Here is a 252080-nt window from a genome sequence, read left to right as displayed (position 1 = left end):
TATGCGTAAAGTTGTTCATAGTATCCTGTTATTACCTCCTTTATTTCTGTGAGGTCAGTAGTTATGTCTCCTCTTCCATTTCTGATCTTATTTATTTGCATCCTCTCTCTTCTTCTTTTTGTCAATCTTGCTAAGGGCCCATCAATCTTATTGATTTTCTCATAGAACCAACTTCTGGCCTTATTGATTTTCTCTATTGTTTTCATGTTTTCAATTTCATTTATTTGTGCTCTAATCTTTGTTATTTCTTTCCTTTTGCTTGCTTTGGGGTTAGCTTGCTGTTCTTTCTCCAGTTCTTCCAAATGGATAGTTAATTCCTGAATTTTTGCCTTTTCTTCTTTTCTGATATAGGCATGTAGAGCAATAAATTTCCCTCTTAGCACTGCCTTTGCTGCGTCCCATAAGTTTTGATATGTTGTGTTTTCATTCGCCTCGAGGTATTTGCTAATTTCTCTAGCAATTTCTTCTTTGACCCACTCGTTGTTTAGGAGTGTGTTGTTGAGCCTCCACGTATTTGTGAATTTTCTGGCACTCCGCCTATTATTGATTTCCAACTTCATTCCTTTATGATCCGAGAAAGTGTTGTTTATGATTTCAATCTTTTTAAATTTGTTAAGACTTCTTTGTGACCCAGCATATGGTCTATCTTTGAGAATGATCCATGAGCACTTGAGAAAAAGGTGTATCCTGCTGTTGTGGGATGTAATGTCCTATAAATGTCTGTTAAGTCTAGCTCATTTATAGTAATATTCAGATTCTCTATTTCTTTATTGATCCTCTGTCTAGATGTTCTGTCCATTGATGAGAGTGGTGAATTGAAGTCTCCAACTATTATGGTATATGAGTCTATTTCCCTCTTCAGTGTTTTCCTCACGTATTTTGGGGCATTCTGGTTCGGTGCGTAAATATTTATGATTGTTATGTCTTCTTGTTTAATTGTTCCTTTTATTAGTATATAGTGTCCTTCTTTGTCTCTTTAACTGTTTTACATTTGAAGTCTAATTTGTTCGATATTAGTATAGCCACTCATGCTCTTTTCTGGTTGTTATTTGCATGAAATATCTTTTCCCAACCTTTCACTTTCAACCTATGTTTATCTTTGGGTCTAAGATGTGTTTCCTGTAGACAGCATATAGAAGGATCCTGTTTTTTAAATCATTCTGCCAGTCTATGTCTTTTGATTGGGGAATTCAGTCCATTAACATTTAGTGTTATTACTGTTTGGATAATATTTTCCTCTACCATTTTGCCTTTTGTATTATATATATCATATCTGATTTTCCTTCTTTCTACACTCTTCTCCATACCTCTCTCTTTGTCTTTTTGTATCTGACTCTAGTGCTCCCTTTAGTATTTCTTGCAGAGCTGGTCTCTTGGTCACAAATTCTCTCAGTGACTTTTTGTCTGAGAATGTTTTAATTTCTCCCTCATTTTTGAAGGATAATTTTGCTGGATATAGGAGTCTTGGTTGGCAGTTTTTCTCTTTTAGTAATTTAAATATATCATCCCACTGTCTTCTAGCTTCCATGGTTTCTGCTGAGAAATCTACACATAGTCTTATTGGGTTTCCCTTGTATGTGATGGATTGTTTTTCTCTTGCTGCTTTCAAGATCCTCTCTTTCTCTTTGACCTCTGACATTCTAACTAGTAAGTGTCTTGGAGAACGCCTATTTGGGTCTAATCTCTTTGGGGTGCGCTGCACTTCTTGGATCTGTAATTTTAGGTCTTTCATAAGAGTTGGGAAATTTTCAGTGATAATTTCTTCCATTAGTTTTTCTCCTCCTTTTCCCTTCTCTCCTCCTTCTGGGACACCCACAACACGTATATTTGTGCGGTTCATATTGTCCTTGAGTTCCCTGATACCGTGTTCAAATTTTTCCATTCTTTTCCTGATAGTTTCTGTTTCTTTTTGGAATTCAGATGTTCCATCCTCCAAATCACTAATTCTGTCTTCTGTCTCTTTAAATCTATCATTGTAGGTATCCATTATTTTTTCCATCTTTGCTACTTTATCCTTCACTTCCATAAGTTCTGCGATTTGTTTTTTCAGTTTTTCTATTTCTTCCTTATGTTCAGCCCATGTCCTCTTCATGTCCTCCCTCAATTTATCGATTTCATTTTTGAAGAGGTTTTCCATTTCTGTTCGTATGTTCAGCATTAGTTGTCTCAGCTCTTGTATCTCATTTGAGCTATTGGTTTGTTCCTCTGACTGGGCCATATTCTCAATCTTTTGAGCATGGACAGTTATCTTCTGCTGCTGGCATCTGGGCATTTATTCAGCTTTCTCTGGGTGTCGGACCCAGCAAGGTTGTAAGATTTTTCTGTGAAATCTCTGGGATCTGTTTTTCTTATCTTGCCCAGTAGGTGGCGCACGTGGCACACGTTTGTCTCAAGTGTTTGGAATGGGTCTCCCCCGGTCACCGATCTCCGCGGCCTGTGGGTTTCCAATCCAATTCTCTCCATTGGTTCAGGGGCCACGCGTGGTTGAGGCGTCAGCTGCCGTGCCTTGAGGGGACCCTGTGGCTGGTCGCAGGCCGCAGTGGGCCTGGGGGATTCCCCACCAGACCAGGAAGCCTCCCGTGACTCGTAGCCGCGGACTCGAAGCCGAGACTCGAAGCCGCCCGCAAAAGAGGGGCGCCGGCCCCCTGGCTTGGGAAACTTGCCTCTCCGATACTCTCAGCCCGCCCGGGAAGGAGGGAGGGAGTAGATCCGACCACCACAGCTACCGCTGCTCGGGAAATCGCGCGCCGCTCGGGGGTCTCACCGCAGCCAAGTCTCGCAGTCAGACTAGCCAGTCCAGGCTTTGGATAGCCCTCTGATCCGAGACTCGTAGCCGCGGACTCGAAACCGAGACTCAAAGCCACCCACAAAAGAGGGGCGCCGGTCGCCTTGGCTTGGGAAACTTGCCTCTCCGAGACTCTCAGCCGGCCCGGGAAGGAGGGAGGGATTAGCTCCGACCGCCACAGCTACTGCTGCTCGGGAAATCGCGCGCCGCTCGGGGATCTCACCGCAGCCGAGTCTCGCAGTCAGACTAGCCCGTCCAGACTGGGTTACGCTGTGTGTCCATTCCCTGCCGTAGCCCCAGGAGCTGTTCTGTACTGTTTCTGTTCACCTATTAGTTGATTTGGGTTCGGAGGAACTAAGATGCATGTACCTTACTAAGCCGCCATCTTGGATCTCCTCTAAAAATGTTTTTGCATGAAGAAGAAAGGAATGTCATTACTGCAGGGTGCTGAAAATAGATGGTAATTAACATTTAAAATTTCAACTTATGTGTGAGACTAAAGCAAAAAATGTTTATTTGGTACAAAATTTATATTTTGACTAGTGCATCTCCTCATATACTTATATAGATAGTTGGTTGAGCAATGTAAGTACATGAAACCTTGGGTAGAACATGAGATTTTGTTGGTTTGTCCAGAGTGATGCCCTGATGAATCCCAGAGTGATTCGATCAGTGAGTAGAAAAGTATTTGCAAAATCCCCTTCAGGGAATGGTGAGAACGGGGGAAAATTCAGCCTCCCCAAGTTGAATTCTTGATATTCTCATAAGCAGTGTGGACAGCCAAAATTATAGGCTGAGCCCCCAGTGTTGGGGTTTGTTCATATGAAACTTAACCCCACAGGGGATAGGTCAAGCCTACTTAAAATTAGGCCTAAGCGTCACCCCCATGAGAACCTGTTTTGTTGCTTGTGGGACATGACTCCCAGGGGTGTGGACCTTCCTGGCAACGTAAACAGAAATCCTAGAACGAGCTGAGACCTAGCATCAAGGAATTGAGAAAACCTTCTCGACCAAAAGGGGGAAGAGTGAAATGAGACAAAGTGTCCATGGCTGAGAGATTCCAAACAGAGTTGAGAGGTTATCCTGGAGGTTATTCTTATGCATTAAGTAGATATCACCTTGTTATCCAAGATGTAAAGTAGAGGCTGGAGGGAACTGCCTGAAACTGTAGAGCTGTGTTCCAGTAGCCATGTTTCTTGATGATGATTATATAATGATATAGCTTTCACAACGTAACTGTGTGATTGTGAAAACCTTGTGTCTGATGCTCCTTTTATCTACCTTGTCAACAGACGAGTAGAACATATGGAATAAAAATAAATAATAGGGGGAACAAATGTTAAAATAGATTTAGTTTGAAATGCTAGTGATCAATGAAAGGGAGGGGTAAGGGGTCTGGTATGTGTAATTTTTTTTCTGGTTTCATTTTATTTTTCTGTTGTCTTTATTTCTTCTGAATTGATGCAAATGTTCTAAGAAATGATCATGATGATGAATATGCAACTATGTGATATTGTAAATTACTGATTATATATGTAGAACAGAATCAGCATATGTTAAGAATGTGCTTCTTTCTTGTAATTTTTTTTCAATTAATAAAAAAAAAAAATTAAGACTCCTGGCACAGTCACCTCGCCAGGAACAGTCCTGGGGTGCCTCACATCGTTGGGTGGATTGACTTCACCTTCTGGAGCCAAGGCCCAGCATTGAATGATTCAGGGTGTGGGAGCGAGGCCTGGCCTATGTCCCCAGGCACCTTTATCCAGACCTGTTGGAGGACAACTTCACAAAGCCAGAGAAAAGTGCAGCCCTCTTTAAAAGATGACATTCTGGCACCTCAAACTTCCCTTGAAGTGTGCTCATTGTGGATGAAGCTCACAGGTTGAAAAACCAAAACTCTGTGCTGCATAAGACACTTTCAGAGTAGTCTTCCATCTCCTGTTGACCAGAACTCCCATCCAGAACAGCCTTCAAGAGCTCTATTCCCTTCTCAGTTTTGTGGAACCTGATCTTTTTTCCAAGGAGCAGGCAGAAGATTTTGTTAAATGTTGCCAGGATATTGAGAAGGAGTATGAGTCAGGGTGGCCCTGGTTACAAAAGCTGAGGAACTGAAGCAGAGAACCAGAGACTGTCTGCTGGTGCAAACAGCCTAATGAATAAGCCCGGAGCTCTCGAGTGTACAGACAGGGAGACGGATACTAGGAACTAAGCCAAGCTGCGTTCCTTGAATGCGCTACCCTCACTGGCTCAGCCCCACTACCCACAACTCACCCCACACCCTACACACCTGAACCCGGTCACCCGGTCCCACTCACCATGCCCCAAGCACCCCTGTCTGATCAAACCCTCACTCACATGCCCGCCTAACAAACCCACCCCAAGGGTGTGCATGCCTACCCCAGCCCAATCCACCTCTCCTGCAGTAGTGCAATCTCACCCCACCCCACCCTAAGCCCTACCTCCCAGTTCCTGCCCCCTGCAAGCAGTCATCAGCACAAGAAGGGTGTGGGCGCTAACCTCCATACCCAGGCTAGACCCACCCCCAGCCCATACAGTCGCACAGCCCCACCCCACTGCACCCCACCCTAAGCTCTGTGCACAGGCACATCAGTTTACAGCACTCCCAGATCCACACATGTGCACATCCCCCAGCTCTGGGAAAGTGCTGACCTGCGCAGTCAGGCCACATCTACCCCCAGACTATGCAGGTGCAACACCAGTCCACCGCCCCAGCTCTGTGCATGCATACAAATGGCACCATGCCCTAGATCAGTGTGCACCGTCCCCTAGACCTGTACACCTACACAGCCATATCCTCCCCTGCCGCTGGGTGCTTATGTTAACAGGCACCAGTATAGCATCCCCAACCTGTGCTTATACCTGTACTACAATGCATCACTGGACTGTCATGCCCCGCCCTACATCGTGTTCCACATCCATCCCACAAATACAGACCTTTAGACTACTAAAGGAAGTCAACTTCCAAAGTAAACCAATCAAGATATTTACATGCAATGAAGACAGCAGAAGATAACTAAACATGTCATGATGCAGACAGATATAGTCCAACCTAACAACCAAATTAAAACACCAGAGAAGACACAGACATTGGAACAACTAATCAAAGTTGTTCATATAAGTCTACTAAACAAAATAAATGGGATGGCTAACGACATAAAGGAGATCAAGAAGATACTAGAGGGGCGGGCCGCGGTGGCTCAGCGGGCAAGAGTGCTTGCCTGCCATGCCGGAGGACCCCGGTTCGATTCCCGGCCCCAGCCCATGTAAAAAACAAACAAACAAACAAAAACTAATAAAATAAAAAAAAATAATAACCTTTCTGCTCCCTCCCTTCTTTCTCACTTACTCCCTCTCTCTCTCTAAAAAAAAAAAAAAAAAAAAAAGAAGATACTAGAAGAGTATAAAGAGGAATTTGAAAGAATAAATAGAAAAATAGCAGATATAACAGAGATTAAAGATTCTATAGACCAAATAAAAAACATACTAGAGATACACAGCAGCAGATTTGAAGATGCAGAAGAAAGAATAAGTGAGCTAGAGGACAGGACAACTGATTTCAAACACTAAAAACAGCATATGGCAAAAAAAGATGGAAAAATTTGAATTGGATCACAGGGAAAGGATGGACAAAACAAAGCTCACAAATCATGGGTGTCCCAGAAGGAGAAGAAAAGAGTAAAGGGCTAGGAAGATTAGTTGAGGATATAATGGGGGAAACTTCCTAACCCTTATAAAGGACAGAAAAATACAAATCAAAGAAGCTCAATAAACTCCAAAGAGAATAAATCCAAATGGACCTTCCCCAAGACACCTACTAATCAGGCTGTCAAATGTTGAAGACAAGCAGAAAATCCTGAAAGCAGCAATAGAAAAACAATCTACTAATACAAGGGAAATTAAATAAGACTGAGTTCAGACTACTCAACAAGCACCCTGGAAGTGAGAAGGCAGTGGTGTGATATATTCAAGATCCTGAAAGAGAAAGACTTCCAGCCAAGAATTCTGTACCCAGCTAAATTGTCCTTCAAAACTGAGGGAACGATTAAAGTTTTCACAGACAAAGAAGTCCTGAAAGAATTTGTCAACAAGAGATTGGCCCTATAAGAAATACTAAAAGGATTTCTGCCAGCTGAAAAAAATAAGTCAGTAGAGGGAGGTCTGAAGAAGAACACAGAATTGAAGAGTTCCACTAAGGGTAACTTAAATAATACAAACATAAAGAGGGAAAAGAATATATAGATCTGTATTAGTTAGGGTTCTCTAGAGAAACAGAATCAACAGGTAATACTTGCAAATGCAAAATTTATACAAGTGTCTCACGTGACTGTGGGAATGCAGAGTCCAAAATCTGCAGGGCAGGCTTTGAAGCCGATAATTCCAATGGATTCGTCTGGATAAACTCCACAGGAGAGGCTCGCCAGCCAAAGCAGGAAGAAAGCCTGTCTCTTCTGAATTCTCTTTTAAAAGCTTCCAGTGATCAGATTGAACATTACTCATTGCAGAAGACACTCCCCTTGACTGATTACAAATGGAATCGGCTGTGGATGCAGCTGATGTGATCATGATCTAATTCTATGAAATGTCCTCATTGCAACAGACAGACCAGCAGTTGCCCAACCAGACAAACAGGTACCACCACTTGGCCAAGTTGACACATGAAGCTGACCGTGACAAGATCTGACAAATAAAATTAAAAAGATAAGATGGTGGAATCAAGAAACACCTCTCCAGTAATAGCTTTGAATGTTAATGGACTAAATTTACCAATTAAAAGATACAGATTGGCAGAATGGATTAAGAAACATAATCCAGCTATATGCTGCTTACAAGAGACTCATTTTAGACACATGGACACAAATAGATTGAAAGTGGAAGGATGGGAAAAGATGTTCACACAAGTTGCAACCAAAATAAAGGAGCAGTAGCTATATTAATATCGGACAAAATAGACTTTAAATGTAGACATCATAAGAGACAAAGGATACTATATAATAAAAGGAACAATTCACCAAGAAGAAATAACAATCATAAATGTCTATGCTCCCAATCAAGGTGCTCCAAAGTACATGAGACAGACATTGGCAAAACTGAAGGGAGCAATAGATATTTCAATAATAGTAGTAGGAGATTTTAATACACCGCTCTCCTCTATAGATAGAACAACCAGACAGAAGATCAACAGAGAAACAGAGAAGTTAAACAACTTGGTAAATGAATTACACCTAACAGACATATATAGGTCATTACACCCCAAAACACTATGTTATACATTCTTCTCTAGTGCTCATGCAACATTCTCCAGGATAGATCATATGCTGGGGCACAAAATTATTCAAAGCACTTTCTCTGATCACAGTGGAATGAAGCTGGATATCAATAACCACCAAAGAATGAGAACATTCACAACTATATGGAGATTACATAACACACTCTTTTTTTTCCCCCATGGGCAGGCACCAGGAATCAAACCCATGTCTCTGGCATGGCAAGCGAGAACTCTGCCTGCTGAACCACCATGGCCTGCCCTAGATCACATGCTCTTAAACAAAAGTGAGTCAAAGAAGAAATTGCTAGAGAAGTCAGTAGCTATGTGCAGCTGAATGAAAATGAGGATACAACATATCAGAACTTATGGGATGCAGCAAAGTCTGTGCTGAGAAGGAAATTTATTGCCCTAAATGCCTATATTAAAAAACAAAGAGCAAAATTCGAGGATTTAACTGCCTACCTGGAGGATCTCGAGAAAGAATAGCAAACTAACCCCAAGGTAAATTGAAGAAGAGAAGTAACAAAGATTAAAGCAGAGTTAAGTGAATAGGAGAACAAAGAACAATAGAAAGAATCAATAAATCCAAAGGTGGTTCTTTGAGAAGATCAATAAAATCAATAGGCCACTAGTAAGACTGTCAAAGAGAAAAAGAAAGAGGATGCAAATTGCAAATAAACTATCAGAAATGAGAAGGATGGCATACTACAGACCTGGAATAAATGAAAGAAGTCATAAGAGGGTACTATGAGCAACTATACACCAACAAACTAGACAACTTAGATGAAATGGACAAATTCCTGGAAACACAAACAAGCTACACTAATTCAGGAAGAAATAGAAGATCTAAACAAACCAATCACAAGTAAGAGATTCAGTCAGTCATCAAAAATCTTCCTACAAAGAAAAGTTCAAGGCCAGATGGCTTCACAGGGGAATTTCATTAAACATTCCAAAAAGAACTAACACTAATCCTGCTCAAACTTTTCCCAAAAACTGAGGAAAAAGGAATACTACATAAGTCATTTAAGAAGTTATTTTAATACCAAAACCGGATAAAGATGCTATAAGAAAGGAAAACCACAGGTCAATCTCCCTAATGAACATAGATACAAAAATTCTCAACAAAATACTAGCAAATTGAATCCAACAACACATTAAAAGAATTATACACAATGACCAAGTGGGGTTTATACCAGGAATGCAAGGATAGTTCAACACAAGAAAATCAATTAATGTAATACTGCACATTAACAAATCGAAAGGGAAAAGTCACATGATCATCTTGATTTTTGCTGAAAAAAGCATTTGACAAAATTCAACATCATTTTCTGATTAAAAAAACACTTCAAAAGATAGAAATCCAAGTTAACTTCTTCAATATGATAAAGGGCATATATGAAAAACTGATAGCCAGCTGTACGCAATGGAGAGAGACTGAAAGCTTTCCCCCTAAGATAAGGAATGAGACAAGGATGCCTATTGTCACCACTATTATTCATCATTGTGCTAGAAGTTCTAGCTAGAGCAATCAGGAAGGACAAAGAAATAAAAGGCATCCAAACTGGAAAGGAAGAAGTAAAACTTTCATTGTTTGCAGATGACATAATAGTATTCTTAGAAGATCCTCAGAAATCTACAACAAAGTTACTTGAGTTAATAAATAAATTCAGCAGGGTAGTGGGATATAAAGTTAACATGCAAAATCATTAATGTTGATAATATTTTTCTAATAAATGTGGTTGCAAGAAAAAAAATCATTAATGTTTCTATACACAAACAATGACCTAACTGAGGAGTCAGTTAAGGAAAAAATTCCATTCAAGATAGGAACTAAAAAAATTGAGTACTTAGGAATGAACTTAACTAGGGATGTAAAGAACTTGTACACAGAAAACTACATAGCATTGCTGAAAGAAATCAAAGAAGACATTCCCTGCTCATGGACAGGAAGGTTAAATATAGCTATGATGTCAGTTCTCCCCAAATTGATCTACAGTTTCAATGCGGTACCAATCAAAATTCCAAAACCCTACATTGAAGACTTGGAAAAGCTAGTTAGTTACCAAACTCATCTGGAATGAAAGAGATCCAGAATAACTAAAAGCATCCTTAAAAAGAAGAATGAAGTGGGAGGATTAACACTTCCTGACTTTAAAGCTTATTATAAAGCCACAGTGGTCAAAACTGCAGGTACTGGCACAAAGATAGAAGTATTGACCAATGCAATCGAATTGAGAGTGCAGAAATAGGCCACCAAATATATGGTCAACTGATCTCTGACAAGGCCCCCAAATCCACTCAACTGGGTCAAAATCGTCTTTTCAATAAATGGGCATGGGAGAACTGGATATCAATAGCCAAAAAAATGAAAGAGGACCCTTACTTTACACCCTATACAAAAATTAACTCAAAGTGGATCAAACACCTAAATATAACAATTAGCACCATGAAGCTTATAGAAGAAAATATAGGGAAACATCTTCAAGACCTACTAATAGATGTAGCTTCCTAAACTTTACATGCAAAGCACAAGCAACAAAAGAAAAAGTAGATAAATGGAAACTCCTCAAAATCAAATGCCTCTGCACCTCAAAAGACTTTGTCAAAAAGATGAAGGGGCAGCCAACTCAATGGGAGAAAATATTTGGAAATCACACATTGGATTAAGATTTGATATCCTGTATACATAAAGAAATCATACAACACAACAACAACAAAAAACAAACAACCCAATTATAAAATGGGCTAAAGATACGTGTGCTGGTTTGAAAGGATGTATGTACCCTAGAAAAACTGTTTTCATCTGTTCTAGTTTTACTAGCTGCCAGAATGCAACACACCAGAGACAGATTGGCTTTTAATAAAAGGGGATTTATTTTTGTTAGTTCTTCAGAGGAAAGGCAGCTAACTTTCATCTGAGGTTCTTTCTTACATGGGAAGGCACAGGATGGTCTCTGCTGGCCTTCTCTCCAGGCCTCTAGGTTCCAACAACTTTCCGGGGGGGAATTCTTTCTGCATCTCCAAAGGCCTGGGCTGAGCTGCAAGTGCTGAGATGAGGTAGGCTGAGCTGCTTGGGTTGTGCTACATTGCGCTCTCTCATTTAAGTGCCAGCCAATTAAGTCAGACATCATTCATTGCAGCAAACATGCCTCCTAGCCGACTGCAGATGTAATGAGCAACAGATGAGGTTCACGTACCATTAGCTCATGTCCACAGCAATAGACCTAGGCACCTTCACCTGGCCAAGTTGACAACTGAATCTAACTACCACATGTCCACCCCTTGTCAATTTGGCAACTACACGCATCACCTTAAACAATATTAAAGTGCAGAAAATTCTCTTCTGGCTGTGGACCTGTAAATCTCAAAACAAGTTGTCTGGTGCCAATATGCAAAGGAGGGACAGTCACAGGATCCATAATTGGAAGGAAAACCTGCAGGGAAACACCACTGGACTTCAAAGTCTGAAAGCCATTTATCCTTCATCTTTAGAAAGTGGAAGTCTCACCCTTTTCAAGGGCATATACAGTGGCCTGCCTCTTTCCAAATCAACTTGGGGAACACTGAGAAGACCACCTTTTTCTTGGCTCCACTCTCTCCAGGCGTCAGGGCAACCCCTGGGCTCTTTGCCATTTCCGGGGCACACGCTGAACCCCTCCATGTGGTGGCAGCCAGGCTCTCCCTAGTCCCCAAGGAGCATGCTGTACCTTTTTCAAGGCCTGAGGCATCACAACTCTTCCACTGCCACGAGATGGAAGACTCATCCTCTGCCCTCAGGACAAACTCACCCTCTCCTTATACATGGGTGGGTCCACTCTCCTGACCGAGGTTTCTTGGCTTCAGACCTGAGCTTCCATGGTTCTCACTCTGCAAACTCCAATTTGTCCCTTTGTGTCCCCCTTTGTCCAGATTGGCAGTGGTTCCGTTTACACCAACAGTCTCTACAAGCACTCCAGGACTTCTCCATCATTCCCTTCACAGTTCCTCCAAAATCTTCCCCTTAGCCATCAAAAAAAACGTACCAACATATCTGGTATTTGCAAACCGCAGCAGCACCCCACTCTCTGGTACAAATCTTTTCTAGTTTGCTAGCTGCCGGAATGCAACACACCAGAGGCGGATTGGCTTTTAATAAAAGGGGATTTATTTCATTAGTTCTTCAGAGGAAAGGCAGCTAACTTTCATCTGAGGTTCTTTCTTACGTGGGAAGGCACAGGACGATCTCTGCTGACCTTCTCTCCAGACCTCTAGGTTCCATCAACTTTCCCCAGGGGAATTTCTTTCTGCATTTCCAAAGGCCTGGGCTGAGCTGCTTGGGGTGTGCTACCTTGCTCTCTCTCATTTAAGCACCAGCCAATTAAGTCAAACCTCATTCGTTGCAGCAGGCACGCCTCCTAGCCAACTGCAGATGTGATCAGCAACAGATGAGGTTCACATACCATTGGCTCATGTCCACAGCAGCAGAACTAGGTGCCTTCACCTGGCCAAGCTGACAACTGAATCTAACTCCCACACCGCCATTCCCTAATCAGTGCCTTTCTCTTGCTGGATGAATGAACTTTCAGCAACTGTGATAAGCGCACCTACTGTGCACAAACTCTACTAGGTGCAATGATACAAGACAGACTTGATCCCTGCCCTTAAGGACTCACAATCTGTTGGAGAGGCCAGGAAGGAATAGGAGGAATCAACAAGGAATATGCTGCAAGATAGAGCACAGGTGTTAGAGATAATGTAGCAGGCTCTAAACCCAGACCTCAAGGTAGGGGGCAGAGAGTTCAAGGAGACTTCCTGGAGGAGGTGGCATCTAAGCTGAGCCCTGAAATCTGGGTGATGATTAATCAGGCCAGAGCTGGCTGGGGTATGCAAGACCCAGGGTAAGACAGCACCTGCACATTGCAGGAATACTACAGATTTCTGCCAGACCAGCTCTGATCTGTTTGATGTGCGTCAGGCCTCTCAGGACTGCAAGTGGCCTGGGAGCAGTAACTAGATCTCCCTTCCTCTGAAAATCCTCATGGGCAACAGCCTACTTGTGTGGACTGATGACCCAGGCATCCCACCTGAGCAGCTTGTCATCAGCTTTCACCCCCGTGGACTCACCGCCCCTCCCACTCACAGCCACTGACCCTTCTGATGCTCCTCTCCCCATCTACCACTCACCTGGACAGGTGTGGCACATGGCTGAGCCCCATGAGGAACTTTTATTGGGGCAGTGGGGGGTGGGGTGGAAAGCAGTCAGTCCCAGGTGGATACACAGCTGACCTCAGCCCTCTTCATCCTCCAATCACAAACACCATTGAGCTGAGTCCTAGAAAGCCAAGCTCCTCCTCAACAGGGAGAGAGAGAGAGAAGATGGGGGTGGGACATCACCCCTGAGAGGGGAGCAAATAACCCTCCAGCTTAACACCCAAAAGGAGGATTAGCAAGGGCGTGGATCCTGCCTCCCCTGGTATGCATGGGGAGGGGCAGCCCCCGCCCCTGTGTATTTGGTGTATCCTGGCCTTACGTGGGAAGACCAGAGGAGATAGAGGCCAGCCCAGGGTGATCAGGCCTGCCCTGGGGCCACTCATGCCTGGCCGGTCAGCCCTTGCCCCTGTGGCAACCCAGTCCCACATAGCAGGCTGTGCACACAAACATTAAGATTGAATATCACCCAAGGACCACAGCTCAGGGTTCACCCCTACCTAAGACTGAGGTTGTCACAGGGTCTTCCTCTCCAAGGTGATGTGTGACTTTGCACTGAGTAGGCTGTCTCAATAACCACATTTCCCCTACGTCCCCCAGCACCTCCTGGGGCCCCCGCCCTGTGCTGCCATACACTCAGTTCCTGCCCTTGGGGATGTTCCGTGTCATGGGGACAGACCTGTACACAGGGCAGTGACTGCAACGAGCTGGGCCCTCAGAGGTGGACAGGGGCAGCAGGGTGGCACGAGCCAGGTCGACTTCTAAAGGAGATAAAAGGGTCAGGCAAGGTCGATAAAAGTGATCCCAGGGAGGGACAGCAGTGGGAGCAAAAGCTGAGTGGCCAGAAACAGCAGGCCATAGGAGACCCACAGCAGCCAGGCTGGGTGGGGAGGGGCGCAAGAGGGATGCAGAGACTGGAGGAGAGAGTAGGGAACAGGTGCAGACAAACATTTATCCCAAGGCCATGAGGACCCAGCGAGGGTTGTCAGTGTGGAAGGGCTGTGGCCACGTTCATGTTTTAAATGGTAAGAAATACGAATAGATCAGGGGCAAAACTGAGGGAAGGTCAATCAGTCTGGAGGTCATGACAAAAGTCCAAGGAAATTCAATGAGCAGTAGGGCAGTGGAGTAGGATGGATACAAGAAATATTCACCTCCTCCTCCTCCTCCTCTTCCTGGGTGACGTGCTCCTTCCCAAAGCTGGCAGGCAGCACGGCGGCCGTGGGGACGCAGGGGTGTGAGCCAGTAGCTGCAGCAGCAAGGCCAAGGCCCACTGTCCCACCTGCATCAAGCTGAGCATCTACCGCTTGTACTTCTGCTTGCAGGAATATTTTAAGGGAAGTTGGGCTACTCACAACTTACTACGTAAGAAAGCAAAAGATGAAAAGGCAAAGCAAGAAGTGTCTTCCCAGACTGTAGAAGGTGATATTAATACTAATGCATGGGCAAATTATCAATATACTGGTAAATTCAGGCCATATTTTCCACTGATGCCAACAAGACCAATGCAAGTTATATTCAGAGACCAGATTATGCTGATCATCCTTTGGGAATGTCCAAATCTGAACAGGCTCCTAAAGGTACTTCTCAAATTAAATTACTGTCAGCTGAAGATATAGAAGGGCTGCAACTCATATGCAGGCTTTCTAGAGAAGTAGTGAACATTGCTAGTGGAATGATTAAACCAGGTGTAACTACTGAAGAAACAGATCATGCTGTGCACTTAGCATGCATTGCAAGAAATGTCTACCCCTCTCCACTGAATTATTACCGTTTCCCAAAATTGTGTTGTACCTCAGTGAACGAAGTGATCTGCCGTGAAATCCAGACAGGCAGCATTTGCAAGAAGGTGATACTGTAATGTTTACATCACTCTTTATCACAGTGTTTATCATGGGGACCTGAATGAGACTTATTTTGTTGGAGACGTAGATGAGGGAGCACGGAAACTCCCACACGTTTGAGTGCCTGATGCAAGCCGTTGATGCAGTGAAACTTAGTGTTCGATACAGAGAATTGGGAAACATTATTCAGAAGCATGCCCAAGCAGATGGGTTTTCAGTTGTTCGACTGTGGATATGGAATCCACAAACTTTTTCATCCAGTCCCTAATGTACCCCACTATGCCAAAAACAAAGTGGTTGGAGTGATAGGGTGGGACATGTATTTACAATTGAGCCAATGATTTGTGAAGGCGGATGGCAGGATGGAGCCTGCCCAGATGGTTGGGCCACAGTGACAGGAGATGGGAAGCCGTCTGCTCAGTTCGAGCACACTCTGCCAGTCGCGGACACTGGCTGTGAAGTCCTAACCTGACAGTACACAGCCTCACTTCATGTCCCAATTTTAATTTCTCCCAGGATGGATTCATTTCTTCTCGCTATACTATGCATTTTATACAGACTTCAGAAAGGAAGAGGAAATTGTTATCACTTGTTTTGTTTTGACCATAGATAAGAAAGGACTACAGCATCTGCCGTATATCCTCAAGAGCATGTCTTGGGTTCAAAAAAGCCTGGAAAACAAAGGAAAATTTTCTCAACTCCTTTTGATGTCACATCCCTCCCCACCCCGCCCTGAATAATCTCTGCACTCCTATTTTCTCATTTGCCCTTTAAGCACTTTTACTAAACCTTTATCACTGCCACAACTGGCCATTGACAGCCAGCTGTTTTCCAGGTGAATGTTGAAGATGAAAATCCTTGAAACTTCAACAACATATGTTATTACAGAATTTTTTTTAATTACATATATATGTGGAGGAAAAAAAGAAACATTTAGATCAGGTAAGATCAGCAGAACTTGAAAAGGTTTGAGGTAGAAGATCAGACCCCGGTATATTGGTTTGCTAATGCTGCCAGATAGCAACATAACAGAAATGGAATGGCTTTATAAAGGGAATGAATTACATTAGGAGCTTACAGTTCTAAGGCTGTGAAAATTTCCAGATTAAGGCACCAAGAGGTTACCTTCACTCAAAAAAAGCTGATGCCATCTGGAACACCTGTCAGCTGGGAAGGCACATGGCGACGTCGCTGTGGTAGACATCTGCTCTTTCGGCATCCAAGCATCTCCAGACGTGTGTCTGACAGCTCTGAAGCAACTGTTCTCCAAGCATCTGCATCTGAGGTTTCTTCAAAACATTTCCCCTTTTAAAGGATTCCAGTTAACTAATAAAGACCCACCTTGAATGGGTAGGGTCACATCTCCATCTAATCAAAATGCCACACCCACAATCTCCGTGGAGATAATCTAATCAAAAGTTTTTACCCTACAATATTGAATCAGGATTAAGAGACAGTTGCCGAGGTGCACCGGTCATTCCATGGTAGAATTCTCGCCTGCCATGCAGGAGACGATGTATTGATTCCCTGCCCGTGCTCTACCACCACCACCCCCAAAAAATAAGAGCTGTGAACAAAATTCCCTATGATATACGTATCACATATTTGCCTCTGTGTGTGTGTGTATAGATAAATAGGGAAACATTTTAAAAAGAAATGGCTGTCCCCACAAGATGAGGTCAGGATTAGAACATGACTTTTCTGAGTACATAATAGTTTCAAACCAGCACACAGCTGTCAGAGGGGGAATGGGCCACGTGGCAGTGGTCACCATTGGGCTAAACCTTGATGATGGGCAGATGGTTCGCGGAGACATTAGGGTAAGGAGCAGATCCAAAAGAGCCAAGATCAGGGATTGAAGTGTCAGACAAAGGAGCAAAGGGATGAAGGGGTGAGAGCAAAGGGCACAGCGTCTGGGGCAAAGATGAGGGATGCGAGTGAGACCAGCAGGTGGGCCAAGAGGAGTGAGGCCATGAGGAGTAAGATGGCACCATCAGGAAGGCTGGTGGCCTAGAGGGCAGGATGCATTGAGCTGCTCCCTCAGGCCCAAGAAAGTACCCAGGGCAGGGGTGAGAGCAGGGGCCCATGTGGATCAGGAAGGGCAGCCCGTGGGAACTCGCTGCTGCAACAAGAGGAAGACAGGAGGAGAGCTGCCTTCCCCTGGAGGTCCACCCCTGGTTTGTTCCCCAGTGCTGGGCTACTGTTGCTGGGCTGGGTTGAAGAGCCCAGGACTATGGGGAGAAGGGCAGAGGACATGGTTGGGTGGCTTTGATAGCCACCGGTTCCACTAATAAAGCAACCCTGTCCTGCCCTAGCTCTCTACAGCCACCATGTAATTTTCTTCCAAACCAGGACACTTGGGAATGAAAGTAATCACTACTACAGGACAAGAGGGATAAACCAGGCCCGTCCTGGCTACCCTGGGATGTGTGGTCACCCCAGCCATGGAGACAGGGCTGGGCTTTGGACCCTGACTCTGGCCTTGGGAATGCCTCCCTAAGACCCCTGCATCCCCCCCAACACACACACAGTCTGGGGCACTGGAATTGGACTCACACCCTGGTGCACTCAGACCCACCCTGAGCCAAGCCTGGGGAAAGGCAGGGTTTCCCCCATCCAAGGTCCACCTCCCTACACCCTCTGACAACTGACAACAACCACTCTCTTCAGGGAAACAACAACCCCTAGAGGGATGCTGTCCCTCCTGCAGTAAGGGGGCAGCTTGGCGAGAGCCCTAGTGGCCTGCAGCCCTGGGAGGATGCCCTGAGTGAGGCTTCCTGCACCATCCATGTCCCCTGCTAACCATTGTCCCCCCACCCCTATCCCTGAGGACTCCCCAGACTCCTCCCTCCTGCTGGACCCCATTTCCAACTGGTTCTCAGGAGGCCTTTTCCCCACCTTCCCTGAGCCTGGCCTTAGTCCAGCACTCACCAGCACTTGCCTGGACGCTGTAACAGGGTCTGGTCTTGCTGCTTCCAGACCCTCTTCCCCCTCCAGTGACAAGCCCAGGCCTCCTCAAGCCTCAGGCCCCCCAACAACACTCTCTGCTTTCAAAGACAAAGCAAACAAAGAGAAAGAACAAAAACAAACAACCCTTCAGTGGGAGGACAAACACATTAAAAAAAAATTAAAAGCATCACCAGGGAACTCAATGCCCCTTCATGATAGTATCTAACACTTCCTCTAAAATCTGGCCTCAAAGCAGCTCTCAGCTTCCTCCCTCACACCCCTAAGCTGGGCCACACTCCGATAAGCCCTCTTTGGACTTCCCTTCCTTTGCTGCCACTTTTCCCCATGCCTAGAATGCCCGCCCTCTACCTTTTGGATTCCAACAGCTTCTTTAAGGCCCTTTCTCGGGTCTGACCTCCTTTGCCCCATCCCCTGAGCTCCTGGAGTCACCCTGGCCCCAGGTCCTCTGTGTGGTTGGGTCCGGGTTTGTGTCTCCTGCAGCTGGATGTCAAGAGCCGTCTCTGGGCCCTGGGTGAGCCTGACCTACTGCTCAAGGAGGCATCGATCCTTCCTCCTGCCCCCTGGGTCTCGGGGAGGACACCCTTGAGAGAGGGACAGGACTTCTGAGGTCCTTTCTAGCTCTGGAATTCCTCAATGCTGGGGCCCAGAGCTGGGCACACACTCACCACCCTGCTCAAGCCTCCCCTAACTAAGAAAGAAAAGAAACAGGCAGTAAGTTCCTACACGGCGGTTCTCAAAGTGTGGTCCAGGGACCCCTGGGTGGGGGAGGATCTGTGAGGTCAAAACTCTTTTCATAATCATACTAAGCAGCTATGTGGCTTTTTAACTCTCATTTCCTCATGAGCATACAGTGGAGTTTTCCAGAGACTGGACTGAAATGCAGAAGCAGATGAGAATCCAACTATTTCTATGAAGTTAATTTGAGACTCCAACTGCTTCTGTTAAATCAGACATTGAAAATATAAAAGCAAGGCCACCTTGCACTAAAATTTGTTTCGCAAAATAGTTATTTTTCTTTAAAATATGTTTTAACATGTCATGGATTTATTATTGTTATTCTTAATTCAATATTTTTTAATTTGTTGTAATCTAACAATATCAATTGATATATCTATCTATCTTATAACAATGTAGACATAAATATCTAAACAAAGCCTTTTGGAGTCATCAATAAATTTTAATTTGTAAAGGACTCCTGAGATGCCTGCACCTTCTCCATGCTCTCGGTTTCCCGTTTCTCTCCCCACGTGGCTACTTCTTCCCTCCCACAGCCCCTCGGCCCTGCCTGTGGCTTCCCCGCTACTACTACTGAAAATTGGTCTCACTGAGGCCACAAGGATGCCTGGCCCCTTGGCATTTCACCCAAAGGGATTCCTGTCCTTATTTTCCTTGATCATTAGGCAGCGTGATACTGTTGGACTCCCTCTAGAAACACCTTTCCCCTCTCCCAACTCTCTGGGCACTCCTCTGGCTGCTCATTTTCTCTCCACTCTTCTCCTTACTTCGCTCAAACCTTCAGGGCTGAGTCCCCTGGGACCCAGGCCCTGTTCTCTTTTCTCTCTAGTCCCAGGGAGACCAGGGCTACTCCAGGGCTTCAAGCCTCGAGCCGGACAGCTCCCGACTCCCTAACTGCAGCCCAGATTTCTCTCCTGAGCCCTCAGACCAGCATATCCACGTACCCCTGAGCACCCAAGAGGATGCTCCTGCCCCCCACAGACACCCTAAACTTAAATCTAACCCAGATCTCCGCCCTACCCTTTCTAACTCTGCAACTGCACCAGGAACCCACCAGTCTCTGCCTTCTCCCTCGCCCGCTTCATTCAACCAGTCAGCAAATCGCATCAACTTCATCCCCTAAAATGCTCTCACTTCCACCCGCCTATCCTCTCCCATGCTTTGGCTCAGGCCACCTTCACTTCTCCCCTGATTTGTCTTGACTTTTTCCCTCCAATCTAAGGAAGCAGCCGAAGCATATCTTCCTGCAAATCTCTTTCCTGCTTAAAATCCACAGGAGGTCCCCTACTGACCCCCACAGTGCAACTCACTAAGCTGGCCAGTGTGACATGGTCCTGCCACTTGCCCAGCCGCTTGTCCCCTCGTCATATCACTCTGTTCCAGCTAGGCTGACCTTGCCTCCCCCAACAGGCACATGCTGTTCCCTGCCTCTTTGTTCATCGGAGCCCCCTTCTCACGTTTGGCCTAATCACCCCCTCCTCCAGTTAGAAGCCCTTTCCCTGTGCTAAGAGTCCTGTTCTTCCGTCATGGCACATTTCATGTTGCATGGTCACCATAAGTTTCTCCAAATTCCTTGAGGAGAATTTGTTTTCTGCTCTATTCCCAGTGCCTAGGATGGTGTGTCATATAGTGGAAGCTTAGTAAATACTTGCTGAATAACTTGAAGAACATGAGCGCCTGTTCAGATGGTAAGTACATTCCCCACCCCTATTCAGCTCTCAGCACAAAGCAGGGCTCTGCTCTGAGGGCCCAGGCTGCCCAGGAGGCAGTAGTCACTCCGGGCTCCCTGCCACCTCCTTTCGTTTTGTCTGATCAGCCTCCCAGAAGCAGCTGGCTGACTCCATGCTTTCCCCATCAATAACTAAGGCTCTAGGCTGCCAAAGTATGGGCATGCCACCCAGCCACATGCACCTGTCCTAGGCACCCTGGTTGCCCAACCTGGTTGCAGCTGACCCTGCCAGGGACACCCGGACTATCCAGGGCATCAGTCACAACACAGAGCAGCACCACACACCACACAGCCTGCCCCACAGAGAGAAAACTGCTGTTTAGAGGACTGAATACTTTTCTCAAGGTCACTCAGCCAGTGAGGGAAGGGGCTGGGTTGGAGCCAGCGTCTTGGCTGCTAAGGCTTGTAATCTTGGCCCCGCAGCCATCCTGCAGGTCCAGGAGTAGAGGCCAAGCCCACGAAATGGCCATTCCCAGCAGAGGGCCAGTCTGCAGGTCTGGGAGGGGTGGAACACTGTGACCTGCTTCCAGGGACCATGACAGGGAGAGCAGCAGCCAGGAACAGGCAGTAGATGAACAAGCAGCAGCCTGGAAAGCACCCTGGCAGCTCATTCCAGCATGGCAAGAGTCCTGGCTGATCAGGTTAATGAAGTCACAGACACCACAGCCCCAGGAGGGACAGTGAGTGCTTGGACCTTAAAAGTAAAAGGGCTGCCAGGTCCTCCAGGCCACAGCTCCCCACTATCAGCTGCCAGCACTGACCTACAAATTGGTCACTGCCCTATCCCAAACTACATACTCCTATAGGAGGGAAGCTGGGGTCCCACCTAGCCATCAGGAAAAGGCAGCAGCTGTCCTTGCAACTGGGGGAGGGGCAGGACTGGTCTGAGTGATGGGGAGGTGGGAAGCATGAGACACAGGATCCCAGGTCTGTGACACAGACACTGCTTGCAGGGCTGCCTAGTACAGCCACATGGCCGGATGGCGACATTACTCCAGGGCATTATTCACAGACACACAGACGTGAATGGTGCCCACAAAAGAGGTGTAACTGAGCAGTCCTACCTGTGCAGCTGCCCCTTCGTAGAAGGGAGGGAAGTAGAGGAAGTGGGAGCCCTTCCCCTGTTATGAGCCTTCCATCATCACCTCCCTTACCTTCCGCCTGAATAAAGAACCATGTTCCCTAAAAATAAATAATAGGGGGAACAAATGTTAAAATAAATTTAGTTTGAAATGCTAATGAAAGCGAGGGGTAAGGGGTATGGTATGTATAATCTTTTTTTTTGTTTTCGTTTTATTTCTTTTTCTGTTGTCTTATTTTTCTGAATTGATAGAAATGCTCTAAGAAATGATGAAGATGCAACTAAGTGATGCATATTGTGCATGCATAAAGAAGTGATGATATTGTGAATTACTGATTATATATGTTAATGTTTTAGTTCGTTTGTTAAATTTTTTTAATAAATAAATTAAAAAACAAAAACATATTCCAGCACAGTGAAGATAACAAGAGATCAGTTTATGAACAACAGTATGTGATGGTCAGGGAGGGTGCCAGGGCCTACATTGGTGAACTTCCCAGGAACAGACCAAAAGACAGGAGTGTCCCAGACAGACAAGCAGACAGACAGAGGGTCAGGAAAACAAAGCCAAATGGGTAAGGGGCCTAGGCCCAGCCTCAGCAGCTGTGTCTGGGCATCAGATCCAGCTCTTCCCAGAGGACCAGGAGGTGAGGGGCTGGCAGGGGCCGCCGTTCTGAGAGGACCCCTCTCCTCACTCCCTGCTGTCCATTATGTAGTAGGTTGGGACATTTGGCAGACGGTATTTCTAGGGCTACGGAGCAGTTGGTCTGGATAGGCAAAGGGTCAAGACCCATGGAGGCTCCCTGTGGGGAGGGCCCACCTGGGCAGTATAGGATTAGCAGCAGCACTGGGAGGGAGTCTGTGGGACCACCGCTCAGCAGGGCCCCTGTGTCCTGGGCAGGCCCCCCCACCCTGCCCACCATGTCAACATGGTGCAATAAATAAAGTTTCAAGTAATCAGTCAGCATCAGGCAGGAGAGCTGAGGCTGGTGGGTGGCCCAGGCTTAGTGGGAGATGTCCCGAGCCACCCACGTTGGCCCCTGCGTGGACTCCGGCTCAGTCAAGTCTCTCTATGTGCACTGAAGCAGAGGCCCAGGCCTGATGTCCGCATGGCACCCCCGCAAGGGGTTCAGTCCCTCAGACCAGTGCCAGAGCCTGCTCGGTGGGACAGAAGCAGGGCAGCATGGTGCCCACGGCATCCACGATAGCTGCCAGGTGCTCGTCCTGGGCCTGGGGCCCGCACAGCTGCATGAAGTCCGCCAGGCGCAGCAAGTACTCCAGATTGTGGCCTGAGGAGCCACGGCAGGCCAGGATCTGAGTGGCGATGGCCTCCTCGGGCGCGGGGCCTAGGTAGCCAGGGTTCTGCGGGGTGGCCACATAAGCCAATGCCTTCAGTGGCTGGTCAGGGGTATCTTGAGGGTAGAAGGTGACCTCCTTGGTGTCGTAGCCACCGAGCACGGCCTCCCGCACGTTCAGGTACTTCAGGGCCTTGCTCACCTGCTCACCTTGAACCTGGTATGCCATGCCCCAAGTGCAGCCCTAGGAGGAAATGGGGATATCTGGAGTCAATCAGGACAGCTCCTTGCTCGTCCCTCCCCCATCCTAAAACACTGGGTCCCTCCCCAGGATTGTGCTCTGTAAAGGAGGTGGGTGGATGCCTGGTAATCGATCTAGAAGAAACATATCAGGCCCTTGTTCCCCCTTTCTTAAGGATTTTTAAGGTGATCTAGCCCCAGAGGGGGCAGGCCACCTACTAAAGTGTAGTCAGGGAACCAGCGGCCTCACCTGAAGCTTGTTGGGACTGCTGAGTCTCTGTCCCACCCTAATCAAACTAAATCAGAATCTTTTTATAAGATCCTCAGGGAATTTACATGGCAAGCACTGGATTAGACAACCCTTCTCATCCACCAGAGAGGCATCTAATCTCACCTGCAGGCAAGGGACCATGAGCTCTGTCTGCCTGCACTCTCCATGTGGGGTCCCAGGGTCCCTCTCTGAACTGAGGCACTTACCTCATGATCTTCAAGAAGGGTCACCACGCGGCCAGGCTGGGGAGGAAAGAAAGATTTAGAAAACACCAAGCTTTAGAAACCAGCTCTGCCATCCGTGCCAGAAGAAACCCTTATTCACCCTGCTGGCCTACGACTCTGAGACGCCCCCCTTGGCTCATTCAGCGGGCGGCGGGAAGGGAAGGGAAGGAGTGGTGGAGACGCATGGATGCAGGAGAAATAGTAACAAACACATCGCGGCGGGCCTCCACGAGGTACCCCACTGACATGCTCCCACCATCACAGCAAATCTAGCCGACACAGGTCTAGCCATGAACCCTGGGGACAGGTTTACCCATTTTCCGCTGCAGCACCGAATCGGCCGCAACCCAGAGGGCCCCGGGCATTCCCGGGCAGAGGCACCCCACCCTCCAGCTCCCATCCCCTCAGCCCCCTGGGCACGGCCCGATGCTCACCATCTTGTCGCTGCCCCGATGAAAGGTGTCTCCTTGCCAGAAGCGGCGGCTGTAGCCGCGCACGAAGCCCACTCGGCTGTCGCTGTAGGCGAAGTCGGGCCTCCACACCAGGGAGCCGTACGCGAAGATCCACAGCGCTGGAGGGTCGCAGTCGTCCCGGCGGTGCTGCGCGGGGGGCGCGGGAGATGGCGAGGGGGGTGGCGAGGGGGCCGGGATGCTCTGAGCTGCGGGCTCCTGCTTCATGGTGCCGGGCGCAGGGACGGGCCAGGCGGCCTCCGGGACTGGTCTCCGGCGCGGGCACGGACTGACCGACGGACGCGCACACCTGGCCTGGCACCGCTCGGTTGCTCCAGCTGAGCGACCCTCACCGAGGCGCCTTTTAAATCCTCCGGCCAGACGGCCCCGCCCACGGGGGGGGCAGCTGCCGCGGTAATTAGGGCGGGACAAATCCCCTTTAAGCCAATCACCTTCGGATTTTGCTGCTCGGTGGACCGCGCCGCCCTCTGAGTGGATGGCTGAGCGGCCCGCTCCGGGCCCAGAGCGCCCGCTGATTGGTTCGGCTCCACCTCTGTAGCAAACCTGGCAGGAGTGATGCAACGGCTGGGGAGGTTTCCCCAGCGCCGGCATGCAGCAAGGGCGCCTCGGATTGCGTCAGGCGGCGGGCAGGGGGCACGGGCCGGGCACCGACACGGGCCCCGGGGGCCTGTCCGGCCGCGCCCCCGTGACCTGGGCCCTGCAAGACGTCTCCCCCGCCGTTCTCCCCACGCAACCTGGCGGAGTCGCTGCAAACCCCAGGCGGACTGGACCGGCCCCACGGGCCGGCGCAGGGCAAGTCCAGAAGAAGCGCCCTGGGCGGCGTAAACGCCGGTCCCTGTGGCCCCACCTGGGAGCACGCACTGAGGGGAGCCTTCGGAGGCACCCTCCGCATTCCCCTCGGGTGCCTCACGCCGTTGGCCCGCGTGAGCAAATGGAGAAACTGAGTCACCGGGCCGGCGAGGGTTCTGCAGAGGCTGCGACGCTGTCAGGCCGCACGTGAGGGCTACGCCCCGGGCCAGGTGTGGGACCCCCTGAGCCCAGGCTGAGGCTTGGAAAACAGCCGGGCAGGGCGCTAGGGACGGCCACCAGGTAAGCGGTCACTTTGGCGGTGGTGGCCGGACCTGCGGAGGGAGGTCTAAAGGCGAGCAGAGCCGAGCCAGACTTGTCCCCGAGGGGAGGGCGTTTAGTGCTGCCCGGCACGAGGCTCCTGCGGCAGTGACGGGTTAATCCTTAGGCACCGAGGTTCCGGGAGCGGCGGGCAAGGAGGGACGGACTGAGATCCCCCGAGGTGAGCGAGCGGCCGCCAGCCTTCTTCTCTTGTTTCTGGCCTTCCGAAATTGGCGCCCTGAGCAGCGCCTAGGGGCTGTCCCTGGGGACTCCTCGGGCTAAAAAAGGGAAACTGAGGTAGCAGAGGCCTCCGCCCGCGAAACTGGTTTCTGGCGACCTCTCCGGGAGAGGAAATGGGCAGTCTGGCGTCTCGTTCCATTCTAATTAAATATTCAAGCAAAAAAGTTATCCGCACACTTCAGAATAGTCATTCCAAAGGTGAGGGGTGTGTATAATATGAAGCCATATCTTTAAAAACAAGTTATAAGGTCGGATAGTATAATCCAGAAGAATATAAACTGTTAACAGAGGCTGTCACTAGAACAGAACTTTCAATGTTAAATTAAAACCTTTATGAAAAAGTTTGGGTTTTTTACAAGACCCATGAATTGCTTTTCCAACCAGAAAATAAAAATTACAGGCAAAAAGAATCATTTCTGGTCACTCTTTCTCTTTCCCTCCATTCCCCAGGTTTGTTCTCTTCTCTTGTGCCCTCCCCTCTACCCTGTACTCTTTTATCCATTTGATCACCACCTTTCCTGCGAACTCCTTAGGGAGAATATCCCCTCCACTCCGCACCTTGGGTGGTAGAGTGGGGAACCCAGAACTGGTATGGACACCTTGCTGGAAGTATCTGAATTGGCATAAACTCCCATTTGAGAAAGAAGCATGGTGATACAAGTCAAGAATCATTAAAATGTCCTTGCCCTTTGACCCAATACTTCCACTCCAGGAAATTATTCAAAATATGGGAAAGGCCATATGCCTGAAGAGTTTCAATGCATTGTTATTTACTATTGCAAAAACAAAAGAAGAGAAACTCAAATATCCAAAAATAGCTAAATGTTTAAGTAAATTACAGTTAACCCACGTGGGTGAGAAATATAACCAAACACACACACAAGGAAACAATTTAAATATCCAACAATAGGAGACTGGCTACATAAATTTGTTGTAGCCATAAAATGAAATCTGTGCAGTCATTGGAAACAATTATGTAAATTTGCATTTATTGACTTGGAAACGTATCTAAGATGTGTAATTGAGTGGAAAAGCCAAGCATAAAATTACCTCATATAACTTTGTTAATTTAAAAAGTCAGACATGTTTATTTGCATGGAAAAAATTTCAAAGAACACAAAATGTTCACATGGTGGTAGGATTACATGAGATTTGTACTCTTTTATCAATTCAGATTGGGATTTTTTTTTTAAGAGAACATGTTTTATTTGTATATTTTTAAAAAAGGCTATTTCTGTTTAGAAAATTAAAAAATAAAAATGTTATGAAAACACTATAGTAACAATGCCTGTGATTGCATTAGTAAGACAAAAATGCGAAATATGAACTATCACATGTGCTGTGATTAAACCAGTAAACAACAACAAAGGTGCATGAGGAAAAAGGATGGAGGAGCAAATGCTGATGATGGGTGTTGGCATTATGGGTGATTCTCCTCTCTATTTTCCAAATTTTATGAAATGTAATTTATAAATCAGAAGTTACTTTTCGAGAGTGGTTAATGTTTTCTGGGAGGTGAGGGGCAGAGAGCCTATCAGAATCCCCTGGGGAACATTTTCACACTGTGCGTGCTCAGACTTCTCCCACCCGATTAGAGACCTCGCTTGTAATAATCCCTTTGGTGATGTCATCAGTAAATCTATCCTGTCCCAGGCAGAATTAGCCACTCCCTCCTCCGTGCTTCCAGGACCCTTTCCCTCACTTCTGTTTATTTATCTGTCCCCTCCACCTCATGATTATAACAGAAAACAACCAGTGACTCAGAGCTTAACCTCTGCCAGGCAGTTTGCAAAATGTTTTTACATCCATTCTAATTATAAACTTCCCCACTACTTTGTGAGGTAAATATCATTTTACAGATGAGCAAACTGGAACACAGCGAAATTAAGTAACCTGCTCAAGGGGACAGGACAATACATTGTGGAACGTGGGTCAGAAAGTAAGTCCCCTGGCTCCAGAGCCTCCTCACTGAGAGTCATCTGACATCCTGCCTCCCCCTCACCCCACAGCCCTGCAAGAGGGTTCATCTTTGAAGGCCCCGGGGAACCCACACAGTGCCGGCACATGGAAGGTTCTCCATAAACAGAGGTAGAATAAGTGAAGCTTTTACTAGAAAAAGTAAAGCCAGGGCATCCGGAGGTTCTGAGGAGGAGAAATTCCGGCCATCTCAAGTTCTGCATGACATAATTCAACCTTGACCCTGTCCAAATAGGAATCCTCAGCCGGTGGGTCTTAAACATCTTCCTGCAAACACATCTTGCCTCTTCCCATCTCTTGCTTTATCTTTGCCAACCACCACTATCTTCTTGCCTCCCAGAGGGACAGTAAACCACCCCACTCAGCCGGTTCCTCTCTCTAATCTCAGCCACAAATGCATCCCATCTTTCCTTTTAAAATCCCCTCAGGAAAAGGCTGTGCAGGTCGGTGCCAGCAGGCTCCTGCCCATGGCGGTTCCAGCTCAAGAGAGGTGACGAGTCTGAACATCACCTCCATCTGAGTGGCACGTGATGTGCACATGGTGGCTTCCTTTTGGGGAGCTTTCCTAAATTAATCTTTCCTTATTGTTCCCCTTCAGGAAGTCCCTTCCCATTTCCTTATTGCTTGCCCCTTCTCACTTCTCTGTCCAGATGCTTCAATCAACTCCTGAGGTTAGTGGGGCATGATTATCTGAAATGAGGGAAGGGTATGTTTTTGGAGCCAGGGAATTGGGCTAATTATGATGGTAAATGATGAAGTTGCTTTATAAAGCTGCTGATCCCAGAGGGATGAAAACCTTCCCAGACTTGAGCCCAGCTCCACTGTTTACCAGCTGGGTAATGCTAGGTACGTCCTCTCAGGTCCTCAGTTTTTTCAACGGGGAAATGCAGTATGATAAAACCAGTATCTGCCCTGTAGAGTTGTGATGTGGATCGAATGAAATAACACCTTAGCCAGTAGCAGGCACAGGGGAGCCCTCAGTCAATGTTGGTCCCTTGTTATTCTTATGCCAGACTTCTGATCACTTTCCATTTTATCCATGGCAGAGCCCAGAAGAACTGAATGAGTCAGGAAAGTGGTCAGGATAAGCATTTTAGATTCAGTGGAGGAACCCTCTGACTTATCTTACCCTCCATCCTTGCCACACAATTTGCAGATTGTTCCAGCAACTAGAGTGCTAAGGGAGTAATGTTAAATCCCAGAATGGGCGATCGTTTGCTCCAAACACACTATTACTGGAAATAATTGCTTGAGTAGAGCGATTTTCTGTGTCTGCATGGGTGGGGAATGGGGGAAGCACTAAAGTAAATAAATTAATAGAATAAAATAAAATAAAATAACCTATGAGGGGCTACCCCTCCCACAGACCTCTGAGCCATGAATGTGTCCTCAGTTCCTCGGCCTGAGTGCAATGAGCACACAGGTCCCACAACCCCCCTGGCAAAAGGATGGGAGGCTGGAGTACCTGAGCCCCTCAATACAGTCCACCTTAGACGAGGGTGAGAAGATCAGAGACAGCTGTTCTGCTGATTTATCAGTTGAATTGAGGGCCAAAGGTGAAGACCCTGACCCTCCAGCTGCAAAAAGCAGGGGCTGTAAGGACTTGCCCATATCCTGGCAGAAGGGCACACGTGGGATGATGGAAAAACCTGGTTCCCTGCTCATTTTCCAGCATCCAAGGAGGGAGGGAGACCTGGCTGACAGGGTAGCTCTGGGGTGGCCTGTGTTCACCTGGAAGGAGGTGGGGTGCCAGCAGGGGATTAGGATGGAGGGGCAGCTCTCCCAATTCCAAGTAGAAAGGAAGGTAGGGGTGGGGGACAAAAATCAGCTGGCTGCAGGCCTGGGGAGAAGCTGTAGGGGGGTCCACTTCAGTGGAGTGCCAAACTATGTAGAGAGGAGACCCACAGGGAGGTAGTAGGAGCCCGGGGAATGCTGCGGTGTAGTGGGACCCAGGCTTTGAAGAGAACCCTAGGAAAACAGTCCACCAGGAGAAGTACGACTGCTCAAAAGGGACCTGACTGTGGGCAGACTCTGAGGCCCCACTGAGCCAAGGAAGTAGAGTCTCTGAAGTGAGAGCAGCTGGGACACTATTTCCCAAGGGCCCACTGCCAAAGCTCCCAGAACCTTTTAGATCTCTCTTACCAGAGAGAACAGGAAGTACTGCATGGAGGCAGTCACTGGTGAAGGTGTGGAACTGAACAGACCAATCCTTGCAGGATGTGTCTGGCCCAGATGTCGACCACTCTGGGAAAGGGGCAGCAATCCTCGGAGAAGCCAAATAGTGCCAGCAACCTCCAGGGCTTGCTTTTGCCTCTAATCTAAGCCAGGTGGAGGGATCATTGGAGACAGACAGGCCACCCATGCCTGGCTTTGGCTCTGCCCTTCAGGGAGTGCCATGACCCAGGGCACAAGAAACAAGGCTAAGCCCATTCTGGGTCCTAATGTTAGAGGAGAGAGTGCCCCAGAGGCCAGGGAAAAGGGGGCAAAAGTCACTTGTGGCAGATCTCCAAGGGGAAGACAACTCTTGGCGACAGGAGTTGGGCAACAAGGTCCTGCTTCCCCTTCGCAAGGGTCTCCCTCCCAACACTGCCCACATCAGAAGAGGCTCATCTCTGACTAATGATGTTATTCAAAGGCAGGGGCACAAGATGAAGCAGTAGTAGACACAGGCTGACGCTCAGCTGCCTCATGCTCCTAGGGCTACTGCTGGGACTATTCAGCCAGACTTCAAGCCCCTCATGCCCTCCCCTGCAGCTGGGGTCTGGGAGAGTTGGAAGGTCCAGAAAGAGGATGATTAACCAACCAATGGGAGAATGCCTTACTTGCAAATGTTCAAACATTAACTGGTTTCATCTCCTGCAATGTGCAGGAGATATTATCATTCTCAGAGAGGTTAAAGGTGATTAACTGCTTCGCTGAGCAGAGGCCATGGTTCCTGGCATATAACAGGTGCTCCGTGTTGAATGAATGAAGAAATGGAGGAATTTGCCCCACATCACCTGGCAGTGGAGGATGGCACTGAAGGGAACTCCAGTCTCCTAACCCATATCCAGTGCCCTTTCTTGTCGACTCCCATTTATTTCCATCCTTAGGATGGCCACTGTATGAGAATGGCCCGAGGACTGCGGGTTGGGGTCGGTCAGCTCCGGCCGCGGCGGCAATTTTGAGTAGGCGAAAGGCCCTGCTGCCCCTGGACACCATCCGGGATATTTGGGGGAAGCAGGGCACTGAGCTCTGTTTCCTTCCTCAACTTAGGGGCGCGGAGCCCAGAGGAAACTCTTCCCAACAACGACGAACACTGAACCCAGCGTCCAGCTGCCCCAATGCTGTCCTTCCCCGCAGGCTCGTCCCACCGCGCCCCCAGGAAGGAGAAGGGCTGACCCCGCGAGCCTGGGGGTTGGGAGAGGGCGGGGCGGGGTGCTGCTCCTGCCGCGCGCAGCCCGGACGGCGGCACAGCGCCCTCTGGTGGCGGGCAGCGGGGCCCGGCCTCCCGCCCGCGGGCTCCCAGGCGCGGGGCGGGATTCGGGGACGCAGGAGGGGGAGCCGAGCGGGCGGGAGAGTCTTGGAGAAACTTGCGGCCTTCAGCGTCTTCCCGGCCCGGGAAGTGAGCCGGGGTCCGGAGGCCGCAAACAGGAAGCCGCGCTGTAACAATGAGCATGGAGGCGGGGAGCCGCGGGACCTCCCCGGCGCCCAGCGGCGACGGCAGGTGGAGGACCGACCCGCCGCGAGCCGGCCGCACCTGCCTCTTCCTCCGCCGCTCGGGGCTCCCAGCCCGCCGGAATGCGGCCGGGCCGTGCCGTGCGCCCAGGGCGCGAAGGAGGGCGCGGCTGCTCGGGAAAGGCCGCTGGGACCTCCCAGGCGCATCCCATCCCCGGGAAGGGACAGTCACAGTTCCCTGAGTGAATCACTTCCATCCCTTCCCGGAATGCGGCAGGCCATGTGGGGCGGAGGGCTGGGTCCGCTGATCCTGCAGACCCACGGGGAGAGGCTGGGAAAGCTGCACGGAGGGAGTCTGAGCCCGCGGAGAACTCGGTGGCTTCCAGTCAAGTCCACCTTGCTTCAGTAGTAGTGGCCTTATTTAGCCGGGGGTGGAGGCAGGGCGGCACTGAGACGGGAGCTCCTGTGTGCTCTTTTTCTCCCTACTCCCCGGCTAGTCCGACTGTGGCCTTGAGGCAGGAGAGTAGGTCCTGCCTGAGCGAGCCGGATAAAAGTATTCCTTTCTTCACAGCCTTCACCCTGACCGCCCCGCAGTGATCTCCAAATGGTTACCAGCAAGGAGGTCCTCAAAAAGCAGATGTTCTCAGAGCCGGAGGTCACTGTGAGGCCAGATGTATCCTCTAGGAAGGCCACTGGCTTCAGACTCTTAAGAAACTGCTCAAGTTTTCTTCTGAGTTTTCTCGTGAAATACCCGTGCACATTAAACATGGCATTTGCTAAACCATGGAAAGCACTCATAGGTGTGGAATATAGAACTATCATCTGACTTTCTCTCTGCCAAGCCTGGGACATCTCCTGCACACCTGGCTGCTCGGTCAGGAAGGACTTGGGTACCTTACCTATGAGAAGGGCTGGGCCCTCAGGGGGTGACCTTCAGGAAATCCTGGGGAGAGGAGGGCTTCCACTGTAGCCTGATCCCCAAGTGCTTGGCCTGATTTCTCCTATGGAGCTAGAATTGGAAACTGGCATGAACTCCAAGTTGGAACTGCCCAACCAAGGCCATGGGTCCCCACTAACCCCAAAAGCTGGTGTGATGGGCTCTCCCAGCTCTCTGTCTAGAACATCCGAGCTGGTGAGTGGGCCCAGCCAGCCAGCTCCCCTCTGGGGGGCTAATCTTTAGGGACCAGCTGCCCGTGCAGCCCGGCACAGCGTGGTGGTGTGGACGTGCAGGCCTGCGGGTGTCCTACCTGTCCCCCACATGGGAGCCTCGTCATCTTGCCTTGCGTCCCAACCCGGTTTCCCCCGCCCCCCAGGGCCCGGGAGCTGCTTTCCTGTTTCATTTTGGGCAGGAAGAGTGAGGTCGTGTTGTTCTTCCCCCTGCTGCCGGTTCGGGCTGTGGGAACGGTTCCCTGAATGTTTTCCTGTTTGATACCCTGTGTGTGCCGCCAGGGGAACAGGGAGCGAGCCATAAGCAAGGTGCGGGGTGTTCGTGCAGTGAGTAGGGATCACCAGGGGTCACTTCACCCGTGTTCTCTGGCATAAGCACCCAGGACAGGGCAAGACAGGCAGGACAGTCATCAAGGAGACAGAGAGAAAAGGGGAGAGCAAGCAGCGCTCCACATCAGGGGCGAAACATCTGGTGGGTCTCTATTGCTTTACTGTGCACAGGCTGAGAGCTGGGAGCATCTGCTCAGTTTTTTGTCAGTGGCTCATTTTGCCACTATTTGCTCTCTGTGAGCTGCTCTCCATGCAGCTGTAGAGTCTCTTGAGACTCTAGGGACAAGCCTGTGTTTTAGAGGGAGCTAAGGCATGAGGTAAAGACTGGAAATCCCCTTGTGAGTGCCTCAGCCAAAAAAAAAAAAAAAAAAAAGAAATCTGGACTCAGGGAAGGCCACCTCCTCTCTCATCTACACCCCGCCCCCTCTATAATCTTTCATAAACTTCAGCAACTCTGGGTGGGAAGGCATGGTACAGGCCCTCCGCTCTCTTGCTCAGCTGCAAGGAGGACAAACCCAAGGCAAAGTCTCACCCCCACTGGCAGCCAGTGCCCTGCTGGGGCTGAAGAAAGGACAGAGCATCAGTCCATCTAAGATCCTGCAACGCCAGAGGAAGCACCCAGTTGTCATCAAGGCTCAGGAACTCCATTCTCCAACACCGTAATCCATTTGCATAAGAAGAAAATGGGCAGGATTGTTCCCTTCCCAAAATATCTATTCCCCTAAGCTGTCTAGGGAACCCCATAAGTTTTTTCAGGTTGAGGAGAGAAAGGGAAGAGGGCTTCAGGTCAAGAAGAATATCACCCAAGGAATGATAGGAGGATAAAGGGGGAAGGGAGCACCACATCTAGTCTCAAAACTCCAGGCAAGGAGAGCTAGCCTCAGCTGGAGTAAGGTGGCTGAGGCTGGGCTCCCCAAGTCTGGACGGTGGCAAGGGTCTGGGGCACAGCATGCAGAACCCAAGTACGTGCACTGGTCCTGGGGATTCTGGCAGGTGCCTGGCAGCACTGGGAGAAGAGGGATCGAATTTTCTGGGGTAGGAAAACAAGGAGAGGATTCACATGCTGCCAGAACAAAGACAGGACCCAAGAAGTAATAAATTCCTGTACAGCATCTGTTCCATATTATAAATACACATTATATACAAAATAATGTTATAAAATGTAGAAAGGTCAGTGCTTCTGATTCTTAAATTATCGAAATACTAGACTCCAAAATAAACTACAAACAAAATAAAAACTCATATTATTGATTTCTGAACGTCAGCTTCAAAGGTGGGCTGGGAGCAGTTTGGGGCACGGGCAGAGCCCAGGCTCGAGGCCATAGGGATGGGTTTGAGAAAGGAGAGGGCCCAGGTGGCAGCAGCACCCAATTTCTTATTGGAATTTCCAATATAAATGCCCTGATCTCCCCAGGTAGGCCCGGTGCCCCTGACTGGTAGAAGGGACAGGCCCTCTGCCTGTCTGTTCTCGGGAGCCCAGTGGCACCCAGAGCCAGAGGCTGGTGGACAGCAGATAAGGCTTACCAATGTCCCTAGCCAGAGCGCCTGGCCCAGGAGAGAGGCTGGGGTGGTTTTATGAGCAATGCCCACATGCGGCAGTGGGAGGCACGGGGCAAACAGTGCTCCTCTCCCTTCAGGCTCTCACATCACCTGCAGAGCAATCTCTGCCAAGAGCCACAGGCAGTGGTTTTCTGGCCCACATGCAGCTCTGCCCTTACTGGCCCCTCTCCCCTCTCTGATTTGGGCCCAGCTGTCACCATGGAGCCCCGGCCAAAGGCACTTCTGCACAGATGCCAGTGGAGGCCACGGCAGCTCCAGGCCCCAAGGGCCCCTGCCGCTCCTGCTGGAAAACAGGCCAGAGCCCCAGAAGGAGACTTCCGAAGGCCATGACTGGCAGTCCAGGTCCAAATGGCACCTCTCCTCTTCTCTGTTCCCCTGGCTGGCACAGCTGCCGGTCTGATGCCAGACGGACACCCAAAGGTGTGGATGGGTATTGCATCTCTTGGCAAGTTCACAGTCTGTCCAGTTCATATCGTTCCCTCTTCCTCCTGAGAGCAGCACGTTGCATATTAAAAACGTCCCATCCAGGTTGCAATGTAAACAATGCAGAAGGAAGGTCCAGCTGCTGGGCCGAAGCTGGGATGACCTGGTTAGGCTCCTGCCTTATACCTGGGGAGCAAGTGAAGAATGGGGAAGTGGGTCACCCTGGGGCAAAGGATTGGGAGAAGGCAATGTGGCAGGCAGGGGCAAAGGCAAGACGGAGCAGCCTGTACTGGTCTTTTGCCAACGCATGCTCAGACTTGGAAGCCTGTGCTCTGTGAGGTGATCCAGCGGAGGAAACCAATAAGAAGGGGTAGGAGGGACCAAGGCAACCACCCTCACCCACCAGTAAGTGGGAAGCGGCCCCTGGGAGCTAGCCGGAGGAGACCAGGCTTATACCACGGCTCCTATTTCACACCCTCTGTGGCAACAAGGCCAGAGGGAACCCAAGAGCCACTGAAGCTGGCCTGCCAAGGAGGGGCTCTGACTCCACCCTCCGGGAGCAGCCCCTCAGGGACCCATCAGCAGGATGGGAGTAAGCCGGCCACCTTCTCATTCCCAGAAGGTAGGGGGAAGGGAGGGCGAGCCCAGCACTCACCTCCGTGGCAATGACACATTCATTCCTCTCCTCTGATATCAAACACACAGACTGGTACATGGGGTCCCTGGAGGAACATATTGCTGATATCCGACACTCTGGCTTTACACTAAGGGAACACAAGATGGACAGGTTAGGGAGGGATGGGGAGAGAGGTGGGGGGGCGGGAGGGGGCGGCGCTAACCTGGACCCTGAAGGGCTGAAGGGCACTTGCAGAGGTAGGTAGTTCTGGCGAAAGCACAGGGGCTGGGGTCGGGGTGGACAATTAGGAACTGTCCCCTACAGGAGCCACAGGACCCCCCACCTTTATCAGAAGGGTCTTAGGCCTGGGAAAAAAGCCAGCATTGCCACTTGAGGCAAGCCACCTTGTGGAAAGATGGAAGTTGCAAGGGACACACTGTAGACCCTTGATATTTGTCAATGAATGAATGAATGAGAGAGGAAGACAAAGGACCCTTGGCAGAAATCTTCTCGAAGGATCCTCCTGTTAGTAACAAAACCCCCTTTTTGCTTAAAGCAGGCAGGGGCCTGGTGCCGGCCTCCCACCTGTCCTCAGAGCCCACAGAGAACCACAGAAGGGTCGGTGAGCAGGCACTGGGTGGCGCTTACCTGGGTAACCTCAGTGGCGCCTTTTCCCCTAAACTTTTGTTGCTGTGGGGATACTTCCCCGGCATGGTCCCCCGCCCCAGGGGCCGCGGGGCCAGATTATAATCCAACGTGCGGTTTTGCTGCTTGCCACAGTTGGACTTGTCCAGGCCACAGTCCACTTCCAGCTCCTTCTTCTGGTTTGTGTTCTTGAGCTGGGCGGCGGGGATCAGGTTGTCCTTCTGGAAGTCCGACAAGTTGTTCATGGCCTCCCTGCTGCCGTCGTCCGGCCGCCGAAGCCGCAGCTGCCGCATGGCCACGGCCACCATGCCCAGCAACACCAGCACCGCCACCAGCCCCACGCCCAAGGAGACGGCCACCCAGGGGAAGCTGGGAGGCACGCTCACGGGGAACTCGCAGTGGCCGCCCATGAAGCCGTAGGGGCAGTTGCAGGCGAAGTTGTCCGGGGACAGGCCAGGGTAGCAGGTGGCTCCGTTGAGGCAGGGCCCTGAGGCGCAGGCGTCGCTGGGCAGCCGCACCTCGCAGCGCCGGCCGGAGAAGCCAGCAGGGCAGGTGCACACGAACCCGCCGTCTAGGTCATGGCAAGTGCCCCCGTGGGCACAGGGGCTGCGGGCGCAGTCTGTGATATGGAGTTCACAGTGGGCGCCCGTGAATCCCAGACGGCAGCGGCACGTGCGGCTCAGACCTCGGTTCAGGCACTGGCCCCCTGTGGGGACGCGCAGAGCCTGGTCAGCCACAGCCTGGAGGCAATCCCCATCCCCACCCCGGTGCAGGGCGTCAGTCCCTCATCCCAAGAACGAGCCATCTGTCTTTCTGTCTGCATCCAGCCAGCATTCATGGAGCCCTCCAATAAACCACACCGTATGAAGAGTCAGAAGCCTGGAACTTTGGGTGACTCTGGTTCTCTATGCCTCGGAGGGATCCTGCATTAAAATTACCAGCATCTGATAGAGCTAGTGGAGTCAGATATGCTGGGGTTTGAATCTCAGCTCTGCTTCTCTCCAGCTGAAGATCTGGTTCCTATTGCTCTACCTTATCTATAAGACTCAGTTTCCCCATCTGTTAATGTGAGGTATAATCCTACCCCCTTCATAGGACTACTCTGTGTTAAGCAGGATAATTTATGTAAGCATATATAGTAAGTGCTCAAATAATAATTATTATTATTATTTCATTTTTATCTTCAAAGCCACGTGAAATCCCAGGGGCAGGTATTACATTTTCCCATTTAGTGATGAAGAAAATGTGGCTCCAGGGAGTTATGTAATTAGCTAAGTTGCAGACACCTTCTTCAGCTACTGGGGCTCCTGGAGCTTCTCTCCTACCCAGGGCTGTCCGATCTGTCCCAGGAAGGATCACCAGGAGGCCAAATAGTCAAAGGACAGCAGCTGCCTTGTGCCCCAAAAAGGTGCTGAACATCACATGTGCCTTGACCCATGAGGCTGTGGGACAAGGTGAGGCCTTCAGGAGCAGGACCGACTGCACCGGCCTCCCTTAAGGAGAGACGTGAAGCCAACATCCCTCCTCTCTCCAGCCCAGGACTTCCCAGGGAGGGTCAGAGGCCGCTCCAGTCAGGTTAGGGCTCTGACATAGGAATGAGAATGGAAACCACACGGGGTGTACACCATCCCTTCTGCTAAGGCCTGTGCCTGCTGCTAGCCTGCTCATCTTCGGAAGCCCTCCAGCTAGCTAGCCAAGCAAATGGGAACCCATCTCAGCCTGTCCAGAGCGATGGCCAGTTCCTCTAGCTTTTCCCTTTCCCTCCCTCACCAGAAGGCTCCCTCAGCCCTGGGGCTGGCCCACCAGGTTAGCAAAGGAAAGGACTCACCATTGGCGCACGGGTTGTTGGTACACCTGTCCACTTTCTTCTCACAGTTGGAGCCCGTGAAGTTGGGGGGGCACTGGCAGACATAGCTGGTCCCCTGGTTACGTTCCTGGCAGGAGCCCCCATTGAAGCAAGGGGAGTTGCTACAGCTCAAGGTACTGTGTTCACAGTGCAGGCCATAGTAGCCCGGGGGACAGAGGCAGTGGTAGCCATCCTCCTTGTCCTGGAGAAAGACCGTAAAGGGGGCCAAAGTCAGAGCTCGGGGGACAGGGAGGGGGGGCTGGGGGCTGGGCCCCACCTGCCCACAGCGCCTGCCGAAAGCTGCACAGCCACTGGCAATATGGATTGGAGATGCCTCCTGTGCTAGTTGGGGCCTCACCTTACAGCTACCTCCATTGCAGCAGGGGTTGCTGTCACACTTGCTGAGCTCCAGCTCACAGTCCACACCAGTGAAGCCTGGGCGACAGGTGCAGGTGTAGCTGCGCTGCCCGCTGTTGGAGCACGTTGCTCCGTTCTTGCAGGGGGAGTGGTGGGTGCAGTAATTAAGATCTGCAGAGACAGAAACCAACCCACTGAGCGGGGCCAGAAAATTGTCCTGGCTCCTTGCAGGGCAAGTTCACCCCCATGTTTGGCCCAAAGGAGCTTCAATTCAAAGCTCACCGGGTCCAAATACCCTTCCTCCTCCTGCAGTGGAGTCACGTATGTCGGAGCACCTTGAACCACACCTGATCACTAGGCATTAGATCAAGGTTAAAAAAACACAATTCAACAACTGCCTGCCATATAAGCTCGCAGATGCCACCAGCTAGGGAAGGATAAAGGAAAGAAGCACTGGGGGGGGAGGCGAGGAAATCAGAAAGGTTTTATGGAAGGAGGGGTATCTGAGATAAGCCTGGAAGGAGGAATAGCATTTCAACAGGTGGAAATGCTGCAGAAGGTTTTCGGAGGGCAGGTGAGAAACACCACAAGCAGTGAGCAGGCATTTGCAAAAGGAGAGGAGTTACAGGGTATTTTGTGATATAAGTGTTTGTTTTCTTATTTGGGAAGGACAGGGAGGGAGAACCAAATAGAATAAATGCAGGGACTGTGAGCGCTGTGTTTGCACATGATGAGCCCATGAACGCGGGGGAGAGAAAGAATGGGCTGGAGCCAGGTGTGTGTGTGTGTGTGTGGAGGGGTGGGTGGAGCTAAGAGCTCACACACACACACACATACAACACAGGCCTGAAATCCAAGCTCCCTGTTGACAGTGAGTCAGGCCCAAGGCAAGTCCTTTCTTCCCTGGCAAGCCCCCTGCCCACCCTACCCCGGCCTGCACTGGGTTTCTGTGGCAGTGGGCACCGCATTTGACCCTCATGCTGCAGCTGATTACCGGGAGCCAGAAGAAAAGGCCCCCTCCCCCACGGTCTGGGCTTACAGGCCCTGGGCAGCCAGAAGCATAGCTGGGCCCCCTTATCACAGGGAAGAGCCAGCAGGGGCTCGGGCAGCTCCCCGGCAAATGAAGTGCCCTGCGGAGTCACAAGGGAGGCTGTGTGTGCCCACACTGAGAAGACGGTTGGCTGTCACTCCACCCAGAAACCCGGTTCACCCACAACCTCGGGGCAGCTGGGGCCACACCCCACCAGACAGCTGTTTAGGGGAGAGCTGCTCAAACAGCCCTGGCAGGTAAGCAAACACTTAGGGGGTTAATAGGTAACTACTACGAGATGGAAAGAGGAACTGAGCCTGGCATCCCTCTCTCTTCGGTTTTGCTGGAATTTATGAGTGCAACCTCCAGGCTGCCAACCTGCCACCCTCCTGGCTTCTCCAGCCACCCTACCTCCCCAGCACCTGGAGAAGGAAGACCCACTATCTCATTCCAGGCCAGTTGTAAACATCCTAACAATCCCAAGATTCTTGAAGGAACAGGGGAGAGTCAAAGTCAGCAGTCACAAAGGAAACAGGGTCCAGCAACAGCCAGGCTTCCCACCCCACCCCGTCTCTCCCACCCCCTCCGCAGTCCTCTTTTTACCCTGACTCACCTTGATCACAGAACAGGCCTCCCCAGCCTTCATCACAGGTGCACTGCCAAGGGCTGCTGCAGGTACCGTGGCGACAACCGTTGTGGGGGATACATTTGTCACATAAGCGGCCCTGCCAGCCTGGGCGGCAGCTGTGGGACAAAAAGGAGGATGGAGGTGAGGACGAGACCTGGCAGGGGAGGGTTCCCCACTCGCCATCTCCTGTCCCCTACTCACAGGCACTCCGTGGGTTTGTTACAGTATCCGTTCTGTTCATGACAGCCAGAAAGACAGATAGCTAAGGAAAGAAAACACAGTTGGGTGAGGTTGGGGTGCTGAGGACCCTGAAGCTCTGTTCTCCCTCTCCATGCCCTGGTAATGCCCCAGTTCTCCTGCACTCACTGCCCACTCCTGGCCTCCCAGAGGAGCCAAGGTTGTCTTAGAGGGAACGGTGACAGCGGGCAGGAAAATCCAGGCTGGTTGAAAGGCATTATGGGGGTGTTTGTGGGCTTTGGCATGATGGGGAAGAGGCACTGGAACCACAGAGGAGGTCCGAGTCCAAACCCTTCCTATGCATCCCCAGGTGTCCCTCAGACCCAGCTAGTGGGCAGCCCAGAGCCACTCTGAGGGAGACGGCTTGCAGCCAAAATGATGCCATGATGTTAGCTCAGGTGATCCCCTCCTTGCAGGCGGGAGCTTGGCCGCTTACGCTGTTCGCAGTACTCTCCAGTCCACCCGGGCAGGCAGGACAGGCTGCCATCTGGCTGGCACACATAGTGGCCGAAGTGGTCATTGCGCTTCTTGCACAGGCGCGAGCAGCTGTCCCCATAGTAGTTGTCACTGCAGATGACCCGGTAAGAGTAGCGCAGCTTCGTGGAGGGGCTGATCTGCTCATCCAGTAGCCAGTTCTCTCCCACAACTAGGGACCTCTGGATGGCAATCTTGCTGATGAGGGCATCTGGTGGCAAAGCCTCTGCAGGGGCAGGGGGCCAGGTCAGGCAAATGCAGTCAGTCCCCAGGGGTGCCAGCAACTACCAGCCAGTGCCCCTCTTGGCCAGGCTTATGCTGATCAGCTGCCAAATCAGACCAGTTGTCCAGATAACCCCCCTGTCACCAAGCAGGCCAGAGGAACCCGAGGGTCCCACTGCCTAGCTGCCCTGTGTGTGTGAGAGAGCAGGGGGGACTGATACCATTCAAAAAGGGGACAATAGAAGGATGTCAAGATATCCCAGTGTTAGGGAGGCAGATAGGGAGGGGAAAGAGGTCAAAGTGGGGGTGGGGGGTGGCGGGGGTAGAAAAGAAAGAAAAATTAAAACTCCAGGCTGGGGAGGACCCTGGGAGCAGGGGGTCCTTTGGTGCCCATCCAGGGGTTCTGCCCCCAGAGGTGGGTAATGGTTTTCTTTTTCCTTTTCAAAGTGAGAATTGTTATGCTGCTGAAATATCCTTTTCCTCTGTGTCAGAACAACATCCCAAAGCCATTATTCCCTTCCAAAGGAGCGGAATTCGCGAAAGGTGTAAAATACAGGAAGGGGCCCGTCAGCGGCGCTGGCAGCTTCAGCCTTTCTCACCGCCGTGCTCCGCGCGTTCCCACGCCAAAAATAACCCGCAGGAAACGCAATTGTGCTCAAGTCCAGGCAGCGGGCGGAATCCGAGCGTCCAGCGCGGGGCGCAGCTCCCGGCCGAGCTAGGCGTCCTGCCCCCCACCCCCAACCCCGCGCTTCCCCGCCTATAACAGGTTAACTCTTTCGGCGCTGCGCCGAGTCGCCCTCCTGTGGCGGCGGAGCGAGCTACTCACCTGGCCTCAGGTCTTCTCCTGGTGCGTGCCAAGCTTCGATGATGAGTGAGAAGGTACCCTGGGAAGCGAAAGGGCGGGAGGAGAGAGAGCGAGATGAGCAGGGCGGGGAGGGATGATGGTGCCCTGCGGCAGCCGGTTTAATTAACCTAATTGCAGGATACAGTTACTGCGCCCCGGTCAACATAACGGGTCTGCGCTCAGGGTGGCGAGGGAGCAGGGAAGGAGAGAGGGGAACTCCGGGCTGGGAGAGAGCTGAGGGACGGGGGAGTGTACGTGAAAGCCGTTCAGTGGGAGCGGGGAGAGCGCACCGAGGTGGTAGGGGGAAATCGCATCCCAAGAGCTGGGGGAAGGGCGGGCGTAGAACTGGGACCTGAGAGCCTTCTCTGGGATGGGGTCCCCGGAGAGGGTCAGAAGAAAAGGATCAGGAGAGAATGTGTCCCAAGTTTTTGTGGGTTTTTTTTTTTTTTTTTTTGAAGGGCGGGGATCTGTCGAGAAAATCTAGTTAGGGGGCTTTGATCCTAGGATACCCCTCCTCTTGGCTTCAGTGATCTCCCAGTGCGCCCAGGCTGCGCTCACCGGCCAGGTGAAATTGAAGGGCAGTTGGAGAGGGTTGCGGCCTCCGCCGATACTGTCGTCCCCGATGGTGAAGGAGTTGGTGCCCAACACCGAAGTGGAGACGCTGCCGAAGGTGCAGGGCCCGGGCGACACCACCGCCTGGAAGTGCTTCAGGCAGACGCGGAAGAACGTCTGGCAGCGGGGCTCGCACGGCTGCCCACTGGCCAGCACGCCGCGCTCGTTGGCGAACTCATGCAGCTGCAGCTGAAAGACGCCGGAGCCGGCCGCCGGCTATTGCACAGGGACGGAGAAAAGGAGGAAAGGAAGCGGTCAGCTTGGCTGGCGCCCGGAGCTCAGGCACAGGGCGCGCCGGGAGGGGACAAAGGGGATGCGGGACGTTACCTGCTGCCAAAGTGCCACCAGCAGCAGTAGCGCCCAGCCAGAGGCGCTCCGGGCCGCGGCCGCCATCCCCTGGGGCGTCGGTCTCCCCACCAGCGGACCAGCTGGCTCTGATTCGGAAGCCGCTCTCCCGCGCGTCCTCCCGCCGGAGGGGTCCCTGAAAAGCGGGTCTCTGCTCAGGGCACTACTCCCTCCGCGTCTTCTTACTCGCTCCAGCTGCTACGATAGGTAATCCAGGTGAAAGCGGCTGGAAAGCGGCCGCGCAGAGGACTGTCCTCGGGCTAATCCTGGGGGTGCAGCGAGCTAGTATCCAGGGTACACCGCACCGAGGCAGCTCTTAGTCTTGTGTTCCCGGCCTGCGCGCAGTGCCGCTACTGAAACCTGCGCGGTCGGGAGCCTTCCTTATATATATTGGCTCCTCTCCCCACTGCCTGTCACTCAGACTCATGGTCAGTCTCCCCTCCTCTCGCGGCTTCTAGCTGTTACAACCCTAGCGCCGCCCGGAGGGGGCCTCCACCCCCGCCGCCCCCCTTCCCGCCAGCCAGTTGGGCGCAGGGCCCGCCTCCTCTGCGCCGCTCCCAGTCCCTGGTCACCCCCAGCTCTGCGCGTGCCGAGGTTACTGGTCCTCGGCGATCGAAGGTTGCTGGCCGAGACCCTGGCACACAGAGGATAGGGTGAGGACCGCGGGATGGAGAGGGATGTGAGCGGTGGTTCCCGGATGGTTGCTGGGGCGGAGACACTGGGGAGTCCCCGTAGGCTGTGCGTCCACAGCGGGCGCTGGTTTATCTGCAGCCCTCGAGCAGGTAAAAAGAACTTAAACCTGGAAAGCCAAACCAGCGCAACAGGACCCCGTCCTTCTTCATCTCCTTCCCAGAGCTTAGGGAGCCTACGCCTTCGAGATTTCCAACCCGCGAGCGCCCACCCACCTCGCGACCCTGGCGCAGCCGGGAAGCCAGCAGACGCGTTAACCTCTCCGTGGCCACTCGGGGCTAGGCGACGGGCCAAGCTTCCAAGACTCCCGGGCTCCCTCCCTCCACCTGGCGGGCGGCTCCCTCCCTAGTTGCGGGGGCGTGCCTAGCGCGTGTTTTATATTGCAACCCCCGCCTGGGCTTGGCGCGTGCCAGCCGCTAGGCGCGTGGTCCCGGAGGTAGAGGGGGCGTGGTCTCTAAAGTGGGGGAAGGGGGCGCGTCCTCAGCTGTATGGTAATGAGATACTGGCTCCATCTCCAGAGCCTCCCTCACCTGGGTCATGGTTCAGTTCCAGCGCCCAAGGTGTCCCCCAACCTGGGCAGCCCCAAACCCCACCCCGCGTCCTGTTGTTCCGGGGGGCATGGAGGAACTCTCCTGGCTCCAGAGTTGGCTCTGGCCATCTGGAGGGACAAGGTGAGGGGCTGAGGCTGGGAAGGCCCGGTTCCTCTCCTAGGACTGGATGTAGGATGGAACGGGAAGCGCGGGGACTTGTTTGAATTGCAGGCGGCTTCACGCGTCTAGCTCGCGCGGCTCCCCCGGGCGGCCCCACTCCTCCGAGCCGCGGCAGCTGCTTTCCGGGAACCCGACATGATCCCCGGAGGCCGCAGACCGGGGAGGGCGGGTTTCTCCCAGTCTGGGAAGTGCCGGAGAGCGCTCTCGCTCTCGCTCGCTCTCTCTCTCTCTCTCTCTCTCTCTCTCTCTCTCTCTCTCTCTCTCTCCCTCTCTCCACCCACCCCTCTCTCCCTCTCTCTGCGACGCTGAGGGCGGCGGGGGGCCCTGTGGCTTCAGCTGTCAGCCCGCGGGTGCGGTGATTGCTGTCATCGGGCGATAAGATCTGCGCGGGGGGAGCAGGGACGCGGCGCGGGCCCCGGGGAAGCCTTGGGGTGGGGGGCCGCAGCGCGGAGCCCAACAGCTGCCTATGCTGAGCATGGTCCGATTTTTTTTTTTTTTTTTTGCTGGGGGGTGGGTGGAGGATGGGGAGAAAGAATGAGAAACAAGAGGTTGGGAGCGTGGTTTTGGGGGAGGGGCGAGGTGAGGAGACGGGCTCCGGGGTCCCCCACGCATGGTCACCCCTCCCTCCCACCATCTGGCGCGAGCGGGTTGGCGTGGGGAACCGAGGTGGGGCGGGGGGCGGCAGATGGGCCCAGGCTGCGCCTGAGAGTTAATGTAGGTTATGGGCAGGCGGAGTCCCCAGGCCCGAGGGAGGGGGAGCCCCGGGCTTGCCTCCCGGCGATCCTGGCAAGTGAACTCCTAGATCTTCTCTCCGTCCGTACTACTCCCTGCTTCTATGGATCCGTAGACCTGCTTAGGATGCCAATGAGTGCCCCGGGCTCTCCTCCGAGCTGGCAACCAGCCCTATCCTAACTCTAAAACCACCCCCTCCAGATCCGGGCCAGGGAGTTCATAAAAACTTGCCCCTCTTCCAGCGCTGGCACTTGCCTGATCCTCAAGGGAGACATCCAGTCCCACAGGAGGCATCTCGCTCAATACGGGTAGATCTGGAACACTTTCACCACACATCTACACTGGGACTTAATGGGCCCAAAACACTTTGTAAGCAGTCAAGGACCAAACAAAAGTAGGTGTCATTTATCCTCTGAGAAGTGAAATGCAAGGTATCCCAGAGATCTGGAAAGCCTCTGACCTGGAGAGGAAATGGCTAAATTCTCCTCACCACCAGAAGGCATTTATTAAGTGCCAGAAACTCCTTCCTGCTCTAGGACACCACTCTCTGCCCTGGGTGCCCACTAGCACTCCCATCTTCTGGGGTCAAGCTTTGCCTACATTTGCTGAGCAGGAGCAAATGTCCACATCTGTGTGCAGACAACAGGGTTGCAAAGGCCCCAGTAAGTGTTTTTCACTGCCCTACAGCTACGACTCTTCTCTTCCACTTCTCCCACTCCCATATAGGTCCTGGAAGAGCCCAGCACCATCCCTGGGGTCCGGCAGGAGCCGGAGGCTGCCAGGCGAGGTAAGGCCTCAGGTGGCTGTGGGGCAGGACCCGCGTCGACGGCTGCTGACCCTACCCTCCATGAGACCCTCGGTGCTGCCTGGACAGTGGACCCCAGAGTTGGGATCCTCCGCGGGTCTAAGGTTTCTCGCCAGATCGGCACACGCGACACTGGAGCAGGATCGAAGCCTGACAACACAGAGCCTACTGCCTTCCGCCCCTGAAGCCTTCCACTTCTTCAGCACCCCCCACCCCGCCCCGCGTGGCCGCTGCCCCCCACCCCCATCAGACAGAGCCTGCACCTGGGGCCCCGGAAGCTCCAAAATTATCTTCAGGCAGTGCCCCCAAGCTGATCCCGAGTTATTGAGGTGCGGTAGGGACCTCGTAAAACCTTGGATTCTTGCCGGATGGATAGTCTGCGCGCCCTCCCGCGCCGTTTTGTCCCCACTGTCCCCCACGGGACAGCGCTTTCCGCCTGGCAAACTGCTGTTTGGAAACCGAGCCTTCCTGCAGTGGGATCGGTGCGCGGTGGAGGCCGGGCCGGAGTACCAGCCTGGCAAGCTGGGGGCGGAGGAGCAGGCCTGGCTTGGGCGGGGCGCTTAAGCCTTGAGGGGCGCCGCTGCGGTCGCTGCGGAGAAAGGGCCACGTGCAGGGAGCGGCGGCCCCGGAGCAGCACAGAAGGCGGAGAGATTTGCAAACTGTTGCTGCCACATGGCTGCTCCATTCGATCCATTCACATTGAAATGAGGCCGGCGCGTGCCTCATCTGCCGCAGGGCGCTGCCACGCGTCAGTCCGGCCCGCCGCGTGCCAACTGGGGCAGTGGGGCTGGCAGGGCCTGCCAGCAGTGGGGGCGCAGCCCGGGCCCTGTGGCCAGGAGCTGAGGGTGGGGGCGCGGGGAGTGGGGGGCGGATTGGGAGCCGAGCAACCCGAGACGCCCAGACGCCGCAGGTCTGCGGACCTTGGCCCTGCAATTGAGAACCAGCCGGCAAGAAAGGGCCAGGACCGACGGGTTTCGGAGGGAGGCCGGGATCGATGCCGCCGCTCCCCGCAGATGCGCCCCGGCAGCGCTACTCTCCATCTGCCGCTGCTCGCACCTGCCGGTCAATAAATCGATTTTACAATTTAATGCAGCAGCTTCCCGCCCGCCTGGGACAGATGCCGCCGCAGAACCACCTCCGCCCTCGCCCCTCCCCTCGAGGGGCGCCAGCGGTTAGGGTTGGGATTCCCGCTCAGCAGGCGGCGCCCCGTGGGGCTAAATTCACCCCTCTCTACAGCCCCGACAAGGACTCACTGAGGAGCTTTAAGGGAGGAACAGGATGCAGTGGCTGATAATAGATGTGGGGGGTCCTGTGGGGAGGACTGAGCCCATGTCTGTGGGACTGAACAGAAATGGGAAGGGTTGGTGTGGGAGGGGTCCTCTCCCCGCCTTCAGGGCGAGGCTGCACTGAATGAGCTTGGCTAGGACCTGGCTCTTGGTAATTCCCAGTCACATGATCTTGGATTTATAACTTAATCCCAGCTCCACCCTTCGGTTTTCTTACCTGTATGATAGGGACTAGCCACCTGGGAGTGGCTGAGGCAACTACATAAGAATATGCATTTGCAGAACCCAATCAGCATTACTTTTCTTTATCCCGGGTGACATCCCAATGGAGGAAAGGAAAGAAAAAGGAGAGCTGAAGGCAATCAGTCATGAGGGATGAGACCTGAGAAGCAGATGGTGGAGGGAAGAAGGAGAGGAAGGCTAGGTGGGGACATGGAAGGGAGATGAACCTGTGGAAACACTCAGCTGTGTGGGCCTTTTCCAGGGAAAGGCTGTGACAAGGTTCTTGGCTGGAAGGAGAAGACTGGAGCTGAGAGAATGGGTTTGAAGAAGAGGTGAAAGTTTGGTGGAACCAACTGCCCATGGCCTAAGCCTTCCAGAGATGACCCTCGGGCCAGGACCAAGTGAAGGCCTCAAACTGTCACCCCTCCTCCTTCATGGCGGTGTTTCAGAGCAGAGGCCTATGGGAGGAAGGAAGAGGCACATTCTGAACTGCTCTGGCCATTGATTGTCTTGACAGTTTAGGGGGGGCTCTTCCCTCCCTATGTCACACTGATTGGGCTGGACTGTCCATGGGAAGATAGCTCATGATGACCGAAGTGTTCCAAGGAAAGGATGTCCAAGGGGGCAAAACTATTGGGCAGGAGATGGAGTGCTGCCTCTGGTTCCTCATGAGACCAAGAGGAATCTCCCACTTCTCCTGTCTTCCAGGTTCCCAGGTGCCTGAAGGCCTAGGCTAGCCTGATACCCTTTCTCCTTTGCCCTCTCCGGTACAGATAGTACTGGAGTTGGAGTAATTGGTGTGGACCAGGCCTTCTCCTTGATGAGAACAGCTTTGACATACAGAGATAGTCTCAACAGAGACGTTAAGGGTCCCTGACCTGAGAAGCCATTTCTAACCGTGACTCTTGGTGGGTAGGAAGCTCTCCCCAGGCCTCCTGGTGCTGATCAGAAGGGGAGAAGGAGGGAGAGGCTGTGGCAAGGTGGAAACCCACAGGCTGGAGAGGCTGAGATAGACTTGGCTGTGAGGGCTCACGCTGGTGGTGTCTCCAGCAGCTGCCCCGACTCCATTTGCCAAATCCAGGGGATGCCTGGAAAGCTAGGGCTGGGAGCCACACAGCGGGTATTTCCAGCCACGGGGGAGGCCAGGGTTTAGGGCAGCCTCCAGGGCAACTTTCCCAGAGCCCCTGGCTTCCCTTTCCCTAGCTCCTTCCTGTCCCCACCCTAGAGAGTGAGCACCCATTCAGGGTAGGGGAGGGAAGGCTTAGGTCGATTTCTGCCTGGAGACCCCCAGGCTGCAACGCCTTACCCCAGCCTGCCCTTGCCTCACGAGCCGGCGTCCTCAGGGCTCTGAGGGGTCTTACACGACCAGGGAGCAGAAGGCACAGGCAAAGGAGAGTCTTTAGTCATTGGCTAAAAGAGAACCCTCTGCCAACATGTGCCAGCAGGGTGGAGTGGGATTACAGCCTGAGTTTAAAGCCACCCCTTTAGCCACTAGACTCTTGGACAGTCATCCCTACCCTGAGGTTTTCTCCCCCTGCAGAAGCTCCTTACCCACTCATCCTCTGACCCACCTTTGCTTAACTCAACTGTCTTCCCTTCTTGCCCCCTCCCCACCATACCTGTCACCTATCCCTGTAACCTTTGACAGGTGGGAAACTCTCCCCAGCCCCACCTTCTCCTGATCCCTCACTCCTTCCTCTGACTGTGGCCTCCATTAGCTTCCAGGCCCAGCACTGCCCCCGACCCCTTGGTACCTCCTGGCCTTGTGTGCTCTCCACTTTCTCCCTGAGCAACAGCTCATCTCGTGGAAGAAACTCTGACCTTCTCATTTCCCCATACGACCTCTGATCCCTGCTGCCTTTCTGGAAAGAAGGATCAGGCCTGAACCAGGAAGTGCTGTGTTTCAAATACTGAAACACAGAGAGAAAGAAATTGGGGGCAGGTGTCAACTCCACGAACAGCTGTCTGAGTGGGCAGGGTTCCCTGAAAAAGGCTGGGCAGGGATCCCTGACTGCTATGGTCAAGTAGGTGATGGGTCTTAAGTAGAGGATGGGGAGCAACTCTCTCCTCCCACCGCAGTCAGAATTAGAGGAAACAGGTTTCAACTGTGGCAGGAAGGATTTAGGTTAGACATATGGGAGAACTTCCTGTGACAGAGTGTCTACCCTGTGTATCCCAGTTGTTGATCCAAGTTGGACTTTCCCTTGGAGTTGGTGAGAATTGCATGTTGATCCTTGCTAATTAGTAACTTGCCTTGCCTGTGATTAGCGAAGGACTTCCAGCCCAGGGAATTCTCCTTATGTCTAGACTATCCCCAGGGAAGAAGTCCAGAGACCTGGACCACCTCTCAACTCCAGTGAATGCTTTTTGGGTAGTCTTTAGGCTACTGTGAGCTAATGTCACATTGCCTTCCCTGCCCCGCCCCGCCCCCAGCCCTTCTTCTGCCACTCTCAGACATACAAGCCCTACTAAAAAAGAGTCTACTTTCTAATAAAAAGAAAGTAGGAGAGAGAGACGAAGGAAGAAGAAAGGAAGGAAGAAAGAAAGAAAGGGAGGAAGGGGGAAAGAAAAAGAAACAAACCCCTATGGAGCTGTCCAGCCACAAAGGGGCAGGCTGGATTTAAGGTCTGGGAGCTCACAGAATTTCTAATGTGATGGTGAATACTCAGGGTCTGCAGGGACAGGGGTTTCAAAGAGAGGGAGGCCGGTAAGGGGTATGGCATGTATGTGTTTTTTCTTTTTATTTCTATTTCTGGAGTGATGCAAACGTTCTAAAAATGATCATGGTGATGAACACACAACTATGTGATGATATTGTGAGCCATTGATTGTACATCATGTATGGAATGTATGTGTGTGAAGATTTCTCATAAAACAAACAAACAAAACTACTGCCAAGGCAAAAGATGTGCTCCATCTGGGGCACTGCCCTGGGTGCCGCATGGTTGCTTTGTCTGGGGTTTGTGTACATGCTCGCATACATGAAGTTTGGGTCCATTGGTCAACTAGCTTTGGATAGGGTCTGCACATGTCTAGTTCTGGGCTAAGATCAGTGAGACCAAAGGAAAATAAGATTCAGGCCCTATTGCCCATGGGAGGTGATGATGAGATCAGAGCACTTGAAGAAGAGTGTAAAGATCTGCAAAACCAGGATTCAGGGAGGGGCTGGGGCCCCAGGGGCCAGGGGAGGCTTTATGGAGGAGGAGAGGTGGCACTGGACATGGAAGAAAGAGGAGAGCTTAGATAAAGACAAAAGATGAGGGCAGAGGAAAAAGGATCAGGGTGGGAATGAGGTAGGTATGGCCTGAGCAGGACTGTGCATGTGGTCATCCATAGCTTTAGAGTTAGATAGCTCAGATATGGAGATCCACCAGACAGATGAACATAGACTTGATAAAGAGGCATGAGGGAGCTCTGTGAGTTCTCAGCCGTGATCTGAGCTGTGATGTCCTCACCGATCTGGACCAGAGAGGAATGGGGGTGGGGGGAAGGAGGCGGAGGCAGCTAGAAGTCTTTCTGATCTGCAGCCGGCTGCGAAGTGTTCTGTGATGTGTCCCATGGGCCCTCAGTTGGTGACACCCGGGCACAGATGACTGGGGACCTGAGAATGCCAGCCCCCTGATGACCTGCTGGGGCAGGCCCCACACTTTCTTAGCCGCAGATGCTTTCTCCTCTTGCTCCCTGCTTTCCAAATAGATCTCTGCAAATATGAGACCAGCAAGAGGACTTCCTGGCTCCTGTACTGCGAATGGGGGCAGCACCGGCCATGCCACTCTCCCAGCCAGCCCACCCCGCTTCCTCCTTTTTCCCTCAGACAGCCCAGGCTTGTTTGGAAGAGGAAAAGGGATTGGATCAGGCCTGGAACCCACAAAGGGAGTCCAGAGGTGTCTTGGGAAGAATGCCCTGGGCGCTGTATCTAGATGCTCAGGGTGATCTCAAGGGCAGCTGGAACAATGCCATATCCTATAACCAAGGGCTTGAACACCTGGGGTACAGAACTTCCACCTCCTCCCCAGGCCGCTTGCTGCTCTAGATGGATCTGGCTATTGCAAGCACCTTCTCCTGTTGACCTGAAAGTGCTGTTGTGGTTGATGTGGGCTGGGGGTTTGGGAGGGCTCTCTTTCGGCTGGGCCTCCCTCAAGGGCTTCTGGAATGGCCCTTCTTGGATCTGGGGTGACTCTGCTGGGTCCCGCGGGCTCCGCCCGGCTGCGCCTGCTTGGCGCCCTGGGCTGGGACAGTTTAAGCGTGAGAAGCTTCAGTCCGTTCCCAGTTCGGCCCCCGGGGGTGGGGCAGCGAGGGTGAGGCCGGTCGCTGGTCAACCCTTCCCGGTCACACCGGGGAGGCCAGGCTCGGGTCAGCCTGTCGCGCGGGCCAGCCCTCCCCAGGCTGAGATCATCGCCCTCCGGCCTCCAAGGCAGCTCCCACCCCCCAGCTGAGCTCACTGCCCTGGCCCGCTGGGGGACATTGTTGTCTCCCGGGCCCTTCCCCCGGGCTCAATGAGCTGTTTGTTGGCATGTCCGGCGAGGCGAGGGGAGGGCGGGCACGGGGCGCCCGCACACAATGGGGATTCCGTCCATTCTGAGGTGGCTGCGGGAACCAGGCTGGCTTTGTCCCGCGGACCCTCATTCCCACCATTTAGCTGAGCCGGAACTGCAGGCGGAAGGTCCCGTGTGAGAACAATGTCGTCACCGCTTCTGTGGGGGAGGGCACCGCAGGCTCGGCCTCCTGGGCGCCCCGGGGGCCACAGCCTGGGGGAGCCGGAGGGGCACCTGGGACAGGTTCCAGGGCTGAGGCTATGCCACGAACCTGAGGGAGACTCAGGCCGGCAGATGGGCACCCCCCACCCCCCACCTGTCCTGCGGCCCATCTGCAGGTCTGCAAGCCCAGCCTTGCTCGGGCGCCGCTGCGCGAAGGCGAGCCCTCAGGGGCGGAAGGGATGAACGCAGCCGGACCTACAGGCCTTTCTCCATCCAACTTGGCCAAAGGCCTTTGCTCAAAGCTGGGCTCAGGCCTCTATCCCTGCAAATCAGCCCCATAGGAAGTAGTCCAGGCGGCTTAGACAACAAGTGTTTATTTTCCAGAGTGGGGGTGGGGGGGACAGGACTTCACGGCCTTTTCCTCCTGCCTGGTGCTGCAGTGGTTCTCACAGTCTGGGCACTGGTGACATCACCAGCCTTTCCTTCTCAGCCCTGGCTTCCTTGCTTCCCCCTCCCCACCCCATGCCTGAGCCATGCTACACAGCTCTGAAGCTCCTGCTTCCGGTGCTGGCACTTGTGACCACCGGGGGACGGGGGGGGGGGGCAGCCAGGAAGTATTGGACCAGCCCCTCACTGGCCCCTGACATTCAGGGATAGCCCCTCTGTGCTCACCCCCACCAGAGGGTTTGTTGTCCCACCCAGGGTATGCTCCTAGTGCGATGCTGGCCCTTTAAGGGTCTTGGGAAGCCAGAACAACAGGAAATCCAAACGGCCTCATTAGGCAGCTCAGAGCTCAGCACAGTAATTAGTGCCCTGAAAACAAAACAAGGAAAAGCAGGTGGTGGTGCCCCCCCTCCAATCTCGGCTGCCCCCGGCGTGTCCTGTTAGTACCCACAGTTAAGCAGCTGGGACTGGTCCCCTCCCCTCTAAGTCTCTTTACCCCAAACTCCTGAAGCCTGCTGCCCACTGCCCAGGCCAAGGGTCAGTGTGTAGGCCGTGTGGAGCAGGCAGTGGCCTCTCTGCCAACCGTTTCTCCCTAGAGAGACAGAAGCCCCGGGGATGTACACTGGGGCTTCCCCTCTCCCTCAGCCAGGTGGCCACTTGTCTAGTAGTATCCTCCACCTGTTTGGAAAACGCTGTGATGGGTGAGTGGGGCTGGGCTTGGCTTCTCCAGAGGGAAAGGGGAGACCACTGGGAATCCCAGGCCAAAAAGGCCCCTTGAGAAGGGAAAAGTCTGCCCCGTCATCCTGCTTCCCAGTATGGTGATCCTCCAGATGGGCAAGACAATTTGGACAAAAGGGATGGCGTGCCACACGCCCTCTGGACAGACCCTGGAGTTTTGCAAGCCCCCCCACCCCCACCCCTCCGCTGATAAAGGCTTGACCAGGAGCCAAAAGGGACCCCAGTAAAGCTAGACTGCAGTCCTCCCCACCCCCATCCCGCCCAAGTCATTTTATCTTCCCACTTCAACATTCAAGACATTTGATACATCTGGAACCCCTCCCTCTCTCACCCCTGAGATGTCTCCCTTTATCTGCCAGGGGAGGGACATTCTATGCCCCACTTAGAAGAAATAAGTGTCCATTCAAACACATTTGTGGAGTGGTTGCAATACCCCCATGTGCTGGTGGGGCAAGTACCGGGAATACAAATGTGATTGTTCCGAGTTCTTCTCTATGTCTTGAGAAGGCCTTTGAAAGCAAAGGCTGTAGCTTCCTCCAAGTGCACATCCCCACAAACCCAGCACCTAGTAGATGGCTGGTGCATGCTTGTAGAGAATCAAATCAGATACGTAAGCCAGCTTGGGGAAGGGCCCCAGATCCCTGGGTCAGAGGTGGGGACAGCTGCCCACCTGCCACCATGCCTCCCTTATTTTCCCATGTGCCAGCTATGGCCCCACTGCCCAAATGCCTCCTTGGAGTAGCTGCTGGGCAGTGGTCTGGCCCCATTAACTACCATGAACTGCTGGGGATGTATCCTGATACCAGCTCTGAAGAAGTTAACAGAGCTTTCTTCACTAAGTCTAAAGACCTGCCCCCCAACCGCAAACCCAGCCCTGCATCGCCGCTTTGTGGAGCCGAGTGAGGTGTACCATGTACTCAACTATGAGCAAAGCTGCTGCAACTACAACCACCAGCTCCACTCGGTGAGCCCTCACCAAAGTCTTCAGGAACGGCAGCCCATTCCAGGCCTGCCTGCCAGGTGCACAGCAGCTCTAGGGTACCTCCCAGTGCACACTGCTGGGCCCAGTTCCATGGCAAGAGGCCACAGGGGCCTGAACTGAAGTAGAGGCAGCACAAGCACAACCAGCAGGTGCTGGAATATTGCCTCCTGCTAACGCTGGAGGGCATGGCCTGTACTTTGCTGCCTTCAGGAAGCTGGAGCAGATGCACCAAGATTTCATGGATGAAAAGGACTGAATCATCACAGCTACTTATAAGGATACGTGGGCCCGGGGCCAAAAGAGACAGCACAGGCGGTAGCAGCAGCCATCACCAAGGCCTCCCCAAAATCCCTGGATCATGTCCCAAGGTACCAGCCCTTGAGGGGCCCACCTAGATGGGGCCTGCCATATGTCCTCTCCTTGCTTCCTTCCCAGGGCGCTCCACTCCTAAAACACGTGCAATAAAGTGATCTTCAGGAAACAAATGAATTGGAATGGTCTCTGACCTCAAGGAGTTGGCATAGTACAGCTCTCTGTGCGCAGAGCCTGGACCTCCCCGGCTCTGGGACCTCGCGCAGAGCAAGGACCAAGAGCATTGTGGGAGAAGGAACAAAGCTGACAATGACAACAAAGCATTGTGGGAGAAGGAACAAAGAGGTGTGGGGGGAGGAGCTGCACCGGTCTTGCCTGGGCTGCAGGCTGGGGGGCGGATGCCAAGTGATAGAGCTGGGCAGGTTGAGTGAAGATGGTGGCCAGCCTAGGACTAGTGAATAGGGCTGTAATTAAGTTGTGGGTAGGTTTCTGGTCACACTTCTGTTGGCTGAGAACAAAGGCCTGCGGGCGTCATTGCCCAAGGGGACGGAGAAAGAGCAGAGGGAGGGGGCCGAGGTAATCCAGAACCTATTGAGTTGGGCAGCTGACCTCCAGCTGGGTAGGGAACTCTGCGGGCGTCCCTCCAGGGGCCACCAGCTGGGTGGTGATTTGTGAGGGGCTCCAATCAGAAACTGAGGGGGCCAGTCCTGATGGCAGAGGTGAAGCAGATCAGGCAGAAGGGGACTGGAGGGACACAGGGCCATGAAACAGAGGCTACACACAAGAACCACCTAGGCAGCTCTAGTGATTCTGATCTAATTGGCCTAAAAGCTCCCCAGGTGACTCCACTTGCAGACAGGGTTGGAGGACTAATGCCAGCTGGGAGCACAGGGCCCTGCTTTAAATCTGAGAGCCTCACCCGTCCTCATCTCTCCTTACCCGGCCCACGGTACTCAGAGACTACATCCACTGGGCCAGATAGTGTGGGTGACTTGGACCCAGCTAAGGGGATCAAACTCAAGAAGAGAATGGGCAAGAGTCCTTTAGGCCGTGGGAGGGCCTATGGAGGAGGCTGCCTCCTGTTGACACCACACCTCACCAATGCACCAATGGAGAATTATCCAGAGAAGCAGCTGCAGCCAGACACAAGGCGAGAGCCTGAGGGAGGGGTGCCCATGGGTCCCTCCCAAGAGAACAGGCTGGGGGACCAGGAGGGAAGAGAGGTAGACTCGAGAGCACCTGAGCAGAGGGTCCTAGCCCCACGCAGGGACGTGCTCGGGTCCTGAATCATTTCCCGGATATAGCTCAACAGCCCAGACTTCAAGGTTTTGGGGGGGGATCTTTTTTCCAAGTTCCTCGATCTGTCATCCCCCTCCCCCACCGGCCGGATAGGCCTGGACCAGTGTCCTCTCTCGGCTCCCCCGGAGCCTCCTAGCTCGGGCCTCCTCCACTGGGCGCCTTGACATTGTTTTCCGCCTCAGGAAGTCTCTGATGCCCTGCGCTGGATTTTGTTTTCCTTGTTATCGGGACAACTAATATTTTTTCCTGTGCGGAAAAAAAAAAAAAGATTTTCCCAAGCAGATTACAGCTGTCAGTGCAGGGCGGGGGGTGGGGGTGGGGAGGGGGGCTGGAGGATGAGCCCTCCCTTCTCCCCCCCCCCACACTCTCTAAGCTAAGCTTTTGAATGAAAGTAGAAAGCTTTCTACTTTCTTGCCTCTACTCCAGGCAAGCTGGAGTCAAGGGGGCAGCCCTGGCCTTGGCAGAAAAGCCAGACCCCTACTCTGTCCTCGTGGGGTCCCTGCTGCCAGCTGCAAGGGTTGCCCATGGCCCAGGCCACATTGCTAAGGACAGGGAGAGGGTCCTGGGCTTGCCCTCTCTCTACTGGGGCAGGAAAGGCAGGCTGTGGATGGAGGTCGCAAGGCCCTTGCAAGCTATTTCTTCCCAGAGTAGAATTTGGAACCATCAGGCAGCAGAACACAAGGAGAGTTGCCCAAGGAAGGGTGGGGGCATGAAGGAGACCCAAGGGCCAGGCCAGCTGGGTGACTGTGGGCAACTCCCTGCACTCCTCTGTGCTTTGGGCTCTCCACCTCTTGTGGATACCTTGATACCTGCTCACCTGATAAAAGGTTATGATGTGAGGGACACAAGGAAGAAAAAGTATCTGGTTCAATGTCAGGATTCTTAGGCCCTTGGTCGGTACGGGGGACGCAGGTGGCTGAGACGCAGGTGGCTGAGGCCCCTGCAGCCAGCAGACCAGAGAGGCCATCACTGAGGAGGTGCTGATTGAGTGGCACACCTGGGGCGCGCACGCGCACACACAGTGGCCAAGGCATTCTTCCCTAATAAGCTCTCACTTTCCGCATTGGGGTGCTGTGGTTCTAGGGACAGGCCGCCTGGGCCTTGGAGGTGGGACCTGCACAATAAACACCACGGTAGCTATCAGCCTTGCCTGAGATGACCAAGTTTCTTTTCAAATTAACAACAATAACAAATAAGTGAGTTTCAGATGTGGGTTACTTGATTATTTGTGGTTTGCAGTATATCAGGAAAATGAGCTCCGAGAGTGGTTAACATGGGAAATTTTATTTATAATTTTTTTTTAAATATCCCATAGAATTCTACAATACATGGAGTGGACCCTAATGTAAAGCATGGACTATAATTAATAATATGATTATAATAATATTGGGTCATCAACTGCAACAAAGGTACCACACTGATGCAAAATGTTACCAGGGAAAACTGTGTGTGTATGGGGGGTGGGGAGCATATGGGAACTATATTACTTCCTGCATTATTTGTCCATAAACCTAAAACTGCTCTAAAAAATAAAGAATTGTCTAATTAAATTACAAAAAAGGAAATCAGCACACTGCCCCGCCCTGATGCCTGCACCCTCCTGCGGGGCGGACGGTCCCCTCTGAGAGGCTTTTCTGCCTTCCTGTGTCAGGACAGTGGGTTCCACAGTGGGTGGTGTGCAGGGGTGAGCAAGGCCATTTCTCGAGGGGTGGGAGAAAATGTGAGGATTTCTATTTATATTTAATTTCCACCCCCTAAATAAGAAACTGAACTTTAAGAAGATTTCATTTGTTTTAACTGAATTGTATAATCAACACAGAAATACGTTAATAATCAAAACAGTTCAGAGCCCATCACTCCGTTAAGGGCTTTCAGTCCTGTTGAAAGCTTGCTTCTGGTCAGGTGCTGGGAGAGGGGAAGGGAGCAGTGGGATTGGGGCTGGGGAGCTCTGGGAGCAGAGCCTCTTGGGCCTGGACAGACTCCTGGACCCCACCCTGCAGTTGGGACCCCACTGGCCCTGAGGTCTCCCTTCTCCCTGCCCACCCTCTCAGGCCTGCTTAGGCCCCAGGTAGGGTGTAGGGCCCCTGGGCGCCACGTTTCAGGGGGAGGGGTGGGGGTGGGGCTCAGTGTGACAGCACACTCCCCTCATCCCTAGGTGGGCTGAAGTGAGGGCTGTGCTCTTGAGGCTGGGGTCCCTGGAGCCACCCTGCAGGCCGTGTCACCCCCAGGAGAAAAGTCCCTGGCGGGGAGGCGGCGCTCTGCCGGGAGGCTGTTTCCTCAAGCGGCCAAGGTAAGAAGTGGGGGATTTCCAGCCCAACCCGCGGGGCTGACTTCAGTACTGGGGGCTCCTCTCCTCTCTCATACAGCCCAGGCCAGGATGAGGACAGAAACTCCCAAGGGGCAAGGAACAGGCGTTGTGTTGACAAGAGAGGGAGAGATCAGAAATATCAGCTAGGCCCACAGGCCTCCTGTCACCACCTACTGCTCTGGAGAGAGTTGAGCTCAGGACCCACCCCAAGGGCCGCACCAAGGGACCCAGCCCTGGAAGACCCCGAAGGGCATCTTCAGGCAGTGGTGGTGGTGGGGTGGACTGGAAATTCAGAGCCACGCTTACTCATGGGGGAATGCGGGGAATGACTCAAATCGATGAATGCCCCTCCTAAACCCCAGCTGCCCTGGTTCTGTCCCAGGGATGCTGGATGCACTGGTGGTGAGGGAAACGACAGGGCCAAATCTCACCCTGTGAGGTTCTCCTAACTGGCCCGGCCAACACTTCCAAGGATGCTAGAGAATCAAAGAAGCCAATGTGGGCCCATTGGGGGCTGTGAGCCCGGAGCTCACATCACAGACAGCTCCTCTGCTCCATCTGGCCCTATCAACTTGACCCAGGAAAGGGGGCCTAGAGCCTTCAACACCTGTATTCCTGCACTGCGGCCAGCTGGGAGGTGATGCAGCAGTCCCAGGGGCTGAGTGGAGGGAGGAGCAGGACGTGGGATGACCCAGTGATGGCTGTACACTCAGATGTCCCAGCTCCAAAGTCGCACTCAGGCTCTGTAAGGGCTTGAGAAACAGCTGGACTCCTCCTCTACCTTCATGGACATGTATGAGTTTCATTTACCTGGCTTCTGTGTATGCTGCGACTGGTACAGTTGTGCTTTGTGCACACAGGTAGGTTTGTGTGATTGGGAAATGCCAGGTTGGGCAGGGAGAATATGAGAGGTGAAATAATAACACCAACAGCCACTGCAGGCTTGCAACATGCCAAACACTGAGCTGGGGTTTTTGCATGCTTTATCGATAATCTGCACAGCAACCAATCCTTTGAGGATGATATTATCACCACTTACAAATGAGTAAATGGAGAGAGGCTTAGAGAAGTTAAGTAACCAGTCTGAAGTCACACAGTGAGCAAATGCAGCCAGGATTTGAACCCAGGCCTGTCTACCATGCTCTCCTTGTTCCGTCTGCTCCCTGTCCATGAGGCCCTGGCTGACCTGGTCTGGGGTGACAGGCCTTTCCCCTCCCCTCCCCTCCTCTCTCACTAAGGTGGCAGCAGCGCCTGTTCAAGGCCTCATGGAGCCCAGGACTCTGTAACCAGGCCTCACACCAAGCCCATTCCCAGTTCAGAGAGGGTCGGGCTGGCCCTCAGCTAGGGCTGAGCTGGGGCAGCTGTTTACAGTAAACAGAAAGCATCTGAGGAAGGAAAGACGGGAGGGGCTGGGGTTGTCATGGAGACAGGGACAGCAGCAGGGCCTTAGCCCTGATCCACAACTGCGGGTAACACATCCCTGCCCCTTCCAGAGGCGGAGGGGGCCCAGGGAAGGTCGAAGGAGCAGCTGGAACAGGAGAGGCTGGGGCAGACAGGCCAGGCCTTCGGGCAGCATGTGCCAAGGACACACTCTGACGGCATTACATATTTTCAGTTATTATTAACAATGACAACTACTGTTAATTGAGCTTTTCTAGCATGCCTGGCACTAGGCCCTTGAGAATGCTTTTATTTAATCCTCATAACTAGGAACTAGGTACAACAGTCTCTAATTTGTAGATGAGGAAATTTTGGTTCAGAACTATCAGACAACTTGCCAAGGTCACACAGTTTCTTAAGCGATTGAACGGGAATTTTGACTCAAAACGTTCTACCAAGGCAGGTAGGAGTTGAGCTAGCTGGTGAAGCTCTGAGTCCTTTAGCTGGTAGGGAAACTGAGTCCTTTGGGTGCTAAGGGGACTTTCCCAGGCTTCTGGAGTTAGTCAAAGATATTGCTGGGGCAGAACCCGTGTGTTCCAGTCCTAACCACCAGACCACATGGCCTCTCCATGCCTTGAGCTGGGAAGGTCCAAAGAGAAACTCCCTTTCCAGCCCCAGCCTGGAGTGTAGACTCTTCGCCAGCTGCCCCAGTGGAGGCCAGGCTGAGCTAGGGTGCGGTAGGGGATGCTGGGGGGTTTCTGCCTGCACATATGGTTTCCAGATTCCAGGGAATAAAAAGGAGGCCCTTAGGGGCGGAAATGGGGGGTGTGTGATGACAAATTTAGACTGATTGCTTAAAAAAAAAAAGGCAAGAAACCCTAAAAAATAAAAGCAAAAATTCCACTAGAAAACCAAAGGGAAATATTTGATTGTGAAATGGAGTGCCGCAAGGCACAGCGTGGCTTAATGTGGTGTGGTATCAAAGATTCTTCAGACACTGGCTGCTCAGAAGATGCCAGAGAGGGCAGGAGGTTCTATTTGCTTTTCCTGGCTTCAGCTACTGGGGTTTGGGATAGGAATGGAGTCAGGCAGAACACCTGGGAGGACAACTGGAGGTCAGGATCACTTGTGGGGATTGTTCTCCTGTAAAGCCTGGGCACTTCAGATCGCCAGACTCTGGCAGTCCTTATGGCTTGTGCCAAGGACTTCCACCGGCTCCTGTAGGGTGCTGCCCCAGTGGAAACTCACATCTGCACCCAAGAGGCTGTGAAAGAATGTACTATAAGGTGGGGGAACTGGGGTGTTGCTGAATCCCAGTCTTAGAGGGAAGCAGCCAGGAACAGAGGTAAAAGAGAAGACAGCTGCCTGGAATTCTGGCCTGCAGCAGGCCCAAGGGGTCAAGGGTCAAGAGAGGACAAGGGGGGACTTTCTGGGGCTCCCAAGAGAGTGCCAGTCGGCCCGCCAGGCTGTTGTGCAAGCCATGAGTTGACCCATGAGGGTCCCTGGTCTGTCCTCTCGGTCCCCTGAAGCTGTAGTGGTACCCTCTCTCCTCCAAGAGCACAAGACCCCCCACCCCAAGGTAGCACCCTGTCCCATCTTAGCCACATTCCACAAGCCTGAGGGTGCTTCTCTCATTCGCATCCTGAACCTCTTTCCTAACATCACTATCTTTCAGGAAACCAGAAAAACCTTTTCCAGTAAGCCCCGATTTCCATTTCTGCTCTAATTCCTAAAGAGACTAGAGGGGGTTGTGGGGGAAGAACTGAAATACGGCTCACAGGGTCCTGCCCCTACAGGAATAAAGTACAGAATAAAGGGGAAGAGAAAGTGAGCAGACAAGAATTCTCATGTGCCAGACACTAGGATAACTCTACAGACAGGCTGCACTGCTTCCATTTAAGCTTGACAGCATTCTCTTATCTGTTACATTTATTCATATTTTATAGGTGCAGAAACTGAGATGTGACTTAAACTGAAAGTTGGTGAAGGGCAGAGCAGAGATTTACACCTGTTCCTTCCTGATCACTTCCCCGGCCCTCAGCTCAACCCACTTTGGCTGGAGACAGACAATGAGCATGACAGAAGAGCCTGGGAGAGTGCTTGGCTCATGCGATTGACGATGAATCTCATGGAGAAGGGACAGGATCCTGGATGAAGTCTCACATCAGCCACATGCTAGCTATAAGCCAGTCAATTCCCATCTTAGATTCAGCATCTGCAAAATCAGGAGGTAACGTTGGCAGCTCGGTGGTTTTCAAACTGGGTTCCTGAGTACCCTGGCATTCTACAGAGATTGGAGCAGAGAAGGAAAGGACAGGCCCAGTGAACAGGTGCCTCCCCACCCTTCCCCCCAGCTCCCATCAGAGAAGCCTAGAATATCTATTTTAAGTTTTGGACATTCATGAATGTTTTTTTCTTGAACAAGGGTTAAACAGACTCTAAGAACTCTATCTTGGGTCTCCTCAGCTCTAATCATCTCAAAGCCACAAGGGAGGTCCTGGGCTAGAGAGACACCCTGGAGGATCTGATAAGGGGTGTGGGGCAGACCATGCCTGGGCTTCTAGTCCGGTGGGGAAGCGAGTAAGGAAACAGGTCCCAGGGCAGAGTTGTGACATCAGGGGAAGTGGGCTAGAGATATACGGCACCTGCCTCTGCACCTGGGAAACACAAACAGACCTTTGACCATAGCAGCCTGGGAACCAGGAGCAGCAGCCCACTTCCTGGGGACTGGACCAGAGCCCCCTTCCCTTTACTGCCAGGCTTGTCTGGGCTTGTTCTCAGTGCACTTCAGGTGCTGGCCAGCAATCCAGAGCCATCATAACCACTCATGACCTTGGTACGATTCATTACTGCTCTCAACTCAAGAGGTCTACTTCAAGGTGAAAGCGGTGAAAAGACAAAGTTGACCAGGAAGAAGAAAACAGCCAGTCATGGGGCAGAGAACAGGAGTTAACACCCTTGATTTGCACTCCTTTTATTGGCCATCCTATACCAAAATTTGCCCCTCTGCTTCAGTTCCCCCTTTTGGAATCTGGGCATAAGAATGATGTCCCTCCCCTGGGGGCTTCAGCATTCAGAGAACCCCTGAATATCATCATCTTTGTGCTCCAAGTGGAGGAGAGAGCTGAGGGTTCCAGCTGCCCAACAACTAGACCTATCTAGCATCCTCTTTTACTGCCCACTCTGGGCTGCCTCTGACCACCACTCAGTCTGTCACAGGGCCCAGCCTCACCCACATAGGAAAAGCTGCCAGGAGGGCCCTTTGTGGGGCTGATCCCATGTGGCACTGCCCAGGGGCCCCACCATGAGGTAACAGATGGACCTATGGTCTCTACAGAACAATGGTGGGGGAGGGGCCCTGGCATCGCCCGCCCCAAACAGGAAGCCCTGCATGAGCTTCAAAGGACTGGCAGGGCTGAGGGGCTGAGTGGCTGGAGCCAGTGCCAGAATTAGCGGCTGCCTGAAGAAATGCCTGCCAGCCCCGGGATGCCCAGCCCGGCAGTGGGGGTGGGGTTGCAGAGGGCACCTTGCACCCTCAGTCCAGCAGCCTGACCTGGGAGCAGGTGGAGGAGTGGGGGCTCGGGCATCAGGTTGTTTCCCAGCTTATCTGCCACTTGCCAATGGGGCTGCAGGTTCTTTCCCAGGCCACAGGCAGTCTGGCCCTCCAGCAAGTAACCATGAGGGGCAGGGCTGGCACCCAGCCTGCTGCCCACTCCCTGCCTCCCGCTCCCAGCTGCTCTACTCAGAGCCTTTTCCTCTCCACTTCCTGTTCACACAGGGGGGGGCGGGAAGTGGAGGGAGGAAGCTGGGGGAGGCGTGTAGGGGGGAATCCATTGAATAAAAGGAATTAACTGTTTCCCTCCTCTGACCTCTGGGAATTTCCGCTTCTGAAAGTGTCTCGAAGAATCTGCAGTGCTGGGGGAGTGGAAAAGAGGTGTGCCCCCTCTTGGACCCCTCCCCTCTCCCTGGTGGTGGTGGGGCCAGATAACTCCCTCAGGGCTCCTAACCTTTTGTTTCCCTGGCGCCAGGGGTGCACTGCCAAGGGCAGCCTGGAGCCTGATGGCCTCGGAGCCCCCTCCCAACCAATGGGGTGATGCCAGTCCCTAGCCTGCAACCTGAGACTTGGGGGGAAGTGGGGGCAGGAACTGCGAAAGCTGGCATGCTCGGGGGCAATGAGCTCACACCCAGGCTGGCCAGGTTCTAAGTCCTGTGCCCTCATTGCCAGGCTGGTGCCCTTGGCCAAGCTGCCTGGGGGACAGGAGGGTGCACAAGCAGGGCCCAGGGCCCAGGGTAGGCACACCCTCTGGTGGCCACGCCCCCAGGAACCTTGGCAATGATTGGGTGGGTTCTGGAACCCAGCTGACAGCGCCCCCTGGTGGCTGCTGCTGACTGGGCAGGGCAGCCCCCCAGGGCCCTCTCAAGGGCGGGCCTCAGGAAGCACCTGCTCTCCAGGACCAGTGGCCGCCCTACATCTCCCCCAGGTGGCTTCCTTGTTTACAGGCCTCCTACCCTGGTCCCAGCGTCACTGCCTGTGGCCACTCCTTCTATTTCCAGTGACGGCTCCAGGAGCAGCTCATTCATCTTGCTCCTAGCCTGAGCAACTGCTTCCCCACCCCCATCTCTCTCTGGCCCTTCCGCAGGCTCCGGGCCAAAGCCCTGATGGCCTTCTCTCTCTCCCCTCTATTCCAGGCCTTGCTTGGTTTCCAGAGATCTAAGAGCTGTGGCTTCCCGTTGCCCTGACTCACCGGAACCCCACTCTGTCAGTGCCAGGGAAGCCTGGGGCCTTTTTTCCAGGAAAGAGGAAGCAGCCTAGGACCAGATGGGCCGTCTTCGGAGAGGACAGAAGGGGTAGTGGCGTCCCAAGCTGCTTTACTCAAACCCTCTGGGACGGCGTAAGGGGGCCCTATTTGTTTAACTAACATGTATTAAGTACTCATTATGCCAGTATGTGCACAGACAGAAGCCCTCGGTTTTTGTTTTTTTGGTTTTTTATATGAGTAAGCAAGCGACCTCCCCTGCGGCACATCAAGGTCTCAGACTCGATGCTCACTGGCAATGAGGAACAGGGGCCATGGGCATGCCTAAGTTTGAGGGAACCCTTAGCAAACATAGGCAGAAAAGGGAGCAGGAGCTCTTTAAACCTTCCTGGGATAGTGGAGAGTAAACAGAAGAGTAGGGTGACCTCTACCCAATGGGACTCTGTTCCCTCACATTTGCTCCCAGTCTTGCTTCTGGGGGAAGATGAGAAGTCTGAGGCTTAGTAAAGATGTACTGCTTCCAGGCCCTCTACAGCTGGCAGTGGCCACGAAGGGACCCTGCTATTGTACTGGCTGGGGAACTCGGCAGGGTAAGATTTACCCAGAATGGCATAAAATGGAGATATTTTAATGGAGATAAAGTCTTGGGAGAGGATGTGGCTGGAAGAGAGAGAAACCTGTAGCCACCAGCGAGGTGGGTCTGCGCCTGGCCTTATTCCAGGAACACTCACTTGTTATTTTGCTTCTCTCTGGGCCAGCTGGTAGACCACACCCATAGCACCGGGCAGTACGCGGTGTGCACCAGTCCATGGGGCAAAGGGTGTGGAGGTGATGCCGTGGGAAGGACCCATTCCAGGCCTTCCTGGACCTAGTCTCCAGACACTACTAAAGAAATGTAATCTGATTTTGTTTTAAAATATATTAGAACAACCCAGAAAGTTTAAAACTCAAGATGTCTATAGCTTAAAGAAAGAGGTGTTTCCTTTCCTGACTGATGTCTAGTTTACAGGTATTAGGATGTTTTAGGATGCATCTGCCCCATCCCCTTATGTATATTTACTTGATAGGTATATAAAACATGAATAAGAATGATTTTTATATTTATACAAAAATCATAATACCTGTTTACCAAAGTGAATTGTAAATCCTAGAGCCATAGGAAATTTTAATTTTCTAAATAAAGTGCTAGGTTTACCTGAAAAAAAAAATTAATTTGGGGGTGGGTGGGTGGGAATTCCCACGTTAGGCTCAGCATGAGGGTTAAATGCCAGGGAGTGGCAGGGGCCCAATCAAAGCCAGACACAACTGGACAGCAACCCAGGCTAGCAAAGAAAGGGGCAAGCAAAACAAAGCATACTTAACTGCCAATGGAGGGTGGAAGAATGAGGAGCTTAGAACCATGGCTAGGCAGTGGAGACTCCCAGAAAATTCTTAGTTCAACTAAGGAGGGAACAGGCTGAGGAAGCAATAGTGGAAAATTGACTAGAGCAATCAGTAGCTCTAACTGCTGACGATTCTGTAGGGAGCAGCACCACCTGCCGGCCAGAGGGAAGTTCATCCTGGCTCTGTGTCTTAGGATGGAAACTGTAATTCCCAACAGAGCCCTGCAGTGAGTGGGGGTGGGGTGGAGTAGGGTGGGGTAGAGTGGGGTGGGGTGAGGTAGAGTGGGGTCGGGTGGGGTAGGGTGAGGTAGAGTGGGGTGGGGTGGGACAAGGGAGCAAGAATATGTCAAGGCCATTCTGTCTTTGGCCTGAGGCCCAAAGCTGGAGGGTAAGGCCCTGGCAGCCTCCCTGTGGCACCCAACCCCTCCTGGAGGTCAGCCACACACAACTCAGCCCAGGCTCAACAAAGCCATCCACTCCAGAGCCACCAGTGCAGTGCAGACATTTAATGTTCTCCTCCCAGCCCTGCCCCCTCCCACTGTCCTCCTGAGGTCCTCTGCATCCCTCACCCTGTCCCTAGACACAGAGTCCAGGAGCACAGCCACCATCGGCACACCTTTCTCCGCAGCTAGGGAGAGACCACAGGAAGGGCTCCCTCTGCAGGAGAAGAGCTCGAGGTCCAGAGGCCAGAATGAAAAGAAGGAAGAAACTTGTTCAAGAAAATGAGGGGAGGTGTGTGGGGAGTGAAAAGAACAAAAGAGCTGGTTGATGCACGGAAGGAGTGGGGAGGGCAGTAACAGGATCAGACTTCTGGCTTCTCCAAGCTAAGGGTGGCTGCTGAGGGGCAGGCCGATGGCCTGGTGTACAGTAGCTCTAAGGCAGGTCTGAAGAACAGCACAAGAAGCTGGCAGAATGAGCTCAGCTGACACCTTGTGGGTAGAAGCTGTAAATCCCACTCACCGACACGGTCACACCCGATGGTCTCAGGATGACTGAGCATAGACTAGGCTGCAGCCTTCCCCAAGAGGGGACAAAGAGCTGCCCCTGCCTGCCTGCCTGCCTACCCATCAGGGCAGTGCCCTCCTACAGCCAACTAAGGTGCTCCTCCTCATAACGCTGGGGATCGATGAAGGGCCGGTCAATTGAGCGGATCATCAGCTCCCCACAGTACACGCATTCAGCAGCCACCAGCTCATCTAAGTCAGCTTTGAGCTGCTCCCGGCTGGGTCCCCCGGCCACAGCTCCTCCCTCAGCCTCCTTTGCCCGGGCAGAGCCTTTGGCAGGGGGTGGAGCAGCCCCCAGCTTTCGCTGTAGCTCCTCCAGCCGGGCCTGCTTATAGGCAGGCAGGCCAGGTCGCACAGCCTGCAGTAGGCAGTCGGCATGGAACATGTGACCGCAAAGGAAGAGGTAGAAAGGACGGTTAAGCAGGGGAAAGTCACAGGTGGCGCATTTGTCCTGGGGCTCCACAGTGCCATAGCGGCCCCGCAGCTCCTGCAGATCTCGCCGGATGCGCTGGGCACTGGCTGTGGCCTCTTCCATCTCCCGCTGCAGTTCCTGGATGTGGTAGTTGTAGGCCTTAAGTGAGCTGCAGATCGCCTCCTTGAAGTGGTCAATGGTGACGAAGTCAGGAAAGAAGGGCAACACATCCTCAATCTTGAGCAGGGGGCAGCTGGCCAGGCAGGCCATGGCTGTCTGAACATCTTCCTCCTCCTGTACCACGTGTCGTGCAATCTTCAGCCACAGCTTCTTGCGCAGCTCCTCATCCTCCTCAGGCAAGTCTGCACACTGCTTGGCCAGGTCCACATCCACCTGCAGGGGACTGTGGGTATTAGGACCAGCTCCCTCCTTGCCCCAGGATAAGACTGTGGGAGAGACGGATGCCCAGAGATGGTCTGGGCCTAAGAAGAGGCCTCTAAGGCTGGACTCCAAGCTTTTCTGGCAGTAAGCAAGGATGGGATGCCAGGAGCCAGAATAGGAACCTGTCTCAGTAATGGGCCTTAGGGCCCTGGCACAGCTATGTAAAAGTTAAGAATCACCTGGGGAATATATCCAAAATATGGATTTGGGGCCCCACCCTCAGATACTCTTATTTAGTAAGTCCTGGGTTTGGGCCCAGGAATGTGCATTTAAAAATGTACTTCCTGTGATCCTGCAAGTGGACGATTCATGTGAAAAATGTTAATTTAGAGCTCAGCACCTTCCCCCTTTGCTCATAGAGGCCATTATGCAATAGCTAAAACATCTGTACCAGGCACTGTTTTAAGTGCTTTTATATACAGAACTTTAACCACCTTATGAGGTAAAGTACTATAATATTATGCCCATTTTGCAGCTGAATAAACTGAGGCACAGCACAGAGAGGTTCAGAAACTAACCCAAAGTCAGACAGCACAGTAAGTGACAGAGCCAGAATTCAAACCCTGACTTCAGAGTCTGTGCTCTTAACCACTACACTACAGTACCTCTCTGCAACTGAAGCCAGAGGTCCCTACCTCTAGCCACCACCCCAGCAATCCTTGGGCATCTGAAAGGCCCCCCCTAGTTGGGGTCAAGATTTGTGGGCTCACCTGTAAGGCCAGGTCCACAGCCTCCTCATATAGCTCCAGGACCTTGTAGACGTGGACACAAGCGTGATGACGGCCGTGCTCTGCACAGAGCCGCAGTGCGTACTTGAGGTCATAATGCACCCGGTGCGGGCTGGCCCCTGCTTGCTCGAGGTAGGCCAGCAGCGAGGCTGGCTGGCCACGGGCATACAGCGACAGCAGGTAGTTGTGGATGGCCTGCTCTGTCTCGCCCAGCACGTTCACGCAGAATTCCATGTAGCGGATGGCCTGGCTCACCTGCTGAGCCTCGCCACCCTGGCTATAGTTCACGAGGGCGGGGATGAGCTGCCGGGCATCTAGCCTGCTGCCCAGCTCAATCCAGGCGTCCACCAGCTGGCAGGGAATGTGACGGATGAGGATGGGCGAGAACTTGTAGAAGAGCTGAGGGTCACGGTGGCGGGAAAGCACAGCAAGGGCCTCCTCGTAGGCCTCGTGCTGGCAGTGGTAAGCTACCACCCGCTCGTAGTCCTGCATGATCACAGCAAAGTACACCATGTGCTCGGTGTCCCCATGGCTGGCGAGCAGCTCGTGTATGGAGGCCCGGCTGGCAAAGAGCCACTCTTTGTGGCGGGGGCTGCTGAGAAAGGCACGGAAGCGTTCCCGGGTTTCCCGGTAGAGATTCAGGGCCTCTGGATCGCCCTGCAGAGCCCCGAGTCGGCTAAGGTAGAGCTCCGTCAGCCAGGTGGTGAGCAGCGTGGCCTGGGTACGCTCGGTTGGCTTTAAACTGGCCAGCTTTCGCTGGAGGAACTCAGCCAGAGCCTCCTCCTGCCGGGCCTCTAAGAACTTGAGGGCAATCTCCTCAAAGTAGCTCTGGGTGAGGGCGTAACAGCGGGCGCTCTCCAGGTATTGGCGCTGGCGAAAGCAGAAATCAGCCTCCCGGGCCAGGACTGTGTCCAGGCAGTCAGGCCTCTCTCGACAATACTCTTTGGCCAGGTCGAAGCGGTTCATGTCCAGGTAGGTGCGCCAGACATCCCGGGCCTCCCGCTGCACGTGGTAGCAAAAGATAGCCCGCTCGGTGTAGGCCCAGAGCTGGCCCGTGGAGGAGTCCTTCACCATGTGTTTCAGCGGCCCAAACTTCTCCAGGAAGTGATCCCGCAGCACCACCTGCCCTGTGAGCGTGCACACCGCCTCCACGCGGTCCGCCAGCAGCAGCAGGAAGTGGAACTGGGTTAGAACGATGGCCAAGGGTGGGCTAGCCCCAGGGCCGACCCCCTCGGGGTACTCCCAGACTCGCTCCTCGCTCAGCAGGGAGTCAGGACGGCCACAATCCACGGCTCCATATAAGACACCATCCCCCATCATCCAGGCAAAGGCCCGGGGTGCAGAGCGCAACTTGGGGGTATAGAAGGCCAATTCGCTGTAGCCCAGGTTGCTGGGAAACTCACGGAATGGGGGTGGATGGTCAGTGTAGGCGGCAAAGAGCCCTGAGAAGCCCTGGGCCTCAGCCCCCTCTGCTGCTCGGCCTATGAACTGAAAGAGGCGCTGCCGAGTCGTGGCAATAACAAAGCCACGCCCATCGGGGCCCCGCTCCGCTTCAAGGGAACACACAGGCGCTGGACCTCCCTCTTCATTTAGCATGTACAGTGGACGGAAGTAGAGATCTGGGGCAGGGCCGAAAAGCCCTCCCTCGCTGGCCGAGAGCTCTGCTTCGAAGATCTGGCCTTGGGCAGTGCCCACCAGGATGGGGCCTGTGCTGCTCTCGGTGCCCAGTGCCTTGTTCCAACCCACACTTTCTACCAGCTGCCCCCTCCAGCGGGCTAGAGGCCGTACCTTCTGTCCATTACGGTTCACGTAGAGGACCTCGGTGCTGCTCAGAGCAATCAGCAGGTGAGAGCCTGGAGTGGGAGAGCAGAGCACTCTAGTAGATGCCTTCTCCTGGCCCCCACCACTGTTAGATCCCACCCATCTTCCTTGGAGCAGTGACTTATCCACTGGCCTCCCTCCTCAGAGCTCTGCTACTTCTTACCAGTATGGTCCAGGAACATCTTGTGAACTTTGGCATCATCCTTGCGCCCCAGATCCACATGGTTGGTCTCTTTTGCCTTGCCCAAGTCAATGCTGTGGGGATAAGAGTCACAGTATCAGTTCTACACAGAGACAGCGGTTAACCTTTCTTGGCTCACAGGCCTCTTTAAAAATGCAATGAAAGTCACAGCACTTTATTCCCTGAAATCTTCATGTATTCATAAAATTCTGAATATAACCCCAAGAGAACACAGAAACATATACAGAGCCTTGAGCTCTGGGGACTCTCCCACTTCATTCTTAGTCGTCACTAAGCAGAAGCCTTTCCCTTCTGGTCAAAGGATTTTTAGTGAATGGGGAAGAGAGATGGCTGGGGCAAGGAGGAACAAAATCGGAAAGTAGCTAATGGCTACTTCCTATATACCAAGCACCATGCCAAGAGTTTAATCTAATATTACCTCAGTCTTCACAATAACTTTGAGGGGTTCTCCTGTATAAATTATATTTTTCTTATATTTTCAGACTATATGCTCATGCTAAGAATCACTGCAAAGAAGTATAAAGAGAGAACTAATAACTTTATTTCCAATTCCTGTTCATTCTCAACTACGCAAAAAAAAAAACGTTAACATTCTCCCCCATGCTTATAACATAAAAAACGTTGTTTTGTTGCTGTTTTTACAAAAATTCCTTCATACTGTGTATATGTGTATATTACACACAGTCTTTTGCAACTTGCTTTTCTCACTTAAAGATATTTCGTGAACAATCCACTGGGCCAACAGAGGCAGCTCTAACTCATCATTTTAATAACTGAGTAATACTCCATTTTAGGACTGAATCATAATCTCATCACAATTTTCTGGTATGGCCATTGAACTTGGGTCCACTTTTTCATATCATAAATAATGCTGCAACCAATACCTTCATATCTATTCCCTTGCAAACTGATGTTTTACTTTCCATATTCCCCAAAGTGAGATTACTGGGTCAAAGTTACAGATATTTTAAATTTTAATAGTAATCATCAGATTACTTTTCTAAAAGATAGTGGTAATTTACACTCTCATAAGCCATGTATGAGAGTTTGTTTCCCTTCATCTTCACCAGCACTGAATATTACCATTTATAATTTTTGCCAAATCTGACAGGGTTAAAAACTTGTATCCTATTATTATTTCAATTTGTATTTTCCAGAGGTTGAAAATATCTTCATATGTATAATGAGAATTTGGAGTTTCTTTTGCATGAACTGCTGATCCATATTTTTTGCCCCACTTTCTACTGAATAGTCTTTTTCTTATCAATCTGTAAGGACTTTTAAGGGTACATGGATATAAATCACTGTGAAACAAACATTATTTTGCCTTCTATCTTTTGACTTGACTTGACTGATAGTACTTTTTGTTTTGGCCTTAAAGCAATTTTTACATACTCAAATATATCGATATTTTTCCTCATGGCTTCTGGATCTCCTAGCTTTTGTAAGAAGGTTTCCCTTTGACCCAAGGACAAAGAAATTTATTAAATGTCTTTTAATAGACTCATTAAAATTTTTTAATATTTAAATCACTGCTCCTTCTAGAATTCATTTTTGTGAGACAGAGTCCTAGCTTTTATTCCAGTGGATACACTTTTACTGACACCTTCATCATATATTATTTCCACTTATGGTGGATTTTAAGGACTCTAGGCCTTGCACTGATCTGACTAACTTGTGAGTAGGTCCTACCTTTAACAGATGAAGGAATAAAGTTAGAGAGATTGGGTGACTTGCTCAAGATTCCATAGCTGGTAAGAACTGGTATCTGAATCTAAAGCTATTTGAGTCATAATCACTATACTATAATGGTTCTCTCTGGGAAGGAATAGGATATTTCCTCCAAACCTCCCAAATTCTACTGCTCCACCTTCCAGAGTAGAAGAAATGCTCTAGGCAGTTAGTTACCAGACAAAAATGCCACCAGTTCACATCCTACCCCCAAACCTTTTGGGCCCTTGGTTACCGGAGCAGTGTTTCCTTGCCCAGGCTCACGCAGAGCTGACTGCAGGAGACGACAAGACTGGTGATGCGCTCAGAAGGGGTAAAGTCAAGGCGCTGCTTTGTGAAAATGGGTACCTCCTTCTCCAGCTGGGCATTCACATACCCTGCAGGGGAGGAGCAAAGAGGTTAGTCATGGTGAAGAGGCAGAGGAAAGGCAAGGAGAGACAACAAAAAGCAGCCTCTTCTCTACTTTCCTGACATATTCCTATCCCCAGGACCTTGGTTAACAAATAATTCTATATCAATTAACTGGCTAGTCACCTCTCCAGTAGGAGTCTCGGGCTCTTCCCACACTTCTGACAGCACTCAAGGGCTGAATCTCTGAACCCTTGAGACACTGTTGCACCATGATGCACTTGTGCCCAGTGGGAGTGCGGCACTGGGAATCTGGGGGTTCACACTTAGTCTCTGACCCAGCAATCCCAGCTCAATTAAAGTAGTCTAGCTCCCTTCTCTACCCTCCTTTCTGCTCAGGCAGTGATTTTCTCAGTGAATCTCTAGAAGGATGAGACTCCTCATCAGGCAGAGGGAGCCCTAGGGAACAGTTCCAACTAGTGATATTTAACAAGCTGTGGCTGCTTTCTCTCTAGTTTAATAAACTGTAGCTGTTTTCCTTCATACCTGTACCATTGCTCAAAATATCCCAGCATTTCATACTCTTCTGCCAACTCTTTACTGCTTTCTACAAAAATTTCCCCTCAACTCCAGGCTGCACAGAGCATTTGCCAGGCCTAAAATACTCCATCCCCATTTTTATTTATTCAGTGACAAAGTTCCCTCTAGGACCATTTCTTCTTTCCCTCCAACATTCTCCCTTTACTGATTCCTTTGCCCATTCTTTCCCTTTCCCCTCCAGAAGGAGTCTAGCGGGGGAAAAGAGTCAGGCTCAGAAGGCTGGGGCCTATCCTCAATTTCTCCAATAGCCCAAATGGGGCCCTGTAAGCAAGTCACTTCCTCTTCTGGGCCCCAGTTCCCTCCCAGAAGGACCCTAGTGACCGCAGGGCCCAGATCACGCGGTTGTCCCTGTTGTTTTCAAAGTTCGACTATCCACCAGCTGGGGGCCAAGAGAGACTGAGAAGAATCAGGGGCCTAGCGCCGGACAGCATATCCCGGAGGTGAACCCGAGCTGTTGGAGTCGCCCGCCCCTTTCTCCACGCAGGTGCCAGGATAACCGAGATAGGAAGCACCGCCCTCCCCTCCCTTACCCGAATGGGGGATGCCCACGCTAGGGCAGCCGGGCTGCAGGACCGCCGAGCGGGACAGCGAATCCTCGTACTCATCCAGGATGGACGCCATGGCGCCCGACTTCTGAGCTCCTAGTTCGGGGCCCGGGGATCACAACAGGGCTCCCCCCAGGGAACCCCGCCGCCCCGGAGTGGAAACTGCGATTTCCCAGGCTCGTCAGGGACCTGACAGATCCTGGGGATCCGCCACCCACGCCTTCTCCGTAAAATTCTAAGATCTTTCCGCTCTTGCCTTACAGAGCAAGAAGACCGGGAAGCCCTCTTCCTTGAATCTGGTGCAGTCCTGCACCCCACAGGCTCCCTTTAACAGACCCAGGTGATCCCAACCTCGCTCCTACAGCTAACTTACTCCCGCCCCAGTGACGCGCGCCTAAAACGCAACTTCCGGGTTCTCAGAGTCCCACGTACGCTTGCGCAGGTCCGTCGCGGGACCCGCCGCTAGCAGACGCGGCCAGGGCTGTGGGGCGGGGCCGGGCAGCGGGCGGGGGCGGGGCCTCGGTGGGCGGGGCCAAGGCTGTTACGCTCAACTCGGGGGACTGGAGCTGGGAGTGAAATGGCCGTTCTCAGCTCCAGGCGGAGCCCTCTACCTATCCATGCTAGACGGAGCGGTGTGGTGGGCGGGCCTTGCTGAACACGGGCCCCTTGCCCCAGGACCCTATTGCAATTCCGGGCTCCGACTCCACCAGGCAATTCCGAGTTCCTCAGGCACTGCCCACTAGCGCCGTGCTGCTCCAGCCCGGGAGCTCACCATATCATCCTTCTTGCCTTGTCTGCCGTGCCCCAGACGACTGCTCAGCTAGCTCCCGTCCCACCTTTTAAACAGTCCCCTGCCCTAGGGCCTCAGGAGAATCTTCCTTTTCTCAATTTAATTGTTGTCTTGGTCCCACCTACACAAGGCACAGGCTGAGGGTCCTGTCCTCCCTTTCCCCTTACCAAGCGACCCCACCAGCTTCAAGGAGGCGGCAGGACTGATGGCCAGGCCAGAGGGAGGCCACGTGCCAGGTACTGCTCTGAAGTGCTCCATAACAGCTCATCGGTATGGGGCAGACACAGACAGAGAAGAAAGAACACAGCTAAGGTCCATTTCATTCACTCAACAGAATTCTGTTGAGCACCTACTCTGTGGTTGGCCTTGGGATGGGGGCTGCGGAGATTAGTACTGCACCATTCCTGCCCTGGAGAAGGTCATAATCTAGCAGGACAGCAGGTCAGTAAACTTGACAAGTAGTCAAGTACTAGGAAAGCAAGTGATGGATGAATTTGTACGCTCACTCGTTCTGCCGGTAAGGGCCCACTCTCTGCCAGGCTCCAGGCTTTGGGGGCACAGCAGAGGGAAAAAAACGGACAAGTCCCTGCCCTCATGTTGCCTATCCATGGACATTGTCACGGTGCCGAAGAGCAGAGGGCAAACACCTGCAAAGTCTGGCAGGAACCAGGGACAGCTGATGTTGGAGGCAGGTGGTGAAGGTAGGAGCAGCCTAGCCTGAAGTAGGGAAGGAGTTCTAGTGGGAGAGCTGCAAGGGCTCGGGTGCAGCTGCTGTTGAGTTTTCCTCTCCCACTGACCTAAGAGGAGTCTGTTCTCTTCTGGGGCCCCTGGACTCTACCTTCCTAAAGTGGAAGGCTCTTGGCCAGGGTGACGACATGCTATCTTTTGTGTGTAGCTGTGGTGTAATGACTAAGCACTGCTTTACTCTCAAAAGCGTCTAGGACAATAGTAATAATAATGATAAGCATCCAGATTTGCCCAAAGAATTAAAGCAGAGACTGGAACATATATTTGCAATTAAAGCTTATAGTGGCATGATTCACAATTGCCACAAGATGGAAGCAACCCAAGTGTGCATCAACAAATGAATGGATAAACAAAATGTGGTATATACATTTGATGAAATATTATTTAGTCATGAAAAGGAATGAAGTTCTGATATATGCCACAACATGGGTAAATCTTGAAGGCATCATGTTGAGTTAAATAAGCCAGATACAAAAGGACAAATATTTCATGATCTCACTGATATGAACAAACAAATTTGCATAATCAGAAATTAGAATATAGGTTCCCAGGAGCAGGGGTGGGGGTAGAAAATGGAGTGAATGCTTAATTGGTAAAGAGTTTCTGTTTGGGATGATGGAAAAGTTTTGGTAATGGATGGTGGTGATGGTAGCACAATATTATGTATGTAATTACCACCACTGAATCATTTATCTTAATGTGATTAAAAGGGGAAATTTTAGGTGATATATTCTCTCATTATTTGTTACCAAGTTACCAAATTAATGCAAAATGTTAATAACAGGGGCAGGTGTATGGGAACTCTATTTTCCGCACATTTTCTGTAATCCTACAACTTCTATAATGAAGAAAAAAAATTTTTTTAAGTGTCCGGGTTTGTGTGATACATGGTGTGGCCATGAGACTCTTGCCCAACCTCAATGCCAAATGCAGAGGACTTTGACCCTTACCAGCCTGACCCAGGGCTCTCTGGGCTTGGAGCAGCCCTGTCCCATTCCGACAACTTACTGCTGTGCCTGGCCCCTGAGCAGGCTTCTCCTGCCCCAATTCACCCCTGGAATCCCACTTTCCCTGCTGGAGTGCTGGAGGCCCTGCCAGGCCCCAAGAGGGAAAGTGGGGGAGCTAGAAGGACAGGAGATTCCTGCCCTTGGAAAAGTGATCCCAGGCAGGGAGCTGCCCCATTTAGTACAAAAGGCTCCGCCCCAGACCATCTGCCATCAGCAACAGGGAAATACAAATTGATCCAACCAAGCGTCACATAATTATAAAAGGTATATTTACTGTACATTATGATCTCATTTAACACTCACGCTGATGATATGAGGTAGGCTCTGCTCTTTCCCCCACTTTCCAAGGGCAGAAACTGAAGTTCAGAATGGTGGGGCAAGTTTTCCAAGTTCATGGGGCCTAGTGGGAGAACCAGGAGGTGATATTTGAATCCGAGCAGAGGCGGCACAACTAACCACCACACTGTGCAACCCCTGATGGAAGTTGAGGGAAGGGAAGTACTGCTGATTCCCTCTGGTCTGGCCGGTGGAGAAGGGGTATCTTGTCCCCAGCCCAACCCCAACTGCCATAATGTGCAGTCAGACATCATCAGCAAAAGAGGTTGTCTTCAGGGCATAGAATCCTTCCATCTTCCTCAGTCCTCAAAGCCTCCTCCTCAAATCCCACAGCTCTCTGGGGTGTATGGGGCGGAGCCTCCAAGGGCCCTGATGAGCTGATGACCACAGTAGTCTTCCATATACTAATTCTTCAATCCTTGGACTAGATGTTGGAATAAGAGCCAGAGACCAGCCTTCTTCTCTCTCACAAACCACCCACTAACTGTGATACTTTGTGCACATTTAATGCTCTTAGCCTCAATTTCTTCATCTACAGAAGTAGCTACAGAAGACTCACCTTGGAAGTCTGTGATGAGGAATAAATGAGCTGATGTATGTGAAAGCTCATTGCTATAACATCCAACACAGAGTAAGTTCTCAAAAAATGCTAAGTGTGGCTTTAATCTGACAGTCCATCTTAAGACCCTTCCTCCATGAAGCTTCCCCGGACCACAGCCTTAGGGGACTCACAGCCTCAACTCAACTCATCAGAACCAGTGTGGGATTCACCATGAGACAGGTAAGGGCTGACTGCTGAGCCAGAGAGAGGATTCCTATAGGAAAGCACGGGAATTTGAGCTAAGATTCGAAAAGCATGTATGATCTGTAAGGATAGAAAAGGGGAGGTGCTATTTGGAGCACCAAAAGCAAGGGCCTGCAGTGTGAGGTTTGGCTGGTGGGCTTGCGAGAAGGGAAGTGGAGGAAATGGGACCAGCTGAAGCTGAGATTGGGAAAGCGATTGAATGGACCATCAGGAGATTTGAGGCTGCCAATGAGATCATCTGATATGCATTCTAGAAAGATGGGTGTCGACTGGGTGGAGAGCATGTCAGAGAGGGTGAGACCTGAGGCAGAGACAGAGGAGAAGCTTCAAGAGCTCACCCAGGGGAAAGAGCGAGCAGACTGGGAAGATTCTGGGGCGGACATCTGAGGAAGGGCCCACTGAACTTAGTGTCAGATCTGATGGAGGGAGGTAAGGAAATAGGGCAGCCTGGCTCCTGGGGAGACCTGGCAGCTGATGGCAGTGACAGCATTGTTGGGGCGGAGGCCACAATGATTGGGCTTAGTTCTGGACAGTTGCTCATGAGACTTGTGTAAACTCAGGGCAGCCACTAATAAATATTTATCAAACAGTTGCATGAAGAAGCTGTCTTATACCTCAGTTTCTACAACTGTAAAATTAGAAACATCTACCTTATAGCATTGTTAGTCTGATAGGACTTTATGTGAACCACTCAGCACTGTGCCTGTACCTAGAAAATGCTCAGTACAAGGTAACTATTGGTAGTCATTGTTGGCTGAATGGAGTCCCAGACCAAAAGGAACGATCTAATGAAGTGCACAATTAGTTTTTTTTTAAGACTACTTATTAGTTAGAGTCACAGAAAAAAATAAGAAAATAGTACAGAGTTCTCATATACTCCATACACTTTCTGCCTATTATTAACATCTTCCGTTAATATGGTATATTTGTTATACTTGATGAACCAATTTTGATACATTATTATTAAAGTCTGTACATTTCCATATTTCCTTAGTTTTTACCTAATATCCTTTTTCTGTTCCGGGATCCCATCCAAGATATCACATTATATTTAGCTGCCATGTCTCCTTAGACTCCTCTTCTTTTGCAGCCTTTCCTTGTTTTTGATGACGTTGACAATTTTGAAAAGTACTAGCATTTAATAGGATGCCCCACTGTTGGAATTTGTCTGACACTTCTCTCAAGATCAGACTGAGATTATGGGATTTTGATAGGTAAATTACTATTATTGTCACATCCTATCAAGGGCACATAATAACAACATGTCTTCTCACTGTTGATGTTGACCTTTCTCCCCTGGCTGAGGAAGTGTTTGTGAGTTGATTTTGTTTTCCCTCTTACCATCTTGTACCCTTTGGAAGTGTGTAGCCCACACTTTGGGAATGGGGAATTATGCTCCATCTCCTTAAGGGCGATCTCCATAAATTATTTGGGATTTCTCTGCACTAGAGATTTCGCAATTCTTTTTTATTTCCTAATTTTTATTGTGGTAACATACACAATATGATATTTCCCATTTTTCATAACTTTTTAATTTAATTTTTATTTTGATCATGATAATATATGTACGCAGTATACAAAAATAGAGCTACCAGACTTATGAAGGAAACCTAGTAGTGTTTTGCCCCAACCCCAGTGTGCTGGTTTGAAAGGATTTATGTACCCTAGAAAAGTCATGACTTAATCCTAAACAATCTTGGGGGAGCAACTGTTTCTCTTAATCCCTATACAGTACTATAGGTTGGAAGCCTGATTGGGTTATCTTCATGGAGATGTGACTCAATCAATGTGGGTGTTAAACTTGATTAGATAGAAACATGTCTCCACCCATTCTATATGGGTCTTGATTTGTTTACTGGAATCTTATAAAAGAAGAAACATTTTGGAGAAAGGAGAAGATTCAGAGAGAGCAGAACAACACAGTCATGAGAAGCAGAGTCCACCAGCCAGCGACCTTTGGAGATGAAGAAGGAAAATGCCTCCTGGGGAGCTTCATAAGACAGGAAGCCAGGAGAAAAAGCTAGCAGGTGACATCATGTTTGCCATGTGCCTTTCCAGTTGAGAGAGAAACCCTGACTGTGTTCGCCATGTGCCTTCTCACTTGAGAGAGAAACCCTGAACTTCACTGGCCTTTTTTTTTTTTTTTTTTTGACTTTTTTCCTTCTTTTATTGTAAACAATAACATATATACAAAAAAGTTATAAATTTCAAAGCACAGCACCACAAATTCAGAACATGTGTCAGAGTCTGACATAGGTTACAATTTCACAATTTTTGGTTTTTACTTCTATATGCTCTAAAATACTGGAGACTAAAAGAGATATCAGTTTAATGATTCAGCATTCATATTCATTTGTTAAATCCTACCTTCTATGTATAATTCCACCATCACCTTTGATATTTCCATACCTCTCATTGGGGTTGTTTAGGCTATAGCAATTCTAAATTTTTGATATTGGAAGGGTCTTTCACTGATATAGGGTAGGGAGATGGAACTATCTGATGTTCTGGAGAGTCTGGGCTAGGTTTCAGGACTTCTCGGGACCAGGGACCCATCTGGAGGTTGTAGGTTTCTGTCAAGTTAATCTAGTGCCTGGAGCCCTTGTTGAATCTTATAAATTGCTCTAAATATTCTTTAGGATTGGCTGGAATGGTCCTGGTTGGAGGTTGGCAGGTTATGATAGGTAGCAAGGTCTACCTGAAGCTTACTTAAGAACAATCTCCAGAGTAGCCTCTTGACTCTATTTGAACTCTCTCTGCCACTGATACTTTATTAATTAAACTTCTTTTCCCCCTTTTGGTCAGAATGTAATTGTTAATCCCATGGTACCAGGTCTGGATTCATCCCTGGGAGTCCTTTCCCACATCACCAGGAAGACTTTCACCCTTAGATGTCATGTCCCACATAGGGGGTACGGCAATGATTTCACTTGCAGAGTTGGGCCTAGAGAGACTGAGGCCACATCTGAGCAACAAAAGAGGTCCTCCAGAAGTAACTCTTAGGCATACATATAGGTAGTCTAGGCTTCTAAGTTACCTACATAAATTTCACAAGAGTAAGCCTCATGATTGAGGGCATGGCCTATTGATTTGGGTGTCCCTAAAGTTTGAGATGGTATTAGGGGATTCCCTGATGGTAAGGTTTAATTGTTTTATAATCTCTCTCCCCTCCCTCAGGGGACTTTGCCAATACTTTTGATTATCTGCTTAATATACTCTAGGATGCTTCCAGGCATTACAATAATCTATACAGGATTAAAGGACCTCTTTTTCATTTTGTGCTCTCTGTGTTTCAGTTGTTCAAATGAGCTATACAGATAGGTTGAATTAGATTATGCACTACAGAAAATTTCAGTTCCAGATCAAATAAACATTTCTTCCATTGTTCTCAAAGAGTATGTGTGGTTCTAAAATATAGACACTGTCTTCCTTATCCCTATGTTCTGAATTAATTTAATTTAATTAATTTAACCCCAACCTGTTTGGCTTTGTAATTCAAAGTATCGTCACACAGTTGCATATTCATCATCATGATAATTTCTTAGAACATTTGCATCAATTCAGAAAAAGAAATAAAAAGAAAACAGAAAAAAGTTCACACATATCATACCCCTTACCCCTCCCTTTTAGCATTTCAATCTAAATTTTTTTCTTTTATTTATTTATTTATTAAAAATTTAACAACAAACGAACTAAAACATTAACACAGGATCATTCTGTTCTACATATATAATCACTAATTCACAATATCGTCACATAGTTGCATATTCATCATTTCTTAGAACATTTGCATCAATTCAGAAAAAGAAATAAAAAGAACAGAAAAAGAAATAAAATGAAAACATAAAAAAAAAAGATTATACATAACATACCCCTTACCCCTCACTTTCATTGATCACTAGCATTTCAAGCTAAATTTATTTTAACATTTGTTCCCCCATTATTTATTTTTATTCCATATGTTTTACTCGTCTGTTGATAAGGTAGATAAAAGAAGCATCGGACACAAGGTTTTCACAATCACACAGTCACATTGTGAAAGCTATATCATTGTACAATCATCTTCAAGAAACATGGCTACTGGAACACAGCTCTACATTTTCAGGCAGTTCCCTCCAGCCTCTCCATTACATCGTAACTAACAAGGTGATATCTATTTAATGCATAAGAATAACCTCCAGGATAACCTCTCGACTCCATTTGGAATCTCTCAGCCATTGACACTTTATTTTGTCTCATTTCACTCTTCCCCCTTTTGGTCGAGAAGGTTTTCTCAATCCCTTGATGCTGAGTCCCAGCTCATTCTAGGATTTCTGTCCCATGTTGCCAGGAAGGTCCACACCCCTGAGAGTCATGTCCTATGTAGACAGGGGGAGGGTGGTGAGTTTGCTTGTTGTGTTGGCTGGAGAGAGAGGCCACATTTGAACAACAAAAGAGGTTCTCTTGAGGGCAACTCTTAGGCCTAATAGGCTTGACCTATCCTTTGTGGGGTGAAGTTTCATATGAACAAACCCCAAGATTGGAGACTCAGCCTATTGCTTTGGTTGTCTCCAATGCTCGCATCACCGGCCTTCTTGAACCAAGGTATCTTTCCCTGGATGCCTTAGATTGAACATTTCTATAGACTTGTTTTAATTGGGATATTTTCTCGGCCATAGAACTGTAAACTAGAAACTTGTTAAATTCCACTTTTTAAAAGCCATTCCATTTCTGGTGTACTGCATTCTGGCAGCTAGCAAACTAGAACACCCAGTTAAACTCTTTCCCACCTGTACTCATCTCTCAGTGCCCCAGACATGCTGATCTAAGGATGTTCCCAGAATGTACCATGGCCCTCCAGACATTTGAGTATTTGGTCTTAGGGGTTCACTTTGGAGGTTATTCCCTCTGGGACTGCTTGCTTCCCTGATATTCCTCTCCTTCACCAGGATCAGGGACCCCTCGTGGGTGTTACCCCAGGCCCTGTGCTAATTACCCTGCATTGCCACTGCCTGGTAACTTGCCTCTCTCTGTAAACTGTGAACTCCCTGAGGGCAGGGGTGGGTCTGTCTTGTTCCCTAAGGTCATGGCCGAGGACCTGGCACATTGTCAGCTCCTATTAAAATATTCTCAAGGAAAGAAGGCCTTTGGCTCACTTGCAAACCTCTTCATTGGTCATAAATCTCTTCTCCCTCCTGTTTGGTTCCCTTCCAGATGTTTCCAAACCCACCTGAATAAAAACCCCAATTTTCAAACCCCTACCCCCCCCATCATTGTCATCCCCTCTCTCATTAAATGTCAATTTTAATTTTTTTTTTAAATACCAACCCACCAAAGGCAGGTACCTCCAGCCTGCCCTCTGCTTCAGCCCCATCCTCTAGGTTTGAGACCCAGCAGCCCCACTTGTCCCTTATCTAAGTGGGACATTGGAGCATCAAACTGGAGTTCTTGCAATTCTTAGGGATGTGAAAAAATCTTCCAGGGCACACAGGACAAAAATAACTTTAAGGGAATCAGTTTCTAGAGCCTCCTTGTATCCTTGAGTACTTTCCTAAAAAGTGATCTTCAGGAGAAGGGACCTGGGAGCTCACCTCCCCAGCTCCTACTTTACAGAAGAAAGGACCACCGTTCACCCACCAGTTTTATTTAAATGTCAATATACACAGTATCCTATAAATGTCGTCCTTCACAACCATTTGATCTTTCTTTTTTAATTTATTTTTTATTATCAAGCCAAAATAACAAAAAAACATGAGCATTCTTAACATACAAACATTCTGTGCATGGTGTACAATCAATGGCCCACCACATCATCACATAGCAGTATATTCATCACCATGATCATCTGTTAGAACATTTGCATCACTCAGAAAAAGAAATAAAGAGAAAAAAGGAAAAACTCATACAATACCATACCCCTTACCCCTCCCTGCCCTCGTCCACTGGTATTTCCATCTACTCAATACATTTTAAACTTTGCTCCCCTTATGTATTTTTTCTATACCCCTTACCACTCCCTTTCGTTGTTCACTAGTATTTCAATCTACTCAATTTACTTTAACATTTGCTCCCCCTAGTTTATTTTTAATCCATATTTTTTTACTCATCTGTCAATACCATAGATAAAAGGAGCATCAGACACAAGGTTTTCACAGTCATACAGTCACATTGTGACAGCTATATCATTACACAATCTTCTTCAAGAAACATGGCTACTGGAACACATCTCTGCAGTTTCAGGCACTTCCCTCTAGCTTCTCTAATACACCTTAAACTAAAAAGGGGATATCTATAAAATGCATAAGAATAACCTCCAGGATAATCTCCCGACTCTGAAATCTCTCAGCCATTGACACTTCATCTCATTTCTCTCTTCCCCCTTTTGGTCGAGAAGTTTTTCTCAATCCCTTGATGTGAGTCCCAGCTCATTCTAGGATTTCTCTCCCATGTTGCAGGGAGGTTTATACCCCTGGAAGTGATGTCCCACATACAGAGGGAGAGTAATAATAGCACACTCTTAAGAACACTCTGTGCCCACCCCATTTTAAGGATTCCCCAACACCATTTAGTCCCTGCAACAATCAATGATGTATAATATTATTTTAATCCCATTTTGCAAACAGGGAAACTGAGGCCCAGAGAAGTCAACAGTAAGTAACACAACCTGGATATCAATTTGGGTCATTTGGCCCCAGAGTTCATGCTCTTGACCGTCAACTTGTCTGTAGTTGACAAAGTTGCAATTTGAGATAAAGGCGGAGAAGGGAGTCACCTCATGAATATTAGTCTTGTACAGACTTAAATGTGAACAAAACCCAGAACTTCCTTATTAGGACTCTTATTAAAAACAGTGAAAGCTGATTTCATGTTGGTTTGGAAAACTCTGCTCTCTGTTCCTGGGCTCAACTGCTGTGGTCTTTCTGGAACTATGAATAGGAGCAAAAAGGGACCTAGCTAGGATGACCAACCATTCCAGTTTGCCTGGAACTGTTCAGGTTTAGCATTGCAAGTTCTGCGTCCTGGAACACTCCTTAGCCTTGGTCACCCTCGGCCTCGCTGTTCTCCAGTGAAATAATCCCGAAGGAAAAGAGAAGCTGGGGTGCGACCTTCTAGAGCTGGCTTCTCCTGCCCTCTCCGGCTCTTTCCTGCCTCAGCTCTGCTGAGCTATTTTCAGTTCTCCAAATGAACCAGACTCTCTTTTCCCCCTCTGGGCTGAATACAAGCTATTTCTTTAGGCTCATTCCAGACGGATGAAGTTTGGCAGGTATAAATTTGTATGGCCACACCAGTTGTTAAAATATTGAAAAATTTCAAAACTGGTTGGTAAATATCCACTTTTCCAGGTGTGCCCCAGACTGCAGTACACTTCCCTATTATCCCTTCCCAGGATCCAGTCACCAAAAAGCTAATGTCTGGCCCCCAGCAAAGGTCTTCTAGAAAGCTGCCACAGGACAAGGGCTGGCATCTTTTCTGAGGCCATACCAGTTCTTTTTTTTTCTTTTTTTTTAAATTTAAATTGTTTATTTAATACCAAAAAACACCAAACGCAAACATTCTTAACTTTTGATCATTCCATTCCACACATATAATCAGTAATTCACAACATCATCACATAGTTGCATATTCATCATTATGATCATTTCTTGGAACATTTGCATCTATTCAGAAAAAGAAATAAAAAGAAAACAGAAAAAAATTCATATATACCATACCCCCACCCCTCCCTTTCACTGATTACTAGCATCTCAATCTAAGTTTATTTTAACATTTGTTCCCCCTATTATTTATTTTTATTCCATATGTTTTACTCATCTGTTGATAAGGCCATACCAGTTCTTAACTAATTGAAATGCAATTTCTGATGACAACTAGGTGGACTATGAATTTACATAATGATGCCAAGGGGAGAATTTGGCATGATACAACTTTTAATTGAATGCTTGCTGATTGCATTCTCTTTCTATAAAGTTGCTGATATTCATTATGAACCTCATCACAAACATCGTCATCATCAAATGCTAACACATGCTGTAGGGTTAACCCCAGAGACCTGAGTGGCCTTCAGTGGCAGGAGGCCCAGCTTCCATTCAAGAGGCAGTTTTAATTCATAGAGCCAGACTTCAAGGAGAGGCAATTAAGGATGTGGCTTGGTCCAGTTGGATTCTCTGGAATCAGGGATGGGGGGCGGAGGGGCGGACCACCAATCTTTCGTTCATCTGGGCAAACCACGCAGCTTCCTCTTTATTCATTTTCTCATTCATTCCACAAAGAGTTAATGAGCTCCTACTAACCGGAATGCCACTGGGCTAGGACAGTAAGAGACAGAAGCCCTTCCCTGCCCTCCAGTTCTTACAGTCGAGTTGAAGTATGAGACATGCACACAGGAAACATGGAGTGTTTTCAAAATTAGTGAAACAGGCAATGAGTTCAGAGAAGTGGGATTAGACGCGGGGCGGAGTGAGGTCGGGGGAACAGATGAGCCCTGTTTGTTCACCTCTGTACACCCAGCACTTTCCACAATGCCCAGCCCACGGCCGATTCACAAAACACTGCACTGCATGAATAAATGAGAACCAAACTACTCAAGATCCTGCTATTCAGAGGCAATCACGTCAACATGTATTTCCTCTGCCTTTTTTTTAATACACAAGTTTTTCTAAGATTTCAATAACTTTTGTCTTTGCAAAAGCAAAATATGGGAAAAAGGAGAAAATATTGATAAGCTATATAATATGAATAGGTGGCTTGTGCTTAGGGCTCATTACATCAGGCAAGCAAGCTTCCTACCTATAGGTAAGAGATCAAGATTCAAGACTCCCCACCTTTTGTCCTTCATATCAGTCCCTTTTTCATGCTAACTGTAAACTTTTTTTTTTTTGGTAGACTCAAACTATTTATATAATCCTGTATCCCTTAGCATTATCTTATAACATTTTCCCACGTAATTGAAAATTCTCTTAAGCATCCTTGTCAGTGGCTACTTATGATGGCATCCTGGAGGCGAACGCCAGCTGGGAGACGGCGGATGTCAGGCAGAGACAGGCAGCCTCCATCCTGTAGCTAAAATAACAGGGATTCACTGGAGGTTTTCGAGTGGGAGAGTGACAGAATAAATTTGTTTTAGGAAGCTTGGGTGGACGAGAAATAAACAAGACCCAAGTAGGAGGTGACTACTGTGGCAGAGGAAAGGAAAAGAGGGAGTAAAACACTTCAAAGAAAGAACTGAGGACTGAGGAAGAAACAAGAGAAAGGAGTCCAAGCTCATTGTGAGGTTTGGAACTTAGTCAATGCCCCAGTTTCTTCCAGCTCATCAGACTGAGAAAATTGAGCAACTATTGCTAGAAATAAGGTAGTTAGAGGGAGAAGCTCAGTTAATTAAAGGGGAGGGGGAGTCCTTTTAGACAAAGGTTGAAAAGTGGGAACTCCTGCAGGCCTTTGAAAATGAGTCAGGGCTTGAGTGAAAAGTCTGGGCAGTTAGTTGGGGTCCGTCAGGTAGAGAAGGGCAGAGAAAGGTAGGGCAAAGCCTGGGTGTTAGGTAGGGGGACGGATGGAAGCACAGGGGTGACCCTGAGCTGTGGGTTGAGAGTTCAAGGCAGCCTAGAGCGGGTGGGGGTCCTTGAGGGGCAGAGGGGCTGGCCAGGAAAGCCTTGCCCAGAGTGCACCAGGAGGCAAACGCAGCCCAGGCCACTGAATTCGCCACAAATACTCCCAGGGCAATAGAGAGAAATATCTAGGGACCCAGGTGGCTAGAAAACTCAGAAACTACAAGATCTAATTTTTATACTATTGTTATTATTATGGTAAATCAGTTCTTATGATAAAACTATTCTTCTTTCATCCTCATCCCTCACCCCCACCCTCACCCCAAAGCTTTTTGACCTTCCCATCTGTCTCTGGGCAGCAGGTCTGATTTGGGAGTCTTGGAGTGGTGTAGGCAGAAGGAATGGAAAAGATCAGAAGTTCATTTAACTCACAAAAGCCTCTGCATTGAGCTTTTTGAATGAACTTCCTAATACAAGTGTGGTTTTTGTTGACCCCTTTTTCAGAAGCATGGAAGTTGTGGTGGTGGGGTGGGGTTGGATTTCTTTCAGTTTATTCTTGTTGAGTTGAGGTTTTGTTGTAGGTATCCCAATCCCAATGTTTACAGTAAATTGAAATAAGATAAGGGAACTGAGATGCCTAATAAAAACCTGACCTCACATTAACATATGGATTGGTGATTCTGGGACTAACTGCCATTAACTAGCTCCTTTGGTCTTGGGGCAATTACATGGACTCCTTTAGGCCTCAGATAAAATGGGAATTAGCACCCTCACCCCATTCCCAGCAAACTTACTTGGGTTCTTATGAGACAGGGCGAACTAAAGAGTTTCTACAAGCCTAAAGCCCCATAAACTGTGCTGGACATTTTGAAAGCAAGATGACATCACTGTTATGATTCAAGATCAAGGCCAAGTTGTTGTTTTAAAATGAACTTTATATTTTAGAACAGCTTTAGGTTAACAGAAAAATTGGAAAGATAGTATAGAGAGTTCCCATATAGCCCATACCCATTTCCCGCTATCATTAATCTCTTACGTTAGTATGGTATATCTGTTATAATTAATGAACCGATATCAACACATTATTATTAACTAAAGTCTATAGGTTATTCAGATTTCTTGGGTTTTTACTATCCTTTGTCTGTGCCAGGATCCCATCCAGGGTACCTCATTACATTTAGTTGTCATGCCTCCGTCCATTCCTGTTGTCTGGACAGTTTCTCAGGCTTTTCTTATTTTGTAACTAATGGCCTTGACAATTCTGGAAAGCACTGATCAGGTATTGTGCAGGACGCTCCGCTGCTAGAATTTGTCTGACATTTTTCTCAAGATTATGGGTTTTTGACAGGTAAAGTACTGTTACATATCAAGGGTACATGGGTATGACTCCCCACCATCGCGCCGACCTCAATCACCCGGCTGAGGAAGCATCTGTCAGATGTCTCCACTAGAAGGTGACTTTTCCTCCTTTCCATACTTGCCCTTCAGAAAAAGTCACTAGTCACAGCCCGTACTTCCGGTGTAGCAAGTTATGCTCCATTTCCCTGAGGGCAGAACATCTACATAAAATATTTGGAATGCTTCTGTACTAGAGATTTGTTTATTCTCTTCTATTTATTTATTTATTCAATCATTGATATATATTAGTACGGACTCATGGATATTGACGGGCAAACCTCAGAGATTTTGCAGATTTGGTTCCACGCCACTGCAATAAAACAAATATGGCAATAAAGTGAGTCACACAAATTTTTTGGTTTCCCAGTGCATAAAGAAGTTACGTTTACGCTATGCTGTAGTCTATTCAGTGTGCAGCGTCATTCTGTCTTAAAAAAAAAAAAACAATGTACACTCCTTAATTTAAAAATACTTTCTTGCTAAAAAAATGCTAACCATCATCTGAGCCTAATCTCCTTGCTGGCGGAGGGTCTTGCCTGGATGTTGATGGCTGCTGGCTGAGCAGGGTGGTGGTTGCAGAAGGCTGGGGTGACTGTGACAATTTCTTAAAATAAGACAACCCAATTTTTCTGCATCAATTGACTCTTCCTTCCATAAAATATTTCTCTGTAGCACATAATGCTTGTTTAACAGTATTTTACCCACAGTAGAACTCCTTTCAGAATTGGAGACAATGCTCTCAAACCCTACCATGGCTGTATCAACTAAGCTTATGCAATATTCTAAATCCTTTCTTTTTATTTCAACAATGTTCACAGCATCTTCACCAGGAGTAGATTCCATCTCAAAAAACCACTCTCTTTGCTCATCCATAAAAGCAACTCCTCATCCGTTCAAGTTTGATCATGAGATTACAGTGATTCAGTCCCATTTTCAGACTCCACTTAGAGCCTTGCTCTGAATTAGACTTTGGTGTAAGGGAAAATTGTAGCTGGTTCTTTTATCCAGACCATTCCACCTTTCTCCGTATCAGCAATAAGGCTGTTTCACTTTCTTATCATTCATGTGTTTACTGGAGCAGCACTTTTAATTTCCTTCAAGAACTTTTCCTTTGCATTCACAACTTGGCTATTTGGCACAAGAGGCCTAGCTTTCAGCCTGTGTCAGCTTTCAACATGCCTTCCTCACTAAGCTTAATCATTGCTAGCTTTGATTTAAAATGAGAGATGTATGACTCTTCCTTTCACTTGAAAACCAAAGAGGCCGCTGTAGGGTTATTAATTGGCCCAATTTGAATATTGCTGCATCTCAGGGAATAGGGAGGCCGGAGGAGAAGGAGAGAGCTGGGAAACAGTCTGTTGGCGGAGCAGAGAGAACGTAAACATTTGTGGACTAAGTTCACCATCCTATATGGGCGCAGTTTGTGGTGCCCCAAAACAATTACAATAGCAACATCTCAGATCCCAGAACACCAGAACAGACATCGTAATAATGAAAAAGTTTGAAATATGGAGGGATTACCAAAATGTGACACAGAGTCATGAAATGAGCACGTGCTGTTGGAAAAATGGCAGCAATACCCATGCACAGTTGCCCCAAACCTTCAATTTGTAAAAAACTCACTATCTGCAAAGCACAATAAAGCAAAGTACAATAAAACGAGGTATGACTTACTTTATACTTTGGGTTATAATTCAAAACTACTTTGTTTATTGCCCAAATTGTTCCATTTTTGGCCCCTGGGAGCTCTTTCACTTGGCTTCTGTGTCCCTTTGATGTGCTCCCCCATCCTTGTGGACTTCTTTGGGTTTTTTTTTAGCATTTCCTTATTTTCTGTATGCTCCAGGTGCATCCGTATATGTCTTGCCCCAGTCCTAGAATCAGCTATTTCTTCAAGGCGAATGTCAGGGCCAAGTTTTAATCCTAGTGAATGTGTGTTTGGCTGGAAGTTAGGGTAGAAGATCTGGCAGATGGAAAGGGATGAGGCCCAGTTCATCCTTAGGAGGGGACTTTCCCAGCAGTAGCAGCTAGATTTGCAAGTCATTAGCTGAGAAATAAGTGACTCATCAGCAACCCGGGTTGTCTCCTCCCTCCCCCTCTTGCTGACAAGACTGTCCCTAAACCAGCTCAGACAGAGGGACCTAGGTCAGAAAGTGTCTCCACCCATGAGGCCAGAGGAGAAGGGCCTATCTGAGGCCAAGTCAGGGTTGTCACCCATGCCCAGGAGATACCATCCTCTGCATCCATTTGTGTATCATTTATACTCCTCCTAGCCACAGAAAAGATTAAAGAGCACTACCTTCAAACGTACAACTACAATAAACTAGGTTAAAGGACAAGAACATTGTGCAAAAGACTATGTGTATGTATGTGTGTGTGCATGTGTGTGTGCATGTGTGTGCATTTAGTAATTTTGTCTCAGAAACCTGGGCTGGAGCAACTTCTCTAAGATTCCTGAATCACAAATCCCTGGTGCCAGATGGCTTTCAGACAGGAACAAGCTTCACCTGTCATTTCACAGAGTTAAAATGATCAAATGATATCGGGGGCGGGGGGTGGAGACTGTGTCACGCAGTTAGTGAGGTGAAGAATTGTAAATAGTGGGACAAGTCTCCTGATGTCCAGCTCTTTTCTAATTCCCATGCTTGCTTGCTTTTCCAAGAGAGAAAAACAGCAGCCTTTGAGGGTGCACAGGTGGTTCAGTGGTAGAATGCTCACCTTCCATGCGGGAGACCTGGGTTCAATTCCCAGACGACGCACCCCAAAAAACAAATAAACAATGACCAATAGCGTTTGGACCAAACTTATGTGGATGTATCTGAGAAGTCTTTGGGGGTATAGGGCTACAGTGAGGGTCTTTTTTTTTTTTTTTTTAAGCATCCCCAGACATTCGGACTGAGGGGATGTAGGATATAGACATCATGATGTATAAGTGGTTACTGAGGAGCCTACCATTTCTCCATAATCAAGATTTTAATGATTATATCAGCAACTTTCTAGTCATTTTCCTCTCCTTCCCACTCAAAAATAAAAATCAGGGATCATGAGACATCTTCCAAATAATTTAGAGACTTGGATTTATGGATTTTTATGCCAACTCTTCACGAAATAGCATTATCTCTTTTCTTCAATATTTAACCCTCTCCTCCTGCCCCCCGCATCCCAAATAACACGCTCCCTGCCTGCAACAGCTCGGAAATGGCTGATGCCCTGTGCTAAGGTATTTTCAATGACCTTTGTATATAGGCTGAGATGAAAGACCGCCTTAGGGATCAGAGAAAGGGTTGCGGACCTGTTGTCCCTTGGTGTGGCTGCAATAAAGAGATGAAATTAGCATCAGGCTCCTCTTTCTTCACTCTGTTGGTGACCTTCTATGGGTTGCCTGGAAGATCTTGTCTCAGTTTGTGAACTCTTCTAGGGCAAGGACAGTGGGTGACCCAGAACAGCAGCTGCAAATACGTAATTAATATGTTACCTATTTTGATGATGATGAAGATAATGACAGTAGATGTTTTGGGGATTTATAAAATATTCAAATGGAGAACTGTCCTTGAAAATTCACCCCAGCTTGCTTCTCCACTGCCCGTAATTCCCTTAGCAGAGGTGTTTAAAACCTGCTCTCTGGCTGGGTCTGGAGGAAGCTTTACCATAAAAGAGTACAGTCTGGCCTGCTGTAGTTATGCCTGAGTTTCTCTGCCTCACTCAAGATCTGGCTATCTTTAAACGTCTCTTATCAATAAAAATATTCTAGGGGGGTGCAAGGGCTGTGCAGTGGTAGAATTCTCGCCTGCCATGCTGGAGACCTGGTTCAATTCTTATCCCTGCACTGCCCCCTCAAAAAAAACAATCTAAAAATAATACATGATTGTAAAATTCAAATATGTAATTACAAAGTAGAAATTTGAATAATTTCCCCTTCTCCCCAATCCCCCTAGAAGTAACCACTATTACCAATTCCGGGCATATCCTTCCAGACTACTTCATACTCCTGCAAACATATGCATGAAGGGTTTTTGTTTTAATTTGAACAGAGGTGGACTCCTAGGTATTCTGTGTTCTGCAACTCGCTTTTTCCTCTTTCTCTGCCAAGATACCTAGAACTGCCTCATTTGGGCGATTCTTTGTCCTTGTACCTGTGTGGATCTTCTCTGAACGCCGGCGTTCTTCCTCCCAGCGTTTTCGACATTGCGGGGGGTCTCGCAGGGCGCGGGCCCGAGAGACGCCTCGGAGGAGGCGGGGCCGGCGGGCCAGGCCGGGGCGGCCGGGGAGATGCAGATGAGGTGGGCGTGGCCCCACATATACTCGCGGGTAGCGGCGGCCCGGCGCGCCCAGCCTCGGCCGGCTCTGTCAGAAGCAGCCAGAGGAACCTGCTCCCCCAGCCAAGCGGACCCTCGTCCCGGGCTGGCCCCTCTGCTGCCCCTGGAGCGGGCCATGCCCCCGCGGGATCTGAGCGAGCCCGAGCCGCCCCCACTCCGGGCCCCGACCCCTCCGCCGCGGCGGGGCAGCGCGCCCCCGGAGCTGGGCATCAAGTGTGTGCTGGTGGGCGACGGCGCGGTGGGCAAGAGCAGCCTCATCATCAGCTACACCTGCAATGGGTACCCCGCGCGCTACCGGCCCACGGCGCTGGACACCTTCTCCGGTACGTTCAACGGCCCCGGCGGCCGCGTGGCCCGGGGTGGGGAGGGTGCCCCCGGGGGCGGAGGCTGGCACCGCGGCGGGAGGCCACCGAAACCCCCGGGGACGGAGGCGGGAGCAGGCCTCGAGGTGGCGCTGGCGAGGCCGGGTGGGCCGGGTGGGCCCCAGGACGCTCTTCCTAACTGAAGCTTCCCTGTCCCTACCCCTGCAGTGCAAGTCCTGGTGGACGGAGCCCCAGTGCGCATTGAGCTCTGGGACACAGCGGGACAGGTGAGAAGCTAGGGGTAGTCTGGGGGGGGGGGGGGCGGGGTGGAGGGGGCGGGCTGGAGACTGGGAGAGCCCTAAATCAAGCAGGAATGGGTAAGGCCTTGGGCTCCTGGTTGCAAATCCCACCTGAGGAGCGGATTCCTGCACCATGTAGCAGGGAATTAGTCTACTAACCTAACCACCCTGGCCTTCCATCTCAGGAGGACTTTGACCGCCTTCGCTCTCTCTGTTACCCGGATACTGATGTCTTCCTTGCCTGCTTCAGCGTGGTACAGCCCAGCTCTTTCCAAAACATCACAGAGAAATGGCTGCCTGAGATCCGCACTCACAACCCGCAGGCGCCGGTGCTGCTGGTGGGCACCCAGGCCGACCTGCGGGACGACGTCAATGTACTGATTGAGCTGGACCAGGGGGGCCGGGAGGGCCCAGTGCCCCAACCCCAGGCCCAGGGTCTAGCGGAGAAGATCCGGGCCTGCTGCTACCTGGAATGCTCAGCCTTGACACAGAAGAACTTGAAGGAGGTGTTTGACTCGGCCATTCTCAGTGCCATCGAGCACAAGGCCCGACTGGAGAAGAAACTGAATGCCAAGGGTGTGCGCACCCTATCCCGCTGCCGATGGAAGAAGTTCTTTTGCTTTGTTTGAACAGCTGTGGCAGAGTAGCAAGCAGTGGGCTGGTGGCCAGAGACTTCTGGAACCTGGGGCTTGGGGTCTTGGAGGGTCCTGGCAGGGCCAGGCTACCCATGGGACTCAGTTCCCCTCTGAATGTCGTTGGGACATGGGGCTGCTAAATGCCCACTCTGATGCCAGGGTGGTCGTGAGACCTGGAAGATGGAAGCACTGACCTGCATTTCTGCAGTCAGAGCTCACAGAGAAGACCTAGCACTTTGATTTCTGTAGGATGGTCCTAGGACTGTCAGCCACCTCCAAGCAGTTTGGGATTCAATTCTGGTGGACCCTCAGCTCAGCCTGGCAGAATTAGGACCCTCGTGGTGGTCCCCACCCCTCCTTGGCACAGTAGCGAGGAAGAACCTGGGGAACTGTTAGGGATCATGAAAGGCTGGAAGGTGTTGAGGCCTGATTTGGCAAGAAGTTTAGGCTGCATTGTGTAAGAGAGGTCTTTGAAAGACTGAGAGAGGGAGCGGAAAGTGAGGCCTGGGGTCGTGGGACTAGAGGCAGGCTGGGGAGGAGGCAGCAAATCCAGGGCCAGCCTTAGAAGGAGGAAAGCAGGGAAGTGGGGCAGCTGAGGAGCAAGGCTGACACCCAGGCTTCCCTTAACCCCCAAGGCTAGGGCGGGCAGGGCAGCTGGTCCCTGGGAATAGTTGGGTTTCTGGGCTCCCTAGGCACTGCCCAAACTGGCTGGACCAGGAGTGAGGCAGGAAGTGAGAGTCAAGGCCCAGCAGGTGGAGGGGGAGGAGCTGCAAACTAGAGCCTGAAGGAGGAAGGGGCTGAGGGTCACCTCTCTCCCAAGCATCACAGCTTAGGAAGTACAGTGCAGAATTGCAAATAAAGCATTAAGTTTTTGAAGCTGCTGTCTGTGTATTTCCTGGAGTCCTTAGTGACCCCTCTGCCTGTGGCTCCCTGAGAGCTCTCCTCAAAGGTCCTCCAGGCTGGATAGAGGCAGGTTAGGTGTGAAAGGGCTGTCAGGGGCTGAAACTAGGTTAAAGATTGAGGGCTGGACCAGGAGACTGATGGGATGGGAACTGAAGTAGGGTGGTGGGGGGGCCGAGTGCGGGCGTATGGCTCCCCTCTTGGGGCTTAGCTGGTTCCCAGGAGAGCTAGCGTGGGAAGCAGCCTGGAAACGGGTTTCCCCAGGTGTCAGCGCCAGAGCTGCTTTCCCATGACCTCACCAGGCAGGTGGGGCCCCTCCTCTCTCCTCCTCCTTTCTAGAGTGCAGTGCTCAGCTCTGGATTCTGGGGCAATCCACATCCCTTTTAACCTCCCTGCTGGCAGAGACCATCTCCTGACCATCCACAGGGCTCAGTTTCTGAGGTTGGGCATGGGAGGTAGAGTCTGAGCAGGGAAGGAAGCTATATAGCCTAGACCTCAGCCACTAGACGTTGGACTTTCCTCTGGCCAAACTTCTTGGGCTTGGGTTGGTTGGACACAGTCTTCACGCAGGACCTCCAAGTCCATATAAGGACCCAGTAAAGTCAAGGGTACCAAGTGCAAACATTAAAAAGAAGTTGTGTCCCAGAATTCCTGTGGGAGGGAGGGTTCATTGGAAGAGGCCCTGATGAGGAACAGGGATCCCAAGAACATTTCCTGGAATTAAAGCTGAAAGGAACTTTAAAGGCTACCTCAATAAATAACCTTATTTTAGTTACCCATGAGGAATCTGAGGCCCAAAAGGTAGAAAAAAAATTATCTCAAAACGAGTATGATGACAAGATGCCCCTGAGAGCACTTTGCACACTCAGGAGTTGGGCCATGGGTGAGTGCTGTCCCTGTGGAGCAATATTTCTAAGATACTCAACTCTCAGCCCAACACCCCCCTGCAGGAGGCTATAGCAGTGTGTGTGGTGAGGAAGAGAATGGCTGAGGGACAGAGATCCTAGCCAAGCGAAACCTCTGATAATCCAATCCCCAAGTTTCGCTTTAGCTAAAACTGGCTGCCTCCTGCCCCACAAGGGCCCATCCCCCAGAGCTCGAGCTCTTGCACCTTCCTTTGTCCCTTTACCCCCTCAGGCAGAGGTGCTGAGTCTCCCTGCCCATCTCTGTATCCTGCTGCTACCTCATCCCAGTCTGCCACACTCCCCTCCTGGTGGAGATCTGAGTTCAAGCTCTGACATCAACCAGCTCCATGATCTCAGGCCAACGTTTTCCTATCTCCGTGCTTCAGTCTCTCCGTTTCTAAAATGAAGAACTTAGGACATTAACTGGTTCAGGGGTTTTCAAACTGCTCAGAGGGACCTTAGTGGAGCCATGGGGTGGGGGAGGAAGCCTAGCCAGGTGTTGGCTGGGCCCCTCCCTCACTCCAACTTCTTCCCTAATTCTCTGATGATACAGCACATAATGTCCCCCAAATACAAAACTCAGTCACCATGCCTCCTCCCCGACCCAGTCACCAAACGGGGACAGCAGCACCTCTGTCAGCCTCACCTGTACCCCACGTCCCCGGCCCCAGTGCTCCCTGCCTCAAACCACCCAGGCCTTCCTCCTGGCATATCGCCTACTCGAGACCAGTATTGCTTCTCACTGTCTATGATGAACTCCCAGAGTCTCGTTTTAGCATTCAAGGCCTTTTAGAATCTGACACCAAGCTAGACTGGGCCAGTTTGTCCCAGTGACCCCCACACCCTGACCTCCAATTATCCCTTGACATCCCTGCCTCCTAACCTTTGTTTTTACCAGTTTCCCTAATTCAAAAAGTGTGCTTGTCCCCACACCAGATGCCCTGTTTCACTGATACAGGCTGCATCTCCCCAGCTAAATGGAAAGAGAGAAAACCCCATTTATATTACTTATGCCCATGAAGGGTCTCGGGCTCAGGCAATGTTTACTACTGACTCAAGTGCTTATGGATAAAAAGTCAACCCTTGAGAATCAAGTTCATCACCCAGGTTTGTATCACAGAGGCCTGGAGACTGAGACTGGGGGCCCAAGCCCAGGCAGAACCAGAGGGATTTACCTCTGTTGCAAATCCACTGACTCAATAATTCTGTCTCTATAATATGTTGGATTTATCTACTTTCCTAGGACAGCTTCTCTATTTTTCTCTTTCTTTGTCTCGACTTCCTTTTCCTTTTTTTCCCTTCTTTCTCTCTAATCTTGAATCCAAATTTAATGGAAAATTTATTATATGAATTGGGTGAAATTATATGTCTCTTATTCATGGATATTTAAGTCAGATGATTTCAATCTTTTATACATATACAGTTATGTCCTCATCTATGTGAGTTGTTATTAATGTTTTGTAGCATTCAGTTGGTTTTAAACAATGACATTTATATTATTTTTGAATAACAAATACTCACAGAAAAATCAGAAAACTCAAAAGAACTGAAATATTAAAAAATTACTCATTGTTGGCTCCCCAAAACAAGAAATAATAACATTTTGGTGTACCTTCTTTCAGAATTTTCTTCTATGCATGTATTTCAAGATATTTTTTATCATGCTGCATATACAATTTTTTATTTTGATTTTTTTCACTTAGAAGTTTAGCAATATTTTTTCATGTTATTATAAACTCTGATCATGAGGCTGTGGCTGTATGCGTATGTTTGCTTGAAATAAATGCAATTTTACCCTGACCGTGATTTCAACTAAATCTCCATTTGGAGGCATTTAAATTGTTTTCCTTGACTTTTTAAATTATTGTTATTATCAATGAAACTATACCAACAATTTCTTTTTTCCCCCCATCTTTGGGTCAGTGACCATACACACACAAAAAAAATTAACAAAAAAAAACAGTTCCTCATCTTCGTCTTAAAGACTGGAGCCCAGAATAATCCCAAGTGGCTCTTATGAGAATGCCTGCGTTTCTGGGTGTGCTATGGCCATGCAGGCCTGGGGTCGGGGGAGAGGTCTTTTTTCATTGAAGCATGACTAGCAGATTGTGGGTGTTCAATAAATACTAAATGATGACAAGGTGTTTATATATATATCTGTGTCCGTGTACATTTTCTGCGTCCCTGTTTTTGCTTGTGTGTTTAAAATGCGTGTTGTCATTGTGCAAAACTCCAAATAACTGCATGTATGTCGATGACTGTGTATGTATGTCCGTAAATGACGGTGCCTCTCCTTAGCTCTGCATGTATATATATGTGTGTGTGTGCACCCCTGCTAGCTCTGCGTGGATCTGTGTGGGGATCCCTGTCCAGGTGTCTCTTTGTGCTGGGTGTTCAAGTTGGGCCTGGGCTGGCATGAGTGAGTCTGAAGGAGCTGTGTCGGTGCCCTCTCCTGGGAGCAGCGTGGTGCCCAGGCAGCGGGGACACACCCTCCTTGAACTCCCTGTTCTCCTGGGAACCAGCTTGTGAGAGTGAGACCGAGACTGTGTCAGGAGCGCTGGCCCCTTTTGCAACCAGCCCAGGCCCCAGGCAGTTACCACGGCTCTCACAGGTCAGACCTGCCCACTGCACCTTGTTGCCAGGAAATCCGGCTCCCAGGCAGGGCTGTGCTGCCAGCATCCAACTTGGGCCTGGGCCAGATCCCCCAGTGAGCAGAACACAGCTGAGGGGCCACATTAGTCAGCTCGTGGTAACAGCAGGAAGTGACTGGGCAGTGCTGGCTGTCCCAAGGAACCACTGCTTTCTGCTCTCCTATACAGCAATGCTCAGGCAGCCTTATCTCCTCCACTATCACTTTCCCTCCTTACATTTGAACCTCAGGATAGACCAGGTGGCTTCATCAGCTCCAATGTACAGATGCGAAGACTGAGGCACACAGCAACATGACCAAAATTAAGGCAGGGCCTTGGACTCAGGTATCCTGATATGGAGGGTTCCGCCCCCTAGACATGGTTCTCTGAGAGGGCAGGGCTGGGAGGCATGGTTATGGGTAGGCCAGGTTGTCCTAGACTGGGGAATGAGGCGGAGGAAAACAGGGCTGGAAGTGAAAGGGGAGGGACAGACTCCCAGGATAGATGTCAACACAGAACCAGGCCTGCCCTCCTCATGGAATATTCTCAAGACTTTCTCCACTGAACAGAAGTGAAAGGATTTCCCCCCCTAACTGGGACAACCATTTAATGCATTGTCCAGCTCAAGACATTTTTTGTAACTGAACAGGACCTCCCTTAATACTGACAGGGGACAACAGGCTTAAGCCTGGGCTTAGGGTCATCCCACCCATAACCCCCCTGGGAGGCAGGAGCTTGTCGTTATCACCAGCTCCATGGCCTTCTCACCTGCACCAATCCCTCTCTCTCCCCAGGTATCCAGGTGACTGCTGCTGCTTGGCAGTGAGGGCAGCAGGGGAGACTTTGGCCCCAGAGGGCATGGGGGTTCCCTGGAACCCTTTGAAGCACATAAAGGCAGGCAGCACAGACCCCACCCAGGGCCACTGCCCATGGCTGCTTTCACCTCAGACCTGCATTCTCTGTGGCCGTGCTCTGCTGTGTCTGCCCAACTTTTCTTTCTTTCTTTTTTTTTTTTAATTCAAAACATTTTATTTTAGAATAATTTTAGATTAACAAGAAAATTGCAAAGATGGTGCAGAGGCTCCATATACCCATACCAAGTTTTCCCTATTATTAACATCTTACGTTAGTATGGTACAGTGGTCACTATTAATGAACCAATGTTGATACATTATTACTAACTAAAGACTATACTTGTTCACATTTTCTTCGGGCCTCTGCTTGTCTCCCTTCTTTGCCAGTGCCCTGCGTCAGCTAAGGAGCAAGGGGGAGCCTGTCCCCCATAGGTCTTCTTCTAGGGGCTGTGGGTTCCCTCTCCCGGTGAGACGGGGACTTTGGCTTCTGGGACTGCTGGCCTCCTGCCTCCCATGAGGCTTTCGTGGCTCAGGCCCCTGATCCAGCTCCCATCCCTTACTTGCTGGGTGACTTCGGGAAAACTACTGCCTTCTTCCTTGTCTGAGTTTCTCCCAGCTGTGAAGTGTGTCTGATACTCTCTGCCCCTCCCTGGCTCCCAGGGGGCCTACAGGGATAAGTAAGATAATAGCAGAGGAACTGATTTAGAAGAAGTTGTTGAGAGCCAAGTAAGAGGTATCAGTGTGGCCCGTGTTTCCATGGGCGTGGGCCCCTGGTTCCCAGCCTCCTGGGGCTCTGGAACAGCCCTGACAGCTTCTTGGCCTGTGGCGCTCATGGCTCCTTTGTCCTACTTCCAGAGAGAGGATCAGACAGGTAGAGAGCAAAGAATTTGGGGCTCAGGAATGCTGGCTTCTCAGTTTGGCTGTGCCCCTACCCACTGGCTATGTGACCTTGAACCAGCAAGGTTGTCCCTCTCTGGGCCTCAACTTCTCCACTCTGGCAGTGTCCCACACACTACACTCAAAAGGCCAGAGAGCCCGCAGTCAGAGAACAGGAAGGAAATTGTCATCTATTCCAACTCCTTAGTTCTCATAGACCACTGCAGGGCCCCTCTTTGGGTGCCACAGTGTAACCCTGAGCTCAGCCTGGTGGACACAAGGTCATAAACTGGTTGCAAAGGAAATCACGCAGGAGAGTTAAATGGGTCAGACAAAATCTACTGGGCAGACAACTCCAGATGAGCTATTGGGTTTGCTCCGTCAGTTTTTGCTCTTCCCTTGTAGCGTCAGCCTCTCCCTCTGTGCTGGTTCCCTCGCCTCAGCCTAAAATGCACCCCAGGCGGCTCTTCAACCCAGGACGCTCTGTGAGGAGGTCGCTCTTCTTACCTTCTCCACCGCCCCTAGAACAATTCCCACCCTGGCTCCTCTCCCGGTCCCCAGTAGGTGTCTCCCGTGGGCACCTTGCTCTCCAAACATCATGATGGTCAGCAGACCTCCTCTTCCCACGCTTACTCCTTCCTGAAGACTTGCCAGGTTGGAAACCCCTCGTGAACTTGCCTCTTCCCCTGGCCCCTGCCGTCCCTCTGACCACTCCTCCTCTTCCTCCTCCCGAGCTCCCGTCCTCCTCTCTGCTCTCTTCCCTCTCCCATCCTTCTCCACTTTCCTCTCCCAGTAGTCTTGTTCACTCCACCCTTATACTTACCACTCCCAAATCCAGAAGTTCCATCACCTCCACCAAGACGGACCTCGGCAGGATGCCCCCAGCCCAGAACATCCAGAACTAAATGGATGGCCCAAAGACTTCAAAGCTCATCTGTCTATGCCCGCTCCTCACCCTAGCTTGTGTGCCTTCTCACATTTTCCCTCCCATTCCAACTTTATACCCATGTGATCTCCTAATTTATGAACCCTCTTAAGCTGTCTTCAATCCTTCCCCAGTAAGGCAAGGCAGGAGGAAATAAAAACTAAGTGAGCTAGAATAAAAGCAATAAAATCAGTCTCCATCTGTGGCCTCTCAGCCAGGCCCTGTTCTCTGGACTGGGCTGCCTCTGCTCAGCCCTATTTCTGTCAGTGGCGTGGCCACCATCCAGCTCTGTGGATTCTTGCCCCACCCCTGTCCCATGTTCTAGAGTCACCAAGACTTGGAGCATCCCCCCTTTCCCAGATATCTGGAAGCCCACCCTTCTCCACCCCCTTTTCAGAGGTTCATGGATTTGCCAATTTCTTTCTTTCTTAAATAGATGAAGAGTACTTTTTTCTGCAATGGGCAGGCACTGGGAATCGAACCCAGGTCTCCAGCATGGCAGGCGACAACTTTGCCACTAAGCCACCATGTCCTGATAAGTACTTTTTAAAAGAGAACTTTTCCTTACTACAAAAGCAATAGATGTTCATTGTAGAAAATGTACATTAAGAAAAAAGAAGAAACTAAAAACCGTCTGTAATCTTATTATAATAACACTGATTATATTTGGGTGAATAACCTTTTCTCGGGTCTTTTTTTTCCCTTTTCCCCTAAAAATATAGCTTTTTTTAAATTCCCCAACCCACGGCAAGGGGCCTATTTATTTCTTTTCCAGACTATTTTCTTTGTCTTCCTGGTTCTGGGCTCTGATTCAACCCCCAGCTGCCACAGGTGGTGGTGGGGGGGCGGGGAGAGGCAGGCTGAGTGGAGAGTTGGCGGCACACAACCCACACTCCATGCACAGCCCAGCCGAGAGGGCTGTGGGAGGGTTTAAACAACCCCCTGGACTGAAGCTCGGCTTCCGGGTTTGATCCTGAGGTCCAGGTGGAGCTATTGCAACAGCCCCTCCTGGGGGAGCTTAAAAGTGCATTCCCAGGCTTTAGCCTTGCTGCTGCCGGGTGGGGAAGGGAGTGGTCTTGTGCAATAGGGCAGACCGCTCCTATTCTCGGCTGTTTGTTTAAGTGGGCAGGGATGGGTTTGGGAAGAACAACCAAGTTTTTGGCAGTGTTCACTTGAACTGTGGGTACCAGTACATCTTTGTAGACAAAACCACAGGAGCCCAGGCTCAGAGGGGGTGGCAGGCTGGGTTAGTAACCTGCCTGGCTAAAGAGGACCCCAAAACTCAGCATCTAGATTTCTGCCATGCAGGAAAGTGGGCCCAGGATTGCCATGCCCCTCAAGTTTTCACAAGAAGCTAGAAATACAGATTTTTATAATAAAGCCCCAAATTCTTATAATGTGGGCAACTAATTAAAGAAATTAAACTACTGTTTGGGGGCCACAAAGCATGGCTGCAGACTGCCAGTAGGCAACCTTTCGGCAAGCCTCTGCTGCCCACACATAGTCACCCGGTCCTAATTTACTTGGTGTTGCTTCTTCCTCTGTCCCTCTCCTTGAGTGGTGACTTCTAGTGACATGTTCTGTTTACCTGTCCACACTTTAATGCCAGTGTTTGGCTCACCCCTTTCTCCTGCTCAGAGCACTTACCAATGTGGCCTCTGCCCCTAACTTCCCAGCCTGCTGTCTTGCTGCTTGAGTCAAATGGAGCAGCCTGCTGGTCTCCAAGCAAAACAAGGCCCATGATTTCTAACGTCTAGTTTTTTTTTAATTAACAAAAATGTTTTAAAATTATTCTGTGTGACATATACACAACATAACCTTTTCTATTTTTAACTGCTTTTAAGTATGACCATCATTATCGTCCATTACCAAACTTTTCCATCACCCCTAGCAAAAACTTTGTACCTATTATGCATTAATTCTCCATTTCCCCTCCCCTCCCCATCTTAAAGAATTTACATGTTCTAGTTATTTCCTATCAACACTTCCAAGCTTTTGTTCACATGATTTTGTGATGCCTGGAACATCCCCTACACCCAGGCCCACACCTGCTCATCTTATTTTTTTACCTCTTCCATGAAGCCATTTCTCAACCTCTTTATTAATCTTCAGGGCTTGATCAGTTTCTGCTTAATTCAACCACCTTTTGCTGCATATCTAGCAAGCAGAAGCAGGGCCCAGCACAAGGGAGACTGAAGCGCAGTTCTGAAATGCATAATTGGTATCGACATACTCAGCAACTGCAGAACCCCCACACTGCTTCCCTGACTGGTGGGGTGAGGGCTGTTAGGACAGGAAAGGCCAAGTGGAAGTCACTAGAACTGCCCCGCACTTGCCCCTCCAGATGAGGGCAGACGTTCACTAACTGGACCCACCTGAGCTGTGTATATCATGAGAGAACAAGGAGGGCAGTAATGCACTTTGGCTGAGGAGCTAGGGATGGCTTTTTGAGCCAGATCATAGGGTAAGTAGGAACTTTCCAAGGAAAAGAGGGCATTTGAGGTGGAGACAATCCCCTGGGCAAAGGCACAGCGGTGTGAAAGTTTGGAAAAAGGGGAGTATGGAGCAAAGTATGGCTACGGTAATGAGTAGTTTGGGGACCAAATGGTTTTGTTACAGTATTAACATCCAATAGCAGAGTGTAAGCTCCAGGAGAGCAGCAGCTGCCTCTCAGCTTTCATGGCTCCATATGACACCTGCCTGGTACCGTATTTAAACTCGTGCCGCAGAGATCGCGGCGCCGGGTAGTGGTGAGAGCACCCCCTAGCGGCCCCTTGCAAGATTCGGGCCGCCGGAGCCGCCGAAACTGAGCCCTGCCCCCAACCCCGCTGCGCTTGCTAGGGATGGCGCTTTGCCTGGCATCGTTCTCATCTGACCTCTACCCCTCCCGGAACGGTTGTTCATTTCGGTTCAACAAACACTTATTAAGCGCTAACCCTGTGTCAATCATTATCCTAGGCATTGGGAGACAGAATTGAGTCACTAATCACCCCAGCCGATATAACGGGGGTCATAACCAGTGCTGGGAGAACCAGAGGAGGGATTCAGCCTGCTTTCAGCCTCAAAGGAGGAATGCGTGGCTGGACCAGAGGGGGTTAGAAAGTAAAATATGGTGCCTCAAGAAATGGGAAGAGAGCAAAGCAGGAAAATGAGTCCCACACCCTGCTCTACTCAGCCGTTAGTGAGTAACTATCATTTACTGCGGTCATAGATCAAGTACAGGGTGCTGGAGACCAGAGACGACTCAGGCCACCGCACCTCCAGCTCACCACCCAGTGGGAGGAGGTAAGTGAGTGAAGCCACCTGAGGGTGCTCTAAGCATAAGGTCCCCTAGCAGAAACAGGGAGTGCTCCTCACCTGGGTGGGTGTGTAGGGGGAGGGTTTCATGAACTAGAGCCCGAGCTTAGGCTGAGGGACAGAAGTGGGAAAGTAGTCCAGGTTGAGAGAGCACATATACAAAAACGTGGAGTATAAGTTTCCCATCAAAAGAAAGACCTGCTTGCAGGGTCCTCCAAGCCTTCGCATTTTAAGCTGGGTGTTTGCCTCACAGGTGTGTGCAGTTTTGGAAGAACATGGTATTGTGCTCTTATGATTACTTACCATGTAAGTTATGTTTCAACTGTTTAAAAGCCCCCCCAAATCTCACACGCTGCCATTTTATTTTTCTGTGCAATCTAAAACTCTTGTAATCTTAGACTCTGCAGCCATGTTTGAATCTGGTCTCCCCATCCCAGCTCTAGGACTTTGGGAACTCACTATCGTGTTGTGTCAGTTTCCCCACCTAGAAAATGGGGATAATAATAGTACTTACATCACAGGGTTGTGTGCAGTCAGTGACTTGAGCTGTGTAAAGCACTTATTTAGTGATTTCTTTGTATCAAGAACTCTGTATTTGTCTTAATACCAAATTTCTAATGACTCAAAGTGCCTGGTATATAGGAGCTCAATAAATTGCTAAATGAATGAATGAGAATAGAGTTCTGGGGACCAGGAATGAGGGTCAAAGAACAAATGGAGGGGTGTGGGTTGGAGTGGAGAAACTCAACTGAAGGCAGGAGCTGGGGAAGGGGCTACATTCCTGCGAGGAAGCCGATGCCTTGCTTCTGAGGGTGGGGAAGGGAGAGGGCACCTGATTAGGCCCAGATGGCACCCCAGTCTCTGCCACCACACCAAAGGGAATGGAGATAAAAGGCCAGGGTTCAAACCTGTGACCCTTCCTCCCCATCCCCATTTAGGATAAGACCTGTATCAGCCTCTGAACCGGCTTGCTGGGAGCCTCAAACCGGGGAGAAATGATGCTACAGAGCAGCAAGGCAGCATTTCTGCCCCCAACCCCCACAGCCTCTTCACCTTTCACCCCTCCCCTCTGGTGGTCAAACTTGGCACTTGTTCCACCCTCAGGGCCTGGGGCAGTTTCGGGAGAGGTGGGAAAACCTGCTGAACAGGGTGGCCAAAGCCTGAACCAGTCGGACAGGGCGGTCTCACCCCCCCCCCCCCCCCCCCCAACACACACCCCAGCAACCCTGTCCCTTTCCTGGCCCACAAAAGGGAAGCAGAAGCCCCACAGATCAAACCATTTTATTATACTGTGGGGGACTGGAGCCTGGGGGAAGGTGGGGGAGGGCGTGAAGGTGTGATGTTGGGGAGCCCCTGGAGGCCGAGGTGGGGGGGCCTGAGGAAGATCCAGCCGGGCCAAGCCAGGCTGGGGCTGGCCAAGGTCAGAAAGCTCCATTTTAGCAAAAAGGAAAGAGAAGAAGCAGAGGTCAGAGAATCACCTTTCACTCCTCTTCACCCACCCCTACGGCATTAAATAAACAAAAAGCAACTCTTTACAGCACAAAATATACAGGGAGGTCCATCCCCGAAGCCCTGGAAAGCAGGGTTGGGGCCTCCAGCTTCTGACATAGCCTCAGGCCCCCTTCCCATCCTGAGGCGTCCCTGGGGTGAGGACAGGTAGTTTTGAATAAGAAACAAAATTCCATCTTCCTCTGAAATCGTAGGTGTGATAGGTCCATCTGCATTTGAGACTCTGGGATCAAGGGTTTTCTTCTCCCAGACCCTTGAGTTTTTGCCTAATCGACTGGCCTGAGCTCAACTGAGCCACTCCAAGGGGCACTCTCAGAGGCAGAGTAGGCCTGGGGGAGTGGTGGGGACGAGTCTGGTCCCAAAGTTTTCCCTAGCTCAGGTCTCCATCTTGGCGAAGACGAAGCAGGGCTAGGCGAAAGCTGGCAAGAGCCCCAGGCTGAGGGGCAAGGCAGCTCCTGGCTCACAAGGGTCGGGTTGTGTGGTTATAGACCAGGTGCTCTGTGTCCTCAGCGGTGGAGACTGTGGAGCTGGCGGGGGTGGGTGGCGGGTGGTGGTGATCCCGGCGGAAGCCCTTCCTCTGGTTCTTGAAGAAGCAGTAACCTAGGAGGGCCACTACCACCACGATGCAGATGACCAAGAGCACCACGACAGCCACGGCCACAGAGCCTGGGGGGAGGAGGTGCAGGAATAGGGGCTGCCAGGGCCTGCCTGGTTCTGACGCCTCACCCCATACTGTATCAAAGTGACCGAGTCAGAAGGGATGCCAGCTGTGGGAGGTCATGGGCACCCAACTCACACCGTCCAGCACGTGAGTAGCCTGCCAAGCTCCACCCGGGAGTTCAGAGGGGGAGATTCTGGTGGGCCTGGGCCTCGGCTCCAGCCTGCACTACCTGAAGGAAGCCTGGGGAAAAGCCTGGGACTCTGAGGCAAATACCTGGCATGCAAAATGTTATATTTCCCTCCTGTGCCCATGGCAGGCATCACTATTTGCAACCTCAGGCTCCTTCAAAACAGCAGTCACAAGCAATCACATGGGGTTGAGCCTTGAGAACCTTGGTGACAGGGCAGAAGGCTTACCTACATTGGGAATGGGGCTTTCCCGCCGCAGACCAAACACATCCTTCTCTGCAAAGCAATGGGGGAGAGCCTAATTAACACCAACGGCTCTGAGACTTAGCAGCTCTATAGCGTCCCTTCCTCCCCAACGCCCACTCCAGGTACTCTGACGATGGAGGGGTGACCAAGCCAAGCCTCTGGGCAGAGCAGAGGGGTCTGGCTATGCCCTTTCTCTCCCTGTTTTCCACCCGCCAGCCCAGCTCACTGGAGATGCCATGACAGGACTCAAGACACTGCTGCTCCTCTTCGAAGTTGTTCTTGTTGCCATGGCAACCGCCATAGGTAAAGCGGGCACAGTGCTCGCTCAAAGGGTCGTAGTACCAGCGGGGGATGCTCTCCTGGCAGAACCCCGTGTCCGGCACATCCACACAGTGTCCTAGGGGGTGAGGGGCAGGCAGAGGGTGAGTGAGTCCATGGCCCCCCAGACGTGGGGGCCTCGGGGACCCCAGGAACATCTGGCCCAGGGCAGCACTGCCCAGAAACAAGGGACATCAATCCTGGGCAGTGATCCTGGGCACAGAAGGAAACCACACTGACTCATGGTTATTTCCTAATTTTCTTTCAACTTTTCTGATGGCGACAAGGAAGAGGTTTAAATTTTTTTCTCAAACACTGGCTGACTCTACATTTTTAACAAAGAGGGTGGGCCTTAGGGTCTGTGGCAGGCAACAATGTCCAGCTAAAACTGATGAATACTGTTTTATTATATTTATTTTTATCATTAGTCCTCAATTTGTGACAAGTAACAGTGGCTTTCCACTTATCATAGTAATAAGATATTTCCTTTTAAAAATATATTAAATTTTAAAAAATTAATTGATTTATAGAAAAAATGTTAAGTAATATCTCAGTGATGTGTGGGCATGGCTAAAGTTCTGAAGGTGTTAAAAGAATGACTGGTGTGAGGGAGGTATATGAGAACCCTATTTTCTACAAGATTTTTTGTAAACCTACAACTGCTCTAAATAATAATAATAATAAAGAGAATGGCTGATGTTTGGGCAATGTAAGACCAGAGAAGAGAGCTCCAGGAGCCCCCTCTGGGCTCTCTCTGCCCAAGCCCTTTGGCACACTGATGGAATAAGAGGCAAGCAGGACATGCTGGCAGTGTCCCTGACCCCCAGGGGCCTGGGATGGTGGGGGTGTCTCACCTTTGTCATTGGAGAGATGGATGCTCTGGAGTTCTTCAAAGCCACTGGTGTCTGCAGAGATGAAAGGTCAGAGGCACATGTCCAGGGAGCATCTCCCAGGGGTGCAGGGTAGTGCTGTAGGGACCGCTCCCTCAGCTGCCCACCCACTTTCCATCTCCCAGGCCTCACATTTGTCACAGGCAACCTCGTCAGAGGCATCGGGGCAGTCAGGAGTACCGTCACATTCCAGGAAGCCATCAATGCAGCAGCCATCACTGCAGCGGAATTGCGTGGGCTGACAGGTACCAGAGCACACTGCATGGGGGCAGGGCGGGGCGTAGTCAGGCTCAAGCAGGGGCCGACAGGTGCAAGGCTCCACCACCCACCCACCCAGCCTCTCTGCCTCCACATGGCAACATAACATGTCTCCTATTCCCTTTCCACAACCTCTCAAACCTTGCTTCAAGCAAACTGGGTGGACCCTGAAAGGAGGATTCTGGGCTGGTAGAGGTAGGTGTCCGGACCCTCCACAAACAATCAGGGCAGGAATAGGCTTGGGCAGAGGCAGATTAGTCAGGAGTGTGGACAGCATGTGCTGGAGCCCCAGGGGGGGTGTGGAAAATAGGTTAAGAATCAAAGCCCACCTGGATGTTGTCTTTCCACTGAGAGACCTGGGAAAGAGAGAACAGAGAAGTGAGGGAAGGCAGGGCCAGGCCCCAGCAGGGACGAGATGACCGGGGAGGTGGTGTGGGGGTCTGGGAATGGGGGTCCCCCCAGCCTTGACCGGTAAAGAGAGAACACCTACCCTCAGGTAAAGTCACCTGAGACCCAGAGCCACCTCTCAGAGTCGCACCTTGCACTTCCCGGCAGGCTAGCTTGCACTCTTCTTCCCGAAGGTAGTTGTTTTTGTTGCCCAAGCAACCTCCATAAATGAAACTCTTGCAGAGCTGTTCTGTGGGGTCGTAGTACCAGCGGGGGAAGGAACCCCGGCAGCGGCCCACTTTGTAGGATGCAAGGCAATACTCTGGAGGAAGGGGAGCTTGTGAGATGGGGCCTGCGGGTCCAATCAGCAGAGCAGAGTGGCTCCAGGGGCTGCCTCCCCACTGCCTCCCTCACCTTCTGTCTGCTTGGCAGACAGCACAGTGACCGTGACATTGGCAGTGTTCTCTGGCTGGTCTGGGTCGGTCACTGTCAGCTGGAACAGGTAGGTGCCTTCCTTGAGACCCCACAGCTCCACCTGGTCTGGATCTTTTCTCTGTACACAGGAGTGGCCATCAGGTCAGCTGCCATCTGATGCCCTTGGGCTGTCCCAGGCCCTCCAGCCACACACCCGCCCCCTGGGAACAGCAGAGGGACTTGGTACAAATGCAACCTCAGCTTCTATCTGCTCTACCTGAGGCCAGCCACTGGGTGGCCCAAACCACCACCACCACCAAGCCCCCAGGAAAGAGACACCTGGGGAGCAGAGGTGGGTCAGAGAGCCAGCCCAGTCCTCACCTCCACCCTGACGGCCGTGTCACCCTGCAGGAGTTGCCAATCTGAGTTCTCTACGTCCTTCAGCACCAGGGGTTCCTGGGGTTGTACCTTCAAGTCCATGCCTGCCCAGGCCTTGGGGATCCGGGACCCTGGGGAGGGTGAGAGGGTGAGGCAAGATTAGGTCAACTGCCACTCAATGGACCAGGTTTCTCCCTGAGCATGGGGAGGGCAGGTGGCAGTATAGGCCATGCCTAGACCAACTTAGGACTCAGCAGCCTGCTTGGCGCGCGGCTCCAGCACGCAGCTAAACCGTTTTCCTGTCTTCGTTCAGAGATATTATGTCTCTGGTATGCTGAAAACATTTTAAAACCCATTTTCTAAAGCAAATTACTAAATAGCATGTGCCATCTGATCCCATTTAGGGGGAACTATATATATATATATATATATATATATATATATTGTGTTTTGGAGGGGTCTTGTTCCTATTTTTTATAATAAGTATGTCAGTGCTAATTGCTTTAAAATGTTAAAGTCACAATATTTTTAAAAACTAAATAAATGAATATGTGATTAAACACCCAAATCCCTTGCTCTGCTGGCTAGAGGCTGGGGAGGCCCCTGATTGCTGCTGTGAAGGCCACCTGGATAGAGCTCGTAAGCTGTCATGGGAAGCCTGGCAAGGCCTCAGTGTCCCAGAATAAGCAGCTGCAGCATGAGGTGCCTCTGCCACCTCAGACAGACTGGACCTCCAGGTACAGGGGTTCTGAGGAAGCCATGGCCTCCTCCAACCTGCCTGTGTGAGGCTTCCTCCACTCTCAGGGATAGGGGCTGGGAGAGGGAGAAAAGCACAAAGCAGGATTTCTGCCCAGTTTGGGTTGAATAGTGGCCTCCCAAAGATAAGTCCCAACCACCAGAACCTATAAATGTGAGCTTATTTGGAAAAGCCAAGGATACCAAGAGGAGAGGAGATCATCCTGGATCATCAGGGTGATAAGTGTCCTTCAAGAGGCAGAAGAGAAGACACAGAAGGGAAGGCCATGTGAAGACAGAGGCAGAGACTGGAGTGATAAGGCCACAAGCGAAGGAACGCCCGGGGCCACCAGGAGCTCGAAGAAGCACCAAGCGTTCAGAGGCAGTGGGCCGTGAGGACACCTGATTTTGGACTTGTGGCCTCTAGGACTGTGAAAGAATAAAAGTCTGTTATTGTAAGTGACTGAGTATGTGGTCATTTCTTAAGGCAGGCCTAGGAAACTAATACGTTATCCTTGAGAGGATTACAGTCCAGTTGGGGAGATAAGATAAAAGCATGTAAAACCCAACACCACCAGGCAGCATGCCATAAGTGCACATAGCCAAGGCTTGGCCAGCCGGGGAAGGGAGGGCCTTTAGCAGGCTGGGGAGATATGGGAGGCTTCCTGGAAGAGGGAGAAGGGATTTTGTTTGCTTGTCTTTGTTTGTAGGGAAGAGCAGGAGGTGTTCCTGATGACAGCAGAAAACAAGCCAAAGCAAGGAGTTTAGGCTTTATCAGGGTAGCTGGTAGACTCAAAGGGCCCTGGATGCTAGGCCAGGATGTCTGGACTTGGGCCCATAGCAGGAGTGACATTCTGACAGATGCTGACCCTGAGCAGGGGAAATCAGGCTCGGGAGGCCCTGGCTGCACTGGACACTGACCTACTAGATACATGACCGCGGTCCAGGAGTCCTAAGGAGGGAGCAAAGGCTGAAGCAGCAGCTGTTTACCAATTTCTTGGGAAGTATTTCTTTTTTTTTTTTTTTTTTTTTAAGAGAGAGGGAGGAAGGGAAGGAAAGACAGAGAGAAGGAAGGAAGGATGGAAGGAAGAAAGGGAAACATCTTTAAACATTTTCTTGTTTTTTTTATTATATTTTGTTTGTTTGTTTGTTTCTTACATGGGCTGGGGCCGGGAATCGAACCGGGGTCCTCCGGCATAGCAGGCAAGCGCTCTTGCCCGCTGAGCCACCGCGGCCCGCCCGAAGTATTTCTTTTTAAAGTGATGCCACTTTAGTTGGGAAATATCATCCTTGTACTAGCAAGGGTGAGGAAGATGGGCAGCAAGGCAGAGGAAGATGTGATGTGATGCCATGTGATAGAGTACAAGGAGAAACTTCACCTCGGGTTGGTCCTGAGAAAAAAAGGGGCTGTTTGACCTGACAAGTTCACCCCCACAGGCTCCCGCTTCCCTGCTCTTCTGGGTTGTACTGCCCGGCCGCTTGGTGGTCATTCAGCATATTTCATTCCCTGAGGTGTGATGGTGCATCCATGTCCAGCAATGAAAGGGTACAGGATAAGTCTGGGTGTCAACTCAGACCCTAGCCAGTGTGGGGAACTCAGCGAGAGGGCATTTGGGACAAAGCAGGGGACCTGAGGAGGGCTTTGGGAAGTATTTCCATGGGGCAGGTAGTCTGGTGAGTGGACCAGTGCATGACGGATACGACAGGAGTGGTCTGAGTAGGAAGGCCAGCCAGGGGAAGGGAAAGGAGCATGTGGGAAACAATGCCAGGCGATGCTTTCAGCTCCTGCACCTGCCAGGCTCTGGAAACTGGGAGGTAGAGCCCAGCACAGGTTGAAGGAAAATCATACTTAGAGGGGGCCAGTTTTTTTAGAGAAGTTGAATTTGAGGAAAAGACTATATAGAGTCTTTAAAAGAACTGACCAGCAGGCAGTGGGACATGTGGGTGGGAGCTCCAGAGAGGCCAGGGTTAGAGACAGATCTGGAGTCATGTTTCAGTAAGCTGCCACCTGTTCTGTGTGTGTGTGTGTGTGTGTGTGTGTGTGTGTGTGTGTGAGAGAGAGAGAGAGAGAGAGAGAGAGAGAGAGAGAGAGAGAGAGAGATACCATGTTCGGTACTCTACCTGCATCCTTCACATCAGGGGTTGGCAAACAGTGGCCTGTAGGCCAACTCTGGCCCACCACCCATTACATTTTTAATGGTTGAGATAAATTTTAAAAGGAGAATAACATTTCATGACACAAACATTACACAAAGTTCAAACTTCAGCATCCACTGTAACATAGCCACACATATTGCCAACAGCTGCTTTCCCTTAACAACGGCAGAGATGAGTAGGTTGTGACAGAGATCAGATGGCCCACAAAACCTAAACTATTTACTATTTGGACCTTCATAGAATAATTTATTGACCCATGATCGACATCACCTCCATTCATAATCACCCTGCCACAACTGCAATCTTGCTCCTCTTTACTGCTGAGAAAGTTGACATCAGAGGTTAAAGGACTTGTCCAGGGTCTCTCTGCCACTAACTGGTAGAGCTGGAATTTTAATCCTGGTCTGTGTAACAAGCTCTCCTCAAAACATTTATGCTTACAGATTGGCTTGCGTGATTCTGATTGCTTGCATAATGTTGAGGTTTTGTTTGTTCCTGTTTCGTTTTAGCTTAGTAATACATGTACATACATAAAATTCAAAAGGCTCAAAAGGGTAGTGAAAATTAAGTCTCCCCTTCTCCTTAGCCATCCAGGTTCCTCTCCCCAGAGGTGTCCATTTTTACCTTTTTTGTGTATGTGAATATCTAGACATAGCCTTTGAATTCAAAAACATGCAAGTTCCTTTATCTTGTTTTTCCCTTAACACAGACTGGAAATCATTCCATAGCAATACAAAAAGAGCTGCTGCTGCTTCTTTTTTTTGCTACCTAATATTTCATTGTATAAACACACCACAATTTATATAATTGATTTAATCCGTCTCAGTTCATTTAGATTGTCTCTCCCCACTTTTTCTTTTGCTACTAAGAACAAAACCATACTGTCTCAGGTTTTTTATTATTTAAAACAGTATCACAGTATTCAATTATAGGATGTGACAGACATTATTTCCCATTCTTTGATATTATAAACAATGCTACAGTGAATAACTGGCCAGTGAGTGGTTTTACACATGTACACGTATAGCTGTGAGGAGAATGCCTATAAGTGGTATTGTGTCAAGGGTCATGAGTATTTAAGGTTTTGCTAGACAAGAGGTTCTACAGAAAGTTATGTCAAGTTTAAGAGCAAGTGCAAAAGAAGAAGAGAAGAGTTAAGAGCCACTGGTAGGAGGCTGAGCCACAGGGTGTCCTCTTTGTGGAGGCAGCATCAGCACAGTCAGTGGGGAGACTCAAAGAGGATGATCACAGCAGTCGGAAGACCAGGACACACAGTGACAGCAAACGGAGGGGAGGGGAGAGTTTCCAGAAAGAAACACCTTCAATGGCACAGACACCTACCAAAATGAGAAGGGATCTGGGTTCAGGGCTTTTAGAGTCAAACAAGACAGAAAGGCAGGAACGAGAAGTACCTGTCTTGAGCCAATCCCCAGCACTCAGTGGCTTGGCTGGCAATCAGGCAAGGAGACCAACAGGACCTGGCCCTAAGATGGCCCCAGAGAGACCAGGAGGAATTGTAAGGGGCAGTGACTTGGGAAGACCCCATCCCCCTCCTTGCATTTTTTCATTAAGTAACTAGGTATTTGAGAAGGGGGAAAGAAGACAGGCTACCTGTAGTCCCACTGGTCCCCAGGGTGGAAGTGGCAGGCATAACATGTCAGACATACCTGGGTCAAATGAGGAATATCCCACCCCCACACAGCCCTTTCCTCTCTAAGCCCCAGCCCCAGTGACCAATGCCCTACCACTCCCTTCCTCTCATCCAAGAGAGCAAAGGGTGACAATAAAGCCAGGTCAGCCTCCAGACCAGCCCCCCACCCCCATCCCAGGCCTTATAATATCTCCAGGGAAACACAGGCTCCACCTCCTAAGGCCATTCCTCCCAAAGAAAGAGAGGAGAGAGGGGAGGGCAGATGAAGGGGAGAGGAGGAAGGAGTCAGTTCCTCCAAGCTTTTCTGACCTCCCACCGCAGGAATCTGGACTGGACTGGACTGGACTGGCAAGGCTGCAGGCAGGGGAAAGGGAAACAAACCCACCCTGGAGCGGATTTCTCTACTCAACAGAAGAATCAACCCCCACCTTGCCTGTCTCCATCCACTGTTTGCCTCCAAGGAGGCCCTAATGGTTTTACAGTGTTCTTAACCCCAACCTCTCCAGTTGAGAATGGAGCCCCTGACACACACACACACACACACATACACACATGCATGAATCTTGCCCCTAACTCCCCAAAAGAACTGCGCGCACGCGCGCGCGCACACACACACATGCATCTTGCCCCTAACTCCCCAAAAGAACTGCAGCACAGTGAGAATGCCTGGAGCCCACACTCAGTCCAAGCCCTACCCAGTGCCCTAAACACCCCAGGAAATCCCCAGCTACCCTGTCTATGTCAAAGAGGCTGATTCTGGGAGTTTCCCATGAGGAAGGTTGCTCCCAAGGCCGTGTGGCCCCAATCCAGCTCAGCTCCCTGAACTCAAATGCTCAGCCCCAGCATTTTGGGCTCTGACCCTGGAGTGGGACTTGCAAGGGGGCCTCTGTTGGAACAGGAAGGGCACAGGCAGTGCAGGCCAATTAGAGTCATCACCACCTACACCATCTGCCACTTCCTTGTAGAACAGGCTTCAGTCCTGGTCCAGCGGGACTCAGTGGCCTGGGTTGGCCCAGAGATGGTGCCCCTCTCCCCAAAGCCCCCCCTCCCACCTCTCCTCAGAGACACAGGAGAACCACTGGGAGGACAAGGAGAAGTAAGGGTCCTCAGTCTTGGAGGAGGACTGGTACAGGAAAAGGTGAGAGAAGAAAGTCCTTTCTCCACTTTCCAGGATTGAGCTCATCTCCAACCCCAGCCTGGCCCTGGACCCTGAACTCCAGTCTCTGGTCCTATAAAAGGCTGGACTGTTCTGGATCAGTCTGGTGCTAGGTTTTTACTAGAAAGACAGTCTCCTGAAAAACAGCATAGGCCTTTTAGAGGTCACCCTGGGTTTGTCTCCTAGGTCTATCATTTATTGTCAATGTTTTTCTGGGCAAATTATTTAACATGTCAGTCTCAGTTTGCTAATCTAGAAAGTGGGATAACTATTACCAGCACCTTTTCAGAAGTTGTTCTGAGTCCTCAGTGAAAGAATGCGTGTGACAGCACTCGGTAAACTGTAAAGTGCTAACAGAGGTCAACAGTCGTGACCCTCCCTGCCCTGGAGCCCTGCCTGGCCTCAACAGCTCTGGAGGGGCCCTGATCCCAGATGACTGCTCAATCCCAGAAGGAAAGAGGAGGAGTCCTCACCCCATTTTGCTCTTATCCCTGGACATAAACAAAAGGTGCGTTGACAGCTTGGCTACCAGATTCTCAGCAGGGAGAGCTCATTCCAGAATCACTGGGGCACATACATGCACACGCACACACACACACCTGTGGGACAGCTGACATCTCTCCCCTGCTGGGTACACATGGGTGGACTGATTCACTCAGGACCCTCCTCACCCCCACCCCAGAACCTCTAGGTTGCTGGGCCCACAACAAACTCCCTCTGGGTTTGGGTCAACCCCATCCCTCCAGCAGTCTGTACCCCTCAGCACCAGCCATGGGGAGAAGTCTTACTCTCAGGATGCCCACAGACTGAGCTTGCCCAGGACTTGGTCTTTAGTCACTGGGGTCTGATGGGTTTCCCCAATACCACTAAAGGGCCAAACCGTCCCCAGAAGGATGCTATTTAGTCCTAAGCCCAATCAGGGGAGGAGACTATCACGGGCTCACTTGGCAGGGCCTCATGGTGCCCAGGACAGTGCTTAGTACAGGGACACCTTTCTAGTCTCAGGCTGTCTCCAGATAGCTCAAGACAGCTCACTCCCTGTCTCGGTCTATTTGCACCAGAAGTCAGGAATCAAGGCTGGTGGCCTCTCTCCCTTACACACCCCCAGAGTATCGGCCTCTGAACATCCTGAATTCAAAAGCCAGTCTGGTCCCCTCCCCACTCAGGTGCCCTTCCCTTTGTTTACTGCTTATACTACTTCGAAGGGGTTGGGGTGTTACCGGACTCTCCTTGTTAACTGTTTGTGAATTCTCGCCTCCCCCAGGACTCCACAACCAGCTCTTTTCTGAATCTCCCAAATCCATTCACCCCAGCACTCTCCTTCCTACCTTTAAAGCTTTGGATCCGCAGCTCGCGATAGGAGCGGTAAACCTCCAGCATGAGGTAGTTGATGAAGCCCGCCCTGGGCGCGAACTTGCACACGAAGTTCTGCTCATAGAGGCAGTTGAGGAGGAAGCAGGCAGCGACCGCGTCTTCCCCGACGTCGGGCTGCAGCTCTACCAGCGCCAGGTTGCAGTTCTGGGTGGCGCAGCAGGCGCGGACGCAGTCCCAGCCACGGCGAACCGCGGGGGAGCCCAGGAAGGTGGCCCCGTTGCTGACGGAGGCCTCGAGGTCGAGCACAAAGGCAGGCACCCCGGCGGTGAATTGGTTCAGGCAGGCGTCTCCCGCCGGCAGTCCGGGGGGCGCGGACGGCGGCCCGGCCTCGGTGCCCCTGAAGCCGAGCGCGTACAGGAACCACAAGGCGGCCGTGGCGGCGGGGATGCCGGGCTGGGTGAGGCGGGCGCCGGCCATCATCCTCCCAGGGGCCGTCGCCCTCCTCCCCAGGGGGTCACCTTCACAGTGCCAGCCTCTGGTTTCCGACGGAGCTGGAGATCTGAGAGAGGGGAGGGGACGGGGGAGGAGACACACCTGATCAGCCCCGGAGCCTTCGAGGAAGGCGGGCCGGCGCAGAGGAAGTGGAGGAGGGCGAGGGCGCAAGGAGTGCCCAGGAGTGAAGGGGGCACGAGAACACGGTCCTCCCACGCACTCTCCAGTGACCCAACCGCGTGATGGACGGACAGTCGGACAGCTGAGGAGCTCACGTACCCAGACACGCGCACCAGCGCAGAACAAAGCGCCAAACACGCTCGAGGCCCTCTCGTTTCGCGGTGCCGGGCCCCGGTTACCTACGCAGGTGAGTGGGGTGGGGCCGGGCTGGCCCAGGTTCCGGTCCCGGCTGCCTGCGCGGCTCGGGCCGGCGCTTCCGCCCCAGTGTCCGGTGTGCGGCGGGGTAGCCACCTCCTCTCTTTAGTTTCTGATGAAACTGAGTCAGCGCGGCCCGGGCGGGGCCGGACAGTAACCCCGCGCGGTCTTCCCCGCCCACTCCCGGAGCGCATCCACCCGTCGGTCCAGCAGAGCTTCCGGCCGGGTCTTCCCGGCAGCCCTGAGATGCCGACCCCTCCCCACCAGCCTGGTACCCCGAGAGGCTCGGGGTCTCTCTCCCCGGTTCTGCGGCCTCTCGAGGTGGCTGCTGTACGCCAACTCCGCCGGGTGCCGCGCGGCTCCCCCGAAGTGACGCTGCCCCCGACGCTCCAGCGAAGTCAGGCTCGCGAGGGTCGGGCGCTCTGGAGCGGCTGCCTCCAGGTTTCCTGTCCCCTGCCTCAGGTCTGAGGTGCTTGTGAGGGGACCAGGGGAGGAGAAATGAGGGAAAGCCCGAGGCAGATGGTCTCGGCGTTGATCGTCAGCCTTCGGGAAATCATTTCCAATTCGTGATTGGAAGAGAACCTGGAAGGTGTGGGGCTGCGCCTTTGAATCCGGGAATCCGGGAATCCGGGATGTGTGCTCCAGCGTCCCGGCCCTTGCCAGCTCCGGGAAGTCCTTCTCTTGGCCAGAGTGACTCCAAAGGCTTCCTCCTTGACCAGCAGTGGTTCCCTTTGCTTGAGGCTATTCCCCTGGTACTAACTTTTACCTTCGGGTGTCTGTCGGAGCCGAGTGGCTCCTGTAGGCTCTGAGCTCATTAGTCGGCTGTACCTTCAGTCTCCCACAAAGGGCGCGCTCCAGGTCAAGAGCTGAACACTTTTCTCTCCAGTGAAATTGCTATATCCATCCTCTTTGGAAACTTCTAGCTTATCACAGGCTCTAGCTCGCCAAATTTCATGCCCTTCACGAAACTGGAATCTATGAAGACATGCTCATTGCTCTTCCCAAATGGAGAACTCCTTTTAAAGACCAATTCTATACTGGGCTACATTAATACTCCCCCCTCCCCCAAATATTTCACACCTTTGCATGATGGCTTAACCTCCCCACTCAATAGTGCTGTACTTACCATTCTCATCTAGGGCAGCTGTACCTGGTAGGTCCTGTAGCCAACACTTGGATCATTTTCTTTACTGAACTGCATTATCCCTCAGTTGCCCAGTTGGGGATGAGAATCTGGAGTCCTTTTCTCTGGATTGTGGGGGCTTTTCCTCAACTCCAGGCACAGTAGTGGGTATGCTGGGTACAAAGCAAATAATTGTGCAGTTGTGTGGGGTGTTTTGGTTTGCTAAAACTTCCAGAATGCAATATATCAAAAATGGGTTAGGTTTTAGTTCTAAGGCCCTAAAAATGTCCAAACTAAGGCATCAACATGAGAATACCTTCACTGAAGAAAGACCGGTGGCATCTGGGGCTCCTCTGGTTCATGAGAAGGCACATGGCAATGTCTGCTGGCCCTTCTCTCCGGGGTTGGTTGTTTCCAGCTTCTGATTCCAGTGGCTTTCTCTCTGAGCTTCTGTGGGTCCTTGCTTACTCTTCTTGGGACACCTCTCTGAACTCCCTGTGTCATGCGGGTCCAGTCTTAGTGTCTCTGGGCGATTTTGTCTCTGAGCTCTCTTCAAAGTGCCTCCGGGCCTTTCTTTTCTCTCGTAGCTTCTCCTGGGGTGTTTTTCTTCTCTATCTCCAAATATCTCTGAGCTCTGAGCTGTCTGTGTCCTCTCATGAAGGACTCCAGTAAAGGATTAAGACCCACCTTGAATTGGGTGGGTTATATCTCCATGGAAACAACCTAATCAAAAGGTCCTACCCACAATGGGTCTGCACCCACAAGAATGGATTAGAAGCACATGGCTTTTCTGGAGTGCTTAACAGATTCAAACCAGCACATAGGGAAGTAAGTAAAGTGAATATGATTCCTACTGGCACCCCGCCCCTAATAGCTTATACATATAAGGTTTTCCTAACACAGAAGAATATTACCTTATGGGCGTTTTGTTTGTGCATGTGTCATCATACAAAACCCCACATTTATCGAGCAATGACCATATCCCAAACCCTCTTTCTAAGCAATTCCCGCATATTAACCCATTTCATACTCAGATCAACCAGTGAGGTAGGTACTATGTGTATCCCCATTTTACTGGTGGGCAAACAGTTTCAAGTGGGTGGACTAACTTGCTGGGTCATATGGCAGCTAAGTGGCAGAGTGGACATCAGAGCCTAGGCCAGCCAACTGCTTTGCTTCAGTGCGTAAACACTGGCCCTTTCAACTCTGACTTCATTTGGAAGTTCCACCCTCATCTCAAACTATAATGTGCCTGAAATAGAAACTCATTTTCAAGTTGTGAACGTCCCCCATTTCCTCAGGTGACTACTTTGTGCCAGACACTTATAAGATTGCTAATGCTCATAGTGCATGATACTCAGAAGTATTTCCACTTTGCAGAAAGATTCAGTCACTCCATTGAGGTCATGCAGTGAAGGTTTGTGTAGGGATTGAGCTTGTAAGCTTCTAAGTCAGCTTATAGGTTCAAATCTTTTACCTGCCCCTTACTATTTAAACTTTCTGTGCTTTTATCTCTTTGTATATGAAGTGGGGCTTCTTGGGGTTGTTATAAGGATTAAATGAATTAGTACAGGCAAAATATTTGATATCATGTGTGCTCAATAAATGTTATGTGAAAAAAAATGAGAGCCAAGATTTTATCTCAAGTTCTCTAGACTTCAAAAATACCTGATGCTGCATGGAAGGTGGTCCATGAAAGCACTGAAAGTAATGGTATTTGAATGGTGGGAATATGGAGTGACATTTCCTTATTTATAGTTTTTAAGGTATTTTTCAAGTTCCTTTTAATGAGCAGCCCATGAAGAGAAAAACACATTACAAAAACCACTGCATATTGAGCTCCAAATCACTCCTTTCTCCACATTCTCTCTTAATTTCACTGTCCCAGTCAGTTTGGAATCATATGTGCCACCTGCCTTTCCATGGACTTTCCCTGCAAACATCCGACTGCCCCTAAGTCCTAACATTCTTCCTTAGTAATGGTTTATATCCCTCCCTTTTTGTCTGTTTCCACTGCTGTGCCTGGTCTGGGCTCTATATCAGCTTCACAGGACATACTGCCATGAGGTTCCTTCCTCCAGCCTGATTCACCTGTCCTGTACCTGTTCAGACCCTCCGTGACTCTCTGGCAATGTGCATAGAGACAGCTGTTCCCTGGATGGATTTATAAAGTTTGGTTTATGGAGAGGCAGAAAGTGTCATAGCCTAGGGGGTCTTAGTTGAAGCTCTTTCCTTTACATTTAGGAAACTGATGCCCAGAGAGGTACCTTACTTTGTTCAGAGCTAGTGTGTTGCAGAGCCAGCTCTAGACCTCAGATCTCTTGACTATCAATCTTGGGCCTTTCTGAGTTGCCTTTCTGCAAAGCATTTCCATAGATGTCATTTTTTTTCTAATTCTGTACTGCATTCACGATGGGAACTATCTGGATGAGTTCGTTCGTTTGTTAGACCCTGTGGCTTGCTTTCCTCAATGAGTTTTGGGAAGAGAAGCCCTGGGTTCTGTGCCATTGATTTATTCCTACTTGCCATATCACCAGTGTTGATCATTACTCTTAAGAGTGGGATGGTTTGAGGGCAATATCCAGTCCTTAACACCACTACTAGAAAAGGAACCCTCAATATCTTGTCTTGGATGGTGGTCTTGTGGTTTCTATAGGAGGGTGAGGTGGATTGTCTACAGAGATGCCTGCCAACTGTCCCTCCCCTCCCTGTAATACATACACTTATCTTCCCATCAAGCGGTGGATTCTCTTTCCCTTCCCCTTCAATCTGCAACTTGCTCTGACCAATAAGATGTAGCAGAAGTGGTGTCATGTGACTTCCAGGGCTAGACCTTAAGAACTCTTGCACCTTCCACTTTTCCCTCCGGGAGCCAGTTGCAGTTAAAGAAGTTTGACTAAACTGCAGGGAAAAGAGGCCATCTGACAAGACCAAGGCCCTGGAGGATGAGAGACTCTGAAGGGAGAAAGGCTCGATTATCTCCAGCCATTCCAGTCACCCCAGCTAAGGTACTGGGTAAAGCCGTCTTGCACTTTAGACCCAATTGAGTCACCCCAGCAGAGACAGCCCTGTCAAACAGCTGTCCCTGTCAAACCCTGCCCAAACCATAGAGTAGTAAATAAATAGTTATTTGTGTTTTAAGCCTCTAAATTTTGGGTGGTTTGTTATGTAACCAAAGGATATTTATTATTTACAGAATAAAATTTAGTTTTAATGATCTATGCAAAAATGTTCCTTTGATAATGTAGAAACAAGAATTTTTTTATAAGGAATTGGAGAGAAAGTCATGTCATATTTTTCAAGGTTAGGCCACTGTTATACTAATCTTTATTTAAAGGAGATAGGCCTTCTCACATTTTGCTGTAGCTCTTTGAAGAATATTTTTGAAGACTTTCTATTGAGCAAAAAATGCTCACAATATTCTATTGTGGTAGGCAGCCTTGAAAATGGCTCCCAATGATCCTCATCTCTTGATTTTCATGCCCGTGTATAATCCCCTCCCCTTAAGTATGGCAGGACTTAATGATTTGTTTCTAATGAATAGAATCCAGCAGAAGTCATGGGATGTCATTTCCCAAGTGGGTTACAAAAAGACCATAACTTCCAGCTTGCTTCCTATGCTTTGATCTCTCTGTGTCTCTCTGCCTCTCTTTCTCTCTTTCTCTTTCTCGGTATCTTTGCTGTAATAGAAGTAAGCTGCCTTATTGTGAGTAGCACTAGAGAGAGGTCCACTTTTGAAGGAATGGATATATATATATTTTTTTTTATTAAAAAAAATTGACTAACACAACATTTAGAAATCATTCCATTCTACGTATGCAATCAGTGATTCTTAATATCATCACATAGATGTATGATCATCATTTCTTAGTGCATTTTCATCGATTTAGAAAAAGAAATAGCAAGACAACAGAAAAAGAAATAAAATGATAATATAGAGAAAAAATAAAAATAAAAAATACAAAAAATATATAAAAAACAAAAACAACAACAACAAAAAACTATAGCTCAGTTGCAGCTTCATTCAGTGTTTTAACATAATTGCATTACAATTAGGTAGTATTGTGCTGTCCATTTTTGAGTTTTTGTATCCAGTCCTGTTGCACAGTCTGTATTCCTACAGCTCCAATTACCCATTATCTTACCCTGTTTCTAACTCCTGCTGAACTCTGTGACCAATGACATATTCCAAGTTTATTCTCGAGTGTCGATTCACATCATTGGGACCATACAGTATTTGTCCTTTAGTTTTTGGCTAGACTCACTCAGCATAATGTTCTCTAGGTCCATCCATGTTATTACATGCTTCATAAGTTTATTCTGTCTTAAAGCTGCATAATATTCCATCGTATGTATATACCACATTTTGTTTAGCCACTCGTCTGTTGATGGACATTTTGGCTGTTTTCATCTCTTTGCAATTGTAAATAATGCTGCTATAAACATTGGTGTGCAAATGTCCGTTTGTGTCTTTGCCCTTAAGTCCTTTGAGTAGATACCTAGCAATGGTATTGCTGGGTCGTATGGCAATTCTATATTCAGCTTTTTGAGGAACTGCCAAACTGCCTTCCACAGTGGTTGCACCATTTGACATTCCCACCAACAGTGGATAAGTGTGCCTCTTTCTCCACATCCTCTCCAGCACTTGTCATTTTTTGTTTTGTTGATAATGGCCATTATGGTGGGTATGAGATGATATCTCATTGTGGTTTTGATTTGCATTTCTCTAATGGCCAGGGACATTGAGCATCTCTTCATGTGCCTTTTGGCCATTTGTATTTCCTCTTCTGAGAAGTGTCTGTTCAAATCTTTTTCCCATTTTGTAATTGGGTTGGCTGTCTTTTTGTTGTTGAGTTGAACGATCTCTTTATAAATTCTGGATACTAGACCTTTATCTGATATGTCGTTTCCAAATATTGTCTCCCATCGTGTAGGCTGTCTTTCTACTTTCTTGATGAAGTTCTTTGATGCACAAAAGTGTTTAATTTTGAGGAGCGTCCATTTCTTTCTTTCTTTCTTCAGTGCTCTTGCTTTAGATTTAAGGTCCATAAAATTGCCTCCAATTGTAAGTTTCATAAGATATCTCCCAACATTTTCCTCTAACTGTTTTATGGTCTTAGACCTAATGTTTAGATCTTTGATCCATTTTGAGTTAACTTTTGTATAGGGTGTGAGATACGGGTCCTCTTTCATTCTTTTGCATATGGATATCCAGTTCTCTAGGTACCATTTATTGAAGAGACTGTTCTGTCCCAGGTGAGTTGGCTTGACTGCCTTATTAAAGATCAAATGTCCATAGATGAGAGGGTCTATATCTGAGCACTCTATTTGATTCCATTGGTCGATATATCTATCTTTATGCCAGTACCATGCTGTTTTGACCACTGTGGCTTCATAATATGCCTTAAAGTCCGGCAGCGTGAGACCTCCAGCTTCGTTTTTTTCCCTCAAGATACTTTTAGCAATTCGGGGCACCCTGCCCTTCCGGATAAATTTGCTTATTGGTTTTTCTATTTCTGAAAAATAAGTTGTTGGGATTTTGATTGGTATTGCATTGAATCTGTAAATCAATGTAGGTAGGATTGACATCTTAACTATATTTAGTCTTCCAATCCATGAACACAGTATGCCCTTCCATCTATTTAGGTCTTCTGTGATTTCTTTTAACAGTTTTTTGTAGTTTTCTTTGTATAGGTCTTTTGTCTCTTTAGTTAAATTTATTCCTAAGTATTTTATTCTTTTAGTTGCAATTGTAAATGGAATTCGTTTCTTGATTTCCCCCTCCGCTTGTTCATTGCTAATGTATAGAAATGCTACAGATTTTTGAATGTTGATCTTGTAACCTGCTACTTTGCTGTACTCATTTATTAGCTCTAGTAGTTTTGTTGTGGATTTTTCCGGGTTTTCGACATATAGTATCATATCGTCTGCAAACAGTGATAGTTTTACTTCTTCCTTTCCAATTTTGATGCCTTGTATTTCTTTTTCTTGTCTAATTGCTCTGGCTAGAACTTCCAACACGATGTTGAATAATAGTGGTGATAATGGACATCCTTGTCTTGTTCCTGATCTTAGGGAGAAAGTTTTCAATTTTTCCCCATTGAGGATGATATTAGCTGTGGGTTTTTCATATATTCCCTCTATCATTTTAAGGAAGTTCCCTTGTATTCCTATCCTTTGAAGTGTTTTCAACAGGAAAGGATGTTGAATCTTGTCAAATGCCTTCTCTGCATCAGTTGAGATGATCATGTGATTTTTCTGCTTTGATTTGTTGATATGGTGTATTACATTAATTGATTTTCTTTTATTGAACCATCCTTGCATACCTGGGATGAATCCTACTTGGTCATGATGTATAATTCTTTTAATGTGTTGTTGGATACGATTTGCTAGAATTTTGTTGAGGATTTTTGCATCTATATTCATTAGAGAGATTGGTCTGTAGTTTTCTTTTTTTGTAATCTTTGCCTGGTTTGGTATGAGGGCCAAGTTGAATTCTTGATATTCTCACAAGCAGTGTGAGCAAACAAAGCTGTAGGCTGAGCTCCCAATCTGGGGGTTTGTACATGTGAAACTTAACCCCACAAAAGATAGGTCAAACCTACTTAAAATTAGGCCTAAGAGTAACCCCCCAAGAGAACCTCTTTTGTTGCTCAGATGTAGCCTCTCTCTCCAGCCAACACAACGATTAAACTCACCACCCTCCCCCTGTCTACATGGGACATGACTCCCAGGGATGTGGACCTTTTTGGTAATGTGGAACAGAAATCCTGGAATAAGCTGAGACTCAGCATCAAGGGATTGAGGAAACCTTCTCGACCAAAAGGGGGAAGAGTGAAATGAGACAAAATAAAGTGTCAATGACTGAGAAATTCAAAACAGAGTCGAGAGGTTATCCTTATGCATTAAATAGATATCACCTTGTTAGTCAAGATGTAGTGGAGAGGCTGGAGGGAAGTGCCTGAAAATGTGGAGCTGTGTTCCAGTAGCCATGTTTCTTGAGGATGATTGAATAATGATATAGCTTTCAGAATGTGACTGTGTGATTGTGAAAACCTTGTGTCTAATACTCCTTTTATCTACCTTATAACAGATAAGTAAAACATATGGAATAAAGATGAATAATAGGGGGAACAAATGTTAAAATAGAGTGAAATGCTGATGATTGATGAGGGGGAGGGGTGAGGGTATGGTATATATACATTTTTTTTCTGTTTTCTTTTTATTTGTTTTTCTGAATAGAAGCAAATGTTCTAAGAAATGATCATGATGATGAATATGCAACTACTATGTGATGATATTGCAAATTACTGATTATATATGTAGAACGGAATGATCAAAAGTTATGAATGTTTGCATTTGTTTGGTATTTATATGTACAAAACTACTTAATGACACAAAAAGTATTCAAAATATATTAAATTACAAATAGCATGTGTGTGTTACAAATGATTTAATTTTGTGAAAATTGAAGCAAAGCAAATATGCATGAAAAAATTGACAGTAAATACGTAGATCATTGATACTTTTCTTGTTTTATCTGTATTTTAGAATTTTCTACAGTGAATACTGTTCTAATTTGTTTGCTCACTGAATGTGATATACCAGAAACAATGGCTTTTAAAAGGGGGAATTTGTTAAGTTGCAAGTCTACAGTTCTAAAGCCGTGAAAATGTCTCAACTAAAGCAAGGCTATAGAAATGTCCAATCTAAGGCATTCAGGGAAAGATACTTCATTCAAAAAGGCCGATGACGTTCATGGTTTCTCTTCCAACTGCAAAGGCACATGGCGAACATGACGACATGTGCCAGCTTTCTCTCCAGGCTTCTTGTTTCATGAAGCTTCCCTGGGGGCGTTTTCCTTCTTCATCTCCAAAGTTCTCTGGCTGCATAGGCTCTGCAGCTCTTTCCAAAATAATTCCTTCTTAAAGGGCTCTGGTAAGCAGCCCCTCCTTGAATACGTAGAGACACACCTCTATGGAAATCATCTCTTTAAAAGTTACCACGCACAATTGGGCACATGTCCATGAATAATTTAAAAACACCCACCCAGCAACACTGAATGAGGATTAAAGGACATGGCTTTTCTGGCATCCACCACACATTCAAACAAGCACATTCACAATTTCATTTTTGACTTATTTCATTAGTTTTTAAACGTATTTCTTGAGTAATAATAATGATAATAATAATGATTTTTAAACTTTTCTAAATAACTATGTATAGTATTCTGTCAATTGTGTTAAGTATATATACAAAGAATCAGTGGAAACTTGTCAGAATGTTAGCGTTGATAGTTTCTGTGTGGTGGGATTATTTGGGATATTTAATGTTTTAGAAAATTTTAAAATTTTCTAAAATGAACATGTTTTTTATTTGATAATAAAATTTGAAAGGAAAAAAAGGCATTTAAGAAGAGCCTAATTCTTTTTTTTTTTTTTCTTCTGCATGTGAGAGTGACAAAAAGGCATCTGGGATGACGACATGCTGTCCGGAGACTGGTAACTGATACAGGGAGTCCAAGATGAGAAGCAGATATGAGGATAAGGATGAAGAGTTCTATTTCAGACTGGTGAAAATGAGGTGCCTGCAAGACATACAAGCAGAGATGGACAAGGCCAACAGGACACTGGATGCATGGGCCTGGTGCTCAGGGGGAGTTCAGGGTTAGAGAGACAGAGATTTAGAAGTCGTAAGAAGAGCCTAATTCTGATGGGGTCCGCCTACTGCTCATTTTGTCTTTCCTTTGGACCTGTGTCCAGCCAGAGAGCTAAAAGATATTATCACCCCTGCCCAGGCCAGTGCCCCCTTTTGTTTCCCTGACTGATGTGACCCTCCAGTTTCTGGTATCTTTTTTCTTTCATCTTATCTCGGGTCTTAAACTCCCTCATCTTGGGAAAACTTACTGATGAATGGTAAAACTTGTAAATTTTGTGAGATGTGTCAATGCCAAGATACAAGAATGTAAATAAGAAAAAAAAAAGAATGTAAATAAGGAGTTCACCCTCCAAATAATGGACATAACTCATTTGTGTGCCATCGGATTCCTCTGTGGCTGTGCTCCGTGCTCAGGCAGAATCTCCTAAACTCCCAGTTTACAGATAAGGACACAGCTCAGAGGGACTCAAAGCAGCTGGACAACTGTGCATGGATCTCTTTGGGTCCCTGTGTACGTATCTCCTGAAGTTCTGTGTATTTATGTGTACCCAATCCATTACTAAGTTCTGTTAAATATTGCTCTCGGGCGGGCCACGGTGGCTCAGCAGGTAAGAGTGCTTGCCTGCCATGCCTGAGGACCCGGGTTCGATTCCCAGTGCCTGCCCATGTAAAAAAAAAAAAATTGCTCTCTAAATAGCTCTTGATCTTTCAATTTCTCACCAATAGCACAATCTCACCTATCAAGCCCTACTGTGATGACCTTGTAGGTCATCTTGAACCCTTCTGCACCCTCTGTCCTCTCTCCATACAACAGCCAGACTGCTCATTTAGAGTGTTTAATCTGAACATACCAACCTGCCCAACCACTGTTGCTTAAGATTCTTTAGTGACTGCCCAGTGCCCTTAAGAACGACAAAACTCAACACAGCTCATAGAGCTCTTATGTTTACCTCATTTGTTCTCCTGCTTCATAGCTCACTCTTACCTCCCTCTTACTTCTGTTCCACCCTTATTCACCTTCCTTAATCCCTTGTACTCACTCACCCTCTCAACGACAGGGCCTTTGTGTGTGCTCTGCCAGGCACACCCTTACTTGGCCTCTAGTTAACTCTTTCAGAATTCAGTTCAAATGTTACCCCTTATTACCCCTCATTAGGTCACACCCTCTCTAGACATTCTTATAATACCTCCTACTTTTTGTTCAGATCACTAAATGCAGTTGCAATTTTACATTTATTTATTTGATCAGTGATTAATATTTGTTTCACACTAGACTGTAAGTTCCATGTGGCACATGGCAGGCACTGTCCCTAAGTTTCTTTTGTATCGCCAATCTCCAGTGTTGTTTTTTTAAAATTTATTTATTTATTAAAAAAATTAAGAACAAACAAAAACATTAACATATCATTCTGTTCTACATATATAATCAGTAATTCTCAATATCATCACATAGTTGCTTATTCATCATTTCTTAGAACATTTGCATCAATTCAGAAAAAGAAATAAAAAAACAACAGAAAAAGAAATAAAACGATAAGAGAAAAAAAAACGATTATACATACCATACCCCTTACCCCTCACTTTCATTTATCACTAGCATTTCAAACTAAATTTATTTTAACATTTGTTCCCCCTGTTACTTATTTTTATTTCATATGTTCTACTCGTCTTTTGACAAGGTAGATAAAAGGAGCATCAGACACAAAACCAATCTCCAACCTTGAGCATAATGCTTGGCCTGGTAGAGGAATGTGTAAAATTTTGTTTAATTTATGAACAAAGCCCAGTGACTTTTTTTATTTTTAAGATAGTCGTAATTATTGATTTGAAAATTATTTTTGTGAAAGTAGGAAAGAATGTTATTTATGAAGACTAAGTGGGAAAAAAAAAACAGAGTAAAACACAATTCTAAAGTCTCTTTTGAAGATTTCAGAATTTCTGATTGGCTCATTCTGGTCAGGACATTACCCAAGTGAAGACACAAATCAAGGGATCTGTACAGAATACATAGTAATCATGGTATTTAATGAGGCTGAGTTTTTCAGCAGAGCAAAGATACCTGCAAAGTGATAACAGATCCAGGAGAAAGGAAACACGAATAACTGCTCTACCATCAAGGTTTGTTTAAAGAGAAATCAGTCTCTCTTAAAATACTTAATATGATAATTCTTCTTAATATGAAGTTCTGTTTGAACGGTGGGTACTTTGGAAAACCATTTAAATGCTTTCTTCAAGTTTTCCTAAGTTATGTGATTGGGAAAAAAAAAACAAATCTAGCTTTATGAGCCAGTGGCTCAGAACCCGGTAGGACAGGGTAGGTAGTGTTTCCTTTATAGTGTCTTGAGTGACCCGGGTCTCCCTTCCATGTGCCCGTGAGCCTGGGGAGACACTAGGTCAAGTTTGGGTACTAGGTCACGATGGCATTCTAGCTGTTTCCATAGTTTTTTTTTTTTCTATTTTAATTTTTTTAATTAGAGAAGTTGTAGGCTTACAGAAAAATCACATAGAAAATACAGTATTCCCTAATACCCCTCACCCCCTCTTATTGACACTTTGCATTAGTGTTAATGCATACCTTTGTTACAATTGATGAAAGAATATTATGATTGTACTATTAATTATAATCCATAGTTTGCATGAGGCTATGTTTTTGTTCCCCCATATACCACTCTATTATTAATACCTTGCAACCCAGCGTCTGGTAACCTATATTCTAGATTCTGACTCTGAGGTTCTTATTATAATTAGCTCATATCAGCGAGATCATACAATATTTGTCATTTTATATCTGGATTATTTCACTCATCATAATGTCCTCAAGTTTCATCCATGTCATTGCATGCATCAGGACTTCACTCCCTTTAACGGCTGAACAATATTACATTGCATGTATATACCACATTTTGTTTATCCATTGATCAGTTGATGGACACTTAGGTTGCTTCCATCTTTTGACAATTATGAGTAATGCTGCTATGAATATCAGTGCTAATATTTGTTTGAGTCCAGTCCCTGCTTTCAATTCTTTTGGGTGTATTCCTAGTAATGGGATTGCTAGGCCATATGATATTTCTATACTTAGCTTTTAGACCCTAAACTGTCTTTCACAATAGCTGCACCATTTTACATTGCCATCAGTAATGAATGAGTGTTCCTACTTCTCTGCATTTTCTTCAACACTTGTTATTTCCTATTTTTTAAATAGCAACCATTCTAATGGGTATGAAATGGTTTCTTTTTTTGTCTTTTTTTTGCATGGGCAGGCACTGGGAATCGAACCCGGGTCTCCGTACAGACGAGAACTCTGCCTGCTGAGCCACCATCACACCACCCTGAAATGGTTTCTTGTGGTTTTAATTTGCATTTCTCTGATGGCTAATAATGTTGAGCATTTTTCCATATGCTTTTCTGGCCATTTGTATATCTTCTTTGAAGAGATGTCTGTTCGAGTCTGTTTTACTTTGCTAGATGTGGCTGGAATGCAATATACCAGAAGCAGAGTGGCTTTTTAAAAAGGGAACTTATTAAGTTACAGATTTACAGTTCTAAGGCAATAAAAATGTCCAAACTACAGCATCCAGGGAAAGGTACCTTCACTCAAGAGGGGCTGATGTCTGTCACTTGGGAAGGCATGTACCTGGCATATGCTAGTCCTTATTCCTGGTTCCGTTATTTCCAGCCTCTGATGCCAGTGGTTTCCTCTCTAAGCATCCGTGGGCCTTCACTTAGCTCCTCCAGGACACAACTCTGGGTTCTGACTTGCTTAGCATCTCATGAGAATGCACATGGCAACATCTTGGCTCTGCATCTCCAAACGTCCATGTCCAGGTGTCTGCTCTCTCTGTCGGCACTATGAGCATCTCTGAATGTCTGTGTCCCTGTTGGCTCTGAAGCAACTGTGTTTTCTCCAAAATGTCTCCCCTTTTAAAGGGACAGACATTTAATCTAATTACTTGATTAGATCAGTAAACTAATCAAGATCCACCTTGAATGGGTGGAGTCACATACTCATTTACTCAAAAGGGTGTGTCACATCTCCATGGGAGTAATCTAGACAAAAGGTCATGCCCACAATTAAGTGGGTCAAACTCCATGGAAACAATCAAATCAGAGGTTTCCACCCTACAATATTAAAACAGGATTAAAGGACATGGCTTTTCTAGGGCACACTTTCAAGCCAGCATAAAGTTTTTTGACCATTCTTTTTTATTTATTAATTTAAAAAAATTAACAACAAACAAAACATTAAAATATCATTCCATTCTACATATATAATCAGTAATTCTTAAGATCATCACATAGTTGCATATTCATCATTTCTTAGAACGTTTGCATCAATTTAGAAAAAGAAATAAAAAGACAACAGAAAAAGAAATAAAATGACAGCAGAGAAAAAAAAGATTATGCATACCATACCCCTTACCCCTCGCTTTCATTTATCACTAGCATTTCAAACTAAATTTATTTTAACATTTGTTCCCCCTATTATTTATTTTTATTCCATATGTTCTACTTTTCTGTTGATATGGTAGATAAAAGGAGCATCAGACACATGGTTTTCACAATCACACAGTCACATTGTGAAAGCTATATCATTGTTCAATCATCATCAAGAAACATGGCTACTGGAACACAGCTCTACATTTTCAGGCTTGACCATTTTTAAATTGGATTATTTACTTTTGGTGTATGTTGAAGAATTTTTAAATATATTCTGAATATTAATCCTTTATTGGATATGTGATTTCCAAATAGTTTCTCCCGTCATAAAGATTGTCATTTAACTTACATGATAAAGTCCTTTGAGAAACAAGTTTTTTATTTTGATGAGGTCCCATTTATCTATTTTTCTGTTGTTGCTTGTGCTTCTGGTATAAAGTGTAAGAAACTATTGCCCAACACAAAGTCCTAAAGGTGCTTCCCTACATGTTCTTCTAGGATTTTTATTGTCCGGATTCTTATATTAAGGTCTTCAATCCATTTTCAATTGATTTTGTGTGTGTTGTGAGGTAGGGGCCCTCTTTCTTTTTGCAAATGGAGGTCCAGTTCTCTCAACATCTATTGTTGAAGAGACTATTCATTCCCGATTGGGTGGACTTGCTAGTCTTTCCAAAAATCAATTGGTCATGGATATTAGAGACTATTTCTGAGCCCTCAATTTGAAACCATTGGTCTATATATCTATCTTTGTGCCAATACCATGTTGATTTGATCGCTGTAGTTTTGTAATAAGTGTAAATGACAAGAAGTCTCAGTCCTCTGGCTTACCCTTTCAAATAAATTTGATAATTGGCTTTTCCATTTCTGCAAAGTAGGCTGTTGGAATTTTGATTGAGATTGCATCAAATCTGTAAATCATTTTTGGATGAATTGACATCTTAACAATATTTAGTCTTCCAGTCCATGAACATGAAATGTCCTTCCTTATATTTAGATCTTCTTTGACTTCATTTAGCAAAGTTTTGTGATTTCCATGGTTGAACCTTGTAACCAAAATTTACATGCTGATTAAATTTGTGCCTAGATATTTGATTATTTTAGTTATTATCATAAATGGATTTTTTTCTTGATTTCCTCTTCAGATTGCTCTTTACAAGGGTATGGAAACACTGCTGATTCTTGCATGTTGGTTTTGTACCCCATCACTGCTGAATTGATTTAATACCTCTAGGAACTTTGTTGTAGATTTTCCAAGACTCTCTGTATATGGGATCATATAATCTACAAGTAGGGGACATTTTACTTCTTTCTTTCCAATTTGGATACCTTTTATTTATTTTTCTTGCCTAGCTGCTATGACTAGAACTTCAAGTACAATGTTGAATAACACTTGTGACAGTGGTCATCCTTGTTTCAGATCTTAGAGGGAAAGTTTTCAGTGTTTCCCCATTGAGTATGATATTAGATGTGGGTTTTTCATATATGTCCTTTATCATGTTGAGGATGTTTCCTTCTATTTTTATTTTCTAAGTGTTCTTATCAAGAAGGGATGCTGGGTTTTATCAAATGCCTTTTCTGCATCTATTGAGATGATCGTATGCTTTTTCCTTCCATTTTATTAATGTGGTGTATGCATAAATTGAGTTTCTTATGTTGAACCACCCTTGCATAGCTGGAATAAATCCCACTTGATCATAGCATATATTTATTTTAATGTGCTGTTTGTTGGATTCAATTTGCTAGCATTTTGTTTGTATATATATTCATAAGAGCAATTGGTTTGTAATTTTCTTTCTGGTAGTATCTTTATCTGGCCTTGATATAATCCTTGTTATTTCTTTCCTTCTATTGGCTTTTGGTTTAATTTGCTGTGCTTTCTTTAGTTCCTTGATGTGTACAGTTAGGTCTTTGATTTTTTTTTTATTGGCCTCATAGAATGAGTTAGGTAGTGTTTAGCTTGTTAATGCTGCTGGAAATGCAATATACCAGAAATGGTTGTGTTTTTTTTTTTTTTTTTTTATCCGCATGGACAGGCACTGGAAATTGAACCTGGGTCTCTGGCATGGCAGGCGAAAATTCTGCCTGCTGAGCCACCATGGCCACTCCATGGGTTGGCTTTTATAAAGGGAATTTATTAAGTTACAAGTTTACAGTTCTAAGGCCATTAAAAATGTCAGAACTAAGGCATCCAGGAAAAGATACCTTGACTCAAGAAAGGCCAATCTGGGAAGGTGTGTGGCTTGCATCTTCTGGTCCTTTGGTTCCTAGTTTCAAATAGCTTCCCTGGGGGCATTTTCTTTCTGCATCTCCATATGTCTTTATCTGTTGTCAGCTCTGAAGCTTTTTCCAAAATGGTTCTCTCTTAAAGGACTCCAGTTAGCCACCCACCTGAATGGGTAGAGACACATCTCCATCAAAATCACCTAATCAAAAAATCTCACCCACAATTGGGTGGGTCACAAATCCATGGAAACAAGTTAATAAAAAGATCCCACCCAATAATATTGAATCAGGATTAAAGAACATGGCTTTTCTGGGGTGCACAATAGTTTCAAACAGGCACAGGTATAGTTCCCTCCTCTTCAACTTTTTTGGAAGAGTTTGTGCAGGTTTTCTTCTTGAAATGTTGGGTAGAATTCGCCTGCGAAGCTATCTGGTCCTTCACTTTTTTTTGTTAGGAGGTTTTGATGATTGAGTCAATCTTTTTGCTTGTTATGCATCTGTTGAGATCTTCTATTTCTTGTCGAGTCAGTATGGGTTGGTTCATGTATTTCTGGAATTTGTCCATATCATCTAGGTTGTCTAATTTATTCATACCAGATGTTCATACTATCCTCTTATGATCCTTTTTATTTCTGTTGAGTCAGTGTTCTAGTTTGCTAGCTGCCGGAATGCAACACACCAGAGACAGATTGGCTTTTAATAAAAGGGGATTTATTTTGTTAGTTCTTCAGAGGAAAGACAGCTAACTTTTGGCTGAGGTTCTTTCTTACGTGGAAAGGCACAGGGTAATCTCTGCTGGCCTTCTCTCCAGGCCCCTGGGTTCCAACAACTTTCCCTGGGGTCACTTCTTTCTGCATCTCCAAAGGCCTGGGCTGAGCTGCGAGTGCTGAGATGAGGTATGGGGCTCAGCTGCTTCAGCTGTGCTACATTGCAGTCTCTCATTTAAGCACCAGCCAATTAAGTCAAACGTCATTCACTGTAGCAGGCACGCCTCCTAGCCGACTGCAGATGTAAATCAGCAACAGATGAGGTTCACATACCATTGGCTCATGTCCACAGCAACAGAACTAGGTGCCTTCACCTGACTAAGTTGACAACTGAATCTAACTACGACAGTCAGTAATAATGTCCCCCTCTCCATTTCTTTTTCTATTTGTGTCTTCTCTCTCTTTTTTCTTTCTCAGTCTAGGGCTTGTCAATTTTGTGGATTTTTTCAAAGAACCAACTTTTGGTTTTGTTAGCGATCTCTATTGATTTTTAAATTTCATTTATTTCTGCTCTAATCTTTGTTATTTTTTTCCTGCTATTGGCTTTTGGTTATTTTGCTGTTCTTTCTTTAGTTCCTTGAGGTGTGCAGTTAGGTCTTTGATTTTAGCTATTTCTTCTTTTTAAAGTTAACTGTTTAGGGGGTGGGCCACAGTGGCTCAGTGGCAAGAACGCTTGCCTGTCATGCCAGAGGACCAGGGTTCGATATCCGGTGCCTGCCCGTGTAAAAAAAAAAAAAAAAAACGTAAGTGTTTAGGTTTCTAAATTTCCCTCTCAGCACTGCTTTTGCTGTACCCCATTAGTTTTGATATGTTGTATTCTCATTTCCATTCATCTCGAGATATTTACTGATTTTCATTATAATTTCTTCTTTGACCCATTGGAAAGTTAAATACTGTGTTATTTAACTTTCATATCTTTGTGGATTTTCCTGTTGTTTGCCTGTAATTGATTTCCAGCTTCATTCCATTATAGTCAGAGAAGGTGCCTTGTATAATTTCAATCTTTTAAAATTTATTGAGACCTGTTTTGTGACCCAGCCTGTGGTCTGTCCTGGAGCGTGATGTATGTGCACTTGAGAAGAATGTATATCATGCTGTTTTGTAGTGCAATGTTCTATATGTTTGTTATGTCTAGTTCATTTATCATATTATCTAAGTTCTCTGTTTCCTTATTAATTGTGGTAGTTAGATTCAGGTGTCAACTTGGCCAGGTGAAGATGCCTAGTTCTATTGCTGTGGACATGAACCAATGGCATGTGAACCTCATCTGTTGCTGATTACATCTGCAGTCGGCTAGGAGGCGTGCCTGTTGCAGTGAATGATATTTGATTTAATTGGCTGGTGCTTAAATGAGAGAGCGCAAGGTAGCACAGCCCAGGCAACTCAGTATACCTCATCTCAGCACTCGTAGCTCAGTCCAGGCCTTTGGAGATGCAGAAAGGAGTCCCCCTGGGGAAAGATGTTGGAACCTAGAGGCCTGGAGAGAAGGCCAGCAGAGATCACCCTGTGCCTTCCCATGTAAAAAAGATCCTCAGTTGAAAGTTAGCTACCTTTCCTCTGAAGAACTGTACATTAACTAAATAAATCTCCTATTTTTGAAAGCCAATCTGTTTCTGGTGTGCTGCATTCCAGAACTAGCAAACTAGAACATCGATTTTCTGTCTAGATGTTCAATTTATTGAGGAAAGTCATGTAGTGAAGTCTCCAAGTATTATTTTATAGGAGTGACTCTTTTTTTTTCTTTACGTGGGCAGGCACCGGGAATCGAACCCAGGTCCTCTGGCATGGCAGGCAAGCATCCTTGCCTGCTGAGCCATCATGGCCAGCCCTCCAAGTATTATTTTAGAGGTGTATATTTCTCCCTTCAGTTTTGTAAAAAAATTTTTATTGATAAAACAACATACAAACACAAACATTCTTAACATACAAATATTCCATACTTGGTATACAATCAGTGGCTCACAATATTATCACATAGTTGTATATTCATCGCCATGATCATTTCTTAGAACATTTGCATCACTACTGAAAAAGAAATTAAAAAAAAACTCATATATACCATATTCCTTACCCCTCCCTCTCATTGACCACTAGTATTTCCATCTACCCAATATATTTGAACCTTGTTCCCCTATTTTTTCCTATGCCCCTTACCATTCCCTTTCATTGATCATTAGTATTTCAATCTACTAAATTTATTTTAACATTTGTTCCCCCATTATTCGTTTTTTATCCATACTTTTTACTCATTTGTCCATACCGTAGATAAAAGGAGCATCAGACACAAGGTTTTCACAATCACACAGTCACATTGTGAGAACTATGTCATTATACAATCATCTTCAAGGAACAAGGGTACTGGAACACAGCTCTACATTTTCAGGCAGTTCCCTCTAGCCTCTCTAATAAACTAAACTAAAAAGGGGATATTCATGTAATGCATAAGAATAGCCTCCAGGATAACCTCTGGACTCTGTTTGAAATCTCTCAACCACTGATGCTTTATTTTGTCTCATTTCTCTCTTCCCCCTTTTGGTCAAGAAGGTTTTCTTAATCCCTGCATGCTGATTCCCAGTTCATTCTAGTATTTCTGTCCCATGTTGCAAGGGACGTTTATACCCCTGGGATTCATGTCCCACTTAGAGAGGGGAAGGGTGGTGAGTTTTCTTGCCATGTTGGCTGAGAGGTCACATCTGAGCAACAAAGGAGGTCCTCTGAGGGTGACTCTTAGGCCTAATTTTAAGTAGGCTTAGTCTATTCTTTGTGGGGATAAGCTTCATAGGAGTCTCCCTTCAGTTTGCCATGTGTGCCTCATGGGTTTTGGAACACCGTTGTTAGGTGTAGAAATATTTATGATTGTTCTTTCTTCTTCGTGTTGGATCCTTTTATTAATAAATGGTGTCCTTCTTTGTAACTTTTCACTTAAAGGTTGAAAAGAGATGTTACATGCAAAAAGTATTAAAGAATTGAAGTAGCTAGAACCTTTCACTTTCAACTTATTTGTGTCTTTGTGTCTAAGACGAGTCTCTTGTAAACAACATATGGTTGTGTCATGCTTTTTCATCCATTCTGTCAACTTTTGTCTTTTGACTGAGTTTAATCCTTTAACATTAAGTGTTATTTCTGTAAAGGCAGTATGAGCTTCAGTCATCTTTTCCTCTTGGTTTTATGTCATGTCTTTTATTTATTTATTTATTTATTTATTTATTTATTTATTTATTTATTTATTTATTTATACCTCTCTTTCCCTGTATTGCAGCCTCCTTTTCTGTATGGTAGATCTTTTGTGCTGTTTCTGACTGACCCCTTTCTCACTTTGGTTCCTGTATATTTTTAAAATACCTTTAAAAAATAAGTAATAGGGGGAACAAATGTTAAAATAAATTTAGTTTGAAATGCTGGTGATCAATGAAGGGAAGGGGTAAGGGGTATGGTATGTAAAATTTTTTTTTCTGTTTTTGTTTTATTTTTCTGTTGTCTTTTTATTTCTTTTTCTGAAATATTGATGCAAATGTTCTGGGAAATGATCATGATGATGAATATGCAACTATGTGATGATATTGTGAATTGCTAAGTGTATGTGTAGAGCGGAACGAGCATGTGTTGGGAATGTTTATGTATCTTGTAATTTTTTTTAATTAATAAAAAATATTAAAAAAACACCTTTAAAAGATACCAACATAGCTTCAACAGCATATATGTTCTCTGCTTCCATATACCCCTGTTTCCACTCTTTATATTCTTTCTTTCCCACATTACCTCTTTCTATTTTGTGAGTCCATTATGAGGAAATATGCTTTTTCCTTCTTCAATTATATTCTGACTCTTATAGGAATTAAATAGCTGTGGATGGTGGTTGCCTCTGGGGAGCAGAGCTAGAGAGAGAGGAGAGTTACTTTCATTTCTCATTTGTTTGTTTTTCTGAACTATTTAATTAAAAAAATTATCATGTTCTGTTTGGTAAGAGAAAAAAGTTTAGAAATTTTGTCACACAGGACTAAAGAAACAAAAATATTTTTTCTTTAGAATATTAGTAAGTCTAGAAGTTTTATTCCTTGTCCCCTTAGTATAGGTTAGGTCTACAGGTAGTTTCTGTGGTAGGAAGGAACTGAATAAGGGCAGGATCATGGGGTACAAAACACGGCTTCTAAGCAGTCGAGTCTGGGAAATGGGCACAGTAGATGTGGCTTGATAACGGCCTTTACAAGCACACAGGATCAGGCAGAGGATCTGAGCCTCTCTGCTCACATGCTGTAAAAGCAGGCCACATTCGGACACACCCAGACACGGGGTGCCCTAGCACCTTGCAGGCCAAATAAGCACCTTCTAGCCTGAGACTCTTGTCCCCAGCTCAGCCACACTCTCAGCAGGAGCCTTGCCAGTCAGGAACCCTGCTCCTACAGGATCCCCCTGATCACAGCTTCTTGGGGCCCAGAGTGGATCTGCTCCTAGAAAGGTGGGGTGTTGAGGAATCTCGGGTGAGTATAACTCATGTCCTGTTCCAGAGCCAGCCATAGAGCACCTATGGGTGCCTAGCACCCCTCAGGACCCAAGGGCCCCCCTCCTCCCAGAGCACGGCACCCTCTTGACCTTTGCTTGCCTGCAGATTTTATCACTGTTGGCTCCAGCAGCTGCAGAAAGGGAGGCTGGGACACAGCTCTGGAGTGCTACTCACCAGTGGTGAGGCCAAGAGCCTGGCATTCCCAGCGCCAAACTCCTATTGATCTTTGACCCTTGCCCCTCCCCAGAGCCTTAACCCTCCCTCTCTCCTTCCTTTCTTCCCTGCTGGCCTCTGCCTTGTTCTCTGTCACTTCCCTCTGTAACTTTGCCCTGACTGGTAGTTTCTGCCAGCTCCTTGCCCAGGCTAGCCTTCCCATGCTGTCTCCAGGCCCTGCTTCCTGCATGTCTCCTAATCCGGACAGGGAGAACCCAAGTAAGAAGGTCCAGTGGGCTTCTGGGAGGAGAAGGACATCATCCACAGATTCAGAGTCAAGGTCCCACTCTGACTCCTCCAGAGTGTCCAGGTCCCGGAGACCCAGCCGGCTGACTGTGAAGTATGACAGGGGGCAGCTCCAGCGCTGGCTGGACACAGAGCAGTGGGTGGATGCACAAGTTCAGCAGCTCTTTCAGGTGGGTAGCAGGTGGAGTTGGGAGGAGATATGGGACCTGGGGCCAGCCAAGGTGCTGAGACCCCTAGGGAAACTGGAGGGCTGGGTACAAGATACTCCTGTAGAGGTAAAGCTTTTTCCAACAAACGAAAGGAAGAAGCATGGGTTTAGAATCTATAAATCTGCCTCCCCCTGGTCCGGGCTCTGCCTCTAATTTTATGATCTGGTGCAGATCTTTTAACATCCCTGAAACCTAACTTCCTAATCTATAAAATGGGGCTATCAATGCCTGTCCTATCTCCCTCCTAGGACTTTTTGAGGCTCAAATGAGATAGTAGAAGGGAAAGTGCTTTGAAAAGTATGAAAGTTTGGGCTTTGTTTCTTTATTCTGTATCTTTATTTACTCCCATTCTCAAAACACATACATGCCTGCAGCTACCCTGTCCAATACTGTAACTACCAGCCGTGTAGTTGGTAATTTAATTACATTAGATTATTTAAATTTAAATCGATTAAAATAATATAAAATAAACTTTCAGTCACACTAGTCACGTTTCAAAAGCTCAATAACCCCAGGTGGCCAGTGGCTACCTATTGTCCACGCAGATAGAGAACATTTCCATCTCACAGTGGTGAACAGTGCCAGACTAAAAGGTTAGAGTAACCACAGGTAAGCCCTCATACAAGAACCCCTGGTCTTGACCATGACTCTGAAAGACTATTCCCTTCCCCACAGCCCTGGGAAAAGGATGGGTTTCAGCCCTTTGCCCCAGGAAGTGGCGCTTTCTCATTTAGATACCTCTGAATCTGACTCCTGGGGTTATACATACCCCTTCAACAAGAATGACATTGTTAGTACTTAACTATGTGCTAGGCGCAGTGCCAAGCACTTGTGCATTATTTCACAAATCCTCTCCACAACTCTAGGAGGTAGGCAGAGTTTGATAGCTGAGGAAATGGAGGCTTGGAGATGTTGAATAACTTGCCCAAGGTCATGTAAGTGTGAAGCAGCGGGAATGGGAGCTGAAACTGGGGTTCTGGCTGCAGACCCTGAGCACTGATTCGTTTGGTCAGGGGTTCTCCATACCTGAAACACTTAAAATGATATGGAAGCCTTGAGTCCATCTCAACAGGATCTAAATCTTCAAGGGTGGAGTCCAGGCACTGGTCATTTTTAAAAGACCCACAGTTGATTCTAAGTTGGGCCAGGCTGCGCACTACTGCACTAAACCGGAATACCAGGTGTCTTCCTTGTCCACCATACCTGGCCCTTGTTTCTCCTTGATGCAGTCTTATTTTTTCTCTTTTAGGGCAGCAAGGGCCTGTGATTCTTGTGGGTAAGGGCTGTATCAGTGGTTCTGTGGCTGGGGATAGGGAACAAAGATGAGTTTAGCCCAGTCTGCTATATGAAACTCACTGGGTCGTGTCTCTGCAGCTTCCTGAGCCCATCCCCACCTGAGGATGGGGTGAGGCCCTGTAGCTGGGGGCAGGAGAAATAAGATTTCCTTGTGTCTGCTCTGACCTGGCAGAATACCTCCACAGCCCTTAACTATTTCTAGCACCCTCCCTCTCTCCACTAGATCAGTTTCAATCTCAAAATTCATGTGAATTGCATAAAAAGTCTCATATTTCAGATTCTTCAGGGCAAATCCTTTCATGGGTCAGAGAAAGATAGTTGCCAAAGAACCTTGTTTTGCAAGACCAAGGTTGCAGGGGTGGGGGGGACCCATAACACTGGACAACAGGACGTGTGGGAGGACCGCTCCCAGGCAATGACTGGAATAAAATGCCTGGCCTGTGGTTGCCGAGGCAACTGTTCAAAGGTGCCAGGTAGCAGCTCCTCTCCAATCCCTGCTCTTTTGAGCAGGAAGCAGCTGAGTTACTGGGGAAGTCCCATGTGGCTGATCATCTTAGGCAGAGGTCAAGACAACAGTCTCGAGCCTGACCCTGATCCAATTCCAGTTCCTTGGAGCCCCTCCCTACCCACCAGGGTCTACGTCACATGCCCACCTTGGCTAACACCACCCCTGGGAATGGTCGCAAGGATGTTACACTTATTTATTTTGTTTAGTTTCATGAGATCCAGCCTTCCTTTGTTGGAGGGATCCACTTCTCCCTGGGTCTACAGCCTGGTTTGGGATCTTTAGATGAACGGAGTCTGGGGAACAAACAAACTCGGGGTCCTGGATCTCCTCTTGTCCAGAGGTAGAGTTTGGATTTGGTGTCTAAGCAGAAACTTAAACATCCACGAGTCTCTTCTATTTTAAGGAGACACTCAACAACACCTCCCCCCCACCTTTAGTTATCACCCCTTTTTCTTGTGCCTTATTGCCTTTACTGCCAGACTCTTTTTTTTAAATATTTTTATTGAGAAACCTTCACACACATATTGTCCATCCATAGTATACAATCAGTGGCTCACAATATCATCACATAGTTGTGTGTTCATCACTATGATCATTTTACTGCCAGACTCTCTAATGGATTTGTCCACACTCAGCCTCTCTTTATTTTTTCCCTTCCCATCACCATTCAAGCCACTGAAATCTGGGTTCTTTTCCCACCACTCTATTGAGACCTCTTGCCAAGGTCATCATTGACTGTCTTGAGGCTGAATCTAATGTACGCATTAGCAAGGGTCACTCTTAATCACCCCAATCTTGAAACATTCCTGTAACTTCCATGACAATATCTTTTCCTGGTGGCAGTTAGCATTTTTTTTTATTAGCACAAACACATTTATTTATTAATTAAAGGGATGATCCTAATTAAACGAACACTGTAAAATAGTTGGATGTAAAATGTGATAAAAATAATGGAACACAATAATGAAAGAAAAAAAAAGCAGTATGGAGGTTTGCTCATTGAACTAAGCTTGTTCATCTTTATAGCTAATGCTGCCCAAAGATGATGATGGACTTTTTATTCTACTTTTTCATAGATCTGAGTGAAAGGTTTAGGAGGTGAAAGGGTAAGAAAAGAGGAAGGTAGACTGGGAAATTTGAAGCGGGTGGGTTTATTTCTGCGGGCAGAAACCACCAAACCCAAGATGGAGGGAGGTAAATCTGCACCTGGGTGATGGCTTGGGCAGTTTTTAAGCAAGTGGGTCAGGTGACGTCAGGAAGGGGCAGTTCTCCAGAAGTCAGGTGTCCGGAAGGGGCGGTTCCAGAAGTCATGTTGGGAGGGGCGGCACAGCCTCCGGAGTTCCAGTTGCAGTGCCCTTCCCCATTCCCCCGACCTAACATTCCAGTCTTTTTGTGATAATAGGGCGTCGAGGTTCTTCTGGCTACTTCCTGCTGTACTGGGGTGACATGGGGTGATAGGCTGGGGTTGTCATGGTCAGGAAAGGGAGGAGGTTAGCTATAGGAATCTGGTGAGGAGGGTAGGCAGTGGTAATCATGCAGGAGTGTTTGGTTGACTGCTACCCATGACAGTTCCTTCATGCATCCCTGAAGGAAGTTGAGGAGACAGAGCTAGGAGAAAAAAGAGGCAGATTAGGATAAATGGTCCTAGTAGCAGGAGAAGCCATGTCGCCAGTGGGGAAGAAAACCAGCTTAAGGCAGAGGGAGGTGAGTCTGTGCCTGGGTGATGGCGTGGGCAGTTTTTAAGCAAGTGGGTCAGGTGACGTCTGGAAGGATCAGTTCTCCAGAAGTCAGGTGTCCGGAAAGGGCAGTTCATCAGTTCTGGAAGTCAGGTGTCTGGAAGGGGTGGTTGTGAAAGTCATGTCATTTGGAAGGGGCAGTTCCAGAAGTCATGTTGGGAGGGGCTACACAGCCTCTGCAGCTCCAGTTGCAGTGCTGTTCCCCGTTCCCCTGACCTAACACCGAGTGCTGGTGACATTGTTCGTAATGCATACTCCCACTAATTTCCCACCTTCCACTTTTTTTGTCGTGCTTTTCTTCCCATCTCATTCTTGGTGTTGAACCAATGCACCATTTGTAAAGGTGCAGACAGTCTGAGTTTTTCTGCCATTAGCTGTAACTTCTTCAAATTCTCACCTAGGTTACAAGAAAACTGTGTTGTTTTCAAAGTGCTCTCAGTTTTTATGGTGAGAGATATGATGTCAGAAGTGATGATATAGTTGGCTTGGCGGTGCATCCATTTTTTGCAGAGCCATTCCTACTCCTACTTCCTTCAAGTATTCATCAAAGTTTTTGCTGCCACAGGCAGCATCTTCCTACCAGCTGCTGAGTGGTGGCCATGGTGGGCATAGGTGTGCAGGGAGAAGGTCTGCTGCGGGAGCATGGTTTGGCAGTTAGCATTTTGATGCAACCCTATTAATGTGGTGACATCTTGAAAATGCTTTTTTTCTTAAATTTTTATTGCTACACCAACATACAAGCACATACATTCTTTTTTAAAAATTTTTTAGAAACATAACAACAACATACAAACACATTCTTACCATATGATCATTCCATTCTTTGTATATAATCAATAACACACAATATCACCACCATGAACATTTCTTAAAACATTTGCATCAATTCAGAAAAAGAAAAAAAAACCCGCATATGTACCATGCTCCTTACCCCTCCCTCTCGTTGACTGCTAATATTTCCATCTACCCAATATATTTTACCCTTTGTTTCCCCTATTTTTCTACACCCCTTACCTCTCCCTTTCATTGATCACTAGCATTTCAATCTACTAAATTTATTTTAACATTTGTTCCTCTATTATTTATTTTTAATCCATATGTTTTATTCATCTGTCCATACTATAGTCAAAAGGAGCATCAGACATAAGGATTTCACAGTCACACAGTCACATTGTGAAAGCTTTATCTTTATACAATCATCCTCTAGAAACATGGCTACTGGAACACAGCCCTACATTTTCAGGCACTTCCCTCCAGCCTCCCCAATATACCTTACATAAAAAGGTGATATCTATATAATGCATAAGAATAACCTCCAGGATAACCTCTTGACTCAGTTTGAAATCTCTCAGCCATTGACACTTTATTTTATCTCATTTCTCTCTTCCCCCTTTTGGTCTAGAAGGTTTTCTGAACCCTTTGGTGCTGAGTCCCAGCTCATTCTAGGATTTCTGTCGCACGTTGCCAGGACGGTCCACACCTCTGGGAGTCATGTTCCACATAGAGACAGGGAGGGCAGTGAGCTCGCTTGTCATGTTGGTTGAGAGTCACATCTGAGCAACAAAAGAGGTTCTCTGGGGGTGACTCTTAGGCCTAATTTTAAGTAGGCTTAGCCTATCCTTTGTGAGGATGTTTCATATGAACAAATCCCAAGATTGAGGGCTCAGCCTGTTGCTTTGGTTGTCCCCACTGCTTGTGAGAATATCAGGAATTCTCCACATGGAAAAGTTGAATTTTCCCCCTTTCTTGACATTCCCCCAAGGGGACTGTTCTAGTTTGCTAGCTGCCGGAATGCAAAATACCAGAAACGGAACGGCTTTTAACAAGGGGAATTTAATGAGTTGCTAGTTTACAGTTCTAAGGCTGAGAAAATGTCCCAATTAAAACAAGTCTATAGAAATGTCCAATCAAAGGCATCCAGGGAAAGATACCTTGGTTCAAGAAGGCTGATGAAGTTCAGGGTTTCTCTCTCAAGTGAGAAGGCTCATGGCAAACACAGTCAGGGCTTTTCTCTCAGCTGGAAGGGCACATGGTGAACACGGTGTCATCTGCTAGCTTTCTTTCCTGGCTTCCAGTTTCATGAAGCTCCCTGGGAGGTGTTTTCCTTCTTCATCTCCAAAGGTCTCTGCTTCGTGGTGCTGCAGCATTCTTTGTTCTCTCTCTGAATCTCTCTCCAAAATGTTTCCTCTTTTATAGAACTTCAGAAACTAATCAAGACCCACTCAAATGGGTGGAGACATGTCATCCCCTAATCCAGTTTAACAACCATACTTAACTAAATCACATCTCCAGGGAAATGATCTCATTACAGTTTCAAACACACAGTATTGAATAGAGATTATTCTACCTTTATGAAATGGGGTTTATATTAAAACATGGCTTTTCCTCATGTTCCTCATGATCCTCTGTCTAGATGTTCTGTCCATTGATAAGAGCAGGTAAATGATGTCACCAACCATTATGGTATATGTGTCTGTTTCTCTTTTCAGTGCTTTCAGTGTTTGCCTCATATATTTTGGGGCACTCTGGCTCAGTGCATAAATATTTATGATTGTTGTCTTCTTGTTGAATTACTCCATTTATTTATAGTGTCCTTCTTTGTCTCTATTAATGTTTTACATTTGAAGTCTAATTTGTTGGATATTAGCATAGCTACTCTTGCTCTTTTTGAAAATGCTTTTAAGAAGCATTCTATTAAACTTTCAACTTCAAAAAAGTATTGCCAAAATTTATGTTGTATATATGTTCCCACAATTTAAAAATGAGAACAACTAAAGAGAAAATGACAATTAAATGCAATACCTGATACTGGGTGGGATCTAGCAAGGGAGGGGAAAAGGCTCTAAGGGACAATATTGGGACATATAAAAAATTGGTTTATGGACTGTAGGCTTTACATCAGGGTTAAATTTCTTGAACTTTATACCTGCACTAAGGTAGTTATGTAAGTGAATATCCTAGTTCTTAGGAAATTTACATGGCAATTTTAAGTGTTCAAGGACCATGATGTATACAACCTACACATAAGTGTTTAGAAAATGGATTAGACAGATAGTGAGACAGAGACAGAATGATACAGCAAATGTAGAAAATGTTAAAATTGGTGGGTCTGTGTAACTGGGGAGGGGATAAGGGTATATTGGAGTTCTCTGTATAAGGTTTGTAATATTTTGGTAAGTGTCATGTAAGTTTGAAAGTACTTCAAAATAAAGCTAAAAAAGAAGTATTGTCAATTAATATATGAAGCAAACATTTTTTATCTCATCGCTGAGCCTTCCCTTACTCCATTGCTGGCCCCTATGGGGGAGAAGTCAGGCGTATGGGGTTTCGGTATAGAATGGAGGTGAAAAAGGGTCAAATTAGGCAACATCTGGCAGGAAACCACCATATGTAATATAGAGTCACAACTTTATCACACTTGCTCAACTCAGAAGAGGTTGTTTGATTTGTCTACTATCTTGAGGGAAAGAACATTTGAATTATGTTATGAACATATACTCTCAACTCCAAATTGTAGTAGCAATCTCTTAGTAATGTACATACCTTATATTTAATATGCATATATTTAATATGAACATGGTTTTGGGAGCAGGACTGATACTTTTTAGAGGTAGAGTTTAATCATTAGAATGTATCTTTATTTTTCTGCTCTACTCCCACCTTCTGGGATTCCAAATCACATATATTAGATGATCTGATTTCATCCCACAGATTACCAAGGCTGTGTTCTGTTATACTCTTTTCTTTTTCCAGTTTCTTTCCTGTGTTTCACTTTGTCTAGTTTATTTTGCTCTGTCTCAGATTCAACTGATCTTTTCTTTTGTTTTTAATTATATCCAGGAAATTTTTCATTTCAAAAAGTTTATTTTTCTTCTCTAGTTGCTTCATTTTGTTTTTTCTTACATCCCCCATTTCTCCTTTTTCTATGTTCTTGTTGTCTTTGTTTGCTAATTCCATCATCTCCGCAATTTCTATGTCTGTTTCTATTTACTGATTTTTCTCCTAGTTATGGGTCTAATCTTTCTGCTTCTTGTCATGTCTAGTGCTTAAAATTTTTTTCAACTTTTTTATTATATAATATAACATATACAAAACAAACAAAGAAAAAAGCAATAGATTTCAAAGCTCTCCTCAACAAGAAGTTACAGGACAGATCCAAGAGTTTGTAATGAGCTACCATACCATCATTTCAGATTTTTCCTTCTAGCTATTTCAGAACATTGGAGGCAACAAGGAATAAATATATATTTTCTATCATCACAATCGCTTTTCTTTTTTGTGAAAAATAACATATATACAAAAAAAACAATACATTTCAAAGCACAGCACAACAATTAATTATAGAACAGATTTCAGACTGTGGTATGGGTTACAATTCCACAATTTTAGGTTTTTACTTCTAGGTGCTCTAAGATACTGGAGGTTGTGGGTTTCTAGAAAGTTACCCTAGAGCATGGAAACTTTGTAGACTCTTATATATTGCCCTAGGTGTTCTTTACATGTTTAGTGATTTTTGATTGAACATTGTGTATTTTATGTTGTGAAGTAACTGGATATATATTTTTAAAATTGGAAATAATTCCAAGCTTAAAGTTGGAAAAATAATACAACCTCATGCCTTTCATATTGTAATCTCATACCTTAAACCACATACCTCACCCCCAGATACCAGATCCATCAGTTTTAACATTTGCCACCTTTCCAATATCATTCTGTCTTTCTATCTATCTATTTATACATCATTTTATGAGCATTTAAGAGCATTTTAATGAACACATTACATACTCCTTGACACGTAATACTTCCATGTATATATCTTATGAACTAGGATATTCACTTATGTAATCACCTTAAGTATAGGTATCAAGTTCAAGAAATTTAACACTTGACACATATAAAACTTACCCTCTATTACCCAATTTTTTCTCATGTCCCCATAATGTGCTTTTGAGCCTTTTCTTCTCCATTCTTAGATCCCATCCAGTATCATGTATTGCATTTAATTGTCATTATCTGTTTAGTTTCTCTTCCATTTTAAAATGTGTCTTCCTACATATATGTGTGTATGTATATATATACTTTCGCACACAGAGGCAGATATATGATATCTTTATCACAGGGAATTTTTTTTTTTTGTACATGGTGGAAATTGAAGTCAGGTCTCCTGGATGGCAGGTGAGAATTCTAGCACTGATCTACCCGTGCGCCCCCACCATATATATATATTTGCTAGTTGGCTTTTCCATTTCTACAAAGAAGGTTGTTGGCATTTTTATTGAGTTTTCATTCAATCTGTAAATCATTTTGGGTAGACTTGACATCTTAATCATATTTAGTCTTCCAATCCAGAACAGGGACAGTCCTTCCATTTATGAAGGTCTTCTTTGATTTCTTTTAGAAACATTGTGTAGTTTTCTGCATAACAATCCTTTACATTTTTGTTTAGATTTATTCATAGATATTTGATTCTTTTCGTTGCTATTGTAAATGGAATTTTTATTGATTTTCTGCTCAGATTGTTCATTACCACCAATAGAAAAAATACTGATTTTGTGCATTGATACCACTTTGCTGAATTTGTTTATTAATTCTATTAGCTTTGCTGTGGATTTTACAGGATTTTCTGTACATAGGATCATTCATCTTTAAATAAGGAAAATTTCCCTTCTTTCTTCCAATTTGGATGCCATTTATTTCATTTTCTTGCTTAATTGCTCTAGCTAGAACCCCTAATACAATGTTGAATAGCACTTCTAGTTTGCTAGCTGCCAGAATGCTAATACCAGAAACGGAATGGCTTTTTAAAAGGGAAATTTAATAAGTTGCTAGTTTACAGTTGTAAGGCTGAGAAAATGTCCCAATTAAAACAAGTCTATGGAAATGTCCAATCAAAGGCATCCAGAGAAAGATACCTTGGTTCAAGAAGGCTGATGAAGTTCAGAGTTTCTCTGTCAAGTGAGAAGGCACATGGGGAACACAGTCGGGGCTTCTCTCTCAGCTGGAAGGGCACATGGCAAACACAGCATCATCTGCTAGCTGCTTCTCCTGGCTTCCTGTTTCATGAAGCTCCCGGGAGGTGTTTTCCTCCTACTTCTCCAAAGGTCGCTGGCTGGTGGACTCCCTACTTCTTGGTGCTGCAGCATTCTCCACTGTCTCTGAATCTCCAGTTTTCTCCAAAATATTTCCTCTTTTATAGGATTCCAGTAAATTAATCAAGACCCACCCTAATGGGTCTCCACCTAATCCAGTTTAACAATCACTCTTGACTGAGTCACATCTCCAGGGAGATGATCTAATTACAGATTCAAACATACAGTACTGACTAGGGATTAGAAGAAATGGCTGCCTTTACAAAATGGGATTAGGATTAGGGTACATACATCCTTTCAAACCAGCACACCATCTTTGTCTTGTTCTTATAGGGAAAGCATTCAGTCTTTTACCATTAAATATGATGTTAGCAGTAGGTTTTCATATATGCCCTTTATCATGTTGAGGAAATTTTCTTCTTTCCTAGTTTTCTAACTGTTTTTATCAACTAGATTTTGTCAAATGCCTTCTCAGTCTCAATTGAATGATCATGTTTTTTTTTCCTTCGTTCTGTAAGTATGGTAGATTACATTAATTGCTTTTTTTGTAGTAAGAAAAGAATATGACATTTTATTTTCACTTATGGATGTATAATATATGAATCTAGAACTAAAATCATTGCAGGGTTCTGAAATATTGATACCCTAAGATCTAACACACCAATAGAAGTCCATTCACTGCAAAGCAGGCATATTAGACATTCTAATTTGGTCTTTGTTGTAGTTGTTGAAATATGTTCTTAATGTGAAATGCCCAGTACCATTTGAATAATATATTACAATAGACATGAACTAAGTTTCAATATTCTAGGTATCTTTGGAACAAATTATGCTTGTTTACGTATTAAGAATACGTAGCTCTATTTTATCTATTGTAAATTTTAATGACTGATTTTAAGCTACAGAGGATTTTCCAGCTATTATTTCCTTAAGAGTTTCTAAAAGCAACAACTCTTATTAATATTTGTAAAAGATAATATTGAAAAAAAAGATAATGTTAAAACAATGGCGCTTTTAAAAATATTTAAGGACAACATGGTTATTACTATTGGAAAAAACTATACATATTTTCAAGCACAACAAAATATTGTAGCTGTGTTTAATTGTTTTAAAATAATGGCAATATACTACCTTACATACTTTTCTAATATTTAAATCTCATAATTACAATTTGAACATTCAGTCCCACTTATAACATTAATTATTGATTTTCAATATTGGATGACCCTTGCATACCTGGGCTGAATACTTCTTTTCATGTGCTGTTGGATTTTGGTTTGCTAATATTGGGTTGAGGATTTTTTTTTTTTTTTTTTTTTTTTAAAGGAAAGACAGAGAGAAGGAAGGAAGGAAGGAAGGAAGAAAGGGAAACATCTTTAAACATTTTCTTGTTTTATTGTATTCTGTTTCTCCGTTTTTGTTACATGGGCTGGGGCCGGGAATCGAACCGAGGTCCTCCGGCATAGCAGGCAAGCACTTTGCCCGCTGAGCCACCGCGGCCCACCCCGGGTTGAGGATTTTTTATCTATATTTATAAGGGATACTAGTCTGCAATTTTCCTCACTTTTTTTGTTAATTTTTAAATTAAAAAAATATTACAAGAAAGAAATACAAACATTCTTAACATATGATCATTCCATTTTACGCATATAATCAGTAATTCATTTTTTAAACTTTTTTATTAATTAAAAAATTAACAAACAAAACATTAAGATATCATTCCATTCTACATATACAATCAGTAATTCTTAATATCATCACATAGTTGCATATTCATCATCGTGATCATTTCTTAGAACATTTGCATCAATTCAGAAAAAGAAATAAAAAAGACAACAGAAAAATAAAACAAAAACAGAAAAAATATTATACATACCATACCCCTTACCCCTCCCTTTCATTGATCACTAGCATTTCAAACTAAATTTACTTTAACATTTGTTCCCCCTATTATTTATTTTTATTCCATTTGTTCTACTCGTCTGTTGACAAGGTAGATAAAAGGAGCATCAGACACAAGGTTTTCACAATCACACAGTCACATTGTGAAAGCTATATCATTATACAATTATCATCAAGAAACATGGCTACTGGAACACAGCTCTACATTTTCAGGCAGTTCCCTCCAGCCTCTCCATTACATCCTGGATAACAAGGTGATATCTATTTAATGTGTAAGAATAACCTCCAGGATAACCTCTCAACTCTGTTTGGAATCTCTCAGCTGTTGATGCTTTGTCTCATTTCACTCTTCCCTCTTTTGGTCGAGAAGGTTTTCTCAATCCCTTAATGCTGGGTCTCAGCCCATTCTAGAGTTTTTCTCAATCCTTTGATGCTGAGTCTCAGCTCATTCTAGGATTTCTGTCTCACATTGCCAGGAAGGTCCACACGCCTGGGAGTCATGTCCCACACAGACAGGAGGAGGGTGGTGAGTTTGCTTGTTGTGTTGGCTGGAGAGAGAGGCCACATCTGAGCAACAAAAGAGGTTCTCTTGGCGGTGACTCTTAGGCCTAATTTTAAGTAGGCTTGACCTATCCTTTGTGGGGTTAAGTTTCATGTGAACAAACCCCAAGACTGGGGGCTCAGCCTGTAACTTTGGTTGTCCACGCTGCTTGTGAGAATATCAAGAATTCAACTTGGGGAGGTTGAATTTTCCCCCCATTCTCACCATTCCCCAAAGGGGACTTTGAAAATACTTTTCCACTCACTGATCAAATCACCCTGGGATTCATCGGGGGATCACTCTGGACAAACCAGCAAAATCTCATGTTCTACCCAAGGTTCTGTGTACTTATGTTGTTCAACCAACTGTCTACCTAAGTTATATTAGGAAATGCATTAGTCAAAATATAAATTTTGTACTAAATAAACATTTTTTGCTTTAGTCTCACACATAAGTTGAAATTTTAAAATATTAATTACTATCTATTTTCAGCATTCTGCAGTAATGACATTCCTTTGTTCTTCCTCATGCAAAAACATTTTTTAAATTTGTGCATTTAGTCACTATCATTATACACTCTAGGCATTCCTAGATTATACCATCTCAGTCTTTATCGTCTGTCTTTCTTTGTAATTTCATTTATGCCCCCAGCCCTCCTCCCTTTTTCATTCTCACATGAAGTTTCATTTAGTGTTTTAATAATTATATTACAGTCAGGTAGTATTGTGCTGTCCATTTCTGAATTTTTACAATCAGTCCTGTTGCACAATCTATATCCCTTCAGCTCCAATTACCCAATATCTTACCCTATTTCTATCTCCTGATGGTCTCTGTTACCAATGAAATATTCCAAGTTTATTCACTAATGTCAGTTCATATCGGTGAGACCATACAGTATTTGTCCTTTTCTTTTTGGCTAATCTTACTCAGCATAATGTCCTCAAGGTTCATCCATGTTGTTACATACTTCATAACTTTATTCTGTCTTACAGCTGCATAATATTCCATTGTATGTATATACCACAGTTTGTTTAGCCTCTCTCGTCTGTCTTTTTGTATCTGTCTCTAGTGCTCTGTTTAGTATTTCTTGCAGAGCCGGTCTCTTGTTCACAAATTCTCTCAGTGATTTTTTTGTCTGAAATTGTTTTAATTTCTCCCTCATTTTTGAAGGACAATTTTGCTGGATATAGAATTCTTGGTTGGCAGTTTTTCTCTTTTAATAATTTAAATATATCATCCCACTCTCTTCTCACCTCCATGGTTTTTGCTGAGAAATCTTCACATAGTCTTATTGGGCTTCCCTTGTATGTGATGGATTGCTTTTGTCTTGCTGCTTTCAAGATTCTCTCTTTCTCTTTGACCTCTGACATTCTGATTAGTAAATGTCTTGGAGTACATCTATTTGGATCTATTCTCTTTGGGGTACGCTGTACTTCTTGGATCTGTAATTTTAAGTCTGTCATAAGAGTTGGGAAATTTTCAGTTATAATTTCCTCCATTAATTTTTCTCCTCCTTTTCCCTTCTCTTCTCCTTCTGGGACACCCAAGACACGTATATACACGTGCTTCCTATTGTCGTTCAATTCCCTGAGTCCCTGCTCATATTTTTCCATTTTTCCCCCTATATTTTCTTGTCGGATTTCAGATGTTCTATCCTCCAGTTCACTAATCCTATGTTCTGCCTCTCAAAATCTACCATTGTAGGTTTCCATTGTTTTTTTCATCTCTTCTACTGTGCCTTTCATTCCCATAAGTTCCGTGATTTGTTTTTTCAGAGTTTCAATTTCTTCTTTTTGTTCATTCCTTGCCTTCTTTATATCCTCCCTCAATTCATTGATTTGGTTTTTGATGAGGTTTTCCATGTCTGTTCATATACTCTGAATTAATTGTTTCAGCTCCTGTATCTCATTTGAATTGCTGGTTTGTTCCTTTGGGCCATATCTTCAATTTTCCTAGTGTGATTTGTTATTTTTTCCTGACGTCTAGGCATTTAATTACCTTAATTAGTTTATTCTGGAGATTGCTTTCACTTCTCTTACCTAGTGTTTTCTTGCTGGATGACTTTGTTGTCTATCTGTTCTTTGACATTTGGTTCAGCTTTTTCTGCACATCTAGCTTAGGTTTTGTTTAACAGAGGAGAATTTTTCAGTTCTTGTTTTCTTGTTTCTTGTCCTGCTTGTATGGTGCCTCTCCCCCCCCACCCTTAGGAGGGTCTATGTAGGTATTATAGACCCCAGTCGAATTTTCCCAGACCAAACTGGCCTCCTATCAGGAGGAAAGAGTCACCTGCATCAAGTTTTCCCTGAGGGTGAGACCCAGTAGGTTGATAGACTTTCCTGTGAAGTCTCTGGGCTCTGTTTTTCCTATCCTGCCCAGTATGTGGTGCTTGTCTGCCTGCAGGTCCCACCAGCATAAGATGAGGCAGTACCTTTAACTTTGGCAGACTCTCCCTGCTGGGGGCGTGGTGGAGATGGTGGAGAGGTTGTAGGCTGGTTTTAATGGCTTCAAATTACCAAGGCCTGATGTCTGAATTCCTTAAGGGAGGGAATCCACCTGAGTTGGGCTTCACCCCTCCCCTTGGGAAGGCACAGACTCCAGACAAGCCCTCAAACGAGCTTGTTTCTGCCTATGCCTGGGGCAGTTACAGCCTGAGAAGCCCTGCTGCTGTATCCAAAGGCAGTCAAGCCTTTGTAGAAACAGCCACAAAAACATGTTTCCTCTTTTTTTTTTTCTTTTTCTATCAGCCCTGCCCGCTTTGCACCAGGGCAAAAATGAGCAACCTCTGCTTTGACCAGGTACACCTGAGCTGGGGGCCTATTTTTAGTAATCAGAATTTGTTAATTAATTCCACAATTGGCATTTGGTTGGGCTCAGCCCCTGCTGCTAGTAAAGTCTCTTTCCTTTCCCCTCTGGGAAGCAGTCTGTGGGGGAGGGTCGCCAGCTGCATCGCTTGGGGAACTCACGGTTCTAGGGGGTAGCTCACAGCCGGTCCAACTGGTCCAGACTGGGGTACGCTGTGTGTCCGGTCACTGACGTGGCCCCAGGAGCTATTCTGTACTGTTTCTGGTTATTTAGTAGTTGTTCTGGAGGACGAACTAAAACACGCATTGCTAAGCTGCTATCTTGGCCCGGAAGTCTCTTTCTTCACTTTTGGTATCATTATGTGGCTTTAGTATGAGGGTGATGTTGGGTAATAAAATGAGTGAGGGACTGCTCCTTTTCCCTTCAAATTTTTGGAAGAGTTTGAGCAGGACCAGTGTTAATTCTTCTCAAAATATTTGCTAAAATTTGCCTCTGAAGTAAGCTAGTCCTGAGCTTTCTTTGTCGGGAGGTTTTTGATGAGCAATTCAATCTCTTTACTAACAATTGGTTTGAGATCTTCTATTTCTTCTTGACTCATTGTAGGTAGTTAGTGTCTTTCTAGGGATTAGAACATTTCATCTGTTATCAAACTTGTTGGCATGCAGTTGTATGTTTATAGTCTTTTTTTATTTCTGTGGGGTCAGAAGTAAGGTCCCCTTTTTCATTTCTAATTTTAGTTGTTTCCTCTTTTAAAATCCTTGTCAGTCTTACTAAAGGTATGTTGATTTTATTAATCTAATTTCTGTTTTTTTCTATTGTTCTTATTCTCTGTTTAATTTATCCCCACTTTATTATTTCCTTCCTACTGCTTATTTTGGTTTTAATTTGCTCTTATTTTTCTAAATCCTCCCATTTTGAGGTTAAGTCTCTGACTTGAGATCTTTCTTCTTTTTTAACGTAGGTACTTAGAGCTATAAATATTCCTCTCAGAACTGCCTTGCTGCATCCCACAAGTCTTGGTATGTTGTGTTTTCATCTACATTTCACTTCAAGATATTCCCTAATTTCCCTCGCAATGTCTTCTTTGACCTCTTGATTGCTTAAGATATATTGTTTAATTTCCACAAATTTGTGAATTTTCCATTTCTCCCTTTGTTATTGATTTCTTGTTTCATTCCACTGTGGCTGGAGAAGATACATTATATGATGTTTTAGTTTGCAAGCTGCTGGAATATGATATACCAGAAATCAAACAGTTTATAAAAAGGGGAATTTAATAAGTTACATGTTTATAGTTCTAAGGTTGTGAAAATATCCAATATTAAAGCAAGGCTATAGAAATGTTCAATTTAAGGCCTCCAGGGGAAGATACCTTGGTTGAAGAAGGCCGATGAGGTTCAGGGTTTCTCTCTCAACTGAAAAGGCACATGGCAAACATGGCAGTGTCTGCTAGCTTTCTCTCCAGGCTTCTTGTTACATGGGTGGAGTCACATCTCCCTCTAATCAAAGGTTGTTGGGTGTGTCACATCTAATCAAAGGTTGTTGGGTGTGTCACAGATTATCTGTGGAGATAATCTAAACCGGTTTCCAATTTGCAGTGCTGAATAGGGATTAAAAGAAATGGCTGCCTTCACAAAATGGATCAGTATTAAAACGTAGCTTTTCTAGGGTATATAATCCTTTCAAACCAGCACATATGATTTCAATATGTATCTATATATATATAGATACATATTGGTGGTACATGGTCTGGGAAACGAACCCTGATTTAAATTTAAAATGATTTTTAAAATTTATTTAGTCTTGTTTTGTGACCTAACATGTGGACTCTCCTGGAGAATGATGCATGTGCACTGGAGATGAATGTGTATTCCACTGCTGTTGGGTGAAGTGTTCTAAGTATGTCTGTTAAGTCTAGCTAGTTTAGAGTATTATTCCCGTCTTCTATTTGCTCATTGATATTCTGTCTAAATGTTGTATCCATTATTGGAAGCGATATTTTGAAGTGTCCTACTACTAATATAGAACCATCTATTTCTCGCTTCAAATCTGTCAGTATTTGGTTCATATAGTTTGGGGTTCCATTGATAGGTGCATATATATTTGCAATTGTTATTTCTTTTTGTCAAATTGACCCCTTTATCAGCACACAATGATCTTTTTTGTTCCTCATAAGAGTTTTTGATTTGTCCATTTTATCTGATATAAGTCTAGCTATCTCTTTTAATTACTATCCTTTTCACTTTCAATGTACTTATATTTTTGTATGGTGAATGAGTCTCTTGTAAACAGCATGTAGTTGGGTAATGCTTATTTATTCTTTCAATCTCTGTTTTATGAATGGAGAGTTTAATCCAAAGTCACTAGTTAAAATGTAGGACTTTCTTGTGACATTTTGCTCTTTTGCAGATCTTGTACATTTTTTGAACTTCATTTCTTCCATAAATGCCTACTTTCATAATTATTTGTGTATTTTGTCTTGTGTTGTATTTGTATTGTGTTTGAGTCCCTTCACATTTCTTTCTGAATAAATTTTTTATGTTTTTTTTTTTTGTGGTTACCATCGGGTTAAAATTTAAAACCCTAAATCTTTAACAATTATATTTGGTCTGATAGCAGCTTCAATATCACATACGTACAGAGTCCCTAGAGCCCTCCATCTGCCACTTTATTTTTATTCTTCTTAAAAATTATATCTTGTATATTGTATGTTCAAAACCATAGATTTATCATTTCTTTTTATACATTTGCATTTTATCACAGTTTTGAGGCTAAAAGAAAGTCCAAATCAAGGTGTCATCAAGGCACCAATGCCTTCTTCCTGAAGACAGGTGTTCTGGGGCTGGCTGCTGAAGACCTGGTCCTTGGCTCCTCTGTCACATGACGATGTTCATGGTGGTACATTCTCTTCTGTGTTCTGTTGAATTTTCTCTCTTCCTTTTTTTTTTTTTACTATGGAAACTTTTATACAACATAGATATTCCCATCCTAATGTCTCCCAGGCCTACCATTCAGTGGCATTAATCATGATCACAATATTGCAGCACACTCACCACCACCCATTACTTGAACTTTCCATTAAAACCCTGCACTCATTTGGCATTAACTCTCCATTGCCCCTGCCCCCCACCCCTGGTACCCTGTACTCTATTCTATTACAATAAAGTTGCATACTCTCTGATATCTTCTTTGTGGTTACCATGGGGCTTAATGTAACATCCTAAATCTATAACAATCTAATTTGCTTTGAGACCAACTTAATTTCAATTGTATATATAAATTTTGTTCTTATAGCCCTCTGTCCCCCTAGCTTTACATCACAAATTACATATTTATACATTGTGAGTTCCAAACCATTGATTTATCTTATGCATTAGCCTTTTAGATCCTATAAGAAGTAAAAAGCAGAGTTACAAATAAAAAAATTCAATAGTACTGGTACTTATATTTACCCATGTACGTTATTCAGTGCTCTCTAGGGAAACAGAACCAACAGGCGATATCTGTAAATATCAGATTTCATAAAAGTGTGTCATGCAACTGTGGGAATGCACAAGTCCAAATTTCATAGGGCAGGTTGCAAGTTGACAGCTTCCATGACGGTCCTCAATGAATTCCCCAGGAGAGGCTGGCTGGCTGAAGAGGAGAAGGGATTCTCTTTTCTGACTTTTCCTTTAAAGCCCTCGACTGATTAGGTTAAACATCACTAATTGTGGGACGCTCCCTTGCCCTACTGCAGATGTAATCAGTCATGAATGCAATCAGTGTGTTGATGATTTAATAAATCAGCCTCCTGGCTTATTAACCAGCCACAAAATGTCCTTACAGTAACTGTTAAGCCAGTGCTTCTTGACCAGACAACTGGGCACCATCACCTGGGCAAGTTACCACATGAACCCAACCATAACACCATGTCATGAACTTTTCTGGAGACTTTTATTTCTTATGTGGCTTCAGTCAATTGTCCAGTGACCATTCCTTTCAACCTGCATAACTCTCTTTAGCATTTCCTGTATGGTCACTTTAGTGGTGATGAAATTCCTTAGCTTTTGTATATCTGGGAATGTCTTAATTCCCCCCCCTCCCTTTTTTTACAATCACACAGTCACATTGTAAAAGTCATATCATTATACAGTCATCTTCAAGAATCAAAGCTACTGGAACACAGCTCCCTAATTTTTTTTGCATGGGCAGGCACCGGGAACCAAACCCAGTTCTCTGTCATTGCAGGCGAGAATTCTGCCACTGAGCCACCGTTGCACTGCCCTGACAATAACTTTTTAATGCAGTTTTACTGAGCTATAGTTCATATAGCATACAATTAATCCAGATTTAGTATCTCCATAGGGTTGTACAGCCATCACCACAATCTAATTTTAGAACATTTTTCATCTCCCCAAAAGAAACCCCATACCTATTAGCAGTCATATCTCATTCACCACTCTCAGCCCCAGGCAACCTCTACTCCAGCATCAGCTGGCCAGGCCTCTCTGAGCCCCATGTAATTTCCAAACAGGATCAACCAGCCTCTTCTGAGCCTGAGATTGACCTGGAGGCTCTCATGGAACTCTCCATGGAGGAGCAGAAGACTCAGTTGGAGGTAGGATGGGGGCCCCAGGCCCAGGGGGTTAGCCAGTGATAGTTGGGTTTAGACTAATGGTAATGCAGGAATCCAGGCTCTGCCTCTTTGGATGGAATGGGGACCAATTCAGAATGGGGAGAAAGTGCTAGAAGACTGAGGGCTTGTGGAAAAGTGCTGTGAGATGGGGACTCATTCTGCTCTCTTCTATCCAGGCTATTCTCCAAAACTGCCCCCGCTCTACGGAGGTAAGGGATGCTTTGCTGGTTTGGGGGCGAGAGGAGGTTCCGTAGCGGAGTGGGGGGAAGGAAGGCAACTAAAGAAGAGTATTTGGAAGGAAGGCTTGGACCTGGGTCCTTCTCTTCCCCAGCTCTGGGGAGGTGGGGGTCAGGGGAGATTGGGGAGGATATTGTGGTCAGAGTGACCCCATGTCTTGGTATCAACCCTGTTTCTCCCTCAGTCCTTTATCTCTGAGCTGCTTGGTGAACTCAAGAAACTCCGGAGACTCAGCCGACCTCAGAAATAAGTCTTGTGAGGCTACCTTTAGCAGCCTCAGCACTTCCCTGAACCTTTGGATCCTGGACTGTGGAGAGGGAAATAGCTCCTTCAGACACAGACAAGGAAGACGGATAATGAGGTTGAACACATGGACATCCCAGTATATGTGCAGTGACAGCTAGTTCCCATCAGCTATGCTTCCTGAGAGCCAGGCATAGCTGTTGCCCAGTGCTCACCTTGGCAGCCAAGTGGATAAAATCTTTAGAAACCCCAACTGAATGAAGTGTGAATTATATCTGTGCTGAGGGACAGGGGAGGGTGGGGTGAGATGACATACTGGAATACTAACATCTGGGTCACTGTTCTCTATCCACACAATTCGTTTATCCATCCATTCATGCATCCATCTATCCAAACAGGTCTTGAAAATCCAAAGATTAAGGTCACAGCTCTGCTTCAGAGAGTTCATCATCTAGTAAGGCCCAGAGGGCATCTAGTTAAGACACAAGCATCTTGGCATTGCCAACAAGCAGGGCCCAAGTGACAAAGACTAGTTTCAAATCTCAGAGGAAAGACAGGAAAAACCTGGCTGAGTCAGGGGGGATCACTCTTTCTTGAGCTGGTTCATTAGGTAGGAAGAGAAAAAGCAAAGGCTGTGCAGAGGGTATAAAATGTACAGGCTGACAGGCCAGGGGTCTGGGTGGCAGTATCTGGAAGTCAGACTCTAGGTCTGAATGGCAGCCTTGTTGGGGGAAGGGACCTGAGAGGTGGGAGGTGCTTTGAGAGAAGCAGCAACCTGAGTCTGCCCCACTCTGCCCCACATATTTCCTGCATAACTTGTGTGAATACTAGAGAGGCTGTGTTGGGGCCTGGTATGGGCTATATAGAGCATGTGGAACAGTTCAGTAGAGTTGAGCGAATATTCATGCCAATTATGTATGAGGCCACCAGATGCGTGAGACTGTCCTTGGAGTTTCCAGGATGGCTCAACCTTTTCCCTGACCCCTCAGGACATGGCCTATAGCCTACTCTACTCTTGCCACCTCTCACCAGGCTCAAAGTCAGGTCCCACAGAGTTTCAGAGATAAGAGATGCTAGGCCCAAGGGGTTAATATACTTTATTAGGTACACTAAGTGCCAAGGGAGGGGCCTGGGCTCCCTGAGCCAAGTCTGGGCTTTTCTCTTCCAAGTCTCTCACTTTCAGTCCAGACTTCTATGATGAAGGGCTTCTTCCTACTGGCTCTTCCAGTCTTTGTCTCAAACGGGGAATCTTTCCTCCTTTCAAGGACATCAAAGTTCAGGAAGGGGCAAATCCATCAGCAATATAACCTGCTGATGCCAGCAATCTCCTATCAGATGCCCTAAGGCTGGGACCAGAGGTGGGTACCAGCCTGAGGGATTGCCTGTAGGACTGACTTCTGGGGAGCGGCAGGGGGACCTGGATTTCTTCAGCGCTCTCGGCTTGCATATGGGGGGCGGTAGGCAAATGTCTGGTGCTCCTTAAGCTCAAAGGCATCATGGCCCTCCCTGTGGAGAGAAGGGCTGCAGGTCAGGGATCCAAGCCAATGCTCAAGTCCTCCCAGACCCTCTAATCATTCTACTGGCACCCACTGGAAGCAGCGGGCACAGTAGAGGTCTCCATCGCAGCCAGCACAGCGCAGGGTGGCGTCCTCGTTGCAGATGCAGCACCAGGGGAGCTCCTCTTCCTTAGCCTCAAGCTTCGGGGTCATGGCCTGGGCCTTCAGGGATGAGAGAGGAGTGGGGGGAGGGGACAGGATTAAGGTACCTGATGGGGCACACAAGGGCTGCTGAGGGAGCAGTTGGCCAGGTAGGGAGGAAGATGGTGGTTTGACTTAGGGGTCTGTTTCTGGGGTTTTTCTTACCTCAGGCTCTGCCCTGCAGGGTTGGGCCCGAGATCGGGGAGCTGGCTCTGCAGGGATGTTAAAGCCACTTGCCTCATCCAGGGCAGCCTCTTCAGTGAGCTGTGGACGGGGTGAAGAGGTACAAATTCCTGCGCCAGCCTCAGTCATCCTGTCCTCGCATTTCTGTGCTCTGTGGCATCAGCTTCTCAACTCATCTTCCTTTACCTGGTGCCTATGGCTGTCCCATCTCAAGGAACCAGGGGCCCTCAGCCAGAACAGGAGCTGCGGAGTGACTACCCATCTAGCCCCAGAGTGAAGACATGGTGAATAGGACCAGGTGGGTGCTGGGGCGATGAGGCAGGGACAGGACAAGGGGTGGTCTGGTGGGTAAGGCAAGGCCCACCTGCTGCAGAACTCTCTGGATGGCTGCCTCCTCATCCTCGTCATCATCACTGTCTGGGAGGTGATAATCCTGAAGGGTTACTTGAAGAGGGAGAGACAGCAGAGGAAGAAGTAGTGAGGCTGAGAGATTTTACCCAAGTGGCTGTACTGTTGCCCCCAGGGAAACTGGTTTGGTTTTCAGTGGCATTTATTCCTGAGTTGAGCAGCCTTGTAGCCACTCTGATCAGACTCTGGCCCCGTGTCCCACCCTTGCAGGGCTGGGCCATCACGAAACAGCTGTGATAGCTGAGGCAGGGAGTAACAGAAGCTTCAGCACCTATAAGGACTGAGGGTCTCCTGTCCCCTCATGGCTGTCACTGATTCCTCATGCGCTGCTTTGCCCTGGCACCTCTTGGTGGCTCTGGGCAGACCTCAATAGAGCTCTGTGCTCAGGGACCCTCTGGTAACTGACTCAGCCCTGACAGAGAGTACAGCCATTTTGCAGAGCCTGGCCTGGCTTGGGGGGACATGAGTGAGCAGCTGCCCCTAGTCTCTACCTGTATCTGGATCCAGACCACGCAGCACAGCCAGTCGCTTGGCGAGGGCCAGGATCCGTTCCTCCCTTGTGTTCTCCTCCCGCAGCTCCACTGCTGCCTCGGCCAGCAGCCTGCTCTTTTCCTCCTCCAGGGACCAGGTGGCCTGCCCCTTGGAATTAGCACTCCAGTTCCTTGGGCCACCCTGGTTGAGGTCGTTCTGGATAGAGGCAGCTGGAAGGAGTGAGGTAGTTAGGGAGGCAGAACCATTCCAAGATCTCTTATCAGAAAACATTGAGCCTATTTCTCAACTTTTTTTTTTTAACCTCAGGTCATGAGCTTTTTGTTCAGCACTAGCTCCCATGGTTTATAGTACAAATATGAGGAAAAATGAGTATTTCCTCCATTTTCTCAAATGTAAAATATGAATAATCTTAGGTTTTTATTATTTATTTATTTATTTATTTATTACATGGGCAGGCACTGGGAATTGAACCTGGGTCTCCGGCATGGCAGGTGAGAACTCTGCCTGCTGAGCTACCGTGGCCCGCCCCATCTTAGGTTTTTTATAACCAGCCCACCCCCACCCACTTAGTATTTTAACATGCTGCTATTGAGGTGGATATCCTATGGTTTGAGAATCACTGCCCTAAAGGATCAAGAGATGGGGTAGCAGGAGGCCAAGGTACAGCTGCTCTGCCTTATAGGGCTGGGATTAGCACTTCCCAGGAGAAGCACTAAGAGGGCATGAAGATGTTGAGGTCTTATACATCACTGGGCGGGAAGAATTTTACCAAAGTGGGTGTGGCTCTGAGCTAATCACCTTCAGTTTAGAGTTTCAGAGCAAGAGGTTTAAAGTCACACTGTTTTGGATTCAAATCCCAACTCTGCCACTTAATAGTTGTGTGATCTTGGTCAAGTTCCTTAACCTCCCCAGGCCTCAGTTTCCTCATTGTAAAATAAGGATAATAATAATACATACACCTCATAGGATTAGTGAAGATTTTGAATGAGATTATATCTCTAAAGCAGGGTTTCTCAATCTTGGCACTACTGGCATTTTGGAACAGATAACTGTTTGTTGTGGGGGCTGTCCCGTGCATTGTAGGATGCCTAGCAATATCCCCGGCATCTACTCACTAGATGCCAGTAGTAAAACATACCCCTCCCCTCAGTTGTAACAGCTACAAATGTCTGCAGATGTTGCCCTAGGGGGGCAAGATCATCCTTGTTTGAGACCCACTGCCCTAAAGCCTTCAAACAGTACTGTCCAACAGAATTTTCTATAATGCAGAATTGTTCCAAATCCACATGGAAATATGTATTATATTTCTGCTGTCCCAGATGACAGCTACTAGCCAAAGGTACCTACTAAGTATCTGAAATGTTACTATATGACTGAGAAACTGAATTTTAATTCTAATTTAATTTTTAATAACTTTACATTTAAATAGCCTCCTCCTTATCAACATCATCATCACTATCATCACAGAGAATATTCACTGAGCAGTTATGAGCTAGGCATGGTACCAAGTGCTTCTTGGATGATCTCATTTACTCCTTATGACTTCTCAGTGAGGCAGGTTCTACATACCTCCGTTTTACAGATGAGGAACCTGAGACTTGGCCAGGTCAAGTAACTTGCCCGAGGTCACACATCTAGAATCACTGATTCTAAAGCTCACGCACGTAACCCCTAATCTTACACTGGCTCCCTTTGGAGTATGTGCTCAATAAATTGTAGCTCTTATAATGTCGATGTTCACTGATTTATATACACCTTCCTGAGGGTGGACAGCAGAGCCTCTCTCACCTGGAGGTAAGAGGTGGGACAGGTTCCTGGGGGAGCCAGGTGAGGGGTTACCTGGGCTTCCTTGTTTGGAGCTCTCATCAATAGCAACCTCAGCTGCCAGCTGTGTCAGCAGATCCTGTGTCTGTTGGGCCTGGGTCCTGATGTCTGGTGGCTGATATGCCTGTACAGAGAAAGGAACTTTAGTTGGGGGAAAGGGGAGTGGATGCTGAGGAGTTCTCAAAGTCCAAGGAAGGGGGACTAATCCAGGGCCCACATAACTGAGTGGACCTCGTGGTACACAATAAGATTGAGGTCCACCCTTTCCTGCCCCACCTGCCTTGGTTCCCTTGACAGAAGCCTGAGAATCACAGGGAGGATTTGCCAACTCCTGCAAAATGTATAACTGTACATGCATTTGGGCTTCTGCCAGACTCTCTCCCTGGAACCCTTGCCCTACCCAAGTCATGGCACTCACCAGCTGGGGGGTATGAGAGGGTGGACCTCTGCCTTGCAATGCAGCAAGCCGTGCCTCCATCTCCTGGGTGGACGGGATTGAATCCTGGGGTTCATCCCTCAGCGCAGCCAGCCTAGCTTCTATCTCTGCCTGCGAAGCCACAGACTCTGCAAATAGCATGGGGGGAAGGTCATAAGGGTCAGAGGAATCCTAAATGCAGGAGCACCAACAAGATCCTTCAGCCCACCGTGCTCACTGGGCTTGTTCTCTTGACGGAGCCGTGCCAGGCGCTCAGCTATAACCTGGTCTTGCTGGGTCAGTTCCTGGCTCCAGGGAGCGCCGGGCTTCTGCTTGGCTTCTAAGGCTGCCACACGCCTAGCAGGATATGAGATAGAGGCTCTTGAAGAAGGACAAAGGTACCCATTTACTGTTTCCCAGTCACATGATTTCTGGGCATGCAGGGAGGCCTCCAAAGGGCAATCTTATGACCTTGGCTCATGTTACCCTGAACCCTAACTCAGCCAACCAACCAGAGGCTCCATTTGAGAGAGTGAGGTCTACCAAATATTTTTCTTGGGGAGAGGACTGATGGGCTGCTTTCTGAGTCTAAAGAGGGCAGTCAGAAGCCTGACAGTGGATTCTGACCCTGTACTCATTTAATCTAGAGACTGGGAGGAAAATCCTGCCCTATGGCTCTTCTGTCTTCTCCCCATCCCCACTGGTCTTGTTTCCTTCAGCACTTACTTCTTATAGTTCTGAGGTGGTGACCACTTGGAAGTGTTGACAGGAGAAGACCCTCTAAAAGGAAGAAATCTAATATTAGAAGTCCTGACTCTACCCCCTGTCCTCCCATGTCCAGGGTTGACCTCTGCCCCTACAACAGAGGCTGCAAGGGCTGGCCTGGTGACCACTGCCATGCTCTTATCTATGCCCACCTCTCACCTGGTCAGGACTTTGTGGCACTGCTTGCAGACTTTCTGCTGGGTATTCCCAGCCCGGGGCACTGCTGCACTGAAGCTAAGACAGCCTGAACAGAAGGCCCGGCCACAATTCTTACAGCCGCACTACAAGAAATATGAAGCAGGAGGAGCCACCTTTCATCAGTCCCTGGAAAGAATCCTCCTCCCTGGGATTCTCCAAGCACACACAGAGGGAAGATGTTTAAGTTGTAACCAGCTACTGGGAAGAGGAAGAGGAGTGGGGTCCCTAAGACCTGAGAAGAGACAGGGTTGGGGGGCAGAGGGTGGAGCAGTTTCTCAGAATCTCCAATCTCTTATTCAAATCAAATAACATTTCATGCAAAATCTGCAGTGCTTTCTACCTTGTCTTCCACCAGTGACAAAGGGGTATAAAGGAAAGAAAGGCCAAGTCTCATGCTTCAGGTCATTGATGCCTCAACAAAGGAGAAGCAGAGTGCAGAGCCCAAGCCTTCTCTGCTCTAGTAGAGATAAAAGGCAGCTTGGCTCTGGATGGGATGACAACAATAGCTTCCATTTATTAGGTACTGATTGTGTGTCAGACACCAAACTCTGTACTTAACATTCATCATCTGATTTAATCCTTATCACACACATTATCTTATTTAATCCTGATGACCACGATTATTGTCCCTATTTTAGATGGGGCTATGGTGGTTACACGACTTGCCCAAACCAAGGTCACCCCGTGAATAAGAAAGCAGAGCTCAAGTCTGAGACCTTATACTACTAAATCCAAAGCCCAGGTTTCTATGTGCTTCACCGATCCTGCTTCCCTGTGTGTCATTAATTCACCCCATTTGGTTCCCATGTTCTGGCCAGATCCCTCCAGTTTAGGAGGCCTGCAGAAGCAGCCTGCAGTTTACCAGGCGAATATGTCAGGTCCCAGCTGAGGACCAGAGATACTTTGCCATAGTGCCCTGGGGGCGGAAGGAAGGCAGTGATATAACTCAAGAGACCTGGGCAGGGCAGGTTTCAGAGCAGAGGAAATAATGGGCATGATGTGATGAAGAGCGGTCACAGGGCATTAAATAAGTAAGACCAGGCGGCGGGAAGGGGAGAAAGATGGACAAAAGGAAAACAGACGGATATTATATTCGGCCATTAGAACACTATAGCTTTCCAAAAACAACCACAGCGCACTTCGGAGTTTATAGAGCAATTTTCTCTCCAGAACCTCACTGGCCCCTCACAAAAACCCCGAAAGCAAGGGAGTATTCGCCCTATTTTACAGAGATGGAAACTGAGCCTTAGTGACCTCCTTAAAACCACTCTGCTGGAAAAAACGCTGAACACGGCCGTAAGCCCAAGTCTTCGGACTCCAAGTCCCACAGTTTTCCCTCCACTCTGCGTCCTCCCTGGCCCTCCAGCCCCCGGGGAAATAAGACTCGCCTCCTTCTTGAAGAGGGTGAACTTTGTTGCGCAGCCGTAGCACCGACTCTCCATCGTGGCTGCCAGCGCTGTAGGGCCGCAGGGTTGGGGCCAGGGCCACCAGGCCCTAGGCCCGGAGACCCTCACCCAATCCCGCCTCTCCCTACGCGCCCACTCGCGCGATCCGGCTTCGCCTGAGGTCGGGAGTCGGGACAGGCCACCCCCGCCCAAGAGCCGCCGCGGCGGGAGCGGGGACTGCTGGGAGTCGTAGTTCGTTCACGACCGCCCGCTTCCCTCAAGCCTGACCCAGAACAGACAATTCCCAGGGGGCTAAGCGCCATTCAGCTTCCTCGCAGCCGGCAGTCCTCTGGGAGTTCTGACGCACGCTTAGATTCTTGGGAGTTGTAGTACGAGTCGAGCCAGGATCCGAATCATGGCGGTGACCAAGGAACTATTACAGATGGACTTGTACGCGCTATTAGGGATCGAGGAGAAGGCGGCGGACAAAGAGGTGAGTACGGTGGCGGGGGAGACGACTCCTGAGTGGCCTGGCGGTCCTTCCGGTTCTAGCCTCTAGCCCGTGGCTGGCACCCGCTTTCCAGATTTTGCCGGGTGCTGGGCAAGGATTGAGGGGCAGCCCGACGTCCTCAGAAAGGGCGCTCCCAGACCTTTCCTGGAGGGCCTGAGGGTCTCACCGCGAAGGAGGGCGCAGGACGGCTGTGCTCTTCCTGTGGCCCCAATTCCAGGGAGGCCCCAGGCTGAGCCTGAGAGGAAACCTAGTTTCCTCTATGCGCCTGCGCAATCTCAGCCCGCGGTCCGCTTCTGTCTTTACTGTGGCTGGAGGTGCTTGTTTCCTGTGTCGTTGGGAAGCTAATTTAACTCTATTTAGAGCCTAGGGTGAAAGAAAGCTTCAGGGGTCGCCCACTCCCTCTAAATCCCCCATTGCTGTTGTGACCTATGATCTTGCGGTTTCTGTTTTTTTTCCCACCCAACCCGTTGACTGTTTTCGACTGGCTGATGCTAAGGTGTTGCCCTTCTTAACGTATGATAGTGGGCCAAAAGCAGAGAGATCAGAAGGCAGGTGGCCTCGAGTTCCACAGGGAGGTGTTGGTTAAGGTGCCAAGGTGTTTAGCACTGATCAAAGCATAATTTGGATGTAAGATTTCTGCCTTCCCCGGATCATGGTGGGTAGTTGTAGCAATGTAGAAAGGGAAGTTAAATAAGTAATTGAATTAAAATTAACGCCTCAGTACTGTTGAGCTGTCCTGCTCATGGGCTATGTGAAACAGTGAGAAGCCACAGCTCTGAGCAGAGAAGCAGAGGGAGATCCAGTGGACCCTTGAGGAGGGATGCGGAGGGATACTGTCAGCCTGCTCAGAACTGTCTCTCGCAGTTGCTGAAATCAAAAGTGGCCCACTAGGATGTCAACAGGGCACCAAAAGCATCTGCTGTATCTCTCTCATAATTAGTAACATTGCAGTCCTAATAATGCCTATTACCTATATATTGTTACATCTACTAAATCATTTCAATGGTACTTTATTAATAGTTAGAAATTACTCCAGACATTTCACACCACATCCAGTCAGTGTTTTAGAATCCTGAAGTTGACACCTCCTGAAGAAAACAATTGGGATCCATTGATGTATAGATTGATCAGAGAAGTGACATAATCAGATATTTAAGAAAATATTCAACATGACTGTGCAGAGTGGGCATGGGAATGGGCGTGGGGATGGAGGAGCTGTCACTAAAAGGTCTGGTGGGGCTGTGATCAAGAAACCAGGTTCTGAGCTGGGCAGAGGTGATTGGGCTCTCGGTCAGGTGAGATAAGGGATATGTGAGGAAGTTCTTTATATGGGGTAACATTGTTATCATGCTATCATCCTGCCTTTTATTAGGGGAGACAAAATTTATGTATAATTAATACAGGGGAGAAAGTGTTAAGTCCCTTAAGAGGGGTACAAAGTGCTATGGATGTTCAGAGAAGGATGAGATTGCTTAGTTTGGAAGAAGGGATGGGGAAAATAGAGAAGGCATGTAAGACCTTGAAGAACGGACAGAATTTGGACATGTGGAGATAGAGGAAGGATATTTCCAAGAAAGAGGAGAGTATTTACAGTTCAGTTTGTCTGGACCAGAGACTGAGAAGAAAGAATAGAGGATAGACCTTGAAAAGTAGGTTGGGGCCTTCAAGTACACTGTCTAGCTTCATGGTAATAGGCACTTTTTGGTAGAGAACAAGGGACCCTGACATTCCTTGGCTCACCATCTGTCATATTCTTTAGGGACACCTGGAGGATCAACAGATATTTGAAATGCACACAAGGAAGGCCTACTAAACTTTGGTCATCTGGTCCTACAGTCCAAGAGTTCTTTTTTTTTTAAAAGAATTATATATCCATTTTATTTCACATATAACATTATGCCACACAATTCTTCCATTGTTTTTCTTATAACTTAAAGTAATATTTTGGCTTCAGAAAATAAAATTTATGCTTGATGAGTTTTTAAAGCTTTTTTTATTGTATAATATAACATATACAAAGCAAAGAAAGAAAGAAGTAATAGTTTTCAAAGCATTCTTCAACAAGTAGTTACAGAACAGATCCCAGAGTTTGTCATGGGCTACCATACCATCCTCTCGGATTTTTCCTTCTAGCTGCTTGGGAATATAGGAGGCTAGGAGGAATAAGTATTTTTTTATCAAGAGGTGTTTTTTTTTTTATTGGGGGGAGTTGCATGGTCTGGGAATCAAACCCCATCTCCCACATGGCAGGCGAGAATTCTGCTACTGAACTACCCTTGCATTGTCCCAAGAGTTCTTAATTTAGCATCCACAGATGGCCTCCAGGAGTTAGGTAAACTTCTGTTACCATGTATAATATTTTGTAGCATATTCATTTTAGAGGACAGTAGGTGATTCTTGTTTTAAAAAGGTTAAAAAAGCCTGATCTGTGCCAAGCTCTTTATATTATTGATGGTGGAACTGAAGCTCAGGGAGGGTGGTTAGTGACAGAATTGGGACTAGAGCCCAGATCCCCTGCTGCCCAGCCCAGGTAGGTGCTCCTTCTATTGTGCACCCTGGTCCTGTCAAGTACCATGCTGCTCAGAGGTAGTGCTAGGTATCCACACCAAATATAACTTTGATTCACACCATTTCTTTGAGTCCAAAATCTATATATTGATCTGCCTACTTGAGCTCTCTATGTGAGTATTTCACAGGAGTCTAAATCTTACTACACCCAAAATTGAATTATTGAATTTCTCTCTCCAAACCTGCTACTTTTTTGGACTTCATCTCAGTAAATAGTGTCACCATCCATCCACTCAATCTAGGAACCTGGAGTCTTTCTTTTAAAATGTTTTCTTTTTCCATTTTTATTATGGTAAAATGCATACAATGTGAAAGTATACAATTCAGTGGTATTGATTACATTCATAGTGTTGTGCTAACATCTCCACCATCCATTACCAAACTTTTCAATCACCTCACACAGAAACTCTTTATCCATTAACCCTTAATTTCCCATTCCTTACCCCCTGCCCCTGGTTAGCTGTTATCTATGTTCTGCTTCTATGAATTTGCAAATTCTAGTTATTTTATATGAGTTAAATCATGTGCCCTTTGCCCTTTTGTGTCTGCCTTATGGCACTCACCGCGATGTCCTCAGGGCTCATCCATGTTGTAGTATGTATTAGAACTTTGTTACTTTTTAAGGCTAATTCCATTGTATATATGTACCACATTTTGTTTATTCACTCATCTGTTGATGGTTATTTGGGTTGCTTCCACCTTTTGGTTATCGTGAATAATGGTGCTGTCAAAATCAGTGTTCTTTTTTTTTTAAAATTTATTTATTAATTAAAAAAATAAAGAAACAAAATAAAACAACATACATAATCAGTAATTCACAATATCATCACTTAGTTGCATATTCATCATTTCTTAGAACATTTGCACCAATTCAGAAAAAGAAATAAAAAGACAATAGAAAAAGAAATAAAATGAACGCAGGAAAGAAAAAAAAAAAAGATTATACCTACCATACCCCTCACCCCCTGCCCCCACCGATCACCAGCATTTAAACTAAATTTATTTTAGCATTTGTTCCCCCTATCATTCATTTTTATTCCATATGTTCTACTCCTTTGTTGACCAGGTAGATAAAAGGAGCATCAGACACAAGGTTTTCACAATCACACAGTCACATTGTGACAGCTGTATCATTGTTCAATCATCAAGAAACATGGCTACTGGAACACAGCTCTACATTTTCAGGTAGTTCCCTCCAGCCTCTCCATTACATCTTGAATAACAACATGATATCTACTTGATGCATAAGAATAACCTCCAGGATAACCTCTTGACTCTGTTTGGAATCTCTCAGCCATTGCCACTTTGTCTCATTTCCCTCTTCCCGCTTTTGGTCGAGAAGGTTTTCTCAATCCCTTGATGCTAAGTCTCAGCTCATTCTAGGGTTTTTCTCAATCCCTTGATGCTGTCTCCGTTCATTCCAAGATCTCTGTCCCACGTTGCCAGGAAGGTCCACACCCTAGGGAGTCATGTCCCACGTAGAGAGGGGTGGGGTGGTGAGGCTGCTCTTTGTGTTGGCTGGAGAGAGAGGCCACATCTGAGCAACAAAAGAGGCTCTCTTGGGGGTGACTCTTAGGCCTAAATTTTAAGTAGACTTGACCTATCCTTTGCAGGGTTAAGTTTCATATGAACAAATCCCAAGACTGGGGGCTCTGCCTATAGCTTTGGTTGTCCACACTGCTTGTGAGAATATCAAGAATTCAATTTGGGGAAGTTGAATTCTCCCTGTTCTCACCACTCCCCAAAGGGGGCTTTGCAGATACTTTTCTACTCACTGATTGAATCAGTGTTCTTGAAATATCTGCTCGAGTTCCTGCTTTCAGTTCTTTCGGGTATATACCTAGCAGTGGGATTGACAGATCATATTGGTAGTTCTGTACTTAACTTTCTGAGGAAATGTCAAACTGTTTTGCAGCAGCTGGACCATTTTACATTCCCACCAACAAAGAATGAGAGTCCCTATTTCTCCCCATCCTCCCCAATGCTTATTTTACTTTTTAAAAAATAATAGCCATCCTAACAGATGTGAAGTGGCATTTCATTGTGAGTTTTGTTTGTTTATATTTAGGAAGAAATACCAAAGGAGACATTTATTTCAAATAAAACTTAACACAACACAGCAGAATAGCACTACAGAAAGAGGGTGCCCACTTCCTTTTATTAGCTGGCATGTGTGCCAGAACATTTTCTTCAAGCTGTGACAGAATATAAGATATAAAAATGAGTTATGATCGGGCTCGGTTCCTGGCCCATGCATACCCCCTCAAATGAGTTCTGAAGTACAGTGATTAATCGTCATTTAAAAAATCCTAACTTGGGCAGGCCACAGTGGCTTAGCAGGCAGAGTTCTTACCTGCCATGCTAGAGACCAGGGTTCGATTCCCACTTCCTCCCCATGTAAAAAAAAAAAAAAAACCCTAACTAGTTCTCAAACTTAATGATTAGAGGGAATTTTGACATTAAAAAGACTTCTTTCCATTCACACAGAATCATCGTTATTCCTACCAGCAACTATTTATTGGAAGTTGTTTTCCAGTTTTTCAATTTTTAGAGCAGTTATAGGTTTTTAGAAAAACTATAAAACTCCTCTCCCATATCCAGTTTTCCCTATTAACATTGTGAAACAATGTGGTACATTTGTTACAATTGGTGAACCAATATTATTATAATTATATTATTAAGTAAAGTCCATAGTTTACAGTATTGTTCATTTTTTAAAATAATTTACTTATTTTTATTAGAGAAATTCTGGTTTCGCATGCATAAAATACAGGATTTCTGTATACTACCCCACCAACAACTTGCATAGGTGTGGAACATTTTTTACAACTGATGATACCACATTTTTATAAGTGCATTATTTTTTTAAATGCAGTTTTATTGAGATATATTCACACACCATGCAATCCATCCTAAGTATGCAGTCAGTGGCTCACAATATCATCACAGAGTTGTGCATTCATCACCATGATCAATTTTAGAACATTTTCATTACTCCATGTACTATTTTTAAAATAGTAGTTACCTTGTTACAGTTGATGAAAGATTATTAAAATAGTACTATCGTTCATAGTTTACATTAAGTATATTTTTCCCATATACCACCCTATTATTAACAGCTTGTATTAGTGTCATTCATTTGTTATAATTCATAAAAGAACATCTTATACTTGTATAATTGACTATAGTCCATCATCTATAATAGAGTTTATTGTGTTATACAGTCCTATGTTTTGTCTTTTAATTTTTAGTCTTATAACGTATATACCGTAAAGTTACCCCATTTAACCACATTTACCTGTATAATTCAGTGATGTTAATTATACTCACAATAATGTGCTACCATCACCAACTGTCCATTTCCAAACCTTTACAGTCAACCTAAATGGAAATTCTGTATAAATTAAGTCTCAATTCCCCATTCTCTAACCCCAGTCTATATCCTGGTAATCTATAGTCTAGATTTTAACTCTGTGAGTTTGCTTATTATAATTAGCTCATGAGAGTGAAATCTTACAATATTTGTCCTTTTGTGTCTGAATTATTTCACTCAGCATAATGCCCTCAAGTTCATCCATGTTGTCATATGCATCAGGACTTCATTCCTTTTTACAGTTGAATAATATCCCATTGTATGTATATACCATATTTTGTTCATTCATTCATCAGTTGATGGACATTTGGGTTGTTTACATCTTTTGGCAATTTTGAATAATTATGGATATCAGTGTGTAAATACCTGCATGAGTACCTGCTTTTAGTTCTTCTGGTATATACCTAGTAGCAGGATTACCAGGTTATATTGTAATTCTATACTTAGCTTCCTGAGGAACTGCCAGACTGCCTTCCACAGCATTTTACATTCCTACCAGCAACGAATAAGTGTTCCTGTTTATCCACATCCTCTCCAATGCTTGTAGTTTTCTCTTGTTTTTTTCTTTTTTTTGATAGCAGCCATTCTAGTGGGTGTGAAATGATGTCTAATTGTGGTTTTGATTTGCATTTTCCTAATAGCTAGTGATGCTGAGCATCTTTTCATGTACTTCTTAGCCATTTGTATTTCCTCTTTGGGGAAATATCTTTTCAAGTCTTTTGCCCACTTCTTTTAAACAGTTGTGCATTGATTATATACTTTGGGTTGTACAGTCCATCTAAAGTGTACAGTCAGTGGTTCTTGGTATAATCAGAGTTATGCATCACAACCACAGTCAATTTGAGAACGTTCTCATTATTCCGACAAAAAAAAAGTCCCATACCTCTTATATCCCCTTATTATTGATGCTTAGCTTTGGTATAGTATCTTTCTTACAGTTGATGAAAGAATATTACAATGTTACTATTAACTGTAGTCCTTAGTTTGCATTAATTGTATTTTATCCCATATACTATGTTATTAACATTTTGTAATAGTTAAATACATTCGTGTTAGTTCAAGTAAGAGCTTTCTCTCTTTTTTTTCAGTGCATGGGCGGGGAAGAGCTTTCTTATGTTTGTACAATTAACCACAGTCATGGTCCACAACAGGTTTACAGTCCCATGTTTTACCCTGTAGCTTTCCTTCTAGTGACATACACGATTCTAGACTTATCCTTTCAACTGTACTGACACTTAGCACTGCCAGTTACATTTACAATGTTGAGCTGCCATCATCTCAATCAATTTCCAAACATTTACAATGAACCTTATTAAAAATTCTGTACATGTTCAAATTTTAAAAATATTTGTGCATGAGGAAGAACAAAGAAATGTCATTACTGCAGGATGCTGAAAATAGATGGTAATTAATATTTTAAAATTTCACCTTATGTGTGAGACTAAAGCAAAAAATATTTGGTACAAAATTTATATTTTGACTAGTGCATTTCCTAATATAACTTGTGTAGATAGCTTGATTGAACACCGTAAGTACTTGGAACTTTGGGTAGGACATGAGATTTTGTTGGTTAATCCAGAGTGATGCCCCGATGAATCCTGGAGTGATTTGATCAGTGAGTGGAAAAGTATTTGCAAAGTCCCCTTCGGAGAATGGTGAGAACAGGGAGAAATGCAACTTCCCCAAGTTGAATTCTTGATGTTCTCACAAGCAGTGTGGACAACCAAAGCTATAGGCTGAGCCTCCAATCTTGGGATTTGTTCATATGAAACTTAACCCCACAAAGGGTAGGTCAAGGCCTAAGAGTCACCCCCAAGAGAACCTCTTTTGTTACTCAGATGTGGCCTCTCTCTCCAGCCAACACAACAAGCAAACTCACCACCCTCCCCCTGTCTGTGTGGGACATGGCTCCCAGGGGTGTGGACCTTCCTGGCAACATGGGACAGAAATTCTGGAATGAGCTGAGACTCAGCATCAAGGGATTGAGGAAACCTTCTCCACCAAAAGGGGGAAGAGTGAAATGAGACAGTGTCAATGGCTGAGAGATTCCAGAGTCAAGAGGTTATCCTGGAGGTTATTCTTACGCATTAAGTAGATATTACCTTGTTATTCAAGATGTAGTGGGGAGGCTGGAGGGAACTGCCTGAAAATGTAGAGCTGTATTCCAGTAGCCATGTTTCTTGATGATGATTGAATAATGATATAGCTTTCACAATGTGACTGTGTGATTGTGAAAACCTTGTGTCTGATGCTCCTTTTATCACCATGTCAACAGATGAGTAGAATATATGGAATAAAAATAAATAATAGGGGGAACAAATGTTAAAATAAATTTAGTTTGAAATGCTAGTGATAAATGAAAGCAAGGGGTAAGGGGTATGGTATGTATAATCATTTTTTTTTCTCTGTTATTGTTTTATTTCTTTTTCTGTTGTCTTTTTATTTCTTTTTCTGAATGGATGCAAATGTTCTAAGAAATGATGAATATGCAACTATGTGATGATATTGAGAATTACTGATTATGTATGTAGAACGGACTGAAATGTTAATGTTTTTGTTCTTAATTTTTAATTAAAAAAAAATAAAAAAAGTTCTGTACATGTTAAGCGTCATCTGCCCATTCTCTACCCTCTTTTTAACTCCTGGTAACCTATACTCTAGATTTTAACTCCCAGAGTTTGCTCAGTAGTCTAATTAGTTCATATTAGTGAGACCAAACCATATTTATCCTTTTGTGTCTCGCTTATTTCATTCAACATAATGTCCTCAAAGTTCATACGTTTGTTGCATACATCATGACTTCATTTTTCCTTATGGTTGTATAATATTCCATCATATGTCTATACCACAGTTTGTTTATCCATTCATTAGTTGATGAACATTTGGGGCTCTTTTCATGTTTTAGTAATCGTGAATAGCGCTGCTGTGATGTTGCTGTGCAAATGTCTATTCGTGTCCCTGCTTTCAGGTCTTCTGCATACATACTTAGTAATGGGATTGCCAGATTATTTAGCTTCCTGAAGAACTGCCTAACTGCTTTGCACAGCAGCTGTACCATTCTACCCTCCCACCAGCAGTGAATAAATGTTTCTATTTGTCCACATCTCCAATACTTGTAGTTTTCTTTTTTTTTTAATAGTGGTCATTCCAGTAGGTGTGAAATGACATCTCATTGTGTTTTTGATTTGCGTTTCCCTAATAGCTGGCGATGGTGGGCATCTTTTCATATGCTTTTTAGCCTTTCGTATTTCCTCTTTGGAAAAATGTCTATTAAAGTCTTTTGCCCTTTTTTTAAAAATTTTTATTAATAAAACCAATCAACATACAACACGAACATTCTTTTTTTTCTGTTGTTTTTATTTTTATTTAAAAATTTTTTTAAAACAGAACAACATACAAACACGAACATTTTTTTTTACATTTTTATTAATTAAAAAAAATTAACTAACACAACATTTAGAAATCATTCCATTCTACATATGCAATCAGTAATTCTTAATATCATCACATAGATGTATGATCATCATTTCTTAGTACATATGCATCGATTTAGAAAAAGAAATAGCAAGACAACAGAAAAAGAAATAAATGATAATATAGAGAAAAAATAAAAATAATACAAAATATATAAGAAAAAAAAACTATAGCTCAGATGCAGCTTCATTCAGTAAAACACGAACATTTTTAACATATGAGTATTCCATTCTAGGTATATAATCAGTAATTCACAGTATTATCACATAGTTGTATATTCATCGCTATGATCATTTCTTAGAACATTTGCATCAATTCGGAAAAAGAAATAAAAAGAAAAAAGAAAAAAACTCACATGTACCATACCCCTTACCACTCCCTCTCATTGACTGCTAGTATTTCCATCTACCCAATATATTTTAGCCCTTCTTTCCCCTATTTTTTCTATATCCCTTACCACTCCCTTTCATTGATCACTAGCATTTCAATCTACTAAATTTATTTTAACATTTGTTCCTCTTATTGTTTATTTTTTTATCCATATATTTTACTCATCTGTCCATATAGTAGATTATAATATAGTAGAGCATCAGACACAAGGTTTTCACAATCACACAGTCACATTACAAAAGCTATATCGTTATAAAATCATCTTCAAGAAACATGGCTATTGGAACACAGCTCTACAGTTTCAGGCACTTCCCTCTAGCCTAATACACATTAAACTAAAAAGGGATTATCTATATAATGTGTAAGAATAACCTCCAGGATAACCTCTCGACTCTGTTTGAAATCTCTTAGCCACTGACACTTTATTTTGTCTCATTTCTCTCTTCCCCCTTTTGGTTGAGAAGGTTTTCTCAATCCCTCCATGCTGAGCCCCAGCTCATTCTAGTATTTCTGTCCCACGTTGCCAGGGAGGTTTACATCCCTGGGACTCATGTCCCTTCTAGAGAGGGGGAGGGCAGCAAGTTTGCTTGCCGTGTTGGCTGAGAGAAAGATAGACCACATCTGAGCAACAAAAGAGGTTCTCTGGGGGTGACTCTTAGGCCTAATTTAAAGTAGGCTTAGTCTGTTCTTTGTAGGGATAAGTTTCATATGCACAAACTCCAAGATTGAGGGCTTGGCCTATTGATTTGGTTGTCCCCACTGCTTGCGAGAATATCAGGAATTCTCTACATGGGGAAGTTGAATTTTCCCCTTTCTCGCCAGTCCCCCAAGGGGACTAGGCAGATACTTTTTTATTCACTGTTCACATCACTCTGAGATTTATCGGGGCATCACTCTGGAAAAGCCTACAAAATTTCATGCCCTATTCAAGGTTCCATGTTCTTATATTCAATTAAACTGTCCATGTAAGTTATATTAGGAAATGCACTAGTCAAAATATAAATTTTGTACCAAATAAACATTTTTTTTGCTGTACTCTCACACATAACTTAGTTTTTAAAATACGAATTACCATCTATTTTCAACACTCTGCAATATTGACATTCCTTTGTTCTTCCTCATGCAAAAACATTTTTTAATTTGTACATTTAGTCACTATCATTGTACACTCTAGGCATTCCTAGATTATACCATCTCAGTCTTTATTGTCTATTTTCCTTCTGGTTTCATTTGTGCCCCTAGTTTTGCCTGTTTTTTAATTGGGTTGTTTGTCTTTTTATTGTTGAGGTGTAGGATTTCTTTGTATATTTTGAATATTAAAGCCTTAGTGGATATGTGGTTTCCAAATATTTTCTCTCATTGAGTAGTTTGTCTTTTCATTTTTGTGACAGAAGTCCTTTGATGTACAAAAGTTTTTAATTTTGAGGAGGTCCCATTTATCTATTTTTTCTTTTGTTGTTGTGCTTTGGGTGCAAAGTTTAAGAAACCACTACCTAATACAAAATCTTGAAGTTGCTGCCCTACATTTTCTTCTAGGAGTTTTATATTCATGGTCTTATATTTAGATCTTTGATGCATTTTGAGTTAATTTTTGTATGTAATGTAAGCTAAGTGTCCTGTTTCATTCTTTTGCATATGGATATTCAATTTTCTGAGTACCATTTGTACTTTCTTTCCCAATTGAATAGACTTGGTAGCCTTGTCACAAATCATTTGACCATTTCTCTTTAAGCCAGCTCTGCAGGTGAATTCACTGCCTTACCCCCGTGTGGGAATAAGTCCCAGGGTGTAAGTCTCCATGGCAATGTGGGACAGGACTCGCTGGATGAGCTGGGACCTGGCATCATGGGATTGACCAAAAGGGGGAAGAGAGAAATGAGACAAAATAAAGTTTCAGTGACTGAGAGATTTCAAAGTCAAGAGGTTATTCTGGACGTTATTCTTTTGTATTATATAGATACTTCTTTCTGCAGGGGTAACTAACTGGTGGGGCAGAGGCACAAGGGATAAGAGGTAGTATTGATTTGATAGTTGGTGACATTGTGTTTGATAGTTCTTTGTCATTATGGACCTTTGAAAATTGTCTAACATTGAGAGTGTGCTGATTGTACAACCAAATGAAGATACTGTAAGACATGGTTGGTTTATTTTGGACATTATTCATGATGCCTAATAGATGAAGGGAGCCAAAGGATACAATGACTGAGAAGCACAATGACAAACGATGATACATTTATGTGATGGAATTTGATGAGGCTACGAAAAGGAGGGACATCGAAGGGCACACAACAAACTGAATGAATCTTGTGAACAATATGTTATGTCAAATAAGCCAGAAACAAAAGAACAAGTATGCTAAGATCTCTCTCAGAAAATACTTATAAGAAAATGGGAGTCCAGATTGTGGGCCCTTTTAGCAGCCACATTTGATCTGAAGTTATAGATGTATTTCTGGATTCTGAGACAGTGATACATATGTGTATCAGCTGGTATTTCCCTGGAACTTTGAGTAGCTCGTGACACCTAGGTTCCAGAACTGGAGTGCTGCACACCTGAAAGTTAGCATGGCTATATAATAGCAGTTAAAGTAACTGAAGAAGAGATCAGGCCTCAATTAGAGTTAATACAAAACCAGTCTAGCTGGATCTAAGGTAAATTAGAATGCAGAGTAAAAAATGATAGTGTATGTCCCTTAGACCTTCAGTTATGGTATGAGATCAAAGGCAGAGAAGTTTAGTATGTCTAGAACCTAAATTTTCTATGACATGTAATCTAAATCAACCTCTCTGGATAGCTCATTAAATAACCCAAACTCCTGGAATCTAGAAAGGAAATAAAGCCTTGTAATTCTCTATAGCTTAATATAATACCAGGATACATCTTGGACTATGGTGGGCTGATAATTAAAAAGTATTGATAGAGTCCCTTGAGGATCTGAAGGGGAAATATATGTATATGGAACTATTAAACTCTCCAATCTGGAAAACCCAGGTACCCTCTCAACCATTGGTACTCCCAAGGAAGTAGGCCAAGCTCTGGATTTTGAGGCTTGCCTTTATGAAACTTATTTCTGTAGCAGAGAAGCTAAGACCATCCATAAGGAGGTTTAAGAGTTGCTTCCAAATGTGGCCTCTGTCTCTCTAGGCCCAGCTCTGCAAGGAGGAGGATCATTGCCCTCCTCTCTGTGTGATCCAAGGCATTCAGGGGTGCAGATCTCCTTGACTACGTGTGGCATGACTCCGGGAAATGAGTCTGGCCCTGGCACTGTGGGACTGACAACACCTTCCTGACCAAAAAGGGGAAAAGAAATGTAATGAAATAAGGCATCAGTGGCCAAGAGAGATCAGATGGAGTCAAGTGGCTAAATTGGAGGTTGCTCTTATGCAAGCCTCAATTAGATAGTGCTAACTGCCATGGCTTGCTAAATCCCAGTCAACATCACTCCTGTTGACTCTTAAGAATACCTAGGGCTTGAACTGGGACTCTAATAAAAGGTTTCATGCATTAGTGTTACCTTCCTGAAACATATAATTCCCTGGGAGTTCCTAAGTTAGATAAATCCTGAAACTCAGAGGGACCAGCTTCTCCAGGATTATCAGTTAATCATATCCCCTTATCCTTTAGTATGGACACCCCTTCTCAACCTGAAAAAGTCAGAATAGGCATTGCCAATAGGTCCCTATAGATTGGGAGAAGGATTAAAGGAGAAGGAGGGATAACAGAAAAAAAATGGAATTTTACAAATGAGTATGGCTGCTGAATCACTATATTAATATTCCTTTTAGCCTTCAGTGTTTTGGAACAGCCAGAAGGAGAAATCTGAGGTGATGGAATGGTAGCCCATGACAAATTCTGGGATCTGTACTGTAACTACTTGTTGAAGTGTGCTTTGAAAATTATTGCTTTTTTCTTTCTTTGCTTTGTATATATGTTATATTATACAGTAAAAAAAAATGTTTAAAAAATCAGTTGGCCATACATGTGAAGGCCTATTTCTGAACTCATAGTTCTAGTTCATTGGTCAACTTATCTATCCTGTTTCCAGTTCTATGCTGTTTTTATCACTTAGCTTTGTAATATTCTTTAATGTAGGAAGTGTGAGTCCTCTGACTTCACTCTTTTTCAAGATGTTTTTGGCTATTTGGGGCCTTTTATCATTGATTATCATTGTGACATTGTGGTGTGTCATTCTGTATATGTATCTCTAAGTGGGTCTATTAGAATTCTGTTTGAAGTACATTGTGCTTCTTGGACATGAATATTTAGCTCTTTCATAAGAGTTGGGTAATTTTTGGATGCGATATCCTCAGATATTCTTGTTGCCCTTTTTCCCTTCTCTTCTGCTTCTGGGACACCATGACACATAAGTTTGCACACTTTATGCTGCTATTCATATCTGTGAGACACTGCTTAGTTTTTTTCTATTTTTTTCTCTATCAAATATTCTAACTGTATAATTTCAACTGTTCTATCTTCTAGTTCACTGCTTTTTTTTCTTCTTCTGTTCAATTCTGCTGTGGTATGGCTACAGTGTATTTTTAATCTCTACGATTGTATCTTTCATCCCATAATTTCTATTGTTTCTTTTTTTACTTTCAAATTCTTCTTTATGCTCACACATTGTCTTCCCAATATCTTTTATCTGTCTATCCATATTTTCCTTTATCTCCTTGAATTGATTTAAGAAATTTATTTGAACTTCTTTTTATTAGTTGTTCCAAATTCTGTGTATCCTCTGAAGTTTTAATTTGTTCCCTTGACTGAACCATATCTTCCTCTTAGGATAGCTTGTAATTTTTTGCTCATGTCTAGGTATCTGATTCTCTTGATGAGTTAACTCTGAAGGTCTATTTTTCCCTCTTGTCTAGGGTTTTATTGCTGATTGTGTTTGCATTAAAGTTCTTCTTTGATGGTTGTGCCAATTTATTCTGGACCTTTAGAGTAGCCTGTATTTACCTGTTTAGGTTTTCTCATTTCTTTTTCACCTGATTCTTGTCCTGGATATGTGTTTACAGTTTTTTAGATTGTACTTTTTGTGCAATTGTTTTGCCTCCAGGGGAAGGCATCCTTCACTGAGAATCTTTATATATGTTCTGTTTGTTTTTGGGCAGAATTTTCTTCTCTATGCCTTTAATTTGTTTAAATTCTCTCTTTCACCCAGTGCTGCTTTTTCTGATCCTTTTAATCTCTGGGGCCCTCCTGTCTAACAGCAGTTTAGTTTAGCATTTGTATTTTTCTTTCTCTGTGAGGCTTTTCTGTCCCCGGTTTCTTCCCTGTTAGAATACCCCACACTGGGGAGCCAGATGGAGTCAATTTGGAAAGGTGTCACTCCATTAAATTCTGTTTTGTGTTCAGGTGGTCTAGCCAACAGAAACTGGATTCAGCAAGTGCATCACTTTCCAACCTTTCCACAGAAGTCTCTCTCCCTTTTTAACCACCCCAGGGCATCCTTTTTTTTTTGAATTTTTTATTAATTAAAAAAAAATTACAAGACAGAAACATAAACATTCCCAACATATACACTCAGCAATTCACAATCTCATCACATAGTTGCATATTCATCATGATCATTTCTTAGAACATTTGCATCAATTCAGAAAAAGAAATAAAAAGACAACAGAAAAATAAAACAAAAACAAAAAAAAATTTACATACCATAACCCTTACCCCTCCCTTTCATTGATCACTAGCATCTCAAACTAAATTTATTTTAACATTTGTTCCCCCAATATTTATTTTTATTCCACATGTTCTACTCATCTGTCAACAAGGTAGATAAAAGGAGCATCAGACATAAGGTTTTCACAATCACACAGTCACACTGTGATAGCTATATCATTATACAATCATCATCAAGAAACATGGCTACTGGAACATAGCTCTACATTTTCAGGCAGTTCCCTCCAGTCTCTCCATTATATCTTGGATAACAAGGTGATATCTACTTAATGCATAAGAATAACCTCCAGGATAATCTCTCAACTCTGTTTGGAATCTCTCAGCCACTGACACTTTGTCTCATTTCACTTTTCCCCCTTTTTGTCGAGAAGGTTTTCTCAATCCCTTGATGCTGGGTCTCAGCTCATTCTAGAGTTTTTCTCAATCCCTTGATGCTGAATCTGAGCTCATTTGGGGATTTCTGTCCCACGTTGCCAGGAAGATCCACACCCCCAGGAGTCATGACCCACTTAGACAGGGGGAGGGTGGTGAGTTTGCTTGTTGTATTGACTGAAGAGAGAGGCCACATCTGAGCAACAAAAGAGGTTCTCCTGGGGGTGACTCCCAGGCCTAATTTTAAGCAGGCTTGACCTATCCTTTGTGTGGTTACGTTTCATATGAACAAACCCCAAGACTGGGGGCTCAGCGTATAGCTTTGGTTGTCCACACTGCTTGTGAGAATGTCAAGAATTCAACTTGGGGAAGTTGAGTTTTCCCCCATTCTCACCATTCCCCAAAGTGGACTTTGCAAATACTTTTCCACTCACTGATCCTATCAGTCTGGGATTCATCAGGGCATCACCTGGACACACCAACAAAATCTCATGTCCTACACAAAGTTCCATGTACTTATGTTGTTCAACCAACTATCTACACAAGTTATATTAGGAGATGCACTAGTCAAAATATAAATTTGTCCCAACTACACATTTTTTGCTTTAGTCTCACACATAAGTTGAAATTTTAAAATATTAATTACCATCTATTTTCAGCAAATTGCAGTAATGACATTCTTTTGTTCTTCCTCATGCAAAAACATTTTTAAAATTTATACATTTAGTCACTATCATTATACACTCTAGGCATTCCTAGATTATACCATCTCAGTCTTTATCGTCTATCTTTCTTTGTGATTTCATTTATGCCCCAGCCCTCCTCCCTCTATCATTCTCACATGCAGCTTCATTCAGTGTTTTAACGTAATTGTATTACAGTTAGGTAATATTGTGCTGTCCATTTCTGAGTTTTTATATTCAGTCCTGTTGCACAATCTGTATCCCTTCAGCTCCAATTACCCAATATCTTACCCTATTTCTATCTCCTGATGGTCTCTGTTACCAACAAAATATTCCAAGTTTATTCACTAATGTCAGTTCATATCAGTGAGACCATACAGTATTTGTCCTTTTGTTTCTGGCTAATCACACTCAGCATAATGTCCTTGAGATCCATTCATGTTGTTACATACTTCATAACTTTATTCTGTTTTACAGCTGCATAATATTCCATCTTATGTATATGCCACAGTTTGTTTAGCCAACCGTCTGTTGATGGACATTTTGGCTGCTTCCATCTCTTGGTAATTGTAAATAATGCTGCTATAAACATTGGTGTGCAAATGTCCGTTTGTGTCCTTGTCTCATGTCCTTTGAGTAGAGACAGCATATAGATGGGTTCTGTTTTGTAATCCATTCTGCCAGACTATGTCTTTTGATTGGGGAGTTTAATCCATTAACTTTCAGTGTTATTATTGCATGGATAGTACTTTCTTCTACTATTTTGCCTTCTGGATTTTATATGTCATATCTGATTTTCCTGTTTTTTACCTTTACTCATAGTCTTCCTTTCTATACTCTTCTGCACACCTCTCTCTTCTGTCTTCGTATCTGTCTGTAGTGCTCCCTTTAGTATTTCTTGCAGAGCTGGTCTCTCTTGGTCACAAATTCTCTCAGTGATTATTTCGTCTGAAATTGTTTTAATTTCTCCCTCATTTTTGAAAGACAATTTTGCTGGATGTAGAATTCTTGGTTGGCAGTTTTTGTCTTTTAGTAATTTAAATATATTACCCCACTGTCTTCTTGCCTCCATGGTTTCTGCTGAGAAATCTACACATAGTCTTATATTGGGCTTCCCTTGTATGTGATGGATTGCTTTTCTCTTGGTTCTTTCAAGATTCTCTCTTTCTCTTTGACCTCTGACATTCTAATTAGTAAATGTCTTAGAGTATGTCTATTTGGATCTATTCTCTTTGGGGTATGCTGCACTTCTTGGATCTGTAATTTTAAGTCTTTCCTAAGAGTTGGGAAATTTTCAGTGATAATTTCCTCCATTAGTTTTTCTCCTCCTTTTCCCTTCTCTTCTCCTTCTGGGATACCCACAATACGTATATTCGCGCGTTTCATACTGTTTTTCAGTTCCCTGAGTCCCTGCTCATATTTTTCCATTTTTTCCCCTATATTTTCTTTTTCTTGCCGGATTTCAAATGTTCCATCCTCCAGTTCACTAATCCTATGTTCTGTCTCTCAAAATCTACCATTGTAGGTTTCCATTGTTTTTTTCATCTCTTCTACCTTGCCTTTCATTCCCATAAGTTCTGTGATTTGTTTTTTCAGATTTTCTATTTCTTCTTTTTGTTCATTCCTTGCCTTCTTTATATCCTCCCTCAATTCATTGATTTGGTTTTTGATGAGGTTTTCCATGTCTGTTCATATATTCTGAATTAATTGTTTCAGCTCCTGTATGTCATTTGAATTGTTGGTTTGTTCCTTTGACTGAGCCATATCTTCAATTTTCCTGGTGTGATTTATTTTTTGCTGGCATCTAGGCATTTAATTACCTTAATTAGTTTATTCTGGAGATTGCTTTCAGTTCTTTACCTAGTGTTTTATTACTGGATGAATTTGTTGTCTATCTGTTCTTTGACATTCAGTTCCGCTTTATCTGGACCTCTAGCTTAAGTTTTGTTTAACAGAGGAGTATTTTTCAGTTCTTGTTTTCTTGTTTCTTGTTCTGCTTGTATGGTGCTTTCCCTCCCACCCTTAGGAGGGTCTACTTAGGTATTGTAGATCCCAGCCGGATTTTCCCAGACCAAACTGGCTTCCTATCAGGAGGAAAGAGTCACCTGCGTCAGTTTTCCCTGAGGGTGAGACCCAGCAGGTTGAAAGACTTTCCTGTGAAGTCTCTGGACTCTGTTTTTCTTATCCTGCCCAGTATGTGGTGCTTGTCTGCCTGCAGGTCCCACCAGCATAAGATGATGCAGTACCTTTAACTTTGGCAGACTCTCCCTGCTGGAGGCGTGGTAGAGACCTAGGAGAGGTTGTAGGCTGGTTTTAATGGCATCAAATTACCAAGCCCTGATGTCTGAATTCCTTGAGGGAGGGATTCCACCTGAGGTGGCCTTCACCCCACCCCTGGGGAAGGTACAGCCTCCAGATAAGCCCCCAGATGAGCTTGTTTCTGCCTATGCCTGGGGCAGTTGCAGCCTGAGAAGTCCTGCTGCTATATCCAAAGGCAGTCAAGCCTTTATAGAAACACAGCCACAAAAACCTCTGTTTCCTTCTCTTTTTTTTTCCCCCTTTTTCCGTCAGCCCTGCCCCCTTGGCGCCAGGGCAAAAATGAGCAACCTCTACTTTGACCAGGTTCACCTAAGCTGAGGGCCTATTTTTTTAAATTAATTCCACAGTTGGCGTTTGGTTGTGCTCAGTCCCTGCTGCTGGTAAAGTTCCTTTCCTTTCCCCTCTGGGAGGCAGCCTGTGGGGGAGGAATGCTGGCAGCCGCAGCTTGGGAAACTCATGGTTCTAGGGGGGCTCGCAGTCGGTCCAGCTGGTCCAGACTGGGGTATGCTGTGTGTCCGGTCACTGATGTGGCCTCAGGAGCTGTTCTGTACTGTTTCTGGTTATTTAGTAGTTTTTCTGGAGGACGAACTAAAATGCGCACATTGTTAAGCCACCATCTTGACCCGGAAGTATCTTCCTTTTTTTTATTTCAAGAATTTAAACTAATGTTTTTTTTTTTTCCAGTGGTAGAATGCTCAGCTCCATGTCAGAGATCCAGGTTCAATTTCTGGACCATGCACCTAAAAAAATATATAAATAAATAATTTAAACTAATGTTTTTATTTAATAGACTAAAACATCACATTGTAGCTTTGATTGAAACAGTACTGGAATCATAATTGGTCAAGTTTTACAAAATTACATTCAACAGGAGCAGCATATTTTGAAAATTAGTTCATAAAATTAAAGACTGGGCTTGAATAAATAAGAGAAAATACCATCTAGAAAACAACCACCTGCACTGAACCCATCTGCCATGAGTGAGAATTGTGTTTTCTGGTTTTTGAAGCTCTTGCCACTTTATTAGCAGTCAAGAAGAGTTGCGAAATTCTGACTTACAAATAAAATGAGGAGGCTATAAATGTAGTTGGAAAGTGCTCCTCAGGCAAAGGAAGGCCAGCTCTCATTGAAACCATGTGCTTGAAATGGCTTTGATGGAATCTTTCATTTCTGGAGAGCCATGAGATTCACCTGTCTGTCTTTGACAAATCATCATAGAGAAAATTATGATGGAGGATAAATCTTAACATTAAATTCTCACCACCGCAGGTCTCAGGAGAAACAGCTCAAAGTCCTGTGTCTTGAGAATGAGAGAAGTTCCCAAGGCCAATTTATGTGACTTTCTGGGTCAGTCCCTCAGCCTGGTCAGTGACATGAATGCTCATTGGCAGCAGTTTGAGTGGAGGGCATTAACTTGAGCCATTTCCTGAAATTACCGGGACTGCCCTGGGCATCCTTTTGTATACAGCACTCTTCAGTGGCTTCTTTTCTGCCCTGGGTCTCTATGGACTTGGGTCCCTGTGCCTAGATATGCATGGGGTTCTAATTTGTTATTGTGAGTTGCTTTGTGGTCTGTGTCCCTAGTGGGAGTGACTTGGGTCACTGTCTCCAAGCAAACCTTAAAGCTACACAGGACCATGTGAAGGGTAGGGAACTAGATTGCTGGGTCTGGGACAGAAATTTCATACCCTATATTTTTCTATTCAGCATTCAGGAAATCCTCCATTTTCTACCATCCTCCAGAGTGCTAAGGAAGTGGGATTTGTCCTTTTATTTGCTGAATCTCTGGGGAGGTTTTTTCCAGGGCATATCTTATGTTGCCATGTTGATGATGTCACTCTGAAATAATTTATTTTGATGATACAAGTACAAGAAGAGCCAGGAGTAATGATAAGCTAGAACTGATTAGAGATCTCTTTTAAATTTGGAATCAGTATTTACATACAAACTTTGTTCCAGGTTCATTCATGACAGTTAATGATTCCTTGGTAGAATTCAAAGGAAAATTCAGAGAATATCAACCAAAGAAACTATTAGAAATTAAAACATATATATGGGCGGGCCAAGGTGGTTCAGCAGGCAGAGTTCTCGCCTGCCATGCTGGAGATCCAGGTTCAATTCCCGGTGCCTGCCCATGTTAAAAAACATCAACAACAAAGACATATATGCAGAAATAAAAATCTGGGTTTTTAAGAAAATAAAAAAGAAGGGTTAGAAGATAAAATTGAGTAACTTTCCAAGAAAGTAGAGCAGTAAGACAAAGAGGTGAAGAATTAGAGAACCTGCCCAGGACATTCAGATTCTGAATAGCAGGAATTCCAGAAGGATAAAACAGTGGGGAAAAAAAAGGGAGGGGGTGTTTAATAAAAATCAAGGAACTTCCCCAGAACTGAAAGAGAGAGTTTATAGGTTGAAATGGCCTGTAGAGTAAGTAAAACAATGGATGAAAACAGTTAATAGAAAGGCACGTTATTTGGGAATTCATGATACAGAGAAGAAAGAGATGTTCCTATGTATATAGAGAGAATGAGAATAGATTTCATGAAAGATCAGGTATTGGAATTTTTAAATAGCACCACTAGAAGCGAGAAGGTAATGGAGGAATGCTTTTGAAATTCTGAACAGAATTTATTTTCATTCCATTTTAGCATTTAACATCAGCCCTAAATAAATCAGGTCTAAGAGTAGAATAAAGTGTACTTTAAAAAAATTTTTTATTAATTAAAAAAAATTACAAGAAACACAAACATTCCCAACACATATACTCAGCAATTCACATAAAGCATACTTTTTAGACGAGCAAGACGTAAAAACTATTCACCTCTCAAATACTGTTTTCTCAGTAACTAATGAAATGAAGGATTTCTTACACCATAGAAAGAAAAATATGCAGAAAACAGAGACTTAACACAGAAAATGAGCACAAGGAATTTAATGGGTGATAGCAAAAGTGTAAGGCAAGATGACAATGATAAACTAAGTGCACAGCATGCTCAGATTAATCAGGTTAGTGGGATTAAGGACTGCCAAGCTGTGGAAAGTTATCCATGTCTTCTGCTGTTGTACTATGTTTTTTTTTTTAACTATTTACTTTGGAATAATTTCAAACATAAAGAACAGTTACAAAAATAATACTAGATGCAAGGATAGGCTGTGTTCAGCCCTGCTCTGTAGAATATCTAGAGAAGTGGCAGAAAAATGACTGGGATAGCAGTTCCAGAGTGCAAGTGACTTGACAGGGTCTTCTACATTATATAGGGAGGTCCTGGATGAAAAAGTGTAAAAATTGAGACAGAGAGAATGGGGTGGATGTGCTTGGTCATGACTCCACCTGGGCAGTTTGGAGGCGTGCAAGAAGGAGTGGGTTCTGAAGGCATGGGGTACCCCTGCACTCCTGCTTGCCTCCACAGCTAGCTTGGGAGATCTTCCTTCTCAGCTCTGCAGCTGGGAGCTCCCATGGGGAACCTGGAAGCCAGAAGACATGGTTTGCCTGCACACAGCCCTTCCATCCAGTGCATAGTACCTGCCCCTGACCCCTGAGACAGGCTGCTGTGGGTGCCTGGTTTTTTGGTGGAGACTGGGTGTCCTCCATTTGGGAGGAGGGGGAGATGCTGAGTGGAGCCCATTTGACAGTTGGCTGGTGAAAGAGACTTGTTGAGTCCTGATATTGCTCTTCTTTCTCCACGGAGGTTCACAGCCATCAGGCATGCATGGGCAGAGAGTTACAGCCAAGGAAGGGAGCTGAGCTGTGCCACACTACTAGGCTTTTCTGGGTTGGCTAAGGGCAGGGGTAATTGAAATATTCAGTCCCACAGCCTAAGATTACTGCAAGCGGGAGCCTGGCGACCACCACACACATCAGGCCACAAGCAGATTCTCTGCCAGGGTACACAGTGCCTACCTCCCATCCCTGGGGTAGATGGCTTTCAGTGTATACCTCGGCTGTAATTGCACTTGATCTCCATTCTGCTCAAACAGCTGCTGCAGTCAAGAAGAGGTGGATGTTAGAAGAAGAGGTGGCCCCAAGAGTACCATCTACTGGGAAGATGTGGAAAGTACAGTCTGACAAACTGCCTGTCTGTCTAGCTTTCAAGAGATCTTCCAGTAGAGTTGCATTTCCTGCATGAGATCTGGGCCTTGGGTGGGTGGGAATTATTGGCAAAGCAAGAGCAAAAGGAAACCTTCAACACTAACCCAAGCAAAACATTAGATGAGCGATGAAAATCAGCTTTCAAACTAACCTTATAAACATAGCCAAATGCTATGAAGCCAACAGAAAATCACAAAGCACATGAAGATGTAATGGCAGATAAGGCTCAACCAAATGACCAAATTAAAACACCAGAGGAGACACAGAATTTGGAACAACTAATCAAAGATGTTCATACAAATCTCAGTAAATTCATGGGTTGGCTAATGACATAAAGGATATCAAGAAGACACTAGAAGAGCATAAAGAATAATTTGAAAGTATAAACAGAAAAACAGCAGATCTCACAGATATGAAAGATACTGTAGACCAAATTGAAAATATACTAGAGACAGACAACAGCAGATTTGAAGAGGCAGAAGAAAGAATAAGTGGACTAGATGACAGGACAACTGAATTCAAACATGCAAAAGAAGAATTGGCAAAAAAGATGAAAAAATTTGAATTAAATCTCAAGAAGTGATGGACAACATGAAGCGCACAAATATAAGAATTATTGGGGTCCGAAAAGGAGAAGAGTGAAGGACTAGCAAGATTATTTGAGGAGATAATGGGGGGGGGACATTTCAACCCTTATAAAAGACATATGTGTGCAAATCAAATTAGCCCAACAAACTCCAAATAGAATAAATCCAAATAGACCCACTCTGTATGCGTACTAGTCAAACTCTCAAATGCTGAAGAGAAGCAGAAAGTCCTGAAAGCAGCAAGAGGAAAGCAATTCACCACATACAAGGGAAGCCACATAAGGCTAAGTTCAGACTACTTAACAGGCACCATGGAGGCAAGAAGGCAGTGGTATGATATATCTAAGGTTCTGAAAGAGAAAGACTTCCAGCGAAGAATTATTTATTCAGCAAAGCTGTCCTTCAAAAGTGAAGGAGGAACTGAGGTTGGGAACACAAACGGACATTTGCACACTGGTGTTTATGGCAGTAGTGTTCTCAATTCACAATGGATGGAGGTGATTTAAGGGAACAATGACTGAGGAATGAAAAGTAGAAGAAGTATAGTGTATACACACAGCTGCTACTGAGTGACTATAAGAAGGAATGAAGTTATGAGGCATACAACTAGGTGAATGAACTTTAAGGACTGTCCGTATGTTGAATGTAATGTCAGAAATAAAAAGACAAATATTATCATACCTCACTCACACTGACTACCTATAATATAAAAAACTGGGTGAACTGTAGTCAAGAGCATGGGTTATCAGATTGGGGCCTATTGTAAGGGTTCCTAGATTGTAACTCTTACAGCAGTGTTCTAGTTTGCTAGCTGCCAGAATGCAACAAACCAGAGACAGATTGCCTTTCAATAAAAGGGAATTAATTTTGTTAGTTCTTCAGAGGAAAGGCAGCTAACTTTCAACTGAGGTTCTTTCTTACATGGGAAGGCACAGGACGATCTCTGCTGGCCTTCTCTCCAGGCCTCTGGGTTCTAGCAACTTTCCCCGGGGTGATTTCTTTCTGCATCTCCAAAGACCTGGGCTGAGCTGCGAGTGCTGAGATGAGGTATGCTGAACTGCTTGGGCTGTGCTACGTTTTGAACTCTCTCATTTACGCACCAGTCAATTAAATCAAACATCATTCATTACAGCAGGCACGCCTCTTCACTGACTGCAGATATAATGAGCAACAGATGAGATTCACGTATCATTGGCTCATGTCCACAGCAACAGAACTAGGTACCTTCACCTGGTCAAGTTGACAACTGAATCTAACTACCACAAGCAGTCACATATATTCAGGAGTTGTCACTGTTATTTCTAAATTCGGAGATACTGAACTGTTTGTATATAACCTGGTCATTCCCAGAAATTTTGGATTTTTATTTAACACCTGAGACTCACAGTTAGAGCTCTGAAGCTATGAAAGTCAGCATTACTTTGTACAGGGACTATTTAAAAAGTTGAGAAAAGGATCAGACTTCAACTAGAGATAAGAAGGAAGCTGATCTGGATCAGACTATGGTATATCAGAAAACAGGATAAAGGATGATATCGTCCATATTTTAAAACTTCAACTTCTCTGTGAGATCAAAGGGAGAGATATTTATTTGGTGCAAAATTTATATTTTGGGTAGTGCATTGCCAAATTTAACTAATATGGTCAGTTTAGTTGAACACCATAAGTACATGGAACCTTGAGTAGGGCATGAGATTTTGTAGGTTTGTCCAGAGTGATGCCCCGATAAATCCCAGCGTGATTTGAACAGTGAATAAAAAAGTATTTGCAAAGTCCCCTTAGGGGAATGGTGAGAAAGGGGGAAGATTCAACTTCCCCATGTGGAGAATTCCTGATATTCTCACAAGCAGTGGGGACAACCAAAGCAATAGGATGAGCTCTCAATCTTGGGGTTTGTTCCTATGAAACTTATCCCCGCAAAGGATAGGCTAAGCCTACTTAAAATTAGGCCAAAGAGGCACCTCCAGAGAACCTCTTTTGTTGCTCACATGTGGCCTCTCTCTCAGTCAACACAAGTAAACTCACTGCCCTCCCCCTCTCTACATGGGACATGACTCCCAGGGGTGTGAACCTTCCTGGCAACATGGGACAGGAATCCTAGAATGAGCTGGGACTCAGCACAAGGAAATGAGAAAACCTTCTAGACCAAAAGGAGGAAGAGAGAAATGAGAGAAATAAAGTGTCAATGGCTGAGAGATTTCAGAGTTGAGAGGTTATCCTGGAGGTTATTCTTACACATTATATAGATATCACCTTTTTAGTTAAAATATATTGGAGAGGCTGGAGGAAAGTGTCTGAAACTGTAGAGCTGAGTTCCAGTAGCCATGTTTCTTGAAGATGATCGTATAATGATATACAATGATCATGGTGATGAATGTACAACTATGTGATGATAGTGTCAATTATTGATTATTTACCAAGAAAGGAATGATCATATGGCAAGGATGTTCATGTTTGTATGTTATTATGTTTAAAAAAAAATTAAAAATTAAAAAAAAAAAGGTTCCACCCTACAATATTGAATCAGGATTGAAAGAACATGGTTTTTCTGGGATACATAACAATTTCAAACCAGAACAAAAGCATTAAAAAAAATGATCTTAAAAATGCTTAAGGAGGTGAAGGAAAGCACAGAGAAAAAACTACAGATATTGGGGTAAAACATGAATGAATAATATGAGAGTCTAAATAAAGAGATAGAGATTTTAAAAAGGAGCCAAACGGAACTAATGGAGCTGAAGACCACAGTAACTAAAATGAAAAAGTCTTAGGAGTGTTTCAAGGGCAGAATGGATCTGGCAGAAGTAAGAATTAATGAATTTGAAAATAAGACATTTGAAAATGAGTCAGGCTAAGGAGCAGAAAGTAAAAATAAATATAAAAGTGAAAATAGCCAAAGACAGCCATGGGATACCGTCAATTGGTATATTGATACTATACCAATATAGTCATTATGGGGGTCTGAACAGGAGAAGAAAGAGGGTAAGGAAAGGGGCAGAAGAAAGAGTCAAAGAAATAATGGCAGAGAACTTCCAAAACTTAGCAAAAGAAGTGAAAATGCACAGCCAGGAATCTCAGAGAACACCAAACAGGTTAAGCATGAAGAAAAATACACCCTTTTATATATAGATTATTCTATCAAATGCAAAAGATAATTCTGAAAAGCAACATGTTACATATTTCTCATTAGAAACCATGGAGACAAGAAGGCCATGGGTTGAAATACTTAAAGTACTGTAGAAAAACAACTGCAGCCAAGAATTTTATAGCGACTCTCATTCACAGATGATGGAGACATTAAGATATTCTCAAATAAACTAAAGCTGAGGAAGTACATCACTAGGCCTGACCTACAAGCAATACTAAAGGGAGTTCTTCAGACTGAAATGATAGGACACTAAACAGTGTCCTTTGAACACTAAACACTGGTTCAAAGGAACATAAAGAAATACAGACCTACAGTAAAGGTAACCATTTGGGTAATTATAAATGTCAATATTATTGTATTGGTTGGCATGTAACTCCACTTCTTACTTCCTACAGCTGCTAAAATAAAAATGCATAGAAAGTAATGATAAATATAGGCTTTTGGCCATACATTGTACAAAGATACAAGGGGTAATAAGTACAAAAAAAAAAGTCAGAGGACAGAGTGTTACAGGAAAATATATGTTCATGCTATTGAAGTCAAATTGGTATCAAACCAAATGTAATTGTTTTACATTTAAGATGTTAAATGTTAACGTATGGTCACCACAAGGAAAACAGATAAAATATATATCCAGATAGATAAGAAGGCACTTGATATGGTACCACACAAGAAAGAAAATAAATATAAAAGTAGGCTTTCATGGAAATGAGGGACAAAAAAAGATATAAAACTTACAAAGGCTATCAAAGTGGCAGAAGAAAGACCTATATTATCAATAATAACTTTAAATGTAAATGGATTAAACTCTCCAGTCAAAAGAGAGAGATTGGCAGAATGAATAAAAAACATGTCCTAACTACATGCTGTCTGCCAGAGGCTCACCTTAAAGTCAGTGATACAAGTCAGTTAACAGTGAAAGGATGAAAAAATAAATACCTTCAAATAGTAACCAGAGAGTTGGGGTGGCTATACCAATATTGGATATAATAGACTTTAAGTAAAAAACAATCACAAGGGACAAAGATGGTTGTTACATTGTGATAAAGGGAACAATTCAACGGAAGATTTAACAATCATAAATATATATGCACATAACAGCAGAGTCCCAAAATTTTGGAAGCAAATACTGACAGATATTTGAAGGGAGAAATTGACTGTTCAACATTAATAGTAGGAGTCTTTAACACTCCACTTTCAATAATGGATAGAAGATTAATAAGGAAGTTCAGGAATTGAATATATACTAAACTAACTAGACATAACATATATATATAGATATATATATCTATATAGAGAAAACTGTACCCAACAAAAACATAATAAACGTTCTTGAGTGCCCATGGATGATTTTATTGTATAGTTTATAAGTTGGGTTACCAAACAAGTCTTAATAAATTAAACAATACAATGTATATTCTCTGACAACAATGGAATGAAACTAGAAATGAATAACAGAAGGAGAAAGGGAAAATTCAGAAATATGTAGAAATTAAGCAACATACTATTACAAGGGTTAAAAAGGAAGCAGAATTAGGAAATATTTTGAAGTGAATGAAATGGAAATACAACATACCAAACTAATGAGATACAGTGAAGGCAGTGCTGAGAGAGAACTTTATAGCTCTAAATATTTACATTAAAAAAAGGAAAGCCTTCCAATCAGAGACCTAACCTCAAAACTAGAAAAAGAATAGCAAACAAAACCCAAAGCAAACAGAAGGAAGAAAATAACAAAGATTAGAATGGAGATAAATGAAACAGAAAGTAACAACAAGAACAAAGAAACCATAGGGAGAATCTACAAAACCCCCAAAGTTGGTTCTTTGAAAAGATCAACAATTGACAAATGTTTAGCTAGACTGACAAAGAAAAAAAAAAAAGAAAGCATACAAATAGCAAAAATCAGAAATGAAAAAATCCCTGCTAAAATAAGAGGGATTATAAGAGGATACTATGAACAATTGTACGCCAATAAATTAGATAACCTAGATGAAATGGGCAAATTCTTAGAAATACACAAATCACCTTCATTGTCTCAAGAAGTAGAACTCAGCAGTAGATGAAATGGACAACTTCCTAGACAGGCATGAACAACCAACTTTGACTCAAGAAGAAATAGATGACCTCAACAAACCAATCACAAGTAAAGAAATTGAATCAGTCATTAAAAAGCTTCCCGAAAAGTCCAGGACCAGACGGTGTCACATGTGAATTCTACCAAACATTCCAGAAAGAATTAGTACCAACCCTGCTCAAACTCTTCAAAAAAATTGAAGTGGAGGGAAAGCTACCTAATTCATTTTATGAAGCCAACATAACTCTCATACCAAAACCAGGCAAAGATATTACAAAAAAAGAAAGCTACAGACCAATCTCTCTAACGAATATAGATGCAAAAATCCTCAACAAAATTCTAGCAAATCGAATCCAGCAACACATTAAAAGAATTATACATCATGACCAAGTAGGATTCATCCCAGGTATGCAAGGATGGTTCAACATAAGAAAATCAATTAATGTAATACACCATATCAACAAATCAAAGCAGAAAAATCACATGATCATCTCACTTGATGCAGAGAAGGCATTTGACAAGATTCAACATCCTTTCCTGTTGAAAACACTTCAAAGGATAGGAATACAAGGGAACTTCCTTAAAATGATAGAGGGAATATATGAAAAACCCACAGCTAATATCATCCTCAATGGGGAAAAATTGAAAACTTTCCCCCTAAGATCAGGAACAAGACAAGGATGTCCACTATCACCACTATTATTCAACATTGTGTTGGAGGTTCTAGCCAGAGCAATTAGACAAGAAAAAGAAATAGAAGGCATCAAAATTGGAAAGGAAGAAGTAAAACTATCACTGTTTGCAGACGATATGATACTATACGTCGAAAACCCGGAAAAATCCACAACAAAACTACTAGAGCTAATAAATGAGTACAGCAAAGTAGCAGGTTACAAGATCAACATTCAAAAATCTGTAGCATTTCTATACACTAGTAATGAACAAGCTGAGGGGGAAATCAAGAAACGAATCCCATTTACAATTGCAACTAAAAGAATAAAATACCTAGGAATAAATTTAACTAAAGAGACAAAAAACCTATATAAAGAAAACTACAAAAAACTGTTAAAAGAAATCACAGAAGACCTAAATAGATGGAAGGGCATACCGTGTTCATGGATTGGAAGACTAAATATAGTTAAGATGTCAATCCTACCTAAATTGATTTACAGATTCAATGCAATACCAATCAAAATCCCAACAACTTATTTTTCAGAAATAGAAAAACCAATAAGCAAATTTATCTGGAAGGGCAGGGTGCCCCGAATTGCTAAAAACATCTTGAGGAAAAAAAACGAAGCTGGAGGTCTCGCGATGCCTGACTTTAAGGCATATTATGAAGCCACAGTGGTCAAAACAGCATGGTATTGGCATAAAGATAGATATATCGACCAATGGAATCGAATAGAGTGCTCAGATATAGACCCTCTCACCTATGGACATTTGATCTTTGATAAGGCAGTCAAGCCAACTCACCTGGGACAGATCAGTCTCTTCAATAAATGGTGCCTAGAGAACTGGATATCCGTATGCAAAAGAATGAAAGAAGACCCATCTCTCACACCCTATACAAAAGTTAACTCAAAATGGATCAAAGATCTAAACATTAGGTCTAAGACCATAAAACAGTTAGAGGAAAATGTTGGGAGATATCTTATGAAACTTACAACTGGAGGCGGTTTTATGGACCTTAAACCTAAAGCAAGAACACTGAAGAAGGAAATAAATAAATGGGAGCTCCTAAAAATTAAACACTTTTGTGCATCAAAGAACTTCATCAAGAAAGTAGAAAGACAGCCTACACAATGGGAGACAATATTTGGAAATGATATATCAGATAAAGGTCTAGTATCCAGAATTTATAAAGAGATTGTTCATCTCAACAACAAAAAGACAGCCAACCCAATTACAAAATGGGAAAAAGACTTGAACAGACACCTCTCAGAAGAGGAAATACAAATGGCCAAAAGGCACATGAAGAGATGCTCAATGTCCCTGGCCATTAGAGAAATGCAAATCAAAACCACAATGAGATATCATCTCACACCCACCAGAATGGCCATTATCAACAAAACAGAAAATGACAAGTGCTGGAGAGGATGCGGAGAAAGAGGCACACTTATCCACTGTTGGTGGGAATGTCAAATGGTGCAACCACTGTGGAAGGCAGTTTGGCGGTTCCTCAAAAAGCTGAATATAGAACTGCCATACGACTCAGCAATACCATTGCTGGGAATCTACTCAAAGGACTTAAGGGCAAAGACACAAACGGACATTTGCACACCAATGTTTATAGCAGCGTTATTTACAATTGCAAAGAGATGGAAACAGCCGAAATCTCCATCAACAGAAGAGTGGCTAAACAAACTGTGGTATATACATACGATGGAATACTATGCAGCTTTAAGACAGGATAAACTTATGAAGCATGTAATAACATGGATGGACCTAGAGAACATTATGCTGAGTGAGTCTAGCCAAAAACTAAAGGACAAATACTGTATGGTCCCACTGATGTGACAGACATTCGAGAATAAATTTGGAATATGTCATTGGTAACAGAGTCCATCAGGAGGTAGAAACAGGGTAAGATAATGGGCAATTGGAGTTGAAGGGATACAGACGGTGTAACAGGACTAGATACAAAAACTCAAAAATGGACAGCACAATAATACCTAATTGTAAAGTAATCTTGTTAAAACACTGAATGAAGCTGCATCTGAGCTGTAGGTTTTTGTTTTGTTTTGTTTTGTTTTGTTTTGATTTTACTATTATTACTTTTATTTTTGTCTCTATATTTACATTCTATATCTTTTTCGGTTATGTTGCTAGTTCTTCTAAACCGATGCAAATGTACTAAGAAATGATGATCATGCATCTATGTGATGATGTTAAGAATTACTGATTGCATATGTAGAATGGTATGATTTCTAAATGTTGGGTTAATTTCTTTTTTTCCGCTAATTAAAAAAAAAAAAAAAGAGAAGGGGTAATTGGAGCTGAAGGGATATAGACTGTACAATGGGACTGGATATAAAAACTCAGAAATGGACAGCACAATACTACCCAATTGTAATGCAATTATGTTAAAACACTGAATGAAGCTGCATGTGAGGTATAGGTTTTTTGTTTTTGTTTTTTTTTTTCTTTTCTTTCTATTATTGTTTTAATTCTTATTCTGTTGTCTTTTTATTTCTTTTTCTAAATCGATGCAAATGTACTAAGAAATGATGAATATGCAACTATGTGATGTTATTAAGAATTACTGATTGTACATGTAGAATGGAATGATTTCTAATTGTTTTGTTAATTCTTTTTTTAATTAAAAAAAAAAAGACATATATGGGGTGTACAGGTAGTTCAGTGGTAGAATGCTCACTTTCCACGTAGGAGACCAGGTTCAATTCCTGGGCCATGCACTTTACTCCACCCCTCCAAAAAATATATATATGAAAAACCCATAGCTAACATCCTGCTTACTGATGAAAGACTGAAAGATTACCCTTTAAGATGAGGAACAATGCAAGGATGCCCACTGTTACTGTTATTCAACATTGTACTGGAATTCTAGCCAGAACAATTAGGCAAGTTTGATTCCATAAAATTTTATTATTCCACAAAATTTTATTAAGTGCCTAGTGTGTGCCATTCTCTGAGCCTGGTGATAGGGATACAAATATGAAGAGAACCCAACTGTTCTAGCCTCTCCCCATCTCATACTCCTGTGGCCCATCATTTTGTAATGCAGAGACTAAAGTTGGTTAATTCTCCTAGAAATTGATATTTTCTTTTCAGGTGCTGATTTCCTAGAGAGTGTAATGTGGTGCAGAATATAACAGTTTTTCTAACTAATCTTAAAAAGTGAGGCCAAGATTGTGTGTTACATCTGCCAAGTAGAATAGAAGGAAATCATAGTAGAGAACATTGAGCAATGTTGAGAATGCAAGTATGCCTTTATATTGCCTTTGTACTTAGCAGCTACAGGTAAGAAAGTGGGCTTTGGAGTCAGACTGCCAGATACTGACTCCATGACTCACCTAGTTTGTGACCTTGGACAAATTATGCAACCCCTCTGTGCCTTGATTTCCTTATCTGTAAAATGGGAATAATGATAGTCCCTACATGATAACATTGTGTAAGACTTGGATCTCTGTAAATTACTTAGCCCAGGGCCTGGGATCAATGTGAGTGTTCTATACAAGTCAGGCCTTGCTATTACCATCGCTATTCCACAGTCCTTCCACAGTATGCTTTCAAGGAAAAAACACATCTCCCACAACTACATTCAGGATACCCCTCAGTCCCTTCAGTCCTGACAGATCAGTGCTATTAAACCTAACAATATGCCAGTGATTCTCCCTGTGAAGCAGTGGTCAGGCTAGAAAGGAGGTAGGGAATCATATAGGTTAAAATTTGAGGACCATCAGAGTTGACTGTTTATTTCAAATCAACAAATTAAAGGAGTATATCATCCTGGACAAGGCACTGCACAGGCACGGTGAAGCTTTAGAGTAAATAAGACACCACTTCTTCTTTTTGACAGCTCACACCGAGTAGGAATTCTGAGGTAGAATTCAACGTAAGCATATAAAGAAAATGCTATAGGAGTAAAGAGGAAGACATGATTTGTATGTTTGGGAGGATCAGGAAAGGCTTCCCTGAGGAGGGTTTTTTGTGCAGGATCTTGAGAGAAAATAATACATTACAGCAGAATTAGAAGTGATCTTAGTTGTCATATACTTGCATGGAGGTCCAGAGAGGTTATGAAACTTGCCTGAGATGACCCAGTAAGTGATCGTTAGGCCGAGACTGGAGTACCAGTTTAATATTCTTTGCATTTCTGTGCAGCCTACGTGTGTCTTGTCTTCTGTCTATAACTGATTTGTCTTTCCCTGAAGCCCTTTGAAGGCCTACACAACTCACTCTTTATTAACTGGGTATTATTTGATGACACCAGGTGCTTCAAAATGCATTTTATGCAACTCTTTCAAGACTCAAATTTTCAGTCTATTTACCAGGAAAACTACCAGAAAATCTTAATATTGTCATTTTCAGTGAAGTTATAAGAACATACAAGTTACTTTGGAGAAAAACCTAATTTAACTATGTGCTAGCTCATTTTAATTTATTTAAAACACAATATATTTCTGTTATGCCTTATAATGTGACACACCAACATTGTTTCTTACAAATTAAAAAAAGAACAGGTTTGGGGCAAGTGAAGTAGACAGAGAAGGGCTTGAAGGAGCTGCCTGAGCCTGAAGAGGTGGGGAAGTAAAAGTGCCTGGCGTGACAAGGAATAAGGACATAGCTTCAGATATATTGAGGATGTGGCAGGAGATGAATCTGGAAAATGTGGTGTGTTTGGGCTTCTAGGCCTTACGATGGTTAGAAAGCTGGGGGCCATTCCTGGATTTGAAGCATGCCTGACTCAGTCCACTGTCTCCAAGGGGAAACTTTTCCGAAGCCTCTTATCTCCAGACCAGGTGCTGAGGCCTTGAGGTTGGCGTGAAGCTTGGTTTCAGCAGGGCCTCACCAGCTCTGAGGCTGGATGGGGGACCAGATCTCTGGGTATTTCTCTGATGTGTAACTCACTCCTATTAGGTTATCTAGTTAAACTGAGATTCTGGATTATTGAAGTTCCTTGGCTGCCTGTTAGGTCAAAAAGAATGAGTCATTTGTGTCTGTAAGCAGTAAGCTAGTCATTAGCATTCAGGATAATACCTCACATTTATATGACACCAGAGTGCTTTCACATAAATTATCTCATTTGATGTGATCTTCAAAACAAGCCTGTGAGGTAGGCAAGGACCATTAGTTACAATTTATAGATGAGAAAACTAAGGCTCAAAGACTTTAATTGATTTGCGCTAGCATAAGATGGCTGGTAAATACAGAGCCACTGCCCAAACTCATTTTCTACTCCTCTTTCAGAGCTTCTCCATGACTTGTACTGCAGGAGAAAGTAGGGCAGTAAGAGATGGGTCTGTGGGCACCAGAGAGCCTCCTAACTTGGTATGTAATGCAGACAGAGATCTGACTCTTTGTGAGTAAAGCTGCACAATTTCAGTAAACCTGGTAGGTTTCAAGCTGAGCTGGATAGCTTCAATAAGTTACGTTAAAATTTGTGTTAAAACTACCACAGAGAAACCCCATACAGATGGCAGGATAAGAAGTTTCTGAGCTCTGTCCCCCAACAGAAGCCTTGAACACCCAGCAAGAACTGGCAGAAACATCTGTCTCAAAGCTCAAGAAAACAGTTAAAGGACTGCAGTAACAGGAAGAGCACTGAGTTAAGGAAAAGGCTACTTAAAAATGGTAGAATTATACATAGAAGATAGGACTTAACAAATGAATATGAATACTGAATCATTAAATTGATATCTTTTTAGTCTCCAGTATTTTAGGGCAGCTAGAAGTAAAAACCTAAAATTGTGAAATTGTAACCCACGTCAAAGTCTGAAATATGTTCTACAATGAATTGTGGTGCTGTGCTTTGAAATTTATAGCTTTTTTTGTATATATGTTATTGTTCACAAAGAAAGAAGGAAAAGAAGGTTGACTGTGATGATAAAAAAGTATTTAAGCCCTCTAGCCTCCTATAGAGCAGCTAGAAGGAAAAATATGAAAGGATCGTATGGTAGCCCATGACAAACTCTGGGATCTGTCCTATAATCACTCTTCAACACTTGTTGGAGAGTGCTTTGAAAACTATTACTTTTTTCTTTGCTTTGTATATATGTTATACTATGCAATAAAAAAAATTAAAACAAAAACAAAAGCTAAGATCAGAAACCTAAAACAAAAGGTAGGATTTTGTTTTGTCCTGTCTGGCACTTCCGCTACTCCACACGGGGAGCTGATTCACGCTATCAGTGCAGGTCCCTGGTCCCGGTTCCAGAGGGAGCAGAGTAACCCTCGTGCACATATGGGAACCTTAAATATTTGACCCAATCTGGTAGTGACCTGATGGACTCACCATCCCAGAACCTTTCCTGCATATTGAAGGTGGCTCACGGAGCTCTCCCTACAGAATGCTGTGGGAGAGCAGTCAATTTGTGGCAAGGGATTGCTGGCTGTAGGACATATAGGGCAGTGTGCTGGACCACAAGGAAACGGGAAGAGAGGATATTTGTATCTGTGTAAATGGGGTCTTAGGGCCACAAGCACATACCCAAAGCAATAATCTTGTACAAATTTAAGGAAATACATGAATACACACATCTAAGATGCTCAGTGAACTTCAAAAAGGATAAACCCAGATAGACCCACACCGTGTCATTTTATAATCAAAATTTTGAATGCCAAAAATAAAGAATTTGAAAGGAGCAAGAGAAAAGCAACGTGTTACATACAAGGGAGGCTTCATAAGATTAAGCACCGATTTCTCATTGGAAATCATGGAAGCAAGAAGCAGTGGGGAGACATATTTAAAGTGCTGAAAGCAAAAATCTGCCACCAAGAATCCTTTATCTGGCAAAACTGCCTTTCAAGAATGAGGGAGACTGTTCTGTAACTACTTTGAAAATCATTGCTTTTTCTTTTTCTTTGTATATATGTTATATTTAACAATAAGAGACATTTTTAAAAGAATGAGGGAGAGATTAAGACGTTCCCAGATAAGCAAAGCTGAGGAAATTCATCACTACTATGGCCATACAGGAGATGCCAAGGAGAGTTCTGCAGGTTGAAAGGAAAGTACAATAGAAATAGATCAAAGTCACGTGAAGAAGTAAGGACCTCTGGTAAGGGTAGCGATGTAGGTCAATATAAATGCCAGTATTACCGGATTTCTTGTTTGTAGCTCCACTTTTTACTCCCTAAGGGATCAAAAAGGCAAATGCATATAATGTAATGATAAATAATTAGTTTTGAACTGTAATGTACTTGCAATTTGTGACAAGAACTACATAAAGATCAGGGAACTGTGAGGTATAGAACATAGTTTGTTTATACTATTGGAGTTAAGTTAATATCAAAGCAAAGGAGAATGTTATAGATTTAGGATAGATTTAAGTCCCATGGTAAGTACAAAAAAATATCAGAGAATATGCAAGTTCATAGAGACAGAAATTAGAGTACAGGTTGCGAAGGACTGGGATGGGGAGTTAATGCATAACACGTACAGGGTTTCTATTTGGGGAGATGGGTAAGTTTTAGTAATGGAAGTGGTGAATGTGTTTACTCTCACTGAATGATATGCTTGAGAGTGGTTGAGATGGGAAAATGTATGTTGTATATATGTTCCAACAATTAAGAAAATAAAAGCTACTAAAGAGAAAATGATAATTAAATGCAATACAGGATCCTGGATGAGATCTAGCAAGGGAGGAAAAAAGCTCTAAGGGACATTTTGGGACATATAAAAAATTGGAATATAGACTGAATATAAGCTTTATATCAATGTTAAATTTCTTGAGCTTTGTACCTCTACCTAAGGTAAGTTACACAAGTGAATACCCTTGTTCTTAGTAAATGTATAAGGCAGTATTAAGTGTTCATGGAGCATGACACATACAGTCTACACTTAAGTGTTCAGAAAATGAATTGATAAATAGACAGAGACACCAGAGATGGACAGGTGGATAGAATGATGTGGCAAATGTGGTAAAATGTTAAAACTGTTGGATCTGGGTATCTGGGTGGTGGGGATATGTTAGAATTCTGTATGGGGCTTGTATTGTTTTTCTAAGTGTCCTGTGGGTTTGAAAGTATCTCAAAATTAAAAGTTAAACAAATAAATTTAAAAACCTAACAGTACCATTTCTGTTTCAAGTCAGGTAGTGTTCAAAATGTTAGCCATTTGCATAGCCTCTTTTACTGTTTTTTCTGTACCTGAGTATTGTTATTTAGCTATTATTTTTCTTTAAATCAATTTACTTCTTTTTACTGACATAATTTTGTTTTATAAATACAAGAAACTGATATGTGAAGGAAAAATAGATATGAATGTGATGTAGGAAGTACCACGCCCCAGAGAGAAATTCTGCCCACTGGGAAAGGGCACAGACTATAACAGAGAGCAACTGAGGGGCTGGGGACCCAGGTCTCTAGGAGCTGAGGGTGACAGCAGGCAGTGGGGATAGGTGAGGGGCATCCAGACCCTGGGTTTCTGGCAGATCTGGGGGATGTGAATCTCCAACCTAGAAAGGATTTTGGGATCTGGGCCTGAGAGTGGTGCTTGGGTAAGTGTGGGAGGGAGGAGGCAGTGCCTAAGAGAAAGGCTGTCTTCTGAGGAGGAGTGGTGATATAGACTGGGCTTCAGGTTGGGAGCTGGTTTTAGGAAAGTGGTCTGAGTAGAGGTTGAGGCCCTGGAGGGAGTGTGGGGAAGGTTAAAGGGGACCAGGGCCCAGAGATGAGAGCTCAAGGGATGGGAAACACTGAGGCCCAAGGAGCAGAGGGGTCAAGAGAGAAGAGAAGCAAGCCTGTGCTAGTTCCCATTGTTCCAGGCTGTGCCATTTTGAATCTGGACTAGGGTCCTTGGTTAGCAGGCCCGTGAGAGAGATGTTGGCCTGAGGTCTGGGTCTTCACATTTTGGGAGTTGAGGGGCCTGTCTGGGGGGTGGCTGGCCCTGCTTACGCCGAGCCTTCCAAGTAGTCCTCAGTTCCTATGGTGACTGGGCGTTTGGGTATTTCCCTGCAGTGCTGTCTCAGTACCTGAGGTAGGCATGAGCCACAGGCTTTAAGGAATGAAAGTGACCAATCTTTCAGGTAGAAGGGACTTTTCATTAAGTGTCCAAGCTCTGTGGTTACTTCCTGCCTGTGACATCAGCCAGTCATGTAACCTCTGATTGTTCCTGTGGGTGAAGAGATGAGATATCATCTCATCTAAATATAAATGCCAGACTTGTGGAGAAATTACTAGCCAACCATGATCACCGACTGTTCCCATTACTGGAATCAAGTCTGGTAATGGATTTCTAGCTGATTCACCCAAGATGGTTTGTTCATTCAGTACCTGTCATCACATAGTGTGTACCTTATCTGAGCTAGTCTGTCAGTCGGGCTTTTGAAAACTGGGCCTAATTACTATAACACTTACTTACCTGGCTCCAGTTTTTCTTATAAGAAAGGACAGCAGCCTATTTAAGAATAATGATCTCTTCTTTGTAGGGCATCTTTCTTTCAAGTTAATGATGGCTGTTTTATATTTATTGGACCCCTTAGTGCCTTGCTTTTTTTGAGTGAGTCAGGAGTTCACACCTATCAGGAGGTGAAACTAGAGTCCAGTGGGTCATCAGATACTCCCCCATGTGCCTGGAGCAAAGCCCAATGGAGATGGCAGGAAACCCAGCTCCCAGCCCCCTTCCCTGCTCTGGGGTTAGGTTGCTGCAAGTGGTGGAACCAGTTGTGGGGCTTCCAAGCTTTCTGGGAAGGGCTTGGTGCCTGCTAATTCCTTACTCATTCTTCCCCTCTGTGATGTGGGCTGTCGGGAGATAACATTTAGTTCCTACTCTTGTTCTCTTGGCAGTCTGCTGTAGAGATTTCTTCCCTTTTCCAGACTTGGTTTTTTAAGAGGTTGTGGTAGCAGGTACAAGGGGAAATTGTGAAATAGTGGCAAGGTCTCCTAGGATCAGGTTAGGGTCCATCTACTTTTTTTTTTTTTAATGTTTATTTATTTTTAATATTTTTATTGAGAAATCTTCACACACATACAGTCTATCCATAGTATGCAATCATTGGCTCATAATATCATCACATAGTTGTGTATTCATCACTCTGATCATTTTTAGAACATTTGCATCACTACAGAAACATAAATAAAAAGAAAGAAAAAAAAGAACTATACATCCCATACTTCATACCCCTCCCTCTCATTGATACACAGTATTTCAGTTTACCCAATTTTTACCTTTCATCTCCTATTATTTATATATGTATATATATATTTATTGTTTTTTTTTAACTCATCTGTCCATACCCTGGATAAAAAGTTTTCACAGTTACACTGTAAAAGCTATATAATTATACAGTCTTATTCAAGAATCAAGGCTACTGGAACATAGTTCAACAGTTTCAGGTACTTCCCTCTAGCCACTTCAGTACTCTATAAACTAAAAAGGGATACCTATATAATGCATAAGAATAACCTCCAGGATAACCTCATGACTCTGAAATCTCTCAGCCACTGACACTTTATTTTGTCTCATTTCACTCTTACCCCTTTTGATCAAGAAGGCTTTCCCAATCCCATGATGCCAGGTCCCAGATCATGGGGAGTCCTGTCCCATGTTACCAGGGAGATTTACACCCCTGGGAGTCATGTCCCATAAAGGAAGTAGGCCAGTGAGTACAACTGCTGAGGTGGCTTAGAGAAATAGGCTATATCTGAGCAACAAAAGAAGTTCTCTGGGGGTGACTCAGACCCAATTTTAAGTTGGACTAGCCTATCCTTTGCAGGAATAAGTCCCACAGAGGCAAACCCCAAGATCGAGGGCTCGGCCTATTGACTTGGTTGTCCCCACTGCTTGCAAAGAATATCAGGAATTCCCCAGATGAGGAAGTTTAATATTTCCTCCTTTCTCCCCAGTCCCCCAAGGGGACTTTGCAAATAATTTTTTATTCACTGCTTATTCTAGTTTGTAAGCTGCTGGAATGCAATATACCAGAAACAGAATTGCTTTTAAAAAGGGGAATTTATTAAGTTGCAAGTTTACAGTTCTAAGGCTGTGAAAATGTCTAAATTAAAGCAAGGCTATAAAAATGTCCAATCCAGGGAAAGAAACCTTGATTCAGAAAGACTGATGACGTTCAGGGTTTCTCTCTCACCTGGAAAGGCATATGGTAAGATCTGATGGCTTTCTCTTCAGCTGCTTCCCTGGGGTTCTGGACATTCTGTTGGCTATCAGTTCTGATGGCTCTGGTGCTCTAAAGCTTTTTTCAAAATATTTCCCTCTTAAAGGGCCCCAGTAAGCAAACCCATGTTGAATGGATGAAGACACAGCTTCATGGGAAACCATCTAATCAAAAGTTACCACCCACAATTGTCTGGGTCACATCTCCATGGAAACAATTAAAAAGCTCCTACCCAGTGATATTGAATGAGGAGTAAAGAACTTGGCTTTTCTGGGGTACACAATAGATTCAAACCAGCACACTGCCCAAATTACTCTGGATGTATCGGGGCTTCACACTAACCTGTACAAACAAGATCGCATGCCCTATTCAAGATTCCTCGTAATTATGGAGTTCAAATAAACTGACCATACAAGTTAAATTAGATAATGTGCTACCAAATATATAAATCATGCACCACATAAATATTTCTCCCTTTGGTTTCACACAGAGATTGAAGTTTGAAAATATGGGCCATATCATCCTTTACCCTGTATTCTGATTTACCTTAGTCCTATCCAAATCAGCTTAATGCATGTCTCTAGACAAAGTCTGATCACTTTTTCAGCTTTTTAAACAGTTGCTGAATGGTTAATACTGACTTTCATAGCTTTGGTGCTCTAATTCTGAGTCTCAGATGTCACATAAATACCTGAAGTTTCAGGGAACAACCAGGTTATATACAAATAGCTCAGTTTCTCAGAATTTAGAAATATCTATTACAACTCATAAATATATATATGTGACTGCTGTAAGAGTTTACAATGTAGAAACCTTTTTAATAGGCCCAAACCTATTAACCCATGCTCTCGACTTCATTTCTCCAAGTTTGTGTCCATATGAGTGAGGCATGATAATATTTGTCTTTTTGTTTCTGCCATTTCATTCAACACATTGTCCTTAAGGTTCATTCACCTAGTTACATGCCTCATAACTTCATTCCTTGGAGTCATTCAGTAGTCCGTTATGTGTATACACCATAGTTCCCTCTTCCTTCCCTCAGTCATCGTACCCTTCAGCCACCTCCATCCATTGCAAATCATGAACATTGCCGCCATAAACACCAGTGTGCAAATGTCCATTCCTGTCCCCACATTCAGTTCCTCCAGGTGTATACCTAGCAAGGGGGTTGTAGGATCCTCTGGCAACCCATCCATAGGTGGAACCACCATGTCGCCCTCTGGAGGGGTACACTATTCAACTTCCTTATCAAACAGTGAATAGGTACACCTCTTTCTCCATTTTCACTAGCACGTGTTTCTCTCAGTCCTTTTTTATCTACTGTGTTTTCTTTTTATTTCCTGTGTTCATATTGAAGGCTTAAATATGTGCAATTATTTATTGGCCTATTTCCTTTTGCGCTTTAATGGGCCAGAAATAATTGCACATATTTGAACCTTCCCTAACATGTTTTGATTGAGAACAAAATAATGTTTCTTCCTTTTACTCAGTAGATATTTTTTGTGGGCCTACTGAGTGCCAGGCACTGATCTGACCCCTAGAAATAAGCAAATCTCCCTGTCCCCTCAAACTCCTTCACTTTATTTGTAAAGGGAAACTCCCATGCCTTTCTAAGGACACTGTGTGCTCTCATTTGAGGTATAATTATAATCAGTTTATCTATTCTTCCAGACCATATTAGTAAAGAAATGGCAGAGGGAATTTGGGAGGGGAGGAGATCAGTAAGTGCTGGCATCAGGCACAGCCCAATAGAGAGTGTCTATGGAAGAAAGAGATTAAAACACTAAAAAGAGTAGAATTTAAAACACCTAGGAAAGCCTAGGAAAAGCCTGGCTCTGTCCACAATAGCACTTGAACGTGTTGGAATGTTCAGTAGTTTATGTTCTGGATGATGATCCTGAGACATAGATGACAGATTAAAGTGGAGTAGTGTCCTAAGATGAAGAAGAGGCAGGAGGCAGTAACATTTTAGAAAGATGTCAGGAGAAAGACCAAACGTGTAAATTGGAGTTTAAAGCCCTTGTGGAACTTACCTTCATCTGAGATCTTTGGCTTTCTGGGGCTGGATCCTTGGAGACAACCTGGTCCTCTGAAAATTCATGGCCACTGGGTGGAAAGCCCCTGAACTGCCCAACCACTCCTTTCTGTGAAGTCTCAGGAAATGCAAATGAGAGTTTCCAAGTGCCAGAGAGACCAGAGGATTTACAGGAAACCTATAGATAAAGAAGAGACTTTAAAGAAGGAAACCTATGGATAACAAAGGAAAGCTACAAGTGTGTTGGTGGCCTTTGGCAGCCTCTCGTGACTGCTTCCATCCTGCCTAAGTGATCCCTGCACCTGCTGACACAGAACCAACCCATATTCCTGGATTAGACGGTTCTATCTTTATCTGTATTCTACATCATTACACATTTGGTCCCTCTATTTCTTAGCCCGTCTGAAAGTCCCTTTCCTTCCTAAACTTATCATAATTAATTAAAAATATTGGCACAACTTACCCACTGTTGGCGGGAATGTAAATTGATACAACCACTGTGGAAGACAGTTTGGTGGTTCCTCAGGAAGCTAAAAGAATTGCCATATGATCCAGCAATACATTGCTAGGTATCTACTCAGAGGACATGAGGGCAAGGACACAAATGGACATTTGCACACCCATGTTTACAGCAGCATTATTTACAATTGCCAAGAGATGGAAACAGCCAAAATGTCCATCAACAGACGAGTGGCTAAACAAGCTGTAGTATATACATATGATGGAATATAATGCAGCTGTAAGACAGAATAAAGTTATGAAGTATGTATCAGTATGGATGGATCTTGAGGACGTTAGGCTGAGTGAGATTAGCCAGAAACAAAGGACAAATACTGTATGGTCTCACTGATATGAACTAATATTAATGAATGAACTTGGAGAATTTCAGCTAAGATCAGAGAACATCAGGAGATAGAAATAGGGTAGATATCGGGTAACTGGAGCTGAAGGGATACAGATTGTGCAACAGGACTGATTGTAAAAATTCAGTAATGGATAGCACAATACTACCTAACTATAATACAATAATGTTAGTACACTGAATGAAGCTGAATGTGAGAACGATAGAGGGAGGAGGGCTGGGGCACAAATGAAATCAGAAGATCAGAAGAAAAGGTAAATGATAAAGACTGAGGTGGTAAATCTAGGAATGCCTAGAGTGTACAATGATAGTGACTAAATGTACAAATTAAAAAACGTTTTTGCATGAGGAAGAACAAAGGAATTTCAATATTGCAAGGTGTTGAAAATAGGTGGTAATTCATATTTTAAAACTTTTAACTTATGTGTGAGACTAAAGCAAAAAATGTTTATTTGGTACAAAATTTATAATTTGACTAATGCGTTTCCTAATGTAATTTATGTGGACAGTTTAATTGAACACCGTTAAGTACATAGAACCTTGAACAGGGCATGAGATCTTGTAAGTTTGTCCAGAATGATGTCCCAATAAATCCCAGAGTGATTTGAACAGGGAATAAAAAAGTATTTGCAAACTCCCCTCGGGGGAGTGGCGAGAAAGGGGGAAAATTCAACTTCTCCATGTGGAGAATTCCTGATATTCTCACAAGCAGTGGGGACAACCAAAACAATAGGTTGAGCTTTCAATCTTGGGGTTTGTTCATATGAAACTTATCCCCGCAAAGGATAAGCTAAGCCTACTTAAAATTAGGCCAAAGAGTCACCCACAAGAGAACTTCTTTTGTTGCTCAGATGTAGCCTCTCTCTCTCAGCCAACATGACAAGCAAACTCGTTGCCCTCCCCCTCGCTACATGGAACATGACTCCCAGGGGTATAAACCTTGCTGGCAACATGCAACAGAAATCCTAGAATGAGCTGGGACTCAGCATCAAGGGATTAAGAAACCTTGATGAAAAGGGGGAAGAGTGAAATGAGACAAAATAAAGTGTCAATGACTGAGAGATTTCAAACAGAGTTGAGAGGTTATCCAGGAGGTTATTGTTATACATTATATAGATATCACCTTTTTAGTTAAGGTATATTGGAGAGGCTGAAGGGAAGTGCCTGAAAATGTAGAGCTGTGTTCCAGTAGCTATGTTTCTTTTTCTTTCTTTTTTTTTTGCAAGTCCCTTTCTTTTTTTTTTAACATTCTTTTTTTATCACATAGTTGTATATTCATCATCATGATCATTTCTTAGAACATTTGCATCAATTCAGAAAAAGAAATAAAAAGACAACAGAAAAAAATTCATACGTACCATCCCTCTTACCCCTCCTTTTCATTGATCACAATCACGCCGTCACATTTTCACAACCATGCAGTCACCAGTAGCCATGTTTCTTGAAGATGATTGTATAATAATATGCTTTCGCAATATGACTGTGTGATGAAAACCTTGTGTCTGATGCCCCTTTTATCTACGGTATGGACAGATGAGTAAAACATATGGATTAAAAATAAATAAATAATGGGGGAACAAATGTTAAAATAAATTTAGTAGATTGAAATGCTAGTGATCAATGAAAGGGAGTGATAAGGGGTATAGAAAAAAAATATGGGAAACAAAGGCTAAAATATATTCATAGATGGAAATACTAGCAGTTAGTGAGAGGGAGGGGTAAGGGGTATGGTATGTATTAGTTTTTTTCTTTTTATTTCTTTTTTTGAATTGATGCAAATGTTCTAATATATGATCATGGTGATGAATATGCAACTATGTGATGTTATTGTGAGTTATTATATACTGAGAATGGAATGATCAGATGGTAAGAGTGTTCATGTTTAAAATTTTTTTTTAATTAAAAAAATGTGTATATCAGTACACATTTTTACCCTGAAACCGTCTTCTTGGGATGCTAATAAGGTAGGATTATTTAATGATAAACAATATTGACAACAGCAGCTTTTTCATAGGCCTGCTTTAGGAGAGTTGTATTTATGTGATGAGAAATTTTTCAGGCAGCAGTCACTCCCGGAAGGCTGGGCCAAGTGGGGAATCCAGTTTGTAGCACAAAGTGCCAAACTCCAGGCCTTCCAGTTTTGACTTTGAAAACTGAGGAATAGACCCTGCCCAGGGTAGGCTTGGTAGCCAAATATAGTAATAACAAGTTAATCAGGATAGACACACTTGCCCAGCATTCTTAGGCCAGTGGGTTTGGGTTCTTGAAGGTCTCAGGCTACCTGCTCCTGCCCTCTGCTATTTGAATGAAAAATATTTCAGAGTCCATGGGGACTAAACAAATATTGAATTTTAGGAATGCCACCAACGGACTTAAAACTAGCCTTGTCCACCTAGAGAATTCAAATTGGGTTGACCTGGACCCACTGTGGGCCAGAGCCCATCCCTGGATTTCCTGTCAGGTGAGCATTGCACTGAGCTGGTATCACTATTCACTTCCCTCACAGTCTGGAACATCCAGTCTGGGCTGGCACTGGCTGCAGAAAGGGACTCCTAGGCACCATTTCATTAAGCCAGGCCATCTTCTTTATACAGGTTGGGATAGGAAATGGCCTGTTTGGCTGGCAGAAGCAAAGTTAGGAAAAAGATGGATTCTTTTTTTTTTTAATGACAAAACAAAACATGCAAACACAAACATTCTTAACATACAAACATTCCTTATATGGTGTAGAATCAGTGGCTCACAATATCATCACATAGTAGTATATTCATCACCATGATAATTTTTTAGAACATTTGCATCACTCTAGAAAACAAAATAAAAAGAAAGAAAAAAAATTCATACATACCATACCCCTTACTCCTCCCTCTCATTGACCACTAGTATTTCCATCTACCCTATATATATATAATTTTTTAACCTTTGTTCCCCCTGTTTTTTTTTCTTCTATACCCCTCACTACTCCCTTTCCTTTCATTGATAACTAGTATTTCAATCTATTTATTTTAACATTTATTCTCCCTGTTATTTGTTTATTTTTAATCCATATTTTTTACTCATCTGTCCATACCAAATATAAAAGGAGCATCAGACACAGTTTTCACAATCACACAGTCACATTGCAAAAGCTGTATCACTATACATTCATCTTCAAGAAACATGGCTACTGGAACACAGCTCTGCAGTTTCAGGTACTTCCCTTCAGCCTCTTTAATATACCTTAAGTTAAAAAGGGGATAGCTATATAATGCGTAAGAATAACCTCTCAGCTCTGTTTGAAATCTCTGAGCCACTGACACTTTATTTTGTTTCATTTTTCTCTTCCCCCTTTCGGTCAAGAAGGTTTTCTTAATCCCTTGATGCTGAGTCCCAGCTCATTGTAAGATTTCTGTCCCATGTTGCCAGGGAGATTTACACCCCTGGGAGTATTGTCCCACATACAGAAGGAGGGCAGTGAGTTTGCTTGCCATGTTGGCTGAGAGAGAGCCACATCTGAGCAACAAAAGAGGTTCTCTGGGGGTGATTCTTAGGCCTAATGTTAAGTAGGCTTAGTCTATCCTTTATGGGGATAAGTTTCATACGCACAAACTCCAAGATTGAGAGCTTGGCCTATTGATTGGTTGTCCCCACTGCTTGTGAGAATATCAGGAATTCTCCAAATGGGGAAGTTGAATTTTCCCCAGAAGATGGGTTCTTGCTAAATGAAGACCCAGTTACCATCTGAAGTATCTGTACTTTCCAGGTAGATAAAGAAGAGGTTTGGGAACTTACCTTGAGTACCTAGTTTTTGTCAAGTACTTCACATGTTGTTTCCTTTCGTCTTTACAACAGCCCTCAGTGTAGGTATTGTTTTCCTCACTTTGTAGCTGAAGAATTTAAGGCTGAATGAAGTTCAGTAATTTGCCCACAGTGCTAACAGTATGTGGAGGATACAGAATTTGAAAACACATCTGTCAGTTTCAGAACTTTTTCTTTCAGTGAACCATGATGCCTCCTAGCTTAGAATAGGGGAAAGAAACTAGACCAAACTGTTGGTGTTTTATTAACAATTATTTTTCCAGATGCAAAAAGTAATATAAACTTATCGTAGAAACTTATAATCCTCTCTTCCAAGGATATTTTTATATTTTCATCTGATGGCGATGAAAGTCTTGGCTCCCTTCTCTAACACCACCTCAGGAGGGTGCTTCCTTACGGTCTGGGCAGAAGTATAGGGTCCTCATTTGGCCTTTGATGGTGTGGTGGGGCCACAGTTTTTTCAGTGGTGTTTTGCTTGTTATAGAATGGCTGCTGCCTAAGACAGTGATTGCATGGTTTTTCACTGAATAAATTTTCAGTGTTCATAATTTACTCAACCCCTCTTTATGTCACAGTTTTCTCATTTGTAAAAATGGGATAAGAATATTTTCTACTCATAAGGCTGTTTAAGGGTTAAATAAGTTAATGTATGTAAAGCACTTCAAACAGAGCTTGCCATAAGGAAGTATATAAGTGCCAGCTACTATTTTTGTTGTTGTTTTGGAATTTAAATTAAATTATCCTTACTTTTCTGCTTTATGAATAATGCTATAAATGAACAGCAGTGTTTATAAATATTGTATGAATTTCTAAATATTTCTGAAGACTGGGCTCTTAGATCCTGGAATGAGCTGAGACTCAGCATCAAGGGACTGAGAAAAACCTTAGAATGAGCTGAGAATTAACATCAAGGGATTGAGAGAAACTTCTTGACCAAAAGGGGGAAGAGTAAAATGAGACAAAGTGTCAATGGCTGAGAGATTCCAAACAGAGTTGAGAGGTTATCCTGGAGGTTATTCTTACACATTAAGTAGATATCACCTTGTTGTTCAACATGTAGTTGGAGAGGCTGGAGGGAATTGCCTGAAAATGTAGTGCTGTGTTCCAGTAGCCATGTTTCTTGATGATGATTGAACAATGATATAGCTTTCACAATGAGACTCTGTGAATGTGAGAACCTTATGTTTGATGCTCCCTTTAGCTACTATATCAACAGAAGAGTAGAACACATGGAATAAAAATAAATATTAGGGGGAACAAATGTTAAAATAAATTCAGTTTGAAATAGTGGTAAATGAAAGCGAGGGGTAAGGGGTATGGTATGTATAGTCTTTTTTTTCTCTTATAATTTTATTTCTTTTTCTGTTGTCTTTTTATTTCTTTTTCTAAATCGATGCAAGTGTACTAAGAAATGATGAATATGCAACTATGTGATGATATTAAGAATTACTGATTGTATATGTAGAATAGAATGATATCTAAATGTTTTGTTTGTTAATTTTTTTAATTAATAAAAAAAAGTGTAAAAAAAAAAAAAGGAATGGGCTCTTAGAAGAGGTTAAAAGGTCAGGAAAGTCCCTTGATATGTCCTGCTGGATTACTTTCTAGAATCATCGTCAGTTTACATATTCACCACATTGCTAACAACAGTAAATACTAACCTTCTTTACTGGTCAATTGATAGGTGGAAAATGATTTTAAATATTTGTGTCTGTGAGGCTGAACATTTTTTATTAGTAACCATTAATATTCTTCTATGAATTGTTTCTTCATGCTCTTTCTCTATTTTCTTGTTGTAGTTTGCTTTTTCCTTACAACTTTGTATGAGTTTTTTACATAGGATTCTGTCTGGCATATCTGACACAGACACTTCCCTCAGTTATTTATTTATTTATTTTCCCCATGGGAGAGAAACCCTCCTGTTTATTTGATTAAACAAAAATAAAACAAATTGCAAAGGAACAATTTTAAAGTTCAAAAAGACAAATTTTTGTTTTCAGGCTGCAGTAGCTGATACAGCAGCTCCTCGCTACCTTCTCCAGCCTTCTCTATGGACCCCAGTGATAAATTTAGATGCCCATTCACAAAGGAAGTTTTTTTAACACGTTTCCATTGACTCTTCGCCTGCATATTGGCAATCATGTCTGCAGTCTGCAGTACAACTTTTAAGATTTTAAAATAAAAGCCAAAAGAAAAGGAAAAAAGAATCTCTCTATAAACAAAAATCCACTTTTTCCTAAAGGTTTGGGAAAACACCTTTTTTACTTCCCCACTTATCCACCCAGTGATTGGAACCCATGTTGACACTGCATTACCCATTTTTTAAAAGTGGCAAGAGGGGGCTGGCACCCTAGATGGTCTTGCAGCATGGTTTCTCTGGCTATGAAGTCATTCTGGTGTTGCATATCCCCTCAGTTTCCATTCCCCCTTCCCCACCTTTGCATTTTGTCTCTGTTTTTTTTTTTCTTTTTGTTATGTGGTAAAATAGATATAACATAAATTTTGCTATTTTAACCTTTTTTTTTTAAGTGTACAATTCAGTGGCATTTCATTGTGTTTTTATTTGTATTTCCCTAATGACCACATCAGTGTTGAGCATCTTTTCATGTGCTTATTAGCCATTTCTGTATTTTCTTTGGAGAAATTACTATTCAAGTCCTTTGCCCATTTTAAAATTGGGATTGTTGATGATTTTTTACTTAGAGAAACTTAAAAAAATTTTCCTCATTTAGATTGATTTATTGTATGTGATTTTTTCCCCCTTTGCTTTATGCTTAGAATTTCTTCCCCACCCTGAAAGCAGATTAATGAGTCCCTTCATTTTTTTTCTTGTAGGTTCTTTTCATTTTGTTTTCTTATATTTAGTTTTTTTTTCAATCTAACTGTAATTATTTTGGTATTTGGTTTTGAGATGAAAGTCCAATTATGTTTCCACTAAATGTTAGGATTGAGTAGCATCTTCTACGATATATTAAATTTTTACACTTACTGTGATTCGTTTCATGGGCAGGCTTATGTTCCATTAATCTTGTGTGCTGCATTTGTGCCATAAGATACATTTTCACAGCAGGCAGAGACCATCTAGGTTCTTCAGGTTCCTCAGCAAAGGAGAACTCCATACGCCTCCTCCATCAGGAGGGTTCGCCACAGCTTGGCCCTGCTCCCAGTGAGGACCACGTAGGTTCTCTACTTGTTCTGCTCTCTACTTTATGAGTAGAGCATATATGCCTTTGGAATCACTTTCATATATTTCCAGTAACATACCTGCGTTAACTTTGTCATTTTTAAATCCTTGTTTTCTCCTCTTCTTTACTCAGCTGGCATTTCTTTGCCTATATGTATACTCCCATAACCTAGCAGTTCTTCATACTACATCCATGCATTCAAACCTATTTGTATGAATTTGTTCTTTCCCCACAGTTTTCTTCTGTTATTTTTTGTTGGTTGAAGTTTTAATAATTTTATCCTTTGACAAAAAACATCATTTTATTTCCAGGTTTTTATTGCAATCATGCCTCTCTCTTTTCATATCCTTTTTAGTTGCCAGTACCTTTTCCTCATTTAAGCAAAACTTTCATATTTCTCTTTTAAGATGGTCTGGGGCTTGAAGAGAAGCCCATGCTCTTTCACACCTCTGTGTTGAATGCCCTTCCCCATCTCTCTGCTGGGGAAACTCTTACTCATCTTTTAAGCCCAGCTCAGATCCTGCCCTGTCTAGAGAGCCTGCAGGGCTGTGTTGATCCCTCCTTCCCCTGTGGTCCCGTCTTCACGGAGTCCTTGTACAGCATCTCCCCCACTCTAACTGTGAAATAATTGTTTTCACAGCCATCTTCCTTGCTCAGCAGTGTCCTTCCTCTTTGGTGACAGGGAACACACCTGGTTTTCCTCTGTATCCCCAGCCTCCAGCTAGGTGCCTGAGATGCTCCTTCAGAAGGCCCCGGGAGGAATGGGAGCCCTCAGACAACTCCCTCTACCCTTACACTCCCCTCTCTGGGAGCCAATACCAGCCTTCCCCTGACTTTCTGGGCCTCATCCATCTGCCTGCTAATCCATCTGCCTCATCCATCCTCCAGTGTGTGGAACTGGTGATTTTTAAACTGGAGAACCGGGAAACACAGCATTCAGTCCTCTAAGCCTTTCGGTGGTGGTTTGGAAATTGAGGCACCGGCCAGGCCTGGGGGGAATGGGGAGCCAGGACATACCAATTTCACTGGGGTAAATTGTGTTTGTTGGGAGTGTGGGAGACTTGTAGGGGTTGGAGGACCTCCGAGATGGGTATAGTTGTACTAGTTGCTTCAAATAAAATTTGATGAGACTGCTACTAGACATTTGTCAGAGGAACACATTCTGAAAAGAGAATTGGTAAGGAAGCAAATTAATATATATAAACTAACATCCCATTAGCACATAAATACATTTTTTTTTTAGTGAGAACAATTGTTTCCCTATTTAATTGAAAAGCCAAGTACAGAGTCAAGAGGTTATCCTGGAGGTTATTCTTATGCATTAAATAGATATCACCTTTTTAGTTAAGGTGTAACAGAGAGGCCGGAGGGAACTACCTGAAAATGTAGAGCTGTGTTCCAGTAGCCATGTTTCTTGAAGATGATTGTATAATGATATTGCTTTCACAATGTGACTGTGTGATTGTGAAAACCTTATGTCTGATGCTTCTTTTATCTACCTTATGGACAGATGAGTAAAACATATGGATTAAAAATAAATAAATAATAGGGGGAAAATGTTAAAATAAATTTAGATTGAAATGCTAGTGATCAGTGAAGGGGGGTAAGGGATATGGTATGTATGAATTTTTTTTCTTTTTAAATTTTTTTAAAAATATAACAACAAACAACACATTCTTAACTTATCATTCCGTTCTATATATATAATCAGTAATTCACAATATCATCACATAGTTGAATATTCATCATGATGATCATTTCTTAGAACATTTGCATCAATTCAGAAAAAGAAATAAAAAGACAACAGAAAAAAATTCATACATACCATACCCCTTACCCCTCCCTTTCATTGATCACTAGCATTTCAATCTAAATTTATTTTAACATTTGTTCTCCCTATTATTTATTTTTATTCCATATGTTTTACTTGTCTGCCCATAAGGTAGATAAAAGGAGCATCAGACACAAGTTTTTCACAATCACATAGTCAAACTGTGAAAGCTATATCATTATACAATCATCTTCAAGAAATATGGCTACTGGAACACAGCTCTACGTTTTCAGGCAGTTCCCTCCAGCCTCTCCATTACATCTTGACCAACAAGGTGATATCTATTTAGTGCATAAGAATAACCTCCAGGATAACCTCTTGACTCTGTTTGGAATCCCTTGGCCATTGACACTTTGTCTCATTTCACTCTTCCCCCTTTTGGTCTAGAAGGTTTTCTCAATCCCTTGATGCTGAGTCCCAGCTCATTCTAGGATTTCTGTCCCATGTTGCCAGGAAGGTCCACACCCCTGGGAGTCATGTCGCACGTAGAGAGAGGGGGAGGGCAGTGAGTTTGCTTGTCATGTTGGCTAAGAGAGAGAGGCCACATCTGAGCAACACAAGAGGTTCTCTTGGGGGTGACTCTTAGGCCTAATTTTAAGTAGGCTTGACCTATCCTTTGTGGGGTTAAGTTTCATATGAACAAACCCCAAGATTGGGGGCTCAGCCTATTGCTTTGGCTGTCCCCACTGCTTGTGAGAATATCAAGAATTCTCCACATGGGGAAGTTGAATTTCCCTCTCTGTCACCATTCCCCCAAGGGATCTTTGCAAACACTTTTTTACTCACTGTTGTATGTATGAATTTTTTTTCTATTTTCTTATTTTTTTTTCTGAATTGATGCAAATGTTCTAAGAAATGATCATGATGATGAATATACAGCTATGTGATAAAAAAGAATGTTCATATTGTATGTGGATTGGTTTTATTAATAAAAATTTTAAAATAAATAAATAATAAAATAATGTACCACCACCCAACCCATCCCATGCCCCTTTTATCTTGCTTTCTTACTGGTCCTTCTTGACCCTCTCTCTCCCTTTTGCTGTCTCTCTTAGATTTATGAAATAGAATATAGTAGCCACTTTAAAAGAGTTCCTTGAATCAAAAGCAGACATTTCTACTAATCCTAGATTTGAAGAAGTTCATTCCCAGGGCGGGTTGGCAGATTGGCAGACAGCCCGAATGATGGGCCATCTCCAAGACACTGATGCCTTCTCTCTGCCTCTTCTTCACGCACCTGGGAGACCCCGAGCAAAAGACAGAAAACTAAGACGCCTATAAATGTGTGTAGGTGCTTATCCTTGTTTGATCAAGAAGGAAGAATGATTAGTTAATGTTGAAACCTTAAAGAGAAGAGAGGAGAAATGGGGAAAGAGAATTAGCTTTTTAGCTTCTCCTTTATATTTTACATTTTATATATATATATATAAAGTAGTATCTATTTTTGTATTGTTTACTTATTGAAAAAAAATGTCAAATAAAGGACCCTAAAATGAAAATAATATATGATAAAGGTTTGGTTTAAAATAAAAAGGAAATGACGTTGGGGACACCAGTGGAAGAGGTGAAAGAAAGAGAAAGGGAGAAAAGATGAATAAGGGACATAAAGAGTAAAGATGATATTTAAAATGTAAGATTATATTTATATAAAGCTATCACCTCCCTCATTTTAGTTGTTTAGGGCGGGAAAGGGTGTGGGGGGCGGGAGCAGGCGGTCAGCTGTGTACAGGTAGATGGGTGGGAAGGTGGGCTGTCAGGGAGGCGGCAGGCAAGTCCACACCTGCCCTCGGCCAGGCCTTGGGAGCGGCTCTGGCTACCCCCGGCTCCACTGGGGGAGGGCTGGTGCTCACCATGCCCAGCAGGTGGCAGCACACCCCCACAGGTTCTCCTCAGTTCCCTGGGCACGGTGGCTGCCTGCCCTGCCTTGGCAGCGAGTGAAGGAAGGAGTTGAGTCAGGCACCTGCCCAGCAGGCCCTCCCCTGGCAGACGCTGGCTGCCTGCCTCACAAGGCCCCTATTTAGCACGCTTTCCTTTAGGATTGTTTATTGGTCCCATGTGAGGAGTCAGGAAAGCCAGTCTGCTTGGCTGCCCAGGGAAGTTCTGGGTCCAGAGGCTCCTCCCAGGAGGTGTGAGCAGCAGAAGCCAGGGGGCCCTGAGGAAGCAGGGGGTGGGCTCTGGGATTCTGTTCGGTTTTAGATAATATATGAAAGAGAATCGTGTTTGTTTTCGTTTACTAATATAAGAAATATTAAGGGCTTTTCTTTTGAATACACAGAAATGCAAAGATGAAAACTAAAAATGGACCATAATCTCCATGCCAAAATAACCCCTGTTGGCAATAAAAAATGCTAATAAGGCAAGACTTGTGTAAGCTTTGGAACTTTGAACTACAGAAAGGTATAAAACGAGAATTACATGCCTCCTTCCCCTCCACCTTCAGCCTTTCTCCAAAGGAAATCCCTAAGTCTCTTATGTTTGCTTTGAGAAAAAAAAATTCAAACTAAAATCATGCATATACATGAGTATTTGCAACTGTTTATATTTAACTCATTTGTTTATTTGTTTTAATCCCCAAAGTGATCACCTGTGTATGCTGTGCTGCGCTTTGCTCTTTTCACTCATTATATATTAAAGATCTTAATATGTCAGCACATACAGACATGATTCTATCACAGTGTTTTTAATGGGTTTCCTGGTGGATGGAGATTTTGGTTGTTTCCTTTGGGGGCTATTATAAACAATGTTTCAGGGAGCAGCCTTGTATATTTATTTTGGCATACTTCTACAAATTCTGGGAGTGGGTCAAAGAAAGAATACGGGGCAGGCCACGGTGGCTCAGCAGGTAAGAGTGCTTGCCTGCCATGCCTGAGGACCCAGGTTCGATTCCCGGTGCCTGCCCATGTAAAAAAAAAAAAAGAAAGAAAGAAAGAATACATTTGAAAATTTGATGGCTAAATTTGTAAAGATCGCCCCAGGTTATATTCCCACCAAGAGTGTGTAAGAGTATCTATTTCCAAGCGGCTGTAGAAAAAAACAGGACACCGTGCCCCTTCCAGGTGCCCTTTGTCACATACTGTGGTGAGATGAGATGTTCACAGGAAAGACCAGCTGGGGGCAAGGAGGGCAGTGGCCGGCTTCCTCAGTATTCTTTGCCTGATCCACTGCAAATCTCCATGGCAGTAGTGAAGTGAGTCTTAGTGTGGGAGCCAGCAGCCTCTTTTAGGTGGGAATGAGGGCATCTATCACTTTAAATAAGGTTGTCATGTTTGTCCCTGAGTTGAGACCTGAGTAAGAAGTAAATTACATCATTTGACTCTTCCAGGTAAAGAAGGCGTACAGGCAGAAGGCCCTGTCCTGCCACCCAGACAAAAACCCGGATAATCCCCGAGCAGGTGAGACTCTCCTCTTGTGGGCATGGAGAGGAGAGCGGCCTGTTCACCTAGCACTGTGCCTTCCCCTGACCCAGACCTGAGTGTGAGTGCTGGTGGGGTGTAGGGGCTTCATTCACACGTTAGGGGCATCCACTCAGCTGCTGATGGGCTCATCCTTCCCTGCTGGTGTGTCATCTGCCAGTGTTGGCTTTTCTGCCATCCTATGGCTTCTTTGTTTTGAGCAAGCACACCGTCACCACGTCCAACTTTGTTTTCTCCCCTCTCTTTTTTGGCCCTTATGTTTAGCTGAACTTTTCCACCAACTCTCTCAGGCCTTGGAGGTGCTGACTGATGCTGCGGCCAGGGTAAGTCCATCCTTCTCCATCTGCGTTGGCCCCGATGGTTAGAGATCACGTCTGCCCGTCAGCCTCGATCCTCTGCACTCTGCCATTCGACACAGTCCTTGCTCTCCAAGCCCTGGGGACCCAGGCCCCTGGCTACCCTACCATGGGCTCCTGAGAGTAAGGCCCTTGGGCCAAGCAGGCAGGAGCCAGGAATATACTGGGGGCTCTGTTCTTTTTCTCTGGCTGACCCGCTGCTCTGTCTTCCTTTTTCTTGCCAGGCTGCATATGACAAGGTCAGGAAAGCCAAGAAGCAGGCAGCAGAAAGGACCCAGAAACTTGATGAGAGGAGGAAGAAGGTGAAGCTTGGTAGGCGACATCATAATGCTGGGTGGCCTGCGGTTGCATTTCCCTTTGGCCATTGCCTTTTACCTTTCTTTCTAGAGCTTCAGTTCCACCAATTTGAAGCCTCTTGGCCCAGGCTCTGGGCAGGACTCTGTTCCTAGGGTTTGGATTCTAAGGCACTCTTAGGAATAATAACAATTACCAGATTTACTATTAGCTAGGCATTATGACAGATGATTTATTATCTCCTTTAATTATCATAGCTATCCAAGGAGGTAGGCATCACTTAACCCATTTTTTTAATCTTTTTTTTTTTTTAATGAGAGAACTCTTAATCCACTTTTTATAGACAAAGAAGCCAAGATACTGAAAGGCTAAGAATTTGTGGAGCTGAGATGTAAACCCACTTAATAAGACTGAAATCAGTGCCCTCATTCACCAGGCCTCACTCCTCACGCCCAGCCTCATTCCTGCCTGCAGCATTAATTCTAAGAAGCTCTTTCAGAGGGCTCCAAAGAGGTTCAGGCATTATTTTACTGTTTTTCTTTTTTACAGCTATATATATATATCATAAAATTCACCTATTTCAAGTGTGTAATTCAGTGATGTTTTAGTAATTTTACCAAATGGAGCAACGATGACTGTAAATCAATTTGAGAACATGTTCATCACCCCTGTAAGATTCGTCCAGGTGTTCTTTACACAATTTCTCTTTCCCTCTTCAAATTTAATATGTGCATTTGCCATCCCAATACATATATTTCTAGATCAAAAATTTTTAAAAAGGCTCTAGGGAAGGAAAATGCACAGACGGGAAAGCAGTGAGTCCGGGCCTAAGGGCAGGATTGTCATAGCCACTGGGAGGAAGGAGGGCTCCGAACCGAGGCTGATGCCCTCACACAGGATCTGCCCAGCTCTGAGGGAGCCACTGTAGCCTGGTCCATAGTGAGGCTCGGTAAATGTGTGTTGAGGATGTAAAGGAGGCAGTGGGAACTTGAGCTAAATGGTGGGGAAAGATCAAAGCCAAGGCAAGCCTTCCCATGTCAGGCTGTGGTGCCAAACCACAGGAACAGACGCCAGCAGCTCCACACCCACTGGCAGCCCGACACATGGTCCTAGGCTGCTGATCTACTTGCTCTCTGCCTGCCAACTGGATAGAGCCAGCTGGGTCGGCATGAGCTGTTTAACCCTTCCAGACCCCTGACCACTCAGCTGGAGTCCATGCTTCTTCTCTGCCATGACTTTTCTCAGTGGAAATTATCTCGAGGGCAATATGGCCATGGAGGGGAGGGACAGTTACTGTGTGGCTTCAGCCTGTTTGAAACTGTGGGGTTATCAAAGCAGCCAGAGCCGGGGCAGGCTGAGGCCATGAAGAAACTGCTGAGACCAGCAATTAAGTCACTGAGCCCTTGTGCCTAGACCTGGAGGCCCGGGAGCAGCAGGCCCAGGCCCATGGGAGTGAGGAGGAGGAGGAGAGCCGGAGCACCAGGACACTAGAGCAAGAGGTGAGTCCAGACATCCTGACCTGAGGGCCATCTGCAGGAGGATGAAGAAGAGAAGGAGAAGGAAGAGGGAGGAACCCGGTGGTTGTGGGGTAGGGAGGGCATGCTCGTTCCCCCTCTTCTGTGGGATCTGGGTACCATGTCCCACCCACAGGTTGCTGAGCCCTAGCTTGCAGGTGGAACCTCCCAGGGACCTTTACAAGGTGAGCCAACTTGGAATTGGATCTGCACAGAATTGTCACCCCCAAACCTCCCACCCTGTAGATCATACGTCTGCGCGAAGAGGGTTCCCGGCAGCTGGAAGAGCAGCAGAGGCTGATCCGGGAGCAGATATGTCAGGAGCGCGAACAGAGGCTGAGAGGTGAGAGGCAGTCACACTCACAGCTCTCCCCTCCCAGCTCACGAGGCCACGCTGGCTGCTTGCTGGGGTAGCTGTAGAGGCTTCCTTCCATTGCTGGAACCCCTAGGCCACAAGGGGATCTAGGGCCTGGCTCCCCCTCTGACACATTCCACCTGTCCCTTCTTCCTACCAGTTCTCTGGGGCCTGTTTGCTTTTACTCTGCTTGAGACTTTTTGGCCCTCTCTGTCTTACTCTCAAAGCAGAGGTGGGTCTGTTATAGAGCAGATAACCAGAGGAAAAGGCAGTGTTACATGTTGGGCCCTGGGATCCTATATTTTAGTAGGATTGACTGATCTGTATCCCTCCCTCCTGTCCCTAGCAAACGTTCAATAATGGGCAGGTCTCACCAGCTGGGCAGGCAGACCACCCATGGAGTGGCTGCTCCTCTGGGGATGGGGTGGGATTGTGTCTACTTTCCTCACCAAGCTTCTCACCAGGGCAGGCCACATGTTGCCCGTGGTCAGGAGAAGCCTTTTCTAGGTCCTTCTAGGTGCTAGGCTGTGTCTTCTTTGGGAGAACCTCTCACTCCCTTATACTCTCCCCTGTTTCTTTTTTTCCATTTTTTCTAGGAAAGGCAGAGTACAGTGAAGGCAAAGAAACCCCCAAACTAAAGGTGAGTCCTGGCGGGATCTACAGGTCTCCTCATTAAGATCCACAGGTCTGGGCGGGCCACGGTGGCTCAGCAGGTAAGAGTGCTTGCCTGCCATGCCCGAGGACCCGGGTTCGATTCCCAGTGCCTGCCCATGTAAAAAAAAAAAAAAAAAAAAATCCACAGGTCTCCTCTCAGCAAGAACAGGGGTATTTCCTACAGTTCTGGGGGTTTGGGCTGGATGCTGGATCCCTGTGGGGAACTGGGACCACTAACACATCCTTTCCATCCTCCAGCTACCTGGAAATCAGAATTGCTTCTCTGAGCTCTGCCTTGAAAGGCTTTCTTAATCCTGGTGATGTCAGGGCAGAGCATTGCCCTGAAGCACTCTTAGGAGAGGGTCTTACAAGGGCTGGAAGCATCGCTGAGTGTGAGCAGGATGCCCTGCCTGTCATTTTTTGGTGGTGCTCTCTAGACTACAGGTGCCTTGAGGACTAGGAAGGCATCTGCACAAACTGTAAAGCCCAGGTGTAGGCTCTTGTTCAGCCAAAGGTCAGTGTTTAATGATGACATCCACTGCTGTCTTTTCAGCTAAAATGGAAGTGCCAGAAGGAAGATGAGTCAAAAGGTGGCTACTCCAAAGACGTCCTCCTGCAGCTTTTTCAAAAGGTCTGTCTTGCTGGCTTCCCTTCTTTTCCTCTCATCTCAGTTCACATTTCAGGGCTTTCTCTGTGCCTAAACTTCCCTTAACATCTCCCCTTGCTTTTTCTTTGCTGTCTTGTTGACCTTAGTACAGCCTGGAGACTTCTCCCCAGGCCACAGTCCACTTGTTACTTGTGTGGCCATGTGCCTCTTCAAGCCCTAGCTCCCCTTCACTCCCAGGTGTAGCTCTTGCCATCCTTTTGGAAGCCAAGGCCTTGGCTGAGTCTGTTGGGAGAGAGGAAGCAGGTGTCTAGCATGAAAAGCACAGGCCTCTTCACCACCTGCAGCCTGCCCAGGCACCTGTGTGCTCTGGCCGTCTAAGTCCCTAGTCCTTTGCACATCTCTTCTTTGCTGTCCTACGTGAAAAAAAAAAAAACAACTTTCTGCCATCTCAGATCTCCCTTTCCTGAGACTCTTAACAATAAGAAGTTATCCCCCAACTGAAAGTGGCCCAGTGGGCCCCGGCATGGCTCTGGCATGAGCTGGGCCATCCTGAAGGCTGAGCCATACTTACTGGGTCCCTTCTTGTCCTCACAGTATGGTGAAGTTCTCAACCTGGTGCTTTCCAGTAGAAAAGCAGGTACTGCAGTGGTGGAGTTTGCAACCATCAAGGCTGCGGTGAGTGCTGCATGAGGCTTTGGGGATGACCCTATCATTCTAGAGCAGGAGACTCAGTTCTGTGGGCCCTGTGAACCAGGTGCCCTGTGCTCCCAAGAGGTCTCTGGGCCAAGGCTCCATCCAGATTCCCTGACTCCTGATAGCAAATGCTCTCCATGTGAAGGAACAGATGAGAGAATATTCTGGGGACTAAGGGAGAGTGCAGACTGACTTTTAGTTTCCTGTTGGCTGGCTGCTTCCCCCATGCCTTCCTTCCTACTCTGGGAGCTGGCACACCCCCAGGTTATGAGTCTCAAGCACTGCCTTTTCCCCTTCAGTGCTTCTCCTTGTTCCTAAAAACCAGAAGGCTCCAACCCACCACTCTCCAAAGGGCTAGGGCTTCAGTGCACCCTTGTTTGAAGGTTGCTGAGGTTGCCTGATTCTGCCTGGGGGACTAGAATGCTGGTTCTGGTTTTTTCTGTGAGAATTGAGAGCCACTTTATGGTCGATTGAATTTATGGGAACCAGGACTGGATGTTGCTTGGCAGGAGCTGGCTGTCCAGAATGAAGTGGGCCTGGTCGATAACCCTCTGAAGATTTCTTGGTTGGAAGGACAGCCCCGGGGTACAATGGGCTCCAGTCACCAAGGACTGTCGCAGGTGAGGAGCCAGGCCTGCTAAAATGGGGTTACTCAGGGCTTTGGGGGAGATCTCCTCCTGTTTGGGCTCTTCTCGGGGTCCTTTCCACCCAAATTCAGGTTGTATGGGAGTAGAGTGGGATTGATTGGTTCATTTTGAGCAGGTGAGACTCTGTTGACCTCTTTTCCTCTGAGTGCCAGAGGGACCCTGCGCTCCATTATCCATCTCCTATTGGGTTCCCATCATCAGCTAAGAGGACTTTCCTGGCCCCTAGGTTACTTGTGTGTGTGAAGCCTATGTTGCCTAGAGAACCCAGGTAGGACTCACTTGCAGGGAAGGGCAGGTGACAAGGGCCACTGCGATCTTCCCCAGCTCTTCATTTGTCCAGATATGCCTGTGGCTGCCCGCAAGACAGGGACAGACTGTCAAAAGGCAAAATCTCTTTTTAGAAATATCACTGGCTACCCTGCTGTCTCAGGGGTGCTGCCTGCTCAGAATCCCAGAACCCTGAACCAGTTCTCAGTCCTCACAGCAACGTGAAAGGCTCTCTTCAGTCTCTCCCATGACCCAGGGGTTTTCTGGCCAGGATGCAGAAGCTGGGGCTGCAGGGCTCCTGGCCATACCTGCCCCACGCTACACCTGCCCTCACTTTGGGAGGAGGGGAGCTTTGGGGGCGGGAACTAGAAATCTGGCTCTTCCCTTCTCTGAAATGGCCCGGGGTGGGGGTCCTGTGAGCCTCAGGCTGATGTGGCAGGGGAGTGGAGGATGATCGGTGATCAGCAGGCGCGTTGCTCCCACTGTCCTCAGTCTCATCACCCCGCTCTCCTGTGTGGCCCTCCAGCTGGCTGGGAGGATGGGATGTTTTCTGGGAGCATGTCCCAGAGGTGGAAAATGAACTGGTTCTGAGCGCAACTTGGATCCTTCTTTAGAGACCTCATTCTCCCATCTTTAAATCCTAGCATTTCACAGCCCGAGAAAACACTCCATAGGTTGTGTAATAGAGTTTTATTCATTATTTCCGGCATTCGCAGAGGAGCCTTTCAGCTTGGGAAACCCTCACAAAGTGAGGAGGAGAGAGAGAAGTCACAGGGCTTGGGTTGTGGAAGCATCATCATCGAAGCTTCCCCCTCCCTCTCTGCCATGCTCGGAGAGGCCTGAGGGGTCCGAGCCACACAGTCCAGCAGAACGCTATGGGCTCTGGCTTCACGTCTTCTGGTTTCTGACCCAGTGAGCTTGGCCCTAGTCGGCAGGTCCCATCCTCCACAGAGCCAGGCATGGCTGAACCCCAGTCCTGGTGGAGGATTCTGGGGCCCAGCTGTGTTTCTTCATGGCAGCTATGAGTTGAATATCTGTTCCCTGATCCAGTCGTCCCTTTTTCTAGGACTGGTAGGAGGAAGGAGAGAGATCTGCCGCTGTTTTTGCAACATTTCCCAAGCGCTCCCATCACTAATAATTCTGGGAATTCCCCAGAACACCTCTTTGCAAGCTGCATCTGGTGCCTTTGGCTGGCATTCCCTAGAGCTGCCTCCCTCGGGCACAAGGGCCTGCTCTGAGCAGCAAGCGTTGGCAGGTCAAGTCTCTCTTCTCCTCTTCTCTTTTAATGATTAGTTTGGACTTCTTCCCAAGTTATACTCTGTCTCCACCTACTTCTCTTTTCCTACCCCGCCAGCCTCTCCCTTCCCTTGTAGTCCCTGGGCCCGGTCCAGTGGATTTTTCTGCAGGGATGTCAGTGTTCATTCTTGTTATCCAATGTCATAGCCAGTTGCATGGCTGCTGAGCACTTAAAATGTGGCTAATGTAACCAGGGAACTGAATTTTTCATTTCCATTACTTTAAATTGAAAGTCACATGTGTCTAGTGGCTCTCAGAGTGGACAATAGAGGTCAAACCAGGCTCATCGGTCTGTCCACTTCCCTCTTGGGTCTGACCTGGCCTTGTCCTGTGACCTCTCTTTGTTGACAGTGGCTTCAGGGAGGCTGGAGCAGCCCCATTTCTGTTCTGCCCAGTCGTGTCCTCGCACTCCGTGGTCCCTCTGCCACCCTCCCCCTCCACAGACTCTCTGCTTGGTGCTCGTGGGGTGGGGTGTGGTCTCCCTTTCCCGGTCTGTCCAGCTTCCTTCAGTGTTCCTGCCAGGAACGGCCTCTCACATGTCCAGCTTGTGCCTGCCCCTCACTCTGCGGTGATGAGAAGGGCTGTTCAGGACCCAGAGGGCAGGCAGAGCCGGGGTTGCTGTGCCACCTCCTTCTCAGTCCACCACTGGACCCTGCTTTGCTGGGTCCCAAGACTTCTAGCTCTTCTAGTCACCCCACCTCTCACCCCATTCAGAAGTGGGGATCACTGGGAAATTGCTCCCTCAGTATCTGTAGAACTTCCTCAAGAAGCGAAATCCCCAGGTCCACTTTAAAGGAGAGGAAGGGGTCACTGAGTTCCGGAACAGGTGTCCTCTGGAAGGAGGGAGTGTCCAAAAGCTCATCCTCCTCTGAGTATTGGTGGAGGGCCCCTGCCAGGGACAGCGCCGAGGGCAGGGTGGCCGAGTAGGCAGCAGTGTAGGCGGGTGGGGGCTCTAGGATGTTGGGGCAGCTGGAGCTCTCTCGGTAGAGGCGTGGGGGCTTAGGTGGGGCCAGCAGGGTGGCCCGGGGCTGCTCATCCCCCCACAGTGGCAAGCGCCGGCCATCTGGCCTCCCTCGCAGCTCCCGGATGACCTCTCGGTTGCTGTACTCCTCGTGGTCACCGCCGGCCGTGCTGGCCTGGCTCAGCACGCTGCCCTGTCGCCGGAGCCGGTGTGGCCGCCCCAGGCTCAGCCGCTTGAAGAAGGAGGCGTTGCGGAAGGAGCCTTTCCGCCAGGTCTCCATGGGACTCAAAGGGGCCAGCAGACAAGCCTGGAGTCTCAGCAGCCAGATGGATGTTCAGGAGCAGCTAGTGACCATCTGGTCCCTGATGGAGGAGTGAATTGCAAGAATCAGGAAGCAGCTTTTGTGGGCTAGAAGCAGAGGCCTTTGGTTTCTGCTCAGCACAGATGTTTGGCCAGCATCTTGGAGGGCAAGGTGAGGGCCAGGGAAGGAGACACTTTGGTGTCTAGGAGAGCAGAGAGCTGGGAGTGCCTGATGAGGAGTTTCCGAGAGGGACAGAGTGGCCTGGTTACATGATAGGGCAGTGGAAAAAAACCCCAAGAGAAAGCAGCAGCACTTACTGGAGCTGGAGTCCAGGCAGCAGTGGTGGTGTCAGGGATGAATCTCCTTGGGCTGGGCATGAGCAGCCGGTGCAGGGAACTCCTTCCTTGGCATCTGGGCCCTGGGCAGGCAGGAGGGGGCCAGACGGCCCAAGCTGAGCTGTCCCTCTGGCTGGGTCCCTCGGCTGCTGTTCCTGTCTTTCGGGCAGTCTAGGGCCGGGCCCTCTCTGCCGGCAGCTCCTGGACTCTGATTAATGGCTTGGCTGTTTGTGCTGGTGTGTGGCGGTGGAGATGTGTTTTTGTTTTCAGCTGACTCAGTCAGGTAGGAAGCCGGGTTTCACGCTCTGAGGTAATTGCAGCATCCGCATGCAGGGACAGGGGCAGCCGTGGCCAACACCCCGGAGCCATGGGGCGCTTCACATTCCTCTGGGGACTCATCTGGGGTTAGCCCTGCTTTATGTGTCACCACACTGCTCCCTTTCTCATTGCAGCCCCCATCACCGTGGCCCCGGTGTGTGGGGGAGGGAGGGGTCCTGGCAGGGAGGGAGTTAACTGAAAGGCAGGAGTGTGGAACAATTGTTGAGGAAGGAAGAGAGACCGGTTGCTGCTGCTGCTGCTGCTATGGGTGACTCAGTCCCCTGGCCTGATGACAGGCCCTCCAGAGCCTGCAGGTAGCAGGGGGAGGAGGCAAAGGGCGTGTTAACGGGGCTGCTCCCCGGGCCTGTGGAGGGCTCAGCTCCTACCAGGGCTGGGTCCGGGGCAGAGCAGGGTTATTTGGGGAGGGGAAACTTGCTGTCACCTTGGCCTGAAACCCCCCTGCCTGCCTGTGTCCTCATCCTCCCTCACTTGGCCCAGATGGCCTCGTGGCAGGCCCAGCACAGGTTGAGGGCCAGAGCCCTGCCCCTCGGGCTGCCTGGGCCTTGTGTGGGGGACCTTCCTCTGTGGAGAGGGCTGCCACGGTGTCAGCAATGCCAGGGCCTGGCAGGGAAGGCAGCTCTCTTAGGAGCTGGAGAGGAGGATGAGGAGGAATGGGACTGTCAGGAAGAGGTAGGGGGAGTCCCTGCGGAGTGGCACTTCCTGTTTCTGTACACCCCTCACTCTAAACCAGTTGGCCAGGGTGCTGGCCTCTTAACCCCAGCCGCTCCCTTCTTATTCCCTGGGTCACTGACCACCAACCCTTCCTCTTGACTCGCTCCATGGCAGTGTCAGCGTGGCGTACTGTGCCAGCTCTCTCCCCGAGACGGGCCACAGCATCTTTCAACCCGTGGCCCAGGCTTGCTTCTGTTATCTCAGATGGGCTTCATCCCTCTCTAAGGAGCTCTTGGGACCCTCTGATCATCTCACAGCTTCAGCTGCACCGAGGAAGTGATTTAATTCTCACTGCAGACCTCATCAGGGCATGGGGTTAGCAGCCCAGGACTTTGTCAGTAGAGCTGCTTCTCCGCCCCACAACTTTGGCCCATTGAACTGGTTGTTTATTATTCTTTTGACTATTAAAATATTGTGCTCCTTAATCCCCGGCACTGTGCTGGCAGATCATAAAAAAAGCAGCCACGGGCCCTGCCCTCCGGGGGCCCTGATGTGTATTTTACGAGGCAAGCTGGACCTGTGCTTATTTCTCCCTCCTCGAGGGTGGAGCTGTTTGGGTCTGTTTAGGGAAGGGTTCCCCTCCTGCATCCTCAGCAAGAGCCAGAGCACAGGGGAGATGGCAGCTGGGAGAGGGCAGCGTGCATCTCTGCACCTCTGATCATTGGCTTAGTTGGAAATCTAGGAGACAAGAAGCCATGGGGTGGAGGGCAGGAGTGCCAAATAAAGGGCTGAGAGGAAATAAAGGGAGGTGAGGGCCTGGCTAGAACATGGGGGAGTGATTCACAAGGAGAAGAACCAGAGCTGACTGCAGATGTGAATGGGACAAGGGAGGTGGTGGGGGAGATAGTTTGACTGGGATGGACTGAAGGAGAGTCAGGCCGGGAGCAGCTGGCCTGGAGGCCTAACTAAGCCCTGCTTGCTGCAAAGGAACTTAGATGAGTTGGGGCTCTAGAAGGATGTGCCAGACTGCACCCTGCCTAGGCCCTGTCTTCTGTGCACTGTGCCCTGCTGCCCCTGACCCCTCTGTCTCCCAGGGCTCGGTCCTGTCAGAGAGAGACTATGAAAGCCTCGTGATGATGCGCATGCGCCAGGCTGCTGAGCGCCAACAGCTGATCGCCCAGATGCAGGAGGAGGACCAGGAGAGGCGGCCCACGTAGCCCCCTGGTTCTCGCCCCTCCCACCTCACAGCCCTTTTCTTACAAATCACCAATAAACTTTCTTTTTTAAGAGTCTACCTCTATTACATACATGGGTGTAGGGTGCTGGCCAGCGCAAGCATGGCCCTGGTTTCGGGGCCCTGCCTCAGAGACCCCCACGCAGGCCTGGGCCTCCCTCCTGGGAGTGGGCAGATCCCCCAGGAAAAGGTTCCCTGTAGGGAGAGTCAGTGCCAGAGCAGAGGAACAACCACTCATCATGACCCTTTATTGGCTTGGACTAGCTACGTGGGACCCACCCACCCAGGGCCTGGGGCCATCTTCCAGCCCCTCAACCCACCCATAGAACATGGCCTTCCCCAAGGCCCTTAGGCCAGGCCTGCAGCTGGTCGGGGGGCAGGGAGAAGGGGGCAGCTGGGTCCATAGGGCAAGAGTCCTGCCCTCCCCTAACTGAGGCAGAATTTCAGAGACGGGCCATCACCTCCCACTGGTGCTGGGCCAAAGAAAGGGACGACTTGGGAAGAGGAGGGCAGTGCAGTCAGTGAGGCAGGGGCTCGGGAGGCAGGGCCCATGGTAGCCACCACACAGGAGGGGTGCTCCATCTGTCCCTCAGAGCTCGAAGGTCACTCCTTGTGCAAGCACCACACCAGCGTCTGGCCCACCCCTGTCATGCTCAGCACACGGAAGCCCCTGCGCTCCAGTTTGTCCAGCACTATGCGAGGAGGGTCATTGACGTAGTACTCATAGCTGCAAAGAGACCAGGGTGGAGCAGTGTGAGGGGTGCCCAGAGCCAGCTCTCCGTGCAAAGCTAGCACCTACTTACGGCCAGGAATGCTCCAGTGGTGACTGGTATTTCCTGGCTGCTTCCTCTGTGCCAGGCTAGGTGCATGTCCCCTGCCCTCCACCCCTGCCAAGCACTTTACCAGCATGATCTCACTTAATCCTCCCAAGAACTTAATGAGGTTCCATTATTATTCCCATTTTATAAATAAAATTCAAAGGGGTTAAGGTGCTTTCCCAGTGTTATACAGATAGTAGGGCCCATATCAGTCTGACAAGGCCGTGAGCCACTGTTCTGCTCCAGAAGCACAGCCTGCCCCTGCCCACTCCAGGACTGGCTCCTTACCCTGCCTGTGGCCCTTCCTGCTTCCCTGGCTGTCTTGCAGTTCCAGAGCAGGAAGGTTGGCCCCTAGTGCCTCTTAGCTCTTAGTGGCAGGGCCATTAAGCTGATGAAGGGTTCAAGCCCCAAGCTGGGCATCTTGAGACAAATACCTCATGGCAAAGGGCTAAGGGTAGCTTCTGCCCTCCACCCTTGACACAAGGGCCTGGGCTCGGCTCACCTCCTTTTCCCCTTTGAACTGACAACTCTGGCAACTCTTCTTAGGCGAGGGTGAGGGAGCAGAAAGGGACGCAGTGATCAGTTTAGACATGGAGATGGCATGAAGGTTGCCAAGAGAAGTGGCCAAGTCCCAAGGCAGCAGCTGAGCCAGAAGTGGGACCTAGGCTTTCTGCTCCCCATTTCTAGGGTTTGGCTTTGTGACTTACCCAGCTTTTCAAGACAGAAAATTTTCTCTCTGTACCTATCTCTGCTTGATGAAGCCTGGTTCAGAGAAAGGGCAGGACAAATAACAGTCCACTTCTGGAGTCCTGCGCTCCAAGGAAGGAGCTACCTTTATGAAGGGAGGGTCAGTAGGAAAGCTTTCTGAGTGAGCTGGTCCTGTGGGGCTGCGACTAACCCCTGTAGAGAACAGAGGTATTGTCCCTGCAGATTTGGGTTCCCTGATTGTGTAAAGGGAGCAAAGGCAGGCCTAGGGGCTAGCAGAGAAGAACCTCTGAGCAATGCCATTACTTACAAGTTGTTTCCCAGGACGCTTCTCTTTGAGGCCCCCAGATGCTGCATCAGCTCCGGGTCTGAGTGCTCATCACCCACCATGGTGGGGCCCACCTCCTGCAAAGAAAGCACAGTGGCTGCCTGGCTGGTTGCCAGGTAACGGGGAAAGTCCCACCTCCCCTTCCTCCCTGCTTCCTGGCTCAGAGACAGCTGCAGCTGAAGGCTGGAGAGGGTGGTGAGGATCTTTGGGGGCTGAGGAATGTAGGCCTCCCCCAGCTGCTCTAAGCTGAGCTGGGCACGGCCTGACTATCGGCACCTTCACATCAGGCACCACCGCCCTGTGTGGGTCAGAACCACCTGGGAAACAAGAGAAATGAAAACATATGTCCATGTAAAAGCTGATACACGGATGTTCACAACAGCATTATTCGCAATAGTCTCAAAGTGGAAAAAAGCCAAACATCTCTCTACTGATAAATGGTTAAATCAAATGTGGCACAGCCATGGAATGAAGTACATGTGCTGTAGTATGGGTGACCCTTGAAAGCATGATAAATGAAATAAGCAGACACAAAAGACCACCCCTTGTATGATTCTGTTCATATGAATGTCCAGAACAGTCAAGTCTATCGTAACAGATTAGTGGGTGCCTAGGCTGCGAGGGCTTGGGGAAAATGGGGAGTGAATGCTAAGGGGTGTGGAGTTTCTCTTGAGGGTGATGAAAATATTCTAAAATTGACTGTGGTGATAGATGCACAACTCTGAATATACTAAGAAATGTAAGGTTATATTCTTAAAATGGATGAATGGTATGATATGTGAATTACATATCAATAAAGCTGTTACATTAAAACAAAACAAAACAATCACCTGGGAGCACTTCCAAGTATGGATTTCCAGTCCCCATTCCTTGAATGTTTCCTGGGGTCTAGGAAGGGGCCCAGGAGCTCATAGTTTAACAACTCCACAGGTGACTGCTTCTAAAAACACTGATTAGCCTAGGGCACTGCCAAGACCTCTCCTCATCCTTTGGTGAGCCCACCTGTAATTTCCTTCACCCACGTGAATTTCCAGGGGAGCAGGATTCCTTCTGATGGGCCACCCAAGCTCTGGGGAGTGAGAAGAGGGAAAGGAGGATCTTACAGCCCGGCTGGGGGTCCCAAATATATTCTGAAGCTAAACGGGGCTACTGGGGCCACCAAAGCCAGCACCTTCTCTTTTCAGATGAAGGAACTGCACCTGGAGAAGGGAACCTAACTTCTGGGTCCTGCTCTCCCCATCTTTAACCCCACCACCTCGTCTCTCTTTGCTTTCTTCACAAGCAAGTTCTTTTTTCTCTTCCTTTCCTAAGGCCTCAGGGATAGAACTTCCTGGAAGCGCCTGCAGGTGCTGCTCCTGCTGCCTGTGGGCCAGGGACTTGGCACAGGTGTTTTAGCGCGTTAGCATGTCCTTTTCCAAAACTCTTTTCCTCGGGTTATTCCTTTTATTTCCCCCGCGGAGCGGCTGTGTAGGGGGCAGAGAGTGCTCCACTTGTGAGTCCGGAGCTCCCTGGAGGTCTCCTGGAAGCTCGGACCTCTCCGGGAAAGGCAGGTCAGGAGCTTTCGCGGCCATGGCGGTTCCGGGCCCGCCTGGGCTTCCTAGATCCCGGGCGCCGGGAGCCAGGCTTAGTCCGCACCCCCAGCCTCGCACCCCGAGGAGGCGTGCCCCAGGCAGGCCCGGGTGGGTGCAGTCACCGGTGGGCGCTGCCAGGTTGGGAGACGCCCAGGTGCGGTCGCAAGGAGCCTCGGGCATGCTCCCGGCTCCAGCTCGCCAGCGGCGGGTACTCACCATGCGGATTTGGGTGCTGATGAGCAGGTAAGGCATGGTGCGTGCGTCCGGGCCAGGCACCCACCCCGCGGCTTTGGGCTCGAAGCCGACGCCAGCCCCTCCGGCTAGGGGACTGCTGACCCGCGCCCCTAAATCCCTTTACTTAAGCTCCGGCCTCCGGCGGCGCCAATCCAAGTACGCGGGGCCAGTGCGCCGGGCGGGCCAATCGGGAGCGGGCGCCCGTGACGCGTCCCGGCCCTCAGCGATCTACGTCCCGCCCCCTGCCCTCCGGACCGCGGACTCAGACCCGGGGTCCGGCCCCGGGGGGCGCGGCGAAGTGGGGGCGGGGACTGTGAACTGGAAACCCGGGTGGCCCTCCCGGGTCTGCGGGCTCCTGCAGCGCGCGCACTGAGCCTGCGTCCTCTTACATCAACACTTCCAGCGACAGGTTCCAAAGTCCTGCTGGTCCCCGTGCCTGTCGCTGTGAAATAGGACCGAGAGCAAATAGCAACCCCGCTGAGGCCTAACATGGCCAGGGAAGTCTCCAAAAAGCGTGCCTCGGATGCCCCCTCCCCAAGACACTCTCCGTTTTCCAGAGATTCCTTAAGCCCTCAGGAGGTAGAGTGGGAGGCTATGGTTTGCCGTGAATGCTACACCTAAAGTACACCCAGTGGGGCGTTCCCGCCTCCCTAACACCAAGTAATGTGGCACTTCCCCTGCATTTTTGTGGCCCTACGAGTAGATCTGTAAAGGAACTGAGTGCTTGGCTGCTGACTTAAATGGACGGACAGTGGCCCTCGGTTCTGAGCTTCCCGCGAGGCTGGAGAGTCGCGGCGCATGCGCAGGAGATGACAAGGCACCACCTGGAGAAAAGGAAACAACCTTGCCCACCCAGCCTGCCAATGACAGGGCAGCGAGAGCGTACGGATGTGCCCACGCCTCCATCGGATGTATCAAAATCTGGCAACTCCGCATTCTTTATCCGACTTGCTGTGACTGGTTCACTAGAAACATTTGCGCAGGCGCGCGCACACACAAAAGCAAAAACAAATTGTAACCTTCCCTGCCGGCCCTTGAAAAATGTTCACTTCCTTCAGGGAGCATTTAAAGGCCGTGCTTTGTGCCTTAGCACTTCGACAGATGTAAGGAGGGAAGCAGGAAAGCGTGACCTGAAAGGTTCTATATTGGTCCAATTTATTATTCTATAGTCCTTGCTTGCCCCTTCCCTCTACCCCAGGTCTGATCGTTTAGCTGGAAAGACAAAACACAGTAACCCGGTCACGCTTAAGGAAGGATTTGTCAAAAGTGACAAAGGATTAGTGTCCAGAATATATAAAGAACTGCCACAAATCCGTGAGAAAAAGATAAACCAAAAGAAACATGGACGGATTTTTTGTACAGGCATTTCACAAAAGAGGAAATTGAAATGGCTGAAAAACATATAACGAGATGCTCAATATGATTAGAAATCCAGAAAATGCAGATTAAAATATATTTTAAACCACAATGAGATACTGTTTTACAGATCAGAGTGTTGAAGATGTGGAGTAACTAGGACTTTTACTACTTTGGGGAATGCAAACTGGTAAGATTGATATAATCACTTTGGTAGCCAATTTGGCATCATCCAGTGAACCCAAGATGTGTGTATCCTATAACCCAGCCAAACCTAAACTAGACTAACTTCAGAAAAACTCTTGTTCACACTCAAATCAAGATACATGTATACAAGAATGGTCATAGCTGCGCTCTTTATAATTAAGAAAAAATGGAAACAACCCCTAATGTTCATTAAAAGTAGAGTAGATTAAAACTTTTTGGTAGATTCATACAATGGAAAATAGCAATGAAGAGAATGAAAAAGCAAATCTGCAAAAAATATATAGAATAATTTAATTTACATAAAGCTAAAAAAGATGCAAATACTAAATATATCGTTTGGGAATAAAAACATGGGATCAGGCTCTTACTGCATCAACAGTGAGAATGAAGGCCACTCTTAGCAACTAGAAGATGTGCTATCATGCCGAAGGAACGTACTGTTATTGCAAAGGTCCCCCAAGGAACCCCATGGAGGGACTTCAGTATAGAACTCAGTCTTCTTGAGAAGAAAAAAAAAGAGGCTTCAGGTTGACAAATGGTGGGGAAATAGAAAGGAACTGACCATTTTTGCACTCTCTGTGTTGTGTATTGAGCATGGTCGAGGGTGTCACCCTGGGCTTCTGTTACAGGATGAGGTCTGTGTGCTCACGCCCCCCTCAACGTCGTTACTTAGGAGAGCGGGTCTTTTGTTGAAATCTGAAATTTCTTGGTTGAAAAATATCTGCGGCCGGCAACGACCGCTCAGTGGCAGGGTTCTCGCCTACCGTGCCGGAGCTGCGGGTTCGATTCCCGGTGCCTGCCCATGACCCCAGGATGTGGTTTATACCTTTAAAAGCCTGCACAAAATCAGGCTGGGGGCTGCAGTCTGGTACCCCAGCTGTGGGGACGGATGGCAGACGCCCGCCGGCTAATAAAGACTCCTAATTGGCTTGCAATTTGATATTGTGTGGTCTTTCTGTTGGTGGGCCGCACAACACGTGCAAACAATGTAGGGCTGGATGAGGCCAATTATTGCTTGTTCCGTTTCTTAAGTCCAGAAGATGAGTTAATTCTTCAAGGAAATGACCTTGAACTGTATCAAACTCTGTCACTTTGATTCAGCAAGCCACAACCGTTGAAAACAGCGTGTTAGGCTCCCGCTGCAGATGCCCAGCCCCGCAGCCGCCGCCGGAGGAGCGGGTTTGGGGAGGAGGCGGCCACCGCTCTCGGAGCTTCGCTCGTTGGCTCCGTTGCCTCCCGCAGCCCTCCACGGAGGGACCGTGGATAAAAGTGAGCAGGTACAGAAAGCCAAACTTGCCGGGCAGCCCGAGCGCTGTGATGATGTGACTGCAGCCGTGCAGCAGTCAGGGAACAGAGGCAGGAACTCTCTGATGAAGAGAGAAATCTGCTCTCTGTCGCCTCCGAGAACGTGGTAGGAGCCGCCGCTTTTCCTGGCGTGTCATCTCCAGCACTGAACAGAAAACCGAGAGGGGCGAGAAGCAGCAGCGGATGGGCACAGAGTACCGCGAGGAGAGAGAGGCAGAACTGCAGGGCATCTGCAGTGTTCTGGAGCTGTTGGACAAACATCTTATGCCCTGTGCTACACAACCAGAAAATAAGGTGTCCTACTTGACAATGAAAGGAGATTATTTTACATATCTTTCTGAGGTGGCATCTGGAGAGAGTAAGCAAACCATTGTGTCAAACTCCCAGCAGGCTTACCAGGAAGCATTTGAAATGCGTAAGATAGAAATGCAGCCTACACACCCAATTCGAGTTGGCCTGACACTTAATTCCTCAGGCAAGCTATGAGATTCTAAAAACTCCTGAAGAGGCCTGCAGCCTGGGGAAAACGGCATTTGATGAGGCAATTGCTGAATTGGATACACTGAATGAAGAGTCTTATAAAGACAGCACCCTGATCCTGCAATCAGAGAGAGAATCTGACTGTGGCTGTCAGAAAACCAGGGGCATGAAGGAGACGCTGGGGAGGGCAAGAACTAGTGTCTCTCGTGCTTGGTGATTTATTCAGTGTCACTCTCTACCCTCCGCATGTATCCCTTTGTGCGATTAAAAAAAAAGACTCATGCTCGACTTTTGATTTTTCACAGCCTCAGCCTAGCAAAAATGGTCCATGGAATAAACAGCTGGGATTTATATCTAAAACTCAGATGGGTCGCATAAATGCCACGGCATTCTGAAAGTTTTGATTTTGATTAGCATTGACAGGATTACCGTGTGTTTAATTTTTAAAAAAACTGAACACTGTGATTATGGGGTTTTGTAATTTAGCAGAACTCTCATTAGTAGAAAAAATAGACCTGAATTATGTATAACTTTTTGGAAAGTTTAATCTGATATCAAAATAGTCACTGAAATACAATTTTGTACAGTTGTACTGAAAGTTATAGAGATTACATTGTGACACTGGGACTTGGAGTGAGACACTGATCATTTGCCATTCAAGTTGAATAGTAATTCCCAGTAGTTCTGCCTGATGTTCAGGGGTGATAGACACTCGGCCAGTTTGGATGTTCTACTCAAAAGCTCATGACCACAGATGTTTACTGTGTCTTTCTCTGAGGAAACTTGAAACCTGAAATTGATATTCTTTGCGGCAGATAAGTGGGTTATCGGAAAGGTCCAGTGCTCATACTCACACATAACTAAGCCCCGTCTCCTACAGCAGCGTGCTACCAATTTGCAGCTTTGTGCTTCGGTAGTAGAATCTGTTGTCCTTGTAACCAGGCAACTAAAGAAAAATAAAGCCGTGCGTCTTAAAACGGTCTTATCTGTTTACTGGATAACATCTTCAAGAATATTCTGCAGAGAGTAGATTGCCTTTCACTTGAGGAGAACTCGAATCTTTTGGACTCTTCCTAGCTTGGGGCTTTAAAATTTTGAAATCTCAACATCCTTTCCCCCTGTCCTTTATGAAAACTGACTTTGGCTTTCTCTTCCCTCTCTGGATTTCTGTCCTCCTGCCTCCTTTTTTCTTTTGAAATTCTATCTTTGTCTTATGTTCACTGTTTAATACTGTATGAGCAGGGGTGGGGCCTGGAGGGGGTGAGAGAGGTTGGTGAGCAGCTGGTGGGTAAGCAGGCATCGCTGCACAAAGTGGCAAAGAGCTGCCAGCACCACAGCTCTGCTGCCTCCAGTTCTCAGCACGTTTGTTGTTCTTCAGTCATACCAAGATCTGAATAAAAAATGTAAGTTTAAACATCCACGATTTCTCCCTATAATGCAACTCCTAGCCTTGATAATGCTCTTTAGTACCTGTCACCAGATATCCCAAGTGCACTCTTTCAGCTAAGTTCTCAGGCACATTTAAACAAGACCCTGTAATGCAGGGATGTTTCACGAACACGGCAGTGGAGAGAGGCAGGAGTAGCCAGACCTGTTAGTCTCACAGTATCACCCCTCTACCTTTTAACATTCTGTGTAGCTGTACAGTCCATCTGTTTGCCCATCTGCGGAAATGAGAAAAGAAAAATCCGTGCACTGATTTAAAAAAAAAAAAAAAAGGAAAAAACAATTTAAAAAAAATCCCTCCTTTCTTGTCGAAAAAAACGTGCAGTTAATACTTGGCGCTTAATAAACACGGTAGTGAATGTGGACCTGAGCCTGTCTGTATATCTGGTAGCTCCTTCTTGCTTTGTTTTTCCTTACCAGTATTCTGCCTGACATTTGCTTTTGTGATGGTTATATCGCCTAGCAAGCACCCGTGATTGTGGAAATAGTATAGTAAAAAAAGAAAAGCCCCTTGTTATTGATGTACTTAGACTTGTGTGTGTCTTTTAAGCAGTTCTAGTTTCGCCTTACACGGAATAATCAGAAGTGTCAACATTCAAAAGTGAAATAAAAAATTTCATCAGTTGAACAACAAAAACAAAAACAATGTGTTAGTTTGGAAGCTGCCCAGAATGCAATATACCAGAACTGGAATGGCTTCTGAAAAGGGGAATTTAATAAGTTACAAGTTTACAGTTCTAAGCCTATAAACATGTCCAGCTAAGGCATCCAGGGAAAGATACTTTAATTCAAGGAAGGCCAATGGGTCAGAAACGCCTGTCGCTGGGTAGTCACATGCCTGGCATCTGCTGGGCTCTTGCTGCTGGGCTCTCATGCTTTCAGCCTCCGTTCCCTTCAGGGTCCCATCATGTTGCTTCTCCAGGGCTGGCCTTCGTCTCTTCCCTTGGCTCTCTCCAGTTTCTGGCTTGCTTAACATCTCATGGCAATGTCTGCTGGGCTCCAAGCATCTCCAAACGTCCGTATCTCTGTTCTCCACACGTCCACATCGGTGTCAGCTCTGCTCGGAAGTTTCTGTTGGCTCTGAGGTTTCTGTCGTTTCTATTGCTCTGAAGTTTCTCTCCAAAATGCTTCCTCTTTTAAAGGTTTCCAGTAAACTAATCAAGACCCATCTGGAATGGGTAGAGTCACATACATTCCACATGCAATATTGAATCAGGATTAAAAGAAACAGTTGCTCCCACAAGATTGGTTCAGGATTAAAACATGGCTTTTCTGGGGGTACATAATACTTTCAAACCGGCACAAACAAGGGTATCAGAACATTTTGGGATGGTATCTAATGTCTCTGAAAAAAGGAACAGTTCAGCAGGTTGATGGATAACATCTAAGAGTTGTCCAGGTATGGAAACCACAAGATGCCACACCTATTTGTGATATTTTAAAGATGTAATGAAAGTCATCTGTTGTTTTGAAAAAAACAACAACAATATGTGTTCAAATTACAACGAAAGGTAAAGAATGATATACACAATATTCAGGGCAGTGGTTACCTTTGAGAGAAGGGAACGGGATGGACTAGGAAGATCGTGCAGGGTTCTTTTTAACTTTTTTTGCTTTTAAAAGGGGGAATTTACTAAGTTGCAAGTTTACATCTCTAAGGCCATGAAAATGTTCCAGTTAAAGCAAGTCTATAAAAATGTCCAAATTAAGGCACCAACAAGAGGTTACCTTCATGCAAGAAAGGCCAATGAAGTTCAGGGTTTCTCTCTTAGCTGGAAAGGCACACGGTGAACATGGATACATCTGCTAGCTTTCTCTCCAGGCTTCTTGTTTCATGAAGCTTCCCCAAGGTGCTTTCCTTCTTCATCTCCAAAGTTCTCTGGCTGCCTGGGCTCTCGTGGTTCTCATGGCTCTAAACCTTTCTCCAAAATGCTTCCTCTTTTAAAGAATACCAGTAAACTGATCAAGGCCACCTCGAATAGGTGGAGTCACATCTCCCTCTAATCAGAGGTTAATACCCATGACTGGGTGTGACACATCTCCGTGGAGATAATCCAACCTACAATGCTGAAAAGGGAATAAAAGAAATGGCTACCTCCACAAGGTGGGTCAGGATTAAAACCTGGCTTTTCTAGGGTACATAATCCCTTCAGAGCAGCACACCTGGGTTGCCCTTTCTAGCCGCACCTCCCTGCTCAGCATCTGAGCCGTGCCGGGTTCTTATAAAGCAAAGGTGAGGTTGTCTTTCCTACACGAGGGGTGGATGCGAGGGGCTATTAAAAATACTCTTACTTTTTTATAAATTCCTTATAAATGTTCTTTTTATCTTTTAAATATTAAATAAGAACACGTTTTTAAACTGTCAGGAGTCTTGGCAGTTAGACACAAGGAGTACGGTAAGGAGGCATTTGGCTATGTCTCCTCTCTCCCACGCGCCAGGAGACAAAGCCCTCCCGTTCTGGGCAGAGAGCAGTCAGAGTAGTTGGAGGCCTGCTCCGCTCGCCTCTGCAAGCTGGGTGGTGGAGTGCGAGGAGGGAGGGGCGTGTCTCAGGCTTTGCCACCTTTATTGCATGTGCAAAACTGGTCTGCAGATGCAGCATGAGATAGGGAGCTCACCCACTGCCACCCACCTACTGCCGAGTGCCTTGGCAGCCACGCGCCTGACAAATAACATCTTTAATATCCAGGAGGAAATGAATTCCCCTGCGTGATTCGCCTGTCTGGCCTCGGGTCTCACTCAGACAGTCAGTTTGTCTGGCAGAGCTGCCTCCTGTGTGAGGAGAGGGGGAACAATTGCTCTGCTACTCAGTTTTTCATCACATCTAAGGAACACCAGGAAGCACCTGGTGTCACTCAGGCTTCCTTCCTCTCCTCAACTTGGACAGTGGCCTCTGTGCATTAGAGCTGGGCTGGGGGGGGCGGGGGATGTGGCCTTGCATTGGGCCTCAGCCTCCCCGTCCTGGAGGAGTGAGCAGTCCGGTGGGGCAGACAGACTAGAAAGCAAATCATCAGAGATCCAAGTGTAAGGAGAGGAAGGAGCCTTGTGAGCCGAGGAAGATGAAAAGATTAATTCTACCAGGGTGGTGGTCAGTGAAGATTTTCCAGAGGAAATGAGTTTTTATTCCCTTCAAAGTAAAGTTAATATTTTTTCTTATCATAAGCAATACATGTTATTACATAAAAATGAGAAAATGTGGAAAAAGGATATTTTAAAACATTCTTTTCTCAATCCCGAGACAATCATAGTTATTGCATTGGTTTATCTCAAGAGGTCCACATTGAACTGAAACTTAGAAAGTGAGTAGGAGACACTGAAGCTTTGAATGACCAGCAAGAACTGGCACAAACATCTTTCTCAAAGCTCCAGAAAATAGTTAAAGGACTGTGGTCACAGGGCCAGCACTGAAAGAAGAAAAGGCCTCTTAAAAGTGGTAGGATCTCGTGGCACCCTGGCTGCGCCCCCCTCCACCTCCCACAGCTCTGAGTGGAGCTGGTTTGTGCCCCCACTGCAGTCCCTGGACCCAGTCCCAGAGCAGCTCTCGTGCACATGCTGAGGGCATGTATGTCTGGCCCAGTCTCTCCAGTGGGGGCCTGAGGGATGGAACCAATACATTTGTCACAGGCTCGCTGTCCCTGCGTGTAGAAGGCAGTTCACACAGCTGGGTGGCTGTGGGGCATGCAGTGCAGTGCCCAGACCATAAGGAGGCTGTTTCTTAGGGAAGAGGAACATTTATATCTGTGTAACTGAGGGGAATTTTTAGGGCCACATGCATGTGCCCAAGGCAAGATACACGCGCAGAAATTTCAGGGAGGCCCCTATGCTTTAACCTGGAGCTCTTCTCTAAACTCGTTGAATGGAAAAGCTCTGGAGGAGAGCTCTTGCACAGGTCAGTCCATACAGACTGGGAAAGATCTTATTTATTTATTTATTTATTTTTATTAGCTCCTGGCATTCAAGGAAAGCTCTGTCACAACACTAGCTGGATATAACGTTAGGGAACAGAGGCCTCAGTCTAAATTCTAGAGGTAACATATTAAAATGTCCAAAATGTCCAGGTTTCCAACAAGAGATTATAAAACACGCAAAGAAACAGGAAGTGATGGCCCAGGCAACAGAGAAAATTAAAGCATTAGAAACCATCAATAAAGAGGACTGGATGCAGGAATTACAGACAAAGACTTTAAAGCAATGGCCCTAAATATACTCAAAAAGTTAAAGGAAAACACAGACAAAGAACTAAAGGAAATCAGGAAAACAATAGCTGAACACCAAGAGAATATAAATAGAGAGAAGAAAATTATGAAAATGATCCAAACAGAGCTGAAGACCACAATAAGAGAAATTAAAAATTCTCTAGAGGGGTTCAACAGCAGATTGGAACTGGCAGAAAAAATAATCAGTGAATTTGAAGATTAGACCATTGAAATCATCCAGTCGTCAGGGCAGAAGGAAGAAAGAATGAAGAAATGTAAGCAGACCCTGCAGAGCCCGTGGGACACTATCAGCATGCCAGTAATTGCATTGTAGGAATCCCAGAGAGGGAAGAAAGAGAGAAAGGAACAAAGAGACTTTTCAAAGAAATAATGGCTGAAAGCTTCCCAAATTTCACAAAATATTTGAATATTCACACCTAAGATGCTCGATGAATGCCAAACAGGTTAAACCCAAATAGAACTACACCACAGCATCTTATAATCAAAATGTCGAATGCCAATGATAAAGAAAGAATTCTGAAACCATCAAGAAAGAAGGAAAATGCCATGTACAAGGGAGCTTCAGTGATATGAAATGCTGATTTCTCGTCAGAAACCATGGAGGCAAGAGGCAGTGGAAAGACATATTTAAAGTGATGAAGGCAAAAAACTGCCAACCAAAAAATCTATATTTGGTAAAACTGTCTTTCAAAAATTAAGGAAAGATTAAGACATTCCCAGATAAGCAAAAGCTGAAGGAATTTGTCACTACAGGCTGGCCACACAGAGAGTTCTGTAGGTTGAAAAGAAAGGACACTAGACAATAGTTCAAAGCTACATGAAGAAATAAGGATCTCTGGAAAGGGTAAGGACACGGGTACATACAAATGTCCCTACTACTGGATTTATTTTATTTTTTTATTTCTTGAGTGGGCAGGCGCCGGGAATCCAACCAGGGTCTCCACATGGCAGGTGGGAACTCCGCCTGGTGAGCCACCATGGCCTCCCCTATTGGATTTTTTTTGTATATAACGCCACTTTTTATTCCCTACAGAATCTAAAAGGCAAATGCATAAAATGTAATGATAAATCAGTGGTTTTGGACTCATGATATACAAACATGGAATTTGTGACAAGAACGGCATAAAAGTTGGGGGTGGGAAGAGGATAGGAACACAGTTTGTGTATAGCATTGAAGTTAATTTGGCATTAAGGAAATGAGAGTGTTACGGTTTTATGATGTTCAATTTAAGCCCCGTGGTAAATAAAATGAAATACCAGAGAATAGGCAGGTTTATGGAGACAGAAACTGAGTGCAGGTTGCCAAGGGAGGGGGAGGGGAGTGGGGAGTGAGCACCGGGTGGGTGTGGGGTTTCTCTGGGGGAGATGGGTGAGCTTTAGTGATGGGAGGTAGTGAGTGAGCCTCAGCATTGCGCGCCTTACCCCACTGAATGGCACGCTTGGGTGTGGTCGAAGTGGAAAGTTTGTGTTATATATTGCTTTCCGCAATTAAAAGAAGAATGAACAAGGACATAAGGAAAATTATGCAATACGTGATCCTGGACAGGATCTATTAATGGGGGAAAAAGTGCATTTTGGGGACATACGAAGACATTGGAATATAGAGTATAAGCTTTGTATTCACGTTGTTTTTTGAATTTGATAAGTTAATTTCCCCATTCTTAAAAAATGTACATGGAAGTGTTAAGTGTTCAGGGAGCATGATGTATACAATTATATCATGTATTCTGAAGATGGACTGATAAATAATAGAGAGATGGATAGATAGATGGATCAAGAGGTGGAAGGGTGACAGAATGATACAGCAAATGGGGAAGGTGTTAAATTGATGGCTCTGGGTATTTGGAGGAACAGGATTACGTTGGAGTACTCTGTGTGGGGTTTGCATTATTTTCAAAATGTCCTGTAAATTTGAAAGTCTTCCAAATAAAAATTAAAGAAAACCTTAACCAAAACCTATTTCTAGCCATAAACATAAGCACACCCTAACCCTAACCTTCCCACTAACCCTAAACACAACCCCAACCCTAACTCTACTCCTAACAACAACCCTAACCCTAAACCTATATGCAGTCCTAACCCTAACCTAACCTAACCTAACCCTAGTCTAACCATAACCCTCCGAACAACCCTTCCCCTGACTGAGCATAACCACCAGCACTCTACACTGGGCATAATTCTAACCCTAACCCTCATTCTAAACCAAACCAAACCCCAGCGCTGTCCACACCACTAACCGCAACCTACAGGAACCCTCACAGCCCGAACCTCACTGCAGGCTGACACAAGCCTGAACCCTAACCCCAACCCGGACAGCAGGCCCCGTAACCACCCAAACCCTAACCCTAATTTAACACATAATTTTAATTCTAAGTTTAAGTGTATATAAATGCTAACATATACTTAATGGTACTAAGTTAGTGTTTAATATTTAGAATCTAAGAACTTTGCTATCTGATTTTGTTCGTTTTTTCCATGTTGCCTTAATTTAAAATTATTTATGAAACTTACTATGCAGACACAGGTTTCACAATGATTATATGGATACTTTATTTAAATATGCCCATGGTTAAGCTAACTAAGATATCCATTTTGGTGGTTCTAAGGGTATTGTTTGTTTTCTTAAATAAAAATAAAAAAATAAAAAAATAAATGCTAACATAACCCTAACGCTAACCCTAAACCTAGTTCTAGCACTAACCCTAACCACCACACTAACCCTAGCAAAATCCCTAACCCTAACACTGATACTAAATAACCATGAAAAAACAAAAATTAAGGGTGGGCCATGGTGGCTCCGTGGCAGAGTTCTCACCTGCCATGCCAGAGACCCAGGTTCAATTCCTGCTGTCTGCCCATGTGAGAAAAAAAAAAAGAATAAAGATTTTTAAATGGGAGGTACTGGTTCTATTCCTTAAACTATAGGGTAGGTACCCCAGTGCTTTAAAATTATTCTTTATAAAATACATTAAATATACCCTTACATGTGTAACTATCTCAGAATTAAAAGGTCAATAAATATAACACCTAGTAAAGGATTACATTTTGACTGTTACTGATCTAGATTTTAACACTGTCAAATAAAAAACAGATCTGGACTTGGTAAAGACAGACTTTATTTGAAAGGATTATCAGAAAGTGGGGAAAGGGGCTCTTACAAGAGCGAGAATGCTGCGATCACAGGGCCCACAGCTGACTCAGGAGTAAAAAGGGCCTTTATTTTATGGAGAGGAAAGAACCGGTTGTAGGGAAGTGGGCTGAAAGGTTGGCGTGATAGGATAGAAGAGCTGTAAATATTTTATGCTGAGTCATCTATTTTCTGGGAGCAGCTCTTGAAATTCAAGGGTCTGGAGGAAGGACAGAAATTTAACAAATGTTAACAAGCATTTTGTTGGGATTGATCATGGGGACAAGCAGGGCCGCTAATCATTTATGAGGCAAAGAATGGGAACGTGGAGAGTCTGTGCCTGGCCTTGTCCTGGGTAAACAAGAGGGGGCGCCCGTGAGTTTTACATCAATCACGTGGGGAAGGATGGTTCTCTGCACTGAGCCATTTTCCAGAATTCAGAGGGTGGGGTGATTCCTTAACCTTCACTGTTTTCCAGGATGATAGGGCGCAGGTAAAATTTTAAAATTTCAACAATGTTAAATTTTTAAAGAAATGCTGATAATAAAATTGGAATCATAGTCCATAAAATCATAGCCTTTTTAGTTTGTGAAATCATCAAAAAAAATGCATAAAATCACAAGAGAAAAATGGAGATATAAAAGAATCTATGGGTCACGTGGTGGGCATGGAAATACTGATGAATACAGAGTTAAAATCAAATGAAACAAACAACAAATAAAATAAATAAAACAAAAAACCTAAAGGGTATATGAGCCAGTTTAAGCCATCAGAGAGTAACTCAAATTTCAGCCTCACCCGAATGTTTAAGAAAAAACAATTATTAACAGAAAAACAAGAATAAAAGATTCCATTTACATTCTGGAAATGGAAAAACAGTTTATGATCTTGTCTCTGCTTAATGTAATAATGGCAATATAAGGGCTTATGATTTTTTTTTTTTTGAGGTGGGGGTGCACGGTCTGGGAATTGAACCCAGGTCTCCTGCATGAAAGGCAAGCATTCTACAAGGCTTATGATTTTTTAGTACAGGGGTATGACCATATATAATTTGAGGTGTTTGTTATTTTTTAATTAGAGATGTTGTGGGTTTACAGAACACTCATGCATAATATCCAGGGTTCCCATATGCTACCCTATTATTAACACCTTGCATTGGTGTGGAACATTTGTAACAATTGATGAAAGCACATTTTTATAATTGTCCTATTAACTATAGTTCATGCTTTAAATTAGGAGTCACTCTTAGTGCTGTGCAGTTCCTTGGATTTTTAAAAAAATTTATTCTAGTACTGTATATACAACCTAACACTTCCTCTTTTGACCACACTCAGATATGTTTCCGTGTTAATTACATTCGCAATGTCATGCTACCATTACCACTATCCATTACCAAAACATTTCCATCATTCCATATCGAAACTCTGTACAGTATAAGCCTTAACTACCTGTTCCCTATTTGAGTATTTTTGGTTGTGGTTTGTTTTCTTTCAGTGGTGTTAAGGTTTTTAAAATGTTTTAAAATTTTGTTTCTAATTTTTAATTTTGAAAAACTTTCAAACTTATAGGACAATTACAAAAATAATACAAATCCCATACAGAGAACTCCAATATACTACGGCCCCTTATCCAGATTTAAACAATTTTGATGTTACATTTGATGTTACCATTTGATGTTACCATTTACATAACATAACAGACTTGATTGGCTTTTTATAGTCCATTCATAGTTTTCCCTAACTTTTTATAGCTTTCTATGCCACGTTGGCCCATAGACGGTTACTCCACTTGGACTGGAAACAAACTTTAAGGTCTTTTTGTTGTTTAATATTTTTATTAACAAATCTTCACACACATACAGTTCATAATGGTGTACCATCAGTGGCTCCCAATATTATCACATAGTTGTGTATTCATCACCATGATCATTTCTAGAACATTTGCATCACTCCAGAAAAAGAAATCAAAAGAAAAAAATTCATACATCCCACACGCCTTCCCCCTCCCTCTCATTGACCACTTCTATTTCAGTCTACCTGATTTATTTTATTCCTTATCCCTCCATTATTTATTATTATTTTTTTTAACTCCTCTGTCCATACGCTGGATAAAAAGAGTATTAGACACATGGTTTTCACAATCACACAGTCACATTGTAAAAGCTATATTGTTATATAATCATCTTCAAGAATCAAGTCTACTGGACACAGTTCAACTTTCAGGTACTTCCCTGCAGCCACTCCAATATACCATAAACTAAAAAGGGATATCTTCATAATGCATAAGAATAATCTCCAGGATAACACTCTCCACTCTGAAAACTCTCAGCCACTGAAACTTTATATTGTCTTATTTCTCTCTTCCCCCTTTTGGCCAAGAAGGCTTTATCAGTCCCACGATGCCAGGTTCTGGCCTATTCCAGGAGTCGTGTCCCATGTTGCCAGGGAGATTTACACCCATGAGAGTCATGTCCCACCTACGAGGGAGGGCAATGAGTTCACCTGCCAAATTGGCTTAGAGAGGCCACATCTGAGCAACAAAAGAGTTTCTCTGGGGGTGACTCTTAGGCATAATTCTAACTAGGCTTAGCTTCTCCTTTGCAGGAATAAGTTTCATAGGGGCAAACCCCAGGATTGAGGGCTCAGCCTATTGAATTGATTGTCCCCACTACTTGTGAGAATATCAGGAATTCCCCAGATGGGAAGTTGAATATTTCCTTCTTTCTCCCCAATCCCCTAAGGGGGCTTTGCAAATACTTTTTTTATTCTCTGCCCAAATTACTATGGGATATATTTGGGCATCACATTAATCTGTACAAAACAACAAGATACCACATCCTATTCAAGATTCAATATAATTAAACTGACCATACAAGTTAAGTTAGATAATGCGCTACTTAAAATATAAATTTTGCACGAAATAAATATCTCTTCCTTTGGTCTCACACCTAATTTTAAGTTTTAAAACAGTCAATATCATCCTTTACCCTGTATTCTGATTTACCTTAGTTCTATCCAAATCAGCTTATTCATATCTCTAGTTGAGGTCTAATCACTTTTTCAACTTTTTAAACAGTTGCTGTACAGGGTAATGCAGACTTTCATAGCTTCTGAGCTCTGAGTCTCAGGTGTCACATAAATACCTGAAGTTTCTGGGAACCACCTGGTTATATACAAACAGCTCAGTATC

The 252080-nt window shown here is 45.9% G+C and overlaps 9 protein-coding genes, 3 long non-coding RNA genes and 4 pseudogenes across 17 annotated transcripts; 7 read left to right on the top strand and 9 right to left on the bottom strand.

Moving 5' to 3' along the window:
- The first annotated feature begins 14167 nt into the window (after nt 1-14167).
- Nucleotides 14168-15866, top strand: LOC143655451 (methionine aminopeptidase 1 pseudogene; annotated as a pseudogene).
- Nucleotides 15867-22043: 6177 nt separating this feature from the next.
- On the bottom strand, nt 22044-24424 carry CHAC1 (ChaC glutathione specific gamma-glutamylcyclotransferase 1). The gene is made up of 3 exons (XM_077127474.1): nt 24086-24424; nt 23634-23669; nt 22044-23160 (listed from the first exon to the last, which is right to left on the bottom strand). The coding sequence occupies exons 1-3, from the start codon at nt 24326-24328 to the stop codon at nt 22759-22761; spliced, it is 681 nt and encodes a 226-aa protein (XP_076983589.1). The 5' UTR covers nt 24329-24424; the 3' UTR covers nt 22044-22758.
- A 9274-nt stretch (nt 24425-33698) lies between these two features.
- Nucleotides 33699-42835, bottom strand: DLL4 (delta like canonical Notch ligand 4). Its single transcript, XM_077127473.1, has 11 exons — nt 42421-42835; nt 42040-42309; nt 41464-41521; nt 40378-40641; nt 39906-39966; nt 39690-39820; nt 38048-38217; nt 37672-37891; nt 35847-36549; nt 35238-35346; nt 33699-34768 (listed from the first exon to the last, which is right to left on the bottom strand). The coding sequence occupies exons 1-11, from the start codon at nt 42484-42486 to the stop codon at nt 34763-34765; spliced, it is 2058 nt and encodes a 685-aa protein (XP_076983588.1). The 5' UTR covers nt 42487-42835; the 3' UTR covers nt 33699-34762.
- A 10536-nt stretch (nt 42836-53371) lies between these two features.
- Nucleotides 53372-54216, top strand: LOC143655118 (dnaJ homolog subfamily C member 4 pseudogene; annotated as a pseudogene).
- Nucleotides 54217-65673: 11457 nt separating this feature from the next.
- On the bottom strand, nt 65674-73479 carry VPS18 (VPS18 core subunit of CORVET and HOPS complexes). The gene is made up of 5 exons (XM_077127472.1): nt 73000-73479; nt 71757-71898; nt 69752-69843; nt 67750-69620; nt 65674-66991 (listed from the first exon to the last, which is right to left on the bottom strand). The coding sequence occupies exons 1-5, from the start codon at nt 73088-73090 to the stop codon at nt 66266-66268; spliced, it is 2922 nt and encodes a 973-aa protein (XP_076983587.1). The 5' UTR covers nt 73091-73479; the 3' UTR covers nt 65674-66265.
- A 17199-nt stretch (nt 73480-90678) lies between these two features.
- Nucleotides 90679-92306, bottom strand: LOC143655925 (uncharacterized). The gene is made up of 2 exons (XR_013162344.1): nt 91752-92306; nt 90679-91067 (listed from the first exon to the last, which is right to left on the bottom strand). It is a non-coding gene; the product is annotated as an uncharacterized LOC143655925 (long non-coding RNA).
- RHOV (ras homolog family member V) lies at nt 91747-94046 on the top strand. Its single transcript, XM_077127471.1, has 3 exons — nt 91747-92257; nt 92465-92523; nt 92721-94046. The coding sequence occupies exons 1-3, from the start codon at nt 91888-91890 to the stop codon at nt 93162-93164; spliced, it is 873 nt and encodes a 290-aa protein (XP_076983586.1). The 5' UTR covers nt 91747-91887; the 3' UTR covers nt 93165-94046.
- Nucleotides 94047-104822: 10776 nt separating this feature from the next.
- SPINT1 (serine peptidase inhibitor, Kunitz type 1) lies at nt 104823-117218 on the bottom strand. Of its 2 annotated transcripts, none has more exons than XM_077127479.1 (11): nt 116591-117218; nt 115834-116378; nt 108810-108937; nt 108429-108567; nt 108118-108336; nt 107957-107983; nt 107502-107627; nt 107334-107384; nt 106388-106558; nt 106144-106191; nt 104823-105732 (listed from the first exon to the last, which is right to left on the bottom strand). In XM_077127479.1, exons 2-11 carry the CDS (start codon nt 116297-116299, stop codon nt 105527-105529), a joined length of 1581 nt encoding a protein of 526 aa, XP_076983594.1. In that variant the 5' UTR covers nt 116300-116378; nt 116591-117218; the 3' UTR covers nt 104823-105526. The 2 variants fall into 2 exon arrangements, with proteins under 2 accessions (XP_076983594.1, XP_076983596.1); XM_077127481.1 differs by having other exon boundaries at nt 108166-108336; nt 116591-117212.
- Nucleotides 116422-138494, top strand: LOC143655938 (uncharacterized). The gene is made up of 3 exons (XR_013162345.1): nt 116422-116678; nt 126277-126978; nt 138248-138494. It is a non-coding gene; the product is annotated as an uncharacterized LOC143655938 (long non-coding RNA).
- A 138-nt stretch (nt 138495-138632) lies between these two features.
- On the top strand, nt 138633-159170 carry PPP1R14D (protein phosphatase 1 regulatory inhibitor subunit 14D). Its single transcript, XM_077127487.1, has 4 exons — nt 138633-139027; nt 158457-158540; nt 158735-158767; nt 158980-159170. Exons 1-4 carry the CDS (start codon nt 138773-138775, stop codon nt 159043-159045), a joined length of 438 nt encoding a protein of 145 aa, XP_076983602.1. The 5' UTR covers nt 138633-138772; the 3' UTR covers nt 159046-159170.
- On the bottom strand, nt 142725-143207 carry LOC143655935 (fatty acid-binding protein 5 pseudogene; annotated as a pseudogene).
- Nucleotides 159171-160118: 948 nt separating the features above from the next.
- ZFYVE19 (zinc finger FYVE-type containing 19) lies at nt 160119-166689 on the bottom strand. Of its 3 annotated transcripts, none has more exons than XM_077127482.1 (11): nt 166409-166684; nt 164982-165103; nt 164784-164837; nt 164287-164414; nt 164061-164206; nt 163658-163766; nt 161818-162027; nt 161283-161362; nt 160901-160999; nt 160629-160756; nt 160119-160544 (listed from the first exon to the last, which is right to left on the bottom strand). In XM_077127482.1, the coding sequence occupies exons 1-11, from the start codon at nt 166460-166462 to the stop codon at nt 160466-160468; spliced, it is 1209 nt and encodes a 402-aa protein (XP_076983597.1). In that variant the 5' UTR covers nt 166463-166684; the 3' UTR covers nt 160119-160465. The 3 variants fall into 3 exon arrangements, with proteins under 3 accessions (XP_076983597.1, XP_076983598.1, XP_076983599.1); XM_077127483.1 differs by having other exon boundaries at nt 164296-164414; nt 166409-166681; XM_077127484.1 differs by lacking the exons at nt 160119-160544; nt 160629-160756; nt 160901-160999 and adding an exon at nt 161012-161180 and having other exon boundaries at nt 166409-166689.
- On the top strand, nt 166643-233152 carry DNAJC17 (DnaJ heat shock protein family (Hsp40) member C17). 2 transcript variants are annotated; one of them, XM_077127485.1, is made up of 11 exons: nt 166643-166898; nt 222505-222574; nt 222860-222918; nt 223176-223263; nt 224659-224744; nt 225006-225102; nt 225711-225754; nt 226322-226399; nt 226970-227050; nt 227578-227688; nt 230358-233152. In XM_077127485.1, exons 1-11 carry the CDS (start codon nt 166821-166823, stop codon nt 230649-230651), a joined length of 1086 nt encoding a protein of 361 aa, XP_076983600.1. In that variant the 5' UTR covers nt 166643-166820; the 3' UTR covers nt 230652-233152. The 2 variants fall into 2 exon arrangements, with proteins under 2 accessions (XP_076983600.1, XP_076983601.1); XM_077127486.1 differs by having other exon boundaries at nt 166654-166898; nt 232960-233152.
- Nucleotides 185738-211882, bottom strand: LOC143655939 (uncharacterized). Its single transcript, XR_013162346.1, has 3 exons — nt 211727-211882; nt 209505-209684; nt 185738-186514 (listed from the first exon to the last, which is right to left on the bottom strand). It is a non-coding gene; the product is annotated as an uncharacterized LOC143655939 (long non-coding RNA).
- Nucleotides 230520-236944, bottom strand: GCHFR (GTP cyclohydrolase I feedback regulator). 2 transcript variants are annotated; one of them, XM_077127489.1, is made up of 4 exons: nt 236738-236944; nt 234933-235027; nt 233664-233826; nt 230520-233560 (listed from the first exon to the last, which is right to left on the bottom strand). In XM_077127489.1, exons 1-3 carry the CDS (start codon nt 236771-236773, stop codon nt 233703-233705), a joined length of 255 nt encoding a protein of 84 aa, XP_076983604.1. In that variant the 5' UTR covers nt 236774-236944; the 3' UTR covers nt 230520-233560; nt 233664-233702. The 2 variants fall into 2 exon arrangements, with proteins under 2 accessions (XP_076983604.1, XP_076983603.1); XM_077127488.1 differs by having other exon boundaries at nt 230520-233826.
- A 2519-nt stretch (nt 236945-239463) lies between these two features.
- LOC143655450 (14-3-3 protein beta/alpha pseudogene) lies at nt 239464-247057 on the top strand (annotated as a pseudogene).
- The last annotated feature ends 5023 nt before the right edge of the window (nt 247058-252080 follow it).

This window comes from Tamandua tetradactyla, chromosome 14 (genome assembly GCF_023851605.1).
Source record: "Tamandua tetradactyla isolate mTamTet1 chromosome 14, mTamTet1.pri, whole genome shotgun sequence".
Classification (NCBI taxonomy): Eukaryota; Metazoa; Chordata; class Mammalia; order Pilosa; family Myrmecophagidae; genus Tamandua; species Tamandua tetradactyla.
The sequence above is the reverse complement of the archived record's forward strand: the minus strand, read 5'-3'. Positions and strand labels throughout refer to the sequence as shown.

Coding starts and splice junctions, on each gene's coding strand:
- VPS18 (XM_077127472.1), bottom strand. CDS start 73,090: ATGGCGTCCATCCTGGATGAGTACGAGGATTCGCTGTCCCGCTCGGCG. Junction 71,899..72,999: donor CGTGGGCATCCCCCATTCGG/GTAAGGGAGGGG, acceptor CCTCCCCTGCAG/GGTATGTGAATGCCCAGCTG. Junction 69,621..69,751: donor GATGTTCCTGGACCATACTG/GTAAGAAGTAGC, acceptor CTCCCACTCCAG/GCTCTCACCTGCTGATTGCT.
- DNAJC17 (XM_077127485.1), top strand. CDS start 166,821: ATGGCGGTGACCAAGGAACTATTACAGATGGACTTGTACGCGCTATTA. Junction 224,745..225,005: donor CCAGGACACTAGAGCAAGAG/GTGAGTCCAGAC, acceptor CCCACCCTGTAG/ATCATACGTCTGCGCGAAGA. Junction 225,755..226,321: donor AAGAAACCCCCAAACTAAAG/GTGAGTCCTGGC, acceptor CTGTCTTTTCAG/CTAAAATGGAAGTGCCAGAA.
- GCHFR (XM_077127488.1), bottom strand. CDS start 236,773: ATGCCTTACCTGCTCATCAGCACCCAAATCCGCATG. Junction 235,028..236,737: donor TCAGCACCCAAATCCGCATG/GTGAGTACCCGC, acceptor CTTTCTTTGCAG/GAGGTGGGCCCCACCATGGT. Junction 233,827..234,932: donor AGCGTCCTGGGAAACAACTT/GTAAGTAATGGC, acceptor GTCTCTTTGCAG/CTATGAGTACTACGTCAATG.
- PPP1R14D (XM_077127487.1), top strand. CDS start 138,773: ATGCTGTCTCCAGGCCCTGCTTCCTGCATGTCTCCTAATCCGGACAGG. Junction 139,028..158,456: donor AAGTTCAGCAGCTCTTTCAG/GTGGGTAGCAGG, acceptor ATTTCCAAACAG/GATCAACCAGCCTCTTCTGA. Junction 158,541..158,734: donor AGCAGAAGACTCAGTTGGAG/GTAGGATGGGGG, acceptor TCTTCTATCCAG/GCTATTCTCCAAAACTGCCC.
- RHOV (XM_077127471.1), top strand. CDS start 91,888: ATGCAGATGAGGTGGGCGTGGCCCCACATATACTCGCGGGTAGCGGCG. Junction 92,258..92,464: donor GGCGCTGGACACCTTCTCCG/GTACGTTCAACG, acceptor CTACCCCTGCAG/TGCAAGTCCTGGTGGACGGA. Junction 92,524..92,720: donor TCTGGGACACAGCGGGACAG/GTGAGAAGCTAG, acceptor CTTCCATCTCAG/GAGGACTTTGACCGCCTTCG.
- SPINT1 (XM_077127479.1), bottom strand. CDS start 116,299: ATGATGGCCGGCGCCCGCCTCACCCAGCCCGGCATCCCCGCCGCCACG. Junction 108,337..108,428: donor GTCTGCCAAGCAGACAGAAG/GTGAGGGAGGCA, acceptor CCCTTCCTCCAG/AGTATTGCCTTGCATCCTAC. Junction 105,733..106,143: donor AAGCCCCATTCCCAATGTAG/GTAAGCCTTCTG, acceptor TCCTCCCCCCAG/GCTCTGTGGCCGTGGCTGTC.
- CHAC1 (XM_077127474.1), bottom strand. CDS start 24,328: ATGAAGCAGGAGCCCGCAGCTCAGAGCATCCCGGCCCCCTCGCCACCC. Junction 23,670..24,085: donor ATCGGGGCAGCGACAAGATG/GTGAGCATCGGG, acceptor TTTCCTCCCCAG/CCTGGCCGCGTGGTGACCCT. Junction 23,161..23,633: donor CCCTTCTTGAAGATCATGAG/GTAAGTGCCTCA, acceptor ATTTCCTCCTAG/GGCTGCACTTGGGGCATGGC.
- ZFYVE19 (XM_077127482.1), bottom strand. CDS start 166,462: ATGGAGAGTCGGTGCTACGGCTGCGCAACAAAGTTCACCCTCTTCAAG. Junction 164,207..164,286: donor GAACAAGCCCAGTGAGCACG/GTGGGCTGAAGG, acceptor TGCTATTTGCAG/AGTCTGTGGCTTCGCAGGCA. Junction 160,545..160,628: donor TACTGTGCCCGCTGCTTCCA/GTGGGTGCCAGT, acceptor TTCTCTCCACAG/GGAGGGCCATGATGCCTTTG.
- DLL4 (XM_077127473.1), bottom strand. CDS start 42,486: ATGGCGGCCGCGGCCCGGAGCGCCTCTGGCTGGGCGCTACTGCTGCTG. Junction 39,967..40,377: donor TGGAGAGTACTGCGAACAGC/GTAAGCGGCCAA, acceptor TTCTTTCCTTAG/CTATCTGTCTTTCTGGCTGT. Junction 36,550..37,671: donor CAACAACCCGTGCGCCAATG/GTGAGTCCTTTC, acceptor GCGTCCCCACAG/GGGGCCAGTGCCTGAACCGA.